We start from the raw sequence: 288,358 nt of genomic DNA on the forward strand, positions 1-288,358 counted from the left end.
GTATTTTGTACATGTGATTAAAGCACATAATCAACTGACTGTCAACAGGGAGATTCTTTCAGATAACTGGGATGGGTCTGGCTCAATCATTTGAAAGAGCCTGGCTCACTTGGTTAACCCTCCACCTGCAGCACCAGCATCCCATATGGTTCTAGTCCCAGTTGCTCCTCTTCCAGTCTAGCTCTCTATTGTGGCCCAGGAAGGCAGTGGAGGATGGTCCAAGTGCTTGGGTGCCTACATCCTCATGGGAGACCATGAGAAAGCATCTGGCACCTGGCTTTGGGTTGGCGCTGTGCACCGACCATGGTGGCCATTTGAGGGGTGAACCAATGGAAGAAAGACCTTTGTCTCTTTCTCTCTCACTGTCTAACTCTGCCTGTCAAATAAAAAAAAACATTTGAAAGAGCTTAAGAGCAGAATGAAGGCTTCCCAGAAGAAGAACATCCACCTCTGGACAGTTGCTTTACCCTGGGCCTGAGAGTTCCAGTCCTTCATGGTGATGACCTGCCAATCAGTTTTGAAGGTTTATTTATTCAGTTGAAAGGCAGAGTGATAAAGAGGAAGAGAGACAGACAGAGACAGGAAATCTTTCTGCTGCTTCACTCTCAGATGGCCACAATGGCCAGGTCTGGGCCAGGCTGATACTAGGAGCCAGGGACTCCTAGCATGGGTGGCAGTGGACCAAGCCCTTGGGCCATTGTCTGATGCTTTCTGAGACACATTAGCAGGAAGCTAGTTGGGAAGCAGAGCAGCAGGGCCTCACACCAGTACCCCAATATAGGATGCTAGTGTTACAAGTGGCAGCTTAACTCCTGTGCCACAATGCCAACCTGGGATTTTGGACTCTTCGTGCCAGCCTGTTCAATTACATAAACTAATGTCTCCTACCATTTCTATTTCTCCCTCTGAACCCTGACCAATACAGTAGTCTCAGCTGCCTGTGTCTCTTAATCAAATCCTAGTGCTCCTTTCAAGTAGCTGGCCTGACCTGACTCTCTTTCCCTGTTCTGTAACTACTTCAAGACTCAGGATTGTAATAGCTTAAGTTACTGACCTCTTACTAGTAGTTCTCTTATACTTGGTGTTTGTGCATAATCCTTTTGTAAGTCAGCTGCCCCTAAATTATCCTATTTTGAGTGTGTTGTATCCTCTCCTGATCTGTGTGGTGCATCCACTAATCAAAAACCCCTGAAACCCTGGACAATCATCAAACACATTAATTCATTTATTTAGAGTATTATTGTGTACCTCTGATGAGAAGGGCAAGAGATATGTTGGCTAATAAAACAGCACAGTTTATGTCTTCATGAACTTACAGTGTGTTGAAGAGGTAGGTAATCTAACAAATTCTTACTGCTTTGCATGGGAAATTCTACAGTGAGGAAGAATTGCATACTTTGAGGGCACTGAGGAGGTGCTCCTAACATAAGAGCGAGTTGAGGCATCAGGAGAAACTTCCTGGATGAGGAGATATGTGAGTTGAAGTCTGAGGTAGGTGTAAGAATGAGTCAGATGAAAGTAGGTGTTGGTGTGGGGAGATGTGTTTCAGGCAAGAGGGTGATGTGTGCAGAAGTCTGGAATCCCATGAGAGGCTCCCTTAAGACCTGGGAGTGATGGGAGATAGCACAGGCTGCAGAGCCACATAGGAGCCTCACTGTCAGATAGGGGAAGCTGTGGAGAGGTTCTGAGCTTGGGGACATCATAATCAGATTTGGGTTTAGAAAGGTCATGCCCTGGAATGGAGAAAATACCAGAGGGGCAAGGCTGGAGTTCCAGTTATTCTGGAAGGAGATGATGGGGACTTGCACAAGAGCAGGGGCTGGTCCAGGAAAAGAGAAAATTGCAGATTTCTAGAAATGTTCAGATAAAGTGTTTTTTTTCATTTTCAATTATCTTTATATACAGAAGATCAATTTAGTATATATTAAGTAAAGATTTCATCAGTTTGCACCCACACAGAACATAAAGTGTAAAATACTGTTTCAGTACTAGTTGTAGCATTAATTCACATTGAACAACACATTAAGGACAGAGATCCTACATGAGGAGTAAGTACACAGTGACTCCTGTTGTTGACTTAACAATTTGACACTCTTTTGTTTATGGCATCAGTAATCTCCCTAGGCTCTAGTCATGAGTTGCCAAGGCTAAAAGATTTATTTATAAGCACAGAGAAAGAGAGAGATATCTTCCATCTGCTAGTTCACTCCTCAAATGCCTCCAGCAGCTAGGGCTGTGCCAGGCTGACACCATGAGCCAGGAATTCCATCCAGGTCTCTCACATGTGTGGTGGCAGGAACTCAATATTGGCCATTATCCCTTTCTTCCCAGGTACATTAGCTGGAAGCTGAATGGGAAGTGGGGTAGCCAGGACTCCAGCTGGCACTCTGATATGGGATTCAGGCAGCCAAGCAGCAGCTTAAACTGCTGTGCTACAATATCTGCCCCTAGATAATATAGTTTACCTATCATAAAATATGGGAGCCTGGCTCTGGGGAATGGGGAAATAGGATGAAAAAGAGACAATCTCCATTATGTTTCAGCATTGGTTGGATAGATGGCAGTGCATTTTGAGAGAGAAAACACAGGTCTGATAAGAGGAAAATTAGTTCAGATATGAACCTGTTGAGTTTGATGAACCCATGGGATATGCAGGGGAGGCCAAGAAGTAGGATGTGCATGTCTGAAGTCCCGAACAGACTTTTGAGCAATAGTTAAACATCTGAGGTTCACCAGCAAATAGATGGCAACTGGCACTATGGGCTTGGATATGAATTTTTAGGGAATGATTATAAAGTAAGGAAGAGTAAGGCCCGAGACCAAGCCAAGGAATGCCGAATTTGAAAGAGGATGGAGGAAGGATTCCATGGAAGAGCCTGGAAAGCAGGACTGGCAGGAAAAAAGACAGGAGGGGAGGGCTGTTCCTGAATTCTGGAGATTGTGTTTGGGAATGAAGAGAAGATGGTGGCCCCCTGTTCTAGCCTGGATGGAACAGGGGAAATGAATGACCTCTACCTGGGGACTGCAAAGGAAGTTGTAGCTTCCGCAAGGGAGACTCACCCTTGATGCAGGCAAGGTGGAATTCTTTCTGAGAAGAGCCTGAGGAAAGAGAGGTGCTCCTTTATGACAGAAGAGGTTTTCAGAGTGTAGTGGCATGTTGGGAGCAAGTGCCCTGAGCAGTCTGGAGATGTGGATGGGGCAGCGTGTCTCCATACCTTGCTGTCCATCCTCCTGCCACCACCACAGTGCTCCTAGCACACTGGCAAGACAAAAATGCTATCTGTCTGTATATGATAATCCAGACTTGCAGGACTCCATACCATGGCCAGTTAGTCAATAAACTCCATATCATGGCCAGTTAGCACTCACTAGAGAAAGAAACAGCCTTTTTCAAAATGAATCAAATCTGAAATACAGAGAGGGAACTTGACAAACACTGTGTGCTGCTGGGTACACCAGCAATGACTAAATTATAGACCAAGAAGTTTTTTTCTGACTCAAGGCAAAATGACCAAAATGCAAATAATGAAGTGGATTTTTAAAGTTGTATATATTTAAGGCATACAGCATGATGTTTTGATACACACAGTGAAGTATTATAGTTATGCATTATAAAATATAGTTGCCTTTCTTTGTGTGTGTATGTGATTAGCATTCCTAAAATCTGCTCTCTGATGCAATAACGTGGGTGAACTTAACATATGGAGTTTTTACACAATGAAGTATATTCAATTTAAATAATTGCCCTTTGTTCTTAATTTTTAATTCAATTATTTGAAATGGAAAGGAAGAGAGAGGGGGGGGGTGGGGAGAGATCTTCCATCTGCTGGCTCACTCCCTGAAAGGCCACAAAATCCAGGACTGGGTCAGGCCAAAACCAGGATCCAGGAGCTTCATCCAGATGCATCAACCACATGCATGGCAGGGACCCAAACACTTGGGACATCCTCTACCATCAGGTACATTAGCAGGGAGCTAGATGTCAGAAGTGGAGCAGCCTGGATGTGAACTGGTGCCCATAATAGATGTCGGTGTCACAGAGGGCAGCTTTACCTGCTCTGCCATAGCGCCAGCTCCCCTGCCAGGACTTTTGGGAGGAGGAATGAATACAAGTCCAGTCAGGAGCAGGACCAGTGCCTGATGCATAGTGGTTACCCATGAGACAGATAAATGTAAATGAAACAGCAGTAAACCACAGGTGCACAACATAGAACCCATGCACTGATAAGCACTTCAGGGCAATTGACAACAAATACAGGACAGTTTAAGGGGGTGTAGTCATCCACTCACACTTTCTGACTTTCAAAACATTTTACTACAAAACATAGTGCCTACTCAACTAAATATAAAACACATCTGCAATTTAGGAACCATTGCTGAACACTTGATATTTATTCTGCTCTACTGAATAGAAAGTATTTTCATTGTAAAATATCTCTGGAATGAGAGACCAAGTGGAGAAAAAGACACACAACCCAATGCTACAATCAGTCCAGAGGCAGGAGGAAGAAATCACAGATTTCTGTTTGCAGAAATTCACCAAGACAAAGATGATGCTGAGGAGGTGCTCAAGGTGGTTGTTAAGAAGCTTCCTAGGACATCTGCATCCCACATCAGAGGGCCTGGTTAGAATCCTGGCTAGAGCTCCTGAGCCCAGCTCCCTGCTAATGCACACCCTGGGTGCCAGAAGGTGACGCTTCATGTACTTGGGTCACCACCAATCACATGGAAGACCAGATGGAAAAATTCCCAGTTCCTGGCTTTGACCTGACCCAGCCCTGGCTGTATAGGCATTTGGGGATTCAATCAGTGCATGCAAAATCTCTATCCCTCTCTTTCTTTCTCTCTCCTGACCCTCTAAGACAGACAAAGGTAGATGTCAAGAACTGTGAAGTTTCTGTAACCTGTTCCTTCCAGGAAAGGTCAGAAATGAGGCTGCCCCAGCTTCACAGGAGCTGGCAGAAGGCACAAGAGTCCCCGGTCGGTCAGAGACAAAGGATGGTTCAGCATAAGAAACACCATTAGGGCACTAGGTGCAACCTCAAGCTGCAGTTCTAAGACACCATGAATGCAGGTGGGGCCAGCGAGCACCCAGAGAGCAGGAAGCCCAAATCCTCCTTGCAGGCAGGAAGCACACTTGCTGACTGCAGGAAGAGACCCCTCCCTTGCCTCCTACAGCTGTGCTGAGCAAGCATCACAGACAGGGCCATCCCCAACAGAGGTCGCTGTGCTCCTAATGAGCAGAAAACATGAGAACCATGGAGAGGCAGCTCCAGCAACAGAGACTCAGCCCAGACTGGAGGAGGAGGAATAGCACCCACAAGAGCCCCAGGAAAGCAGCCCTTCTGGAATAAACACACCATGCTCTCCATGCTGAGTGAGGGAAGGTGACCTCCAGTGAGGTGCTGTGCTGATCAATCACACGGGGCCTCCAGGACATGGGCCCGGCCACCCATATGGGAGATCTAGGTTGAGCTGTCAGCTCCAGGCTTCAGTATAGCCCACCCTGGCTGCTGTGGGCACCGAGAAGATCTTGCAAGATGTCCCTCTCTCTGCCTTTCAAATAAAAGAGTATTCTTAAGCCTCTCAGTGCATGATTTTATGCTGTGTACATATCTGGAATGACTGCAGGCATCTTCCAGAGTCCCCAGAGACTCCCCAGGATATGTTCCCACAATCACCAGGAAGGTGGTCAGGCAGGAGACCCAGTGGGGACCACACAGCACCCTGATTTTATCCTTGGGAGGCACCTGCTTCTCCCAGCAGTCCTCATTGCTGCCCCACAGTCTTCTCTTAGATCCCCAAGTGACAGCTCAGGAGTAGGGGAGGTGACTCATGTCAAGAGGTTACAAGAGGGGCTGGCATTGTGGCACAGTAAGCTGTCAGCTGTGACACCAGCATCCCATAGGGGTGCAGGTTTGAATCCTGCTGCTCCACTCTGATCCCATGCCCTGCTAATGCACCTGGGAAGGCAGCGGAGGGTGGCTCAAGTGCTTGGGCTCTTGCACCCATGTGGGAGACCAAGAAGCTCATGACTCCTGGCTTTGGCCTGGCCTAGCCCTGGCTGTCGCAGCCATCTGAGGAGTGAAACAGCAAATGGGCAATCTCTCTCTGCGTCACTCTGCCAAAGAGAGAGGCTACAAGAGCCACCCCCACAGAAAGGTTCTCCTGCCCCAGGAAGGCCAGAATCTCTTGGATCATCACCAAAAGCACAGCTACTCATCATATATGTGGAGATTTCCAATTCATCAATCAGGGTCACTTACAGAGAGGCAGGTGCACTGCCTCTATTAGATTTCCAAAAAAATGGAGCCTAAACCCAGAAAACTTAAATTCTCACACAGCAAGGAGAAATGGCTTTGTCCTTTGGTCATTGCATTACAAAAAATACAGAAGATTCTGGGAGTCCAGGCAGACAAAGTAGTGAGAGGAATACACAGTGCATGGGCCCAGGAGAGGAGAGTGGGTCTTTTTACTGTGTGGGGCTGGACATCCCACAGTAGGCAGCCTGAGTCTGACAACCCACCTCCACTCCTGACTCCAGCTCCTGCTGTGCTCACCCTGGTCCTGGATCAGGTGGACACAGAATACTGCGTGGGGCCTATGGCATGGGTTTCCACAGTCTGCTCTCACCCTGCTCTCCAAAGCTGTGACTTCCTCCGGCTCTTAGCTGCAAGAGTCGTGTGTTGGGTGTATCCACACCTTTCATGTGGATCCATGGCATCCCTCTTCCTTCTGTAGAATATCTCCTGCAGATTTCTCTCCAACTCTTCTCCTGTAAATGCCCTTCCTCCACTTTTTTGCTACTGTTTTCTCCTAGCCTAAAGTAATATGTCCTTCCCCTATTCCACCATCTTAAAGATCTCAACTAATTAATTTTTTTTAGAAAACCACGATGAGAGTTCATGTTATTCAAATTGGAATGATTATTATCAAAAACACAATAAGCATGGGAAGAGGAGAGAAAGGAGGAGGAAGGGTGGTGTGCAGGTGGGAAGGATCACTGTGTTTCTCAATTTGTGTATATGAAATGCATGAAGTGTGTATACCTTTGTCTTCCTGGCCACGGGAGCTACCTGGCTCATGCTGGGTGGGGGATGTCTCCTTGCCAGCACCTGACAGCATGGCTCTGGTGTCCAGGAGGACAAGGGTGACCCAGCCCCTGAGCTGATGTCCTCCTTCATGCCACAAACTTTGTCCCTGAGGAGCTCCATCAGCAAGATCATGTTGGAGACAGGCAGCGAGACCCTGGGGGGTGAGTGGCAGTCTGTCTCAGAGGTCACCTCTACTTGCTACCCCATTGTGGAGTCACTGTCCAGGAGGGACAGCCCATCCCAGAGAGTAGACACCTCAAGGGAATCCAAAGGTCGATGCTGGGTGAGAGCCTGGGAGGCTGTCAGAGAAGATGTTGCACCTGTCCATGCTCAGGAAGCTGCAGGAGAACCTACAGAAGAAGGCTGACAGGGCTGCCCTGGAGGAGGAGGTGCAGAGACAGAGGCACCACCATCAGAGGCTGCAGACTGAGTCAGAGAGTGCAGCAACTGCCTGCTCCTGGCCGCCAAGCAGCCAGGCTCCCCCATGGCCAAGTGGCCAGAGACAGCCACGGACCTGCATGGGCCTTGCCAGCCCTGGGCCCTCCTCAGGAACCGCTCTCTGTGCTGAACTGCCTCTCAGCAGGGCTCCCACTCCCTGGCCTCTTGTTTGGTGGCAAAGTTGCTGCACCCATCCCAGTTTGTAAATATTCTGTGTAGAAGAGGGACCTTCAGGGAGTAAAGAAGCCACTGCCACACACACACACCACCACCACCACCACCACCACCACCACCACCACCATCACCAAAGGTCAACCAACATGGGGTTACCCATCTCGGGTAGTGGACTCAACAGTGCACACACTGAGGTGTGTGTGCCAAGTATGCCTAGAAACTAATGTGTACCTTCCTACCACTTATGGCCCTAGGTTTCTGGGCCCTAGGAAGAGGAAATACAGAGGCATTAGGACTGTAAACTATGCTGCAGAAAAGTTGTGCTCTGAGCATTTCAGGCATGGGAAGCCAAGACACTGTGGCAAAAAATGAGATACATGAAGGATCCCTGTGAGGGAGATCCCAGTGGAAAGAAGGGGCCATCAAAGGAGGAAGTACCTTTCCCTGAAGGGAGGAGAGAACTTCCACTTTGCTATGGCCTGGTCTAAATAATGTCAGAGTATGTGGACTCAAGAGGCTTCCATCGCCTTGGCAGCTCATGACAAGAGCCTCGGGTGATCACTGACATCATAAATAAGAGTGCCAAATGTTAAATCAACAGCAGGAGTCCCTGTGCACTTGCTTCCCATGAAGGACCTCTGTCCTTAATGAGTTGTGCTATGAGAATTAACTGTAAAAGTAGTTCAAACAAAAAAAAAAGTAGTTCAAACAGGTCTTTATAGTTTGTGTGTCCGTGTGGGTGCAAACTGTTGAAATCTTTACTTAGTATAGAGTTGATGTGGTGTCTCAGCTACCAACTGACTCTGCTGGGTTTCATAGACTTGTCTTTTCCAATCTTAGAAGTTTGGTGTCTTCTGCTTTTGAAATGCTTTGGATCAGCTTCCACAACAGACCTGAGTGTGAAGGATCGAATTGCAGCCAAACCAGGAATGGATTCCTTCATTAATTTTGTAATCTATAGGTTATTTCTGTCCCCCCAGCTGGGATATATACAGCTTTCCTTTCTAATCTTTAGCATATTCTTCTCCCTTGAACTTGCCTTTGTCTCTTCCTGCTCTGTGACAGTGAATGCCACACTTCTTGGCTCTGCCATGTGGCAGGGGAAAAAGGAGGCAGAAGTGCTGCTCATGGCTTAGCTGAAAGTTCCAGCAGGGCCTGACTCCTCTCCCCCAGTAGCCAGATAACCTGAGCTTGCCCTTGTGCTTGACCTTCCGTCAGTAGGCAGAGGCCACAGGCAAGGCCTTTTCTGGTATCTCCTGTACCATTAAACTATGACTCTTTACTAAACCCTGTAGCAAATCAAACCCATTGGTATCCCTCTTGAAAACCACTGGAATGGTTTGCACAATGCTACTGACTTAGCACAGAACCTGAGAGGGTGGTTATTCAGTGGGACTTTCTTTTCTTTTGTTCAGACTTGGGGAATTCAAAAAGTATAGTTGAAGGAATGCAATGGCATTTGTTGTACTAGAGCCATAAGTAATAAATACACATTCCTGTTGGCACATGGGGCATAGCTGTAGTTGTCCATTCATGTGTGTGTGTGCATATACATGCATGTATGTTTACTGTAGATGTTGCTTTTTTTTTAAACTTAGGTACATTGATACAACATGGCTGCCCTGGACATGACCTATTGCATTCAAGTTGCTTGAACACATCAGAAGTCCCATTGTTAAGGCTGATTGATTGAAATTTATATGTTACCATGAATAAAAATTGTTTTTATGTTGAACATCACGGGCCTGACTTGGTAAACTCCTCAGTTTTGTGGCTGTGCGGGGCAACATGTGAGCAGGAGTCATTTATCATCATACAACACACTTTGTTATATTTGGGCATAACCACAGGCTTTCCTATTTTAAGAAAATGGCCAAAGCTGGAGCAAGCCACAGCCAGGCACTCAGAACTCATCCCAAGTCTCCTGTCTGGGTGTCAAGGGCCCAGGCAATTGAGCTATATTCCACTGCTTTCCCAGGCACATTAGCAGGGAGCTGGATCAGAAGTGGAGCAGCCAGGACTTAAACCACCACCCATATGAGAATCTGGCATCACGGAGAGCAACTTAACATGCTGTGCCCCAGTAAAGCAGAATTTATCTTAAATGTCAGCAGACACATATTAAAAGAAAGAACTGTTAGCTCATGCCACTTTGTGTGCCATTTTATTGAAAAGAATTGTCACAAAGTTTTCATTGAGCACCAACCGTAGCTTACACTGCTCAGTTTACACAGAAATGCAAAGGAGATTGGTGAAGAATATGACAACTTCCTGATGCCTTTTATTCTTAATGTACTCAGAACACAACATTTTAAAAATAATTTCACCATCACATGATGAAACAATAGGTTTATATGAAATACATTCTCTGGTCATTCATGTCCCTGAAACAGTTCAAGTTCACCCAACATTTCTCAGTTTAATTAGATAGGCAATTTCAGTTCAACAGTTCAGGAGCAGTAATAAAACTGGCCATAGATAATGTGCATTTTATAAAAGGCCAGGTGTCTGTTGGAAAGCTGATCATCATAATGCCACTTCTAAAATTCCATGACTGCATTTGGAAGTGATCATCTATATCTAATTTTTAAGGAAACTTTCACTGTTCCACAGCCAATTTCCTTTCAGGTCCTGAATACAGATCATTGGTGAAACAGTACCAGATAGCTTTGGTGTACAGATAGCTTTTGGTGCACAGAGTAGAATAAAAGTACATAATATTCACAGATGCACTTCATCTTGTGCCTTTGCTGAAAAAAAAACCAAGGGCAAACTCCATTCCTCACCCCTGTCTTTATGAAAGACTGGGCTTGAAATGTGGTGTTTCCACCCCATTCTAAAGCTATTTCTGAAGGGATTTCCATTTGGGCTTTGGGCCTATGTAAGTTTTGCAAGTATGAATTTGGAGTTCTGGAAGCTATTGATTCCTGTGAACAAGTCAACAACTCAGGGACTGAGGACTAATTGCTCCTAAATTTCACCCTTGACATTCAGATAGTGGAAATGCTATCACATAATACCATGCTTGGCTGTGTAGCTTACCAAGGAAATACAGTAATTTTTCTCTTATACATTTTAAGATATATACACACACTGCAAATATTTAAAATTCTCGGTTTTTAGTTTTTTTCTTAATGGAGAAGAGGTTGCTAATGGGTAATCCTGAGTAAAGAGGTTGTGATTTCTGCAGAGGTGGGGAGGAATGCAGAGAGGCCTTCTGAGGCCCATCCTGCCTAATGGGACCTTCACGAATCCTTGTCTGACTTGTGTGGTCTGCTCTGACTGCCTTAGAACATGAATTCCAAGCATTGAGGAAAAACCTCTACCTTACTGCCTGTCCTAGGCATTGCTTACAGAAAAACTTCATTCATACAATTTGTGGAATGAATGAATGAACAGAGATGTTCATGGGGTGGGAACTGTGGCTCACTTGGTTAATCCTCCACCTGAGGTGCCAGCATCCCATATGGGTGCCGGGTTCTAGTCCAGGTTGCTCCTCTTCCAGTCCAGCTCTCTGCTGTGGCCTGGGAGGGCAGTGGAGGATGGCCCAAGTGCTTGGGGTCCTGCACCCACATAGGAGTGGGTCAGGAAGAAGCACCTGGCTTCTGGCTTCGGAGCAGCTCAGCACCGGCTGTAGCGGCCATTTGGGGAGTGAACTTATAGAGGGAAGACCTTTCTCTGTCTCTCTCTATCCCACTGTCTATAACTCCACCTGTCAAATAAATGTTTAAAAAAAAAGCAAAAATCAAAAAACCTAAACAGTCAGGAGGCCCCTTTTGCTATCCACAGTCTTTGTAGTTGCATCCCAGACTGACTCTGGTCTTGGCCATGTAACTTTCTTTGGCTGAGACACAAGGTGAAATCAACAGGGTCTCAGACACCGCTTAGGTACTGGAGCTTGCTGTCTCCAGCTACTCTTCAGAACCCTGAGGCCACAAAGAAAGCAAGCCCAAGTTAGCCTATCTGATGAGAGCCTCCAAGTCTGGTTACCCTGCCATCCCAATCGCCAGCCAGCATGAGGCCATCAATGGACAGCTGACTACAGAATAGAAGTGACCTCTGAGGACCTCACAGAAGATCCACCACCTAGGTGAAGGCATAGAGTTGTGAACAGCACGGAACTGCAAATCCTTTGTTATAACAGGGTTAGAGAGCTCGTGCAAGGGCAAGGTAGAGGATATACATCATGAACTTTTTAAAAATATTAATTTATTTGAAACTCAGAGTTTCAGAGAGAGAGGTCTTGCATCTGCTGGTTCACTCCCCAATTGGCCACAATACCTGGAGCTATGCTGATCCAAAGAACCATGAGCTTCTTCCAGCTCTCCCGTGTGGGTGCAGGGACCCAAGGACTTGGGCCATCTTCTACTGCCTTCCCAGGCATAGCAGAGAGCTGGATCAGATTTGGAGCACCCGGGTCTCAAACTGGCATCCATATGAGATGCCGGCAACTGCAGGTGGTGACTTAACCCGCTACACCACAGCACCGGCCCGACGTGTCTTTTAGAGATTTATTTATGGGAAGTCAGATTTACACAGAGAGAAGGAGAGACAGAGATGGAGAAAGAGAGAAAGAGAGTGGGAGAGATCTTCCATCTGCTGGTTCACTCCCCAGATGGCTACAGTGGCAGGGGCTGGGCCAGGCTGAAGTCAGGAGCTTCATCTAGGTCTCACACATGGCCCCAAGTACTTGGGCCACCTTCCACTGCTTTTTCCAGTCCATTACCAGGGAATTGTATCAGAAGTGGAACAGCCAGGACATGAGCCAGCATGCATATGGGATGCCAGAGCAGCAGGCAATGTCTTTACTCACTCCACCACAACACTGGCCCTGTATTGGCATGTCTTAAAATGATAGCTCAAACACAAGACTGTTTCTTTAGGAAGAGAACTAAATCTTCATTATAACTGATTGTTATTGTATGTAACCTATGGTACCTGCATCCCATGTGGGCACCAGATCCAGCTCCAGCTGCTCCACTTCTGATCCAGCTCCCTGCTGATGCACCTGGGAAAGAAGCAGAGGATGTCCAAAGTTCTTGGGCCCCTTCACCCACATGGGAAACCTGGAAGAAGCTTCTGGTTCCTAGTTTCCCATCAGCTCAGCTCTGGCCATTGCAGCCATTTGGGGAGTGAACAAGTGGATGGAAGACCTCTCTCTTTTTCTCTCTCTGTAACTCTGCCTCTCAAGTAAATAAATAAATCTTAAAAAAAAAAAAAGAAGACCCTGAACCAACAAAATGAAGTCGCCTTTGCCCAGGTTCACATTACACAGGTGGATTGTGATTATGGGTTTTTAAGGCAGCCACATGGACATTGTGAACTATGAGATTTTACATTCCTACTTGGCTATTAAAGACTGGTCTGACAGACTGTTACCCTCGTTGCCAAAGTTTCATTCATTCATTCAACAAATACTGATTGAGCTTTTCCTGTGTGCCTGTCACCATAGGTAGAGGGGATATAGCAATGAAGAAAACAGACCAAAATCTGTTTTTCAAAGGTCTGTTTTATGGGGCTGGCCTTTGGTGTAGTGGGTAAAGCCACTGCCTGCAGTGTTGGTATCCCATATGAGCTTGGGTTCAAGTCCTGGCTGCTCTACTTCTGATCAAGGTCTCTGCTATGGCCTAGGAAAGCAGTGGAAGCTGACCCAAGTCCTTGGGCCCCTGCACCTTTGTGGGACACCTGGCAGAACATCCTGGATCCTGGCTTTGGATTGGCTCAGCTCTGGCCATTGGGGCCATCTAGGGGGTGAACCCATGGATAGAAGACCTCTCTCTATTTCTGCCTCTGCCTCTCTGTAATTCTGCCTTTCAAATAAATAAATATTTCTTTCAAAAAAAGAATATTTTTATTTATTTGAAAGTCAGAGTTATGGAGAGGGAGAAGGGGAGGTCTTTATCTGCTGTTCAGTCCCCAGCTGGCCACAACAGATGCAGCTGAGCCAAATGGAAGCGAGGAGCCAGAAGTTTTTCTGGATTTCCCATGTAGGTGCAGGGTCCCAAGGATTTGGACCATCCTCTACTGCTTTCCCAGGTGCATTATGAGGGAGCTGGATTGCAAGTGGAGCAGCTGGGACTCAAGCCAACACTCATATGGGACACCAGCACAGCAGGCCAGGGCTTTAACCCAGTGCACCACAGAATCAGCCCCTGACCAAAATCTTTTATGTCCTAGTGAAGAGATAGATTACAACAAGTGAAGCATTTAGAACGCCAGAAAGTTGGAAGTGCGAGGAGAAAAGTGAAGAGGAAGAGAGGTAACCTGTGTCCTGCATTTTTAAGGGATGCTGTCCAAGTAGCCGTCTTGGAGAGAGGATATTGGAATAGTGACCTCAGGGAAGGGTGAGAACCTCATACAGGATGTTCACTACTTAAAAGACTCACGCTTCTCCTAGAGCTGTGTTTGCCAACTACATAACTACATAACCAGTTGGCACTGAGTATGTGCTACAGTCTTCATTAAGGTTATATAAAATTAATACTAGCAACTGAAGCAGTAGCAGTAGCCATAGCAGAGAGAGCAAAGTGATTGCTTGTGTGTAGTGTTGGGAAAGTGTTTCCTAGGGCTCAATCCACGTCGTGTCCCTCTCAGAGCCTCGCCATGGACTGTGCTGTGGGAACAGGTTTCCTCTGGGTAAGGTGTCCACATAGTAGTACCAGACTCAAATGTGACCCAGGGAAGAGGAAGCCTCCCTCCCATCCTGCCCTGACTCACCCAATGGCATTCTTAGAAGGATCTGTTTCACCTGCTTGTGATTTCTCTTCTAGAATGTATGTATATGAACTTGGAAAAACCCACAAGCAGATAAGGCCCACAATAACAGGGTATATTTATTTGTTTTTTAAAAAGGTTTATTTATTATTTGAAAGTCAGAGTTACACAGAGAGAGAAGGAGAAGCAGAGAAAGAGAGGCCTTTCATCCATTGGTTCACTCCCCAGTTGGCCACAATAGCCAGAGCTGTGCCAATCCAAAGCCAGGAGCCATGAACTTCTTCCAGGCCTGCCTTGCAGATCCAGGGGCCCAAGGATTTGGGCCATCTTCTGTTACTTTCCCAGGCCATAGCAGAGAGCTGGCTCAAAAGTGGAGCAACCAGGACTCAAACCGGCACCCATATGGGATGCTAGCACTGCAGGTGGCAGCCTTACCCACTAAGCCACAGCACCCCCCCCCCTTTTAGATTTTCACCAACACAGTGGCTAAATTGTTTGATCTCTGCTTAGCCAATACATAAAAAATAGTATGTCCTTGTAGTTTATTTTTTTAAGTTTTTTTTTAAACTTTTTAAAATAAACATAAATTTCCAAAGTACATCTTATGGATTACAATGCCTTTCACCCCCCATAACTTCCCTCCCACCCACTACCCTCCCCTTTCCCACTCCCTCTCCCATTCCATTCACATCAAGATTCATTTTCAATTATCTTTATATACAAAAGATCAATTTAGTATATACTAGGCAAAGATTTCAACAGTTTGCACCCATACAGAAACACAAAGTGTAAAGTACTGTTTGAGTACTAGTTTTAGTATTAATTCACTTTGTACAACACATTGAAGACAGAGATCCTACATGGGGAGTAAGTGCACAGTGACTCCTGTTGTTGACTTAACAATCCACACTCTTATTTATGGCATCAGTAATCACCCTAGGCTCTAGTCATGAGTTGCCAAGGCTATGGAAGCCTTTTGAGTTCGCCAACTCCAATCTTATTTAGACAACAAGGTCATAGTCAAAGTGGAAGTTCTCTCGTTCCTTCAGAGAAAGATATCTCCTTCTTTGATGGCCAGTTCTTAAATGGATAAACCTTTTAAAAATAAATAATAGTAATAATAATAAGAATATGGAGAATGGTTTCACACAGTGTCAATAAACTTGACCCTCTTGACATATTCTCTCAAAATGATAAAATGGAAAATTTTATATTTTGTGTAGTTTATAATTGAAAATAAATATAAACACCAATTGTAATATAAATAATAAGCTAGACAATAAACAAGTTAGTTAAATGAGGAAAAGATTATTCTCTGTATATTGCTGCATGGTATTGGCAACATGGGTCTACATGTTTTATCTGATATGAAACTACCCTATTTGTGTGTTTGTGCATGTGTGTGTGTGTGTTGTGCATAGCCAGTGAGAGTTATGATCGTGAGTATCTGCTTTATACTGGAAGCAATTTTTGACTCCCTCCAAGGTCTTTTCAAAGAAAGGATTGATCCATGAGACTTCATTTCATGAGGCAGTCAGTCACCTCTTGGGTTTGCCACACACTTCAGGCCCTTTCCTGGCCCTAGCTGGAGGGATCTACTCCCCATGTTATATCCAGAGAAGCTGGGGCAGGGCAGTCCCTTGCTGGAATGGGGGGTGGCCCAAAATAGGATGCCAAATGTTGGATTATGGTATAATATAAAATAGGGCTTGAAGCTCTAGAGTAGAGAAAAAAAAATTTTTTTTTTTAATTACACGTGAGTTAATGTAACCATTGGATGGTCATTCTCAGACCATGGGAAAGAGCGTGGAGCAGGAGTTAAAGCAAGGAAGTATGAAATAGGAAAGAGCAGAAATGTCCCTACAACCAACGTGTGCCACACAGCTTCTCCCCCAGTGAAACCACACCCTCAACTTGCTTGTCCTGAAGGACTGAGTGAATGACAGAATGAAGAAAGCAGTAATGGAGAAGAGTGCACATTTACAGTCAAGGATTATGGCTGGCTCCTTTGTCTGTGCAAAACACACTTTAGCGTATTTAGTAAATGGAGTTGGGCAAGTGACATTCATGAAGTAAAATAGTGGTAACCAGAGGATAGAGGGAGGGAGAAACAGACTTAGTGAAGGGGTGTGCAAAGTTCTGCTCACTGGTTTTACACAGTGTGAATCTATTTAAGTCTCCTGAATTACAGACTCAGGAATAAAACTGAGAGCAGAGTCAGGCATGGTCTTTGCACAAGAACTTTCAGGTTTCACCTACAGAAGAAAGGATCTCCATAGATTACTGATAGAACATGCCCTGCGGCCAGGCGCGGGGGGGGGGGGGGGGGGCTCCGAGGTGGGCGGCGACGGCGGCAGCGGGAGGCTGTAGAAGCTGGCATCCTCCGGCAGGGGCTGCGGGGTCGGCGGGGGGCCCGGCCAGGGAAAAGGGCGGGCACGGAGGGGCCGGGCGGGAGGCGGCGCCCTCGCCCCCGCAGCCCCACGGCCCGTCCCACTGCCAGCAGCCGGCGGGCGGCGTCGGGGGCAGGGCAGCGGCTGCGCGGGGCTCTGGCTGCGCGGGCGCGCGGGGCAGGGGCCAGCGCTGTCCCTGCGGAGGCGCGAAGGGCTGTTCCGGGGAGGCTGCCGCCCCCCACCGGGCTGGCAGCCCTGCCCGCACCCTCTCCCGGGCTTGCAAGCACATTCAAGGCCTTATTGCTTCTGATCAGAGACCGGGGCGGGCAGGGAGGGGTGGGGAGGGGTCTTGGGGCAGCCCCTGGGCACTGGCCCCTCCCACTTCTGATCTACGTGCCTGGCCCTGGTTGCCCTCTGGGGCGCCCTGGGCTCAGGTTGGGGCCAGGGGCCTGTCTCTGAGCTGCCCCTTGGGCTCCCTGGCTGGGCGGCCACAGCCTCCTCTTCCAGGAATGCCTCCGGGAACACCTGGGCTGCGAGGGGGGGGGGGTGCATAGAGACCTGGGGGACGGGGGTCCATTCCTCCCAGAGTGAGCTGGGTGTGGGGTCTGATGGGCCCCCTCACCTCTCCCGGCACCCTGGGTGGGGACTGAGGCTGGGTTTTGGGGATCCCTCCCGGAGTGGGAGGAGGGGGCGGTGAGGAAGGTCAGGCACAGGGCTCCAGGCTCTCCAGGGGCCCAGAGAGAGAGAGAGAGAGAGAGAGAGAGAGAGAGAGAGAGAGAGACAGAGATAGAGACAGAGAGAGAGAGAGAGAGACAGAGACAGGCACACAGAGAGAGACAGAGAGAGACAGACACAGAGATAGAGACAGAGAGAGAGAGAGAGAGAGAGAGAGACAGACACACAGAGAGACAGAGACAGGCACACAGAGAGAGACAGACACAGAGATAGAGACAGAGAGAGAGACAGAGAGACACAGAGAGACAGAGAAGAGAGAGAGAGGCAGAGCAGTTTTTTTCCACCGGGACTCCACGCACGCACCACGGACCCACTTCCCCAACCGGTGCCAGAGACCTGCCGCCTCTGTCCCTTTCAGCCTCTTTCCTGGGGCACGGCCACCGGCCCAGCCCCCACCCCACCCTCCCAAAGCCAGCCCGGCGTCCCCGCCCCCGAGTTAAAGCTTCTGACCTGAGCCTTCGTCCTGGGACCTCGGGACTTCCAGCTCCTCCGCCGAGGCCTCCTCCGCCTGCCCAGTCCTCTGCGCCCGGCCGCAGCCACCGCCACCGCCGCCGCCTGGGGTCCCCTCCGACCGGGCCTGCTGTCCTCCAGCCCCGTTGGCCCCGGCGTCTGCCCGGGCGACCTAAAGGGGAAGAGCTTGCCGGCGTGGAAGGCCTTGGGCGGGGAGTGGCTGCGCTCCGGCTCTCGCCCCGTCTCGGGCGATTTGAGGAACTTGGAGCTGAGGAGGGCGGGCGTGCGCGTGTCCCCGCCCGTGGGTGTCTGGGCGGGAGGCCGCCGCCGACATGAACTTGGGGGTCGCAGGGACCCCGGGGCGCTTGGGGCGCTCGGCGCCCTGGCTGCTTGGCCCGCTGCCCTTGGCCTTGGAGGACTTCTCGGAGGAGGCGGCGGCGGGGTCCAGTCCGGAGCCCTCTGCCCGTGCCTCCTCTCGGCTGCCGGCTTCGCGCTCGCGCCGGGCGTGGTGCTCTGCATGGCGTTGGCGTTCCTCATCCTCGCGCCCCGCCGCCGCTGCTGCTGGTACCTGTGCTGGGCCTGGCACTCCTGTCTCTGCCGGGCAGGACGGAGCCGCCAAGAGGGGTCTGGGGGAGGGGGCGCGGGGCGGGGAGACGGTGCGCGCCCTGCAGCGCCCGCGCGCGCTCGGGGCTCCCTGCGGGGGTGGGAAGCGCTCCAAATGCTTATTAGGCACCAGCTGTATCCCTGGACTCTGGCAGGTGCTTTTTGGGAATTCGCTGGCCACCAGCTCCGTCCGTGGCCTTCCAGGAGCTTCCAGAGCAGCGTGCGCCAGCCAGATGGAGCCGGGAGTGCAATGGACCCGCAGCCCGGGTGGAGTTGTGGTCATTTAGGGAGTGGTTATTTAAAAAGATAAAAACCCATGGACACGGAGAGAAAGGAAAAAAAAAAAAAAAAAAAAAAAAAAAGAACTTTCCCTGCAAGAACTAGCACATATCCATGGGCAGGGAACTGCACACTCAGAGTAAAGCCAGCTTTCAACTAATTGTTTCAGCTTACCACAATTTCGCTTTCATGACCTTCCTAATGGAAGAAGGACTGAAACACAATAAGATCATCAATGGACATGAAGAAAGCAATACAGAACTCAAGTTCATACAAATACTCATCTCCTGAATAATTAAATATTGGCTGAGATTAGAAGCAAAGACAAGTAAATACTTTGGAAAAGTTTTAGTAAGTGTTTGATTATTTTTAAAATAAATTCATTTCTTTATATAAGAGGATATTTCTTGTACTTCATATATACACTTTTAAGTACATAATGATACTTCCCATGGTCATTCTTACCTTCACATCCCTTCTCCTTCCTTTCTTGTTTTCTTTTGATTTTTGCAATGACATACTTTCAATGTACTTTATAGCCACAAGCTAATCCTGCACTAAAGAATTGAAGACCACTGTTCCTAAGAGTATAGAAAAAGGCTATAAACAATAATCAAACCTCAAGATGTCAATTTCAATCAGGTACATTATATTTTTGTGCTGTATATATTAGTAAACACAAGTCAGAGAAAATACATATATTGGTCATTTTTTGATGCATTATTTCACTAAGCATAACTGTGTATAATTGTGCCTTTTTGCTGCAATAGTCGGTTTCATTCATTTTTATGCCTGAGTAGTAGTTATATATATGCCACATTTATATATGTGCCTCATTTATACATATACAAACACACACATTTTCTTTATCTAGTCATCAGTTGATGGACAACTGGGCTGATTCCATATCTTAGCTATTGTGAATTGAGCTGCTATACATATGGGGGTATAGATAATTTAGATAACTTTTTCATTTGCCGATTTCATTTCCTTTGGGTAAATTCCCAGGAGTGGGATGGCTAGCTTATATGGTAAACCAATTTTAAAATGCTAAGGAACCACTATACTGTCTTCAATAGTGATTGTACTAGTTTACATTCCACAAACAGTGTATTAGGGTACCTTTTTCTCTTGGTATACTACTTTTGAAAAACAGGTAACTTCCAAGGCAAGTAGGTCCAGTGAGTTTTCTTGAAAAAGCACATTCTAAGCAGCGTGTTATAAATATTAATGAAGTTACTCTGAACACTAAGTAGTAATATAAACTTTTTCAAATATCCAGTAATAGAATATTTTACAAAAACTGACCTCCTTCTGAAAATTAACTTGATAGGAAATCACCGATTTAAAATAATATTAACTTTATAGACTCCTTAAGATACTATCTTAAGATACTTAAGATACTATCTTTCATTTGAAAGCTTATAGCAGCAGTGTGACAAATGAAATTTGCTAGCACTTAGTGACAATTTTGACCAAGGATCTCTTTTATATATGATATTTTGAAATTATTTTGGTTTTACTTGTCTAAACTTAGTATTCTAAAATAACACAATTAGGAAAAATGGACATCACTTGAAGAAAGAGAATGTATTGCTCTCTCTATAAGGTCTCCATTTCCCTCCTGATTCTTGGGTTTTCTAAACACATTAATGAAACTCCACCACCTGGAAGTCTTGCTTTAGTTGACACATGTTACACATGAGTTTGCTTTTTTATATGTGCTGTCTCAAGAAATTGTCTCCCTTTAGGTGATTCCACTCCCCATGCAAGACTACACACCAGAAGCCCTCAGACTCCTGCCTGGTCCTTTCTTGCCCACTTCAATGATTTCAATGACCCATTGTAATGGTTCTGGCTCCAAGTGTATCTTCTCCAGCCTAGGGATTGCTCTTGAGCTTCAGTGATATGGATTCATCTCCAGCGGATCAAATTTGTTCTAAGCTTCTCATCTCCTTATATGTCATCTCCTTATATAAGGTTTGTATATTTTCTGTTTCATGTCACTCCCATCTGCCCCACTGAGTAATCAAATACAAAACAAAACATAACACAACAAAACTTGTTTTTCCCTTTTAGTATTATTTCGCACCTAAACCATAATCAAGGCTCATCAATTTCCTTCCTAAATTACTTTCTTCTTGATGTTGAGATATAATTCCTATACTATATAATTCACCCATTGAGAAATCGCAGTCAGTAGTCCTGGGGCAGGTATGCACGCTCATAGTTCCTTCACGGAGATCAACTGTGATGGGAGCTCGCTCCAGGGAGTGAGAGCATGTGGTGGGGCAGGGCAGGAGAGAGTGCCCCCCTGGAGGATGTTGGTGCTTAGGCCTGGGGGTGCTGAAGAGTTTGGCTTTTCTTGCATGCCTTTGAAAACTGCCTGCTCTTGACTACTGAGTCCCCTCTGAGCCTTCCCCTCCTGGGCTGGAGGCCCGGGGCCCAGCTCGTGGGCAACATGGGAAGCTCATGACGATGTGGGTGCTGACCTTGAGCGCCTGCTGGGTGCTGTAAACTGCTGTTAACCAAACATGCTGATCATTGTTAACATGAAATTGTCCCCCTTATATAAATAAATAAATAACAAAACACCGCTTTGCAATTTCTTTTTTTTTTCTCTTTTAGGAACTTTTATTTTAAAAAATTGTCGTTAATATATAGACATCTCATTCTCTCAAAAAATTCTACAATTGTACAGCTGTTTTTTCCATTATTTGCATAGGTAATTATTATCCAAAAAAGGAGGTAAAAAAGCAAAACAGCAACCAATTTATGTTTTTATGTAGGTATGTTTAACATATAACTTATATATGTTACATTCTACAGAGTTACACAGAGAGAAGAGGCAGAGAGAGAGAGAGAAAGGTCTTCCATCCGTTGATTCACTCCCCAATTGGCTGCAATGGTCAGAGCTGTGCCAATTTGAAGCCAGGAGCCAGGAGCTTCTTCCAGGTCTCCCACATGTGTGTAGGGGCTCAAAGACTTGGGCCATCATCTACTGCTTTTCCAGGCCATAGCAGAGAGCTAGATCAGAAGTGGAGTAGCTGGGTCTCAAACTGGAGCCCATATAGGATGCTGGCACTTCAGGCCAGGGTGTTAACGTGCTGTGCCACAGTGTCAGCCCTAATAAACAATATTTTTAAAACAAAATTAAATTTTCATTTCAATTAAGACCCCTTTTGACATTTTGCTTATGGAGTCTGCCCATTGGTTAACAGCATGATCTTCCTGATAGATATACGCGTGCATTACCTAAATAGTGTTTTTGAAAACATAATATATTCAGGAAAAAGTATTATTCTTTCCATCGCACCCCATATATGTTGGTGAAGAGGTGATTTTCAGCAAATCCTACTTTCAAAGTATATTAGCATATATTGTTTGGACATCTGAATAAAGAAATCCTCTCATACTGTTACATGTATTAGTTCTTCCTGGAATAGGCAGAGGCTAGGGAGAGAAATTAAAAAAAAAAAAGAATAGCCTGGCATGGAGTCTGAACTTTCAATTATTGAGATTAAATTTGGACTTTGTCAATTATCTAAAGCTAGCTTAGAGTTAAGTGAAAAATTATTGAGTTATTCTTTAATTAATTTGTTTGTTGCTATTGACAGATGAAGGTGTATGTAAGAAATAAAGTTGTATGTTTGCACATGAATTGGGGCTCTAACTTTGATCCAGCAGTAAATATTGTTACACTGGTTTTTGTCCCTGTATAAGTACTTATTTGCATTTATTTGGTCTTTTGTGAATAAAATGTTTTACCATAAATTTTGAAAGAACCCCCAATATTTATCCTGAGCTTCTGACATAGAATCATTAACTTTAAGTTCACAGTTTAGTTGAAGAGTCACTATTAATGTATATATAATAATAATATATGACATAATTGCTTGGGGACCGATGCTGTGGCATAGCAGGAAAAGTTGCTGCAGGTGCTGTGCCTTAACAGGTAAAGGCACTGCCTGCAGTCCCTGCATCCCATATGGGTGCTGGTTCAAGTCCCAGCTACTACACTTCCAGTCCAGCTCTCTGCTATGGCCTGGGAAAGCAGGAGAAGATGGTCCAAGTCCTTGGGCCCCCACACTGGCATATATAACCTGGAAGAAGCTCCTGGGTGCTGGCTTCGAATCGGCCCAGCTCTGACCATTGCAGCCATTTGAGGAATGAACCAGTGAATGGAAGACTGACCTTTTTCTCTCCCCCCAATCTCTCCTCTCTGCCTCTCTGTAACTCTGCCTTTCAAAAAATATAAATAAATCTTTAAAAGGTAAAAAAAAAAAAGATACAATTGCTTAATTCATGGCACTGGCCAATAATGCTATGGCATTTCAGTTGCTGGAACTATTGAGGATAAAACAATCTTAGAGCTCACTGTGTGTTTGGCAAAGATAAATTCCCAATAATAATCATAGTGATAAATATACACACATAGTGATAAATTATACACAAAAGTGTATAATTTGTTTCCATAGACTTCAATTGAGAAAGGAAGGAACTATGATGGGCAAAACAACCAAAATGAATACTTATTGCTACTGAAGAACTAATGAATATAAGACAGCATGAGGAATTTTCATTTCTGTATTGGACAGAGATTGAAGATTAAGGGTTTTACTTACCATTCTGATAGGTTATAGATATGTGACAAAAAAGAATAAATAAAAGAACTACCACTGATGGACAGGGGTAGGGCATTTTGTTATCTAGAGTATCTATGGATGTGTCACCAAATAAATATCAACCATGGGGCATAATCTTGATAATAGGCTCAAAGCTGAGATTAGTGTAACTGATGAGATCTGCAAGAGCCCACCTGTCATGGTACTCAGGGATCCTGACGTTAATGGAATGGGCTGACACTTACACAGCACCGTGCATCTTCCCAGCTCTAACCTCATTTCCAGAATGCCTGCTACTTTATTGCAGCTCTGGAAACATCTAGCTTGCTATGAATTTCGCCACCATGCTACTGACTGACATGAATATTAATTTTGGGAATAAAAGGTGAGCCACTAATTTGATACTGGGCTGAGGCCCAAGACCAAGATACAAGGACCCACATGGGAAAGTGATTTGAAACTGTGCTTGACATTCACACAATAGCTAGAAACGTCCATTTCTGCTGAACTAACATTTATTTTCCCTGATAAATGTCATACCCTCTGCTTCCATGATTGTGTGTCATTCCAGCATATGTCTAAAGAACCTAAAACATCTTAGAATAACTTTCAATCATGACCCATATTTGAAGTTATTGATATAACCATTGAATCCACAAGCTCATTGTGACTGCTGAAATGAAAAAGGTGAAAAGTATCTCCATAAAAAAATGGACAAAATCAACTACTTCTCTTGCTTCAGATTCCATTTGAATACTAATGTGTAAAAACCCAGATTAAATTAATCTTTGTTGTCACAGTCGCACTTGGTAAATGGATCATAGTTTCATCTTCCTATGGTAAGTTGCCCTTCACAGCAATTTAAAATCTTAATAAGGGTTTTTAAAGAACACAACTAACTATATGTGCAGCCTCTTTGTATTGGAGCTCAATATTAATTCACAAATTGTTTTGTTTTATATTTCAGATTTTGTAAACTTTCAAGAACATTTTCCATGTTTCAAATTCTCTATACAGTAGAATAAAATTTATTTACCTTCAAAATCATTGTTTTGGAATTTTGCAGGAATAGTAGGATAAAGGATTTTTGTAAAACAATTTAAAAAAACAAATAATTTACTGTTTATTTAAATAACATGGATAGTAATCATTTAATTCTCTATCTTCCAGCTTTTCTCAGAAACAGGCCTTTTGGGGCCATGACATAACAGGGGCAAATCAGAGAACAATTGTGGAGAAATATTCCTGAAGCACCATAGAGCCATGAAACAAAGGAATAATAGCAATAGTAACAATTCAAAAATAAACTCAAGCTTGAAATTTATATCACACATCCAAGTAAAAGTATTATTCTAAATTACAGTAGCTATACATGACTGTGCTTCTCCAACTTTAATGTGCCTGGACCTGCAGCCCAGGTAGAGATCAAGAGTTTGGATTTATAGTAACATCACTGTGATATTGGTATGCTGATCTGTGGTCCACATTTGGATAACCATAGCATAGCATACACATATATACATGGGATATTTTAATTTCACTTGAAGATGATATAGTACTATTTTAGGAAACAGAGCTGCATTCATGCAGGCAGATACAGTTTGTCAAAATATCATGAATTAGGGGCAGGTGATGTGTCATAGTGGATTAAGCTGCTGCATGGTGCTCCCATGTCCCATGTAGCATGGACAGATCGACCTGGCTATGCTGCTTCCTGTCTAACTCCCTGCTAATTCAGCTGAGAGGCAGGGATTGTTGGATCAAGTGCTTAAGTTCTTGTCACCCATGTGGGAAACCTGAGTAGAGTTTCTGACTCCTGGCTTCAGCCTAACCCAGCCCCAATGGTTGTGGCAATATGGGGAATGAACCAACAGTGGGAAGATCTCTTTCTTATTATCATTTTGTCACTCTGCCTGTCAAATAATTAAAACTTTTTAAAATATAATGAATTAGGAGCTGCCACTGTGACACAGTGGGTTAATCCTCCACCTGTAGTGCCAGCATCCCATATCAGCACTGGTTCTAGTCCTGGCTGCTCCTTTTCTGATCTAGCTCTCTGCTATGGCCTGGGAAAGCAGTATAAGATGGCCTAAGTCCTTGGGCCCCTGTACCTGAGTGGGAGACCTGGAAGAAGCTCCTGGCTCCTGACTTTGAAGCAGCACAACTCCGGCCATTGCAGCCAATTGGGGAGTGAACCAGTGGATGAAAGACCTTTCTGACTCTACTTTTCACTGTCTGTAACTCTACCTCTCAAAAAAATATAAGGAATTAGCCATATAAATTCAAACATTATGTCTGTCTACTGTTCAATTCTAGTTTTAAATTTGCAACACTGGCTTAATCTCATATGAGATTTGCCTCAGAAAGAATCCGTAAATGAAATCTATTAGTCTTATAAAGTTCAGGAGATAAAAACAATGTTTAAATATAACAAGAAAAATATACATATTCCTAAAGGTATTGATAGTATTACTTTTTTGTTGCATAGAAGAGGATATCTCATTTTATAGTTTCAAGGAGGATTTAAAATAAAGATTTGGAGCATTATAATTTATTCTGAGCAGTTATTACAAATCATTTATTTTTATTTTCAGCACCAAATCTGATATGTGGGATAAGTCTGTATTCATTTGTAGTCTTGCCTTTATTTGTAATTAAAATTCAAATCCAGATGTTGAGATACTCAGAAAACTAAATTTTTGATGTTACTGCATGACTTTTGTTTTCCAAAGAGAAAACATTATTATCATTGTTATTGGTGCATTATCCATTTTCCTAGCTCCTGCAGTCAACTAATTGTTTAAAAAGAAGTATTCTTAACATTAATACTGCCTGTGTGTTTATTACTTGAATGTTCCTCACCAAATATCTTCTTAAATTTATTACAATGATAATCATATTTAATTTTCAATTCTATTATCTTTGTTTAGATAATTGGGAATAGTGACAAAAACCTGAGACCACCAAGACCATGCTCCCAATTAACAGAAGACTTAACACAAAGAACTAGAATCTCTTTAATTGCGTACTTTACAGATAGGTCATATAAAATCATATGGGAAAGATAGAGTACATGCATTGATTATGAATTTAAATTTATCTGAGCTATTGGATTTTAATTTTAGAAATGTGTGCTTGGGATATGAGGTTGTCCCCAATCTTCAAAGAGCAGAAACACAAATTAAAGAGAGAGAAAATGAACAAAATATTTTAAACCACATTAAAATGTTATTCTATCATTTAAAAACTGTGAATCAATGTATTTAAGGAATTATAAGTTTTTTTAATGAAAATACTTTCATATATTGTGTGTCTAATGACTTACACATAAGAAATTTTTACATGTTTAAGAAAATTATAGTCCTTAGATTTCTTCCTTTAAATAAGGTTTTCATTTTAGACTAGGTTCATATAAAGATCACAAACATGGTACAAAGTTCTCATATCCTGCTACAGTTTTCTCTAATCTTAACATCTGAACTTAGGGCAGTGTGTTTGCCATGCTCAATGAAGCAAATGTATATATTATCAACTAAAACTGACACTGTGTATTTCCTTGGTTTTTACCCAATTTTATTTCCCTGCTCAAGTACTTGAGTCCCTGCCACTATTTCGGCATACCTGGATGGAGTTCTAGGCCCTTGGTTTCAACCTGGCCCAAATCAAATATGTTGTAGGTATCTGGTGGAACATTTCTCTACCTCACTTGCTTCTATCCTGTCTTAAAAATAAATAAAAATAAAATTTGAAAGAAACAATGTTCTAAACTGCACATTATAATTTAATAATTTATTTGTTATAACTTATTTGAAGTAGATTACAGACCAAAATGTAAAAGCTAAAACTACACAAGTGAGAGCTTTGGAAGATACAATATTCTTGGATGGCAGTTTTTTTCTCTTAGTACTTGGGCTATATCACACCATTCTCTCTTAGCCTGCAGGGTTTCTGATGAGAAGGTTGCTGTGAATCTAATTGCAGATCCTCTGACAGTAATCTGGTGTTTCTCTCTTGCACATTTCAGAATCTTCTCTTTATGTTTTACTGTGGTGAGTTTCATTGCAATGTGTCATGGTGAGGATCTTCTCTGGTCAAGTCTATTGGGAGTTCTGTGTGCTTCCTGTCCTGAGGTCTCTTTCTTTCTCCAAACCAGGGAAGTTTTCTGCTAGTAGCTCACTAAAAAGGTCTTCTAATTCTTTTCTCTCAACATGCCTTCAGGATCTCCTAGGACCTGAATGTTGGGTTTTTTTTTTAATAGTATCCTGTAGATTCCCAAAAATATGTTTTTAGATTTCTAACTTCCTCTTCTTGTCTTTGGTCTGATTGTATAGTTTGCTGTGTTCTGTCTTCTAAGTCTGATATTCTCTCTTCTGCCTCACTGATTTTGTTTTTAAGGCTCTCAACTGCATTTTTATTTGTACTATTGAATTTTTTATTTCATTTTGATTTCTCTTCAATATCTCAATTTCATGTTCTATTGAATTCTTCACTTTATTTTTTTCTGCCTTAAGATTTCAGTTTCATGCGAGAGATTTTCTTCCATGTCCTGTATGGATTTCAGTAGTTTGTATGTTTGATTTTGATTACTTTTATGTAATCTTATGATCAATTTTTGAGTTCCATTTGTTGCATTTCTTCTATCTCATTGTCTTCATAATCTAGGATTGAAGTGTTGTGTCCTTTTGGGAACGTATTGCTCTCTTTCTTATTCTTGTTTCTTAGATTGTTGCATTTGTTGTTTGGAATTTGTGGAAATATCCATTGGTTTCTTCTTCTTTTGTTTTATCTGCTGTGGTGGCTTTTATTATTGTACTATGACTCTGGAGATAAGTGGACTGTCTGCATTCAGTGAATCTCTAGAGGCTTGTAAAGGGTGGCTTGTAAAGGGTGTGGCTAGAGAGCTCTGTTCAGTTCTCCAGGGTTAAGGGCATGCCTAAGGTGACACACCCAGGTTTGCTGTTGTAAATCTTTTCTCTTTTTTGAATCAGAAGAGATGTATATTCTGCTCAGCTGAGCTCTTCTTGATAGAGACCAGTGCCTAAGCACTAGCCCTAGTCGATATAATATTTGTCTGCTCTGTCCCAAGGACCACACAAAGCATCTGTGCAGTTCTCAGCGTAAGTTCCGATTCCCCAGCACTGTGTCCCACCAGGTAGCCAGGACCACCTGAGCTTGTGGCATCTCCCACTGAGACTGCTCAAAGTACCACCCACACTGTGAGTCCTCCCACACACCCTGTTTTGTTTCCACAGTCCCAGTTCAGAAGCTTCACACATTCACAGGCTCCTAACTGCCTGTATTTACCCCCACCAGAGTCAGGAGTCTCCACTTGGCTGATTGCTGGGAGAGGCACTAGCTGGTGCAGCTGGTATGTATTTCCAAAATGGCACCCACTCTATTGGTTTGTATGCTTTTGTAAGGTGATTGGAGAGAGAGAACTGTGTCCATACCGTTATTTATTTATTTATTTTTCTCTCATCTAGTTTGGCTGGTACACTTTCCCCCATGGGGCTTCAAGCCTCATTCCCTTTAAGCTCTCCTTGCTGCTTTTCAACAGTGGCCAAGGCTACTGCGGTCCTGTCTCACCTCACTTCCCAGCGCTGCTGCATAGGCTCTCGGCTGTTGGAGTGCTGAGTCATGGGTGACCACACCCTCCAGATATGTCTACCATGTCCCTCTAATTGTCTTAGAGTTTCCTCTGCCATTTTCCCCCCTAATTCTTCCCTGACACTACACTATCTCCACATTTTTTAAACTATCTTCTCCCTAGGCTAGAGCAGTTAGCTCCCTCCATACTCTGTCCCAATCCATTTGTTGCTTCTTATTAGGAAGGCAAATACTAGGGGGTTGGTACTGTGGCTTAGCAGGTAAAACCACTGCCTGCAGTGCCGGCATCCCAAATGGATGCCAATTTGATTTCCAGCTGCCCCACTTCTGATCCAGCTCCCTGCTAATGCACCTGGGAAAGCAGCCAAAGATGGCCCAAACTCTTGGGCCCCTGTATCCATGTGGGAGACCAGGAAGAAGCTCCTGGCTCCTAGCTTCAGATCAGTTCATCTTGGGCCATTGAGGCCATTTAAGGAGTGAACCAGAAAATGGAAGATCTCTCTCTCCTCTCCTTCTAATTCCCCCTCTCTCTTTCTCTTGGTCTCTCTCTCATTCTCTCTGTAAGTATGCTCTTCAAATACATACATACATAAAGTTTTAAGTGCAAATACTGTGTGATGCACAGAAAGGAAAGGAGGGAGAGACATAATTCCTCTGCATAGTGTTTATGAGAGTTGGAAAACTGGGACATCAATGCATGAATATATAGGTCAGTTGAGGTCCTGTTGTCAATGCACCCTCATCTGGGCTCAGGGTCCTTAGTGCTCCTTCTTCCTGTGCCCACTGCCTCCTGGAAGCACTCTTGAATGTTCTGTGTACTTCCAGTTGTTCCACAAAAGACTCCTCATGGGACTACCATGAGTGACAGGGAGCAATGAGACCCACCACCTCGAAGTCCCTCAGCAATGGTAACTACTGCTTCTCCTTTCTGAAATCTGCACAAAGCTTCCTGAGGTGCTGCACACATAGACACAGATGGTTTCTCCATCTCTGCAGGGTGCTCAGCAGGAAAGATTGCCCCCTGCTACAACCAACTACAGTCCATTGTGATTAGAGAAGACGCATGGTATTTTTAATTTTTTTTATAATTTGCTGAGACTTGCTTTATAACCAAACATGCAAATATATTTTAGAGGAAGTGCCACACACTGATGGGAAGAATGTGTATTGTGCAACTGTGGATTGAACAGTTCTGTAGATTTCAATTAGGTCCAAGTGGAACATAGTGTCAATTAGCACTGTTGGTTTTGTTGATTTTGTCTAGTTGATCTGTGCATTGATTATAGACAGGTATTGAAATCATACATTAGTACTGTATTCAAGTCTATGTCTCTGTTTATTAATATTCATTCATATTTACTTTAAATAGCTGATACACCCTGTACTTGGGTACATATGTTTATTATAGTCATATCTTCATGTTGAATTGATCCTTTAATCATTATATAGTGCCTTTCTTTCTCACTTTGAATAGTTTTTGTGTTAAAGTCTATTTTTCCAGTATTAGGATGGCTACCCCTGTGCTTTTTTGCCTTGTTAGCATGGGATATACTTTTCTTCCTTTTACTTTTTGTCTGTGTGTATCTTTGTTGGTGAGATATGTTTCCTGTAGGCAGCAAATAGATGGGTACTATTCAGCCAATGTGTATCTTAACTGGAGAGTTAGCACCATTTAAGTTCATGTTTACTATTGATAAATAATGACTTGCCCCTACTATTTTTCCATAAATATTCCTATTGTTTACATTGAATTTCCTTTGTTTTTACTGGCAGATTTTCTGCCTTCACATTCTTGCATAATGATGACTATCTTTCTTTGTTCTTATGTGTAACACATCCATAAGCATCTTTTGCAAGGCTTTTGTAGGCATCTTTTGTAAGATGAGTAGTGACAAATTCTTTCAATCTCTGTTATGGAAGGTGTTTATTTCACCTGCATTCAAAATGAGAGCTTTGCAGGGTACAGTATTCTGAGCTGAGTTTTTTTTTTCTCTTAAGTCTTGGACTATTTTCTCCTGGTCTCTATAATTTTCCACATGTGTTACATCCCATATGACTATCTTTTTCATACCTTTCTTCAATACCTATTTCCCCTCAGTCTAGTTACAAACATGTTACCACATTCTAAAAGATCTTTTTCTTTATGCTCTCACCATTGATTACTTCCCAAATTTTCATTGTGTTGCAAAAGATAGGATTTCAGTCTTTTTTATGGCTATTATTCTGTAATGTATATATACCACATTTTATTCATCCAGTTATTGGTTGATGGACATCTGCATCGATTCCATATCTTAGCCATTGATAATTTAGCTTCTATAAACCTGGGGACATCACACCCCTTTCATTGGCTGATTTCATTCCCTTTGAGTAAATTCCCAGGAGTAGGATGGCTTGTTCATTGGTATATCTATTTCCAGATTTCTGAGGATTATCTGTACACTTTGATAATAGTCATACCTATTTACATTGCCAACAACAGTTTATTAATGTATGGTTTTTCTCCCATCTTTGCTGCATTTTAAAAAAAATTTTGAGTTATAGCCACTCTAACTAGCTTGAGGTAAATCTTCCTTGTGGTTTTTATTTGCATTTCCCTGATGGCTAGGTGACCCTGGGTATTTTTCCCCAATTTTTGGGGCTGACATTCTGGCATAATGGGTTAGGCTTCTGCCTGCAAGACCAGAATCCCATATGGGCACCAGTTCAAGTAGCAGCTGTACCACTTTCAATCCTGCTCCCTGCTACCATGCCTGGGAAAAGCTCAAAAGATGGCCCAAGTTATTGGGTACTTCTGCCCATGGGGGATATCCAGAAGAAGCTCCTGGATCCTTGGTTTGTCCTTGTCCAGCTGTAGACGTTGGATTCATTTGGGGATTGAACCAGTGTATGGAAGACCTCCCTATCTGCATCTATCCCTCTCCCTCTGTAACTCAGCCTTTGAAATAAAATAAATCTTTAAAAAAAAAAACAAAAAATGTGAAGAGATAGATAGGTCTGGGCCTCTGAATTTACAAGGCCTAAAGCCCACCAGATTATTATCAAGCCCCTTCTATCAGGTTCTATTTGCCTCTCAATCAGAAAACTTAATTGTAGCTTAGACAGCACCTTTCTTAGCTCCTCTAATAATGACTCTGTCCTTTGTTCTAGGCCCTGTCTAGTGCACTTGTGCCTCATTCCTTTGTAATCATAACCTCTACTCTACCACCAATGGCTCTACTCCCAACCTGTGTGTACTGATGGTTCTCTTCCCCACTTAATGCTGTATAATTGTTCAAACCTGGTAAATGCCACTCTTAGGATCATTGGTTACTATCCTCACTCTGTCTTTTATGACCTTGTCTAAATATGATCAGAGTTGGCAAACTTGGAAGGCTTCCATAGCCTTGGCAACTCATGACGACAGCCTAGGATGGTTACTGGCGCCATAAACTAGAGTGTCAATTTGTTGGGTCAACAACAGGAGCCACTGTGCACTTGCTCCTCATGTGGGATCTCTGTCCTCAATGTGCTGTCCATTGTGATTTAATGCTATAACTAGTACTCAAACAGTATGTTTCACTTTGTGTTTCTATGTGGGTGCAAACTGTTGAAATCTTTATACTAAATTGATCTTCTGTATATAAAGAGAATTGAAAATGAATCTTGATGCAAATGGAAGGGGAGAGGGAGCGGGAGAGGGGAGGGTTGCGGGTGGGAGGGAAGTTATGGGGGGGGGGAAGCCATTGTAATCCATAAGCTGTACACTGGAAATTTATATTCATTAAATAAAAGTTAAAAAAAAAAACACCTATGTTTGTTCTGTTCTCATTCTGCCATCACTTCCCCAGCCAACCGAGTCTGTAGTGGTTTTCTATCACCCATGAATCTCATTATGTCTCTATGTTTCCTAAAGAGCCAAGACCTTGCAGGCATAGCCTGCATGTTATCTGGGTGCAGGCAGCATACCAGGCAACATAGCACTGTTAGGACCACTGCCTTTAAAACCATAGTTGTGGACACCTCCACATCCCAGCTTGGGTTATTTCTTATAAAATTCAATTTCTTCAAAATGGAGCAATCTGGAAAGCATCATGCTAAGTGAATTAAGCCAGTCCCAAAGAAACAAATATCATTTGTTTTCCCTGATCAGTGACAACTAACTGAGCACCAAAGGGTAACCTGTGGAAGTGTAATGGACACTATGAGAAATAGTGACTTGATCAGCTATGGTGCTGACTGTTGATGTACAATGTAACACTTTATCTATTTTAGTATTTTTTTGTAAACTTTGTAATTAACACACAATTATTCTGAGGTGTCTAAATCTTAACTGAAAAGTGATCCCGGTTAAATATAAGAATGAGAAAAGGAGAGGGAGGAGATGTATAATAGGGGATATGCTCAATTGGATTTGCCCCAAATGATGAAGTTAGAAAAGTTCCAGGGGATTCCGATACAATCCCATCAAGGTGTCATGTACCAATGCCATCTCACCAGCCCAGGTGATCAATTTCAGTTCACAACTGATCACACTGATAGGCCTAAAAGTCAAAGGAATCACACAAACAAGATTAATGTCTGCTAATACTAACTGATAAAAAAAAAGGGGGGAGAGAAGGATCCAACATGGGAAGCAGGATACACAGCAGACTCATAGAATGACAGATGTCCTAAATAGCACTCTGGTCTCAGAATCAGCCCTTAAGGCATTCGGATCTGGCTCAAGAGCCTATGAGAGTATTTTAGGCATGGAAAGCCAAGACACGCTGGGGGGAAAAAAAAGATGAAGAAGAAGAAGACCTAAATGAAGGATCTCAGCGAGTGTGATCCCAGTGGAAAGAATGGGGCCATCAAGGTAGGAGGTAACTTTCTCTGGAGGGAGGAGAGAACTTCCACTTTGACTATGGCCTTGTTGGAATGGGATCGAAGTCGGCGAACCCTGAAGGCTTCCATAGCCTCGGCAACTCATGGCTAGAGCCTAGGGAGATTACTGATGCCATAAACAAGAGTGTTAAATTGTTAAATCAACATCAGGAGTCACTGTGTACTTGTGTCCTATGTGGGACCTGTCCTTAATAGGTTGTCAAAGGTGAAGTAATGATATAGCTAGTACTGAAACAGTATTTTTACACTTTGTGGTTATGTGTGGGTGCAAACTGATGAAAGCTTTGCTTAGTATATACTGAAGCGATCTTCTGTATATAAAGATAAATGAAAATGAAAAAAAAACCCTTGATTTTAAATTGGAAATTACATAGAAAAATAATCAATCTTTTTTTAAAAAAATATCTTGCAGAATCTCAGTCATTAATGTGATGTACACTGTTATTTAATACTATAACTAGTACTCCAACAGTATTTTTTCACTTTGTGTTGCTATGGGAGGACAAACTGTTGAAATATATATATATATATATATATATATATATATATATATATATATATATACTAAACTGAATTTCTATATATAAAGAGAATTGAAAATGAATCTTGATGGCAATGGAAGGGGAGAGCGAGTGGGAGGGGGGAGGGTTGTGGGGGGGGGAGTTGTGGGGGGAAGCCTTTGTAATCCATGAGCTGTACTTTGGAAATTTATATTCACTAAATAAAAAGATAAAATAAAAATTCAAGTTCTTTCCACATTCTCAAAGTGGTTGTTACTAAAATCTCAATCCTTGTTCCCAATGCTGATTGAAAATAAAAAGCACAAGTTTAAGCATAAAAGAAAGAGACAATTTAATCTATTGAAGATGAAAGGGTAGCATACTTCTTTCCCAGGATTTGCCACTCTGCTTGAAAGAGGATGATTTGGGGATTTTAAAGGAGGCTACAAGGAAGGAGGAATCAGGAATAGAGGATCAAAGAATATGGACAGCTGCATGTGAAGTGAACCATGATGGATTCTGGCCCAAAATATCTTTGCACAGCTTTAACTTGCAGGTGCCTCCTCATTCCACAATGATGCCACACTAGCATTCCTCTCCCTGTAATGAAAACCAGAAAGATTATTATTTTTCTACCAGAATTGTTCAGTCCCATAGCAGGAGGCGAGCCATAGATTAAAACATATAACCAACCTGAGTGTGTTTATCTTGGTGAGCTAAGGAGATAGTTGCGGAATTATCAAAGATGTCTACACAGTATTCTGTTTCAGGGGAGGCATTTTTCCCCCTAGGCAACTGTAGCTTTAGAGAACTACTTGCCTCAGTAGGAAACTTCTGTTATTTAATAAGCACAGTCCTCTGGTTCTATCATTTATGACACTTTGAATATAACTGGCCAAGGCTTCAATGTGCCAAATTCAGTCCCCATTCCTAACTGTGGGACAGAGATAATAAGATCCTACCAGTAGAAGACGTAACTGTGAGGCAAGTTTGGGAAACTGGCAGACTTCTGTATGTTTTTCTATTTTCTTTGAATAACAAGGAGGCCCAAGTACATCATCACTAACCCAGGAGCAGCCAAGGCCATCAATATTCCCCTTTCAATGCTGTGGATATTTATTCTTGTGCTTCCTCTAAGCTACAAGGGATGGGAGAGTGCTTTGAGCTCAGCTTTCTGGGCTAAGATACCTTGTGGCAGTGCTATTGATTCTGAAGTTTCTGGGAGAGTTACTACTTCATATCCAACCTTTGATTTTCCTGTCCTGTGAAGCTGTTTTGATACATGAAGAGTTCCCAATCTGTAACCTGTAAGGGGATATTGGTCAGATCCAGCCTAATAAGACATATCTGTTACATGACCTATAATCAGTCACATGGTTTCCTCAGGGGAGTCTGAGGGCAAGGTGGGTGGATTAAAATATGATTCAGTTTTACAGGAACATTTCAGTTATCAAATAGTACAGGTTGGTTTTTACCATAGGGCCTGAAGTAAGCGGTAAGATCCTTGTTGTTACAGAAGCGGCAGCACATAGTAAGCTGTATGCACTGTGGTGAGATGACCAAAAGTGAGCTCTCTGTCTCCTGCAGTACTTCACAAGTGGCTGTTATTCTCAGACACTGCAGCCAGCCTTTGGTGGAATGTCCACATTTTTGAAATGTATACCATTGGTCATTTTATTTTCCCCAAATTTTGAGTCATTCCTTCTAGTCCTAATCCTTGCTTCTCATGTACAAAGAGGTCAAAGCCCTTTCTCAACACCTCCCTGTGTGTGCTGTAGGTGCTGCATATAGAATCTAACACTACATGAGAGGATGGCAGCTATCACTTCTAGTTAGCATCTCTCTTTTAAAATTGGGGTACTCTTTAATGGGTATAGGTCTATCAGAGTTCTTTGTGACAGTTACTACCAGGCAACCACACATAATGACCCTCCCTTTAAAGCCTCTTGGTTTTAACCTAATTTTGTTTAGGATTAAAACCTGTGATTCCATCTTGATATTTATTTCCTCTTTGTGATCATGATCTTTTGGGAGGCACAATGCTGATCAGCCATCCTGCAGCTAAATTTTACTTATCCCTCATTGCCCAGTTAGATTTGACCCAGTATTGATCTGGTGCCATGTTGGAAGGGAAGTCATGACCAGGAGGCATTTTCAAAGAACAATTTTGTCCCAATTTGAGCAATAGAGAGGTTAAAAAAGTGGCTCTCAAACTAAATTTACGTGGAGTCCATTGTTAAACTTAGTTCTGTTTATTCTGTAGGTTCCAATCATCATCTCAAAGTGCCAGGCATTATCCTGCTGAGAATTGTACTTCTGTAGACTTCTTACAGGCAGTAGGCACACAACTCAAATAGGAAAACACCAAGCACAAGATAAATCAGGTTGACATCTTAAAAATAATGAATAGGGATACAATCAAATAGTAGACATGATAACTGACAATTCATGCAAGTACAGCATGAAAGGTTGAGTATCCATGTTAGTCTCAGACCCAGAAAACTCTCAAAGTTAGCAGTCTAAAAACAATGAACAGAGTTACAGACTAAAAGCAGGTATGTTATAGTTTGTTGATTGGCTATTTGCTTTAAATACAGTAGCTAAATTTCCTTTGTCATATAATCTCACACTTGGAAAATTCTCCAAATTAAAAGGCAGATCTATGACAAAGCTAGATTTTTTTAAAGCTACAGTGTCTAGTGTTTTGAAATTTTTGGATCTGCTAAAATATGAGAAGTCCATTTACTCACTGCAAGACTGAAAACCCTACCAGCCAGGCATTTTATGGATGAGATTTAGATATGCAAATGTTTCCAAATATATTCTCTTATGAGAACAGATTCTGATGAATTCATGAAGACAGTCACATTGCCCCCCCCACATATACCATATTTATAAAAATTTTTGAATGTTAGAGCAATTAAGTGGGGGGAGTGGAAAGTAAACACTTCTTCTATGGTTACAGAACAACACTTTACCAAAATACAGTAAACCACTGAAATCACAGGAACAGTTTTCCTGAACCTAGAAGGTGAAACATTGAAATATTAGAACCAACAACACTTTGAATGAAAGATGGAAATCCCCAGATGTCATTAATTCATTTAGTCTGATTAATTTTTGTCCTGTTTTACATTAGACACTTTCTAGGTGTTCCGGGATTTTCCCCCCAAGTTTTGGACATTCTTACCTATTCCGTTGATTTTAAAGCAGTCAGAAATCTGTATTTAAGAACATTGCTTAGGGTTTTAGACAAGAATCAGAATTATTGATACAATGTCTCAGAACATATCTGACAGGTTTATGAAATTGTCCCTATTCAATCTCTGGGCCAGTGATGGGAAGGAGTCCCTCAAAGTAACTGTTCAAAATAAGAACACTTTTCATTGTGAAATAATATCCACCCACTTAGAGTGATTTAATCAGTTACAGACCTGATGTAGCCATACTTATAGGAAAATGAGTAAACACCCAAAGCAATCTTCCTTATTAACACTCAGCTCTTTGCAAACAATGAGAATTCAACAAAGAAAGCAAAGAACACAAGAAATTACCTGACTGAAACACAAATGGTTTTCTTGGCCAGGTACTAAGGGGTAAAACCACTAGTATAGAATCAAGTTATCCTGTCATCTAGGATTTTAAGATAAAAATTTGCTGTCCAGTCATACTAGAGTCAGAACTGGAGAGGAAAAGAGCATGCAGAAACTGACCTGAAAGCCAAGGAATAGAGTCCACAATTAAACTACATTCTAGAAGATGGTCAAAACAATGAAAGGAAAACAGATTAAAAGAACTGTGGTACAGCTGATGCTTGGTGCAGGACTGAGGCCATTTCTAATTAGAAGACAAAAATGGGGGTAGGGCTGTTGATTGTAACAATTTAAAGTACTCAAGTAAAAGTATTAAATGAATGGATTACCCTAAAATTAAAGAGCAGTTTTAGGTTTCACTTGTGTTGAATGATTACTGTTCAATGATTAAAAAGAAGAAAATCTCAGAAATTCAACATAAGTATCTTGAGGCTCTTCATGTTGGAAGCCTTTTGCAAGTGGAATACTGATAACAGTAATGAGATCATGTACTGAGAAAGGAAAGGATTTTGAGGCCATATTCTAAGAAAGGAAAAATTGAGAAAACAAAGTTTTTTATGTAGCTGCTACTTCTCAGGACCCAGAGGATACATATATCTGTTTTTAAAGACAGAAAAGTAAGAGAAAGCTTAAGCTGTCTCAAATGTCAAAGTTAGTTTTGGTCACTTGAGAGGTAGATGGAGAAAGTAGTCAATCCTGTTACATTCAAAACAAAAAGGAGACCAGTGACCAGGCTGTGATTGTGCTAACTTGAGGCAGAGTTCAAGCAAAGGCAACCTCAGCAGCACTGCTTCCTCAGGGGCTTGAATCGAACAGTGGGACCAACTGGGTACTCTTTTGGTTTTCCTGTCACAGCGGAGCTTTTTTACATCCCCTCTTTTTAAACATGTACTGGGTAACTTCCTTAGGCCCTGACTCTATCCATGTTTTTTTTCTTTCCAAGTTAATCATTTTCACAAATTAATCACTAAAATAAAAAACAGTCAAAAAAAAAAAAAGGAGGCTGTAAGAAGGTGGGAGTCAGAATATTAGGAGAGTAGAATAGGGACAGCCGTACGTTGTTCTTCAGCTGGGCAATAAGGGGCTGGCCGGAGTCACAGTGGTTATCTCATCTAGTTACAGGCTCAGATCATGCTGAAGTTCCTCACTAGTCAGTAATGCCAAACTCTTCAGACCAGGGTTTGGATGGCCAGTGGGCTTCAATGCTTTTTGCTCTGGGCCTAAAATTCCCCTAAATGAAACTCCTTGAGTCTATTCCAGTCATTAAGGTGCTATCTGATTATAACCTTCCAGGGCTGGCTATAAAAGTCCCTCAATTCAGTGAGTCAATGTAAGGAAGGAAGGCTAGAGACAGGGGTCTGACGGTATATAAAATTCAATACATTATTTAGGGTCTCAGTTTCAGTTGTAATAAAAGAATTAAGCTATGAGAAGATGTGCTGAAACACTAAGGATATACAAATATTGATTTTTAAATTCCTTATGTATCTTCTGTCCATGTCGCATTTGTAATTGATTACAAATCAGACTTGACAGATTTAAGCTTTGTTGGGAAAGAACTTCAAGGATGTCGGAGGCCACCCGACAAACCACATGGAGACACACAGCACTCAGTCAATTCATCACCACGTTTATTGCCTCATCGCGTTCCAAGCCAAAGTAGGGGGCCCGGCGATGAGGGACTGGAGGCAGTCTCCCTAAGGAAACCCTTCAGTCTCCAGCCCCGAGCACACAGAAAGACAAGGATATATACCCCAGACCCCATACAGATAACATTCATTGTGTGCAATCATGCATAGCACAGGAATAGAGCAAGTTTACAAAGTAGCAATGATCAGGGTAGAAGCTCTGCAGATAGAGCAAAGAACATCATAAACCTTCATCAGAAGTCACATCCTGCCTGCAGGAATATGGGACGAAAAGTCTTGGAAACAGGATTAGATAAGGGACAGCCTCAGCCTGCTGCATCTCATGTCGACATCTCCCCCTTCTTGTTTGTACAAGAATGGCCTGGTGTTTATGGTAACTGGTGTCTACACTGTCCAGAGGGCCGCAGGGGAGGATCCATCCCCCACAAGTCCCTCGCGTTAAATGCTGAATGGCGTGGACTTGTGCCTGTCTTAGGTGCCCCGCAGCGCTTACTCTGCTTACCCGTCATCAAGGATATAGGAAGCATGTCCTGCCCTCTGTCTTAGATTGCTAGAGAAGCCTGCGAGTGCTTACCCGTCGTTGACTACCGGTCCACCCTAAGAACAGTGTAGGAGCAAGCGGTCAATGAGGCAGTTAGGAAGAGAGAGACCGAGGCTTCCACGGCATATCACATACTGCAGCCCCCTGTTTTAGAGTGTACTAGAGGGTATGTACTGTGCTTTTGATAGCCTCTCTGTTTGCGCACATTGGAACGGTGGGAACGTTTGGTTGTATTACTTCACATCAGTCTACAGGCAGGCAGAAGACAGAGGTTGTGGGGGCTGGCTCCCCACAGCTCCCTCTTTTTTTACTTTAGGACCAGCGCCTGTCTTAGGCACCCCTGAGCGGAGTGGCAGCTTACCCGTCTTTGCCAGAGGGTCGACTTGCATGAGCAGTCTCAGCCCTCCGCTGTCTTAGGTTGCATGCCATCCCTCAAGGCACTTACCCGTCTCTGGCTACTGGTCCAAGAAACCAAGAAACACCTGCTGTATTGCAGGGGAGGGGGTTTTTGTAGCGATGACTTCGAATGGGGACCAAATATCTGTGTCCAGTTGTGTTAAGAACCCAAATCTCTTGCCGTAGTTCACGCAGCAAACGAGTGAAATTACTATTCCAGGTATGGTTTAAGGTGGCACCTAAAGAGCGAGACAAATTAGCAAGACGAGTATAGTTATGCCAGGTAAATGGAGTAGCGCAAAGTGTGACAAATTGAACCAAGCAGGGGGTTCCCCACATCCCCGTCTAAGATTCAGTTCTTCCTGGAGAACGTTGACCCGTTGGTTTAGTAATAAGATTCCTGAATGGATATGCTGATCCACTGCCACTCAGAGCGTTCTTGTTTGATCATTCTTCTGGAGCATGGGAATAGGTGACCTTTTTTCCTTTTAGGAATTTCACAAGCCAAGACTGACCTTGACTTGTCTATGACTTGTTTATGGGCTGCCTACATCTCCCCCTTTTTTATTTAATTGAGAATGGTCTCTGTCTTAGGTTGCCCTCAGTCATCTCTGTCCTTACCCGTCATCAGTAACTCTGGCAGCTTGGCCTAGAGCCCTGTCTTAGGTTGGTACAGGATGCTGAGCGTCTTACCCGTCTCTGAGTACCATTCCAGCCCAACATTAGGTGAGAGATGAAACATACAGCCAAATATTAATTATTTGTGATTACAAATAATGATGAATGTCAGTTCATACAGACTGTAGTGAAGTCAGCATAAAATGCAGAACACAAGGAAAACATCCCATACCAAGTAGGAAAAGCAGTAGTGGTCCAGTCAACATTAATAACCAATGAATCCATTGAAACCCTCCAAATGTTAGGGGGTTAGTAATAAACATGTTTTGCATTTTACTCTTAAGTTTATCAATAACAGACTCTATATATGGCACATTGTTAGTAATGTTAAAACAACATTTTCCTGTTACAGATTTACAACTTATATGATTTTTTAACATCAAGTAATTGTTAGCTGCATGGTTTAAAAGTACTCCTGAGTGTACTTGATCCAATTCTTTGGCTATATTGGACAGTCCAGTAGCAGTAAGATTGATTGTTTTGGTCACTGAATATGCAAGCCTTCGCAGTCCATGGTTATTTCCAAAGGCCAGTCCAGGAACACTTACTACTGGTACAGCCATGGCCAGGGCAGTGTTTTGTCCTATTAGGATGACGTTGCCATTACAGTCTTTAGGTGAAGCATGCTGCCGACGTGCTCTATCCGCTGCTGTAAATACAGATGTCAGCATCGGGGCCACACAGTCCAGGGAGCAATTGCGGAAGTTATCAGAGGCTAACGATGTGAAGGCATATTTGCTACATAAAAAAACCCATCCCTTAGGAGTCCATGTCCCATACCAGTATTGGATTAGGTGTATTTCATTGATTGGTGATAGGATCCCTTTATTTTACCAATTGTAAAACCTTAATAACTTGTGGAGGCTGTGCACTCCGTAACTTGTCATTCCAATTTTTACTCAATCCTGAGCAGAGAGCCCATTCCTTTGCCAAAGAGGCAAACTGAGGGTCTTTCCAGCCAGAAACATTACAGGTTACACATGTAACTTTAGTTTTTCTTTTAAAGAAAGGCATTGCTTTGTATACTTGTAGATTCTGTTGACTATACCAATTTGTGACAGCAAATTGTTTTTTAGCTGTCTGCCTGTGCACAGACTTAGTTACTTTTAGTTTAATCTGCAAGAAATACGCTGCAAGCCTTATAGTGCACACTAAAATTATTTAGAGGAAAGATGGTAAAGGAGTATAGATTAATAGAATGTTGCAATAAACATGGCTCCATTGCTTTAATGATACTATAGCAAGACGGTCCACTGATTTTTGTTGGGAGGGCCTGAGGCTGGCCCCGCTTCCAGTATTATGAACTCTGTTTGTTAATGAATTACCTTTTTTATCAGTTTTGGAGTGACAATATTGGCCCAATGCCTTTCCCTTTAGCACTGGGGGAAAATACCAGGAGGAGCCTTATTTTGATTTTTGACTTTTGGACAATTTTTGTACATGTTCCTGCTGTCCACATTTATAGCACCCTTATTTATTGGGCATAGCCCTCCTTGATAATTTTTGTAATGACAAAACATGTAGAGTGGCAGGTCCTGAATGTCCTGTTTTTAAGTGAATCCATTTTGCTAATCCCTCATCAAAGGAACTGTCACAGAACACCTCAGTCATAGTAGCCAATTGATTCATGTTTACATTGTACTTACGTTTAGCAGAATTTATAGTGTTGTGGGCATCACTAGGCAATCTTTACAAAGCACCGGAAAAGAATCCATACTGAGAATCAGACATTATTAGTAATCATTACAGGCATGTTTAAAATTTGGCTTGACTGTGTGTTCCCCTGGGATGAAGCAGCAGTAGAGGCTTGTTCTGGCTCCCTCTCAAAGCCCCCAAGGACAAGGGTGGCTCATTGCCAAGATTTTAGGCAAGCAGTGCGTCCTGTCCCGGATCTTGGCCAGAGAGCCAAGACACGAAGCATGCCCACCTGTTTATCAGAAACATTCCTTTATCCTCCTCCCCGGGAACTGGCCAGGCTCCCAAGGAGCAGGAGAAGGTCATTTGGCAACAAAGTTACTTGTCCACCAGAGCTGAACCTAGATACAAGCCTCTTTATTCCAAAAATTTGTCCTTACATTTGGCCCTAGGGCTGCATTGAGAGGTAGACATAATTAACACATTATAAGAATACAATACAAATTTTTCATACAAGCATACATTTAGTAATCAAACACAATAATACTCAATGTGTTTTAAGGGTAAATTGAAACATAACTGAGGGAGAATTAGCTTCTTGGGCACCCATGTCAGGGACATAAAAAACAGTACCATTCCAATACAAAAACACAAGCTGCTGCAGACAGCCTGAGAACTGACTAGATGATCCCATGGCATGGAGATCTGAGGCATTGTTACTTGTTAAACAGACATGTTGAGGCACACACAGTCCAATTAACAAATGCGCTAACATTTTGCATTACTCTGAAATTAGTGATTTGGGTTTCATTAAATATTTGTAACATCTCTTTTTGATAAGACAACAAATTTTTCAGCGGATGGAACACGGTGGGTAACCATTTAGCCATAATGATAGTAGCCTCTTACTATCTGTAATTGTTACATTTTTGTAGGTTTGTGCAATCTTAACTACTTGTGGCATATTTTGATTTACACTTTTTTTTAAAGCCAACCACGCATAATCTGCCCAAGCATTCCTATCAATAATAAGGGTAGAGTTAGTACATAATACAAAAATAGAATGGGTAGTCTGGACACTTTGACATGTTTAAATGCGCATTTTCCATAGTTATGGCTTAGAGGGGCTCCTGAGAAATTTTTTGTCTTTTAAGTCCTACACGTGCCAATTGCTCCCTCCTTTCTCCTGCAACCGGCGTCCTGGGCACTTTTTAACAAGGCCTTTATATCCTTGTCACATTTAGATGTGACTGTATATTCCCCATGGGCAATAGGAGAGGCTCCCCGGGCAAGCCCTAGTCTGCCATGCCCTACTCATGCTTATGTGCCTCCCTTGTAATCCCTACGGCCTGCTACCGCCGCAGCCTTCCCTCTTACAGAGGCTTACCTGTGGATGAGATGAATCCGAGTCACGGCACCAGCTGTCGGAGGCCACCCGACAAACCACATGGAGACACACAGCACTCAGTCAATTCATCACCACGTTTATTGCCTCATCGCGTTCCAAGCCAAAGTAGGGGGCCCGGCGATGAGGGACTGGAGGCAGTCTCCCTAAGGAAACCCTTCAGTCTCCAGCCCCGAGCACACAGAAAGACAAGGATATATACCCCAGACCCCATACAGATAACATTCATTGTGTGCAATCATGCATAGCACAGGAATAGAGCAAGTTTACAAAGTAGCAATGATCAGGGTAGAAGCTCTGCAGATAGAGCAAAGAACATCATAAACCTTCATCAGAAGTCACATCCTGCCTGCAGGAATATGGGACGAAAAGTCTTGGAAACAGGATTAGATAAGGGACAGCCTCAGCCTGCTGCATCTCATGTCAGGCCAGGGCCACTGGCCCCGACACAAGGAGCTATGGATCTTCTAAATAGATAATAAATAAATAAATCTTCTTTAAGAGAACTTAGAAGCTACATAGATGCCACAGATTAAAATAGGAAGTTAATTAATGTTTCTTCAAGGTCTCATTATTTCCAGACAGGGTATTTTCAGGCTTGTGTGTTTCCTTTAGTATCATACATAAACACACTTCAGTTCAAACTGTAGGAAGTCTGGATAGCTGGATGAGTTTTAACAATCCACTGATCACTGAGAAAGCACAAAAAGCTGACTGGTGTCAGAGTGAAAGAAACAGACTGTTCTTTTTCCCAATCTGCTGTGGGTAAAGCAAAGAGGTGTTCAGAGCCTCAGACATTTCAGTCCTGAGACTCTTGAGATTCCAGCCACCATTAACAGAAGTTCGGATAGGGCGGCCGCTGGCCAGCGTAAGATGGCGGCGGCGTTAGTGGCGGCAGTGGACGGGGCGGCAGGGCCTGGAACAGTCGGAGCAGCCGCTGGCAGAAGGATGACCCAAGACGGGAAGCAGGCTGCTGGGCCTCGCCGGCTCCCGTGCTTGTAACTGCCCCAGCCGGGCCCCCCCTCCCCCCTTGACCTACCCGCCCTTCAGTGAATCTCCAGACCTATTTGCTCAGGAGCTCAGCCTGGCCTTACTTCCACGATAAAAGGAGGAAAGCCATCTGGAAAACTACTCAAGTTTACCTCTGGTGGTAGCCAAGAGACTGTATTCTTCTGGTGCATTGTAATCAATGCCACATATTATCAGGCTGGCTACAGCAAACATCATTCAAGATGTCCAGCAAAGGGAGCAGCACAGATGGGAAAACAGACTTAGCTAATGGAAGCCTGTCCAGCAGTCTGGAGGAGATGTCTGGAGCTGAAGAGGGGAGGGAGACATCCTCAGGCATTGAAGTGGAGGCCTCAGACCTAAGTTTGAGCTTGACTGGGGATGATGGTGGCCCTAATCGCACCAGCACAGAAAGTCGAGGTACAGACACAGAGAGCTCAGGTGAAGACAAGGACTCTGACAGCATGGAGGACACTGGGCATTACTCCATCAATGATGAGAACCGAGTGCATGACCGCTCAGAGGAAGACGACGAGGAAGAGCAACCTCGGCGCCGTGTACAGCGCAAGCGGGCCAACCGTGACCAGGACTCATCAGATGATGAGTGGGTCCTGGAAGACTGGGTGTCTTCAGAGACAACAGCCCTTCCCAGACCTCGCTGGCAAGCCCTTCCTGCTCTGCGGGAGCGGGAGCTGGGTTCAAGTGCCCGCTTTGTATATGAGGCCTGTGGGGCAAGAGTGTTTGTGCAGCGTTTCTGCCTGCAGCATGGACTTGAGGGCCATACCGGTTGTGTAAATACCCTGCACTTTAATCAACGCGGCACCTGGCTGGCGAGTGGCAGTGATGACCTGAAGGTGGTGGTATGGGATTGGGTACGGCGACAGCCGGTTCTGGACTTTGAGAGTGGCCACAAAAGCAATGTCTTCCAGGCCAAGTTCCTGCCCAACAGTGGTGATTCCACCCTGGCCATGTGTGCCCGTGATGGGCAGGTTCGGGTAGCAGAACTGTCTGCCACACAATGCTGCAAGAACACAAAGCATGTAGCCCAGCACAAGGGAGCATCCCACAAGTTGGCCCTGGAACCAGACTCTCCCTGTACGTTCCTGTCTGCAGGTGAAGATGCAGTTGTCTTCACCATTGACCTGAGACAAGACCGGCCAGCTTCAAAACTGGTGGTGACAAAGGAGAAAGAGAAGAAAGTGGGGCTCTATACAATCTATGTGAATCCTGCCAATACCCACCAGTTTGCAGTGGGTGGACGAGATCAGTTTGTAAGGATTTATGACCAGAGGAAAATTGATGAGAATGAGAACAATGGAGTACTCAAGAAATTCTGTCCTCATCACCTGGTGAACAGTGAGTCCAAAGCAAACATCACCTGTCTTGTGTACAGCCACGACGGCACAGAACTCCTGGCCAGTTACAATGATGAAGACATTTACCTCTTCAACGCCTCTCACAGTGATGGGGCTCAGTATATTAAGAGATATAAGGGCCACAGAAATAATGCCACAGTAAAAGGTGTCAATTTCTATGGCCCCAAGAGTGAGTTTGTGGTGAGCGGTAGTGACTGCGGGCACATCTTCCTCTGGGAGAAATCATCCTGCCAGATCATTCAGTTCATGGAGGGGGACAAGGGAGGTGTGGTAAACTGTCTTGAGCCCCACCCTCACCTTCCTGTGCTGGCTACTAGTGGCCTAGATCATGATGTGAAGATCTGGGCACCCACCGCTGAAGCCTCCACTGAGCTGACAGGGTTAAAGGATGTGATTAAGAAGAACAAGCGAGAGCAGGATGAAGATAGCTTGCACCACACTGACTTGTTCGATAGCCACATGCTCTGGTTCCTCATGCATCACCTGAGACAGAGACGTCATCACCGGCGCTGGCGAGAACCTGGGGTTGGGGCCACAGACGCGGACTCTGATGAGTCTCCCAGCTCCTCAGACACATCGGACGAGGAGGAAGGCCCCAACCGGGTGCAGTGTATGCCATCCTGAGGCCTCATTCCTAGGAGGGGTGGGCTGGGACTGCCAACCCAAACCTGCCTGGACAACCCTTTCCTGTCCCAGGCCCCTACCTTCAGCAGAAGCGCACTTTGGACTTTTTGCTTTAGAAAAAAGAAAGACATCCCAGGAAAAGGTCATACCAGAGGGGAACAAACCAACAGAGAACTTAGAAATGGGAGTTGAGCCCTGGAATGGAGTTTCATGGAAAGGTACATAGGACTCAGCAGAAATGGCCTCAACCCAGAGCCTTTTTTGAGGGGTGGGGGGTTGGGGGTCCTATTTTGTGAACTGGTTTAGGATAGGGAAATGGGACTTCTTTGTCTTTAATCTCCCTTGTTTCTTGGGCAGGGGGTGGGGGGAAACAACTGGCTATTCAGTCCCAAGGGGTCAGAGTGGGCGGCAGGAGCACCACTCTCTCTTTGGGTTAGGTTTTTGACCTTTTTTCCTTTGTTTTTAAAACATCTGTAACAGTTTGTTTCTTTCCCCCTGGGCAATCCCATCCCAGGTACCTGTTTTTCAAGGAAGTCCTAGAGCCCCTAACCATCCCGCTCTTCACTTTCCACACTTCATTCATTTTCTGTACTTACCACAGTGTTTTGCACTTGATTATGTATCCTTCACTCTCTTCTCTTCATCCCATCACCCCCTAAATAGATCTAGTGAGGGAGGTTGGGGAGAGGTGGGAGGACGGGCCAGTGGTGGAGGACAACTAGGAAGAATGTTACCTCTTCTGTTATTTTGTTTTTTAAGTTGTTTGGCGGCAGCAGTCTCCCTGTCCCTATCACTGTTAGAGGCCTACTTTTCTATCTATAAATATATTAAAAAGCAAGTCAAACTTGAAAAAAAAAAAGAAGTTCAGATAACAAATCTTTAAAACTCTGTGAAGATGATCAAAGATGCATTTCTTAGCCATCCTCGCTTAACTCTAATTCTATTTTCAAACAAATCTACATTTATGCAAAATAAACATCTTATAAAATTTAACCTTCACTTGTGATAAGAATTTAAAAAACTGCTGTGATCAAGGAACTTCCTCCATGTAGCTGAGGTGGACACCGAGAGTATGGCGACAGTGGTTTCTGTCTCTTAGTATTCTCAAGTTGTGTAAGCTTCTGCTGAGTGTGAGCATGATCTGTGATTCCCTCTGATGATTACAGTATGGGAATTGTGAAGAGTTTTGCAGATGTTTTACAATTCCAAAATGATTAATTAAAAATAGTACAAAAGTAGGTTATACTGGATTGTCCTGATTTAAAAATCATAGGTGACAAACTGTCTTTCCTGAATGAACAAAGTGATTTGAGGTAGTCCTCAAGGTCAAGAACTGGGACTAGCCTCTAGGAATGGACTCAGACAAAATATGAGATTACAATTGCATGTGACTTTGAGAAAGTAACTTTGTGATGATATTATACAGCAATAGAACACTAATTCACTAATAAAGATGATCTACAAAAATCAAACAAAACAAAAATCCCAAATACAACATCTATATACTATTTCCCTTTGAAATTTCAATGATACATTAATACCTATAATATTCACTTTTTCTCATTATTATTCTAGGAGTAGGAGCAGAAAAATAAAATAAAATAAAATACCTCCAGGAACTGGTAGGAAACAAACTGTCAATATATAGAACCCTTGGGGAAAAAAACCCATGGATTTATACTGATAGAAGTAAAAAAATATGTTGAAAATTTGAGAGCTCTTAAAATGCTGTGCTGAGACCACATGCATTAAGGAAGCTTGTCAGTCGGTTCCAAGATTTTGGAATAGGGAGGGAGCTTACTGATCTAGCCCAGATGAAGATAGTTTAATAAAATTGGTGATAGTGTAGTCTAAGGCAAGAGTTAGGGAAAAAATGGCAGAGGAAACTCTTCTGTAATTAGAGGGACACAGTGGACCTACATGGAGGGCTTGGGCACCCACAGCTTGGAATTCAAATAGCTGAGAGCCGAGGCACTAGCACTGGAAAGTGAGGTGAGATGAGACTGCAGTAGCCTGAGACACTGGCCAAAAAGCAGCAGGAAGGGACTAGAGGGAATGAGGCTTGAAGCCCTGTGTGGGAAAGTACACTAGCCTAACTAGAGGAGATAAAAAATAAAAGGGACAGTACAGACACGTTTCTCTTGAATCACCTTACAAAGACATAGGAGCCAACAGAGTAAGCGCTATTTTGGACATATGTAACAGCTGTGCCAGCTCTGGGCCACAACCAGCAATCAGCTGAGTGGAGACTCCAGACTCTGGTAGGGAGAAATAACAGGCGGCTAGGAACTTGTGACTGTGTGATGCTTCTGAACTGGGATTGTGGAAAAAAACCCTGAGGGTGTGTGGGAGAACTCAGGGTGTGGCTGAGACTTTGAGTCTCATTGGGAGTTGCCACAAGCTCAGACAGCCCTGGTTGCCCGGGGGAGACATTGCAGGGGAATATGAACTTATACTGAGGACTGCACAGATCATTTGTGTGGTCCTTGGAACAGAGCAGATGAATATTATGCCAAATCGTGCTAGCACTCAGGCACTGATTGCCATCGAGGAGAAGAGCTCAGCTGAGCAGAATTGCTTCCCATTTGATTAAAATTAAAAAGGAGGAGAGATTTACCATGCCAAACCTGGGAGTGTCACCTTAGGCATGCCCTTAATCTTGAAAAACTGAACAGAGATCTCTGGCCACACCCACCACAAGTCTCTAGAGATTCAGACAGTCCAATTATCTACAAAGTCATTGTAAAACAATAAAAGGCACTGAAGTGGGGGGGGGGGGGAGAAGAAGAAATCATGAGTATCTCCACAAATGCCAAACCACAATTGGAACAATCCAAGAAACAAGAATAAGGAAGACAATATGATACTCCCAAAAGAACATGACACTTGGCCAGCATCGTAGCTCACTAGGCTAATCCTCCATCTGCGGCACCGGCACTCCGGGTTCTGGTCCTGGTTGGGGTGCTGGTTCTGTCCTGGATGCTCCTTTTCCAGTCCAGCTCTCTGCTGTGGCCCGGGAGGGCAGTGGAGGATGGCCCAAGTGCTTAGGCCCTGCAACCACATAGGAGAACAGGAGGAAGCACCTGGCTCCTGACTTCAAATCAGCGCAATATGCTGGCCATAGTGGCCATTTTGGGGGTGAACCAATGGAAGGAAGACTGTTCTCTCTGTCTCTCTCTCTCTCTCTCAGTAAAAGATCACAGGAAGTTCAAATATATATTAGAAATATCTTTGGAAAAATGACAGGGCAAGTCCCTACTTACCAATAGTCATAATGAATGTAAATAACCTCAACTCTCCAGTTAAAATTTGCAAACTGGCTGAATGGATTAAGGAACAAAACCCATCTACTTGTAGCTTACAAGAAACACATCTTTCCAACAAAGGTGCATACAGACTGAAAATGAAAGGTTGGCAAAAGATATTCCATGCAAACCAAAATGAAAAATGAGCTGGCATAGCCATCCTAATATCAGACAAAATAGACTTTAACAACAAAACTGTTAAAACAAAAAGGGGCACTATATAATGATTAAGGGATCAATCCAACAGGAAGATGTAACTATTATAAACATTTATGCACATAGTTACAGGGCACCGGGATATTTAAAAGATATGTTAAGAGACTGAAAGGGGACGAAGACTCCAATACAGTAGTAGTGGGAGAATTCAATACTTCACTTTCAGCAAAGGACAGATCAACCAGACAGAAAATCAACAAAGAAACTGTAGATTTAATTGACATATAGACCAAATGGATCTAACAGATATCTATAAAACTTTTCATCCTGCACTTAAAGAATATAAATTCTTCTCAGCAGTACATCAAACCTACTCTAGGACTGACTACATACTAGGCCATAAAGCAAGTCTTAGCAAATTCAAAAGAATCAAAATCATACCATGTGTCTCTCAGACCACAATGGAATAAAGCTAGAAATCAGCAACTCAGGAATCTCTAGAGCATATGCAAATACATGGAGACTGAACAACATGCTCCAAAATGAACAGTGGGTCGTACAGAAATCAAAAGAGAAATCAAAAACTTTCTGGAAGTAAATGATAACAAAACAACATATCAAAATTTATGGGATACAGCAAAAGCAGAGTTAAGAGGAAAGTTTATATCAATAGGTGCCTACATCAAGAAATTGGAAAAGCACCAAATAAATGAGCTAGATCTAGAAAAACTGCAGCAAACCAGACCCAAAACTAGTAGAAGAGAAATAATTAAAATTAGAGAGGAAATCAAGAGAATTGAATTAAAAAAAATTACAAAAGATCAGCAAAATGAAGAGCTGCTTTTTTTTTGAAAAAATAAACCAAATTGACACCCCATCGGCCCAACTAACTAAAAAAAAGAACAACATCAATAAAATCAGAGATGAAAAAGGGAATGTAATAACAGACACCACAGAAATAAGGAGTCATCAGAAATTACTACAAAGAGTTGAATGCCAACAAGCAGGGGAATCTAGCAGAAATGGATAGATTGCTGGACACATACAACCTACCTAAATTGAACTATGAAGATAAAGAAAACCTAAACAGACTCATAAGCAAGTCAGAAATTGAAGCATTAATAAAGGCCCTCCCTCCAAAAAATGCCAAGGACCAGACAAATTCACTGCTGAATTCTACCAGACATTTAAAGAAGAACTAACTCCAATTCTCCTCAAACTATTTAAAACAATTGAAAGAGAGGGAATGCTCCCACATTCTTTCTATGACACCAGCATCACCTTAATTCCTGAACCTGAAAAAGATGTAGCCAAGAGAATTACAGACCAATTTCCCTGATGGATAGAGGCCAGAATCCTCAATAAATTTCTGGCTAATAGAATGCAACAACATATCAGAAAGATCATCCACCCAGACCAAGTGGGATTTATCCCTGGTATGCAGGGATGGTTCATTGTTCACAAATCAATCAAGGTGATACACCACATTAACAAACTGCAGAAGAAAAACCATATGATTATCTCAATAGATGCAGAGAAAGCATTCAATAAAATACAACACCCTTTCATGATGAAAACTCTAAACAAATTGGGTATAAAAGGAACATTCCGCAACACAATAAAGGTAATTTATGAAAAATCCAAGGCTGATATCATATGGGGAAAAGTTTGAAGCATTTCCACTGAGATCTGTTACCAGACAGGGATGCCCACTCTCACCATTGCTATTCAATATAGTACTGGAAGTTTTAGCCAGAGCCATTAGGCAAGAAAAAGAAATTAAAGGGAAACATATTGGGAAGGAAGAATTAAAATTATCCCTCTTTGCAGACAATATGATCCTTTATTTAGGGGATCCAAAGAACTCTACTAAGAGACTACTGGAACTCATCGAAGAGTTTGGCAAAGTAGCAGGATATAAAATCAATGCACAAAAATCAACATCTTTTCTATAAACAGACAATGCCATGGCTGAGAAAGAACTTCTATCTATCTCATTCAAAATAGCAACAATAAAAAAGCAAATGCCTTGGAATAAACTTAGCTAAGGATATCAAAGACATCTATGATGAGAATTACAAAACTTTAAAGAAAGAGAAGAGGATACCAAAAAGTGGGAAAATCTTCTATGCTCATGGATTGGAAGAATCAATATCATCAAAATGTCCATTCTTCCAAAAGCAATTTATAGATTCAATGCAATACCAATCAAAATACCAAAGACATTCTTCTCAGATCTGGATAAAATGATGCTGAAATTCACATGGAGGCACAGGAGACCTCAAATAGCCAGAAAATCTTGTACAACAAAAACAGAGCCAGAGGCATCACAATACCAGATTTCAAGACATACTACAGACTACAAGGCAGTTGTTATCAAAACACCATGGTACTGATACAGAAACAGATGGCAAGAGTAATGGAACAGAGTAAAAATACTAGACATCAATCCAAACATCAATAGCCAACTTACATTTGATCAAGCAGCTAAAACCAATTCCTGGAGCAAGGACAATCTCCAACAAATGGTGCTGGGAAAACTGGATTTCCACATGCAGAAGTATGAGGCAAAACCCCTACCTGACACCTTACACAAAAATCCACTTAACATGGATTAAAGATCAAAACCACAACCTGAAACCATCAAATTATTAGAGAACATCGGAGAAACTCTGCAAGATGTAGGCACAGGCAAAGACTTCTTGGAAAAGACCCCAGAGGCACAGGTAGACAAAGCCAAAATTAACAAATGGGATTATATCAAATTGAGAAGTTTCTGTACTGCAAAAGAAAAGGTCATTAAAGTGAACAGGCAATCAACAGAATGGGAGAAAATAATTGCAAATTATGCAACTGATAAAGGATTAATAACCAGAATCTACAAAGAGATCAACAAATGCCACAACAACAAAACAATCAATCCATTCAAGAGATGGGCCAAGGACCTCAATAGACATTTTTCAAAAGAGGAAATCCAAACAGCCAACAGACACATGAAAAAATGATCAGGATCACTAGCTATAAGGGAAATGCAAATCAAAACCACAATGAGGTTTCACCTCACCCCAGTGAGAATGGCTTATGTACAGAAATCTACCAACAACAGATGCCGGTGAGGATTTGGGGAAAAAGGGACACTAACCCACTGTTGGTGGGAATGCAAACTGGTAAAGCCACTATGGAAGCCAGTCTGGAGATCCCTCAGAAACCTGAATATAACCCTACCATACAACCCAGCCATCCCACTCCTTGGAATTTACCCAAAGGAAATTAAATTGGCAAATAAAAGAATTGTCTGCACCTCCGTGTTTATTGCAGCTCAATTCACAATAGCTAAGACCTGGAACCAACCCAAATGCCCATCAACAGTAGACTGGATAAAGAAATCATTTGATATGTACTCTGCAGAATACTACTCATCGATAAAAGCAATGAAATCCAGTCATTTGCAACAAAATGGAGGAATCTGGAAAACATCATGCTGAATTAATCCAGTCCCAAAGAGACAAATATCATATGTTCTCCCCAATCTGTGACAACTAAGCAAGCACCTACATCGAAAATGGTGGAAGTGAAACTGACACTATGAGGAACAGTGATTTGATCAGCCCTTGTCCTTACTGTCAAGGAAAAACTTACTATTTTATTCTTTTTAGTATTTTCTTTTTCTACTTAATACCATTGGTCAATCTATTTATTTAACACGCAATTATTCTTAGCAGTTAGAATCCAACTGAAAATTTATCCCTGTTAAACATAAGAGTGGCAATAAAAGAGGGAAGAGATGTACAGTTCAGCAGAGGCTCACTTGGACTTACCCCTAAAGGTAAAGCTAAAAATGTCCTATGGACTCCAAATCCCATTAAGTTGGCAGGTACCAATGCCATCTTACTAGCTAAAGTGATCAGTTTAAGTTCATAATTGATCATAAAGATAGTATTAAGTGTCAAAGGGATCACATAAATAAGACCAGTGTCTGCTAATAATACTTGATAGAATTAAAAAGGAGAGAACGACTCAACATGGGAAGCAGTATACAGTATACACAGCAGACTCAGAATGGCAAATGCCCTAAACAGCACTCTGGCCTCAGAATCAGCCCTTAAGGCATTCAGATCTGGCTAAAAAGCTCATGATAGTTTCTCATGGAAAGCCAAGACATTGTGGCAAAAAATGACCTAAATGAAAGATCACTGTGAGATCCCAGCGGAAAAAAATGGGCCATCAAAAGAGGAGGTACCTTTCTCTGAATGGAAGGGAGAATTTCCACTTTGATTATGGTCTTGTCTAAATAAGGTCGGGGTTTGTGAACTCAAGAGTCTTCCATAGCCTTGGCAGCTCATGACAAGAGCCTCAGGTTATTACTGATGTCATAAATGTAAGAGTATCAATTGTTAAATCAAAAACAAGAGTCCCTGTGCACTCACTCCCCATGTAGGATCTCTGTGTTTAATGTGTTGTACTATGAGAATTAATGGTAAAAATATTCTTCAAACAGTACTTTATACTTTGTGTGTCTGTGTGGGTACAAATTGTTGAAATCTTTACTTAGTATATACTAAGTTGATCTTCTGTATATAAAGATAATTAAAAATAATCTTAATGAAGAATGAGATGGGAAAGGGAATAGGAGGTGGATGATTTTTGAATGGAAGGGTGGTTATGTGGGGGAAAACAGCTATAATCCAAAAGTTGTACTTTCAAAATTTGTATTTATTAAATATGTTTTCTAAAAAAACACATAAAAATTGAATCATGAAAAAATTGAGAAAGAACAGATATTTAGTCTCAAATGACGAAACCTGATTAAAACTAAGTGAAATGTAAAAAAGAAACACTGCAGAGGAGAAATGCAACAGACAGCATCAGCAACATCACTAGTAATGGGAGAAATCAAGAGTGTAGATTACATGACAGTATGAAATGATCACAGAATCCCTTCTGTTATGCCCTTAACAAAAACTGTATAATCCTAACCTAATTATACTGAAATATCAGAAAATATCCAATCAAGGACATTCTGCATGATTGGAATTTAGTCTTCAAAAGATCCATAGTCATTAATGTCAAAGAAAAGGAAGGAACTCCTCCAGATTGAAGAAATCTAAGAAAGGCAATAACTAAAAGAAATTCATGGATCTGAATGGGACTCTCTTATTATCAAGGACATCACAAGACATGTAACAAAACTTGAAAAGAATATGCAGATACACAGAATAGTGTTAACTTTGTGATTCTGAGTGTTTTAATGTATTTAGTATGTCCTTACTTATAGGAAATATATTCCAAAGTAGTCAGAGGTAATGGCATAACGTCAGCAGATGACTCCCACTTTCTTTAAGAGGGCAAATTATTTGTACTAAAACTTAATTTTTTTTTAAATTTTAGCATTGTTTCCTAAAAGGTAATAAAAATTAAAAAGGAAACATGGAAAGCCATAGGTAAACATAATTTCTCCATGAAGAAGTTGTATGAATCAATGCCTAAAGTTAAAATTACATAATTTTGGTAGCACTATAAAATTATATTGCATCCAAGCAATGGTATTGACACTGGCCAGAGTATCAGTATACCAAAATGATGTCCATCCAAATCATTAGGTTTGTATGTAGTAGCAAAAATTGGCAAATACAAAGAAGCCCTTAATTAATCCCACTAAAGTGTTCCATTCAACTTGGTTTTCTGGGTGCTGTATAATGGCCACCATTTGGACAATTCAGTTTGTAAAAGTTAATCATACTGGTTTTCATTTGCAAAATCTGTGCTAAGTTAGTTATACATCCCAACAGTTTCATGTGCTGCAACTGGCCTGCCATTGGGAACAGAAGTTAAGATGCCATTTGAAATATCCTGAATCCCTGGTGGAATCCCTAGCAGGACCAGGCTCCCATCCTGATTCCAGCTTCCAATAATGTGTACTCTGGGAAGTGGTGAGTGAAAGAACAAGTAATTGGATCCTTGCCACATAAGTAGGATACCTGAATTGAATTCCTGGATCCTGGCTTCAGCACAGCCCACCTATATTTCACTGTAGATATATGGGTACTGTACTATTGGAAGGGGGATCTCTCTGTTTTCCCCCTCTTTTCCCCTTCCCCTTTTTCTTGCTCCCACCCTTACCACTATCTCTGTCTTCCAAAAAATATAAATTGGAAATACAAAATTTCAATTGTAGATACATAACACTAAATGTTTTCAATAAATGAAGATTTTCCCACATAATATATTTAAAAAGAAATAACAGGTGTGTTACATAAGTAGTCGTCAGTAAAATTTTATAATATAGAGCATAAGTAAATGGTAACTGTGTTACATAAGCAGTGGTCAGTAATTGTAATACAGAGCATATTTTTTCTTTAAAATGTGTACGTATTCTTTTGACACTTTTAAAAATACACGTTGACTTAAACTGGACTCGTTGGTTCCTAGGTCACTTTTTAAGTTTCTCAGTAGCTGGAAAAAAAAAGAAAGAATTCCATTTTTTTAATATCAAAGATATCATAATTAACTGCTTAAATCAGTACAAGTTGATAATTTCAAGAAAAATTTGTATATTACTAAAGTACAAAATTACTATTAGACATAATTTGTCTATATTTACACAATGGAACTATTACTGTGAGCTAAATATCAGATCCTGTATTTTTCTTCTTTTTCATTCTTTCCTCAGCTTAACAATGTGATTAAAGATGAAGATAATACTGTACATCTCTAAATAACCATATGCTATGTCTAAAAATATAGATGAAGGGGCCAGCGCTACGGCAGAGAGGGTAAAGCCACCACATCCCATATGGGCACCAGTTCAAGTCCCAGCTGCTCCACTTCTGATCCAGCTCTCTACTACGGCTGGGAAAGCAGTAGAAGATGACCCAAGTCCTTGGGCCCCCACACCTGCATGGGAAGACCCAGAGGAAGCTCCTGGCTCCAGCCATTATGGCCAATTGGGGAGGGAACCAGTGGTGGAAGATCTCTCTCTCTCTTTCTCTCTCTCTCTCTCTCTCTCTCTACTTCTCTTTATCTCTGTGTGGAACTGTAACTTTTAAATAAATAAATACATCTTTAAAAAATATAGATGAGGCAACTTCCCTATGGGGATAGGAATAAAGTAGGGTACTATCATAACACACAGAGAAGAGAAATTGTTTCTAATTTTATGTCATTACTGTAGGTTGTTTTAGTGGCAGTGGCATGGAAGTTGACAGTACAAGGAAAAAATATACCTGATAGATGGAAAGCAGACTGAATGCAAAGAGAGAGAGCTCAGGAAGAGAACTTGTGGTATCATAAGTAGGCTGGTTAGTCTTGACAAATGGATTTGTGCTTTGGTTCCTTGCTAAGGATTTTGGAAACTTACTTGAGGGTAAAAGTCAATGAGCCCAGATGTTAAGTCTACTGTCAAGCAGCTGCTTATGAACTGTCATTGCTTGAGTGGCTATGACAAGGACTTGAGACGGCCCTTATGTCACTACGATGCACTTAAGAAGCTGATGATGCCACTGTCTTCTGAAAACAGCTTTCGTATGTAGGCTGACAGTATCACAGAGACAGCAGAAGCGTACAAAGTGTAGAGTCAGAAAAAGAGAGGCCCATAAACCTTTTTGAGATTTTTTTAAGCTATGGGATATGAAGACTATATGATAAACATATTCCTCATTATAATGTTGATATGTTCACATAGTTCATTAGCTTTATGTGAAGTAGTGAACCAAAAATAAAAAGGGATGCCGCTTGCTACTTACAGTTTATGTCATAAATCAATGCATTCACAAAATTTGACAACATACCTCCATCTCGTTTGCTAATTAAATTGTGTTGTGCTTTCCACATCTGAAACAAGGCAAATTTTATGTATAATATTTAAGTTAAACTAGTTACATTATCATGGGAATAAAGTATCAGTTAAAAATATGGTCCTTAATTCTTTTAAAGACTAGACCACACTTGAAGCTGGCTTAAATAGAAAAACAGTCACATATATTAAACAAAATTCCTAGTGATTTTATGTTAACCCAATAGGAAAATATGATTAAAAAGTACATTTAGCATTAATCTGTTTCATACATATTATTTTAGAAAGGTGGCATTTAATTAGTACAAAGGTTAAAACAAGTCAAGTCAGATTTTACAATAAGTGAATGACTTTGTACTTACTAGAACAACTCTGTACTTTATAAAAGATGATTTTTTTCACTTTCATGTGTTTCCATTAACTGAATTTTCCATTACCACTTCTAGAAAAACTCATTTTAAAGTATTCCATGGTATTTTCATCATGGAATATTAAGCAAATAAGTAAAGAAAGTGGTATTGTCATAATGTCATGTAAAAATTCTACTGGGGAAATATTAGATAAAAAAAACTATCCTGTGTATATTATAACACAACAGTACTGTATTCATTTGGACATGAGTATTCAGAAAATTCTACTTTTCAAATTCAATTGTTAGATGCATGACTTTCTAGAATGAGAAATAAGGAAACTAATGTATAACACTTTAATTTTCATTTCTTTTAGGAAGTTAGCAATGGGGCATGCATTGTAGACCAGCAAGGTAAGCAGCTTCTCTGATGCTAGCATCCTGTATTAAGGCATCGACTGCTCCACTTTCATTGCAGCTCTCTGATAATGCACCTGGGAAAGCAGCGAAAGACAGCCTGAGTGTTTGGGCCCCTGACACCCATGTAGGAGACCTGGGTGGAGTTCCAGGCTCTGGCTTTGGCCAGGCCCAGCCCTGTCCATTGTGTCCATTTGGGGAGTGAAGAAGCAAATGAACCTCTCTGTCTCTCCCTCCCTCTCTCTATCTCTGCCTTTAAAATAAATGTTGTAAAAATGTAGTCAAATTTTGAAACATTTGTTTTTTAAGTTTGATCTTATTTTTAAAAAATTATTTAATATAAACACATTTCATACAGTTCACAAATACAGTTCTAAAAAGTTATTAATTTTAATTATCCACTTAATTATGAAATGTGAAGAAATATTTCAAAATATATTGCAGCTGTCTCTAGAATATTCTTACTTAAATATTTTATATAAAAGTTATTATCTAATAAAATATCTCAACAGGCTTTAAATACTCCTACACATGACATAATGAATAGTTCATGGAGATCATGATAAAGTAATAGAAATACCTTCATTCTGGCATGAAGGCAAATTTTGTTGACTCCTATAATTTTCAATGATCTGAAAACATCTTTCCCATAAAGTTGAGGTGTTAAGATCCTGAAGGGCAAACTTTAGAAATTGAACAATGAGTCAACAGCATCACCAAGTAGAATATGGGGGGAAAATAACTCACTACAATATGTTGGAAAGAACAGTTACTGGTAGAATCTTATGTTATCATAAATAAAAATTACATAAAGTATAAGTCACATTCTTACATAATTTGAATGAAGGAACTACCAATGTAATATTATTTTCCTCAATAGTTCTCCTATATATATATTTCCTATGTATAATAGATGATATTATCTTATATTACACTCAAAAATATTTAATAGTATACATTTTACATAGATAAAATGAGATGTCCTTCTTGAAAAGTTCCTTACTTTCATGTTAAAGAAACTGTAACTTTTTAAAATTTTTTTTATTAAACTTTTATTTAATGAATATAAATTTCCAAAGTACAGCTTATGGGTTACAATGGCTTCCCCCTCCCAAAACCTCCCTTCCACCCACAACCCTCCCCTCTCCCGCTCCCTCTCCCCCTCCAACCACATCACGATTCACTTACAATTCTCCTTATATACAAAAGATCAGTCCAGTATATATTAGGTAACGATTTCAACAGTTTGCCCCCACATAGCAACACAAAGTGAAAAAAAATACTGTTGGAGTACTAGTCATAGCATTAAATAAGAGTGAACAGCACATTAAAGGCAGAGATCCCACATAATATTTTTTTAAAAATACACAGCAGACTCATAGGATGGCAGATGTCCTAAACAACACTCTGGCCTCAGAATCAGCCCTCAAGGCATTCAGATCTGGCTGAAGAGCCCATGAGAGTATAGCAGGCATGGAAAGCCAAGATATCATGGAAAAAAAAAAGACCTAAATGAATGATCTCTGTGAGTGAGATCCCAGTGGAAAGAACGGGGCCATCAAAGAAGGAGGTACCCTTCTCCGAAGGGAGGAGAGAACTTCCACTTTGACTATGACCCTATCGGAATAAGATCAAAGTCAGAGAACTCTAAAGGCTTCCATAGCCCTGGCAACTCATGACTAGAGCCTAGGGAGATTACTGACGCCATGAACAGGAGTGTCAAATTGTTAAATCAGCAACAGGAGTCACAGTGTACTTACACCCCATGTGGGATCTGTCCCTAATGTGTCGTCTAAAGCCAAGTGATGCTATAACTAGTACTGAAACAGTATTTTTATACTTTGCGTTTCTGTGTGGGCACAGACTGATGAGGTCTTTGCTAATTATATACTGAAGTGATGTTCTGTATATAAAGAGAATTGGAAATGAAAAAAAAAAACAACCTGGTGTTAAAATGGAAATGGCATAGAAAATTAATTAATTTGAAAAAAAAAATTATGTAGGATCTCTGTCTTTAATGTGCTGTACATTGCTATTTAATGCTATAATTAGTAATCCAATGGTAGTTTTTTCACTTGATGTTGCTATATGGGCAAAATGTTGAAATCTTTACCTAATATATACTAAACTGATCTTCTGTATACAAAGAGAATTGAAAATGAATCTTTACATGAATGGAAGGGAAAAGGGAGTGGGAAAGGGGAGGGTTGCGGGCGGGAGGGAAGTTATGGGAGGGGGGAAGCCATTGTAACCCATAAGCTATACTTTGGAAATTTATATTCATTAAATAAAAGTTTAATAAAAAAATTAATTAATTTTCTATGCCATTTCCAATTTAACACCAGGTTTTTTTTTTCATTTCCAATTATCTTTATATACAGAAGATCGATTCAGTATATAATTAGTAAAGGTCTCATCAGTTTGTACCCATGCAGAAACACAAAGTGTAAAAATACTGTTTCAGTACTAGTTATAGCATCACTGCACATTAAACAACACATTAAGGACAGATTCTACATGGGATGTAAGTACACAGTGACTCCTATTGCTGACTTAACAATTTGACACTCCTGTTCATGGCATCAGTAATCTCCCTAGGCTCTAGTCATGAGTTGCCAAGGCTATGGAAGCCTTTAGGGTTCGCTGACTTTGATCCCATTCCGACAGGGTCACAATCAAAGTGGAAGTTCTCTCCTCCCTTCAGAGAACGGTACCTCCTTCTTTGATGGCCCCGTTCTTTCCACTGGGATCTCACTCACAGAGATCTTACATTTAGGTCTTCTTCTTTTTTTCTTTTCCATGGTATCTTGCCTTTCCATGCCTACAATACTCTCATGGGCTCTTCAGCCAGATCTGAATGCCTTAAGGGCTGATTCTGAGGCCAGAGTGTTGTTTAGGACGCCTGCCATTCTATGAGTCTGCTGTGTATCCCACTTCCCACGCTGGATCTTTCTCTCCCTTTTTGATTCTATCAGTTAGTATTAGCAGACACTTGTCTTGTTTGTGTGATCCCTTTATTTCTTAGACCTATCCAAGCCATCGAATGTGACCTGAAATTGATCACTTGGACTAGTGAGATGGCATTGGTACATGCCACCTTGATGGGATTGTATTGGAATCCCCTGGCACATTTCTAACTCCATCATTTGGGGCAAGACTGATTGTGCATGTCCCAAATTGTGCATCTCCTCCCTCTATTTTTCCACTCTGAAATTTAACAGGGATCACCTTTCAGTTAAAATTTAAACACCTAAGAATAAGAGTTCAACCACTAGTACTAGAACAACAACAACAACAAATACTTAAAAGGATAAAGTATTACATTGTACATCTACAGTCAGGACAAAAGCTGATCAGGTCATTGTTTCTTACAGTGTCCATTTCACTTCAACAGGTTTCCCCTTTGGTGCTCAGTTGTCGCCGATCAGGGAAAACAAATGATATTTGTCTCTTTGGGACTGGCTTAATTCACTCAGCATGATGTTTTCCAGATCCTTCCATCTTGTTGCAAATGACTGGTTTTCATTGTTTCTTACTGCTGTATAGTATTCTATGGAGTACATGTCCCATAATTTCTTTATCCAGTCTACTGTTGATGGGCATTTGGGTTGGTTTCAGGTCTTAACTATTGTGAATTGAGCTGCAATAAACATTAATGTGCAGATGGCTTTTTTATTAGCCAAATTAATTTCCTTTGGGTAAATTCCAAGGAGTGGGATGGCTGGGTTGTATGGTAGGGTTATGTTCAGGTTTCTGAGGAATCTCCAGACTGACTTCCATAGTGGCTTAACCAGTTTGCATTCCCACCAACAGTGGGTTAGTGTCCCTTTTTCCCCACATGCTCTCCAGCATCTATTGTTAGTAGATTTCTGGATGTGAGCCATTCTCACTGGGGTGAGGTGAAACCTCATTGTGGTTTTGATTTGCATTTCTCTGATTGCTAGTGATCTTGAACATTTTTTCATGTGTCTGTTGGCCATTTGGATTTCCTCTTTTGAAAAATGTCTATTGAGGTCCTTGGCCCATCTCTTCAGTGGGTTGTTTGTTCTGTTGTTGTGGATTTTCTTGATTTCTTTGTAGATTCTGTTTAACAATCCTTTATCTGTAGTATAGTTTGCAAATATTTTTTCCCATTCTGTCAGTTGCCTCTTCACTTTCCTGACTGTTTCTTTTGAAGTACAGAAACTTCTCAATTTGATGCAATCCCAAATGTTAATTTTGGTTTTGACTGCCTGTGCTCCTGGGGTCTTTTCCAAGATGTCTTTGCCTGTACCTATATCTTGCAGGGTTTCTCCAATGCTCTCTAATAATTTGATGGTTTCGGGTCGTAGATTTAAGTCTTTAATCCATGTTGAGTGAATTTTTGTGTAAGGTGAAAAGTAGGGGTCTTACTTCAAGCTTCTGCACGTGGAAATCCAATTTTCCCAGCACCATTTATTGAATAGGCTGTCCTTATTCCAGGGATTAGATTTGGATCTTTGATCAAATATAAGTTGGCTGTAGATGTTTGGATTGATTTCTGGTGTTTCTATTCTGTTCCATTGGTCTATCCATCTGTTTCTGTACCAGTACCATGCTGTTTTGATAACAACTGCCCTGTAGTATGCCCTGAAATCTGGTATTGTGATGCCTCCGGCTTTGTTTTTGTTGTACAAGATTGCTTTGGCTATTCGAGGTCTTCTGTGTCTCCATATGAATTTCAGCATTATTTTTTCCAGATCTGAGAAGAATGTCTTCGGTATCTTGATTGGTATTGCGTTGAATGTATAAATTGCTTTTGGGAGAATAGACATTTTGATGATATTGATTCTTCCAGTCCATGAGCATGGAAGATTTCTCCATGTTTTGGTATCCTCTTCTATTTCTTTCTTTAAGGTTTTGTAGTTTTCATCGTAGAGATCTTTAACGTCCTTGGTTAAGTTTATTCCAAGGTATTTGATTGTTTTTGTAGCTATTGTGAATGGGATTGATCTTAGAAGTTCTTCCTCAGCCATGGCATTGCCTGTGTATAAACAGGCTGTTGATTTTTGTCCATTGATTTTATATCCTGCTACTTTGCCAAACTCTTCGATGAGTTCCAATAGTCTCTTAGTAGAGTTCTTTGGGTCCCCTAAATAAAGAATCATATCATCTGCAAAGAGGGATAGTTTGAGTTCTTCCTTCCCGATTTGTATCCCTTTAATTTCTTTTTCTTGCCTAATAGCTCTGGCTAGAACTTCCAGAACTATATTGAATAGCAGTGGTGAGAGTGGGCATCCCTGTCCGGTACCAGATCTCAGCAGAAATGATTCCAACTTTTCCCCATTCAATAGGATGTTGGCCTTGGGCTTTTCATATATTGCTTTAATTGTATTGAGGAATGTTCCTTCCATACCCAGTTTGCTTAGAGTTTTCATCATGAAAGGGTGTTGTATTTTATCAAATGCTTTCTCTACATCTATTGAGAGAATCATATGGTTTTTTTTCTGCAGTCTGTTAATGTAGTGTATTACGTTGATTGTTTTGTGGACGTTGCACCATCCTTGCATACCAGGGATAAATCCCACTTGGTCTGGGTAGATGATCTTTCTGATGTGTTGTTGCATTCTATTGGACAGAATTTTATTGAGTATTTTTGCATCTATGTTCATCAGGGATATGGGTCTGTAATTCTCTTTCAATGCTGCATCTTTTTCCGGCTTAGGAATTAAGGTGATGCTGGCTTCAAAGAAAGAATTTGGGAGGATTCCCTCTTTTTCGATTGTTCTGAATAGTTTGAGAAGAATTGGAGTTAGTTCTTCTCTAAATGTCTGGTAGAACTCAGCAGTGAATCCATCTGGTCCTGGGCTTTTCTTTGTTGGGAGGGCCTTTATTACTGTTTCAATTTCTGTGTCAGTTATGGGTCTATTTAGGTTTTCTATGTCTTCCTGGCTCAATTTAGGCAGGTTGTATGTGTCCAAGAATCTGTCCATTTCTGATAGATTTCCCTGTTTGCTGGTATACAAGTCCTTGTAGTAATTTCTGATGATTCTTTTTATTTCTGTGGTGTCTGTTGTTATGTTTCCTTTTTCATCTCTGATCCTATTGATTGGGGTCTTTTCTCTTCTTTTTTTAGTGAGTTGGGCCAATGGGGTGTCAATTTTGTTTATTTTTTCAAAAAACCAGCTCCTCGTTTGGCTGATTTTTTGTAATGTTTTTTTGGATTCAATCCTGTTGATTTCTTCTTTGATTTTAATTATTTCCCTTTTTCTACTGGGTTTGGGTTTGGTTTGCTGCAGATTTTCTAGATCCTTGAGATGACTTGAAAGCTCATCTATTTGGTGCCTCTCCAATTTCTTGATGTAGGCACCTATTGATATAAATTTTCCTCTTAACACTGCTTTTGTTGTATCCCATAGGTTTTGGTATGTTGTGCTGTTATCCTCATTTACTTCCAGAAAATTTTTGATTTCTCTTTTAATTTCTTCTATGACCCATTGTTCATTCAGGAGCATGTTGTTCAATCTCCATGTGTTTGCACGAGCTCTGGGGATTCCTGAGTTGCTAATTTCCAATTTCATTCCTTTGTGGTCTGAGAAGTTGCATGGTATGATTCTAATTCTTTTGAATTTGCTGAGACTTGCTTTATGGCCTAGTATGTGGTCAATCCTAGAGAAGGTTCCATGTACTGCTGAGAAGAATGTAAAGTCCTTAGATGTAGGATGAAAAGTTCTGTAGATATCTGTTAGATCCATTTGGGCTATAGTGTCATTTAAAACTACTGTCTCCTTGTTGATCTTCTGTCCTGTTGATCAGTCTATCTCTGAGAGTGGAGTATTGAAGTCCCCCAGTACTATTGTATTGGGGTCTAAGTCTCCCTTTAAGTCCCTTAACAAGTCTTTTAAATAAGCTGGTGCCCTGTGATTAGGTGCATATACGTTGATAATCGTTATATCTTCCTGTTGAATGGATCCCTTAATCATTAAATAGTGCCCCTCTTTGTCTCTCCTGACAGTTTTTGTGGTAAAGTTTATGTTGTCCAATATTAAGATGGCTACACCCGCTCTTTTTTCATTTCTGTTGGCATGGTATATCTTTTTCCAGCCTTTCACTTTCAGTCTGTATGGATCATTGTTGGAAAGATGAGTTTCTTGTAAGCAGCAAAAAGATGGGTTTTGTTCCTTAACCCAATCAGCCAAGCGGTGTCTTTTAACTGGACAGTTCAAGCCATTCACATTCAATGTGACTATTGAGAAGGAGTAACTTTGCCCTGCCATTTGCCAAAGATATTTTCTAATATCTGGTTTGAGATTCCTGTGATCTTTTGCTGTGAGGTTTCCTTCCTTTACCTTCTTTCATATTGGTGACCGTGTTTCTGTGTTTCTGTATTTAACACATCTTTAAGCATGTTTTGCAGGGCTGGATGAGTGGCAACAAATTCTTTCAATTTCTGTTTGCTGTGAAAGGTCTTTATTTCACCTTCATTCACAAATGAGAGCTTTGCAGGATATAATATTCTGGGCTGGCAGTTTTTCTCTCTTAGTACCTGGGCTATATCTCGCCATTCTCTCCTGGCTTGTAGGGTTTCTGATGAGAAGTCAGCTGTAAATCTAATTGGAGATCCTCTGAGAGTAATCTGGCGTTTCTCTCTTGCACCTTTTAGGATCTTTTCTTTGTGTTTCACTGTGGTGAATTTGATTACAACGTGTCGTGGTGAGGGTCTCTTTTGATCATGTTTATTAGGGGTTCTATGAGCTTCCGGTACTAGGATGTCTCTGTCCTTCTCCAAACCTGGGAAATTTTCTGCTAGTATCTCACTAAAAAGGCCTTCTAATCCTTTCTCTCTCTCCATGCCTTCAGGAACTCCTAGAACCCGAATGTTGGGTTTTTTAATAGTATCCAGTAGATTCCCGACAATATTTTTTAGATTTCTAATTTCTTCTTCTTTTCTTTGATTTGACTGTTTCCTTTCCTGTTCTCTATCTTCTAAGTCTGATATTCTCTCTTCTGCTTCACCCATTCTGTTTTTAAGGCTCTCTAATGTGTTTGCCATTTGATATATTGAGTTCTTCATTTCATTGTGGTTTTTTGTCACTATCTCAGTTTCCTGTTCTACTAGTTGTTTCATTTCATTTTGATTCCTCCTTAATATTTCATTTTCACGGGAGAGATTTTCTATCTTGTCCATTAAGGATTTCTGTAGTTCAAGAATTTGTTTTTGAGAACTTCTTAATGTTCTTATCAATTTTTTGAGATCTGCTTCTTGCATTTCCTCTATCTCTTCATCTTCATAATCTTGCATTGGCGTGTCTTGTTCACTTGGGGGCGTCATAGTGTCTTCCTTGCTCTTGTTACCTCGGCTTCTATGTTTGTTGTTTGGCATGTTGGAGATAATTTATGGTGTTTTTGGTTTTTTTTTTTTTGCTGTGGTGTTTTTTTTCTCGTTATACTATGCCTCTAAGTGAGCTGTCTGCTTTGTTGGATCCTTAGGGGCTGTGATGGGTGTGGCCAGCGAGCTATGCTTGATTCTTCAGGTTTAAGGCTGTGCAAAGAGCGACTCTCCCAGATTGCTCACTCCCTTGCTCCTTGCTGGATCGCTTTCTCTCTCTCTCTCTTTTTTTTTTGACTCAGTTGGGAGTGGAGTTGAGGGTAGTTGAAATCTGGCCTCTGTGAGTATTCCTTTGATCTACCCCTGGGACCACACAAAGAGTTTATGCAGCCCTAAATGTGTTCTCAAGTTTCGAGTTTCGATAAAGTTACTGAGTTTGGCTGTGCTTTACATATGTAAAATCGCGGTGCTCTTTGTTTTGCTTGGTGAGTGAAGGGAGAGGCCTCTGTTCCCCGCCCCCAATGTCTTACCCTCCTCCATTGGTTCCCGCGCTGGCGAGATTCTGTGGCTCTGGCTCGTCTCCCGCCACTCGGCTCGAGAAACTGTAACTTTATAGAGAACATTTTTGTAAACCAATTTCAGCAAGATCATATGTGTTTTTAGATGACATGATTTATGTGGACAAACCTAAACACTCCACCAAAAAGCTGTTAGAATTGATAAACCAATTCAGTAAAGTTGCAAGTTACAAAATAAATATACAAAATCAAGTGCTTTTTCTAGGTTAATGATGAACTCACAGAAAAAGAAATCAAGAAAGAAATTTCATTCACTGTCAAAAAAGAAAAAAGAAATTTCATTCACAATAGGCACCAAAAAATCAACTGTTTAGGAATAAATTGAACCAAAGAAGTGAAAGGTTTATACAATGAAAAGTATCAAACATTGAAGAAGAGGTCATTAAGGACTCCAAAAAAAAAAAAAATGGAAAGATACCACTTGCTCAGGGATTGAAAGATTCAAAATCATTAAAATGTCTTTTCTATATAAGCAATCTATAGATTCAATGCAATCCCTATCAAACTACCAATGACATTCTTTACAAAACTAGTAAAAGCAATCCTAAAATTTGTATGGAATCACAAAAGACCCAGAATAGCCAAAGCAATCCTGAAAGAGAAAAGTCAAGCTGGAGGCATCTACCTGACTTCAAAGCATACTACAAAGCTATAATGATCAAAGCAGCATAGTACTGGCATAAAAACCAATACATCTCTGTGAGTGAGATCCCAGTGGAAAGAACAGATCATCAAAGATGGAGGTACCTTTCTCTGAAGGGAGGAGAGAACTTCCACTTTGACTATGACCTTGTCTAAATATGATCAGAGTCAGTGAACTCAAAAGGCTTCCATAGCTTGGCAACTTATGACAAGAGCCTAGGGTGATTACTGATGCCATAAACAAGAGTGTCAATTTGTTACGTCAACAACAGGAGTCACTGTGCACTTACTCCTCATGTAGGATCTCTGTCCTTAATGTGCTGTACATTGTGATTTAATGCTATAACTAGTACTCAAACAGTACTTTACACTTTGTGTTTCTGTGTGGGTGCAGACTAATGAAATCTTTACTTAATTTATACTAAATTGATCTTCTGTATATAAAGATAATTGAAAATGAATCTTGATGTGAATGGAATGGGAGAGAAAGTGGGGAAGGGGAGGGTTGCGGGTGGGAGGGAAATTATGGGGGGGGGGGAGCCATTGTAATCCATAAGCTGTACTTTGGAAATCGTAGGATCTCTGTCTTTAATGTGCTGTACATTGCTATTTAATGCTATAATTAGTAATCCAATGGTAGTTTTTTCACTTTATGTTGCTATATGGGCAAAATGTTGAAATCTTTACCTAATATATACTAAACTGATCTTCTGTATATAAAGAGAATTGAAAATGAATCTTAACATGAATGGAAGGGGAAAGGGAGCGGGAAAGGGGAGGGTTGCGGGTGGGAGGGAAGTTATGGGAGGGGGGAAGCCATTGTAACCCATAAGCTATACTTTGGAAATTTATATTCATTAAATAAAAGTTTAATTAAAAAAAAAACAAAAAAAAACTCAATACATATAATGATGGAACTGAACAGAGAGCCCAGAAATTAATCCGCATACATACAAGCCAACTGATTTTTGACTAAAGTGCTCATACCAAACAGTGGAAGTAAGGATAGTCTCTTGAATAAATGGTGCAGGCAAAACTGGATTGATATGTGTAGAAGAATGAAATTAGATCCATACCTATCACCATATTCAAAAATAAACTCAAGATGGAGAAAAGATTTAAATTTTAGACCTGAGACTATGAAGTTGCTGGAAGAACACATAGCAAAATCACTCCAAGACATTGCTGTAGGGGATGGCTTATTGGATAAGATCCCCAAGCACAGCCAACAAAAGCAGAACTAAATAAATGGGACTCTGTCAGACTCAACAGCTTTTGCACAGCAAAGAAAATAATCAATAGAGTGAAGAGACATCCAAAACAATGGGGAAATATTGGCAAATCACTTTTCTGACAAAGGATATTAATTCCAGATATATCAGTAACTTTAAAATCTCAACAATAAATAATCCAGTTGAGAAATGGGTAAAGGACTTTAATAGTTCTCAAAAGAAGAAATACAAATGGCCAACAAATATATGAAAACAGGCTCAGCATCCCAAGCCATCAGGGAAATGCAAATCAAAACCACAATGAGATATCACCTCACCCCTGTCAGAATGGCTAAAATCCAAAACAGAGAGCAACAAGTGCTGGTGAGGATGTAGAGAAAGGGGAACACTTATACACTATTGGTGGAAATATAAATTACTGAAGCCACTGTGGAAAATAGTGTGGAGATATCTGAAAACAAAAAACAAACTAGAACCAGATTTGCCATATGATCCAACAATCCCACATTGGGTATATCTCAAAGACTTGAATACTATTAAGAGATGCCTTCATAATTATGTTCATAGGAGCTCTTCACAAGAGCCAACATTGGGAATCAATGAAGGTGTCCACCATCAGAAAAATGGATAAAGAAAATGTGGTAGATATACACAATGGAATATTATTCAGGTATAAAGAAGAGAAGGAAATTCTACCATCTGAAGCAAAATGGATGCCACTAGAGGACATCATGATGACTGAAATAAACCAGACCCAGAAAAACAAATACTGCATGCTCTCCTTTATTTGTAGGGGATGAAATTAAAAATAAAATAGAAGAAAAAAGAAATGTCTCTGTGTTAGCATTATTGAAAATACTGTTTTGTAAATTTTGTTATATATCTTTGTGAAACCAGTGGTTAAATGTGTTATATTACTCTAGTTTCAATGATCTGTGACTACTTCAAAATTTATTGTATATTATTTTTATACCCATTGTCTATTTTTCCCTCTAAACTAGGGTCTTTTACTTTTTAAACTTCTTATTCTGGGAAGTGTTAAGCCTTCGTACTGTAATGTAAATTTGAAACATTATCTCAAAAACTAAAAAAAAGGGGGGGAGGAAAAAGTTTGGGAGGGAGAGATGGGGAGATTGTAAAGGTGGAGGGGAAAGTTATTAGGTCCTTAGGATTACATGTACAAAGTAAAATGAGTCTGTTAAAAACTAATTAAAAGTTAATATCAAAAAATACTCAAAATTTTTAGAAATTTTAATGCAATCAATAAACCCCAGGATTGGGGGAAAAATGAATACATGGATGGTGGGCATTGTGGTGTGACAGGATGACATCAGAGTATCTAGGGATCAGATTTCATCCATTATTCAATTCCAGCTTCTTACTGGTGTGCCTGCATGGCAGCAGATTATGGCAATGATGCCTGGGTTTATGCTACACTTGTTAGAGACCCAAATGGAGTTCCAGGCTCCTGATTCAGCCTGGTCCAGTCCTGGTAGTTGCCAACATTCAGGGAGTGAACCACTGGATGGAAGATTTCTTGCTCTCCCTGTTGCTCTATCATTCACATATATAGATGGATGGATGGATGGATGGATGGATAGATGGATGGATGGCTAGCTGAATGTTAAAGTAATGGGTACTTGTAGAAGTGGTTTCCCTTTACAAAAATTCTCCTCCAGGCTTTCTTTCATTCTTTACTGCTTGACACCAGAAGGTTAACTGCCTTTGAGAACCAGGTAAGATATACAATCTCATAGTGTAAAAGCAAATATCCAGAGCATAGGGAGGGATCTTCCCCTCAAAGAGCAATTAGTCAAAGGGTCTTGAGTGTTGAATACTGTTTTCATCCTTACTGGTAGGAGGTTGCTGTGGTTCAGCTCATACCCACAAGTGAAAACTTTCAAATATTAGATGACCTTTTAAAAGACACTTTCATGGCAGGTATTTGGTGCAGAGCTTAAAATGCTGCTTGAGTCACCTGAATCCAGTGTCAGATGACCAATTTATGTGCAGGCTGCTGCAATTCCAATGAACTCAGAAAGGGAAAGGGAGTGCCACTTGCTACCTAAAAGTCAACAATTCCAACAAGAAAAATTACTGAAAAGATCAATATGAAACCAAAATGGCAATGCGTTTTTCTCCCTTGAGTTTGCAGTCTTTCTGAAAATTCTTTTTAAATAACAGTTTAAAGATGCAGAAGAGTTGGAGGGATATTTCAGAAAGTGAACTCCATAGCAGTAACAAAGCACATCAAATACAGAAACAAATGTACTCACTCAGTAATGATGTACTGACAGGCTATGGCTAAATTATACTTGAGATTGCTGCTCAGAAAATAATGCAGCATTGTCTTTTAGAGAGTAATTTCATAGCTATGAACACTGCACATATGCACACCTCTCTATAGTTTTTCAGTGATTATTGGTATGTTTAAATTATAGTTTTGGCATCCTGCTGTATTTGAGGGAGAACTCAAATCTTTTATAAATCAGTATGTGGGACTGGCACTGTGGCACAGCAAGTTAAGCTGCTGCCTGCAGCTCTGGCATCCCATATGTGTGTGAGTTCAAATCCTGACTGCTCTGCTTCCATGCAGTCTATTTCCCTGATAATGTGCTTGGGAAAGCAGTGGAAGATGGTCCAAGTGTTTGTAAGCTGTCACCCATGTCAGGAACATGGAAGAAGCTCCTGGCTCCTGGCCTCAGCTTGGCCAAACCCCAGCCATTGTGGTCATTCAAAGAGTGAACCAGTGGATGGAAGATTGATTTGTATCTCTACCTCTCTTCTCTCTGTAATTCTGTCCATCACATAAATATTTTAAGAAGTAGGAAATATGCACTGAATTTAAACAAAATCAAGTTAGTTTGCCCATTTAAGCTGTTGTAGTTCAAGATAGAATTATAAATATTTTAACATACAGAGGATATTATACTTGCCAGTTTATAAATTACATTATTTTTTATAATTTTGCAAATATTTTTACAGTTTTACAAGTATTAAGTATTTTGTTGCAGAGAAAAGAATTTGGAAACAGTTTCTTGACAAGCAGATAAGTTTTACCCTATAAAAACTGGTCTCAATATTTTATATTTCAAGGGTCAACAAAGATTTCTATATGCAAAATATCCAATCAGTGGATAATTTTCAGACTAATTTTCATTCTTGTTATTTTATAATAATGTATTTGTATAACAAAAAATAAAATTATAGAATCACTCATACACAGGCCAAAACATGCTAGGATTAAATTAGAATTCCAGTTTGGAATGAAAATTTAGCAAAAAACATACATGTAGCAATTTATTATCACTGTAATTGTGTTAAGTGGCAAGGTTAAACTTCATATAATGGCGAGAGATTCAAAAAATGCTCAATGTCAGGAATATGGAGAACCCTTGCTTTAACAACAGTCATAGTGAAATCATAGGCAAAAGCATTAACTTATGATTTTTCTTAAAATTAGAATATGCTGATAGGTCCTATGAATAATACAAAATACTCAACTCTTAAAAATAAAAGAGATGGGTAAAATAATTCAGTTATTTTCTTAATGTGTTGCTTTCTGGAATCAAAGCTAAAATTTGTTAATTTGGTTGTATAGATGTCCCATTCATAACCCTACTCTTTTCTATCATTTAGATAGTATGTTATCACCTCTCATAATATTATTAGATTTTTCCAAGTAGAAATAACTCAATCTGCCACAACGGTAGAAAACATGTGTTTTTGCAAATAAGGATTTTGTGAACAATGGAAAAATGCATAGAAACTCTTCCAAGGCATTTTGCAGTGGTGTATTGTGATAGAATAGTGATTTTTACCTAAGTCTAGTATGATTTTGCAAATTATTGCCTCATTAAGAAACCAAGTATATTGTGGACCTACTATAAGCTTAAAATAAACTACTTAAACTTTTCTAGAAATATTAAAAAATAAGCACTGGTTTTATTTTTAAAAAAGTGGGGATATATTTCCTGAAAAAAAATCTTCCATTATTCTCACATATGTATGTATTCTTTCATCATCTATTGTAAAATCATATATCACCTTAATTTTCTGGTCGTAATTACTACCAATGTTTCATATTTGCATCATGATTAACACTGTACAGAAGTATTTAGCATTCATTTTTATTTCATATTCTGTAGCCCATTTTTATGACTCTGAAGCACTTGCACCCAGATTCTTTCCTTTTGTTTTTCAGAACAGAATGAAACTAAGCTCACAAAATGGTGAAAAAAAAGCTGTGATCTTATAATTTATGAACAAAAAAGTCATTATATGTGTCTCCATTTAAGATTTTTGCTGCAATGCTAAGAAAATTTGAATATGCTAGACTATGATTTATCATCAAGTCAACTTAGAAAACAAAGTTGAGGGGCCAGAGTAATGGTACAATGTATTAAGGTGCAGTTGGCAATGCTGGCATCCAGTATTAGACCCAGTTTGAGTCTTGGCTGCTCTGATTCTGACCCAATGTCCCACTAATACATCTGGTAAAGACAATGAAGTTGGTCCAGACAACTACCTCCTATATGGGAGATAAGGATGGCTTCTGGCTTCAGATTGGCCCAGACCTGGCTATTACAGCCACTTGGGGAGTAAACCAATGGTGGCAAGATCTCGCTTTCTCTTTCTCTCTTCCTCCCCATTCTTACTGTCTGTCTCCTTCTAATTGGCTTTCAAATAAATAAACATTAAAAGTAAACCAGGCTGAGCCATCATTCAAAATGGGCTTTTGCAATTTTTCTCTGAAATAAAAATATCTTAAATAGGATTCCAAGTATAAATCATGTGTATTGATGGAAATATTTTAAGAAGACACAAATAAAGTCTAGCTGCTATTTGTAGTTATTTATTTTCTTTCAATATAATTGTTTTATTATTTGTAATGTCCCCCCAATCATAAAAATGTCAAAATTCGGTAAATGTGTTAAATGGGGTCAACAGGGTTTTAACAACTTTAAAGTTGGTACGATGTTCCACAATCAGATCCAATTTAAGTTGCCAGAAATGGACTGTAATCACTGTCACCACATGGTTGGATTGGAAGGTCTGTGTTACATCTCCAATGGAGAATGACAATATGTGGCTTTATATAGGATCCTGGATAGAAAAACATAATGGATTCTGTTGATGTAGTTGCAATTTAAAGATCTGATATCATTGCCATCATAATGATCAACAATTCAAGTGATGGATAAGATAGGCATAAGTGAACTTCCTTTTAAATAATGCAATTATATATTTGATTTAACTGCTTAAAATCTATTGTACAATTACCAGGCAACAGATTCATTTTATAAAAGTTGAACTAAACTTGCTATAAGTAAGGCAGTAATTCAGGATGTGTTCTTATGGAAGAAAATGATCAAAAGCATCTGCCTTGGATTACTTTTTTAATGTTCATTTCTTTTCAGCTACTTGAAAGGCAGAGTGACAGTGAGACAAAGAGAGATGCTTCATCTGACAGCTAACTCTCCATATGCCCAAAATAGCTAAGGCTGGATTAGGCTGAATCCAGGAAGCTGAAAACTCATTTGAACCTCTTTCATGGGTGACAGGGGCCCAAGCACTTGAACCATCATCTGCTACTTCCCAGGATGCATTGGCAGGAAGCTAGATTGGAAGTGGAGGATCCAGACACAAAGTAGTACTCAGATATGGGCCAAGGACATCTCCAGGATGACCCAAGTCACTGCACCACAACACTCACCCCTGGACTCTTTAAATAATGAACACCCATCTGTGATGAAATGTTTGCTAATCATTCACTATGATTAGAAGTGTAAAATGTGATGGTGCACAAAACTTAAAAGTGTCTTGGACCACAAATGAAAATCAAGTTAAAACTATGTTAGCAGATCTCAAAGTATATCTTTAGTTACTAGGTAAAAATATTCAATTATCAAAACCTAACTTAAAGCAGTTTTGAAATATTTGTAAATATGTCAGTTTGGTTGTATTTGTTAAGTTTATCAAATAGTTGCAAAATATTGAGGATGGCACTGTGGCATAGTGGACTAAGCCTCTGCCTGCAGTGTTGGAATCCCATACAGGTGCTGGTTCTTGTCCCCATTGCCCCTCTTCTGAGCCAGCTCACTGTTATTGCCTGGGAAAGCAGTGGAAGATGGTCAAGGTGCTTGGACCCCTGCACCTACATAAGAGACCTGGAGAAAGCCACTGGTTTCTGACTTCAGATTGGCTAGGCTCCAGCTTTTGCACCCATCTGGGGAGTGAATCGCAAATGGAAGATCTCTCTGTCTCTCCCTCTGTCTGTAACTCTACTTCTCAAATAAATAAATATATATTTAAAAAATAGCTGCAACATGCGTTTCATGTCTACATTAATGAGGATAATTACAACCATTACTAGCATACATATGTCAATCAAACTAAGTACTTCAACAAATTAAAAATAAGAATTATATGAACAACCTGAAACCCAAGGGGAAAGAGGCAATATATCTAACCGTGTCCAAAGACTCTGCCGTGTTGTGATGTGAAGCCTGAGTTGCTGAAGTAGGAGTCTCCAAGTTTTGTTGTGGAGTAAGATCTCTGCTGAGCCAGAAACTATTAGCACAACTTCCAACGCTATGTGACGCTACCGAAGTTTGCGTAGTAACAGACTTGGTTAATGTTCCAGTCTGTTGTTTCTCCAGGAGAAAATTTTTAGTTCTGACCTCTGCTAACACTTCCTTAACTCTGTGAAGATTGAAAGGACCAATGTTTAGTATTTCATTTTCCCTTTAATAATTCTTACATGAATTTCATTTTTTAAAAGTAAGAGTCAATGGGCATGCCAAATAAACAGTGTTTTAATACTGAAAATGTGTCAGAACAAAGTTTTTGTATAATTAAGTTCTTTTAATTTTCAAAGTTAAAAATTTCACAACATGACTCAAACCCAGTACAAGGGAGAAGGCTGCCTGTCAATGCTGTATCATTGATCCGGTGACATCTGCTTCCTCGCAAAAGGCTCTATTCTCAAAATCCTTGCACATGCCATTAGAAATATTTTATTTAAATAACAATTCTGATATAATGGATGTTGATTTCTTCGATGCTAGTAAACATTTTCTAATATATAAATATTTCAAAATGTCATGTTTTGCCACTTAAATATATAAAACAGTAACTTTTTAAAAAGGATAGAAATCATGTATTAAAAACTAAGAGATTTAGAATACCAGCAAAGACATTTTCAGGTGCTTACTTTCAACAGCCCTGCTTCTTTCACCCACTTTTTGGGAGAAATTAAGCAAATGCTTGATTTTTGGCATTAAGAGATAATTCAGAACAACAATGACTGTGGGGAATGAGAAAGCCAAGTAAGTATTCAGCAACAACTAAAGCAGCTAGGAAGACGTCAAAGGTGGGACTTGCTCTTTCTTTCTTCCAGACACTATACTTTCCTTCCTCTCTTTCTTAATCTTTCTCAAGGCATCCTTTAGTGGTAATACCAATGATCACAATCAAGGAAAGGTAACTAGACAAGTGCCATATTGTACCAACAGGTGGAGGAGGGGGAGGAAGAGATGCTAGACACTTAAGTTGTAATCTTGAACTTAAGTTAACAGAGTTGTTAACATTTACATAAATTGTTCTCCACTAAAAATTTACTGGTAATTTCATTTACTAACATTATTTTCCAAAATCACTTTGTCTAGGTAGATTATATCCTTACTAATCTCAGGAATCTGTTTCACTAAGAATTATGCTTTAGTGGCAAATTAGCAAATGTAAGCTATTGTCTGCAATTCTATGTTTTGACTTACTCATTCACTTGCTTTGAAAAAGCTTCTGCAACCTGAATGACCTCATCTTGTTTGCTTATCAAAGCTTCAAATCCCTCTAGAAGGAGTAGCTTATATTCCTCCAATTCTTTAAAAATGGCTTCCTGAGGAGCTTTCATTTTGGAGAGTTTAGATATCCCAACATGGATTCTGTGTTCTTTTGGTATACTTCTTGAAATGTCATCACTCTCCATTAGATACTCTGAACTTTTTTGACATGATGCTTTTTTCTAAAGCAAAATAAAAAGGCAATTTAAAAAATCACTAAAATATATATTAATGTTTTTATTTCTTTTAGTTTTGAATCAGTGATTCTGAAATTTTAAAGTAAGAAACAAGCCAAAGTTTAAAATATTTATCTTCAATACACATTGACTGAAATTTGAATTATAATGAAAATAATACCATTATTACATTACTACTCATGTAAATTAGTTATCAAAGAATATAAGCATTGATTAAAAGTGAATAGCAATTAAAGCAACTCAAACTATACTATAATTCCTAAATTACAATTTTCCCCTTGAGGTTAATGAGAAATCACAATTCAGAGGATAAAAGTGTATGATGTGATCTGCGTACTTTTGTGAATGAAAATGTTTCAGTCAATGAAACTGACTTGTCATTATTTGATGTTTTCCACAAAATAAGGGCACATATTAAACAACAGCAAGAGAAAATCTTGATGGAGTTTCCCTGGTGCTGAATGGAGAAGGAGTCATTTCCCTCAAATAAAACCATTAACTGATACTTAAAAGTCGTACATTTAGAGCATGTCTACAAACCCTTTGACAATTTTTCCATGAAATTTTCTCTCCTGAATGTGAGCTGGACAAAGCAATGTGTATCTAGTGAACAGAATAGGGCACACATGCTGAGTGACTTTTGCTAGGCTGTAAAATGTGATGCTGCTTCCACCTGAATTTCTTAAGCAAACTCAGACTTAGAAATTAGCAACCCAAAGACGAGAAAGTGAAACAACATATTGATATTCCAACTGACATCCCAGGTAAGGTAAAAAAAAAAGCAACTATCAACACCAAACAAAGCTGGCATTGTGTACAGTATATTGAGCTGCTGGCTGTGATGCTGGAATTCCATACTGGAGCACTGCTTCAACTCCTTGGTGTTCTGCTTCTGGTTCAGCTCCCTACAAATGTGCCTGAGAGGGCAACAGAAGGTGGTGCCCCAGATACACTAGATGGTGACACTAGATACAGGGAGTTGTAACTTTAGGAAATTGAAACAAAGACTAAAATAGGTTAAATGTCTTCAGACCAGAGGGAGGTGGAAGCTCAAAGGGCCTACAAAAGAGGAAGAATGAAAACCAAAAGGACATCAAAGAGACTGTGTGGAAACTTGAGGTTTTGAAGGAATTGTCAAAAAAGGATACCAAGACCTGGAAGACAAGGGTCCCATTCTTCAGGAAGCTGAAAGTAAAACTGATGTGAGAGAGAAACTAAAGGAAGACTACCAAATTTAAAGGAGTTGTGACTTATTGGGTTCAAGTATCTAAATCCATATATGTGAATTACAGCATCTCCACATAAGAAATCAGCATGCAATTGTAAAAAAAAAAAAAAAGTAAAATAAAAGGTGGTTTCTGGAATAAAATCAAATCCAGAGTGCTGCTAGGCAAACAGGATCCAGAGATAAAGCAAAGATGATGACTGTACAATGGACAATAAAACTTCAGAAAAACTTTAGGTGCTGCCTCAAATCACCGTATGGGTCTTAGGAATTAAAGAACATTCATGATACTGTCCTATTCTGGCTCCTCTGGAAGCCCAAGGTGAAGAGTTTATGTCAAAAAGATTTGTGGGAGTGGGCATCAGAGTGCTTTTGTTTTTCACTTGCCTATTGCTCCTGAGTCTACCATTCTGCCAATGTAGGCACCGGAAGGAAGCAGGATGGCTCAAGTAATTGAGTTCCTATAAATCATGTGGGACTCCTAGCTTGAGTTCCCAGCTCTCAGCTTTGGTCTCACATGAGATCTGGTTATTTTAGGAGTAAACCAGTCAATGGGAATGCTTTGTGTGCTCTTTATCTTGCTCTCACTCACACACTCTCTCTCCCCTAACTTCTTCTTTCTCTCAGTTAAGATGAAATTTTCAAAAGGCAGTATTTCTGAATATTTATCGTCTAATAAGATGAACTTCAATAAAATCACAGGAGGCTCCATTTTTCCAGAGGGCTGTATTAGAAAATTCAGTAGTTACTAGTTTGCAATAAAATAGAGAGACGTTAAGAATTAAAGGACTCCTCTAACCTTGGAAGTTTGTTTTCTCTCTTTTTTTTTTTTTTGACAGGCAGAGTGGACAGTGAGAGAGAGAGAGACAGAGAGAAAGGTCTTCCTTTACCATTGGTTCACCCTCCAATGGCCACCACGGCTGGCACACCACGCTGATCCGAAGGCAGGAGCCAGGTGCTTCTCCTGGTCTCCCATGGGGTGCAGGGCCCAAGCACTTGGGTCATCCTCCACTGCACTCCTGGGCCACAGCAGAGAGCTGGCCTGGAAGAGGGACAACCAGGACAGAATAAAGTGCCCTGTCTGGGACTAGAACCCAGTGTGCTGGCACCGCAAAGTGGAGGATTAGCCTATTGAGCCTCAGTGCTGACCCCTTGGAAGTTTTAAAGGGAAGAAGCAGGCTGAGTAACTTGCCAGTTGCAAACCATGGTCATTTCTTTTTAAGTGGGAGGAGCAGTTAAAAAAAAATAGGTCTGAGGGCAATTTCTGCTGGTTTTAAAACATGCTCAATAGTTCTTTAATATTTATCCCCTAAACAAGGTAGAATATAGACCAATAGTAGTAACTAAGTGAAAATGAATGGAATATGGTAAAGGTGATGCTATGTGACTTCAACATGAGGATAAAAGGCTCTCTATCTCAATTATTCTTGGAAGCCAGGCCCTATGTTTTCAGGAGGCTCAAGTCACCATGACAACCTGGGTTTTTCAGAGAGGCTATTCAGTCCCTGCCATATGAAAGATGCAGCCAAGAACCATTATCAACAAACACACTGTTATCAACAAATCTTCAAATTATTCTAGTTTCCAGTCTTCCAGCAATTGAATTACTACTAGTGATTTTGAATCATGCAATGATGTGCTGCTGGCACTCTGGCCTCAGAATCAGCCCTTAAGGTATTTGGATCTGGCTTAAAAACCCATGACAGTTCCTCAGACATGGAAAGCCAAGACATTGTGGCAAAAAATGACCTAAATGAAAGATCTCTGTGAGTGAGATCTCGGTGGAAAGAAGGGATCATTAAAGAAGGAGGTACCTTTCTCTGATGGGAAGGGAGAACTTCCAGTTTGATTATGGCCTTGTCTAAATAACATCAGAGTTTGTGGACTCAAGAGGCTTCCATAGCCTTGGCAGCTCATGATGAGAGCCTCAGGTGATCACTGATGTCATAAATAAGAGTGTCAATTGTTAAATCAAAAACAGGAGTCACTGTACACTTATTCCCCTCTTAGGATCTGTCTTTAATGTGTTGTACTATGAGAATTAATGGTAAAAATATTCTTCAAACAGTTCTTTATACTTTGTGCATCTGTGTGGGTGAATGTTGAAATCTTTACTTAGTATATACTAAGTTGATCTTCTGTATATAAAGATAAATAAAAATGAATCTTAATGAAGAATGGGATGGGAGAGGGAGTGGAATAGGAGATGGGATGGTTTGCAGGTGGGAGGGTGGTTATGGGGGGAAAACTGCTATAATCCAAAAGCTGTAGTTTTGAAATTTATATTTGTTACATAAAAGTTTTCTAAAAAAATGATGTGCTGGTTGCCTTTAATTCGTTGGCAAGGGTGTAAGAAAAAAAGGATCAAGAGCATGCCCCTTTAATAGGAAAAGGTATAATTTAAAGCCATCTTTTTCACTGGAATCAAGCCTAGCAACATAAAAATAATTAATTTCATTGGAGATGGGACTGTGAAGCTTTGTACAAGATTCTTGGGAAGAAAATAGTCAATTCAGTTTGGTGGTAATTGTTATTTCAAGACATGATTCATTCATGCCATATACATTATCAACCATTCAAGCAATGGCAAGATAGAAATACCAGAATTTCATTTCAAAAACCAAAATAAAACCTTCACTTAAGAAATAAAAACTGATGAGACATTTCCCAGCTATAGAGATACTTTACAAGCATTAGCATGGCAATGCATTATTAGTAAATGGGGATTTTCTTTTTTATGGAAGAAAATGCAAAAAACTTAAAAGTTAATCTTATTTATTATTACAGGTTTACATACTTCACAAAAAAGCACTTATATTGGATTTCTTTTTTTATTTTTCTATTTATAATTTTATTTTTTGTTTTTATTTTATAATCTTAAGTTTAAACTTACAATAAGTAAATAGTTCAACTAATAGTATGAAGAAAAGCAGAGACAAGGGTTGTAAACAGTCATCGAATCTCAAAATGTGAATTTCACTCCAACACATTACATTTTAGATACTCTATTAGTTACCACAGATCAGGGAAAATATATAGTATTTGTCATTTTAGGACTGGCTAATTTCATTAATTATAATGGTTTCCAGTTGCATCCATTTTTATACTGGATTTCTTTAAAAATCATTCATTTGTGATGAAATGTTTGGATGACATTGGTGAATTTAAAGAGGTAGAAAAATTCGATGTTGCAACAAAACATTAACAAATGCCTTGAACCACAGTCAGTGCAAATTCAGTTGGAAAATAAGCCAACGTATTCCAAACTACACCTTTAGTTACAGGGAAAGATATTCAATTTCTAAAAGCTAACATAAATGCAGCTTTTAGGAAATTTAAAATGTGCTCATTTGGTTCCATTTATTCTTTGAAGTAAAAAAGTCATACACTTATTTCCTTTCTATCTGATGAAGACAATTGTGAAAATTAGCATTTATCACTCAGTCACAATCAGTATTTCACCAAATCAAAAATGATTATATCATCAATCTGAAACCCAAAGGAAAAAAGACAACATATCTAACCATGCATGAGGAGTCCAGTGTGCGATTACGTGAAAGCTGTAGCTGTGAGGTAGGTATTCTCAAGTTTCTTTGTGGGACAAAGTTTCCTTCGCACATTAATCCACCATGAACATTCCCAACACTGGATGACGGTAGAGCAGGCCTCATAGTACTAGTGCTGGGTAAAGATTCATTCCTCTGTGTCTCCTCAAGAAATTCAGTTCTGACCACTGTTGATTTCTCATGCTCCCTGTGAAAATTGCAAGACAAATGCTTAGTATATCATTTTGTGCACTTACTAATGGTTTGTCTTTAAAAAGGCTGTAAGCATAAATGGACTGTCCCATTAAATAAAAGTATTTTAACACTAAAAATGTGTCAGGGCATACCTACTGTATGCAACTGATGTTTTCAAATTGCTCAAAATTAACAAAACATATTTCTAGTGGGTTGTAAACAACTGGTTCATACAAAGGCAGAGGGAGAGGAATGGTTATGAATGATATAGAGCTAATCAGGTAATGCTCCTTTCTGGGAGGTTCTACTTAAAGTTTCTTGTTGCCACTTGGTATACTCATATTTAAATGGTAGCTGTGTTAGCTAAGATACAGGATGATTTTCTTGATTATAATGACCATTTAACTATATACAAATATGTGAAAGCATCATATTGTGCATGCTGAATATTTCATAATTTTATAATTATATAAACATTTTATAATTTTTATGACAATATTTTATACTTTTTTATTAATGTAAAGAGAACAGATGTCATGTATTTCGTAAGTAAAATTCTAAGGAGATAAATGTATTTCACTCCTTCCTGCTCTCCCAAAAAACCATCTCCTCTCTTCATTACTTTTTTACACTTTTAGCAAAAACAAAATTTTAGTTTTTCAAAAGATTCATTTTATTGACTTCAAAGAGTTAGAGAGAGTGGTAGAGACACAGAGAGAGGGAGGTCTTCCATCCGCTGGTTCATTACCCAAATAACCCCAATGGAGAGAGCTGGGCCGATCCAAAGCCAGGAGCCAGAAGCTTCCTCCATGTCTCCCACGTGGGTGTAGGGGCTCAAGGACTTGGGCCTTCCTCTGCTGCTTTCCCAGGAGCAATAGCAGGGAGCTGAATTGGAAGTGGAGCAGCTGGGACTCAAATTGGCACCCATATAGGATGCCAGCCCTGCAGGCCTGGGTTAAAGCCGCTGCACCAAGGTGCTGTCCCCCACAAAAACATAATTTAACCCACTCTAGAATAACAGGCTTAATTCACCAGCAACCATAATATTTAACAAGTAAAAAGTAGAGAGACCACAGGTCCACAGGAAGATAAAGAAAGAATTAAAAACAACTGAATGACAAGATGTTCACTTCTTCCCATTGCTTATTATTTTTTTTGGAATTGTATATAAATTACCACATTGAGGTAAGCAGGCTATTTGTCTTTTTGGGACTGGCTTATTTCACTAAGCTTAATGTTTTCCCGTTGCATCCGTTTTCATTGCAAAAGAAGGGACATATTTCTGTTGAGTAAACCAGTTTAGATTTAAAATACCATCTCCCAAAGGCATTTTCAAGCACTTGCTATCAATAACCCTGTGCCTTTCACACATTTAACCAATTTCCTAGAGGGAAAAATAAGCTTTTCCCACATTGAGACATTTCAGAGCACCAAATTCTAAGAGAGAATGACAGAGTTGTTGGTTACCAAAGGAACTAAAGCCACTCCAGAGACAGTCCATTCCTAACACTGTTTGGAAAGCATCAGAGGGGGTGGGCCTTGCCCTTCCTGTCTTCTACAGACATAGTCCCCCAGAATGCCTGAGGTAGAATGCTAACCAGCCTGTGAGTTATACTTCCCCTCTTTTCCACGTTCATCTTTCTTTCTCAAGTAGAGGAGGAAAACTCAAAGAAGAGTTGGTTTTAAGACACCCTCCTGAGGTATTACCAATGATCACAGTCAAGGGAAGATAACTGAACAAGTGCCAGGTTGTGTCAAGACTTACAGAAGCACCACTAGCAGCAGCAGTAGCGGTAGTGGGAGTAGTAGCAGTAGGCAGCCCTGTGGGTTTAAGTTGTCATGTTCCCCCAAACACATGCACCTAACTTTTACATACATTTTTCTGTGCTAAAAAATAAGAGCATTTATTTTTCAAAATTATTCCTTAATTTGCAGAATTATTTTGTCTAGCTAGGTTTCACTTCATACTAATTTCAGGAAACTGTCTCACTAAAAAGTACGCCTAGGAGTCAAGTTAATGAACATCAGTTATTTTCTGTGATTCTGGGACTTGACTTACTTATTCAGGTTGCAAGTTAAGGTTTCTCCCACTTGCACGTGGAGTTGCCTGGGTTCCTCCAGTTCCCTATCCCATTCTTCCTGAGCAGCATGCTTTCTGGTGTGTTCCAATGTCTGCAACTAAAGGAAATTTAAAATATACATTTTTCAAATCATTTCTATCTGTATATTTATTTCCTCCACTTTTGACTAAGTGACACAGGGAATATTTTAAAGATATGAAAAAGAAGATTAAGATATTTAACTTCCATATCCCCTGAAGTAAACAATTATAACTAAAACTGAATCAGCTGTGTGTTGCTACTAATGTAATATCATTACACAAGACAATTAGAATCAAATTAACAACTTAAAATTGAACACTGTACATCTTTTAAATTGCACTTTTTCCTTGAGATTGAGACAATTACATCTCATAACATATAACACTAGTAGCATCGTGTGTATAGTTTTGGGAATGAAAATGACTTACTAATACTGTTTTATCATCTTTAGAGGCTTTTTACAAAATAGAACATACAGAGCAGCAACAACAAAAACTCAATAGGACTTCAATGCTACTGAGTTGGGAATAATGAATTTCTTCTAGATAAAGCCATTATCAAATTACTTTTACTAATTGAGTAATGTTTCAGATTTATAGTAGCATGTCTAATATTTTGGCATTTCTTCCATGAAGTTCCCTCTCCTGAATATGAGCAGACCATAATAATCGGTTGCTAGTACTTAGACTGCAGCACTGATGCTGAGTGAGTTTTGCCTGGTCAGAAAATGTGATTCAGCTTCCATTTTTATTTTTCTGGTAAAATTTATAAAGGACCCCAAGCAACAAGGCAAATCATCACATAGACTTCCAAAGTTAAACGCAGTTAAATGCGCAGCCAAAAGCCCGGTTCAATGCAATTAGGTGGACAAACAAGTTTTGGATGATTGTAGCCCCAGCTTCAAATCATCCCCAGCTGAGTGATGCTTATGCCTTGCTTAAATTGTAGATTCTGAAAAAAGAATATATTGAGAGAATAAATCATTTTTTAAAAAATTTATTTTATGTATTTGGAAGACAGAGTTACACAGAGAGATAGAGGCATAGAGAGAGAGGTCTTCCATCCACTAGTTCACTCCCCAGATGGCTGCAACAGCCAGAGCTGAGTCAATCTGAAGCCAGAAGCCAGAGCTTCTTCTAGGTTTCCCACATGGATGCAGGGCCCATGCACTTGGACTGTCTTCTGCTGTTTCCCAAGGAGCATTAACAGAGAGCTGGGTTGGAAGCAGAGTAGCTGGGACTCAAACCAGCACCCATATAGAATGCTGGTGCTGCAGTTTTGGGCTTTAACCCACTGCGCCACAGTACCAGCCCCATAAGTGATCTTTTCATGGCAGAGGGACAGAAAGTATGTGGTAGGAGGTAGCTTCTATATCCACTAGCCAAATCTCCCAATTCCAGGCCTGGAGAGTGGAACTCAGAACTCATTACAGTTGTCTCACGTAGGTGGCATGGAGCTGTACCTTGAAACCATCTTCTGTGCCTCCCAGGGCCTGTAGTGGCAGAATGTTGGCCTCTGATGCCAAAGCCAGAAGTCCAACTAAGATTCTGCTATATGAGATGTGAGAATCTCAACCTCTAGGTCAAACAGCTTTCCCAAAGAGATTCTCAGGTAGGTTGCTAGACACTTCTAGAAAACTGGCACAAACACCAATGCTAAAGGCAGGGGTTGCTATTTTGAAAATAAAAAATGGAACAAAGACTTAAACATGTCAGATGCCTTCAGACTAGAGGGTGGTTGCAGCCTAAAGGACCTAGGGAGGAGTAAGGATGGAAACCAAAAGGACTCTGAAGAGACTGTGAGTGGAAGCCTGAGGGCCCTTGAAGACATTTACAGGGAAGACTTCAAAGAGAAAATGATTCCAAAGCCTAGAAGGAAGGGGCCTCTTTTACACAACAGCTGACAGTAAAATTGATTTGAGAGGCAAAGCTAAAAGACGACTAACAAATATAAAGGAACTACAACTTACAGGGCTCAAGTATCTATCTGAATTACGACATCCCCACATATCAAATCTCTGTGTAATTCTACATGAGTGGTTTCTGGGAAAAAATAAAATGCAGAGTGCTACCAGGCAAATGTGGTATAAAGATGACACAAAGACTGAGACCATCACATATTGTCAAGGCCTCATAAAATCTTAAGGTGGTGCCTCAACATCACCTTAAGGACCTTAAAAGTTACAGAATATGCAAGGGATGTTCTATCCTGGAACACAGTGGTGCTGGCTCAAATAATTGGGTTCCAGACAGTCACAAAAGACATCTGGCTGGGGTTCCTAGCCCTCAAGCTTTGACTTCAACCCGGACCTGGTCAGATCTGGTGGCTGTGGTATTTGGGAACTGAATCAATGAATGGGAGCTTGTTTCTCTTTCTTTCTTTCTTTCTCTGTCTCCTTTTCTCTCCCCCTTCTCTAGAGCATTCACATAAATATTTAGCAACATAATATTTGTGAACATAGCTGGGGTAATGTCATGAACCCCAATGAACTTCGTAGGATACTCAAAAGCTTTTAAGAACTCTCACAGAAGAAATAATTTATACCATGCGTTAAAAGCAACAGAAAAAAAAACATGTGGCATATCACACTATGTAATACCACTCAGCCATAAACAGAATGAAATTCTGCATTTTGCCACAAAATGGATGCAATTAGAAACAATTATTCTCGATGAAATAAGCCCCCCCCCCTTTTTTTTACTTGTTGAATATTATGGTTAGTGGAGAATTAAGTGTATGGTAATAGAGTGGGTTAAAAGCATGAGTTTGTAAAAAAAAAAAAAAAGCTAGATGAAAAAGGGGCAGCCAGGACTAAAACCGGCACCCATATGGGATGCCAGTGCCGCAGGCAGAGGATTAATTACTGTGCCAGGTATCTGGCCCATAAACAGCTATTTTTGAAAGACTGGTTGTATTTTACATTCTAGATTCCCTAGAAACTTTTGTCCAAAAACTTGACTATTCAAGATATTCCAGGTTTAATTAAATCATATGCTACTAATGGGATTTTTGGAAAAATTCACATTTGATTCTTATTACATATTTCGTCTTCACCTGATTTCAGGATGAGATAAACAATATCATTTCTTAACCGTGTTTAGAAGTCTCATTTCTTTCCTTTGACATTAATGGCTTAACTTTAAACAAAGTTTACCTTTTCTATAAAATACAAACATTTACCATGTTTGATTCTTGTGTGTTTTTTTCTGTACTGTCCTATATGAATGCATGGCCTGATACACAGATAATTGTGGGGTCACATAGATGACTGTGCAACTCCCTGGCCCTAAATATGTTTTCCAAAGGTACAATTCAGTGCAATATTTTTGAGACATATCCAGGATGCTTTGTTTAGTTCTTCCACTGCTTTCATCCACAGCAGCAATAGCAATTAGTGATTAGACCTTTCTCTTGGCTCCTATAAGCCCACTTCACTTCTAAATGCAGTGACTGCTGGATGCCACTCAACCACTCTTTGTATTCCATTTCTAAGTCTGTCTCAAAAGTTCCTTAAGGCTCAATGCTTCACCTGAAGTTGCTTAATTTATACTCCTAGCCCTCACTGCATCGCTCAGGTCATTTCTTACTTCTCTTTCATTCCTCATAGGTTAAATCTTCAACTATACCCACATAAACCATTACCTGATGGAGATTACCTTTGCAGACAACTAGTCTAGTACATTTGCTAATGATTCTAAAGGGTGTGTCTTTGATCCTAGTGTTGTTTTCTAATATTGATACTAGATATGTTAGGATGTTGACCAGCATGCTTCATGTTGAAATTCTTTTCTAATGCAAGACTTTTCAAAGGCATCAAATTCTGGGTCACTTCCATTTTCGTTGGAATCCCCTCTGCCATAGATACAACTTTAGCAGTCTGTTGAGGTTCTTTTCAGACATAAACCTAACTATATTATTTGGAGGCCTGAGTCAGATATCTCTATTTCCCAATCCAAATTCTTCACTTCCAAATTGTGCCCATAAAATATATCAACCCAAGTACTCTCTGGTAGATGAGAACCTCCATTCGTGAGATGAGAACCTTCTGGAAAATTAGTTGCTATTGAGTTGGTCAAAATGCCATCGATTATTATACTTTTGACAGAGAGGGTACCCTTGAAAGTGACTAATAATTCTATGCCATATCCCTAAGTCATTTCTACAGGAATTTACAGAAAATACCTCAAGAATTATGAACAAGCTTAATAGCCATTGCACACTGATATGAATTGAATAAAGTAAGCCTGTGCAAAGGTTGATGATCACAGTAGGGTAAAGCTTGTTTTTAAACATGCAATCATAGTAGCACTATATCACTCTGCAAAGCCATGTCATAGTAGTCATTTTTATCTTTTCTCTTACAACCATTTGCTTTTAAAAATCCAGAGTAAGTATATTGCATGGTGAAAATAAAGCTTCCACAATAATTTAGTATCCATGCTTGATGAGGAATTAAATTTATAGTATCAAAATAACTCATTATCAAGGACTCACTGAAGAGTTATGATTACAGTTGGAATTCAGAATCATAGATCTATCATTACTCAACTTTCATGGCAGTGTAAAAGACGTTAACAATATAAGCAAAGACACCAAAAGATAGCCACACACCAGTTTTCAGATAACATATTTTGGAGTACCCAAAAGGATAGATATAACTAGAATAACTATCAATGGATAAAGAGAGATACAAAATGTACTATGAATACAGTAATGACTTTACATTGCATTTTTTTTATTTTTATTTTTTAGTTTTGACAGGCAGAGTGGACAGTAGAGAGAGACAGAGAGAAAGGTTTTCCTTTTGCCATTGGTTCACCCTCCAATGGCCGCCGCGGTAGGTGTGCTGCGGAGAGCGCACCACGCTGATCCGATGGCAGGAGCCAGGTGCTTCTCCTGGTCTCCCATGGGGTGCAGGGCCCAAGCACTTGGGCCATCCTCCACTGCACTCCCGGGCCATAGCAGAGAGCTGGCCTGGAAGAGGGGCAACCAGGAAAAAATCCGGTGCCCCAGCCGGGACTAGAACCCGGTGTGCCGGCGCTGCAAGGCGGAAGATTAGCCTGTTGATCCACAGCGCCAGCCCTATTTTAATGTCTTCTTAACTATCTTCAATATATACGAGGAAAAATGACATGCATATCAGATATTTTCCTCTGAGTTACATTTCTATTTAGAGAAGATTATCTCCTATGAAAAAACAAAATGCTATGTAAAACTAAGGGTCACATTGCTATGCACAAAGTAGCTGACAAGTACTGAAAACAGTTATGCCTGTAAGAGATAAACATGTCACAGAATGAAAAGCTTATTGAAAAAAGGGAAATTTGGGCCTCGATCTGCATAAACAAGCTAAGATGTACAGGAACTAAAAGAAAGAGTGGACAGCGCAAAGAAAAGTGGAGAGATGGGAAACAGGTACAGTTAAGCCAGAGATGGATAGAATCCAATTGCAAGGAGGAAAACACTAATTCTCACAAAATTACTCGCAAATGAATGCTCAAAGCAGCACTAACAGTAGTCAAAAAGTAGAAACCACCTAAATGTTAATCCACTGATGAACTGGGTAATTTATACAACAGAATAGTATTACATTATATAATACAAGAATATTTGACAATAAAAAAAGTAGTAACACAAGCTACAACATGGCAAACCCAGAAAATACCTAAATACAAGAAGCCAGTCATAAAGAACCGCACGCTGTAGGACCCTATTTATATGAAATGTCTCCTTGGAGACCCGAGAAAAATTTGATTGCCCAGGACTAGGGAAGATAGAGGAGTTGATTGGTGATGAGTAACTGGTATAAGGTTTTTTTCTAGGTTGCTAAGCATGTGCTAAAGTTAATAGTTGTGATGGTCATATAATTCTGGGAAATATACTAAGGGTCAGTGTATTTTATTAAATTAAATGGATGAACTTATTTGAAATATATGAGGTTACATTAAAAGGTTTGTGGAAATAATGGACTTAACAGATAAGTTCATTTTCATGCAACTTTTTTAAACCAATGCATATGTTTCATAGCGTACATTTAGGAAGCTCCCTTGTGTCTCAACACATTGGTTTTAAAAAGTATAGTGGCAAGATCTAGACAATTCTCTAGTTCAGATGTATTTACATCTGTATATGAATACATGAATAGCCTAACATGTATGACAAATTTTTCCAATAGATTGTAAAGTAATCAAAACATATGAATTTTGTTTAAGAGTGTAGTAGAGTTTCTATAGAATTTGTTCTACAGAATTTATTCTGAAATATATGAAATAAAGATATATAGGCTAGGTATACATTCAAAAAATAGAAAATTTTTGGAGCATTTCATTACATTTTATTCTGTGATTTAATAGGTTTTGTTTCCACATAGCCATAGGAATATAATATTACAATATTGTTAACACAACAAAATGTCTCTCAACTTCCATGAGAAATGCTATGTAATCCTCAATTTTCCTAAGGGCATTATTTTAAAAAGAGTGAAATTACAAGAAGGGCCAAGTGAATGTCAGAGATTTAAGAAATAAATTCACTGTAATGACAAAAGTGTACTGCAATTATACAGAAAAATTTAAAAAGCTGTATTTACTGAAATTCATATATAAAAAGTTACATTCTTTATCCAGCTACAGAATTTCTCTTCCACATGTTGAATATCTTATGGACTTGTCTTTGATTTTACTTCATTTGTTCTTTACATCCTTTGTGTCATCTTTTTACAGAGGGTAATAATGAACTATGAGCTCCAGTAATATCTCTGATATTGATTATCTTTGAAGGGTGTCAGCCAGTTGCTACTGAAAATGTTTCACCTCTACCTAATAAGATATTTTTGTCACTGCTTTATAATTTTATTGTTAAATCATAGTTGGAACATTTAATTCCAAGGTACACTCAGCCTATAACAGACTTGTGATAGTCTGACTTCTGATTTTTCATGTTTATGATGTGCACAAGTGATACACATTCTCTAGAACACACTCTGAATTTGGAGCATTTCCCAAGTTGGGGATATGCAGACACTGCTCTCCCATGACACTGAACAGTAGCAGTTAAACAGCTCCCAGTCAACTAATCACAAGCGAGGATGTTGGCAAGACTAGGTGTATTAAGTGCATTTTTCACTGAGGATATTTTCAATTTAACAATGAGTTTATTAGGGTGTAATCTGTACTTTGAAAAATATCACCACATGTTTCAATTCACCTCCTGCTGTTCATGTATACATTCCTGTTGAAAGTAATACGGGGAGTGAAGCAACAGAAGGAAGATCTTTGTCTATCCTTCTCACTGTCTATAACTCTACCTCTCAAATAAATAAATTAAAAAAATAAAAATTATTTGACAATAAATAGAAAGAAGTTCTGCTACATGCCACAACATGAATCAACTGTGAAATTATTATGCTACATGCTAGAAGCCAGTTACAAAGAAAAATATACTGTAGCACCCTATCTATAATAACTGTCAAGAACAGGTAAATCTGTAGAGACCTGAAGAAAGTGAATGCCTAGGACTAGAGGACAGAGGCACCGAAGTGGTTATTGATAACTTATACAAGGCTTATTTTGATGGTGAAAAATATGCCTAAGTTTACAGTGGTAATGGTCATACAATGCTGGGAATACAGTATGGGACATTGAATTTTATTAGTTTAAATATGTGAAAGGTAATGTATGTGAAATATTTGAGGGTGCTATAATAACTGTAGGGGAAAAATGAGTTTAAGAGATAAGTTATTTTGGTGTAAAACTTTTTAAACCAATGTGTTTTTAAAATAAATGCACCTGGCCAGCGCTGCGGCTCAATAGGCTAATCCTCTGGCTTGTGGCACCGGCACACTGGGTTCTAGTCCCTTTCGGGGCACCAATTCTGTCCCGGTTGTCCCTCTTCCAGGCCAGCTCTCTGCTGTGGCCAGGGAGTGCAGTGGAGGATGGCCCAAGTGCTTGGGCCCTGCACCCCATGGGAGACCAGGAGAAGCACCTGGCTCCTGCCATCAGATCAGCGCGGTGCGCTGGTTGCAGCCCGCCGGTCGCGGCAACCATTGGAGGGTGAACCAATGGCAAAAAGGAAGACCTTTCTCTCTGTGTCTCTCTCTCACTGTCCACTCTGCCTGTACAAAATAAATAAATAAATAAATAAAGTAAATGCAGCTAAAATGCAGAGCAAAAAAGTGAAAGGGAAAACAGATCTTCCATCTGCTCGTTCACTCCCAACATGGTTGCGATGGGCAGGGCTGGACCAGATTGAACCCAGGAGTCACAAACTCCATCCAGGTCTCCCAAATGGGTAGCACTGGAGCCATCATCTGCTGCCTTCCTAGGTAGATTAGAAGGAAGCCGAGCAAATGGGCACTCCAACATGGGATGCTGGAGTGACTAGCCATGGCTTAACCTGTTGCATCATAATGCTGGCCCGGCATTTTTTTCAGCGTATACATTAGACTTGAATGTTAGTAGGCCCCTTTCTATCTCGATACATTGATGCACTAAAGTCCAGTGTCAGCATCCAGATAATTTTAATTCTCATGAGTGTACACCACATTTGATTTGAATAGGTTTATCCTTTTGTTATAGGAAGAAGTTAAAGGAAAATGAAGCAAGTGTCTATATTTGAGATAGATCTTATAGTAGCTGAAGATATTTTGGAGCAGAGTATAATGGCCTTTCTGTACAAGTTATTAAATCTAAGAAATAAATACACATAAGCTCTGTATCCATTCACAAGAGTGAAAATAAGAAATGACAAGTCCCTGCAGCATTTCATTAAACACTCTCGAGACTCTTATTAAACCTGGCTTTCTTCACCATGACAGTAAGAAGTATCACTATAAATACTGTTTCAAAGGAAATAAAATATGCCAGCTCAAGAGGAATAATGCACAATTTTCAAGTTCTTAAGGGCAAATACTATTTTTAAATTCAACTTTAAGGGAAATAGCAAAGTGAGAGTTTAAATGCATCATTAAAATAGAATTGTACTAAATTAATTAAAATGAACACATAAAATGTTATGTTTTGTGAAACTGTATCCAAAAACTTACAATATATAATCAACTTTAGTATTTCTATTGACCCATTAAATTTCAACATACTTGTCTCCTGAAGTCACTTAATTCCTTCTTCAAATTCTGGATTTCAATTTTTGAGTTCATGCAACAACATTCTACATTATGCGGTGAAACCTAGGATACAAATTTTTTAACATTTTTTTTATTTAAAAGACTTACAAACTTTAGAAGACTTATTTAAAAGGTTTAGAGAGACAGAGCGGTCTTCTATCTCCTGATATACTCCTGATACACAGGTGTCACTGTGCACTTACTTATGTAGCATCCGTGTCTTTAATGTGTTGTACTATGAGAATTAATGGTAAAAATATTCTTCAAACAGTTCTTTATACTTTGTGCATCTGTGTGGGTGAATCTGTTGAAATCTTTACTTATACTAAGTTGATCTTCTGTATATAGATAATTAAAAATGAATCTTAATGAAGAATGGGATGGGAGAGGGAGTAGGAGATGGGATGGTTTGTGGGTGGGAGGGTGGTTATGGGGGGAAAACTGCTATAATCCAAAAGCTGTAGTTTTGAAATTTACATTTGTTAAATACATTTTTTTCTAAAAAATGATGTGCTGCTTGCCTTTAAATCATTAGCAAGGGTGTAAGAAAATGAGGACCAAGAGCATGCCCCTTTAATAGCAGAACTGTATATTATGTAAGATCTCTCTCTTTAATGTACTGTACACTCATATTTAATGCTATAACTAGTACTCCAACAGTATTTTTTTTCACTTTGTGTTACTATATGGGGGCAAACTGTTGAAATCGTTACCTAATATATACTAAACTATCTTCTGTATATAAAGAGAATTGAAAATGAATCATGATGTGATTGGAAGGGGAGAGGGACCAGGAAAGGGGAGGGTTGTGGGTGGGAGGGAAATTTTGGAAGGGGAAAGCCACTGTAACCCATCAGCTGTACTTATTTATATTCATTAAATAAAAGTTTAATTAAAAAAAAGAACTGTATAATGTAAAGCCATCTTTTTCATTGGAATCAAGCCTAACAACAGAAAAATAATTAATTTCATTGGAGATGGGACTGACTGTGAAGCTTTGTACAGGATACTTGGTGGAAGAAAACCGTCAATTCAGTTTGGAGGTAATTGTTATTTCAAGATATGGTTCATTGCCATATACATTATCAACCATTCAAGCAATAAGAATATAGAAATATTAGAATTTCATTTCAAAAATGGAAACAAAAGCTTGATTTAAGTCACAAAACTGATGAGCCACTTCTCAGCTATAGAAATATTTTACAAGCATTAGCATGGCAATGCATTATTAGTAAATGGCAATTTTCTTTTTTATGGAAGAAACTGCAAAAATTTAAAAAGTTAATCTTTTTTTATTATTACAGGTTTACATACTTCACAAAAAAGCACTTAAACTGGATTTCTTTAAAAAGCATCCATTTGTGATGAAATGTTTGGATCACATTTCTGATTTAAGAGGTAGAAAAATTGAATGATAGTTCTAAGAGTCAAAAAGATCACATAAAGACTAGCATCTGCTAATACTAACTGATAGAATTAAGAAGGGAGAGAACGATCCAACATGGGAAGCAGGATACACAGCAGGCTCATAGAAGTGCAGATGTCCTAAACAGCACTCTGGCCTCAGAATCAGCCCTTAAGGCATTTGGATCTGGCTGAAGAGCCCATGAGAGTATTTTAGGCATGGAAAGCCAAGACACTCTGGCAAAAACAAAACAAAACAAAACAAAAAACAAACAAAAAAAAACACAAAAAACAAACAAACAAAAAAACCAATCCAAATGAAAGATCTCTGCGAGTGAGATCCCACTGGAAGAATGGACCATCAAAGAAGGAGGTACCTTTCTCTGAAGGGAGGGGAGATCTTCCACTTTGACTATGACCTTGTCGAAATAAGATCGGAGTCATCAAACTCAAAATGCTTCCAGAGCCTTGGCAACTCATGACAAAGCCTAGGGTGATTACTGATGCCATAAACAAGAGTGTCAATTTGTTAAGTCAACAACAAGAGTCACTGTGCACTTACTCCTCATGTAGGATCTCTGTCCTTAATGTGTTGTTCAATGTGAATTAATGCTATAACTAGTACTCAAACAGTACTTTACACTTTGTGTTTCTGTGTGTGTGCAGTCTGTTGAAATCTTTACTTAATATATACTAAATTGATCTTCTGTAGATAAAGAGAATTGAAAATGAATCTTGATGTGAATGGAATGGGAGAGGGAGCAGGAGATGGAAGGGTAGTGGGTGGGAGGGAAGTTATGAGGGGGAAAAAGCCATTGTAATCCATAAGCTGTACTTTGGAAATTTATATTTATTAAATAAAAGTTAAAAAAATAATAAAAAAAAGAAAAAACTGGATGTTGCAACAAAACATTAACAAATGCCTTGAACCACAGTCAGTGCAAATTCAGTTGGAAAATAAGCCAATGTATTCCAAACTACACCTTTAGTTACAGGGAAAGATATTCAATTTCTAAAAGCTAACATAAATGCAGCTTTTAGGAAATTTAAAATGTGCTCATTTGGTTCCATTTATTCTTTGAAGTAAAAAAGTCATACACTTATTTCCTTTCTATCTGATGAAGACAATTGTGAAAATTAGCATTTATCACTCAGTCACAATCAGTATTTCACCAAATCAAAAATGATTATATCATCAATCTGAAACCCAAAGGAAAAAAGACAACATATCTAACCATGCATGAGGAGTCCAGTGTGCGATTACGTGAAAGCTGTAGCTGTGAGGTAGGTATTCTCAAGTTTCTTTGTGGGACAAAGTTTCCTTCGCACATTAATCCACCATGAACATTCCCAACACTGGATGACGGTAGAGCAGGCCTCATAGTACTAGTGCTGGGTAAAGATTCATTCCTCTGTGTCTCCTCAAGAAATTCAGTTCTGACCACTGTTGATTTCTCATGCTCCCTGTGAAAATTGCAAGACAAATGCTTAGTATATCATTTTGTGCACTTACTAATGGTTTGTCTTTAAAAAGGCTGTAAGCATAAATGGACTGTCCCATTAAATAAAAGTATTTTAACACTAAAAATGTGTCAGGGCATACCTACTGTATGCAACTGATGTTTTCAAATTGCTCAAAATTAACAAAACATATTTCTAGTGGGTTGTAAACAACTGGTTCATACAAAGGCAGAGGGAGAGGAATGGTTATGAATGATATAGAGCTAATCAGGTAATGCTCCTTTCTGGGAGGTTCTACTTAAAGTTTCTTGTTGCCACTTGGTATACTCATATTTAAATGGTAGCTGTGTTAGCTAAGATACAGGATGATTTTCTTGATTATAATGACCATTTAACTATATACAAATATGTGAAAGCATCATATTGTGCATGCTGAATATTTCATAATTTTATAATTATATAAACATTTTATAATTTTTATGACAATATTTTATACTTTTTTATTAATGTAAAGAGAACAGATGTCATGTATTTCGTAAGTAAAATTCTAAGGAGATAAATGTATTTCACTCCTTCCTGCTCTCCCAAAAAACCATCTCCTCTCTTCATTACTTTTTTACACTTTTAGCAAAAACAAAATTTTAGTTTTTCAAAAGATTCATTTTATTGACTTCAAAGAGTTAGAGAGAGTGGTAGAGACACAGAGAGAGGGAGGTCTTCCATCCGCTGGTTCATTACCCAAATAACCCCAATGGAGAGAGCTGGGCCGATCCAAAGCCAGGAGCCAGAAGCTTCCTCCATGTCTCCCACGTGGGTGTAGGGGCTCAAGGACTTGGGCCTTCCTCTGCTGCTTTCCCAGGAGCAATAGCAGGGAGCTGAATTGGAAGTGGAGCAGCTGGGACTCAAATTGGCACCCATATAGGATGCCAGCCCTGCAGGCCTGGGTTAAAGCCGCTGCACCAAGGTGCTGTCCCCCACAAAAACATAATTTAACCCACTCTAGAATAACAGGCTTAATTCACCAGCAACCATAATATTTAACAAGTAAAAAGTAGAGAGACCACAGGTCCACAGGAAGATAAAGAAAGAATTAAAAACAACTGAATGACAAGATGTTCACTTCTTCCCATTGCTTATTATTATTATTATTTTTTTTGGAATTGTATATAAATTACCACATTGAGGTAAGCAGGCTATTTGTCTTTTTTGGGACTGGCTTATTTCACTAAGCTTAATGTTTTCCCGTTGCATCCGTTTTCATTGCAAAAGAAGGGACATATTTCTGTTGAGTAAACCAGTTTAGATTTAAAATACCATCTCCCAAAGGCATTTTCAAGCACTTGCTATCAATAACCCTGTGCCTTTCACACATTTAACCAACTTCCTAGAGGGAAAAATAAGCTTTTCCCACATTGAGACATTTCAGAGCACCAAATTCTAAGAGAGAATGACAGAGTTGTTGGTTACCAAAGGAACTAAAGCCACTCCAGAGACAGTCCATTCCTAACACTGTTTGGAAGGCATCAGAGGGGGTGGGCCTTGCCCTTCCTGTCTTCTACAGACATAGTCCCCCAGAATGCCCGAGGTAGAATGCTAACCAGCCTGTGAGTTATACTTCCCCTCTTTTCCACGTTCATCTTTCTTTCTCAAGTAGAGGAGGAAAACTCAAAGAAGAGTTGGTTTCAAGACACCCTCCTGAGGTATTACCAATGATTACAGTCAAGGGAAGATAACTGCACAAGTGCCAGGTTGTGTCAAGACTTACAGAAGCACCACTAGCAGCAGCAGTAGTGGTAGTGGGAGTAGTAGCAGTAGGCAGCCCTGTGGGTTTAAGTTGTCATGTTCCCCCAAACACATGCACCTAACTTTTACATACATTTTTCTGTGCTAAAAATAAGAGCATTTATTTTTCAAAATTATTCCTTAATTTGTAGAATTATTTTGTCTAGTTAGGTTTCACTTCATACTAATTTCAGGAAACTGTCTCACTAAAAAGTACGCCTAGGAGTCAATTAATTAATGTTTATTGAAGCTCAATTCACAATAGCTAAGACCTGGAATCAACCCAAATGCCCATCAACAGTAGACTAGATAAAGAAATTATGGGACATGTACTCCATAGAATACTATACAGCAGTAAGAAACAATGAAACCCGATCATTTGCAACAAGATGGAGGAATCTGGAAAACATAATGCTGAGTGAATTAAGCCAGTCCCAAAGAGACAAATTTCATTTGTTTTCCCTGATCAGTGACAACTGAGCACCAAAGGGGAAACCTGTTGAAGTGAATTGGACTCTATAAGAAACAATGACCTGATCAGCTCTTGTCCTGACTGTTGATGTACAATGTAATACTGTATCCTTTTTAGTATTTGTTGTTGTTGTTGTTCTAGTACTAGTGGTTGAACTCTGTAATTAACACACAATTATTCTAAGGTGTTTAAATTTTAACTGAAAATTGATCCCTGTTAAATATAAGAGTGGGAAAAAGAGAGGGAGGAGATGTACAATTTGGGACATGCTCAATCGGACTTGCCCCAAATGGTGGAGTTAGAAATGTGCCAGGGGATTCCAATACAATCCCATCAAGGTGGCATGTACCAATGCCACCTCACTAGTCCAGGTGATCAATTTCAGTTCACAATTCATCACTCTGATAGGTCTAAGAGTCAAAGGGATCACACAAACAAGACTAGTGTCTGCTAATACTAACTGATAGAACCAAAAAGGGAGAGAAGGATCCAACATGGGAAGTGGGATACACAGCAGACTCATAGAATGGCAGATGTCCTAAACAGCACTCTGGCCTCAGAATCAGCCCTTAAGGCATTCAGATCTGGCTGAAGAGCACATGAAAGTATTGTAGGCATGGAAAGCCAAGATACCATGGAAAAGAAAAAAGAAGAACAAGACCTAAATGAAAGATCTCTGTGAGTGAGATCCCAGTGGAAAGAACGGGGCCATCAAAGATGGAGGTACCTTTCTCTGAAGGGAGGAGAGAACTTCCACTTTGACTATTACCCTGTCAGAATAAGACCAAAGTCAGCGAACTCTAAAGGCTTCCATAGCCTTGGCAACTCATGACTAGAGCCTAGGGAGATTACTGACACCATAAACAGGAGTGTCAAATTGTTAAGTCAGCAACAGGAGTCACTGTGTACTTACATCTCATGTGGGATCTGTCCCTAATGTGTTGTCTAATGTGCAGTGATGCTATAACTAGTACTGAAACAGTATTTTTACACTTTGTGTTTCTGTGTGGGTGCAAACTGATAAAATCTTTTAATTATATACAGAATCAATCTTCTGTATATAAAGATAATTGGAAATGAAAAAAAAAACCTGGTGTTTAATTGGAAATTGCATAGAAAATTAATTTTTAAAAAATATCATGTAGGATCTCTGTCTTTAATGTACTCTACACTGTTATTTAATGCTATAACTAGTACTCCAACAGTATTTTTCAGTATTTTTTCACTTTGTGTTGCAATGTGGGGGCAAACTGTCGAAAATTTACTTAATATATACTAAACTGCTCTTCTGTATATAAAGAGAATTGAAAATGAATCTTGATGTGAATGGAAGTGGAGAGGGAGCGGGAATTGGGAGGGTTGCGGGTGGGAGGGAAGTTATGGGAGGGGGGAAGCCATTGTAATCCATAAGCTGTACTTTGGAAATTTATATTCATTAAATAAAAGTTTAATAAAAAAAGAAAGTTAGCTGTGAACGCACATTCTTAAAACAAAAAAAATAGCACATACTTGAGATTGGTATTGTATAGTGTGTCAAGCTACTGCCTGTGATACTAACACCCCATGTGACCACAGGTTCCTCTCCCAGCAGATGTACTTCTATCTAGCTCCTTGCTAATGGCCTGGGAAAGCAGCACAAGGTGGCTCAAGTACTTCAATCTCTGCTGCCACCTACCTGGGAGACCTAGAAGAAGCTCCTAGCTCCTGGCTTCAGCCTGGCTCAATCCTGGCCATTGAGGCCACCCACAGTGAACCAGCAGCTCTTTCTCTCTCTCTCTCTAGCTCTCTCTCTCTCTCTCTCTCTCTCTCACTCTTTCAAATAAATAAATCTTTGTTATCAGAAATTACATTCTGATAATTGATAAGATTCTGTTACTTGCAACAGATAACTGTTATCAAGAAAGGAATTTTGAAATTATCCAGTAGAGTTATGAGTTGAAAATTACCTCTTCCTCATCCATTCATAATTACATCTCCATTAGGAAAGATAATTTAGAATTATCCAATCTTTAATGAGTTTTTAAAAAAAGATTTATGTATTTATTTGAGAGGCAAAGTTATATATATAGAGAAGAGACACACAGAGAGGTCTTTCATCTGCTGATTTACTCTCCAAATGGCTACAACAGCAGGAAATCAGAGGATATGAAGTGAGAAGCCCGGAACTTCTTCCTTATCTCCCATGTGGGGTGCAGAGCCCCAAGCACTTGGCACCTTCTAATGCTTTCTTAGGCCTTAAGCAGGCAGCTAGATCAGAAGTGGAGTACCCAGGAATTGGACCAGTACCCATATAGAATGCTGGTGCTACAGGCAGAGGCTTAACTTACTATGCAACAGTTCTGGCCCTTAATGAGTTATTGTTTATAAAGACCTTTATATAGTTATTAGAACTACAGTTTCAACTTTATCAAATATTACAGGTATCCTTAAAAATTACTTAGAGTGTAATACAGTCTATAATTTATACATGTCTTTTACATGATACACACAGCTACTGATTAATATCATCCAAGGGTAAAGAGTATATGTGTGACTTCATAGAATTGATATTTTTGGTAGTATTTTCAACTTAATGATTATTAAACATTTCATAAACAATTTCAAAAAATGACATTGTTAATTAAGCAAGGGTGCTAAGTGCTTTCAACATAGAACATGAAACGAATTTTTGCATGTAAAAAAGAGAAATGTTCAAGAAACTAATCAGTGATTACTTTCCAGTTTTCTGTCATCCCATGCATGTTAAAATAAGTAAATTTCAAAATCTTCAAAGGTTAAAAAAAGTGTCAACTATATATCTGTTGATGGAAGTATAAGCTTATGTACTTTCTTGACAAAAATTTAGAAATATTAACCAAGCATTTAAAAAGGTTTCCTCAAATTTAGCCATAAAATTCCATATTGAAGTATTTATTCAAAGTAAAGCACTTGGCATATAAAGAAATGTTTATATAGAAGATGTTTGTTGCAGCACGACTTATAATACAACAAAACATAAATTCAAAATACAATGTTCAAAACAAATCATGAAACTTCTTTATGGTGTGCTTCTATGTAACTAAGATTACAATCTGAAGAAGACGTATTTAATTATTACAAGCATCCACACTTAAGAACTTGTACATTATTTGCAATTCTTGTGAATTTCACACTTCCTAAGAGTAGGAAGTTTCTACCCTGTAAAATCGCAGAATATCTCAGATGGTCAAAGATGAAAAATCCTCCACAAAATGCCAGCTCATTGAGTCCAACAACACATGGAAAGATCATTCACCCAGACCAAGTAGGATTTATCCCTGGTATACAAACCAATCAATGTGATACATCACATTACCAAATTGAAGAAAAACATATTATTATCTCAACAGATTTAGAAAAAGCATACAATAAGATATAGCATCCTTTCATGATGAAAATCTTAAGCGAATTGAGTATAGAAGCAACACTCATCAACACAATCAAGACAAACTATGACAAACCCACAGTGAGCACCTTATTGAATGAGTAGAAACTGGAGGCATTCCCCCTAAGATCTGGAACCAGACAGGAATGCCCAACTCTCACCACTGTTATTCCATATAATCATGGAAGTTTTAGCCAGAGCCATGAAGCAAGAAAATAAAACCAAAGGGATACAAATTGGGAAGGAAGAAGTCAAACTATTCCAATTTGCAGATGACATGATTTCATATATAGGGGATGCAAAAGACTCCACTAAGAGACTACCAAAACTCATAAAAGAGTTTGGTAAAGTGGAAGAATATCAAATTAACACACAAAAATCAAATCAATAGCTGATCTATACATAGACAATGCCATAACAGCTACAAAAATTCATACCTTCAAATAAATTTAACCAAGGATGTCAAAGATTTCTATGATGAAAATTACAAAACATTAAAAAGTGAAATAGAAGAAGACATAAAAAAATAGAAAAATCTTCGATGTTCATGGTTTGGAAGAATCAAAATCATGAAAATGTCTGTACTACCAAAAGCAATTTACAGATTCAATTCATTCCTAATCAAAATACCCATCAGATTTTTCTCAAATTTAGAAAGAATGATGCTAAAATACATAAGGAAACACTAGAGATCCTGAATAGCTAAAGCAATGTTAAACAATAAAAAAGCTGGAGACATCACAATACAAGACCTCAAGATACACTATAGGGCAGATATAATATAAACACATTGGTGCTGGCACAAAAACAGATGTATAGACCAATGGCATAGAATATAAACTCCAGAAATCAATCCATGCATCTACAATGAACTTACTTTTGACAAAGAAGATAAAATCAATCCCTGGAGAAAGGACAGTCTCTTCAACAAATGGTGTTGGGGAAACTGGATCTCCTCATGCAGAAATATGAAATAAGACCCCTACTGTACACTTTACACAAAATTCCACACAAAATGGATCAGAAGCTAAATCTGTGTCTCAATACCATCAAATTAATAAATAACATTGAGGAAACCCCATTGTATATTGGCATAGACAAAGATTTCTTAGAAAAGACCCCAGAAAAGCACAGGCAATCAAAGCCAAAATTGACAACTGGGATTGCATCAAACAGGGAAGCTTCTGTACTTAAAAAGTAACACTCAGCAAAGTCAAGAAGCTCCAAGAGAATGAGAGAAATATTTGCAAACTATGCAACTGATAAAAGATTAATATCCACAGTTTATAAAGAGCTCAAGAAACTCAATCACAACAAAACAAACAATCCAGCTAAGAAATGGGCAAAGGACTTTAACAGGCATTTTTCAAGAGTGGGAATTCAAATGGGCAACAGGCACTTGAAAAAATGCTTAACATTCTTCATTTTGATTTGTTTAAGGAACATAAATTTCATGGATTCCATATATACATATTTAGGAACATAGTGATTCTACCTACCCTCCATCCTGCCCATACTCCCACTTGTCTTCCTCTTCCCCATCCTCTTTCCATTTTTATTTTTCACAAATATCTATTTTCAGTTAACTTAAACACACAAGATTAACCTTATACTAGTTAAAGAGTTCAACAAATAGTATGAAGGAATAAAAACTAGTATGAAGGACAGTACTGACCCAGTAGAGTCAGGCATTCATGGCTACAATTTATTGGGTTAAAAAAGTTTTAAAAAAATCAGTGAAATGCAAATCGAAACCACAATGAGTTTCAACTCACTCCAGTTAGAATGGCTCTCATACAGAAATCAACAACAATAAATAAATAAATAAAAATAATAATAAATGCTCCCAAGCATGTGGGGGTAAAGGTACCCTAATCCACTGTTGGTGGGAATGTAAACTGGTGCACCTGCTGTAGAAGATAGCATGGAGATACTTCAGAAATCTCAATATAGACCTACCATATGATCCAGCCACCCCACTCCTGGGAATTTACCCAAATGTAAAGAAATTGGCAAATGAAAGAATAACCTGTATACCATGTTTATTATAGCTCATATGAAATGAACCAAGATGTCCATCAACTGAAGACTGGGTTAAGAAATTATGGTATATATACACTATGGAATAATATATGGTGGTAAAAATGAAATAATTTCTTTTGTCATAAAATGGATGTAACTAGAAATGATTACTTAGAGTAAAAAGCCTGTCCCAAAAAAGACAAATACCTGTGTTCTTTCTGATCTGTCATAACTAATAGAGTATGTAAAAGATAATATATTGGGATGAAATTGACATGTTGAGATGTGATGATTTTGAACAGTTCTTGTCTTCTTGAGTATTGAGGAGCAGTGTTTTTGGTTTTTTTTTGTTTGTTTGTTCATACTATTTGTTGAACTCTTCACTTAGTGTATGGTTAATCTTGTGTGTATAAAGTTAACTGAAAATAGAAATTTGTTAAAAATAAGAATAGAAAGAGGAGAGAAAGGAGGAAAAATGGTGGGATTATGGGTGGAATATAAGGTAGGAAGAATAACTACGTTCCTGAATTTGTATACATGATGCATGATGTTTGTATTCCTTAAATAATTCAAAATGAAAAAAGTTAAAGTCTTAAAAAATAGATGTTCCATTTCTGAGCCAATTCTGAATGAACCATCTTTTACCATAAAATATACATGAATTATCTAAAGATAATTTAAAGCACCAAGCATTCTTATACCTAGATATGTGCATAAAATTAAATTCACTATGCGCTCTGCTAGATCACTTCTAGTAGTATAGATGGACTAAAAGCTTCTATGTTAAAATAAAAGAAAATCCCCTTGACTGCCACATTTTTTTTGTCAAGTATCTTAACCTTACTGCAGTATTGATATAGTTGAGTATTCTCTTGTTTGGCTTGTAGACTACACTATTCTTTCCTATTTTCAGTAAAATTAGTCACCATTAACATTGCTTCACTGGAAACTAAAGAATTCATAGATTTTACTTTTTAAGACGATCGAGATCACTCAAATTGTTGTCATAAATCACTTGCAGTAGACTTCTAGTGAGTGAAAAGCTATTCTCTATCACTGGTCTAATCCCATACTCCATGGGAGTCACTTTTTCATTTTCATTTTTTATTTCCTTTATATGCAAGGCAGGGCAGCTATTTAAAAAAGATCATTAACATGACAATGTTTTTTATTCTACTGGGAAAGATTAAAGAAGCACAATTTTGACAAAATTCTTATTCTTCCCCAACTTAATTCATTTACTAATTCAAAACAAGAGAGGAAGTGATAACCACATGTACAGAAAGGTGTACAGGAAATTTAAAAACATACATGAAAATTGGGTGAAAAGTAGTTTTGATACAAAAACTTTGAAATCCAGGCTGAATAATTTTTGTAACATGCATTTTATACACTTACTGAACACACCTTGTTATATCTTCTTTGGAAAACAGGTAAAAACACAATTATGATATAAGGTAATATGGAAGGGTTGATTGGGGGGGGTGTTTCACCTATTAGTTGATAAGCAGGGGGCCGGCACTGTGGCATAGTGGGAAAAGCACTGCCTGCAGTGTTGGCATCCCATATGGGTGCCAATTTGAGTCCCTGCTGCTCCACTTCTGATCCAGCTCTCTGCTGTGCTCTGAGAAGGAAGTGGAAGATGGCCCAAGTCTTTGTGCCTGTGTACCTACTTGGAAACCCAAAAGAAGTTCCTGGCTCCTGGTTTCAAATCAGTGCAGCTCTAGCCATTGTGGCCATTTGAGGAGTGAACCAGCAGATGGAAGACCTCTCTCTGTCTCCCTGTCTCTGTCACTCTGTAACTCTGCCCTTTAATAATAAATCTCTATATATGTACATATATATGTATGTGTGTATATATATGCATATATATATATGAGTGTGTGTGTGTATATATGTATATATAAACATATAGGGTAAGACATTCTTGTCCCATATCAAAGTGCTTGGATTTGAATCCTGGATTCACTATCAATTCCAGCTTCATAATATACTGGGAAACACCAGAAGATTGGTCCAAGTAGTTTAATCCCTGCCACTTGTATGCAAGACATGGTTTGGGTTGCTGACTATGGGCTAAAGTCTGGCTCAGTTCTGGCCATTGAGGGAATTTATGGGGTGTACTAGAAGAGGAGAGTTATCTCTGGCTGCTTCAGATTCTTTTTTAAAAGATTTATTTATTTATTATTTGAAAGGCAGAGTTACAGAGAGGCAGAGAGAGAGAGAGAGAGAGAGAGAGAGAAAGAGAGAGAGAGATAAGTCTTTCATCCACTGATTCATTCCCCAAATGGCTGCAATGGTGAGAGCTAGGCTGATCTGAACCCAGGAGCCAGAAGATGATTCCAGGTCTCTCACACAAGTGCAGGGACCCAAGGACTTGGGCCATCTTCTTCTGCCTTCCCATGCCATAGCAGAGAGCTGGATCAGAAGTGGAACAGCCGAGATTCAAATCAGCACCCATATATGATGCCGGCACCTCAGGCAATGGCTTCAACAGCTACACCAGAGTGCCAGCCCCTGTTTCAGACTCTTAAATAAAAAAGTGTTGATATTGGAAACTGATATCTGAGCACAGGAAAGCTTTACAAAGGAGGTAAAAAAAAAAAAGGAAAAAGAACTCATGAGGGAAAAATATGGATGAAAACCATTTTATTTACAGAATTTGCAAAGAGTAGGCATATGATATTTGATATATTTCTTTGGAATTTGCAAGAAAAATATAAAATACCTAAATCTATCATTGAGAGATGAGGCCTGCACTAATTTTGAATGCTACACTAAAATATAGAGGTCCACAGTCTGTAAGCATAATATTCAGGTTTGGAAGTAGCAGTTATAATTGTGCTATATTTTTGGCTTCATTGTTAAATATAGTAATGCCAACCTTAAATGAAAATTTAAAATTTAATTTTTGAATTTACTTTGACAGGCAGAGAGGCCGATGGAGGAGGAGGAGGGAGGGAGGAAGGAGCAGAGGAAGGGAGAGGGATCTCTTATCCTCTGGGCCAGGGTGAAGTCAGGAGTCTGGAAATCAATCATTGTTTCCTGCGTAGGTGCATGGACCCAAGTACTGGAGCCATCATCTGTTGATTTCCAGGACATTATATTATATTTTATTATGTAAAGTATAATAAAACATATATGTATATATAATAAAACATATATACATACACGCATAAATGTAGACTACTAGAGTTGAAAGATTACAAATGTATATAATTGCCAACTAAAATAAATAGAATGAACCCAGATAAAATCAATTTTTAAGTGAGTATTATTCTAATGTCTAAAAAAACTCCAAGGATAAGCTGCATTCACTCAATTAATAAAAAATTATTGAGTAGCTGCTCATTGCATGCATGTTAGGGCCTCTTCTATGTACAAAAGATGTGGCAGTGAAAAGACAAAATCCAACATAAAAGAGTAAAGCAAAAACATTAGCAATGAACAAGCTATGTAAAAACAAAATACAGTATGTTAGAGGAAGAGAACAAAAGCAGAGAAACGATGTTTTCCATGTTTAAGGGAGGTGTGGACATATTAGAAGGCCAAAGATCTTGCTTAGGAAGAAAAAAATTGAAGGAAGGAAAGGAATCAGCCAGGTGGACATCTAAGGAAGAATCTTCAAACACAGAAGGAGCCCAGGTATGTTTAAGGAGTAGTGAAAATTTCTGTAGCATAAGTAGAATGAAGGAGATAGAAAATCACAAACTGAAATCACAGCGATAAGGAGGAGTGAGGTCACAACATGTATTGCCTTGTAGGCATTAGAAAGAAGTTTAGTATGTGAAGTCAAATGAAATCACCAGGTTTTAAGTAGAAAAAAATGACCTTTAAGAGGTCCTCTGTGTTAAGATTTAATGAAAAGAGGATTTATGAAAAAATAAACAAGAAAATCACTGAGGAATCTACAAACTAATATAGACAGCAGCTGATGCTGACTTGGATATGATGTATCTAGCTTCTGGACATATTGTGAAGGTATACTTGACAACATGTGCTGTCACATAAAGGCTGAGGTATAAGAATGCTCCAAGGCTGTTGGTAGAACAGATGAAAGAATTGCCATTCACTGAAGTAGGAAAAACTATATGAGGGGCTGGTATGAACAAGAACATCATTAGCACAGCACTAGGCCACCTAAGCTTTAAATACTGAATAAATGCCCAAAGAGAAGTGTTGAGTAGGCAGGTTATTATCTAAAATATGGAATTAAACAGAGAGATCTAAGTTGCAGTTAAAAATTCAGAATTAATTTGCATATACAAGATAGTGAAACCATGAGAGAAAAGATCAAAGACAGCCTTGGGAAATATCCATGTTTTAAAAGTAGAAGATGAGAGAAACAAGGGAAACAGCACAGGGTGGAGTAGAAAAGAAACAGAAAGAGACTGGTTGAGAATTATACCCTGAAAGCCAAGTCAAGAAATGATCTTGAAGGAAAAGTGTTCTACAGACATAATAAAATATTACAAAATCTAAGCTGAGACTTAATGCCCAAATATGTTTAACTTGTCCTAAAATAGTCTGTCCACAAATATAACACCATAAGTAATTGTTATTTTCCTATTGTTTCAAACTATATTGACAAAATGTATTATTTGAAAAGAATTTTTTAAAGATGTTTTACCCTAAAAGGATCAAATATTTTGAATGGTTAATTAAAATGAGAGCCTGTGACAGCACTTTGCCACAGAGGGTTAAGTCACCATATGAAGTGCCACCATCCCATATGGGCCAGTTCGAGTCCTGATTTCTCTGCTTCCAATTCAGCTCCCTGCTAAGGTGCCTGGGAAATCAGTGGAGGACTGTCCAAGTTTTTGGGCTCATGCAACCATATGAGAGACCTGAAACAAATGCCTGGCTTCAGGCTGGCCCAGGTCCAGCCATTGCTGCCATTTGGGGAGCAAACCAGTGGATGCAAGATCTCTCTGTATCTCTTTCTCTGTCCCTCTAACTAGAAAGAGAGAGAGAGAGAGAGAAGAAAGGAAAGAAGGAAGGACAGACAGAAGGAAGGAAGGAGGGAGGGAGGGAAAGATGGAAGGAAGGGGGGAAGGGGAAAGAGGGGAAGGAGTATTTAATGAAAAGAAAAGGAGGCCTTGGAAAGTACTACAACACTGATTAAAAATCAGTGGCAATCCAGAGAAAACCTGTCTTGGAGGGGTTGTGGGAATGTAAACAACTGGAGTGAGTCCAAGAGTGAAGAGAAAGTCAATTTGAGTCAGTGAATAGAGACAGTTCTCCCAAGGAGATCATTGCTAAGGCCATGATCATTGAAGATCTATTTTTCTCCATGTTTAACTGAATTTTTCAATCCTCGCATAATAATTTTAGGGAGTATTTGTGATTCTCTAAAGTTGTTGGAACTAAAAATGTTCTGATCAAATCAGTAAATAATTCATAAACTTAAGGAAGTGAATTCCTTGAAAAGTTTCTCATTAGGTATTATATAACTGAATATTATTATTCTGCTGATAATATTGAAAATCTAAAATTTTCAAGGGCGATTTTTGGGTTGCTTAAAAGCCAGGAGGCAGGAGATTCTTCCATGTCTCCCATGTGGGTGCAGGGTCCCACACATCTGGGCCATCTTTGGCTGCTTTACCAGGCAAGTTAGTACAGAGCAGGATCAGAAGAGCAGCCAGGATGTGAACTGGCATCCATATGGGATGACAACACTGTAGGTGGAAGTTTAATCTTGTATGCCACTGTACCAGCTCCACAACTAGAGTTTTTGTAAGCTTTATTTGATGTCACTCCTGAAAAATACAGTATGATATATTCTGAAACATTCTTTGGCCTGTAGTCCATCTTCTAAAGGAAGATTTATTGCATTAGCAGTACCAGTGTTTTGGCATAGGTTCAGTAAAACCATGCCCAAGAATAAATCCAGCTGAATCTTTCCTAGTACTGTTCATAAAGTTTTATTGATATTAAGCCACACAAATTACCTTATAGTCTATGGAGGATTTCGCACCACAACTATAGAGACCTTCTGATCCAAAAAGCCTAAAATATTCATTATCTGGTTCTTTACAGAAAGTTTTCAACTCCTGCTTTAGCAGATGAAACATCATTTGATGCATTTGAAAAGGTTTACCTAACAAACTGAAATGCTTATAAGGAATATGGACCACAATATGCAAATACTCAATAATGCTCAAATTATTTTATAGATTCTATATTTTAATATTTAGGCTCAAATTGGGATCTAAACTCAAAAATAAAATAGGTATTGGTTATAAGAAGTACAAGTGTCCCATGGACTCCCCTTTTGCAACTCAGCAGATATGGTATTTTAATAAAATGTGCTTAAGATGCATCATCAAACTAGTCACATTAAATATACTCTAGTTGTGAAAAAGCAGTGTACTATAGATAAAACCTCATTTTTAAAAATGGTTGCATACTACGTTCTTTTATTGGTATGACAATTTATTTCTATTTTGATTGGTATTTAGACTGATTCTAAATTTTTGATAAACAATGTTATTGTAAATGTCATATTCATATGTACATAGGCAACATGTTTTATTAACCTATTTTCATTTTATTTGGAAGGCAGAGAAGCAGATCTAGATAGACTAACATATCAAGAAAGATTTTCCATCTGCTGTTTCATTCACAAATACCCAGGACAGCCAGGACTGGGCAAGGATCCCCAAGGGTCTGAATTTCCACCCAAGTCTCTCACGTGGGTGTGGACACCCAAGTACTGGAGCCACCATCTACTGCCTCCCATGAGATACACTCTTAGGAAGGTAGATAGGGGCTGGCGCCGCGGCTCAATGGGCTAATCCTCCATCTGCGGTGCCGGCACACCGGGTTCTAGTCCCAGTTGGGGCACCGGATTCTGTCCTGGTTGTCCTTCTTCCAGGCCAGCTCTCTGCTATGGCCCGGGAGTGCAGTGGAGGATGGCCCAAGTGCTGGGGCCCTGCACCCGCATGGGAGACCAGGAGAAGCACCTGGCTCCTGCCTTCGGATCAGCATGGTGTGCCGGCCGGAGCGGCCATTGGAGGGTGAACCAATGGCAAAGGAAGACCTTTCCCTCTGTCTCTCTCTCTCTCACTGTCTACTCTGCCTGTCAAAAAAAAAATAAATAAAAATAAAAATAAAAAAAATAAAGGAAGGTAGATAGGAAGCAGAGAAGTATGGACTCAGACCACACACTCTCATATAGGAAGAGTGCATGTCACTGGCCCTGCAACATATTTGTGTAAATATCTTTATCATATGTGTTGTACATCCTTAACACTAATTGTCCTATTACATCTTACATAATAGATGATGACAACACATCATAAATGTCATTAACTTATGGGTGTAGTAGTGTACAATAGACCATACTATGCTATCTTGTCAGGTCTAATCCCAGAGTGAAGTTGCTAAAAGGGCAAAGAATGGTTTATTTCAAATTTTGACATGTGCTCTTAAGTTACCCTTCAGAGTCTTATAATTGTATTTACCAACAGTAGATAATAACTTTTCCCTCACATTTGCCAACCATTAACTTTTAAACAAATACTTAGCAGTATGGTTTGCAAATATTATTTGTCTCTTTATATATTTCTAATTCCAAAGCATGGAATAAAATCCTTAGTAAAAATATGTTAATCATAGATAATAACCCAATTAGAAGTGGCTTTATAGCACAATAAAAATCACATCACCTAATGTTAAATATTGCTATAGACTTACGAATAATATTCTTCATTCTTCTTAGTGGCAGATTGCTGGTTATCAAGGTCCCCACTCTTTCTCTGCTGATTCAATCCACAACCATCACTGTCATCAGGAGGAGCAGCACTTTCATGCAAGTTTCTTAACACTTCCATTTCCTTACGTTGGCAACGCTGCCCTTTTTCTTCAAACTTTAATGAAAGTTTCATATTAAAATCACTGTTAGTACATAAATATAAACATTTTTAGTTCATTTATTATTCATTTTATGTAGCACATTTATTGCTACATAAATGTTTTACATATACTGCTTTCTACTACAGTGACAGAAAAAAATTCTGAACATCCTGCTACTGGCTGGAAAAAGTTTGTCAATAATACTTTGGATATGACACATGTTACAATTCTGCAATAAAACAACAATGGAAACTGGAGAAAGAGAAACAATTCACCTCTGATAATTAGTTCTTACAATACACCACAGGCAATAGAGAGTGTGCTAGAATTCTACACTTGCTTCTTAGAAAATCTAAAAGGGTTTCAAGTCTTCTACAGATACAGATTTTGAACACCACTGAACTCTTTCCAAAAAAAGACAGTTATTTTAAGTTATCTTTTCCTCCACTGTAGAAAATCTTGAAGATCTTTTCTTCCTCCCCCCACCAAAATCTCTTTTTCACCTGAAATAATCACGTTCAGGTTTTCTCAGAAGGTAAAGTATACCTTCTCACAAGGTTTCAAATTTCAGGATTCCAATAATGTGTTTAGGCTAAGCACTCCCCTTTGTGTGCCTATTATTTTGCAGTTCTGTTATCTGCACCCCTTGTGGGTCCTTTGGAGGCTCCCAAGCCCTGGCTAACCATGAATCCCTCAGTCCCTCAAAGTGGATCACTGACCACAAAGATGCCTGACCATCTCCAAGCCCTATCCTCCGTCCAAAAGGAAAAGATAGGGCTTTGTGAGGCCGAAAGGAAACTAAGGAAAACAAGACAAATGTAGCTCATGCTCAAAGTGAAAAGTGCTTGGAAAGATCAGTATTTTTTTTTCTGCGAGGCATCCTGCCAAACTTTCTCTCTCTCTCTCTCTCTCTCTCTCTCTCTTTTTAAGAGAGAAGAGTTATTATTATTTTTTGGTTTGATTTTTTTTCTGTTTCTTGGCAAGTGTGGGTATCTACCACCCCCGTCGGCCCTGGAATCGGGGCCGGGCAGTTTTGTGTTTTTCCCATCCGTCCACATCCCTGACCGCCGCTGCCCCCGCCTCACCCCGTCAAAAGCCCTGCTGCAGACGGCTCCCGACTACACAGCCCACTCTCGCCCTCTCGCCCTGCTAGCTCAGGATCCCCCACCCCAGCCTCCGCTAGAGCCGGAAATCTCCATTTCGCCGCCCCCCACCCCCAACGACCTCCGCCGCCCTGCTCGCCCCCTACTCCGAGCGCCGCCGGGGCTCGGCCGCCCGCCACCCTCCGCAAGGCTTTAATTTGCCACCTGCTCGCCGCCGCGCCGCGATTCCCCTGGCCCCAGCGCACGGCGGGGCTCGGGCAGAGTCGGCCTCGCGGGTCCTCGCCCCCCGCCGCCGGCCCCGCCGCCGCTGCCCCGGCTCGGGCCCCCAGCCCCGCCGGAGCCCCGCGGCCCCGTCCGCCCCCAGCGAGCGGCCCGGGTGCCGCCCGCCGCAGACCCTCCGCCCTCCGCCGCTGTGCCCACCCCCTGGCTGCAGCCGAGCGCTGCCACCTCCTTCCCCAGAGTCCGGTTACCTGCTCCGCGCGGCCGCGGACCCGTGCGGAGGTCGCGGTGACACCTCGGGTGAGGGGCCGGGCGCTCGGGTGGGTGGGCTGCCGGGTGGGGGGTCCCGGAGGAGCTCTGAGGGCTCGCCGGGTCCGAGGCCGGCGCGGAGGAGGGCGTGGGTGTAGGGTGCTGGTGGGGGTGCTGTGTGTCCTCAGCGGTGTCTGTGAACCCCTTAGGAACTGAGACGGGGTCGGTCACGGGGGCCAGTTCCGGGGAGGCAGCGGCGCCCTTCCCGGGCTGGCGAGGAGGCGACAGCCGGCCGAGGGGAGACCGCCGCCAACGGGAGGTCGCGTGGCAGAGCCCACCGGTCCGTGCGCGCGGACACCCGTTCCTCCAAACGGAACTTGACCGCTCCTCGGACATTCGCGGAATCCCCACTTCAAGGGCTAACGTGCAGCGCCTCAGGGGACTCCACGCTGGAGACAGTGTTTCCGCGCACCGCCCCCACCCCCGAACCAGAGCTGCGGCTCCAGCTCGCCGAGGTGCGGCCGTGGGCGCCAGCGTTGCCCACCGTGAAACACACGTTCACACAGGCTTCCTGCTGGCAGCCCCGCGGGGACGCCTCGCTTTGCAGGTCTGCCCTCTCGGGAGCGCAGACCTCGGCGTTGGAACGCGTGGGCCCCGCGGCGCGGCCGCCCGGGTGCACGTGGGTGCCTGTGCGTGTGCGCACACGCGGGAGCGGCGGGAGGTCCCCGAGGCTTCCTTCGCCGCCGAGCCAGGGCCGGACTCCGGCGGTGGGGGAGGGTCGCGGGAGGGGCGGGTCCGGCGGCCGCCCGCGGCTCCCCCGCTACCTGTGCGGCCCTCGACCTGGCTCAGACCCCTGGGCGGGCTCTGGGGCCGCTTTCCTCGGCTGGCTGGGAGAGTCGTGGAAGGAGTGCGTGTGCGACGCTTCCTCGCGCTGCGGTCCGCTCCGCCCGCACGCCGGGCCGGGAGGTCGCGCCGCTTTGCCGCTGCCCCTTTGATCCCGGCCGAAGGCGAGCGGGCCCGCGGCTGCGGGGCAGGTAATGCCGAGGTGTCCCGGGAAGTGCGGACGGGCGGCCGGCGCGGCGAAGGCCCAGCTGAGGCCGCGGCGGCGGAGCGCGGCAGAGAGGAGACGGGAAAATGAGGGCGCCCCTCCAGGGCTTTGTTGTGCGGAGGGCTCTGGCCCCCGGCTGCACGCGGGACCCGGGCTCCCGGGAGCCGGGGGGCCACGGAGCGGCCAGTTGGCCGCCTGCGCCGCGGACGGTCTCGCGGGTTGGGGAAAGGTTGGCGAGGGCAGGCTCCGGGGGGCGCAGCCCCTTCCCCCTCGCCCGGGGAGGCGCAGCATCGGCGCCCCCGCCCCACCCTCCTCTGGGGAGGTTGCATTCGGCTCAGGCTGACCTGGATTGGAAACTTCGGGGCGAGTCGGCGGTCCTGGTGTCTTCCTCCCCGCGCTGAGTCCCAGAGGCGGACGCCCCTCGCCCCCACCCTCGGCATCCTACGTGGGGCTGCCCCTTCCAGGGCCTCCGGCTCGCCCACCCCGGAGCAGCCCAGCCCGCCCCGACCAGGTGGCTGGTTCTCCCGGGGTTTCCACCAGGGAGGTCCCTCGGAATCCGAGGCAGGATTGCGTTCCCGGCCGAGACGCCTCGGGCCCCCGGCTAGACCACGTACGTGTGCGCCGCGTCTTTAAAGGTCTCTCCCTTAGAAAAAAAGTAGAGAAAGAAAGGAAGCAATTTCCGAGCAGATGCGTGACCACCCCTTCTCGCACACTGCCCGGCCTCGGGCTCCGGGGTGCGGGAGCCTCCACCCGCGTCCAGGCCCCCGGGCGGCGCGGCGCGCGAGGTATCAGCGCGGAGCCGGGACATTGACGCGCCCGGCGCCTCCTCTCCCCCGCGCTCCTGGCACTCCGGGCCGCTCGGCACGCCCCCTCCCATTGCCCTGCGTCCCGCGCGGCGCGCTCACCCCGAGGGGCCCTGCAGCCTCGCCGCGCGCAGTGGGCTGCAGCCCTGCGGGGAGAGAAAGTGACCTCGCTTTGCTCGGGAAGAGCCAAGCAGGCTTGAGCGGCGCGGGAGAGGGCCGGGCGCGCGTGGGGGCGCTGTGGAGGAGGGGAGGCTGCAGGAACCCCTGGGAAGGCTCCCGGGCGGTCTGACTTGTCGTCCTCTCTCCTTGTCCTCCTGTCCCCCGTTGCAGTCGCAAAGACCGCGGACCGAGACGCCCTCGGGTGGAGAATATGTGATCGCCTCGGTGTCGGTGCGGAGGACTTCGCTTCGGGGAGGGAAGAGGAGGGCTCGGCTCGCTCCTCGGAGGCTCTGCATGTGGAGTTTCGCCGCGGCGGCACCAGGGTTGTGCCAGCCCGCGCCAGAGCCGGCGGGGCCGAGGAGAGCAGGACCGAGCTCCGGGGAGCTGCGGTGTGCAGGCGGCATGGAGAAGGACGGCCTGAGCCGCGCCGACCAGCAGTACAAGTGCATGGCGGAGATTGGGGAGGGCGCCTACTGGATGGTGTTCAAGGCCCCCTACCTCAAGAATGGAGGCCGGTTCGTGGCGCTGAAGCGCATGCAGGTGCAGACTGGCGAGGAAGGCATGCCGCTCTCTACCATCCGCGAGGTGGCGGTGCTGAGGCACGTGGAGACCTTGGAGCACCCCGAGGTGGTCAGGTGAGCCTGGGGGTCCGCGCCATCGGGGGCCCGGGGAGGTGCGGGCTTCACCAGCACCGTGCAGCCAGTGCTTTCTCCTCGACCACCCCGAGGGCCTTTTGGGGGAGGCCTCGGGGGGCAGAACCAACCGACCTGAGATCCTCGCGCCAGCCCCCGTGTTTCCCGGCCTTCGGGGGATTTTTTTTTTTTTTTTCTCGAGCTACTGGAAAGGAGAGGGAGAAGGTTGTCCATGTGATAAATGAGGAGGAGAAAACTTATAGGGTGGAGCCTTGCACAAATGAGGTCTTTAAAAATGCAGAAACGGATAAGAATATGTGTGCTAATCACACCCAGTTTCTCTGCATTGAAGTTGCACAGTGAGCATGGCTTACTGATGATCCGGGGAGTCGCCCAGTTGCAGACAGCATCTGTCAACCTTCTTGTCCGTGCCACTTCTCTCTGGGCTGGCATAGCCCCTGGACCACCGCTACCAAGGGCTGGGTGTCCAAAGTGGCTTTCGATTCTCAGTGCTCTTTGTCCTTGCTTTTCCTGGGTGACAGGCGGGAGTGGGGGACAGCAGTCAGTCCCTGAAGTCTCTGCTGTGCGGTGATGGGTATTAAAGATATTAAATGAAACTGTGTGTGTGTGTGTGTGTGTGAGAGAGAGAGAGAGAGAGAGAGAGAGACTTAGGAGAATGGTGTTTTCTTGGTGATCCTGGAATCACCCCTTGCACAGTTGACTGTGTGCATGTTTGTGTCATCCTTTTCAGAGGAGCTGCATGGCTTCAGGTCACAAGGAATGCATGGAGGCAGAGCGGGTTGTGGTTTTTACTCTTCTGGACTCTTCACATGTTGGGGGAAGGAGGTCTTGGAACCTCCTTTCCTTTCCTTCCCCAAGGCACTGTGCTCAACACTTAGGTGCCTATTGTGTGCGCTGCAGGTGCAGTGATGTATATAAGCATGGCTAAATATTTTCATGAGAAGTCAATTAGTCAACAAAATGGAGTGACTCAAGAATGACCTGAAATACCAAACCCTGGACAGGCTCAGGGAGACCGGGTGGCTGCAGTCTCTCTGGGAGGTTCTGACTTGTCTCTTCTTAGCATAGGCTGGGTGATTGGTGTAGTGTTTTGTTCCCAAGACAGTGAAGATTCAGGCTGGAAGGCAGCAGAGAATCATAAATACATAAATAGGGTAGTAAATGGCTGTAAAGATAGGACTCCATTATACCTTTCCATCAGCTTGTCAGGGTGGAGGTCGAAAGATAAAGAAACTGGGAGAACAGGTGTTTTGGGAGATGGGCTTATGTATTAAAGCAACAGGTTACCTTTTCTCTGTGTTTTTGGAAAAAAAAAACCTGGAGGGTGTGTTTGTTGGTATCAGAATGGGTATAGAGGGGACAGTTAGCTCCCTATAACTTAGTACTTTCCCTAGGGTGTCACCTAAGCTCTTCCCAAAGGGTGAATTCACCAGTAAAATTTTGCGACCAAGATTTTTTATTTTGTTTTTAGCCTACAGAGTGTGCCATCACAGGCAACTGCCACCTCTGTCCTTCCAACATGGGGGTGTTACAGAGGCACACTGATGGTACTGACACTGTTGTTAATGAGGCAGGACTTGCTCTCCTGATGGAGGAAGTGTGCTTGTGCCCTTGTGCTGGGGCTCCTCTGTCCTACTCACAGGGTTAAACCTGCTGAGGCTGGTGTGTCTTCAGAGATTTCTCACTGAGCCACAACTAAGATTCTGCACTGTGAATGTCAGGAGGATTTACTTAACGAATCAGAAGACACATTTTCTAAGATTGTCTTTACAGTTGTTGAGCAGCGCGGTGCCACCCACCCCTTGGAGTTGGTGAGGGTCAAGTGAGATGGCGTGTGTGGAAACACTTTATGCAATTAGAAGCACTTCAGGTGTCTACATGTTTGTGTTCCTGAAGCTTAGTGGGACGCCTTTGCCCAGAACAGGTTCCCAGCAGGTATCAGTGCACCTAACCCCTGACTTTTTTTTTTCTCCCCAAGAACGAATCATATTCAGACCCTTACATTACAGGCTTTAGAGCCAAAGAAGCTACTTGAGTACAGTTAGCCTGTAGTTTGTCCACAAAGGCTGTCAGTCACATGCCATGAAACTCAGTGATACTTGGAGAAATTATTGATGTCACCCTCACGAGCTACAGATCTCTCCTCCTGTTTCATTTCCTTCCTGTTTTTTCTCCCACCTCTGCCTTGGGATGACCATTGGCTCCCATGACTGCCTGGCCACACTGAGCAGTAACGGGTTTCAGAGGTGGCTACTCTGTTCAGGCAGAGTCAGGAAATCAAGGACAGGTGATGGCAGTTCTTTCTCTTTCAAGAGAGAAAGAGAGAGAGGGAGAGAGAGAGTTGTCAGAGTTTGACCCCAAGCCTGTGATTTGTTGCTGCCCCAGGATCAGCTTTACAGGCTGATGCTTGGTTGTTTAAATGTTTCTTAAAAGGGCACATGCCTTTATAAGTGCCTCCAAGTCATAAGTAATTGATTGTAATTACAGCCCCCCCCCAAGATAGTTAAGCCTCTAAGCTTGAAGGAGCATAATAAACATATTAGTTTTTTTTTCCAAAAGTTTAAGATTTAATTTTGATGGATTTGCCAGGAGTGCTGACCTGTTGCTGCTGGCACTGACACAGCCTGTGTGCATGGAGACAATGATTTGAAGTTCTTGCTTACCTATTCTTGATGTGTCCCAGGCCCAGGCTTGATTAGCCAGTTAGTGTCCAGGGTGTAAATTTACTCCTATTTAACAGTTGCTAATCCCAAATCCTAGAGCCTTTGTCAGAGTCAGACTTAAGCATGAAGCTGTGTTGGAGCTCCTGCACTCCATGGATGGATTGTGTTTTATGTCCTAAGATGGAGAGAGAGAGAGAGAGAGAGAGAGAGAGAGAGAGAGAGAGAGAGAGAGAGAAACATGCTTAATCAGCAGTTTGCTTCTTCACCAGGTATTTATTTAGGCCCTACTGTATGCCGGGTGCTTTCAGAGGCTGGAGGTGCAGCAGTGAAGAAGTCAGCAGAAGTCTCTACACTTGTCAAGGTTATGTTGTAATTTAGTGAGCAGTTCTTTTTTTTTTTTTTCGCTCTAAATATGCACTTGCCTTCGATTGTCTTGTTTTGCTATACTTAACCAGTTTTACAGAGCTCTTGATTGAGTAGGCAAGATAACCAGAACACCATCAGAAGCAAGTGTTTTGAGGGTTAAGTTTCACTTGAGCAGTATATAAACTAATCTGCTTAAGAAGGCATTGATGTGTGACTGATACATGTGACCACTGGAGCTCCATTTACCCAGCAAGCCTTTAAAGATGCTCTTTAAAAACCATGGGGCTCCTCTGCCTGCAGTGCCGGTACTCCGGGTTCTAGTCTCCTTTGGGACGCTGGTTCTGTCCTGGTTGCTCCTCTTCCAGTCCAGCTCTCTGCAGTAGCCCAGGAAGGCAGTGGAGGATGGCCCAAGTGCTTGGGACCTGCAACCGCATGGGAGACCAGGAGGAAGCATCTGGCTCCTGGCTTTGGATTGGTGCAGTGTGCTGGCTGTAGCAGCCTTTTGGGTGGTGAACCAATGGAAGGAAGACCTTTCTCTCTGTCTCTGTCTCTCACACTGTCTAACTCTGCCAGTCAGAAAAAAAAAAAAAAACATGGGGGCAAGGTGCTGGGAGAGATGCCTGGGTGGATCACATCTGGTGCTGCTCCACTCAAGTACTTGGCCCTTACTGTACCCAGGTATGTGGTAGTGTCATGTGCCCTGAGAGAGATGGCGAAGATGTATTGGCCCTGGGGATTCAATTTATTGGTGTGACAGTAATAATTCAGATTTAGTTATTGACTCTGGAAATTTGATGATCATTGCATATCCATGGATAGATCTATGCTCTCTAAATATTTAAATATGTTGAATTGATATTAGATAGTAGGCTGTTTAATCACTGCTTTAACAACAACAAAACACCCACATAGCTCAATGATTACTCAAGGAGAGTTTTATGATTTTCTCTTTTTTAAACATCTCAGAAATGTATAGCATAAAAGGAGAGTAAAAATGATATTTTTCCCTAGAAAAATTATTCACTAACAAGGTAAAAGAAACATGATGTATTATTCAACTCAGTGTCAAGCCAGGCCTTCAGGTGGTTCTCCTCTGAATAAAAGTGTTTTATGGGCCAGCGCCGTGGCTTAACAGGCTAATCCTCCGCCTTGCGGCGCCGGCACACCAGGTTCTAGTCCCGGTTGGGGCACTGGATTCTATCCCGGTTGCCCCTCTTCCAGGCCAGCTCTCTGCTATGGCCCGGGAAGGCAGTGGAGGATGGCCCAAGTGCTTGGGCCCTGCACCCGCATGGGAGACCAGGAGAAGCACCTGGCTCCTGGCTTAGGATCAGCGCGATGCACTGGCTGCAGCAGCCATTGGAGAGTGAACCAACGGCAAAGGAAGACCTTTCTCTCTGTCTCTCTCTCTCACTATCCACTCTGCCTGTCAAAAAAAAAAGTGTTTTATGGATGAATAATGTGTTTATTAGGACTTATTTCAATGAAAGCAGGAAAGGAAGAATTCTCTTGTTAATTCAGTATATTAAAGGTACATTTGTTCCTTCACCCCCTTTGCATTTCTTGAAAAGTTACCAGCTTATCCACAGCTCAGTTCACACTCATGTTCACCATCCACAGCTCAGTTAACATATTAGTTCACACTCACTTTCACCATCCACAGCCCCATTCACACTCAATGTTCACCATCCACAGACCAGTTCACCCTCATGTTCACCCTCATGTTTACCATCCACAGCCCAGTTCACACTCATGTTCACCATCCACGGCTCAGTTCATGCTCACATTCACCATCCACAGCCCAGTTCATACTCACATTAGTTCACACTCATGCACCATCCACAGCCCAGTTCACACTCATGTTCACCATCCACAGCCCAGTTCACACTCATATTCACCATCCACAGCCCGGTTCACACTCACATCTGCTTAGCTGCTGAGAGAAACCGGAGCAGTGTGTGACTTTGCAGGGGACTCATTGGGTGGACTTCTCCCTGGTTTGTTTGTCCTGGTGGATGGCTAGTGTTAGCTATCAATATAGCAAAGGAGGTTTCTGAGCCAAGGGGCTTTGAAGCTGTTTATTTGCATTTGCTGGCATCCATGGCTGCACTCCTGACTTTTGTGGTGGGAAGCCAGCAATAGTGACACTCTAGTGGTCAATGCAGATTCTCCAGGGAGAAACAGCACTGGGGAAGTGAAGAGTAGGGCAGTTGCTCCCTTATGTTGTTTTTTCCTTTTCCCTTTTCATTTTGAGGAAACCCTGTGCCAAGGATTCAAATAGCTCCTCAGAGACCAGCAGTCATGGCCAGGAGTTCTAAGCATGTGTATAAGGGGAATTCCGCCAACAGGGAGTGGACAATGGACTTGAATAAGAAATTACAGATTTCCTTTATGGGCAGGAAACATGGTACAGGAGTGGCTCAAAGCCTAAGTTTCTATGCAGTTGGGGTGAATTCACAGAACAAGCCAGCACAGTCCCTCGTTCCATCCATGGATGCTATGACTATAACGACATGTACTTTACCACCTTTTATTTATTTTCCTAATATGTATGGAATTCTATTTTGTACCAGGTATATTTATTTGTAACTCTCCCTGAATACACCTGTAGCTAATTAGAAAATTATTTACTAAAAGAATTTTAATGTTAAGAACTTAAAATAATCACTTAAATTTTCCATATTTATATTCCAATTCCCCCTTTTATTCAATCAACATTGACCTTCATTTCAGGGAATTTACTATTAGATATATATTTGCAAAGGTCTACTGTGGAAAAGAAAAAGTTCAGAAAGAAAACCTCCATGGCTATAAACTTCATAGTTTTACTTTCTTAAAAAAGTAACAGACCCAAAAAAGTACAGAAAAAATGTCAGTGACAAAAATATTTTATTTATAGTTCTGTGTTGAAGTCAAATTTAGCCTTTAACTTGAAAAGTATCCCTAAAACCCCAACAAAGTTAACATTTTTAAAGCAAAGTGTCAAAGTCACATGACAAATCAGGACAGTTTTCCCCCAAACCCTAGCATCATGCATCTAGCATACCTTACAGTTTAGGCACCAAAGGACTAAATTACACCTGACACTGGTAATTCAATTTCTGGTTGAAATGAAATGTAAAAAAGTTTTTAAAAAGCTACAGATTGAGTGAGAAAGTATAAGGGATCCTAAAGTTTCTGAAGGTATTATCAACTTAAGGAGATTATTGTAATATTATGTCAACATAACTGATGCAAAGACTCAACTAAAATATTTCTTGCCTGGCCTAAGTGACATAGGACATAAAGAAACTATTTCCTAGATTTTGATGTGGCCAGTCACCCAATGACATAAGCTAGTGGCAAGACACTCTGTATCCTGGGTGATTTGAAAGGGATAAGGAAGTACTGTAGCAATTCATTTTGCTGAAGCAGTCATTGTTTCAATCAGCTGTCTTTAAAACGAGCTTCTAATGCCTTGTAGCCTTCAGATAACTCCAAGTAGTTTTAAATACTGTGTTGGCAGTCACACTGGAAAAACTGGCTAAAATGGAGAATCTATTTCACCTAGCACATGAGCTTCTATGCCATCAAGGTAAATTATGTTACTACAGGGTACGGCACTGTGCCAGAGCAGGTAAAGCCACTGTCTGCAGTGCCAGTATCCCATATGGGTGCTGGTTTGAGTCCTGGCTGCTCCACTTTCCATCCAGCTCTAGGCTATGGCCTGGGAAAGCAGTAGAAGATGGCCCAAGTCCTTGGGACCCTGTATCCATGAGGGAGACCTGAATGAAGCTCCTGGCTCCTGGCTTCAGGTCTGCACAACTCTGGCCATTGCGGCCAATTGTGGGGTGAACAAGTGGATGGAAGACCTTTTTCTCTCTCTGTGTAACTCTGACTTTCAAGTAAATAAATCTTTAAAAAAATTATGTTACCACAAAATGGAATTTGAAGAGCAAGCCTCATTAATGTATGATTTCATTCAGATTGATTCCTGACCATGTAGAACAAAGCTCTATAAGAGACTGGTTTACTGCTCAAATCCCTTTCCTCATAGAATCACTATTATTATTATTATTAACACTTTATTTTTAAATTAGATTATAAATTTAATACAAATATGCTTATTAACTTGTTTCCCACTTTTTAAGCAATCCTTAACATTTATTGTTTCCAGTAACCTTATAATTCATGCAATCTGAAGTCAACTGGATCTAAGTTAAATTAAAATTGCATCTTAAGAAATCATGTATGTAGGAAAAATCTGTGATTTGCAAGCATATTTTTCTTTTCCTTTGAGGCCCTGCAGTTTTGTGAGTATCGTTATCAACCTGTTTTATCACTAAATCTGTCTTCATGTGAACACACAATAAACACCATGTGATACATAACAGACACAGAAATAAACAAGGGCAGTGTTGCATAGAGACCTCTTCTCTATGGAGTCCTGTGCTAGCCACCAGCAGAGGACACACATGGTCACAATGCACCATGCTCATCCATCTGTCCCCAGCCACGGGGAGCCACCAGGAGCTCACCAAGCTTCAAGGCAGGTAGCTCTGTGTGCCCAGCCCACATTCCTGCTGCTTCTGCAGTGGTGAATTATTTTGACTTCTCTTCCCCTAAAGCACTTCTTACCCATGCAGGATCGTAGTTTCTCAGGTTTCCACCCCAGTGGCTGACACTCTTCTGCCATGAGTAAATGATCTCGCCCAGGTACTCTGGATTGAAAGCGAGCAGATGCGCATGAAGGATTATATTTTGATTTCTTCCCTTTGGGGGGATTATTCTGCAACTTTGGTGTTTAGCTTGGAGGGCTCCTTTGACTGGGCTTCTCTTCGGAGTCAGTGCACCAGATGCCCAGATGGCAGCCCCTTCCAGTCTCACTGCCGTGTATTTCAATTTGGAAGGTCAGCGAGGCTCAGCTGGAAATGTCCCTCCAGTTAGATTCCCCTGCTAAAAGTTTCAGTTTGAAATTCCTGGCTCCCTGGACAAACAAGCTCCAGGGAGACCCAGAGCTGAGTGGCAGCATGGCTGAGGAAAGGATTTTTAACCATTTCAATGAAACTTTGCAAAGGATCAGCTTTCTAACTTCTTGGGTGCCACACAGAAACAGGGTGCACTGGGCAAGTTTCAACTTTCAACACCTTTCATGTTATTCTAATGAAAATCACTTTTAATTCTAGTCTTTGTGGTTTGGGTGCCTTCTAAGCAGTCCTCTGAGTCAGTATTTACAGGATAGTAAAAGAAAAGTGAGGTTGCACATATTGCTGAAGATTTTAGAAAAAGATAGCTAAAGTCTGTCAGACATCTGTATTGTGACTGATAGCCTGTCAATTTCTTTGGAATTCCCAGCATTTACAGATGTGGCATTGACCCAAAGCATCATTCCTAAGGTTTTGATTCCTACTAAGTCTAAACTGATGTAAGAATTCAATTGCTTTATTTGAAGTCTCCCCCTCTTTCTGTTCTGTTTATACATACACCACCCTCCCCTATGCATGCACACAAACAAATGGGTTGGTAAAGGAAACCAAGCTATTTTAAAATAACATTTTTCTTTATATATTATTTAAAAACATTGTGCCCTGTATACTCAAGCCGCTGAAGAACTGAATTACTATGTGGAATTCTCATTTTATAGCTCTTTCAAATTATGAAGAAGTCAAACTTTTCGCATTGATAGAGGGTTGTTTTTTTGTTGTTGTTTTTTGTTTTTTTTTTTTTGCTTTTACACAAATATATTTCCTAGAAAATTTACTTTTGGAGGCCTGGGTGCTGGGATTGGGAGCGGGGAGGCAAGGCCCATGGAATCCATCTACAGTATCTACAGTAGGCTGTAAATCACTTGGGAGATGTGGGTGTTCACTCCCACAGGTGACAATTTGCAGTGACATGAAAGAGAAAGTATGTCTGAATGAGAAAGAGTTATGGTCCACCCAGCTAATGCTTAGCACTGAAGGAATTCCACCTTAATTTGCAAAACCAGCCAGGAGCATCCTGCAGAGGAGAGAGTGCAGAAGTGCATGTGTGGTGTTTTGTAAGGTACTTGAGAAGGCAGTAGACAGGGTGCACGCCTCATAGCTGTGTGAGCACAGCCAAGTATCAGGGTCATGGAGAGCTGGTGGAGACACAGATGGAGCTACTTCCTTCCATCAGGACGTTCGACAAGTTAAAAATTCTCAACACAACCTTAGATCTCTAAGGACTGCCGAGGCTGTTTCCCCTAACATGCAACTAGACACCTTAAACACTAAAACTGAGTGCACAAGAGCAGAAAGCACACTAATTATTCACTCCAGCAAGGCTAATACATTCATTTAAATTTAAACCATCCAGAGAGTGAAACAGATTAAAGATGAAAACAAAAGGAATTCTAGGATCAAGAGAATTCCAGAGTTAGAGGAAAGACAGAAAGTGACAATGGCTCAGTCAAGTGTGGTTTCCATAACCGTCAATCACCATCTCAGTTCCCAAGGCTGCTGTTGATTTGTGAATTTCAGTATATGTCTTGTGCAGGGAGTCTGGCATCTCAGTGTGTTCAACCTTCATGAGGAATTGATAGATTTTAGAAGAAACTACAGTTACCAAGAATCCTGTAACCTCAACCTTGTGAAAACAGTTGAGTGGAACCCGGCATCACCCAAGACTTTTGAGTTCTGTTGGAGGGACGACTCTGTGCAATGCATACACCTGTTTGAGTCTGCGAAAGGAAATCATCGTTCAGGAACCCTCAGATTTGAAACCGGGAACACGGGAACCCTGAGTGCTGACTGTGTTGCCAGATGTCTACACCACAGGTCAAACCACACACTACCCTGGCTGAACCCATCTCATCTTTCCCCAGAAGCCCTCAAACACGAACCTCACATCTATTTGATTAATGTTAAAACCAGGTCAACAATCGCTTAAAAATCATAAGCAAGTGAAACTTTTTTTGGTCTTTTTGCCTCCCGACTAAAAGTCTATGTTGAATACCTTAATGGACAGGTGTGCCTTTCCTTGGCGTATTAAGCATGTCTGTGCTCTGCAGCATCTGAATTCCCAGCCCACCACTGATTCAGGGGCATCCCCGCTTTAGGTAAGTGCCACCTTCTTCATGTGCAGAGAGAAGCAAGCTCCCAACCTCTGAAGGGCCCATGAACATGTTTTAAATTTACATGACAGCAAAAAGGCTTACTTCTCCGAATGAGAAGTTTAACAAGTAAAAAGCAAAAAGACCCTAGTCCAGTGGGAACAGAGATGACAGCTATAAAGCAGGTGAGCATTTGAATGACTGCATTGTGGTGTTGTTACATCACACAGTAAATGAAGCTCCACTTTTCTTTTATGAGTCAACATAGCTTGTATCTCTGCAGGAGTGTAACATGGATCTGTCTGTATTCTTTATTAGAATCATGGTGTATGCCTTTAGAAACAGTAATTGTGTATCTCTGCTTTTTACACTTTGAGTTCTTAACTTAAATGAAGTTGTGAGAATAGGCTGACCAGTTTCTACAAGGCCATTATCATACTTTTACTAAAGTGACTTGACAGTGAGCTCTAATCGAGGCTGACAGCTTTCCTATGAGTGACCTGAGTGCACAGGCAAGACAGCAGCACTGGCTTCTTCACCTCGGGTTATTATCTCAGACCCAGCCTCATTGTGGATATAACTCCCAGCTGCATCACAACGACTCTAGTGCCTGACTGTGACAATTGTGTGAGTGTCCTCAACTTGATCTAGGCACAGTATGTGCAGTCATAACCTTAAAGTGCACTTGGTAGACAGTCTAGATGAGTTCAAACAAAATACTGGGAAAGGAAAGTAAAATTATCTTTCACTACTTAAATTAATGCTTAAGGACATTCTTTAAAAAAATCTGTCCATGGTTAAGGCCAATCAAACCTAGGAGAGTTTATCTTTCTTATGAACACATTAAAACAAAGAATCCCATTTTTAACCCACAGATCTTTGCTAATAACAAGAATTACATTTCCGGGTCCAGCTCTGTGATGTAGTGGGTAAAGCCACTGCCTGCAGTGCTGGCATCCCATATGGGCATTGCTTTGAGTCCTGGCTGCCCCACTTTTGATCCAGCTCTCCGATATGGCCTGGGAAAGCAGTGGAAGATGGCCTGAGCCCTTAGGCCCCTGTATCTGCATGGGAGACCTGGAAGAAGCTCCTGGCTCCTAGCTTCAGAGTGGCGCAGCTCTCTGTTATGGCCATTTAAGGGGTGAACCAGTAGGTGGAAGACCTCTCTCTCTCTGCCTCTGCTTCTTCCTGTAACTCTGCCTTTCAAATAAATAAATAATTTTAAGAAAGAATTACATTTCCAATGAGAGAATTGTGACAGGAACAAATTCAGAAAGATCATTTCTATTGGAGACACTATGAACACTAAAACCACATTTCTGGCCCCATTTTATTGCTCCTCTACAATCTTTCCACCATGGCTTCCGAAATCTGTCTTCCAGGGTAAATAAACTTCAAAGACCACAGTCAGCTTACAACATGCTTCTAAACCTTCTGCCTTAATTGGGTCGCAGCTTCTGTAAGAGGCAGAGCGGTGCTGAAATAGACTCCAAGTCTCTGCAGAGTGCTGGAGCCTGTGTCTGTCACTGCACACAGCTCAAGGCACTTGAGCAGATGGGGTTAAGTTAAGGGCTGGGGCTGGGCAGTCTACCCTGATTCATCCAGGTGGGAATCATTCAACCACAGGTGTCCCAGAAAGAGAGAGAAGACATGAAGATGAGGATGAGAGAGAGACCCAGCCGGGGAGGAGAACATGGCCACCTGCTTGCCATGTAGGTGGCCAGGAGATGGTGAGCATGGACTGTGGGCAGCACCAGCAAGGTGGAGTCCCTCCCTGGAGGAGCGCGGCCCCTGTGGAAACCCTGCCTGCAGCCCAGGGGTTCATCTCAGACTTCTCATCCACAGGTTATGTGGTCAGACGGTTTCTGTTGCTTCAAGTCACAAAGTTACAGCAGCCATGAGGACATCACTTCCTGCCCAAGGTCTTTCATCCTTTCTAATGGCAGCTCTTCTCTATACACCCACCCCCCCATCCATGCTCTGTAATCCAGGAGGCACTGTTGGTTACCAAACTCTACCTCTACCATCCGCTCCCATCAAGTCTCACGCCGAATCCTCAGTCCACACTCACCTCCAAAACACCATGCACCTGTGCTATCCTCCACCGTCTAACTCCATGGTTCCTATTTCCATGTGGCTATGCCCCTTCAGCCCCAACGCCAACATGGCACCAGGGACTAGTCAGCCACTGGGACTGCTCAGATGTGCTGTGGGCCGTGGCAGTCTCAGCCTTCCACCTCCTCTGTGCAATTTTTCAGGGCACATGCAAATTCTCTGACCTCATACAGGCCTCCAGCTCAGGGCCCTTTCATGTTTTATCAGGACGTAGCAGTCCCCTTCCTTCTCAGCCCTCACCTCCTGTGCCTGCCATTCCCTCAGCCATGCACCTGCCTTCCCTCTTCTTAAACCCATGCCACTGGTCAGTTCTAGAAAAACAGCCCAGCACTGAGGTTGTCAGAGGCTAGGGAACGTGAAGGAGCAGGGAAGGAGGGGGAGATTTGGTCCACAGGTGCTCAGTTATGCTTAGATAAGAGACATAATTTCTAGTTTGTGTGTGTGTGTGTGTGTGTGTCACAGAAGGGTGAGTATATGAGAAGATAATAATGCCAGATTGTGTATTGCAAAAAAGTTAGAAGAGTATCTGAATGTCCACATCACAAAAATATGGCAACTTGCCTGGGGGCTGGCACTGTGACTCTGTGACACTGGCAGCCCATGTTGGAGCACTGGTTCAAGTCCCAGCTGCTCTGCTGGGACTTGTGTGAATGCACACAGGAAAGCAGTGGAAGATGGCCCACAGGTCCTGGACTCTTGCCACCCACATGTGTGAAACCCAGATGGTGTTCCTGGCTCCTGGCTTCTGCCTGGCCCAGGCCTGGACATTGTGGCCAGTTGGGGAGGGAACCAGTGGATGGAAGATCTCTCTCTGTGTGTTTCAAATCAATGAATCTTTAAAAAAATGTAACTCTTTGAGGAGAAAGAGGCACTCACCCTGGTTTGAACATGACACAATGCATCCACCAGTCATCTATTATGTGCCAATTAAAAAGACAAAAAGGGAGTGTCACCGACAAGCAGCTGACTTCTGAGAGTCCTTTGGCCCTTGGAATGGCCAACCAAAGTGTCACTCTTGTTGCTTTCACAGTTACTCCAAGTGCCTATTTGTTCAAGCTCCTCTGATCACACTAAGCTCACAGCCCCACCCCATGATTAATGGAGAAAATAGGTTTCTATCATTTATGTCACTATTAAAAAAAACCTCAGTATTTTCTGCATGCCAGGACCTGAACGTGGAACTGTAGAGGTAGTAATAAACAATCCACAGCCCCCCACCCCATCACCCTCTAGCTCTCATAAAATTACCCACCACACACATTTTCCCCCCATTTTCATGGCTCCCTCCTGCGACATGTGACACTGCTGCCTGCTCCCTGGCTCCAAATGACTTCGCTCCTTCAATAGCCATCACTTTATCACCTTGCTGAACACCAGCCCCTGAACATGCCCCCCTGGTCCCAGCCTTCACATCTCTAGCTGCCTAGAAGGAATCCTCCTAAAATGTGGATTTCCTTTTAGCATTCCCCTGCTTGGAGGCTTCTGCTGGCTTCCCACTGTCTCAGAATCAAGCCCAAAGTTCTCAGGATTTTACGTGAGGGAATTTATACTTAGCTATGTCTTCTTTCTCACTTCCTGCCCTTGCAGTCTGTGCAGCCACTGGGCTGAACTGCTTGCTGGTGTCTGTCTCTTACATGGGCTCATTCATATATTTAGCATAAGAATGCCCATGTAGGGGTTGGCGCTGTGGCACGGAGGGTTAAGCTTCTGTCTACAGTGTCGGCATCCAATATAGGCACTGGTTTGTGTCCTGGCTGCTCCTCTTCTGATCCAGCTCCCTGCTAATGGCCTGGGAAAAAAGTGGAAATGGCCCAAGCACACCTACATGGGAGACTCAGAAGAAGCTCCTGGCTCCTGGCTTTGTATCGGCCCAGTTCTTGGTGAGTGAACTAGCTGATGGAAGACCTCTCTCTCTCTCTCTCTCTTTCTCTCATCTCTTCCTCTGTCTGTAACTGCCTCTCAAATAAATAATTCTTTAAAAAAAAAAAAGAGTGCCCATGTAATGTCAAATTCCACCCCCTTCTTCCATTATACCCCTGACCAACCTAAGCTATAATTGTCTATTTATCTCTTCCTAGCTTACTTCTAAGAGTCCTTTGGAGAATTCCATGCATCAAATAAAATACATGAAACAGAGTAAGTGCTCACTACCTGTTTATGCTGTAGGATACACACTACCTCTGTAGAAGCAAACATTTCCTTTCCTTTTTGGGTAACCTTTGTCTATTACAGGTCCAACACCAGTCACAATGCATTGCTTGGACAGTAAAGCACCTGCACAAATGACCAGGCCATGTTGTGTATGTGTTCTTGGGACTGTCTGTATAGCAACATTGTGGTTCTATTAGGTTACTAAAACAAAGAGAGGAAAAACAGATATATTCTTAATTTCCCCAGTAATTCAATGAAGATGATATATTTTTGTGTTGCAAATACTTTTACAATTTATGATGGACTATTGCCATTTTTAACAAAATTTCAGATGAATATAATGCTAACAACTCATGACAGGAATTATAGAGATGATTTATTTCATCAGCAAAGCCCCTATTAATGACAGCATGTTATCTGAAGGTAAAGTGGAGGCCTCACACAGAGGGGCAGGGATTGTTACTGAAAGTTTCCTTCCCTCCCCCCACAGCTGGTTTTTGTATTTTATGACTCTCTCTCTCTTTTTTTAATTTTAATGACTGTACTCTGCAGAAACTTTAAATTTTTGTTTTATCAGTCTTGGAACTGGGGTGCTTGGTCATGAAACTTCAATACCGAATCAGGAGTGAAAAACAAGTTCTAGTTTTTATTTAAAAGCCACTCTGACAGTAGATGTTAGTAATTTAACTGTTTTTTTGTTCCATGATTTTACAGTAGGGGCTGTTTTTCTTTTTTAACCTCGAGAAGCTGCACATGACAGAAATATACATTGATTCTATTTGTCCTGATTGTTCAAGACTCCACATAATATCTTGGCAACTTTATAAAACTGAAATGTATAACTTTTTAAAAAGTACAACATTTGCCATGGTCCAGACGGTGCTAATGAACATGATGGCAGAAAGGAGGCAATTTCCAAACCATCACTGCTTTCCTTGCTTGCAGCACAGTCACCTTAGAATTGACTACGGGTCTGAGAATGAAGTGTCTTCACACTATTTTGGGAGGTCACCGTGGCCTTACAAGTGGTGTTTAGTGCACAATCCAATCAGATGCTAAAAGGCGAGTCATATAATTTTCTTCCATGCAGTGGAATTCAGCAGACAAATCAACCAGAGAACTCAAGGCCTGATGACATTGTCAATGACCCCAAAGCAATCGGCTTTATGGTTCAATCAAAATGCAGTGCTGGTGGTGAACCCTGCTTAGCACGCTGGTCACTACTTACACTTGATTTCTGTGACCTATGTTTTAACAGCTGGGATTGCTGCCTAAGTGGTGTGGTTTACATTTACAAGGCAGCACTAGCATTAACATGTAGGCTGCACTTCCTGTTCTAGTGTGATGTGGATAAATGTTCAGTGGGGCCTTACTTTTGTGCTTGAAAATAGGTGAGCTGTCCACTTTACTAAATGTGGGCAGCTCCATGTGTGCATCAGAAAATTGCTCTAACCCACACATGGCAGATCCACCAGGGCAGGTCTCCTCACCAGGCCTGGAGGGCCCTTGGAACCCAGCATTCCTGGTAGGAGCTAATTTTGATGGATGTGAGTCATTGCATATCAGGTGCTAAATGTGATGCCAGGCCAGTGAAATGCTTCCCAGGGATAAATCAGCTTCATGAACTGACACTCCTGTGCTTGCCTTTGGTGCCACAGGGATATCCTGAAAGATGCCAGAAGAAACTAGAATATTACTAATAGTATAGGAAAGATAATGCTTATTTTTTTTAAAGCTATTTCTAGTGATTGGAGAAAATCTATACAAGGTCCATCAAAGCTATCTGTCAGCAATGGAAAACAAGAAAATATGTTTTTTACACATACATGTCTTAGAATAAATAACAATATGCATCTTAATTCTTTATATAATAGCTATTTAATAATGTGTAACACAAATAATTTCTCAGTATGAACCCCTCTGCCTCTTGGCTTTATCCTTTCTTTTGCTAAGTAATAAAAATATTTCCAAAGACTATTTGAAACCTTTCCCAAAAATGAATCAATAAGCTGGAAAAAAATGCAAAAAAAGAGAAAAAATTGTGAGCAAATATTTAGACTTCAGGGCTGAGAGTTGTGGATGCCACCTTTTGTCACCTTAGTCGATACAGGTAATGATTTTGCATAGTACTATCTCAAATTATCCATGAGTACATATGATACAAGAGATTTAGCTCACTAACCATAGTCTGTGCCTTACTTAGCACAGACTACCACGTTTTATGCATTCTTCAATATTTACACACTAACAGTCACTTGAGCATTCCAACAAAAGTATCAGATAACTCTAAATGAATGTAATATCTACATTTATAATTGGTTAGAGAAAAAATTAAAATTATTAAGCAAAAATACTTCATCTTCTACAAATGTATATGTTTCCTGTGTGTCAAACAGTAAGTGCTCAACTTTAAGGTAGTCAGGTTCACGTTGTAGACTTTCTTTGTATATATTACGATGTTGTCAAATTTTCCACTTCAGCTGTGTGGAATTACTTCCCTTTTGATGCAAAAAAAAAAAAAAAAGAATGAAAGAAAGAGAGATTTACCACGCCTAAACTGGGAGTGTCACCTTTGGCACACCCTCAAATCTGAGGAACCAAACAGAGCTCTCAGGCCACACTCATCTCAAGCCTTTAAGGCTCCATCGACAGCACAGTCCACTTAACCTAGAGCCATAGTATAACAAGAAAAAACACCACAGTGAAGAAACCAAATATCTCCAACATGCCAAGCAACAAACACAAAAACCGAGGTAACAAGAACAAGGAAGACACTGTGATGCCCCAAATGAAAAAGACACCACAATTCAAGATTATGAAGATGATGAGATAGAAGAAATGCAAGAAGCAGATCTCAAAAAATTTATAAGAACATTAAGAAATTCTCAAAAACAAGTTCTTGAACTATAGAAATCCTTAATGGACAAGATAGAAAATCTCTCTCATGAAAATGAAATATTAAGGAGGAATCAAAATGAAATGAAACAACTAGTAGAACAAGAAACTGTGATAGTGACGAGAAATCAATGAAATGAAGAATTCAATAGATCAAATGACAAACACATTAGAGAGCCTTAAAAACAGAATGGGTGAAGCAGAAGAGAGAATATCAGACTTAGAAGACAGAGAACAGGAAAGGAAACAGTCAAATCAAAGAAAAGAAGAAGAAATTAGAAATCTAAAAAATATTGTCTGGAATCTACAGGATACTATTAAAAAACCTAGCATTTGGGTTCTAGGAGTTCCTGAAGGCATGGAGAGGGAGAAAGGATTAGAAGGCCTTTTTAGTGAGATACTAGCAGAAAATTTCCCAGGTTTGGAGAAGGACAGAGGCATCTTAGTACAGGAAGCTTATAGAACCCCTAATAAACATGACCAAAAGAGATCCTCACCACGACATGTTGTAATCAAACTCACCACAGTGAAACATAAAGAAAAGATCCTAAAATGTGCAAGAGAGAAACGTCAGATTACTCTTAGAGGATCTCCAATTAGACTCACAGCAGACTTCTCATCAGAAACCCTACAAGCTAGAAGGGAATGGCGAGACATAGCCCAGATACTAAGAGAGAAACACTGCCAGCCCAGAATATTATATCCTGCAAAGCTCTCATTTGTGAATGAAGGTGACATAAAGACTTTTCATAGCAAACAGAAATTGAAAGAATTTGTTGCCACTCGTCCAGCCCTGCAAAAGATGCTTAAAGATGTGTTACATACAGAAACACAGAAACATGGTCATCAATATGAAAGAAGGTAAAGGAAGGAAAGCTCACAGCAAAAGATCACAGAAAGCTCAATTTTTCTTTGATATAGAATTAAAATCTGATTCTCTGTTAAAGCAATATGTTAAAGTAATCTACTATGTTCTCTTGATGTCTGTTAAATTCTAATTGTTCAAAAACAGCTGAATTTTTATTAAGAGCTATGGGTTATTTAAATATGTGCTTATTATCAAAGATTTGAATAATCACCTTGTAACAATGATCAAATTTGGTCTATGTTATGTTATGATTTTAAGGAATCTTATTTCAACCAGGTATTTTGGATTTTGAGCCTTCTTGGTGTTCTTGACAGGCATTTAAAAAATCAAAGTTTTAAACAATCTGGACTCTAAAATTTCCAGTAAATCTTGGACTTTGGTTTTTCCAGTTTGGGCCCAACTGAAAAAATCAAAGGACCTATGTCTCTCCTCTTATAGAGACACCAACTAATCAGTCTATTTGGATTATATTAGAAGTACTGTCAAGATGTGACGTGGTACTAAATTTTAAGTTTCTATAATGGAAAATGCTATTAATACAAATGTTTGAGAATTAAAAAGTCTAATGATCTTGTGTTACTAGACATGATAGTTATGTTAATGAGAAAGCCCCAGAGGCCTAAAGGGTTAAATACTTGTAAAATCCTGCAGGTGCTTTCAAAAATACTGTGAAGTAAGCAAGTGCCTCTTGTTGGTTGATGAGTTTATAATTTTAAACATGGCAACTTAAAGTCTTTTGTCATCCACAGTTATATATGATTTGCTGCTCATAAAACTAAAGCATTGTTGGTTCTGTGTTTAGCTGTCCTCCTATAGGTTCCTATGGACTTTTTCCAGCCACCTCTATTGTATTCAGTACTTTGGGACAGCTCTGTAAACAGATGAAGCCAATAATGTATTAACAGTACCAACTGAGAGAAAGTATGGTTAACTGAGGTTACTAAAAAGAAAAAGCAATTCAAATCAATTGGCAATCTACAAAAACAGTTAAAGATTTTAAAAGCTATCATTAAAATTGCTATATTGGTCTATTATGTTATGTTATATGTGTGTACATATTGTATGTCCACATGGGGAATTTTTATTAAGAACTTTATTTTAAATGGCTTATAGATAAGATTGTCCATAAATTTAAGCTGCTAAATTTAATCAAAGATACATTTTAATTCAAGTGATCTGAATCTCTGTATCATATGTTTTATACTTGTTGGTAGAAAGAAACTAAAAACATTTTATATGGTTGTGCTTAAGTTTACTGGTTAAACAAACTACACCATGTTAGATATTTAAGAGGTGTTTTCAAATACATGATTCTTAAAATTTATAGAAGGCATTGGACCTTCTGGTACATGTTTTCTCAAGTTGTTATCTAACTGTTTGCTAAGTATTCATGTAATATTGCTATTGTCAGCAAGCGATCTAGGACTTGCTCCCTCATTTCTCTATTCTAAGCCCAACTTGTTCTTTCATTTCTCTATTCTCTTCAAGATAGGAAACTAATTCTATTATGAAGGAATCTGTAGGACGCACAATTTAATCTTTAGACCTTATAAAAGGGAAGACTAACATTTTTCTGTAATAGCATAGCCAAAATAAGAGCTTAAATTACAATCTCATAGCTAGATTTACTTCGCCATTAGCGAAGTAAACAGTAAGTAGAACAAACCTCCCTTTCAGACCAAAGGGAAAGAAAGTTTTTAAGTGAGAATATAATTTTCCTCATGGGCATTGTCTGCCTTAGAAAAACTACTACAGAACATGCCTCTGACTATAGACTTGTAGTTCAGGCCACCGAAGATTAGAGATGGGACTTGGGTGCTCCCTTGACTTGCATCCTCTGGTCTGCTTTAACAAAAACCAGGAGGAAAAGAAAGCTAGGCATCAGAAGCAATGGGTGGCAGGCCTATTAATGGCTGATCTGTACAGTGATCTGCCCTCAAGGAGACCCAACAGACCAGTCCACTGCAGTGGCTTTCAATGTGGTAAGCCTGGGCTTTAGCAGAAGTCAACTTGTGAAGAGCCCTGGCAGCTCTGCCAGCCAAGAGTTGGATCACTGGAAATGGACCTGCCCTGGAGTCGAAGGATGCCCAGGTCAGAGCCACAGATCTTATTGGCTCTAAGCTGAAAAGCCCTTCACTCAGCCCAGCTTCCAAAGTGACCACTGCAGCTGAGGGGACGGCCCCGTAGGGTTAGCAGCATTGCAGGCAGAACTGTAAATTTCTTGTTAGAGATGCCACCTGCCTTTACCTTGTCAGCTCTCCTCCCAGGCAAACTAAGTCATGAAAGTCAACAGAGTGCCTTCCCCTAGGAGGTTCACACCTCCCTTAGGATGTACTCCATGTGAAGAGATAGATAGATCTGGGCCTCTTAACTTACAAGGCCTAAAGCCCAACAGATTATTATCAAGCCCCTCTGTCAGGTTCTATTTGCCTCTCAATCAGAAAACTTAATTGTAGCTTAGACAGCACCTTTCTTAGCTCCTCTAATAATGACTCTGTCCTTTGTTCTAGGCCCTGTCTAGCACACTTGGGCTTCATTCCTTTGTAATCATAACCTCTTACTCTACCTCCAATGGCTCTACTCCCAACCTGTGTGTACTGATGGTCCTCTTCCCCACTTAATGCTGTATAATTGTTCAGACCTGCTTAATGCCACTCTTAGGATCATTGGTTACTATCCTCACCCTGTCTTTATAATCAGAGTCGGCGAACTTGGAAGGCTTCCATAGCCTTGGCAACTCATGACGAGAGCCTCGGTGGTTACTGGTACCATAAAGTTGTCAATTTGTTGGGTCAACAACAGGAGTCACTGTGCACTTGCTCCTCATGTGGGATCTCTGTCCTTAATGTGCTGTACATTGTGATTTAATGCTATAACTAGTACTCCAACAGTATTTTTCACTTGGTGTTGCTATGTGGGTGCAAACTATTGAAATCTTTACTTAATATATACTAAACTGATCTTCTGTATATAAAGAGAATTGAAAATGAATCTTGATGTGCATGGAAGGGGGGAGGGTGCGGGAGAGGGGAGGGTTGTGGGTGGGAGGGAGGTTATGGGAGGGGGAAGCCATTGTAATCCATAAGCTGTACATTGGAAATTTATATTCATTAAATAAAAGTTAAAAAAAATTAAAAAAATAAAATACATAAAAAAATTAAAGAAAAGAAAAATTTTGGCATGTGCCGTGGCTCAATAGTTTAACCCTCAGCCTGTGGCACTGGCACACAAGGTTCTAGTCCCAGTTGGGGTGCCTAATTCTGTCCCAGTTGCCCTTCTTCCAGGCCAGTCTCTACTGTGGCCCGGGAGTGCAGTGGAGGATGGCCTAAGTACTTGGGCCCAGCACCCCATGGGAGCCAGGAGAAGCAACTGGCTCCTGCCTTTGGATCAGCGTTGTGTGCTGGCCACAGCACGCTGTCCATGGAGGCCATTGGAGGGTGAACCAATGGAAAGGAAGACCTTTCTCTCTGTCTCTCTCACTGTCCACTCTGCCTGTGAAAAATAAATAAATTAAAATTTTATTTTCTGCTATCTTTTCATAAACTGATGAGAAGAGAAAGAGGATGATGAAGAAAGAGAATAAGAATAGAAAGAGGAATAAGAATTAGAACAAAAATCAAGGTGTTTTTACAAAGAGTTTACTCAAAGCAGAGATAAGAAATGCTCTGGTTTGCTTAGTGTCAGAATCTCTTTCAACCTTAATTTCATCATTTGAAAACAGGGAAGAGAGAAAATGTAAACTGTGGAAATCTTTACTCAGTATAGAGTTGATCTTCTGTATATAAAGATAATTAAAAACAAATCTTAATAAAGAATAGGATGGGAGAGGGAGTAGGAAATGGGATGGTTGCGGATCGGAGGGAAGTTATGGGGGAAGAACCACCATAATCCAAAAGTAGTTTAATTAAAATTTATATTTATTAAATAACAGCATTCTAAAACAATTTTTTTCTGTTTTTGTGACTTTGTTCTAGACTTGGCTTATTTTTTTTTTTTGACAGGCAGAGTGGATAGTGAGAGAGAGAGAGACAGAAAGAAAGGTCTTCCTTTTTGCTGTTGGTTCACCCTCCAATGGCCTCTGCGGCTGGCACATCTCACTGATATGAAGCCAGGAGCCAGGTGCTTCTCCTGGTCTCCCATGCGGGTGCAGGGCCCAAGGACTTGGGCCATCCTCCACTGCCTTCCCGGGCCATAGCAGAGAGCTGGCCTGGAAGAGGGGCAACCAGGATAGAATCCGGCGCCCCAACTGGGACTAGAACCTGGTGTGCCGGCACCGCTAGGTGGAGGATTAGCCTGTTAAGCCACAGCGCCGGCCCCCTAGGCTTGTCTTAAAATATTTAAATATGATAGTTTATCTTTTATAAAAATAATAAAAATACTTCAGTTAAATACCAGTTAGGGCATTCTGAGATTCTGTGTAGTTTGTTTCTATATTGGAACTAAACTAAGTTAATATACGCATTTGTATATGTTAATCTTATTTGTATTATTTTCATTCTTACAATTGAAAAAAATAACTTAAGTTTTTCAGACTGTGATTCCGTCCCCAGCTGCCTACTAGTTTAATTCTCCTTTGATTCTCAGTAATAAGAGTTGTCAAAGATATAGAAATTTGACAATTGGTGATAAATGTTTAATAACTCTGTAACCAAAAATCCATCAATATCCATAGAATCTTATGGACAGATAAAAGTAATAGCTGAGGAAATTAGAACACAGAAGTTAACCCTGGAGTACTTCTGCATGACTGCATAATTTCATAGTGTGACTTTCAAACATCATTTTGTTCTAGGGTTCACTATTGGATTACTCTTTTTATGCCACCTAAAATCAACACGATCCAATCCAGAAAATCATTTGTATTCTTGGGCTAATTGAAGTCACATATAAACAATAGAGACTAGAGTATAGATAATTTTGTGTAGGCTGGTATTTATCATAAACTTCTGAGTGGGTTACATGATTATATTTAGTACACAGGAAGATATCTGCTGTCTCCTCAAGTTGTTTGTTGATAATTTGGAAGTCAGAATTATTTCCTAAAAAATTAAATATTCAATGAAAGATTAAGCTTAAACTTTCAATTGATAAAATAAGTTATTTGCTATTATTTTAAGATTGCAGCTTTCCTCTCACTGATAATTAACATATTTAAATGGAAATATAGATCTATCAGGGATACTAGAGTTACCTGTGTAAATGCCAAAAAATATTAAACAAAATATCACTAATTGGATTAGACCTTGGATATTGTCTCACTTCAGTGGCCCAGAAAACATTTTGGACTTGTGGCTTACCCAAAACTAAACAATTGAAGCATATGATTCAAATAATAAAGTCTAGTGTTTTGTAGTTATAGGCAGAATCAATTTAAAACTAATACCGAAACATGTCGAGAGGCATTTCCTTCCTCACTGCAGTACTAAGCAATATAAAAGCACAGAACTTCAACTAAAAATGTTAATTCTTCTCCAACAGATAATGACATTAAGACAACACCCAAGGAAGAACAAGAATGGCTTGATAGAAGTAAAAATAAGCAGGTATGTAAAAATGTAAACTTCCGATTTCATATTTTTGTGTGTAGCATAGCATATACCAATCAAAATGACTTTCCATACCATATATATATATATATATATATATATATATATATACACATATATATGTGTGTGTGTATCAAAAGATCATAATTTAATGCTTAATTAAAAACATGTTAACTACTTATTATACAAAATCTTAGAATCTGTTGTATAGTATAGATAATCATTTTCTTGAAAGAGGCAAACAATTCTATATATGGTGTTAACTAACATTTTTGGAAACCTATTACACAATCATTTTTCTTTATCCATACTTGATTATGTAAGGGTAAACTTCTTTTAAAAATGTGCAGCCTGACAGAGAAACCACATAGGATTCAAACCACCCAATTTAATCTTTCATTTTCATATCCAGAACAAATGCCATGTCCTATAAATAAATAAAAACTATACTACTACTTTGATAAACACCTATCCCTTGCAGCTTAGAGGAAGCAAAAGAATAAATATCCACAGCATTGAAAGGGGAATATTGATGGCCTTGGCTGTGCCTGGGCTAGCAATGATGTACTTGGGCTTTCTTTTTATTCAAAGAAAATAGAAAAACATACAGAAGTCTGCCAGTTTCCCAAACTTACCTCACAGTTATGTCTTCTACTGGTAGGCCATCCTCCACTGCACTCCCGGGCCATAGCAGAGAGCTGGCCTGGAAGAGGGACAACCGGGACAGAATCCAGTGCCCCGACCAGGGCTAGTACCCTGTGTGCCGGCGCCACAAGGCAGAGAATTAGCCTATTGAGCCATGGCACCAGCTATTTTTTTTTTTTTTGACAGGCAGAGTGGACAGTGAGAGAGAGAGACAGAGAGAAAGGTCTTCCTTTTGCCATTGGTTCACCCTCCAATGGCCACCGCGGCCGGCGCACTGCGCTGATCCAAAGGCAGGAGCCAGGTGCTTCTCCTGGTCTCCCATGGTGTTCATGTTCATGTAGGGTTATGATAAATAACCCTACACTTCTTAAAGATTTATTTACATATAAGAGAGAGAGAGAGAGAGAGAGAGAGAGAGAGAGAGAGAGAGAGAGAGAGAAAGACAGAACATCCTTCATATTTTGAAAGACAAATTGCAGTAACAGGGCATGCCTGCCTTAAATAGGGCTGTAAAAGCACAAGGATGAGTTATAAAACAACATGGTAAATGAAGAGTGTCATGGCAAGGGGGTAAAATTACAACATACTGGGAATGGGACACAGAGATCAAGGGGTATTCCAATGGGGAATCAGAATTATTCTTTCAGTAATGAAATCCACTGAAGAAGACATTGAGTTGCATCACTCACAAATATGCTATAATAAGGTCAATCTGCATGGCATGTTTACATATCTGACAGTATATTAGCTTTACTACCCATCAGATTAGATACATCCAGAAGATTTACAAGTCACACAGGGACAAATTTTTTCAGAGAGGGAGTGAAGAATTAGAGGAAAAGAGTATGTTTTTTAAAAAGATAAACTATGTGTATAACACACTAAACTGGTATGCTAATTAAAATATTCAGAGTTCAGAATTTTGGAAAATATAAATTAAAGAAAAAATTACAGGGTCTAATTTTCAAATATTCATAGCAATATTATTTAACAGATAAAATTTAACACCTATTACTATGACAAGAATATTTACTTCTGGAATAATACAATAAATATGCATTTTTTAATTTTAAGTAATAATTAGTTATCTAGTCATGAGTTGCCGAGGCTATGGAAGCCTTTAGGGTTCACTGACTTTGATCTTATCCCGACAGGGTCATAGTCAAAGTGGAAGTTCTCTCCTCCCTTCAGAGAAAGGTACCTCCTTCTTTGATGGCCCCATTTTTTCCACTGGGATCTCACTCGCAGAGATCTTTCATTTAGGTAATTTTTTTTTTTTTTGCCAGAGTGTCTTGGCTTTCCATGCCTAAAATACGCTCATGGGCTCTTGAGCCAGATCTGAATCCCTTAAGGACTGATTCTGAGGCCAGAGTGCTGTTTAGGACATCTGCCATTCTATGAGTCTGCTGTGTCTCCCTCTTCCCATGTTGGATCGTTCTCTCCCTTTTTGGTTCTATCAGTTAGTATTAGCAGACACTAGTCTTGTTTGTGTGATCCCTTTGACTCTTAGACCTATCAGTGTGATCAATTGTGAACTGAAGATAATCACTTGGACTAGTGAGCTGGCATTGGTACATGCCACCTTGATGGGATTGTATTGGAATCCCCTGGCACGTTTCTAACTCCACCATTTGGGGCAAGTCTGATTGAGCATGTCCCCAATTGTACATCTCCTCCCTCTCTTTTTCCCACTCTTATATTTAACAGGGATCACTTTTTAGTTAAAATCTAAACACCTAAGAATAAATGTGTGTTAATTGCAGAGTTCAACCACTAGTGCTAGAACAAAAAAAAAATACTAAAAAGGATAAAGATTTACATTGTACATCAACAGTCAGGACAACAGCTGATCAAGTCACTGTTTCTCATAGTGCCCATTTCACTTCCAAAGGCTTCCCCTTTGGTGCTCAGTTAGTTGTCACCGATCAGGGAAAACAAATGATATTTGTCTCTTTGGGACTGGCATAATTCACTCAGCATGATGTTTTCCAGATTCCTCCATCTTGTTGCAAATGACTGGATTTCATTGTTTTTGACTGCCATATAGTATTCTATGGAGTACATGTCCCATAATTTCTTTATCCAGTCTACTGTTGATGGGCATTTGGGTTGGTTCCAGGTCTTAGCTATTGTGAATTGAGCTGCAATAAACATTAATGTGCAGATGGATTTTTTATTTGCCAATTTAATTTCCTTTGGGTAAATTGCAAGGAGTGGGATGGCTGGGTGGTATGGTAGGGTTATATTCAGGTTTCTGAGGAATCTCCAGACTGACTTCCATAGTGGCTTAACCAGTTTGCATTCCCACCAACAGTGGGTTAGTGTCCCTTTTTCCCCACATCCTCTCCAGCAACTATTGTTGGTAGATTTCTGAATGTGAGCCATTCTAACCGGGGTGAGGTGGGACCTCATTGTGGTTTTGATTTGCATTTCCTTGATTGCTAGTGATCTTGAACATTTTTTCATGTGTGTGTTGGCCATTTGGATTTCCTCTTTGGAAAAATGTCTATTGAGGTCCTTGGCCCATCTCTTTAGTGGGTTGTTTTGTTGTTGTGGATTTTCTTGCTTTTTTGTAGATTCTGGTTATCAATCCTTTATCTGTTGCATAGTTTGCAAATATTTTTCCCATTCTGTCAGTTGCCTCTTCACTTTCCTGTTTCTTTTGAAGTACAGAAACTTCTCAATTTGATGCAATCCCAAATGTTAATTTTGGCTTTGAATGCCTGTGTTTCTGGGGTTTTTCCAAGAAGTCTTTTCCAGTACCTATATCTTGCAGGGTTTCTCCAATGCTCTCTAATAATTTGATGGTGTTGGGTCATAGATTGCAGTCTTTAATCCATGTTGAGTGAATTTTTGTGTAAGGTGAAAGGTAGGGGTCTTGGTTCATGATTCTGCACGTGGAAATCCAGTTTTCCCAGCACCGTTTATTGAATAGACTGTCCTTACTCCAGGGATTGGTTTTGGATCCTTGATCAAATATAAGTTGGCTGTAGATGTTTGGATTGATTTCTGGTGTTTCTATTCTGTTCCATTGGTCTATCCATCTGTTTCTGTACCAGAGCCTAGGGAGATTACTGAGGCCATAAACAAGAGTGTCAAATTGTTAAATCAACAACAGGAGTCACTGTGTACTTACGTCTCTTGTGGGATCTGTCCTTAATGTGTTGTCCAATGTGAAGTAATGCTGTAACTAGTACTGAAACAGTATTTTTATACCTTGTGTTTCTGTGTGGGTGCAAACTGATGAAATCTTTACTTTGTATGTACTGAATCAATCTTCTGTATATAAAGATAATTGAAAATGAAAAAAAAAACTTGGTGTTAAATTGGAAATTGCATAGAAAATTAATCAATTTAAAAAATATATCATGTAGGATCTCTGTCCTTAATGTGCTGTACATTGTGATTTAATGCTATAAAGTAGTACTCCAACAGTATATTTCATTTGGTGTTGCTATGTGAGGACAAACTGTTGAAATCTTTACTGGGTGTGAGAACCATGCCCATCTTCCACTTTCCCAGACCAAGTACTCCTTTTGGACTTCAAGCCCAAAACAGGTCAACACATATCAAGAAACAAAAGTAGGGACTGGTACTGTGGCGTTCTGGGTAAAAGCTGCTGCCTGCAATGCTGGCAGCCCATTTGGGCTGTGGTTTGATTGCCGGATGCTCCACTTACAATCCAGCTCCCTGCTAATGTGCCTGGGAAAGCAGTAGAAGATAGCCGAAGCGCTTGGGCCCCTGCAACCATGTGAGAGACTTGAAAGAAGCTCCTGGCTCCTGGCTTGGGATTAGTTCGGTGCTGGCCTTTGTGGCCATTTTGGGAGTGAACCAGCAGATGAAAATGCTCTCTCTCTCTCTCTAGCCCTCTCTCTGTAACTCTCTCGAATTAAAAAATAAATGTTAAAAAAAAAACTGGTAAGAAGTTGGGTCCTATGCCTGTTTCATTGTCTGTAAAATGGAAATAATTAGGAAGTTTTAAAGGACCAATTTAATATAAAGTAACTACAGCCATCCCATCAGTCTATACAGATTATCCTATCAAATGTTGCCTTTGAATTCTCTCTTGAAGTCATTGCTTTTTTATTTTATTTATTTATTTGACAGGTAGAGTTATAGACAGTGAGAGAAAGAAACAGATAGAAAGGTCTTCCTTCTGTTGGTTCACTCCCCAAATGGCTGCCACAGCCGGCGCTGTGCAGATCCTAAGCCAGGAGCCAAGTGCTTCCTCCTGGTCTCCCATGCGGGTGCAGGAGCACAAGCACTTGGGACATTCTCCACTGCCCTCCTGGGACACAGAAGAGAGCTGGAATGGAAGAGGCACAACCGGGACTAGAACCTGGTGCCCGAAGTCATTGCTTTTTCCCTCTCCTAGATTCTCACCTTTGGTCATTCATGAGATCCTGAGCTTTGGCCTTCCTGGCTCGCCTTCTTGCATCTACTACTACCAAAATCATCTTCCTTGCAAACAGGTTCTGTCCTTTCACTGCTCCAAGAGCCAGCTTCTCTATTTACAAATCTTAAATCAGTTTTTAAAGTGTTGCCTAGTGGTCAAGTTTAAGCTTCCCTGTGATGATTTCATGGCTCTCCCAGGCCTAGTGGGAACCCTGAAGGGCCAGGTTAATTGAGCTTCACAAAGTTTCCTTCTATTATTCTGTCTTCCTGTTGAGGAAGACCATGAGAATGCAACCTGAAGACATGCTTAGGAGCACTGGAGCAGGGAAAACTACTATCTACTCTGCCTAACAGTTCATCCTTCAAAGAGACAGCATGGAATGCAGGACTCAGAGGCAATAGGTGAACACAATGTGGTCTGGAAGAGTACTGGTGACTGGGGAGTTAGAACATTATCTAAAAGCACTCACATTTCTAATGACCTAGACCTTCCCTTCAACAACACTTCTCATTCACTGACTCTAGGCCAGGACTCAGATTTAAGAAAGTCCCCTGATACTGCCTTCACAGACTCCATCATCTTTTATAGTATTGTGCACACAAGGGTGCTTCAGGAAGTTCATGGAAAAATGAAATTAAAAGGTAAGGTTTGTTGTGTGTGTGTGAAAACTTTTCAAATGCAGGCATAGTTTTTCACACTACGTATTTTCCAGGAACTTTTTGAAGAGCCCTCATACAGTCCCATGATTCTTTCATGAGTCATCACCAGAAGAAAGAAATTCAAGAACTACAGGGTGAGGTACTTGGTGGTGCATGAGGAGAAACAAGGAAGCAGGAAATTGCCTGAAAAGGAAATATTGAGCTACCTATCAAAGGACAAGAAGCCAAGGAACCATAGAACCATCCCTGGGAAATGACCAAAATGGGGGAGTGGAGCAGCTCTCCTTGAGTATTTCTGGAGAGAGAGTGCACTGTAGGAAAAGCAATGTCACCCCATGTCAAGGAGATAAGGTAGCAGGCTGGGGAAGAGGTGATGACAAACAGGGAGCCAGCCAGCACTTCAAGCAGGAGAAGTGAGAAGGGTCCCCATGACTCTGGGAGGGTAGCCAGTGGAGGAACTTGTGTAGGAGGCAGCAAAGTGCAGTGTTTAAGACAAATGTCAGCCAAGATTTGGGGTACAGACTTAAGGGGCAGAATGGGGTGGTCCTTGGGCCACATCAAAGCAGTGGCAAAGGGAAGAACAGAGAGAGCCACATGGAAGGAAGAGGGTGAGGAAAACAGTGAGGAGTAGACAAGGAGACTGAGCAGCAGTGCAGCAAGCCCTGGACAAGGAAGAGAAGTCTCAGGTAAGACAACTCGCCTTCTCTGCCCTTCCTCAAATGCCCAGAGATAGGCTTTTGTCAAGGCCAAGGTCATTTTGTGGTTTCTGTGTTTCTAGGGTGGCTCCTCCTGCCATGAGTGGATGTTCCAATCCAGCTAAAATGACAGACAGGAGGCAGGCATTTGGCCTAGTGGTTAACATGCCTGTCTCCTACATCAGAGTGCTAGGATTCAGTTTCCAGCTCTGGTTCCTAAGCCCAGCTTCCTGCTAAAGTAAACCCTGGGAGACAGCTGGGATAGCTCAAATCACTGGGTTCCTGCAACTCATGCAGGGGAACTGGATGGAGCTTCTGGCTCTGTGCTTCAGCCCCAGCCACTTGTGGGCATTTGGAGAATGAAACAGCAGATGGGAGCTCACTCCTTCTGTCTCTCTCTCCCTGTAGTCCAATTTTTTTAAATGAAAAAATGTCTATGAAAGGGTTAGCTATCCCTAAAATGAAAAAATAGGGAATGTGATTTTGTGAAAGGGATATTGATTGCATACTGATACTGCTGTTTGACCAATACCAAATTACAACAGTAGGCATTTACTCCAAGTTACTGTGAGGGAAACTGGGAATTGGAAAGCTTAAAAACCCAACCCACAATGGAACCAGACTAGAAATCCATGAAATCCTCATTCCAACTGCCTAAGATCCCTCCTGTGAGCATCTAGGGAAGACCTTGAAGCTATGCGTACAGCTGGATGCAACACTACGCCACAATGCCAGCTCCTGTCATTTAAAATTTTGTTTTTGTTTTTGTTTCTTTTTATTTTTTGTATTTGCCCATTTCTTAACTGGATTGTTTTGTCATTGAGCTTCGTATATTTGTTCTGGAGATATGTCCTTTATCGGATGGCATAGTTGCAAATATTTTCAAACATCCTGTTGGCTGTCACTTCACTTTATTGGTGGCTTTGCTGTGATAGAATCCCATTTGTCTTTTTCCTTTTGCTGCCTGTGCTTTGAGGGTTTTACCAAAAAGTCTTTTCCTAGGTTTATGTTCTGGAGCATTTCCCCTACGTTTGCTGTAGTAGTCTGATAGTGTCAGTTCTTAAATTTAGATCCTTGATCTATTTTGAGTTGACTTTTGAATAGAATGTAAGGTATCAGCCTTGTTATAAGCATCTGTGTGAGTAAATACAATTTTCCCAGTGCCATTTGTTGAAGAGATTGTCCTTTATCCAGGGAATATTTTAAGAACATTCATCGATGATGAGTTGGTTAGATGTGTGGATTCATTTTTGAAATTTCTGTTACACTCCATTGGCCTATTTTTATGCCCAAGCCATGTTCTTTTGATTATAATAACCTTGTGGTATATCTTGAAATCAGGTACTGTGACGCCTCCAGCTTTGTTTTTGATGTTTAAGATTGCTTTAGCTTTTCAGGCTCTTTCCTGTTTCCATATGAATTTCAAGATTTTTTTTCTATTTCTGTGAAAAATATCCTTGGAATTCTGATGGGAGCTACATTGGAACTGTACATTGCTTTGGGTAGTGTGGACATTTTTATATTCTTCCAGACCATGAAGACAGAAGGTTTTCCCATTTCTTGTGTCTTCTGTTTTTTTCATTAATGTTTTCTAGTTTTCATTGTAGAGATCTTCTACTTCCTTAGCTAAGATTATCTCAAGACATTTAATTTTTATTGTAGCTACTTCCTTAGCTAAGATTATTTTATCGTAGCTACTTCCTTAGCTAAGATTATCCCAAGACATTTAATTTTTATTGTAGCTACTGTGGATGAGGTTGTTCTTTTAAGTTGTTTCTCAGCCAGATCATTGTTGGGTTTTGTGTGTTGATTTTACATTCTGCATCTTTGCTGATGTATCTTTATCATTTCTAATATTCTCTTAGTGGAATCTTCTAGTTCCCCTATAATCATGGCATCTTTGGAAGGGGATGATATGACTTCCTCTTTTCCAGTTTGAATACTCTTGATTTCCTTTTCTTGCCTAATGGCTCCTAAACTGCCAGAAATATATTGAGTAAAAATGGTAATGGATGGAATCTTTGGCTCCAGATCTTGGTGGAAATGTTTCCAGTTTTTTCCATTGAATATAATGGTGGTGGTGGGTTTGTCATATGTTGCCTTTATTGCGCTGAGTTATATTCCTTCTATACTAAATTTTTAAAAAAGATTTATTTAAAATCAAAGAGAGGGGAAGCAGAGGGAGAGATTCCATATGTTGGTTCACTCCCAAGATGACCACAATAGCTAGTGTTGGGCCAGGCCAAAGCCAGTAGCCAGGAGCTTCATCTGGGTCTCCCATATGGGTGGCAGGGACCCAAGCACTTGAGCCATGTTCTGCTGCTTTTTCTAGACCATTAGTAGGGAGTTGGATTGGAACTGGCACATCCAGGACATGAACTTTTTCCTACACGGGATGCTGGCACTACAGGTGATGGATTTATCTTCTAAGCAACAATACCTACCCCTGTACCCCATTATAAAGATTTTGTTAATAGTGAAAGGATGCTGTATTTTTTGAAATGTTTTCTCTGCATCTATTGAGTTAACCATATCATTTTTATCTTTCATTTTGTTGATATGATATCACATGTGGGACTTGAAATTGAATAAATCTAGAACTGGCTAATTTTTAAGTTGATAATTCTGCATGGCCCATGAATGTTACAAATACCCAAATGTTCCTTGGCTGAAAATAGGCTCACAATCCCTGATTAAGAACCATTATGTTTTATAAAACTTGGTGCCCTAGTCTCAGAAGCATATACATTCACAACAGTCACATCTTACTGAATTGATCCATTGATCACTACATAGTGACCTTCTTTGTCTAACAGTTTTTGCCTTGAAGTCTATTTGGTCTGATAGGAATATAGCTTCTCCTGCTCATTTTTACTTTCTATTTGCACTGCAATAATGGAGTAGAGTAGCTGTGACAGAGATAGTATGTTCTAGGATGCCTAAAATAACATTTTTCCATTTGTACAAAACATTTGCTGATTCATGGTCTAGGAAAATCAACAAAACAATAAACCAAGCCCTGACTTGTTGTTTCCACAGCATAAATACTCCTACTCAGCCAAGGTCATGCTACCAAACTGACATCTCTGAACACAGACTTGAGAAGAGATGCAAACGTTATACAGTATTTCCATAAAGAGATAATAGTGGACAAATAACCCCAGAACAGAATTGTTTGTAAATTGAAGACAGAATAACAAGAGATTTTGGAAGCATAATATTTTGATACTGAGGCAACTGGTGATTGTTGGTCCTGGCGCCCGTAAAAAAAAAAAAAAAAAAGAAGTCAGAAAACAACCACAAAATGATGAGAATGATGAGTTTTGAGTATTTACCATCCCTGTGTTTAACATAATTTATTTCAATGTAAGCTTTCATAATTTGATTTTAATGATGATTATGCTTAACAACAGGTTCACAAAGTCCCTGAAAATTCGGCAATCAACCTTGCAAAATAGCGGGAAGCTAGTTGTGGTATACTACCAGTTCTGTTTTCAGAAAGAGGTTTAGGGACAGCAAGTAATTTGCCTAGTTTGCAAAGTGGCTGAGTCAGCATTCAAATCTAAGACTAACACCCTGACCCAGGTTAGGTTTCTTAACCTTCTTGGTAGAGAATAAGAGCCCTTATATTGATAGAGCTCCAGATGAAAGGGGATGCATTTTCTGAAATCACATCTTGTATCAATATAGCACCCTCTTTAACAGTCCCATATTTCTTTTGCCAGTGTTGCTAGAGTTCTTGATGCTTGCTACTGTTGAAACCAAATAAGCAGCAGGCCATTAGCCTAGGATGTTTCTATATCCAAAAAGTGACACAAAACACAAGGGACACTACCTGGAACTGATTGAGTCAGCTTCAAGCAATCACACTAAAGAAGTAGTCAAGTAATTGACTAGGGACCTCCCATGTAACAGTATCCAAAAAGTCAAACATCTAGCTGTAGTGCATCAACTAATTTTAAAGATTTATCTATAGGCCAGTGCTGTGGCACAACAGGTTACAGCCCCGGCCTGCAGTGCCGACATCCCATATGGGCACCGGTTCGAATCCCGGCTACTCCACTTCCAATCCAGCTCTCTGCTATGGCCTGGGAAAGCAGTGGAAGGTGGTCCAAGACCTTGGGCCCCTGCACCCACATGGGTGACCTGGAGGAAGCTCTTGGCTCCTGGCTTCAGATTGGCACAGCTCCAGTCATTGCAGTCATTTGGGGAGTGAACCTGTGGATGGAAGACCTCTTTTCTCTCTGGCTCTACCTCTCTCTGTAACTCTGCCTTTCCAATAAATAATAAAATAAAACTTTAAAAAAAGTTATCCATTTATTTGAGAGGCAGAGTTAGAGAGAGAGAGAGAGTGCATGCGAGTGAGATATCTTCCATCTGCTATTTTACTTCCCAAATAGCCACAATGGCTAGAACAGTGCTAATTTGAAACCAGGAGCCAGGAAATTTCTCCCAGGTCTCCCACATGGTTGCAGGGTCCATCTGCTGCTGCTTTCCCAGGCATATTAACAGAGAGCTGTATCAGAAATGGAGCAGCCAGGACCTGAACCTGTGTCCATATGGGATGCTGGTGCCACAGGCATCAGCTTTACCTGCTAGGCCACAGCACCTCAAGTTCCTGACTTCCACTTACAGCCTATAAAGCTTGCTGCCCAGGCTGCTGGAGTAGAGGCCCCAACCTCTTTTTGTTGGGAGTGCTGCCCATTTATAAAGAATTTTAAATGTTATTTATTGGTTTTCATTTATTCGAAAGACAGTGACAGAGCAACAGTATCTTCCAGCCATCAGCTGGCTCGTTTCCCAAATGCGGACAACAGCCAGGGCGTGGCCAAGTCAAAGCCAGGAGCCAGGCCCTCAGTCCCAGGTCTCCCACCTGGGTGGCAGGCACTCCCATACTTGGGCCATCAGCTGCTGCCTCCCGGAGTACTCATTAGTAGGAAGCTGGTTAGGAAGCAGAAGTGGGACGTGGTCCCTGGCGCTCCCATGTGGGATGTGGGGTCCCCATGGCTGCTTCACCGGCTAAGCCGCACCCTCTGCCCTTCAGCGTTATTAATGCTCAGATAAATGGGTAAAGTTATTTTGTGCTGGGTTGTTGGAGACCCGGATGGCCTTCTTGGGTCCTGGCTGACACCGATGCCAGCCCAAGCTGTTGCAGAAATTTGGAGCATGGATCAGCAGATGGAAGATGTCTGTCACCCCGCCTTTCACATAAAAGCCAAACGCTTTCTAAAATGCATTTTAATTCCATTGTCCGCCAACTTTCGGGAGAGGCCGGAAGGGGAGGGGTCAAACGGCCGCCCCCATCACTCGCGGGAATTTCTAGTTCTCAACGTCTCTAACTGTCGGAGGATGCAGCCACTTGGTTCCTGAGGAAACTCGGCTCAAGTGAGGGGTGGAGACGGAGGACACGCAAAGACCAGAGCTCTTCTCCCCTCCACAGCCCACTGCCCCTCACACCGTCCTCACTCACACTCACGGGGAAGCCGCAGGCACCCACTCCACTCAGCCTAACTGAGCCGAGTGACGCGTCAACTGTGGTGAGGCTGACAGAACAGGGTCAAGGCCAACGTGGACCCCGCACCCAGTCAGGAGAGCGCTGGGACCCTTCAGGGAGCTCCGCTGAGAAACGAAGGCGGCCGCAATAAGAGAACGGACACCTCAGGGAGTGCCCGCGACCCTGCCCACGAGGCCAACGACAGAAAACTGCCACGGAGGGGTGGGGCTGCAAGACGCGGGCGGGGCTCTGAGCCAGATGGGGCTGGTACGCGGAGGGGGCGGGGCCGCAAGAGGTGTAGGCACGTGATGGCTTCAGCGCCACAGGTGCGCTAGGTGGAGGCCACTGACCTGTGGCAGGAGCGGTAGCAAGACAAGAAAAAGAACAGGCAGGGACCTCAGCCTCCCTCGGAATCCTCCTTCTCCCACGACTTCAGGGTGGAGCCCTTCATCCCTGCTTTTCCCGTTTCTGGGTCCTGTGCTAGCCAGGGTTGGGGGTGGAGGGTCAAGGAGGGGTGCAAGAAACGGGCAGGGTTAGGAGTGATTGTGGAGGGCTGCACTTTTAAATGTGGGGGTGGGACCCGTAGGGTTGAGCCCCTGCACCCACGTGGGAGCCCCAGATGTAGTGCCTGGCTCTTGGCTTCAACCTGGCCCAGCGCTAGCCTTGGTGGCCATCTGGGGAGTGAACCAGTGGATGGAAGAACTCTGTCTGCCCCCCCCCCCAAAAAAAAACAACTCTGATTTTCAAATAAATAAATCTTTAATAAATTGAGAACAGAAGGAACATACCTAAATGCAATAACGGCAACATATAGCAAGCCACGTCATATGGAATGGAAAAATAATTGGAAATATTTTCAAAAAGATCTGGAACTAAAGATCCATGTGGCCGGCGCTGAGACACAGTAGGCTAAGCCTACCCCTGTGGCACTGCCAGCCCATATGGGCACTAGTTCGGGTCCTGGCTGCTCCTCTTCTGATCCAGCTCTCTACTATGGCCTGGGAAAGCAGGGGAAGATGGCCCAAGTGCTTGGGCCCTGCTGCCCCTGGGGGGCCAGGATGGAGTTCTTGGCTCCTAGTTTTGGCCTGGCCCAGACCTGGCTGTTAAAGTCCTTTGCATAAATGAATAAATCTTTAAAAGAGCTACAGCTATCAAACTGTTGAAAATGGTTGTCACCGTTTTACATTCCCACAGGCAGTATATCTGATTTTCAGTTGCTCTGCAACTTCCTCAACACTTGATGTGGTCAATCTTGTAAACATTAACCAGTCAGAAGTTATATGTTGGTATCTGTTTGTAATTTCATACTGACAAGTGATTCTGAGATTTTTTTCCCATGGGCTTATTTACACTGGGCATGTCTTTGGTGGTTCAAATATTTCTAGTTATTTAATTTTGAAAATGCTTATGTGTTCTGAATACAACTTCTTTATCAGGTAGATGATTCACAAATATTTTCTCCTCTTCTGTGGCTTGTCTTTTCCTTCTATCATAGTGCATTTCAAAGAACAGAACTTCCAAATCCAGTTGATCCTTTTGTTTGGTGGGTCATGGTTTTGGTGTGATACATCAGCAAAGATTTCCTAACTCAGGGTCACAAACATTTCCTCTCATGTGGTGTTCTGGGAGTTTCATACTTTTCAGTTTTACATTTAGGCCTATTATCTAATTTGTCATCATGTGTATATATGATGTCAGATCATCTATTAGTTTTCTCTTTATACAGAAGCACCTGAGGCAAGCAAATTTCCAAAGCAGAGAGGGTTATTTTGGTGCACAGTTCCGGAAGCTCTCAGTCCAAGATTGGTTGGGCGATTGATTCAGCCCCTGCTGATGGTTTCTTTTTTCCTTTTTAAGATTTATTTTACTTACTTTAAAGAGTTACAGGGAGAAGTAGAGACAGAGAGAGGTCTTCCATCCACTGATTCACTCCCTAAATGGCCACAATGACCAAAGCTGAGCTGATCTAAAGTCAGGAGCCAGGAGCTTCTTCTAGGTCTGCTACATGGGTGCAGGGGCCCAGGATGTGGGCCATCCTCCACTGCTCTCCCAGGCACATTACCAGGGAGCTGGATTGGAAGTGGAGCAGCCGGGACTCTAACCCGAGCCCATATCAGATGCTGGTACTGCAGGTTGGGACATTAACCCACTGCCCTACAACGCCAGCCCCTGCTGATGGTCTCGTTCTGGGAGATTCCTAGGGTGGCACAGAGTGTCACATGGAAGAGACAGGGAACCTGTGTGTCTGCCTTTACCCTTAGAGAGCCAGCAAGAAGCAATCATGGGTGCCCTCACCTGGTCACCTAATCCAGTCAGACACTCCCCAAAGTCTCCACATCCAGATGATGTAATTGGATTAAATTACCCTCTCTCAGTATCATGAACATAATAAAGTTTCTGGGACTAAGCAGTATGATGTCAGGGGCAAAAATATATTAAACCATAGCAGACACAGACTGATGTTTGTTAATATTTTCCCAATTGTCCCATCTCTGTTGAAAAGGCTGTCTTTTCTCCACTGTCTTTTCTCTACTGTATTACCCTGACACCTCTGTTGATAAGTTGTTGGTCATATTCCTATACAAACGAATTTATGAACTTTCTAGTCTGCTCTTTCTGTCTTTTTGCTAACATTTAGTGACTTGAATACAGAGACTTTGCAGTAGTTCTTCAAGCCATGTAGTTTTAGTTCTGTAACTTAATCTCTTTCAATTATGCCCAACTTCTTTTCTCCATCTTGTTCTCTGTCTTTCCCCTTCTTGGGCTTCTTTCTTCAGTGACACACTCAGACACACATAATCTAAAACATGTCTTCATTCACACTGCTTTCTCCCTTTGCATTCACAATTAAAATTCAGAATCTCCCAAATTCTACTAGAACTTAAATTTTTATATGTTTTACTTAAAAAGAAGTTGCTGAGGGAGTTCTAGTTGAAGGTGACTTTCATTCTTTAAAACCAAATGACAGGCTAGCAATGTGGTGCAGTGAGTAAAATCACCACCTGTGACGCCAACATCGCATATAGGTGCCTGTTTGAGTCCCACATTTTCCACTTCTGATGGAGTTCCCTACTAATGTGCCTAGGAAAGCAGTGAATGATGGGCCAAATATTTATGCCCTTGCACTCATATGTGAGACCAGGAAGAAGCCCCTGACTTCAGACTGGCTCAAGCCTAGCTGTTGCAGCCATTTGTAGAGTGAACCAGAGGATGGAAGATCTGTCTCTCCTTCTCTCTCTGTAACTCTGCCTTTCAAATAAAGAATAAATAAATCTTTAAAAAAAACAACATGACAAATTTTACTCTGTTACTTTCTTGTCAGCTCATGGATGAGAATGATCAAATCTTATATGGCTTAGATCAGAATTTTGGCAGTTTTTACCTAAAAGGAAAACATTTTGTTTATTTGTTACTTTTTTTAATCAGTCTGTTTGAATATGAAAGACTAATTTTTCTAATAAAATCATTAGAATGTGTAGGTTTCTAATAATCTGATTTAATAATGCATGTTGATTTAATGTAACTTCCTTCTTATCTTCATTACCCTCCCTGGATAGCCCAGCATCATGTACTGCTCAGGGGCATTGTACAAAATTCTAGTCAGTTTTAGCTTGGTTGTGTCAGCAACTTCAATTTTCATGTAGAATTTAGGGTATAGAACTGAATAACAGTAGCTGAGTACTCTCTGCCAAGGACTGGGTCAGGTGCACTGGAGACTGCCAAGCATGAGAGAGCCTGGTGGGTGTCAGCGAGAAGCTCCTCTGTGAATGGGGTAACATCACCTCACATTCACAAAGTGCTTTCATGTTTGCAAAATTCCTTTCTGTTTCCATTACCTAATTTAAATATCATCACAATCCCTATGAAGTAACATGCATTTAAAGCCCTATCAAAATCAGATCTCTTCTTCTCCTGAACTCAGTTGTCCTTTGTTTTGGTGGTAATGAAATGGACATTTTAAACCCAAAAGACAGAGATAAGTCATCATTTCATACATGAAATATCCCTTATCAGTGTTCAAGGATTCCCACATGCTTCCAACCATAACCATTGAACAACCACACTTGAGCTGGTGGTGATGGCTAGAGGACACAGGTGGATAAGAATCTGTTCCAGTCACTGCTTGCAATTCCCTTGGGTCTACACCGGGGAGGGGACTCCCTGGGTCCCGTGCTAACATTATGTTTACCTTGGATTTGCCAAGCTGTTTTCCACCTGCCTCATTTTGCATTCCCACAAGTGCCCCAATTTGTCCAGATCCTAACACTTGTTTATTATTATTATCATTCTTGTGGATGTGAAGTATTTAATTTTTATCTTGATAAAATTCATATGACATTTACCATTGCAATCATTTTTAAAAGATGTCTATTTTTTATTAATATAAAGAGAACAGGTTTCATACATTCCATAGGTACAGTTTCAAGAAGACAATCACATTACCTTCTCTTCCTCTCTCTCCAAGTCCCCTCCCTCCCTCCCTCTCCTCACTTTCTTTCATCAATTTTTTGCAAAGACAAAATTTTTTAAATTTATTTATTTGAAAGGCAAAGTTACAGAGAGGCAGAGGGGGAGAGAGAGAGAGAGGCCTTCCAACCGCTGGTTCACACCCCAAATGGCCACAATGGCCGAAACGGAGCTGATTCAAAGCCAGGAACCAGGAGGCAGGAGCCTATTCCAGGTCTCCCATGTGGATGCAGGGGCCCAAGGACTTGGGCCATCCTCTACTGCTTTTTCAGGCCATAGCAGAGAGCTGGATCAGAATCGGAGCAGCCAGGACTCAAACCACCACCCATATGGGGTTGCAACACTGCAGGCAGCGGCTTTATCTGCTACACCACAGCACCGGCCCCACAAAGACATAATTTTAATCCCCTCTATATTCACAGGTTTAATTTACCACTAACTGTAATATTCAACAGGTAAAAAGTAGGAAAACCACAGTTGCACAGGAATATAAACAAGTGCTAAAAATGACAAACATATCACAAAATGTCCTTTTCAGTCCTACACATTTTTTGTATTATATATTAACTGCCACACATCAGAGAAAACATATATTTGTCTTTTTGAGACTGGCTTATTTTACTAAGCATGATGGTTTCTAGTTGCATTCATTTTGTGCAAAAAACAGGATTTCATTCTTTTTTATGTCTGAATGCATTTTCCCCCTACATCTTCGCCAGCTTTTTGATTTTTGGAGGATAGCATCATTTATTATTATTTTTTAAAGATTTATTTTATTTATTTGAAATATAGTTACAGAGAGAGGGTCTTCCATCCGCTGGTTCACTCCCCAGATGACCGCCAACGGCCGGAGCTGCATAGATCTGAAGCCAAGAGCCAGAAGATTCCTCCTGGTCTCCCACGCGGATGCAGGAGCCCAAGGACTTGGGCCATCTTGTGCTGCTTTCCCAGGCCATAGCAGAGAGCTGGATCGGGAGAGGAGCAGCCAGGACTAGAACCGGCGCCCATATGGGATGCCGGCGCTTCAGGTCAGGGCGTTAACCCGCTGCACCACAGCATAGCACAATTTAATGCCTCTTTGAGGGCTTCCTCCAGGGCCCCTGAGGTCTGCCAGTCCAGTCCCCTGCCCTGTTCGGGGTGGGGGAGGCAGGCGGCAGAGGGCGGGTGCAGGAGGCGACAGCAGCACTGGCCCGTCTCTGGCTGGCATGCGGGCGCCCGCTCCTGCCCAGCCCGCCGGATTGTTAGGTGCTGGCGGGAAGGCAGTGACCACACATGGCACAACTTGCCCCGACTCAGCATTGGCTGTGGCTGTGCGCACGGAGCCAGGCGGGAGGGTGGGCGAGGCGTGCGGACGACCCTCGTGCTCCACGACCATGGCCCAGCTGCCGGCCCCGTCTTCGGGAGCACGTGGACCACTCCTGCATGGTGTTGCAGCTCTGATGCCGCATCCCGGCGCCCACCACCTCAGCAGGCGGCCCCCACGCCTGCCCCTTCCGGGAGAGTCTCTGGTGTGTGCCTCCCTGCGGGCGCTGGGCTCCAAGAAAGGGCGCAGGGGCAGCAGCGCCGGCTGCCCTGGAACACTCTAGGGGACTCGCCACACTCTCATCCCCGTGCGCCCATCCCCATCGGCGGACCTCCGCCTGCGCTGTGCACCCCAAGAGAGGAGGCAGCGGCCAGGAGTGCAGTCGCGGTCGTGGAAGCCATGCCTCGCGGGGGCTGCCTCGGGCCCCCCCAGCATTAGGAATCACCCTGGAGGTGAGACGAGATTCAAACTTGTGTACTTACTCCATCGTTTCCTATGGTATATGTGCAGTGAATGGCTACCCATGTAACATGTCTTGTGCATGGATTCCAAGGTCATGGGAAGGCCGGGTTTATCCAAGGTTGAAAGGTTGAATAATGGGGCAGCTCTTGTGGCTCAGTTGGTTAACGCCCTGGCCTAAAGCGCTGGAGTCCCCTATGGGTTCCCGTTCTAATCCTGGCTACTCTTCTTCCAATCCAGCTCCCTGCTGTGGCCTGGGAAAGCAGTAGAAGATGGTCCAAATGCCTGGGCCCCTGCACCAGTGTGGGAGACCCGGAGGAAGCTCCTGGCTCCTGGCTTCTGATTGGTGCAGCTCCAGCTGTCGTGGCCATCTGGGGTATGAACCAGTGGATGGAAGTCTCTGTCTCTGCTGTTCAAATACATTTTTTTTTTCCAAAAAAGAAATAGGATGTAGTCTTTCTCAAAAAAAAATAAAAGTTTTAAATCATTTTTTAAAAGTTATTTTTCAGAGATGCTTTAGATATTAGGAAAATCATAGTTTCTTTTAAATCCCATCCATTTTCAACCCAAGTAACTGATCATCCATGCTGGTTAAATAAATGTGAAAAATATATATTTCACAAGTTTATAGTGTTTAATTCAGCTATTTTAAAAACTAATCTAGTTGAATACCTTTGAATACATTTTACACTGACAAAAGGGACAAGAAAGTTGTAATTTTTTTTTATTTTTTATTTTTATTTTATTTTTTTACAGCAGACAAGCAGAGTTAGATAGTGAGTGGGAGAGACAGAGAGAAAGGTCTTCCTTCTGTTGGTTCATCCCCCAAAAGGGCCACAACGGCCGGCACACTGTGCCAATCCAAAGCCAGGAGCCAGGTGCTTCCTCCTGGTCTCCCATGTGGGTGCAGAGCCCAAGCACTTGGGCCATCCTCCACTGCCTTCTTGGGCCACAGCAGAGAGCTGGATTGGAAGAGGAGCAACCTGGACAGAACCAGCATGCCAATCGGGACTAGAACCCGGGGTGCCAGCACCGCAGGCGGAGGATTAACCTGGTGAGCCACGGCCAGCCTAAAGTTTTCATTCACCCCATCTATAGATTGCAAAGCATATTTTGAATGGATGTAATTGAGGTCTGAAATATCTGTTATTTTATTAAAAGATTTATTTATCTTTGTGGAAGTTAGGTCAACAGAGGGAATAGGCAGGGGCCCATGCTCCTGGGCTATCTTCTGCTGCCTTCCCAGGCACCTTACTGGGATGCTGGATCTAAAGCAGAGTATCCAGAATTCAAATATGTAGGGTGCTGGCTTTGCAAGTGGCTTAACCCACGGAGCCACAGTGTCAGCACTACCTGTTATTTTAACTTCATAGTTTAAGAGGAGTTTCAAATATTAAACATCATTTGTAGTTACAAATTTCATGCATGGATATTCAAAAATAGCACTTTTAACAAGCTAACATTTCATTAACATAAGCTGCTTTTCAAATGAGAAAACAAATCAATCAACGCCATTGGTTTGTCAGAACAAGGACAAAGACGCTATGTGTATGTAGGTGGAGGCTACTGCACTGAATGTTCTTTTTATCAATAAAATCAGGAAGTTTAGCAGAAGCATCATGAGTTTGGTAGCTCAGATCTTCTGGTCCTAAACATCATTGTATCACTGATTCTTCAACCACTGTAATATTTCCTGTGGCTTCTGAATTAAAGAACACATTATTTCATATTCCTTTTTACATAATTTCTGAAAGCTGTGTATTTCCCATATTACAGAAAAACACTGGAAGTTCACAGGCATTCTTTAGTTCATATGTTCATAAGCTCTGAGCAGTATGACTTCCCCAAAAAGATTTCAAGGAATTCTGTCGGCTGGAAACACATCCACATGGGTTTCAGTAAGAGACATCTCCCTGAGAGAGACAGTTTTGATCTTTATGGCTATGCTAAAATGATTAACAATAATTTATATAGCATTATTTATGTTTCCAATTGCTCCATGTACTTTTCTCACTTAATTCTCAGAAAGTCCTGTTCTCTGGGTAATTGTTATTGCTTCTGTTGAGAGGGAATTACAGAGAAGAATCAGGTCACCTGACCCAGGTCAGACAGTAAGTAAACAGCAGAACCACTGGGGTTAAATCAAAACTGATGTAGAAGCAGCGCACTGGGAGTGGGTTCCATGCTAGCTCTAAGGACCCAGCTACCACCTGAGATGACTGACAGGTCATTCATTCATGTCAGGTTGAGTGAAAACTGTACACGAACTGTGTTCTAAGCATTTATAAATGCATCTATTCTAATAGCCAAAGAAAGTATCTCAAAGTTCTACAAAATGCTTTGGTCACTCCTTTAGCCAAACTATGATTTTTCTGATGAAATGCCTAACTAGCCCTATAGCAGTGCTGTGATGACGCCAAGAGGTTTGAGTTCCCTGAGTTGCAAGAGTGACATCAGGATTTCCAGGAGGAATTTCTTGCTATACTTTGGCATTAGGATTTAAAGTAGTTCCTTTAGGTATTACCTGTGAAATAACCAAATGCCAGTGTTAGTAGTGCATTAAAGATCATGGATTAGACAGCACTGTGGCGGGTGTGCTCCCTCGGGGGCTGCAGGTGGGACTGTAAGGGCATCGCTCAGTGAGTAGGGACTGCAGTATGCGGGCCGAGGCTATCAGGGCTGGTCCCCGGGCTCCCTGGCAGGCTTTTGCTGTCATGGGTATGGTGGCCCCTTGCCTCATTGGCTCATATCCAAGACCCAGCCCGAGGTGGCTGAGGTGGAACTGGAGGTTTGCCAGGGTGCTCCGAAAGCAGGAGCTGCACACAGAATTTGGCCGGATCCTCACCATGGCTGAGTCTCGCTCACAGTCTCTCTTTTGCTCCTGGACATCGGATCCTCAGGACAAGTTGCCAAGCTAAGAGCATCTGCCTGCATCTGCTTTAGTTTTTTTTTCTCATTTAGAAGGGTTTGCCTGAGCCTTGCATCACACAATGCCACTCAACTCCTGGAGCCCCAGCATACAGACCCCTTGGAAAACAGGAACCTGGAACTGGGTAGTTAAGGTGGAACCACATGAGAACGTGGTGAAAAGGCCCAGACGGGGGTTGGCTAGGGAATGGCCATTCCTTCCAGAACATCCTTTCCTTAATGGAGAATTGTTTCCTCGTGGCTCTGATGATGGAGACCTAGAACTGTGGAGCATTGTAGAAGACAGGGGTAGGGCTGTGATAGCTTTCTCGAAAGTTGAAAATGCCCTGGAGAAACAAGGCTTCTCCTTGGGGATTCTGGGGTGTGAAGCTGCCAATCCCTTCTCTGGGTGCACCTGAGGCCCCGGGATCAACCCAGGCAGACACAGCCCTGGCTGCACAACTGCCCTGGATGTTCCAAACTGGTCAGGTATGGCTAGGTGCAGGATTGAAACTGGCCCCGTGGTGCCGATTCAGCTGCTGGGGCTGAAGCATTTCCTGTAGACAAGTTCTTTCTTTTCTTTTCCCAACTGCTAGACCTGGGGGTTGGAAAAGGAGGTTGCATACATAAGATGTTTTATTCTGCTTTGGCAGTGGATTGAGACGTGAAGGAAGATCACTGTTGCTTGATTTTCTTTTATAAAAATTTTTTTTCTTTTAATTTATTTGAGTGAGTGAGAGAAACAGAGACAGAGAGCTCCCATCCTTTCACTCCTATTATAACTGCCATGTACTATGTCTTGAAATCAGGTATTGTGATGTCTCTGGCTTTGTTTTTGTTGTGTAAGATTGCTTTAGCTATTCGAGGTCCCTGTATTTCCATATGAATTTCGGCATCACATTTTGTAATTCTGAGAATAACATTGTTGGTATTTTGATCACATTGAATCTGTAGGTTGCTTTCAGTAGTATGGATATTTTGGTGATATTGATTCTTCCAGCCCATGAACATGGAAGATTTTTTGACTTTTTATGTTGGCTTTTATTTCTTTTTTTAAAGTTTTGTAATTTTCATCATAGAGCTCTTTGACATCCTCGCTTAAATTTATTCCAAGGTGTTTAATTCCTTTTGTAGCTATCTTGAATGGGGTTGATCTTAAAAGTTTTTTCATAGCCAATGCATTGTCTGTGTATACAAAGGCTATTGATTTTTGTGTGTTGGTTTTATATCTTGCCACTTTATCAAACTCTTTTATGAATTCCAGTAGTCTCTCAGCAGAGTCTTTTGGATCCCCTGTGTATATAATTGTGTCATCTGCAAATAGGGATAGTTCAAATTCCTCCTTCCCAATTAGTATTCCGTTGGATTCTTTTTCTTGCTTACTGGTTCTGGCTAAAACTTCCAGTACTATATTAAGTAGTATTGGTGAAAGTGGGCATCCTTGTCTGGTTTTGGATCTTAATGGGAATGCTTCCAACTTTTCCCCCATACAATAAGATGCTTGCCAATGGTCTGTCATAAATTGCCTTGTTTTTGTTGAGGAATAGTCCTTCTATACCCAGTTTGGTTAAGATTTTCATCATTAAAGGGTGTTGTATTTTTTTTAACATTTATTTATTTATTTGAAAGGCAGGGTTAGAGAGAGAGCGAGAGCGAGAGAGAGCGAGAGAGAAAGAGAGAGGTCTTCCATCTGCTTATTCATTCCCCAGGTGGTCATAAAAGCTGGAGCTGTGCTGATCTGAAGCCAGGAGCCAGGAGTTTCCTCCAGATCTCTCACATGGGTGTAGGAGCCCAAGGACTTGGGCCATTCTCTACTGCCTCCCCAGGCCATAGCAGAGAGCTGGATCAGAAGTGCAGCATCCAGGACTTGAACTAGTGCCTGCATGAGATTCTGGCACTGCAGTCAGTGGCTTTCCCCACTATGCCACAGCCCCAGCCCCAAAGGGTGTTGTATTTTATCAAATGCTTTCTCTACCTTTATTGAGATAACCGTATGGTTTTTGCTTTTCAGTTTGTTAATGTGATTTATCAGTTATTGATGTGCAAATGTCGAACCATCCCTGCATACTAGAAATAAATCTCACTTGGTCTGAGTGAGTGATCTTTCTGATGAGTTGTTGGATTTGATGAGCTAATATTTTATTGAGGATTTTTGTGTCTGTGTTCATCAGGGAAATTGGTTTGTAATTCTCCATCTTTATTGTTTCTTTAGTTTAGTAATTAAGTTGATGCTGACTCCATAGAAGAAGTTTAGGAGGAGTCCCTCCCTTTAATTGTTTTGAATTTCTTGAAAAGAGGCCAGCGCCAAGGCTCACTTGGCTAATCCTCTGCCTGCAGCGCCTGCACCCCAGGTTCTAGTTCTCGTTGGTGCACTGAATTCTGTCCCAGTTGCTCCTCTTCTGGTCCAGCTCTCTGCTGTGGCCCAAGAAGTCGGTGGAGAATGGCCCAGGTGCTTGGGCCCTGCACCCACATGGGAGACCAGGAGGAAGCACCTGGCTCCTGGCTTCAGATCGGTGTAGCACACCGACGTAGCGGCCATTTGGGTGGGTGAACCAATGGAAGGAAGACCTTTCACTCTGTCTCTCTCTCTCTCACTGTCTAACTCTGCCTGCCAAAAAAAATTGCTTGAAAAGAATTGAAATTAGTTATTCTTTAAATGTCTAGAATTCAGCAGTGAAGCTGTGTGTTCCTGGGCTTTTTTTGTTGTTGTTGTTAGGGTGTTTATTACTGATTCAGTTTTCATCTTTGTTATTGGTCTGTTAAAGTTTCCTATGTCCTCATGATTCATTTTTGGTAGGTTGTTTGTATCCAGGAGTTTATTCATGTGTTCTAGGTTTCCCAGTTTGTTGGCATACAGCTCTTTGTAGTAATGCCTGATGATTATTTTTATTTCGGTGATATATGTTGTTATATTTGCTTTTTCATTTCTGAATTTGTTGATTTGAGTCTTATCCCTCTTTTTTTCATGAGTTGGTCCAATTTTGTATCAATTTCAACTATTTTTTCAAAAAACAGCTCTTTATTTCACTGATCTTTTGTATTATTTTTTCAATTCTCTAATTTTTTAAAGATTTATTAATTTATTAGAAAAATAGAGTTACAGAGAGGCAGAGACAGAGAGACAGAGAGATCTTCCATCTGCTGGTTCACTCCCCAGATGGCTGCCATGGCCTGAGCTGGGCCTTTCTGAAGCCAGGAGCCAGGAGCCAGGATCCAAGAGCTTCTTCTGAGTCTTTCACTCAGGTGCAGGGGCCCAAGTTCTTGGACCATCTTATACTGATTTCCCAGGTCATAGCAGAGAGCTGGATCAGAAGTGGAGTAGCCAGGACTTGAACCCTTGCCTATATGGGATGCTGGCACTGCCAGTGGTGGTTTCACCCGCTATGCCACAGTGCTGGCCCCTTTAATTTTAACTATTTCTTTTCTCCTTCTAATTTGGGGCTTGGTTTGTTTCTGCTTTTCTAGGTCCTTGAGATACATTGATAGTGCATTTATTTGGTACCTTTCCAATTGCTTCATGTAGGCACTGATTGCTATAAACTTCCCTCTGAACACTGCTACTGTTTTATCCCATACATTTTTGATAGGATGTATTGCCATCTTATTTTGGTCCAGAAATTTTCTAATTTCCCTCTTAGTTTCTTCTGCAACCCACTGTTCATTCAGAGCATGTTGTTCAGTCTCCATGTGTTTGCATTTGATTAGAGATTCTTCAGTTGTTGATTTCTGGCTTCATTCCATTGTTCTGAGAGAGCAATGATGGTATGATTTCGATATTTCTGAATTTGCTGACACTTGCTCTATGAGTAATATTAGATCCATTAACATTTCTTTTAAATAGCCAGACATCCTGTAATTGGCTGCATATATATTTATTATAGTCACATCTTCATGTTAAATGTATCCCTTAATCATTACAAAGTGCCCTTCTTTGTCTGTTTTAAGTTAACATCTGTTTTGTCTGATATTAGGATGGCTACCCCAGCCCTTTTTTGTTTTCCATTTGCATGGAATAACTTTTTCCATCCTTTCACTTTCAGTCCATGTGTATCTTTGTTGGTGAGTTTTGTTTCCTATAAGCAGCAAATGGATGGGTCTTGTTTTCAGCCAGTCTCTATCTTTTAACTGGAGAGTCAAAGCCATTTACATTTAAGGTAACTATTGATAAGTAATGAGTTGGCCCTGCCCTTTTCCCATATATATTCCTATTGTTTACTTTGTGTAACTTGGAGTTTATGAATAAGTTTGGGAAAATTTAGCAACTCTGAGCTATAATTTTCTCAACTGTAAACTGAGGTAAAAATTCCTCATATCAAATGTTAAATTATATTAATCCTTGAAAAAAAATAAAGACTCTGTAGAAACGCTCCATATCCTTTCACAAAGCATGTTGGTTTTGAATGATAAGTGAGTGTGCCTTCACAGTTGTTTTTTTTTTTTTTTTGACAGACAGAGTGGATAGTGAGAGAGAGAAGAGAGACAGAGATAAAGGCACAGTTTTTAATATTACACAAACATCAGTGCATTCCTTCAAAATAACTGGAAAATGGAGGTAAAATTTACTACACCAGAAAAAATTAGCTCCATTAAAATAGATGTAGATGACAGAAAATAAAATGCAACAAAAGAAATTCAAGAATATAAGACTAGGAAAATAAAATACAAGGAAAACACACATATACTATGTTCACACAAAGAGGAAAATAAAGTACTTTAGACTTTTGACATTAGTAAAGCACTTGAAAATAATCCTAAATCGACATAAAATTGGCAAACAGCCTCTGTATTTAGACATATTAGCATTATTTAGAAAGGAAAATGAGTGTCAATAACCCACTTTAAATAGTCAAAGAACGAAGGAAATTAAACTACTAGGCAAAGTATGTGTATCACACATAGCCACTTAAAATTATACAGATAACCATATGATGACATTTTATAAAATCTGAGGGCATACTAGTATATCACACACATTACTGACACACCAAATATTATTGTAAGATCTCAATTTTCAGTGTAGTTAAAATATACAACAATGCACATTTTCAGATGGAAGGCCTATGAGAAAGTATTAAAACTGAAAATGGTTTCACTTGTACAAGACAAAATGCACTTGAATTTACTTAGATGTTGATCATTTTCTTTGATCATCATTCTTTTTTGCATTCTGAACTTGCTTCTGGAATCATTTTCCTTCAGCCACAAGAATAATATTCATGCATAAACATTATGTACCAACAGCTGGGTCTGTGTCAGGTGGAAGCCAGGAACCAGGAACACAATGTGGGCCTCCCACACAAGTGGCAGGATCCCTACTACTTGAGCCATCATCTGCTGCCTCTCAAGATATAAATTAGCAGAAAGGGGACTAAGGCTTCCTGGACACTAGCAGTTTATGGACAAATAATATCCAAACCATAGAACCAGATCTGTAATTGAAAATATTTCTGAAAAACCAGGTGCCAGTATTTTGTCTTAATAAAGAAAAAGATAATTTAATTGAAAGGCCACTAGGGTATCATAGAAGAAAATTTGCTTTCTTCTGCCAGCCACAAATATGTAATCTTCAAAGTTATTTGGATCATCAAACAAAATACATTAATTAATTAAAAAAATTAATTTTATATTTCATGTGAACTAATGGTAGAACACCTAGAATGTGGCTGCCCAAACTATTATTAAGTAGCATTCTATTAAGTGGAAATGTGGAGTAGCAGATTAATGAGGAGAGAGAATTTAAAACCAAACCTCTAAGGTTTGGGCCCCTGTGATATTCGTGGGAGACCTGGAAGAAGCTCCTGGCTCCTGACTTGGGCTTGGTCCAGCCCTGGCTATTTTAGCTATCTGGGGAGTGAACTTGTGGATGGAAGATCAATCTTTCTCTTTCTCTGACTTTCAAGTAAATAAATAAATTATTCAAGAAAATGCAAGCATGGGAGCAGCAATGCTAAATAAGTTTACTTGGAAACCATTTAGGCTGCTTTGTGAATGCCTACTGGGATGAGCAATAAAATTTATTTAAGGATTCATAGTCTAATATTGCCAAAAATACTTGATAAAATTGAAAAATGTTGGGTAATGATAAATATTTCAATCAGAGCTCACATTTATAAAAGTAACCAATTCTTCAGTGTGTTTCTTTCAGAAAACCTTACGAATGCCTTTGCATAATAGTCTTACTTGTGACTACAGGAGAGGAGGGGGTAATGTGTGACAGCAACAGGAGGTAAGGATGGGTAATAATCAAGGAAAATATTCTGGCACTAGGAAGATTTTCCACAATGAGAGGATTCTGAAAGTACAGTGGCTCTGTTTATTTTAGGCAGTTTCTGTGAAAGGACTGAAGAACATGTCAAATGTGGGAACACAGAAATGAGGTACAGCATTCACCAACTAATGGGTGGAGACAGATAATAGAGAGTTACAATTGGGGCTGACATTGTGGTGTAGTGGGGAAAGCCACCACCTGCAGTGCCGGCATCCCATATGGGCACCAGTTCTAGTCCCGGCTGCTCCTCTTCCAATCCATCTCTCTGCTGTGGCCTGGCAAAGCAGTAGAAGATGGCACTCATGTGCAGGCTCCTGAATGCAGATCAGCGCAGCTCCAGCCATTATGGCTATTGAGGAGTGAATCATCTGATGGAAGAACTTTCTCTCTCTCTCTTTACCTCTTTCTCTCTCTCTTTACCTTTATCTCTCTGTGTGTCTCTTTTTCTCTCTCCTCTGCCTCTCCTTCTGTCTTTGTGGAACTGTGACTTTCTAGTAAAATAAATAAATATTTTTTTAAAAAAACAGTTACAATTAAGCAAGAAAAGTAACTAATGGTTACAAAGCATTTTGGGAACACAAAGCAGACAGTGACACACAGATTTTAAAGATACTGGGAAACATTTAATTTGCTCTCTTTATGTTGAGGAACTGCAACAGAAATTGCTTAATTTTCTTTTTTAAAACAGATTTGTTTATTTGAATAGCAGAGCTACGGAAAGATGAGAGGCAAAGAGAGATTTCTCCCATCTACTGGTTTACTCCCCAAATGGCCACAATGGCTAGGGCTAGCCAGGCTGAAGCCAAGATCCAGGAGCTTCATCTAAGTCTCTCCTGTGGGTGCAGTGTCAAGTACCTGGGCCGTTTTCTGCTGCTTTCACAGGCCATTAGCAGTGAGTTGTATCAGAATTAGAGCAGCCAGGACTCGCAGGGGCACCCAAATGGGATGGCATTACGCCAAGATGCTGACCACAATTGCTTAATTTTCTATGCTCACAACAAGGTCTCAACCTAGGAAGTTCCTGTAGATCACTTATGTTTTAAACCCATTATTTGTGTAAACTTTCTAGCCTATGATACTAAATAGTGCATGAATACATCCACCTAGTAAAACCATATATAGACTGAGCAGAAGTGCATCAAATTCATGATTGTCCTTGCCTTTAGGATGGGACAGGGAGGAAGAATGTAATCTGGATAGGACAGAAAAGAGGTCTTCAACTTTATCTCCAACAGTTTTATTTTAAAATATCTGATGCAAATATGACAAGATATGATATTTGTTCATCCTTGGTAATGTGCACCTATTTGATATATTACTTTCTGTACTTTTTATTTAAAAACAGAAAGTTACATAGCTAAACAAACAAACAAAAACCCTGTCCTTCCTGGCTCTAGTCTCCTGAGCCTTTATCCTCTGCAATCACGGGGGGTGCCCAGAGCTCTCCTAGTTTTCCTTAGGAGACAGCCAGCTAAGCAGCTTCAAAGCCCTCTCAGTCAGGCTCCTTGAAAATAAAACAATTTAATGATGCAGTGCAAGGCACCTGCTCTTCATCCAAATAATGTCTTCAAGTTACTACACATGTAAGACAAGTGAAGGGACATCCCAGGAAACTTGAGATGCACTCATTTCATCACAGACCTCGGAATGTTGCAGAAAAAAAAAACAAAACAAAACAAAACAAAACAAAACAAAACAGGGAGAGAGAACAGGACTACATCTGATACACTGATTCCTGAACTCCAACAACTCTATTTTCAGCTTATTGCAGCATGGGGAAGACTCCGCTTCTCTTAGTGTTCCCATTGTCTGTTGTTCCCCAGCCTTCCAGCCGTGCACTCTAGTCCCCGCCCAGTATCTGGAATGTCTGGCACACAGGAGAAGCCCTCTCTACATGACACTGGAGTCTGTGGTAAATGTCACAGTGGGCCTGATATGACATCACCAAGCCTGGGTGCTAGTGGTTGGCAGCCAGTTAATGGTGAGGTAGCCACTGCTTCTGGAAGCAGGAACAGCCCCCTCCTTTTTTAACTTCCTAGTAGATACTTATGTTGGTATTTGCCTAGATTTGGTGAAAGACAAGAAAATCACCCAAATTTTTCAAAATGGAATGTGAGAAAGATAGTGAATTTGATTTAGAAGAAAACCTCACAAATTCCTCCATGAGGAGAAGAAACCCCAGAAATGTGCCGGATAGTCCGGCAGTCTCGATGCTTGAGGTCCTGCCCTTGGTGTGTAGCAGTATTTGTGTGCCCAGACAAGACACCAAGGCCTTTTAGCAGGAAGTAGTCATTTACTATGCCAGCATAAGGTGGAATTTCATATCCAAAAGCCTGAGCCTGAAACAAAAAGGGGTAATTCCTTATATAAGGAGATACCTCAGAAATCTGAACCTAGGACTACCATATGATCCAGTCATTCCACTCCTAGGAATTTACCAAATGAAATCAGCATATGAAAGAGTTATCTTAACCCCATGTTCATTGCAGCTTAATTCACAATAGCTAAGGTGGAATCAACCCAGATGTCCACCAATTGTTGACCTAATAAACACACACACACACACACACACTATGGAGTACTATTCAGCTATAAAAAATTGAAACCCTGTCTTCTACAACAAAATGGATGCAGCTGGAAACCATTACACTTAGTGAAATAAACCAGTCACCAAGACAGATACCATATGTTTTCCTCGATCCAGGGTAATAGTACCAAAAATGTTACATATAGGAGTGAAATGGACACTTTGAGATTGGACGATTGTTTATATCACTTGTCTCCTCCGCTGAGATTTCCTCCACACTATTTGTTGAACTCTTTACTTAGTGTAGGGTTAACTTTAGGATTATGAAGTAAACTGAAAATAGAGCTATGTAAAACTTAAGAGTGGGAATAGGGGAAGGAGGAGGAGAAAGGGTTGGAGTATAGATGGGAAGTGTCTCTATGTTCCTAAATCTGTACATATGAAATACATGAAACTTGTATAACTTAATTCAATAAAAAATTTCAAAAAAGATGAATTCTCCCCCAAATCTATCAACAAAGTTAATACGATTTACATCAAAACATTACTAAACTCTTTTTAGTAGAACTTAACAGACTGAATTTTATTTGGGAATGCAAAGGGAGAAAGCAATGTGAATGAAGACAGGTTTTAGATTATCTGTGTCACTAAAGAAAGAAGCCCAAGAAGGGGAAAGATAGAGAACAAGGTGGAGAAAAGAATTTGGACATAACGGAAAGACATTAAGTTACAGAACTAAAACTATGTGATTTAAAATACTGTTATAAAGCTGCTGTATTCAAGTCCCTGAGGTGTCAGCAAAGAGATAAGCAGACTGAAAATGCAGACTAGCAAGTTCATAAGTTTGTACGTATAGGAACACGATCAGCAGATTATCAACAGAAGTGACCATAAAAGTAATAGTATCAGGGGTGGGTATTGTGGTGCAGCAAGTTAGGCCACCACTTGGAATACCCACATTCCCTATCAGAGTGCCAGTTTCAGCCCTGGCTCCTCCCCTTGCAATCCAATTTCCTGCTAATACATCTAAGGAGGCAGAAGATGATGTGTTACTGGTTGGACCCCTGCAACACACTGGTAGATCCAGATGGATTCTAGGCTCTTAATCTGCACTCAGTCCTGGCTGTTGGCACGTGAACCAGAAAATGTAAGCTCTTTCTTTTCTCTCTCTCATGCTCTCTTATTCTACCCTTGAAACAGATGAACAAACATTTTTTTAACTTGGAAATATCTTTTGTTTCTGCTTTGAACAAGAAAAGTTTTCAGATGGGGGGTACACTGCATACTTGGGCATGAACAAGATTTTTACATGCCATATCTGACAAGGAGGAAAAGCATTAAAACTTGCACAATTATCAACGAGATGAATTAACAGCTTAAGGCAAAAATTCTGTTCTTTTGAGTGATATTTTTCTGTTACCATCAGTAAACCTGGGTTGTGTTACCAAAGCAATTAGTTTGAAATATTGATTTGAGCAGCAGAGAAAGAATAAATGAAGAGACAGAGACAGACATGCAAACAGAAAGTTTTTATCTACTTGTTCACTCCTCAATTGACTCTAACAGCTGGGAATGGGCTCAGTTGAAGTGAGGCACCAGGAACTCAATCAAGTTATCCCATGCAAGTGGCAGGAACACAATTCCTTGAACCATCATGACTATCTGCCATGGTCAGATAGTCAGATGCTGGAATCAAGAGTCAAAGTTGGGTGCTGAGCCCAGGTACTCCAATGTGGGACATCAGTATCCTAACCAATGACTTAACCATCAGGCCAAATGCCTATCCCAATCCAGTTGACTTTTGGGGTGTAAGACCATATCAACACTCTGGGCTTAAGGATGTCAAGTCTACAATGATGGCATCAGGAAAAGGGGAATTCATGCAGCTTGATCTCCCAACACTTTAAGGCTTCTGGGCCCAAGTGGATAACATAGAAGAATTACAATAGTGGAGAGAGTGCAATCTCGGGAATGTTAGGGAGAAAACTGTAGTGGAAATTCCATGCAAATTAGAGGGAAGCCGTGGACCTACATGGAGGGTGTGGATACTTAGCCTGAACTTGAATACAACTCAGGACCCCACCAGCCAAGAGCCTCAGAACCAGCTTTGGAGAGTGAGGTGAGACCAGACTGCAGCAGCCCAAGCCACTGGGGATATTGCTTTGGGGAGAGGCTGATGTGAGTCCAGTCTGGGACCCTGTAAGGGACAGGATACCTGCCAGCCTAGAGGGAAAAAGGGGGACCATTTCTCTGTCCCCATCTGCCTGGGAGAGGGTAGGTACCATTTTGGACATACATAACAGCTGTGATGGCTTGAGTCTGCATGCCCTTCAACCAGACAAAGGAGACGCCTGAGTCTATTGGGAGGCCTGGAAGGGGGCTGGGCACCCACACAGAACTTTGAGGTGCTCCCAGTCTTCCAACACATGACAGGCTCTGGGACCCAAACTGCCTGGGCAGAGTACCCACAGGCAGCTGGTTCAGGGAGCATCTCACCTCTGTGGATGGGACAGACTGGTGAGATGGAGTGGATCCTCTGTGCTCCGTGACTGTGGGAGCCCAGTGTCCTGGAACTGGAAACAATGTGGCTGCATGTGAGGGTGCAGGGTGTGGCTGGGTCTCCACACAGTCACTGTGGGTGACTCCACACACTCAGGGCTCCCTGATGGCCAAGAATGGGTAACTGCAGTGGGATCCCAGCTCAGAATGAGGACTGCACAGATCCTTTGTGGTTCCTGGGGCAGCATGGATGAGTATTAATTACCCACTGTGGGCTAGCATCTGGGCATTGGTCACCTTGGAGGAGAGGAGGTGAAGGGGTAACTATGCCACTAGAGCTAATCAACCCTCCACTCAGATTAAAAAAACAAAAAACAGGAGATACACTATGCCCACCTTGGGTATCACCCTGAATACTCCCCCAATCTGGAGCACTGAACTGGTCCACCCACTGTGGAAGACAGCTGACTAATTCAATTTGCAGCTAATTGATATGTGAGTGTGTAGCACTTCCTGGTTTCCCACATGAGTGCAAGGGCCCAAGGACTTGGGCCACATTCTACTGCTTTCCCAGACCACAGCTGAGAGCTGGATAGGAAGAGGAGCAGCCAGGACTAGAACCGGTGCCCATATGGGATGCCAGCACTTCAGGCCAGGGCGTTAACCCACTGCACCACAGCACGGGCCCCTTAACAAGGCATTTAAGACTGTTTGGGATCCCAACATTCCAGATGTTCAAGTCTGGCTCTGCTTCCTGTTAATGTGCACCCTGGGAGGCAACAGCTGATGGTTCAAGCACCTGTGTCTTTGCCACTCACATTGAGTCCTAGGCCTCTAGCTTCGGCATTGCCCCGTCTGGCAATTGCAGGATGGAGAGAAAACTAGCAGATAAAGATATCACGTACCCTCGCTCTAGCTCAAGCTCTCACTCTCACTCTCGCTCTTGCTCTCCTTTTCATGTGCACACTCTCACTCTTGCTCTCCCTCTCAGCTTTCAAATAAATGAGAAACCTTTGGGGTTTTTCTCTTGTTTGTTTAATTCATTTATTTATTTGTGAGGCACAGTTAGGGAGAGAGAGGTTTGCCATCTGCTGGTTCACTCTTGCAATGGCCACAGTGGCCAGGGCTGGGCCAATTCGAAGCTGGGAGCTTCTTCCAGGTCTCCCATGTGAACATAGGACCCCAAGCACTTGGGCCATCTTTCACTGCTTTTCTAGACCAGTAGTACAGAAGTGGATGGGAAGTGGAGCAGCCAGGATATGAACCGGTCCCACAGGCAGAGGCTTAACCTACTACACCACAGTGCCGACCCTTATTTTTTTGTTTTGTTTTTTTACAAAAAAGAAATGGGTGAAGAATGGTAATGATCTCGCACTCTTGACAAGAGGTATATAAGCATAAACAAGAGACCCATGGAGGAATCTTTCCCAGCACTGATAGGTCCTTCAGGGAGGAATCAAATTCAACAATGCAGCACCTCATATGGTTTCAATAGGATTTGGTTCCCATAACTCCCAGCAGACATTTAAGCCTGAAAGTCTCATGTTAATGGTTAATGGACTACTGTTAGTGGATTAAAAGTGGAGAGTTGGGCTGGCGCTGTGGCACGGAGGGTAAAGCCGCTGCCTGCAGTGCCAGCATCCCATATGGGCACCAGTTCGAGACCCAGCTGCTCCATTTCCAATTCAGCTCTCTGCTATGGCCTGAGAAAGCAATGGAAGATAGCCCAAGTCCTTGAGCCCCTGCACCCGTGTGGAAGACCTGGAAGAAGCTCCTGGCTCCTGGCTTCAGATCAGCACAGCTCCAGCTGTTGAGGCCAACTGGGGAGTGAACCAGCGGATGGAAGACTTTTCTCTCTGACTCTCCTTTTCTATGTAACTCTGACTTTCAAAGAAAATAAATAATTCTTAAAAAAAAAAAAAAAGTGGAGACTTGATCTAATTATAGCATCTGGGAGTTAAGCTTGTTGAGAGGTCTTTAGGTCATTGCGGTGTTGCCCTGGAAGTTAATTCTTATGAGACGATTAGTTGTAATGGCCAAGCATCCTCTCTCTACTTCTGGGCTTCCATGTAATCAATCTTCTGCCATCCTCTGGCTTCACCATATGCCTGAACCAAGAGGGCCTCCCTAGTCTAGGACTACAAACCTCCAAACTCTAAGTCAAAACAAACCTTCCTTCCTTCCTAAAAAGTTTTCAGGTAATTTAAAGTAACAAAAAGCAGGTAATATAATGCTGTAACCTGAACTTGTAACAACTATTAGTAAAACACATTCCAAAATTTTAACTTTGTTCCCTAAATTTAAAGCTACAATGATTGAAGCCATTGACGCTTCTGGTTAACCATAACAAACTAGACATGAATACTTCCATAACCTCCAAAACACAATAAAAATAACAAAATATAAAAAGAATAGGAACCACCAAGGGCAAGAGTAGAAGAGAAAGGTCAACATATTTTTGGAAGAGGACAAAAGTGTATTAACAGATTCAGAAGAGCAAAGGAAGCCACAATCTAAATCCCTGGAGAAAGCAATACTGAAAAGGAAAGAGCTGACACAACCACAGAGAGCACCAGAAACAAATCATGAACTTGAAACACCAACTAAAAAACATGAAAGGTGTGAGTTAAAGAATGCAAACAATAAGGGATTCAATTAAAAAAAAAACAGCATTAAAAAAGGTAAACAATGTGTTCTTGATTCTCTGATACAAGAATGTCAGCACAAAGACACAACTCAATCAGTGTAGGAGAGTGGAGGTTTCCTGTCTGAAGTCTGACTCTGGCTGGGGTCATCCAATAATTATTTTTGCTGGGGAGGCAGGGTGGGGTACTGCATGACTGAATAAGGCCCAGTAGTAAGTAAGTATCTTGGGCACCCATACCTGTTTAAATTCAGTTTTCAATATTTCACTCCCCAACATAAACAAAAACAAAGGATCATTAAACACTTAAAGAAAACAGTGTAAAAGACTATATAAAGGTTAACTAAATGAGAGGTAAATACACAATGAGCTAAAGAATACTGCAATTAATAACTTCCAAAAGAAAAGATAGTTATCTTCATGAAGCAAGACTATAAAAAGGAGAACCAAAAAGGGCTGTCAGAAATTAAAAACCAGAGAGAAGAAAAATATATAAATAAATATATAATTTGGAAACTAGTTGAAAAAATTTCCCTAAAATATAACAAAGATATAAAGATTAAATGTCAGGAAAAAGAAAAAAAAAAAAAAAAGAAGAAGAGGACCCACCCAGAAAGTCCAAATAACAATTCAAAGGAGATTATAAAGAAAAAACATACGGGTAAGCATTGTGGCACAGTGGGTTAAGTACCACTTGTGACACCCACATCCCTTATCAGAGTGCCAGTTCCAATCCTGGCTCCAGATTCAGCTTCCTGATACTGCATCCTGGGAGGTGGCAGATAATGGCTCAACTACTTGGGCCCCTTTCACTTACATGGAAGAACTTAATGGAGTTCTGGACTCCTGGCTTCTCCTGGCCCAGCACTGGCTGGTTGTGGGCATTTGGAAAGTGAACCAACAGATGGCAGAAATCTATCTCTATCTCTCTCCCTCTCCTCTCTCCCAGTTTGTCCCACTACCTTTCAAGTAGATGAAAATAAATAAATAAAAATTTTAAAGAGACAGAAGGAACATAGAAAACATAAGGGAAAGAATTACTAAAGCCAATAGTAAAAAGAAAGTTCCTAAACTGAAGGTATCAAGCCTTTAGATTAAAAAGATCCAAGTTCCTATCCAAATAAATGAAAAAATAATTCAGATATCATCATTCAATTTCACAGTACCAGGACTGAGGAATGGGAATCGCAAAGAACAAAAAGATGCATAAAAACAATCAGAAACCAAAATGGAATCAGGCTTCTCAGAAGCAACTTTGGAAGCTAAAAGGTAATATACCTTCAAAATCCTGATGAGAAATTTTCCAACCTTGAACTGTATACAAAGGCAAACAACTCAAGTATAACACTATAATGGAGACATTTTCACACAACCTATATATTTTTTGCATAAAGATATAAATTAACTGACAATAATAACCCAGTGGTAGACAGAAGGAAAAGAGCATATGAGAGCAAAGTTTTGTATACTATTGAAATTAACTTCTTATTAATCCCAATTAGATTGTTTTAAGATAAAACAGTAATTACCATTCACAAGGAAACCATAAAGAAAAGAACTCAAAAAGATACAGGAAAAAGAAACATAAGAGAATTTAAATGGTACACCTGCAGATATCTACTTAACACAAAGAAGGTTGTAATAGAGAAATAGAGGAACAACAACAACAACAAAATGGAACAAATAGCAAGGTGGTAACGTAAATCCTGATTTATTGTAATTACATTAAATATAAATGCAGAAAATAATCCAATCTAAAGGCAAAGAATGGAAGAATGAATTTTTTGAAGTGATTAAACTATATACTATCTTCAACAGGCACACTTTAGATTAAAACACATAGGATTAAAGTAAAAGCAGGGGAAAAGTTATATCATCCACACAACAACCATAAAAAATCTAGAACAGCTTTACTAATGTCAGAAAAGAGACTTTCACTACAAACTCCTATCAGAGCAACACAAATGCAAATATGCTCAAGAAAACACACACAACCCAATTCCAGCAACATATGAAAAGGATTATACACCACTATCAAAGGAGATTTACCTCAGGAATGCAAGACCTGCTTAACATCCAAAAATCAATTAGTATAACACCATTTTAAAAAAGAGCAAACACGGAGTCCTTGCTACTAGACTTGGCTCCCCGCTGCGTCTGATTGTCTCCGGGATCCGGAGGCTGGGGAACGGGTGAGTGGCACACTTACCTTTCCTTGGACCCAGTCCATCCTGTACGGGTGGACTAAGACCCTGCATCTGGCGCCCAACGTGCGGCAGGAACAGTTACTTTTCGGCCGAGGCTAAGCGGTCTCTCAGGGTAAGTGAAACCTTAGTATGGTTTATGCAGTTTCGTCCCAAAAGGACCTGGCCTTAAAGGCCTTACGCTATATGTTAAAAAGTGTCTGGGTAGCTGTCATAACCTTGGCCCTTTGGATTCAGAAGGCCAATCTCTTTTCTTGGATGCAAAAGGTAAAAAAAAAAAAAAACACAAAAAGAGCAAACACAGTAAGAGCAGGTGGACAAAATCCAATACCCTTTCATCCTGAAAATACTCAACAAAAATTGGAAGAAAATTTCCTCAAACTGATAAAAGATATTTATTTAAAAACTCACAGTAAACAACATGCATCATAGCATGCTCTCCTCCTAAAATCAGGATGTCCACTACTGCCACTTTGATTCAGCAGCAGGTGATGGCTAGAATAGTTGGGTCCCTGCCACCTATGTGGGAGATGCAGATTGAGTTCCTAGCTCGTGGCTTTGGCCTGTTCCAGCCCTGACTACTGCAGGCATTCGGGGAGTAAAGCAGATGGGAGATTCTCTCTAACAGACACTCCTCCCTCCACAGGAGCTATACAAATGACCAATGTGCACATGAAAAGATGTTCAACGCCATTACAAACGCATATCAAAACCACATTACCCACTTCAATGAGTATATTTAACAAAGAGACACTAGTTGTTGGTAAGGACATGGAGAAATTGGTAAGTATAATAATGAGGCCACTTTGGAGAAAACATTCTGACATATCTTCAGAAGTTTACAGACTTACCCTATGACCTAGCAATTTGACGCCTAGAAATACCTGAGAGAAATTAAAACAAATATGTACAAAAACTTGTACACAAATATTCACTGCAGCATTATGAATAAAATATGAAAAAAACAAATATCTAGGAACTTCTGAGCACAAAAAAAATATTATTCACCAATTAAAAATTACTGAAATATGCCAGAATGTGGAAAAAAGTCAAAAATATTAGCTTAAGTGGAAAAAGCCAATCACAAAAGACCACATATTGCATGATTACATTTTACCCAGAATAGGCAAAACCACACAGACATAAAGTAGATTGATATCTGACAAGGATTAAGAGAGAAAAGAATAAGGAGTAACTAATGGGTATGTGGTTTCATTTTTTAGGGGCATGAATATGTTCAAAACTTGGATAATGGTGATGGTTGCACAACTCTAGAATTAAACTAAAAATCAATGAGTTACACAAGTTAAAAGAGTAAATTTCAAGATATTTGAATTCTAGCTCAATAAATCTATTAAACAAAACTATGTTGCAGGGCCCACACTGTGGCGTAGCAGGTTAACCTGCCATCTGCAGTGCCGGAATCCCATACAGGCACCGGTTTGAGACCCAGCTGTTCCACTTTCAATCCAGCTCCCTACTAATGTACCTGGGAAAGCAACAGAAGATGGTCCAAGTGCCCGGGGCCCCTGCCACCCATCTGGGAGACCCAGAGGAAGCACCTGGCATCCATGGCCCAGCCTTGGTCATTGCAGCTCTCTGGGGAGTAAAGCAGCGAATGCAAAATCTCAATCTCGGTCTCTCTCTCTCTGTAACTCTGCCTTTCAAATAAATACATAAGTCTTGAAGAAAAAAAACAACTACATGCAATATACTGAGACAAATAAAGAATAGATAAAACAATAATGGACTTCAGGGGTCAGTGTTTTAGCTCAGTAGGTTAAGCTTCAGTGAACCCTGCTTCCCACTTGGAAATGCTGGTTCAAGTCCTGGGTGCTCTGCTTCCAATTTGGCTTCTTGTTAATGCACCTGGCAAGTCACAGAAAATAGGCCAAGTATTTGGGCCCATGCCACCAACGTGGGAGACCAGGCTAAAGTTCCTGGCTCCTGGTTTAGGCTTTGCTCAGAGTTCGCTGTTGCAGCCATTCAGGAAGTAAACCCACAGATGGGAGATTGACTGACTCTTTCAAATAAGTATATCTTGTTTAAAAAAATAAATAATGGACCTTACCATGGATAAAAGTTAAAACAAAACAGAAGACACTACTGGTTTGTGCCAGATGCTCCTGTACATGACCCATGTCTACACCCAGGAAGCTGTTATTTAGAAATTTCATTGGCACTTCTAAGAAAATGACAGCAGCTCTAGAAAGGGCCTACCAAGCATATAACAGACATTAAACGTTTGTTCACTTCCCTCCATGCAGTCTCCTTCCCCCAACCCATGTAACTCACTGTTCTTGCTTACTACAGTGGACGTGCCTTCCACTTGTCAAAAATGACAATGTCTTTCACCTATTCCAGCTTCTACTTTTCTCAAGTCACCTATTACAATACCAAACTAAAGTCTCAAGTAGTCCCAGTACCACCCAACTGCTCTAAATTTTCCAAGAAAGAATTTCTCTGCCCTCCAACTATACCATCAATCTACCTAAAAGACATAAATTCTTTTTTTTTTTTTTTGACAGGAAGAGTGGATAGAGAGAGAGAGAGAGAAATGTCTTCCTTTTGCCGTTGGTTCACCCTCCAATGGCCGCTGTGGCTAGTGCATCGCGCTGATCCTAAGCCAGGAGCCAGGTGCTTCTCCTGGTCTCCCTTGCGGGTGCAGGGCCCAAGGACTTGGGCCATCCTCCACTGCACTCCCGGGCCATAGAAGAGAGCTGGCCTGGAAGAGGGGCAACCGGGACAGAATCCGGCGCCCCAAACGGGACTAGAACCTGGTGTGCCGGCGCCGCAAGGTGGAGGATTAGCCTGTTAAGCCACGGCGCCGGCCTAAAAGACATAAATTCTATTTCCAACTCCCAACCTATGAAAAATGTTTTAGATTTTTTTTTTAATTACATCATGTTAATCATTCAGATTTGTCCAAAACTCATAATTTAAAACTATTCAAACAGATTTTACTGACACAGCCTTTTTTTGTTTTCTTATTCTTTCTTATTTGGCTGTCTTTTCACGTTATTTTAAGTGACACGCTAAAAACTACACATATTTATGGGGTGCCACGTGATGTTCTGAAACATGTATATATTTTCTAATGTCCAAAGCAGAATAAACATATCTATTTCCTCAAACATTTACTACTTCCTTATGGTGAAAACGTTCAAAATTCTTTTTTCTAGCTTTTTTAGAATAACACACAGTAGGGGCCAGCACTGTGGCACAGCAGGTTAAGTCGTCGTCCACAGTGCCAGCATCCCATATGGGTACCGGTTTGGATCCCAGCTGTTCCATTTCTGAGCCAGCTCCCTGCTAATGTGTCTGGGAAAGCAATGGAAGATGGCAGAAGTCCCTGGGCCCCTGCACCCATGTGGAAGACCCAGATGAAGTTCCTGGTTCCTGGTTTCAGCCTGACTCAGCACCAGCTGTTGCAGCCATTTGTGGAGTGAACCAGCAGGTAAAGATCTGTCTCTCCCTCTCTGTAATTCTGACTTTCAAATAAATACATGAATTAAAAAAAAAAAAAAACAAAACACAGTACATTATTGTCTTCTATAGTCACTTTACAAATGCCTTAGAACACCAGAACCTCTTACTCCTATCTATCACTTAGTACACATTAAGCAACTTTTCCCCCATCCCTGCTTCTCCCTCTACTCTCCCCAGCCTCTGGTAACCACCATTCTACTCTCAACTCCTATGAGATCAACTATTTTGATTCTACATGAGTGAAATCATGCAGAACTTGACAACGAACTTCCAAAGTATTATCTCTTCTAAACCTTACTACTGCAAATAACTATTATTTGTCTGTTTGCTTCAATACCTTATTAGCTTTAAAATTTTGAACCACAAGATCTTGGTTAAAGATGAAGTCTTATAAAGTAAAACCCTTTTGTGCTTTAATAAATCACATATTTAATAAAGTGAATGTGAGGCTTTGTTGTACAAAGCTGCAAGACACTTTTTCGGGAAAGTACTTAGGAAAAGAATGCAAAAGGGAAGGAGGAAGGGTGAAAACAATCGGAAATAACCAGAAAAACATACTTACAGCCTCAAACTGCAAGTGGCTATCCTTCAAGAAACTCTGAATTTTGTCCTTGGGTAAAATACTAAACCGAAATCGGAGGAGATCCATTTCTTGTTGAATGAACCAGCGTCTAAGATCCTCACTGAAATGGACACAGGGAAATTAGAAGAATAAATTAAAAATGCAACAATTATTAAATATGAGAAATTTTTATGAAAATTTCAAATACACGCAGGATACCAACAGATTACAGTTTTACCACATATCACAATCTTCCAGGGATGTGTTGGGTACGAGGTAGAGGAGTGTATGAACATCAAATTAAAATTAAAGGGGCCAGCGCTGTGGCACAGCAGGTTAAAGCACCGGACTAAAGCACAAGCATCAGCTTCCTGTTAATCTACACCAGGGAAGGCAGATGATGGCAACTCCCTGGGTCTCTTCCACCCATTTGGGACACTGCATTGAGTTCTAGATTCCTGGTTTCAGCCTGGCCAGCCCTGGCTGTTACAGACAATTTGCAGAGCAAATCAGCAAATGGAAGATTTTTCTGTCTGTCTCCATCTCTCCCTCAAATAAAGTTTAAAATAATAAACATTTTTAAAATCTAAAATACACAAGTACACCTCAATATTTACAAAACTATATTAATGTATAAGGAAAATACATAATGAGTATTATTGTTATACTATAAAAAAAATTACACGACTGACTGTAAAACAAGACTTTTTTAGGTGACTTTCACAGACTGTCAGCAATCCATTTATTGGATAAATTGCATAAACTACATGCTACTTTATAAAATAAAAATTGTAGGAACACAGCTGATAATTCCTCAACTATTATATTAGAATAATAAGCAATTCAAGATTTTTACATGATTAACCTATTAATCAAAAGAAATAGTCATAGCTATATCATTGGGCCAAAATTAATATGGGGGATATGGGACACGAAGTCATCATTAAAAAAAAAAAAGTATTAACCCCTTTTCCCTCTAGGTGGCACTACTGACTTACCCATTCATCTCATATTCTAAAAGCCTATATCAAGTTCAAGTGTGCATTTGATTGTTTCTTATAATAGTTATATTTTTAAGAAAATTTTTAAAAGTCCCTCATCATAAAGAAATCTCTTCCAATTTTAACTCTCAAAGAATCTTTCCCATAAAATTTAAAGTGTTAGAGCAGGCATTCTGGCATAGTGGCTTAAGCTGCCACTTGCGACATGCACATCCCTTACTTGCATACCATACATGCCACATCACAGTGCCAGTTTGAGCCCTGGTAATGCATCCTAGAAAGCAGCAGATGATGGCTCAAGTGCTTGGGCCCCTGCTACCGACATGGTAGACCCAGATGGAGTACTAGACTCCTGGCTTTAGCCTAGCCCAGCCCAGGCATTTGGGACATAAACCAGCAGATGGAAGATCTCTCTCCTCCATCCCCATCAATCTATCATTCTGCCTTTCAAATAAACAGACTTTTTTAAAAAAAAAAAAGTGTTTCATCAGGCCAAATTCTACACCCAAAAAAAACCAAAAATTTTCTGTTGAACAACATGTTCCAATTCATTGCCACATCATTCAACTCATGACCCACTGGTTCCTAATGTTACTCTGAATTTTCCTACATGTAGTATAACACATCAATTTTCTCTGCACCAATTTATAAGCCAAGATACAGATACGACTATGAGATATAGATGTATACTTACGACTGGCAATAAGCAAGGCGCAAAATAAAATGAGAAATATGATCTCTTCTTCATGGTTCATATTCATCTTCTAAATTTTCCTTAAAATAATGACCAAAAAAAAAGCATTAGAACGTTAAGTAGTGTAAAGAAATACTAAGTCAGCATAGCATAACCTAATGGTAAAATTTCAAAACCACATTTTTTAAGAGTTATTTATTTATATGAAAGGCAGCTTTACAGTGAGAGGGAGAAACAGAGAGATCTTCCATCTGCTGGTTCACTCCCCAAATCAAATGGCTACATCAGCTGGGGCTGGGCCAGACTGAAACCAAGAGCTTCATCCGAGTCTCTCACATGGGTACAGGAGCCCAAGGACTTGGGTCATTTTCCACTGCTTTCCCAGGGCATTAGCAGAGAACTGGTTTGGAAGTGGAGAAGCCAGGACTTGAACTGACGCCCATATGGGATGCCAGTACTGCAAAAATAATGCACTAATGCCAGCCCTTCAAAAACACATTTCTTAATGATGCTTTCCAGGCTCATCAACAGTTTACTTAAATTGACAGCTGAAGTGACCTCCACAAAACCTTCCCCCATTTTCTTCCTATTAACTCCTCTCTGCTCAGTTTCTTTCTTCAGCCTATACCCAGTGGACTTTCCACTTCAAACACTTTTATGTCAAAAGTCAAGTACCTTAATTTCAACCATCTAGCAAAACCTAGCTAGATTCTAGACTACTCTATAGCTATACCATGCAATCCTCAATCATCATGTACTCTCAAAATGTTGGAAGAAAAATGTATACAAAATTATGGAAACTTGGAATATAAACTTCATGGTCTCTAATCTCAGTTGAACTCTTACCAATGTCAAGCAATCCTTTTCAAGTCCACAACACTTAACAATTAACAAGCCTTGACCACATTTACTAGGTAATACACAGTATTCTAAGTATTTTTAATGTATCAATCCTTTCAATCTCTTCAAAAAACCATGTGATGTGAAACATTAGTATTAATGATAAGGAAACTGGAGTGAGCATTTAGCCTAGAGGTTAAGCTACTGGTTGGGACACCATATCGGATAACAGAGTGACCAGATTCAAATCCTAGTTCTAATCTCAATTCCAGACCGCTAATATGCAGTCTAGGATAGAGTAGGTGATGGCTCCCTGCAATTCTTATGGAAGACTTGGATCAAGTTCCTGGCCATCCAGCTCAGGCCTGGCATTGCAGATATTTGGAGAAAGAACTAGCAAATAAGAGCTCTCCTGACTCTCAAAAAAAAATTTTTTTTTCGTCTTTAAATTTCACTAAAGATGAGGAAACTGAGGCACAGAGGGGTTACTAAGTTATTAAAGGTCACCGAGCTTATAAACAGCAGAACTGGGATTTGACAATCATCTCTTTCCTTATTTCTTAGAAAAGCTGCCCCTATCACAGCACATCTTCCTCCTCTCTCTAAAGTTGATTTCATCTACTTTACAGAAAATCAGAGCCACCAGGCAGACTCCTTCAGTCCCAAGCTTCTGCATCCTCATGTTGTGTTACGTTTCTATCCATCTCCATGGACAAAGCATCTCTCCTTCCTCATACATGAAGCTAATCACCACACCTAAACTCTCCAACCCATGTGCTTTTATGTCTTAAGGAACCTGATTTATCAAATATTCACGGTATCTTTAAGTTCTCCTACTCTTCTTTCTATTCTAGATCTTTCTGTTCAGCCTATAAACACAATTGTTTCTCTTGTCACGTGTGTGTGACGTGTGTGTGTGTGTATCCCCTCTATATTCTGCCCTATTTCTCCCATCTTTTCAGTTAAACATCTTAAAATACTACATATTCCACATTCACGTTTCCACTTCTCTTCTCCAACCACTATCATTGTTCTGGTTTTTGACTCTACGTACAATGACCTTCATAACCACTAAGTCAAATGGACACAATACAACTCATCTCACACAATCTATCTTAAGGTTTTGAAACTGTGTGGTTAAGAGTACCACCACAGAAACAAAATGTCCAGATGCCAATCTTGATTCCATCACTTACCATCATAGGAAACTGAGCAAGTTACTGAACTAATCAGTAACTAACATAGTCCCCTCATCTGTAAAATAGGGACAATAACAGTATCTACCTTAAAAGACTGTAATCTGGATTACATATATTAATATGTAACAGAACAAAGTCTTATATATAGTAAACATAAATGTCTGCTGTTGTGATTTCTATATTATCAGTATTAATATTATGATCACGATGATTGAAGCCCAGCCTTCCAGGGCTTCTATAGGACCGCTATCCTAGTCCATCTCCTACTTCTCAGGGAGCTTCCTCTCAACTCCCTTCCCAGTCTCCTTTAAGTCCATTGCACATTAAATATTGGTATTCTTCATACCTGTCTCCACTATTTTTGCTTCTCAAACATTTTCCTAGGGTACCCTCACCTAATCTTAATGATTCCAACCTTTCCCTCATCTATACTCCCTCTACCTATGTTTTCTAAGTCCAGACCTGCATCCAGCAGACACTTTTTTTTTTTTTTTTTTGACAGGCAGAGTGGACAGTGAGAGAGAGAGACAGAGAGAAAGGTCTTCCTTTTTGCTGTTGGTTCACCCTCCAACGGCCGCCGCGGTAGGCGCGCTGCTGCCGGCACACCGCGCTGTTCCAATGGCAGGAGCCAGGTGCTTCTCCTGGTCTCCCATGGGGTGCAGGGCCCAAGCACTTGGGCCATCCTCCACTGCACTCCCTGGCCACAGCAGAGAGCTGGCCTGGAAGAGGGGCAACCGGGACAGGATTGGTGCCCCGACCGGGACTAGAACTCGGTGTGCCGGCGCCACAAGGCGGAGGATTAGCCTATTAAGCCGTGGCCAAAGCCTCAGCAGACACTTTCACAGGCACCTCAAACTCATGTCTAGAACTGAACTCAACAACTTTCTTCTACAACTAGCTTCCCCTCCTGTACGTCACATCTCAAAATATCACCACCATACGCCTACCTGTCCTAACTGGAAATCTGGGTGTCAATCACAGTCTCCCTTTTCCTCTGCAATCAGTCACTAAAGTCTAGTGATTCTACTTTTCAACCTCTCTTCAGTTGGTCCCCTTTCATTTGGTTCACATTCCCACCACATCCAAGCTCCTAACTGGTTTCCCTCCTATCAGACATGACCCTGTCAATATGCTATTGACAGTCAACTTCCCAAATCAAAATCTGATCACATCTGTCAAGTCGTAGTTCCAGCACTACTTCCTCTGGTAAAGCCTTCCCAAGCCTCTCCAGTCAGCTGGGTAAATAATGTTTGTACTCTGAAAGATCCTGAAGTACACATCTAATAACAGCACCCACCATCCTGTATGGCACAATGTCTACAGATCTCTAGAGGGTAGAAGCCATGATGCTACTGAGAAGTCCACCATACTATATCATCAGACTACACATCAAATACCCGTAGTAGACAGTAGGTACCTTCAGGCAGTCTACACTACATTAGTCTTTATAAAAGTTCTGTGCCTCGTACAAGACCTTTTTTACAGCTGACACATACTAACTGAAGGAAATCTTTTTCCTCGTTTACTTACTCTATAGGAGAACTTGACCTTCCGAATCTCAGCTTCCAGCTTACTCTGGTATTGCTCAGTTCCTTTCACATAGCTCACACCAAGATTTTCCACTGTCTTGAGCACTTACAAAAAGATGAAAAGAAAAAGTTAAAATGCAAGATAATTTTTTTAAAATTAAATGCAGGACAAAATCTATACATAGCAATTCTGCAATTACGTGTTTATAGAACATAACAAGTGACAAAGTCTTATTCTCGGTAAGTACAATACACAAGCTACAATCATGCATCAAATAATGATAAACACTCTGAGAAATGCTTCATTAGACAATTTTGTTGTTAGACAAAAATCATAGTGTACTTTAAAAAAAAAATTATTTGAAAGGCAGAGTTACAGAGAGAGAGGGAAAGACAGAGATCTTCCATCCACTGGTTCACTCCCCAAATGGCTACAATGGCCAAGGCTGGGCCAGGCCAAAGCCAGAAGCTTCATCAGCGCCTCCCACATGGGTGCAGAGAACCAGGTACTTTCCACTGCTTTCCCAGGCACATTAGCAAGGAGCTGGATTGGAAGTGGAGCACAAACCATTGTCCTCATGGATGCCAGTGTCCCAGGCAGCAGCTTTACCCACTATACCACAACACTGGCCCCCACAGTATACTTAATGTGAACCAAGACACCTATAACATAACGTGGTGATATAATCCTATCACTGTATACGCAGTCCACCACTGGTCAAAGCATTACTTAGTGCATGACTATATATACAAGTATGTTTCCAAACGGATATCCTCTACCTGTGTTACAGAACACATTCATGTCCTACCACATAATCTAACACCAAGGATTCTCAATCCAGGAAAAGGGAAGAACAGTGATCACCACTGCACTGAGCCTCTGTTGTTGAGGAATAGAAAAGTGTGCCAGCAGAGGCTGGCATCCCATATGGGAGCATCCCATATGGAAGCCAGTTCGAGTCCCAGTTGCTCCACTTCTGTTCCAGCTCCCTGCTAATAGCCTGGGGAAGCAATGAAAGACAGCCCAAGTGCTTGGGCCCCTGCACCCACATGGGTGACCTGGAAGAAACTCCTGGCTTCCGACTGGCCCAGCTCTGGCCATTGCAGACATCTGGAGAGTGAACCAACAGATGTAAGACCTCCCTCTCCCACTCCTTCCTCTCCTTCTCCATCTTCTCCCTTTCCCTCTCTCTCTCTGTAACTCTGCCTCTCAAATAAATAAATAAATCATTTAAAAAAAAAAAAAAGTGAGCCAGGATGGAAAACAAATTAAGCATCTTTGTCTGCTTGCTTCAGGTGGAGCTACCTATTGGGTAGTCTGCTTTATTTAATCAACAAAGATCCATCAGAAAAAACCTGCCCTTCCTTCCCTGATGAAGCAAAGGAGAGAACACAATATGGCTATTGATGAAGCAGAGGCATCCAGTCACCCAAATGAACTATCATGAATACAGGCTGCATGCTTTCAAAGGTGCCTAAAACCTCTTAGTCAGACTAATTCTTCTCAAGGCTTTTTTTTAAGATTTATTTATTTATTTGAGAGGCAGAGGCAGAGAGAGAGGGAAAGAGAGAGAGAGGTCTTCTTTCCACTGGTTCACTCCCCAAATGGCCACAATGGCCAGAGCCAGGCCCATCCAGAGTCAGGAACCAGGAGCTTCCTCTGGACTCCCAGCTGGGTGCAAGGGCCCAAACTCTTAGGCCAGCCTCCACTGCTTTCCCAAGATATCAGCAGGGAGTTGGATCAGAAGTGGAGCAGCCAGGACTCAAACTGGTATCCACATGGGATGCCGGTGCCACAGGCAGAGGCTTAATCAATTATGCAACACCACCAGCCCCTCTTGAGGCATCGTTGAATTCAGGAATGAAAAACCTAATAATCTCCTGAGCATAAATCCATGTCCCACAGACACCTCCTTATTATGCTATCCAAATTAATTATCTCCCTGTCTTCCCCATCTCCATTAGCAGACTTTCCATCCACTAGTACATCCAAGCAGGAACCTCTACCCAGCACCTGCCCCCTCACTCCTACACCTCCAATACCTCCTCAGTATTCCTTTTAATCTCTGCCTTTCCATCATTGCTGTTATTACCTTAGATCAGATTCTTACCACATCACTGCGTGTCAATCCCAAGAACACCTTATCAATCACCACCTTAATCCTTATGAAGCATCTGAAACTGTTAGGCTTTTTAAAACCCTTTCTTCCTTGCCTTTATTCTTTCATTCAACAAGCAGGTACTGAATGCTCCCTCTCTGCATTAAAAGTTCTTACCCTGTCCCTCTAAAAATGGGACATTATCTCACGTCTCCTTCCAATTTTCCCACAAGAATATTTTGGAAACACTGATAGTATTTTGGTTTCAATTCATGCCTTGCTCCTACCTTTCTTCCATCAATACACAAAGGTTAAATAAGCCCTAGTACACCTTATACTCCAATACTAATTAGTGGTTTCATTACAAAAAAAAAAAAAGACCTTTAATTATCCATACTTCTCCATCCACCTTGAACTCGTCACTGCTCTCTAACACGACACTCTCTTTCCCGTCTCTAAGCTTTAGTAAACGCCGTTATCTCAACTTGGAAAAAATCCTTCACTTCTCTGTTGGAAAAATTTCAGCTCATCATCAAGATCCAAATTCCACTCAGCTTCTTTGAGAAGCCTGACTAAATCAGACTAAGTCAATCACTCCCACTTCCATGCCTTAATAGCACTACTATTCACTTTTACTAGAGCAAAATACTGAATTATGACTATTATTTCGTATGTCTCCTTACTGTAATACATCCCCAGTGAGGAATTACATTATTTACCCCAAAATCCCTGCCCTCTAGAACATAATAGCATTTAATAAATACGCACTATACAGTAAATGAATGAATGGCAAGCCCTTAATAACAAATCCTTCAGACATTTTTGAATGTGCTGCTGAATGAAAGAAATAAATTATTTTCATTCATCCCCAAGAAACATAAATGAGCATCTCAAGAACATATATTTTAATTTAAGTATCACTTACATTTAACTCTATCGATAGCCAAGTTTTCAAACTCTATCAAAGATATGTTTTCAGAAGGTGGCTGCAGGTAAAACTGAAGGCTATGAGGGTGGTTACATTCTTCTGGTCACCTGTCAACCTCAGCTTCTTCCTCCGATTTCCTCCAGAAAACTGCATCCTGTTCACTTTGGAAGTATGCACATAAAAAAGGTTAGAACTACCAAAAAATGGAATAGAAAGGGGAACAACAAACAATTCTACAAACACAGAAAAATACTGAAACTGAAAGCATGCACACAATGTTAACAGCAGCTATCCCTGTGTGATGTCTTTATTTTCCGGATTTTCCACAACACAAGCTGAAATAACTTCGTAGCGGGGAGAGGGGTGCCAGGGAAGACGCAGCAGGTGTTCCTGTTAGCGACTAATATTAAAGTCAGGTGATGCCGCCAGCTCACTACAGGTCTGCGACCTTTATAATCGTAAGAGTTAAGACAAGGTTTTATGGGGTCTGCGATCCTGAACTCTCGAGCAAAGCGCGGCTGAGACTGGATGAGACTTAACAAAACCTCACCCTGGGGAAAAGAACTATTTTACAGAACCAGTCGGCAGCTATCTCCCCCAACTCCTGCCGGCTCCTGCGTCTCTAGCCCCCAACTACCAACCAATACCCAATCCGCCCACCCCGCCAGGTCAATCGTTCTGTCCCCAAGGCCCGCAAAACGATCTCCCTTTCTTACCGACTTGCAAGCACAGCTCTCCGTTCTAAATCCCTATGAGTTCGTCTTACCTGCAAGAAGCCAAACTCTCACAAAATCACAGGCAAACGCTGCTCGGTCCAGGTGGCGGGAGATTTTATTTGGAAGAGGAAGCGGAAGTGGCACAGAAGACCCGCCCACCCCGCACGAGCAGTGCGCACGCTCAGTGGGGAGCGCCTGAGGGCTCGGTGTTGCGTCCCTGGTCAATGTTTTCACTCAACTGTTGTGAGCGGATTTTTCCCACATTGCTAGCGGCTCCTCCTATATATGGAGTCAGTAGCATCTGGCGGTTGAAACCGAGATGCTGGCGGCGAAAACTTCCACACGGTAAAGATGGACTCCAGGTAGTTTCTTGGGGACGCTAACACAGCTCCCATCAGTTGAGGACTTCGTGGCGCTCACATCTGCAGGGCAGGGCCTCATCACTTTAAATCTGGGCGAGGAATGGAGAAAGAACGGGCACTGCGCTCCTCTTTGCACCTGGCTCGCTTTAAGTGGCCTTTTTTCGCCCCCTCGTTGAATCCTTCAGCGACCCTATAGGATACGTCATGTTCGTCCCATTTTGTAGATGGGAAAAGTGGCTGAAACATGGTCGTCCGTTTGCGCATCTACGCACCGTATAGGTTTTGTTTCTGATACTGGACCACAACCCGCCTCGGGCCTGTCGCCTGCTCCGATTTACCCCCAGCTCCAGCCCCGCCTTCGTAGGCGCCGGCGAGCGGTGGGTGCGCGCTCAGAAGGCGCTGCGGGGTCTCCGGGAACCGGAGGAGACCCGCGGGCAGGAAGCTCTGGCGGCCTCTCAAGAGTGGACTTCTTTCCTGATGTCCTGCTGCGTGAGAACCTCGCGCGCTGGGCTCGCCTCCTGGCTGGCGGGCAGAATATTTTAGCGCGGGAAGTAAACTTCTCTTGCGGCCTCTAGGAGGCGTGTCTCACCCACAAAAGTTCAGTAAAAGGAGTCCTTGGGAGAGGACTTTGAAAATGTTGAAGTTTCTAGAAATGCAAAGAATATTGAGACAATATCAAGCTTCTAACCACCCACGCAGCACCGGCTAAACTGTGGCTGGCACTGTGTACCACGACCTGTTCTATGGAATTCATGTTCTTATAACTCTATGAGGTAGGTTCCATTGTGAACCCTATTTTATAGATAGGAAAGCTGAAGAAACATGAAGTGACTTCAGGAGGTCACATGGTAACAGAGCCAGGTTCAAGCCCAAGAAGAATATCTCCAGGCACCAAAGCGCAACCATTTCACTGTTCTAATTCCACTAACACATAACAGGCTCCCCTTATTTCTTTCCTCTCTGTATCACGCATATCACCTGTCCCATAGACGACACCTGGAGCCCAGAGTGTAAGAACATTTACCTGAATATCTGATCTCTGGATAGGAAATGAATTTAATATTAAAAAATACAAACAAATCTAAAGATTTGAATATAAAGATATAAAAGTAGGCACCTAAAAAGTTCACAAAAAGTATTTTGCAGTTATCAAACTGAGGAAAAGTTTTATCATAGACATCAAAAAGACCATCAGGATACAAAGAACTTACCTCAATACATCAGGAAAAAAATGTAACACATAGAATGAAAAGAGAAAAATAGATAAGTCATAATGGTGCATAAAGTGTTTTTATCACTGGCAACAAATAAATTTTCCCCTGCAAAATTGGCCAAGATTTCACATTGAAAATAGCATCTCCACCTGTATTGCTCCTTTAAGCCCCCAAGGCTCCACTCCAATTCCCATGTAGTGTGATGACATATCTCCATACTGTCTTCCACAGTGGGTGGACCAGTTCAGTGCTCCAGATTGGGGGAGTATTCAGGGTGATACCCAAGGTGGGCATAGTGTATCTCCTGTTTTTTGTTTTTTTAATCTGAGTGGAGGGTTGATTAGCTCTAGTGGCATAGTTACCCCTTCACCTCCTCTCCTCCAAGGTGACCAATGCCCAGATGCTAGCCCACAGTGGGTAATTAATACTCATCCATGCTGCCCCAGGAACCACAAAGGATCTGTGCAGTCCTCATTCTGAGCTGGGATCCCACTGCAGTTACCCATTCTTGGCCATCAGGGAGCCCTGAGTGTGTGGAGTCACCCACAGTGACTGTGTGGAGACCCAGCCACACCCTGCACCCTCACATGCAGCCACATTGTTTCCAGTTCCAGGACACTGGGCTCCCACAGTCACGGAGCACAGAGGATCCACTCCATCTCACCAGTCTGTCCCATCCACAGAGGTGAGATGCTCCCTGAACCAGCTGCCTGTGGGTACTCTGCCCAGGCAGTTTGGGTCCCAGAGCCTGTCATGTGTTGGAAGACTGGGAGCACCTCAAAGTTCTGTGTGGGTGCCCAGCCCCCTTCCAGGCCTCCCAATAGACTCAGGCGTCTCCTTTGTCTGGTTGAAGGGCATGCAGACTCAAGCCATCACAGCTGTTATGTATGTCCAAAATGGTACCTACCCTCTCCCAGGCAGATGGGGACAGAGAAATGGTCCCCCTTTTTCCCTCTAGGCTGGCAGGTATCCTGTCCCTTACAGGGTCCCAGACTGGACTCACATCAGCCTCTCCCCAAAGCAATATCCCCAGTGGCTTGGGCTGCTGCAGTCTGGTCTCACCTCACTCTCCAAAGCTGGTTCTGAGGCTCTTGGCTGGTGGGGTCCTGAGTTGTATTCAAGTTCAGGCTAAGTATCCACACCCTCCATGTAGGTCCACGGCTTCCCTCTAATTTGCATGGAATTTCCACTACAGTTTTCTCCCTAACATTCCCGAGATTGCACTCTCTCCACTATTGTAATTCTTCTATGTTATCCACTTGGGCCCAGAAGCCTTAAAGTGTTGGGAGATCAAGCTGCATGAATTCCCCTTTTCCTGATGCCATCATTGTAGACTTGACATCCTTAAGCCCAGAGTGTTGATATGGTCTTACACCCCAAAAGTCAACTGGATTGGGATAGGCATTTGGCCTGATGGTTAAGTCATTGGTTAGGATACTGATGTCCCACATTGGAGTACCTGGGCTCAGCACCCAACTTTGACTCTTGATTCCAGCATCTGACTATCTGACCATGGCAGATAGTCATGATGGTTCAAGGAATTGTGTTCCTGCCACTTGCATGGGATAACTTGATTGAGTTCCTGGTGCCTCACTTCAACTGAGCCCATTCCCAGCTGTTAGAGTCAATTGTGGAGTGAACAAGTAGATAAAAACTTTCTGTTTGCATGTCTGTCTCTGTCTCTTCATTTATTCTTTCTCTGCTGCTCAAATCAATATTTCAAAACTAATTGCTTTGGTAACACAACCCAGGTTTACTGATGGTAACAGAAAAATATCACTCAAAAGAACAGAATTTTTGCCTTAAGCTGTTAATTCATCTCGTTGATAATTGTGCAAGTTTTAATGCTTTTCCTCCTTGTCAGATATGGCATGTAAAAATCTTGTTCATGCCCAAGTATGCAGTGTACCCCCATCTGAAAACTTTTCTTGTTCAAAGCAGAAACAAAAGATATTTCCAAGTTAAAAAAATGTTTGTTCATCTGTTTCAAGGGTAGAATAAGAGAGCATGAGAGAGAGAAAAGAAAGATCTTACATTTTCTGGTTCACGTGCCAACAGCCAGGACTGAGTGCAGATTAAGAGCCTAGAATCCATCTGGATCTACCAGTGTGTTGCAGGGGTCCAACCAGTAACACATCATCTTCTGCCTCCTTAGATGTATTAGCAGGAAATTGGATTGCAAGGGGAGGAGCCAGGGCTGAAACTGGCACTCTGATAGGGAATGTGGGTATTCCAAGTGGTGGCCTAACTTGCTACACCACAACACCCACCCCTGATACTATTACTTTTATGGTCACTTCTCTGGTATGGGATATTGGGAGTTGAAAATTTTTATAGGCTGTCTTTGTACCCTAATGTGCTAGAACTGTTTTTAAAATGTATCATAATAGAGCCGGCACTGTGGCATACTCGGCTGGTCCTCTGCCTGCAGTGCCAGTATCCCATAAGGGCTCCGGTTTGTGTCCCAGCTGCTCCTCTTCTAATCCAGCTCTCTGCTTCTGGCCTGGGAAAGCAGGGGAAGATGGCCTACGTGCTTGGGCCTCTGCAGCCGCATGGGAGACCTGGAAGAAGCCCTAGGCTCTTGGCTTCAGATCAGCTCAACTCCAGCTTTTGTGGCCATTTGAGGAGTAAACCAGCAAATGGAAAATCTTCCTCTCTGTCTTTCCCTCTCTCTGTAACTCTAACTTTGAAATAAATAAATAAATATCTTTAAATTTTTTTAAAAATTTAATTGAAACTGTTACACAAAGAGAGAAGGAAACGCAGAGAGAAAGAGAGAGAGAGAGAAAGAGAGAGAGTTCTTCTATCCGCTGCTTCACTTCCCAATTAGCTGCAAAGGCTGGAGCTGCAACAATTCAAAGCCAGGAGCCAGGCGCTTCCTCCGATTCTTCTCATGTGGCTGCAGGGGCTCATGGAGTTGGGCCATCTTCCATTGCTTTCCCACACCATAGCACTTGGACTATCTTCTACTGCTTTCCCAGGCCATACAGAGAGCTGGATCGGAAGTGGAGCAGTTGGAACTTGAGCCATCACCCACATGGGATGCCAGCATTGCAGGCAGCAGCTTTAACTGCTATGCCACAGTGCCTGCCCCATAAATGATAATCTTTAAAAAAAAGTAAGATATAAAGCTGGATACAAGTTGGCTTAATGGGAGGATTATTCATATCTAAGCTTATAAATATATTCTTTAGAATCTCATAAAAACTTTATAGTTTTCCTTTTTACATATGTCTTTAGCCTATGCTAAACTGCTTTTTGTGAAAGTATGGTGTAGACTTTCAATTTAATATTTTTTCCATATGGATAATTGGGTGCCCCAGCACCATTTAATGAAAAGGTCATCCTCTCCCCACTGATGTGTAAAACTGATTCTTTTTTCTTTTTTTCTTTTTAAAGATTTCTTTCTTTATTTAAAAGGCATAGTGACAGAGAGGCAGAGGCAGAGAGAGAGAGAGGGAGGTCTTCCATCTGCAGGTTCACTCCCCAGATGGTTGCAATGGCCAGAGATGTGCCAATTGGAAGCTGAGAGCCAGGAGCTTCCTCCAGGTCTCCCATGTGAGTGCAGGTGCCCAAGGACTCGGGCCATCCACCACTGCCTTCCCAGGCCATAGCAGAGAGCTGGATCAGAAGTGGAGCAGTTGGAACTTGAACTGGAGCCCATAAAGGATGCCGTCACTGCAGGTGATGGCCTTACCCACTACACAACAGCTCAGGCCCAAAAATGATTCTTTCATAAATCAACCTTCTGTATATGTATGTGGGCCTGTTGATGGTTTCTATTCTTATTCCCTGGTCAAGTTGCAGTCTACACAACTCCTTTTAGTACAATTTAGAAAAAAAGGATTCTTGAAACTAGGATCCCTCCATATCTTTTCATAATGTTTACCAATCCTACATCACCTCCATCATCAATACCAAATTTTCATTCCCTGGGAGTACCTTGGCTATTATTAGTCATTAGCTCTTCTATACAATTTCTAGAATTAGAATGAGAAGTTTAATATCAATTGTTTAATGTTGTCACTTTGATTGGATTTGATTTGGATTTATTAATTTGGTGAGAGCTTTGAGATCATTACAACATTGTTTTCCAATCCATGAGCATCATACAGCTCTGCATTTATTAATACTTCTTAAATTTCTTTCAATAAAGCTTCATAATTCACACCTCACCACCAAGGAATTTACGTGTTTTCCTTTCTTTAGGACATTAATGCACAGCTTAATGATATAATGACCAACGTGAATTGAATAATGGCTCGCTATACTCTCGGTTTTGACTTGCCCTATGGAAGGAGTGTCCCCCTTACAGAACATATGAAAAAAACAGAGAACCCTGTTTTTGGAGAAAATGTCTAGTTATGCTAAGAATGTTGAAGACAGAGAAAAGACATTTGCCTACATTCTGGCCTGGTTAGAAGAATGGAGTAAGCTTCCAAAAGTGGTTTAGAGAAAAAAACAATGACCAAGTTAGAGGATGTATAAGTAAACTGTGGAGGATAAGTCAGGATAAAGATCAAAAAAGACTCAGAAATCGGTTGTCCTATTTTCCAGTAAGAATAAAATCATAAATATAGATTATTATTATTATTATTCACTTAGTGCCAACAATTCTGGTTTCCTTGGTTTTTTTTTTTTCAAGCATGCCAGTATTGCTCCTGCCCAATGACTTTATGCTCACTATTTGCTAGCCTAGATAGTATATGGCTCATTCCTTGCTTACATTTCACTTTAAAAATGTACTCTGACTATCCCCAATCATTATAACAGGCCACTTTTTATTACTCCTACCCTTTATTTTTATCTATATCATCCGCATCTGACATGCCACATAACTTTTTATTTCCTGTTTCCTTTTCTTAGAATGTAAGCAATATGAAGTTAGGGACTTGTTTTATTCAATGCTGTATCCACATCACTTAGTACAGTACACATCTGAATAGATATAGGTTGCATTAAAGAATGACCAATTGAATATACATATATATTCTTCTATATATACTTAAAGATGTGTCTATTGGAAAGGCGCAGCATCAGAGAGGAAGAGAGAGAGAGAAAAGGAGTGATGGTAAGAGAGAGGGAGAGAGAGGGGTGAGAGAGTGGAGTAGGGGGGAGAGAGCTATTATCTATGTGTTCATTTCCCAAATGAGTGCAATGGTCTGAGATGGGCAAAACCAAAGCCAGAGTCCTGGACCTCCATCCTTGACTTCCATATGGATGACAGGGAGCCAAGCACATCAGCCATTTCCCATTGCATTTTCCAAGCACATTCACAAAAAAGCCAGATTTGAAGTAGAAGAGCTGGGACTCAAACTAACTCTTTGATATGGGGTGCCAACATCACAAGCAGTAGCTGAACCCATTGTGCTACAATGCTGGTCCCCCAAAATATTATTTTAGAAAGAAATTTCATTTTCCAAGAAATTTCATGTAATGGGGGGTGTCACAATACACTAAGCAACTAGCCAAAGAAGATGATTGTGGTTTAGATACCCAACATTAAAGCATGTGCTCACATCTGAGATACCTGCTTTCCTGGAGTTTAGGAACAAATCCAAGTAGACACCTTTAAACTTGATTCACAACATATACTGTTCAGCCTCCTAATCCAAGTCTTTCAACTTTTTCATTGACAAAAGCCTCAAAGTAGCATTAAGTATAAGAAAACCAAACTCATCTACTGAATCCTTTCTATTGAGTAGTTATCCAATAGAATAAAGGTATATTATTATAATTATTTTTATGCTACTTTTTTACACTTTTAAAGACAGAACTTTGTCTGATATAACCTAAATTGATGTTGATGAGCACTACCAGTGGATACAGCAAATGGAGATGGTCCCAGATACATTAAGAGCTATAGAGAACAATGTCAATATACTGTCTAAAATCAATGCATCTTTCTTTGAAGAAAAGAAGAAACAAAAGAAAAATATATGCAAATTTGCATTTTGATTTTGCTAATGGAGTTGTATTTTTTCTCTACATGCAACTTGGTTGATGTATAATTTGTATATCATAAAACTCATATATATTATGTGAACAATTCAATTATTTTCAGTAAATTTAAAGAGCTCAGCAGTGCTCACCACAGTTCAACTTTAGAACATTTCCATATCTCTTGTGCTCCTTTGCAGCAATTTCTGTTCTCTTTCACAACCCCAGAAAACCACTAATCTGTTTTTGGTCTCAATAAATTTGTTCTTTATGGACATTTCATAAAAATGGAATCATGTGGTCATTTATGCCTGCTTTCTTTCAATTAGCAAAGTGTTTCTGAGGTTCAGCCATGTTATAGGGTATATTACTACCTTCTTCCTTTCCACTGCTAGCTGTATATGCTGTTTACACAGATCACACTTTTGGACCTGTTTGCCAGTTGAGGGATATTTGGAATGTTTCCACTTTGGGGCTTTTATGAATAGTGCTATTATAAATGCACATGTGTAAGTCTTCCTGTGGACATATGTTTTCATTTGGGGCAAATATCTAATTGCTGAGTCATCTGATGAATTTATGTTGAACTTTGAAGAAATCATCAACTGTTCCAAAGTGACTGCACCACTTTATACTCCCACCAACAATGTATGAGACTTCCTGTTTCTCCACTCCCTCGGCAACACTTGTTATTGTCTTTTTTTTTCCTATAGTCATTGTAGTAGCTATAAAGTGGTATCTCATCTTAGTTTAGTTTGTATTCTTTTTAGTGATGAATGATGTTGCACATCTTTGCATCTGCTAATTGGGCATTCCTACATATTTTTGGTGAAATGTCTAGCTAAATACATGCTCCTTTTTGTTACTGAGTTTGAATAGTTTTTTATATCTCCTAGATATATGTTCTTTATCAGAAAAGTGATTGGCGAATACTTTCTCCCAGTTTGTGGCTTGTTGTGATTTTCTTAGTGGTGCCTTTAAAGCCCTAACTTGTTTACTTTTGATGAAATCCAATCAATCTACCAAGTATCTCTCTTGTGAATCATGATTTTAACATTGTAGTTAGAACTTGTATCAGACAGTGCTGAACAACAAGAGAAGTAGAACTCGTAGGAGATTACATTTAATTCTTTTGCATATCCCATTATTTTGGGGAATATACGTTATAGGATTTGACTCCTTTTGAAATTGTTGGGACTTGTTTTCAAGCCTACCATATGGTCTATGCTGGTGAATGTTCCATATGTACTTGTTTTTTTTTTTTTTTTTGGACAGGCAGAGTTAAACAGTGAGAGAGAGAGAAAGGTCTTCCTTTTTCTGTTGGTTCACCCCCCCAAGTGGCTGCTAAGGCCGGTGCATTGCAGTCGGTGTGCTGTGCGGATCCGAAGCCAGCAGCCAGGTGCTTCCTCCTGGTCTCCCATGCGGGTGCAGGGCCCAAGAACCTGGGCCATCCTCCACATTAGTTGGGAGCTTAATCAGAAGTGGAGTAGCCAGGACTGTCACTATTGCTCATATGGGATGTCTATGCCATAGGTGGTGGCTTAACCTTCCATGCCACAACACAGGCCCCATGTTCTATCTATTATTTGGAGTGAAAATCTGAATTCCCCAACTATGATTGTTATCTATTTTTTAATGTTTAGTTATGTTTTTGAAAGAGAGAGGTAGAGAAAGAAATCTTACATCTCCTGGTTCACTCCCCAGATGGCTACAACAGCCAGGGCTGGACTAGGCTGAAGCCAAGAGCCAGGAGCTTCAGCTGAATCTTCCATGTGGGTGGCAGGGTCCAAACACTTGGACCATCTTCTGTTACTTTTCCCAGGCCATTATGAGGGAACTGGGTTGGAAGTAGAGCAGCTGGGACATGAATGGGCACCCATATGGGAATCTGAGATCAGACGGCAGCCTGATCCACTGTGTCATATTCATTGTGCCACAAGACCGGTCCCTGCTTTTCCCTTTATTTTTGTCAAAATACTTTGTGTATTTTGGAGCTTTGTTATGAGTTGTGTATATGGTTTTTTAAATTTAAAATTTTTAAGATGACTAAACTATAAGTTGCATATATACAGATTTAGGCTAGATGCTCACCCTTAAAATGTATTTCAGCTAGTGTTTCAGATTTTTTAGCCCATTTTATGTTGCTATGACAAAGTAACTAGGCTGAGTAACTTAAAGAAATTTATTTGGCTCATGGTTCTTGCTCCTGGAGAGGCCAAACAGCACAGTGCTATAGTCTGATAAAGGCCCCTCTGGCCATGCCACAGCATGGCACATACAAGGAAAGGGAAAGAGCTGCATACAGAGGGGCCAACTGGGTGAAGTCACGTTGCTTTATAGCAACTTGCTCTGTCAGAAACTGATCCAGTCACAGGAGACTTGACACACACCTGCAAGGCAGCACTAATCCACTCAGAAGGATGGAGGCCCCCATGACCTAATTATCTTCCACATCTCCACCCCAAAATCTTATAAAGATTCTAGCACCTCAATGCTGCCACAACAGGAACTAAGGCTTCCAGAACATTAGGAACAAATCATATCAAAAGCACAGTACCAAGTTTTTAATTTAAAATAGTTCTAGAAAAAAAGGTAGCAACATACTATCCTTTTTAAAAGATTTATTTATTTATTTGATGGGTAGAGACAGAGACATCAATCTTCCACCCACTGGTTTACTCCCCAAATGGCTATAATGGCCAGGGTTGGACAAGGCTAGTGCCAGGAGCCAGGAACTTCATTCAGGTCTCCCATAGGTGCAGGGACCCCAGTGCCTGAGCCATATTTTGGGGCCCTGGGTCAGAAGCAGAGCAGCCAGGACTCAAACCAGCACTTGGATATGGGATACTATTATACTATATTATACTATTATTGGAGATGTCAGCTTAGCTAGCTCCACCACAGCACCAGCTCCAAATATTTTGTTTTAATAAAGCAAAAGAGTAATTCCAAGAATTTATAAGCAATGAGTATAACATAAAAATACAGCTTTATTCTGCCATCCAATAATATATAATCATCCACAATTTCCTCAACTCTAAAAACATAATGCCTACTGGGACCAGCATTGTGGTGCAATGGGTTAAGCTGCCAGGGGTTAAGCCACCAATTACCATGCTGGAATCGTGTTTGGAACACCAGTTAGAGTCTACAAAACCTCCTCATGAGTGTTCTGCCACTAATTCAAGTGAAATAGAATAAAAGGAAAATTAATTTTTTTGGATAGGCAGAGTTACACAGTGAGAAAAAGAGAGAGAGAGAGAAAGGTCTTCCTTTCATTGGTTCACCCCCCAAATGACCACTACGGCGCCAATCCAAAGCCAGGAGCCAGGTGCTTCCTCCTGGTCTCCCATGCGGGTGTAGGTTGGGCCATCCTCCACTGCCTTCCTGGGCCACAGCAGAGAGCTGGACTGGAAGCAACCAGGACAGAACTGGTGCCCCAACCGGGTCTAGAACCCAGAGTGCCAGTGCTGCAGGCAGAGAATTAGCCCAGTTACATTTATAAATTTTTGTTCCATGATCCAAATTCCCTACTCAGCAGTAACACAGTATCATTTATTCTCCCTATACCTGTCTCAATTTTATATCCTAGTTTGTATACTAATCCTTGAAATAATATCTTGAAATTTTAAAACTGATTTTTCCCATTCTGTTATTTTTTAATCTAGTGAAACTGAAGCTTTTAATTTTTTTTGACAAATATGGTTAGACAGTGAGAGAGATAGATAAAGGTCTTCCTTCCATTGCTTCACTCCCCAAATGCCGCCACAGTCGGCGCCATGCCAATCCAAAGCCAGGAGCCAGGTGCTTCCTCCTGGTCTCCCGTGTGGGTGCAGGTGCCCAAGCACTTGGGCCATCCTCCACTGCCTTCCTGAGCCACAGCAGAGAGCTGGACTGAAGAGGAGCAGCCACAACTAGAACCTGGCACCCATATGGGATGCTGACACCACAGGTGGAGGATTAACCAAGTGAGCCATGGTGCCGGCCCCTAAATGTTTTATTAGTATAAAGAGAACAGGTTTCTTGCATTATAGAGGTACAGTTCCAAGAAGACAACCACACTTCCCTAACTCCCCTGTTCCATCCATCCAACCCCCTCCCTCACTCCTCTCTCTTCATCAGTTTTTGCAAAGACCTGATTTTAATCCACTTTATATTCATGGGCTTAATTTAACACTAATCATAATATTCAACAAGGAAAAAGTAGGAAGACCACAGTTCCACAGTATAAACTAGGGCTAAGAATGACAATCATATTCTAAAATGTCTATTTAATTTCTTTATCTTTTTTGTATTCTGTGTTAATTGTCACATATCAAAGAAAACATATAATATTTGTTTTTTTGAGACTGACTTATTTCACTAAGTATAATGGTTTACAGTTGCATCCATTTTGTTGCAAAAGACAAGATTTCATCCTTTTTTATTGCTTAGTATTATTCCATTGTGTATATATACCATAATTTATTTGTCTAGTCATCATTTGATGGACATCTGGGTTGATTCCATATGTTAGTTAGCTATTGTGAATGAGCTGCTATAAATATGGGGGTACAAATAACACTTTCATATTCTGATTTTGTTTTGTTTGGGTAAATACCTAAGAGTGGGATCTATTTTCAGATTTCTAAGGAATCTCCATACTTTCTTTAACAATGGTTGTACTAGTTTGCCTTCCCACCAACAGTGGATTAGGGTACATTTTCCTCCACAACCTCACCAGCATTTGTTGTTTGCTGATTTTTGTATGAAAGCCATTCTAACTGGAGTGAGGTGAAACCATATGGTGTTTTTTTTTTTTCTTAAAGACTTATTTATTTATTTATTTGAAAGTCAGAGTTACACAGAGAGAGGAGGTGGGGGGGGGTCTCCCATTCAATGGTTCACTCCCCAGTTGGCTGCAACTGCCGGAGCTGTACCAATCCAAAGCCAGGAGCCAGGAGCCTCTTCCAGGTCTCCCACATTAGTGCAGGGGCTCAAGGACTTGGGCCATCTTTTACTGCTTTCCCAGGCCATAGCAGCAAGCCAAATCAGAAGTGGAGCAGCTAGGACTAAAACCGGCACCCATATAGGATGCCAGCACTTCAGTCGAGTTAACCCACTGCACCACAGTGCTGGCCCTCTATATTGTGGTTTTGATTTGCATTTTCCTGATAGCTAGTGATCCTGAGTATTTTTTCATATGTCTGTTAGCCACTTAAATACCTGTTTTGGAAAATACCTATCCAAGTCATTTGCCCATTGTTTAATTGGGTTGTTTGTTTTGTTTTGTTGAGTTTCTTGAGCTCTTTATAGATTATGGATAATAGCCCTTTATCACTTGCATAGTTTGCAAATATTTTCTCCTACTCTGTGGTTGCCTCTTCACTTTGCTGATTGTTTTTGTGTTTTTTTGTTTGTTTGTTTTTTTTTTGTTTTTGTTTTTCTTGTTTTTTTTTTGTTTTTTTGGTTTTTTTTTGCAGTTTAGAAGCTTCTCACCTTGATATAATCCCATTTACCAACTTTGGTTTTGGTTGCCTGTGCTTCTGGGATCTTGTCCAAGGACTGTTTTCCTGTGGCGATGTATTATAGGGTTTCCCCAGCATCCTCTAATAATTTGATAGTACCGGTTGTAGATTTAGTCCTTTGATCCATTTTAAGTGGATTTTTCGGTAAGACATAATGTAGGGGTCTTACTTCATACTTCTGCATATGGAAATCCAGTTTTCCCGGCATCATTTGTTGAAGAGACTGTCCTTGTTCCAGGGATTGATTTTATCTCCTTTGTCAAAGTTAGTTCTAGATGGGTGGATTGACTTCTAAAGTTGCTATTCTGTTCTATTTGTCTACCCATTTTTGTTTTTTGCCAATACCAGGCTGTTTGGATTACAACTTCCCTGTAGTATATCTTGAAATCTGGAATTGTGATGGCTCCAGCTTTATTTTTGTTGTAAAAGATTGCTTTTGCTATTCAGGGTCTCCTCTTTTGCCATATGAATTTCAGCAACTTTTTTTTTCTAAATCTGAGAAGAATGTCCTTGGTATTTTGATTTGGATCACATTAAATCTGTACATTGCTTTCAGTAGTATGGACAATTTGATGATATTCATTCTTCCAATCCATGAACATGGAGGACTTTTCTATTTTTTGTGTCTTCTTCTTTCTTTAATGTTTTGTAATTGTTATCATAGAGATCTTTGACTAATTGCTCTGGCTAAACTTCCAGGACTATATTGAATAGTAATGATGAGAGTGGGCATCTTTGTTTGGTTCCAGGTCTTAGTGGGAATTCTTCCAACTTTTCCCCATTCAGTAATTTGCTGGCCATGGGTTTGTCATAAATTGCCTTGATTGTGTTCAGGAATGTTCCTACCAAACCCAATTTGCTTAAGGTTTTCATCTTGAAACAATGTTGCATTTTATCAAATTCTTTCTCTAAATCTATTGAGATGATCACATGGTTGTGTTATTCAGTTTGTTAATGTGATATATCGCATTTATTGATTTGTGAATGCTGAACTTTCCCTGCATATAAGGGATAAATCCCACTTGATTCGAGTGAATCATTTCTCTGATGTGTTGTTGGATTTAATTGGCTAGAATTTTGCTGAGGATTTTTGCATCTATGTTCATCAGGGAAATTGGTCTACAGGTCCTTTTCTTTGTTGTTTTGTTTTCTGCTTTAGGAATTAATGTTATGCTGGCTTCATAAAGGAATTTGGAAAGTTATATCATTTTCTGTATTTTTCAAAGATTTGTTCACTTATTTGAGAGTCAAAGCTACAGAAAGAGGAGAGATCTTCCATCCACCAGTTCATTCCCAAAATTGCTGTAAGTGTTGTGCTGTATAGGGCTAAAGTCAAGAGCCAGGCACTTCTCAGGTCTCCCAGATGGGTGGCAAGGGCCCAGCTCCTTGGGCCATCTTCCACTGCTTTCCCAGTGCATTAGCAAGGAACTAGATCAGAAGTGGAGCAACCAGGACTTGATCTGGTGTTCATATGTATGCTAGCATTGCAAAAGGCAGCTTAACCCTTTTTGTCACAAGGCTGGCCTCTATTTTCTGTATTTTTTACATTAAAAAATAAGAACCACTCATCAAAAAAAAAACCACCCTGTACTTTAACTGCTCCAGTCTCCTAAATCCTTTGTGACCTCCAGAATTACAGAAGCTTCTCAAATAACTCCTGGTTTCTCTTAGAAAGCAGCCAGCTCTGGGGGATCTGTGTTGTGGCACAACAGGTTAACCACTGCTTGTGATGCAGGCATCCCCTATTGGTGCACTAGTTTGAGTCCCAGTTGCATGATCTCTGATCCAGTTTTCTGCTAATGTGCCTGGGAAAGCACTAGAAGATGTTTGCAGGTATTTGGATCTGTGCCATCCATGTTGGAGACAAGGTTGGAGTTCTGAGTTCCTGGCTTTGGCCCAGGGGCTCTTGCAGCCATATGGGAAATGAAGAAGCAGAAAGAAGATCTTTCTCTGTATTTTCCTCTCTGTCTCTCTGCCTCTCAAATAAATACAATAAATATTTTTAAAAAGGCATCAATCTATGGAACATCAAATCTGTCTTCAGTCAAGATTGTCAACAAAACAAGTTGGGTGCAGTGCTGTGGCATAACGGCTAAAGCTGCCTCCTGCAGTTCCAGCCGGTTCAAGTCCTGGCTGCTCCACTTCTGATCCAGCTCTCTGCTATGTCCTGGGAAAGCAGTAGACCATGGCCCAAGTCCTTGGGCCCCTGCACCCATGTAGGAGACCTGGAAGAAGCTCCTGGCTCCTGGCTTTGGATAGGTGCAGCTCCAGCTGTTGCAGCCAATTGGGGAGTGAAGATGGAAGACCTCTCTCTCTCTCTCTCTCTCTCTCTCTCTCTCCTTCTCCTTTTCTCTCTGTATAGCTCTTTCAAGTAAATAAATAAATTAATTACATATATATACATATATGTATATATATGCACATGTATATGCATATATATACATGTGTGTTTATTTATATATATCTATAACTATGTATATATACATATAGTGTTATATATATATATATATATATATATATATGTCTAGGAATAGTTAATGGACAGCTGAAGAATTGAAACACACTTATTTCACTACAAGCATAAAATATTTGTGCAAAACCACAGAAAAGAGAAGAGCAATGGTTACTTTTGATACACTGGATCTTGAATTCTAACACCTAGATTTCAAGCTCATTTTAGCAGGGCTGAGTCTTCTATTTCTTTTAAGTGTCACCATTGTCTGTTCTTTCCTACATCTCCCAGTCCCCTTCACCCTTCTACTCTCACAACATATGGAATACTCAGCATGTATGGTAAAGTCCCTTTAAATAACACTTGAGTCAGGGGTAAATGTCACAATGGATTTAATGTGACATCACCAGGATTTGGAGTCAATGGTTAGAAACCAGTTAGTAGCAGCATAAGCCATACTCTCTGGGAGCATGAAAGCCCATTTCTTAGCTTCCTATTAGGCATCTTTGTTAGTTTTTGCCTAGAGTCTCTGGAAAAGTAGAAATAAGAGAAAATCACCCCAATTCTCAATATTTTTTATCAAAATGCAAAATGAAAAAGATAGTGAATCTGAATCAGAAAAAAAGATTGAGAATTCCCCCATCATGAGAAGAAACCCCCAAAATGAATCAGATACTCCAACGATCACTATGATTGAAATCCCACATGCGGTACAAGAAATCCTTGCTAGGATTGAGCAAGCACAGCTCCTTCGAGCCAGAGAGGTAGGTACATAACCAGAAGTTTAAGTAAAACTTGTTAAATGTATTTGTATTTCTTTGAGTCTGAAAGACCAAAAAAGAGGATCAGAATGACAGAGATTTCCCGTCTGCTAGTTTATGCCCCAAAATGCCTACAACAACAAGAGCTGGGTCAGGCTAAAGCCAGGAGCCAGAAACCCAATCTGGGTATTACATGTGAGTAACAGGAAACCAACTACCTGTCCCATCACTTGCTGCCTCCCAGAGTGAACTACAGCAGGAAGCTGGAATTGGGAGTGGGGCCAAGACTTAAACCCAGCACTACAATATGGTATTCCAGTGACCTGACAGTCTTAACCTCCAGGCCAAATGCCTACCCACACCTTTTTTTTTTTTTTTTAACTTTCCATGACTGGGTACATTTTTTTAGAGATCACTTTATTTTCAAGATGATGTAACTGACTTGAAATGATAATGCCACTTGACTAATTCTTTGGTTAACAAGGCTACAAATGGATATTAATCTCTTATCAGAATTAATCAACCATTTGAGAGATATATGCTGTGGGGCCAAAGATGTGAGGCAGAAGGTTAAGATGCCACTTGTGATGCCAGCATCCCATATGGCAACTGCTCTGCTTCCTATTCAACTACCTAATAGACCTGAGAAAGCAGTGGATTATGGCCCAAGTACTTGGGCCCTGCCATACATGTGGGAGATCAATTGGAATTTCTTACTCCTGGCTTTGGCCTAACCTAGATGTGGCCATTGTGACAACTTTGGGAGTGAACCAGCAGATGGAACATATCTGTCTATCTATTTTCCTATCTATCTGCCTTTCAAATAAATAAATATTTTTAAATGTCTGAATAAAAACTTTTTCTGACTTCTATGAGTTAGGACCGTCATTATAAATTTGAATTAAAAGAATAGGAACACATCCTTGCTTGTTCTTGATTTTAGGAGAAATCACTTGGTTTTCTGCCATTAGATAATCATGACAGTAGTTGTACATTTTTTAATGGTGCTTTTCAACTGCTTGGGGAATTTCTCTTCTTGTCCTAGTTAGCTAAGACTTTTATCTGGAATATATAATGGGTTTTATTAAAGGCTTTTACTATATTTCAGCAATAATCATGCAATCATGCTCTTTTCTTGTTGAATCTGTTAATATAATGAGTTACACTGATTTGGGGCTGTTTAACAAACTGTGGAGTGGGATTTGAGAAAGGATCAGTCCATTCAAAGGCAGATATTGGAACTCTGGGTGCAATAATATGCAGAAAAATGTAACCTTTAGGGCAGGACTGTGAACGAAGGGGTGCCTTCTAGTATCTGAGCTAAGGTGGTATAGGGATTTGCACAATAGGGTGAAGTAGAACAACTGCCTCGTTAATGGCCCTGAGATATTGAACTAGTCTGTAATCCCATATTTGTTTTTTGTTTTTTTTTTTTTGACAGGCAGAGTGGACAGTGAGAGAGAGAGAGACAGAGAGAAAGGTCTTCCTTTTCTGTTGGCCCACCCCCCAGTGGCCTCTGTGGCTGGCATGCTGTGGCTGGTGCACGGCGCTGATACAAAGCCAGGAGCCAGGTGCCTCTCCTGGTCTCCCATGTGGGTTCAGGGCCCAAGGACCTGGGCCATCCTCCACTGCACTCCCGGGCCTTAGCAGAGAGCTGGACAGAAAGAGGAGCGACCGGGACAGAATCCGGAGCCCCGACTGGGACTAGAACCCAGTGTGCTGGTGCTGCAGGTGGAGGATCAGCCTAGTGAGCCATGGTTCTGGCCCCCATATTTGGTTTTAAACAGGCAGAATTGTGCTATTACAAGGAGACTGACATGCGGCCAGGGTTCCATAATTGAGAAATTTATAAATCAAACATTGGAGACCCCTCCCCCTTAACTTCTGGCTTTAATGGATACTGGCATCATTAAGGGAATCTTGTCTCTAAGGTGATAATTATGAGCACAGCATGTGTGGCCCATCCAGGTATCCCTTAATCACAGACTTCAGCATCTACTCTATCTTTGATTTCAGCAGGAAGATCGTCCAAGAGGGGACTTGTCTCAGTATTCATCAGTATCACTAAAAGACTTAAGAGTTGGTAGCAATTAACCTGAGAGAAGTGTCCATGAATGATAGCAAATCCTTGTCAAGTAGCCGTTGGACACTCAGGCACCACCAAAAACTAGTGAGAGAAAAGAACATCTTATAGCAGTGAACCAAATTGGAATAGTAAATGTCTGAGACTGAGGCCTGGCCGTCAACTCCTGTGATGACACAGCTCTGAGGATAATGGCCCCAAGTGGGAATTCAGTACAGAGTAAGTGGCTCCCTCTTTAGTAGGATATCAACACTCTGACAAGAGATACAGAAAGTCACCTTGGGCTCTAGGCATGAGATGTTCATACAGGTTGTGGGCACCACATGAGTTCTGGAGCCCTGCCAGTCTGCAGACAAGGACACAAAGGGACTTAGGAGTCCTCCCTCCCTTTGGAGCTGAGGACAATCTTGTTTTCAACAACCTTCTCCTTAACATTGAGGGAGATGGCTGGGTAGACATTTCAGGTAAACATTCCTTGAACCAGTGTTTCAGCTTCCCACACCTGAAGCATTTTCTCTTAGCTTATCTTCCATAACAGAAGGCCCTCTTGGTTGACTATGAGATTGCCAGGCACTGGTTATGGGGACTGCTATTCCATGAGTCTGCAATCTGGGTTGCCTCCCACTTTGGAGTGTCCTTTCCACTTAATCCCATTCTCTATCATTAAACACCTGCAACACTACATCCAACATCTAGTTCATGGGCATCTGAGCTCCCATGCCCAGTTTCTGAAGCTTCCCAATCACTAAGAAGGCACCATTAGGGGTGAGGCCACAGGGATGGGTCTGGAATCACCCAGAGCTGAAAGTTTCTTCTTAACCTAGGAAGAGAAAAAAAAAAGTATGGCTCTGCCTGGGCCCCATTATGCTCAAGTGTTCAGCTTGAACCTCGGCATTAGTTGTGATCTGGCATTCCAACATCTCTTTCTTGCCCCACAACTTGAAGGCTTCCTAGAGATCCACATCCCAGCCCTTTCCAGGACTCCCTGCAAGTTTTATCCAAACTTGAGTTCTCCTTCCAGATTTCAGATGCAATTTCCCAGTGTGTCAATCATTTGGAGAGACTTTATCCTGTACCCAGGAATCTTGGTCTCTAGGTTGTACCCCATCAGTACTTGACCTAAGGTTCTTTGTCCTCAGGGGTTCTAAACTGCATCCAGGAATCCTTATACTCTGGATCTTCACCATGTATGTGTTGCAGCTCAAACCCTAGGACAATAACCTAGCTAGACCTAAAACCCACATCTGAGGTCCAACTCAAACTGCAAAGATAACCCCACAAGCAGGGATGATGACCTTGGTCATAAGAGATACCAAGCCCCAGCTAACTACTAGCAATCCCACCCATAAGCCAGAACTTGGAACCAGATGCCCAGACCTGCCTCCTGCTTTGCAGCTACTGTACCTATTCCCAAGTAGAATATCCCACATTGACTGCCCATAGAGCCAACTTTCCACAGGGCCAGCAGCATTGTCCTATGTGTCTGAAGGGCAGGTGCAGTGACTGCAGATTCCACCATAATTAAAGTCAAGGACTTGATCCTGCCTCCATGAGAAATTGAATCTGGAAGTCTTTCTTAATCTTCTAATACTTGGAAACCACCTCTACAGCCTTACAGGCCAGAGCCAAGAGCTAAACCCATCATTTCTGGGTGCCTGTGCTTGCAACTGTTGCCTTTCCCCACCTCTCCTGGATCCCAGACACTGTTCCTCCCTCTCTGGGAGGCAAGCAGGGAACAGCAACAAAGGAAAAGAAGGAGTTGGAGGTTCAGCACATGGGGGTTCAGCCCTGGCTGCTCTGCTCCAGAAGCAAGAGCGGGGCTTCCCTTGGGAGGCCTGGCAGAAGATGCCATCTCTTGCAGCATGAACTAGCTCCAGGAGCATGATGCGGCCAGGTGACTGTCACCTATGTGCCCTGGGCAGATGGCCACATCACACCCATGTGCTTCCCTCAGTTGTTAGGAGGATCTAGGAACTAGCCACGTTCCTGTATTTCCTGCTACTTGTTAATGTACATGGGGCTATTTCTACTGAGACTTCTGTGTTCCTTGGGACTTCCAGTCTAATAATAGATGGCTTCCAGCTGCTAAGACAGAACAAATAAGTCCCTCAGTTTAAGATTTCAAGCACATGCCAAGATGATATGAGCCTAAGACAAAATAGTACCTTTAAAATGTTTGTATTTGTTTCAGTAGTATTGTCATTTTAACACTCTGTGAAATTCATGACTAATGGGATGTCTTTCCATTTACTTGTTTCTCCTTTAATTTCTCCAAACATTCTTTAGTAAATACTAAAAGTACATAAATCATCCACCTCCTTGCTTAAGTTTATTAACTTAAGAATAAATATTCATATTTTGTTCTATATTAAAGGAATTTTTTAAAATTTCCTTTTCAGCTTGATTAGTTTCAATGCACAGCAAAGTACTGGTTTTTGTGTGTGGATGTTGAATCCTACAATGTGTTAAATTCATTTGTTTTAGCAGTTCATGTGCATGTACGTATGTTATCTTCAGGACTATTTTATATATAAGATAATATCACCTGTGAACAGAGATAATTTACCCCTTTCTTCCCAATTTTGATGCCTTCTATTTCTTTTTACTGCCCAACTTCTTTTTTTAAGATTTATTTATTTATTTGAAAATCAGAGTTACACAAAAAGAAGAGAGGCAGAGAGAGAGAGAGAGAGAGAACAGACTTCTATCCACTGGTTCACTCCCCAGTTGGCTCAATGGCCAGAGCTGCACCGATCTGAAGCCAGAAGCCAGGAGCTTCTTCCAGGTCTCCCACATGGGTTCAGGGGCCCAGGGTCTTGGCCCATCTTCTAGTGCTTTTCCAGGCCACAGCAGAGAGCTGTATTGGAAGTGGAACAGGTGGGACTCAAACTGGCACCCATATGGGATGCCGGCACTACAAGTGGTGGTTTTACCCACTGTGCCACAGCCCTGGCTCCTTATTGCCCGACTTCTATGTTCAGGACTTCAAAATGATTTAAAGTAATAGCTTTCAGTATTTCAACCTGAACTATGCCATTACTGTAGGCTTTTCATATTAAGGAATTTTCTTTCTCTTACTATTTTTTTTTTGGTTGGTTTTGTGAGTTTTTTTTTTTTTTCCACAAGAGAATGTTGAATTTTGTCAAATGCTTTTTCTGCATCACTTGAGGTCATGCATGCTTTTTTTCAGGATACATTATCATCTTAACATTCTATTGAATTCTGTTTGCTAATATTTTACTGAGGTTTTTGCATCAATATTTGTCTGTTTATTGTTCTGTAGTTTTCTTGTAGTTCCTTTGTCTGACTTTGGTATTGGAGAATTTAGGCCTCAAAAACTGAGTTGGGAAGTGTTTCTTCCTCTTGCATTTTCTGGGGAATTCATGAGGAACTGATATGTTTTAATTTGGGATGCTATTCATCGTTTGAGCAAAACTTGTCTCCACTTGCCTTTGCTCCTAAAGTCAATGGATTTCTGAAACTCCATCAATTCTGTTCCTGATGGCATTATTGCTAGTACTTGCGCTCGCTTCAGCAGCACATATACTAAAATTGGAATGATATTTCTAGTACCTAACCTCTGAGTGTTCCATATGCATGATGATTTGGTTATCAAAATCCAAATCTTACTCTCCTTGCAAGGGGTGTAGAGGAGTTTGGTTTGTCTGAAGCCAAAACAGAGTAATTGATAAATTTATCTATCAGATTTATTGTATCATTTTTTCTGTGTCTGATATTTTGATCTGGTACTTTGATTGGTATTGCACTGAATCTGTAAATTGCTTTCTTTTTTTTTTGTTCTCTAGAGATGAACTACTTCTATTTTTTATTTTTATTTTTATTTCATAAATGTGAATTTACAAAGTGCAACTTTTGTATTGTTGTGGCTTCCCCCTCAACCTCCCTCCCTCCCGTGGCCCTCCCCTCTCCTTCTCCCTCTCCCATGCCACCCTTTATTGAGTTTCATTTTCAATTACCTTCATATACTGAAGATCAACTTAGTATATACTAAGCAAGGATTTCAACAGGCTGCACTCACACAACCGCACAAGGTATAGGGTACTGTTCGACTAGTAGTGTTTTTAAGTTTCATAGTAAAACACTTTAAGGACAGAGATCCTACGTGGGGAGCATATACCCAGTGACTCCCGTGGTTGATTTAACAATTGGCACTCTTATTTATGACATCAGCAATCACCCGAGACTCTTGCTATGAGCTGTCTAGGCTATGGAAGCCCCTTGATTTCACTGACTCTGAACTTGTTTAGTCAAGGCCGTATCACAGTGGAGGTTCCTTCTTCCCTTCAGAGAAAGGCGCCTCTCTCCTTGATGGCCTGTTCCTTCTGCTGGGGTCTTGTTCACCAGGGTCTTTCATTTAGATTGTTTTTTGCCATCGTGTCATGGCTTTCCATGCCTGTGAGACTCTCATGGACCTTTTAGCCAGATCCGAATGTCCCAAGGGTTGATTCTGAGGCAGGAGTGCTGTTCTGGGCATTTGCCATTCTATGAGTCTGCTGTGTGTCCTGCTTCCCCCGCAGGATCATACTCCCCCTTTTAATTCTATCCTTCATTATTTGCTTACACTGGTCTTATTTGTGAAATCTCTTCGACACATACCCTATCTTTTTGATTGATTTTTGATTTACCAAGTGTGCTGGCATTGGTACCTGCCTCCTTGGTAAGATTGATTTGAAATCCCCTGGCACATTTCTAGTTCCACCATTGGAGGTAAGTCTGAGTGAGCTTGTGCCAACCTATATATCTCCTCCCTCTCTTATTCCCACTCCTATGTTTAACAGAGATCACTTTTCTGTTAATTTTAAATGCCTAAGAATGATTGTGCATTGATTACAGAGTTCAACCAGTGGTCTTATGTAGAACAAACAGAGCAACAACAGCAACACCACCAACAAAAATACTAAAAGTAATAAAATAGTATGTTGTTCCTCAACAATCTAGACAAGGGTTGGTCCTGTCATTGTCTCTCATAGTATCATTTCACTTAGCAACAACAACAACAACAACAACACTAAAAGGAATAAAATAGTAAGTTGTTCCTCAACAGTCAAGACAAGGGCTGATCATGTCATTGTCTCTCATAGTGTCCATTTCACTTCAATGGGTATCATTTTAGATGTTCATTTACTGGCCATCGATCAGGGAGAACATATGATATTTGTCCCTTTTGGACTGGCTTATTTCACTCAGCATGTTTTCCAGCTTCCTCCATTTTGTTGTAAATGCCTGGATTTCATTGTTTTTTACTGCTGTATAGTATTCCATAGAGTACATATCCCATAGTTTCTTTATCTAGTCATCCGTTGATGGACATTTAGGTTGATTCCATGTCTTAGCTATTGTGAATTGAGCTGCAACAAATATCGAGGTGCAAATGGCTCTTTTTTCCTCCCCTTTAACATCATTTGGGGAAATTCCAAGGAGTGGGATGACTGGGTCCTGTGGTAGTGCTATATTCAGGTTTCTGAGGACACTCCAAACTGTCTTCCATAGTGGCTTTACCAGTTTGCATTCCCACCAACAGTGGATTATTGTCCCTTTTTCCCCGCATCCTCGCCAGCATCTGTTGTTGGTAAATTTCTGAATGTGAGCCATTCTAACCACCTCATTGTGGTTTTGATCTGCATTTCCCTGATGGCTAGGGATCCTGAGCATTTTTTCATGTGTCTGTTGGCCATTTGGATTTCCTCTTTTGAAAAATGTCTGTTAAGGTCCTTGGCCCTTTTTTTTGTTGGGCTGTTTGTTTTGATTCTGTGGTGTTTTTTGATCATTTAATAGAATCTAGTTGTTAATCCTTTATCTGTTGTGTAATTTGCAAATAACGTCTCCCATTCTGTTGGTTGCCTCTTTACTTTCTTGACTGTTTCCTTTGCTGTAAAGAAACTCTTCAATTTGAGGTAATCCCATTTGTTTATTTTATCTCTGATTACCCGTGCCTCTGGGGTCTTCTCCAGCAATTCTTCACCTGTTCCAATATCTTGAAGGGTTTACCCTATGCTCTCAATTAGTTTCATGGTGTCGCGGTGCATCTCTAGTTCTTTGATCCATGTTGAGTGGATTTTTGTATAAGGTGTAAGATAGGGGTCTTGCTTCATACTTCGACATGTGGACATCCAGTTTTCCCAGCACCATTTGTTGAAGAGGCTGTCCTTGTTCCAGGGGTTGGTTTTAGGTCCTTTGTTGAATATGAGTTGGTTATAGATGTTTGGATTGATATCCAGTGTTTCTATTCTGTTCTATTGGTCTATCCATCTGTTTTTGTACCAGTACCAGGCTGTTTTGATTATAACTGCCCTGTAGTATGTCTTGAAGTCTGGAATTGTGATGCCTCCAGCCTTGTTTTTATTGTAAAGAATTGCTTTAGCTATTCTCTGTCTCCTGTTTCTCCATATGAATTTCAGCATCGTTTTTTCTAGGTCTTTGAAGAATGACTTTGGTATTTTGATTGGTAATGTGTTGAACTTGTAAATTGCTTTTGGAAGAATGGACATTTTGATGATATTGATTCTTCCAATCCATGAGCATGGCAGGTTTTTCCATTTTTTTGTGTCATCTTCAATTTCTTTCTTTAGTGTTTTGTAATTTTCATCATAGAGGTCTTTGACATCCTTAGTTAAATTTATTCCAAGGTACTTTATTGTTTTTGTGGCTATTGTGAATGGGATTGATCTTAGAAGTTCTTCCTCGGCCCTGGCATTATCTGTGTATACAAAGGCTGTTGATTTCTGAGCATTGACTTTGTATCCTGCTACTTTACCAAACTCTTTTATGAGTTCCAATAGTCTCTTATAGGAGTTTATTGGGTCCCCTATATATAGTATCATGTCATCTGCAAATAGGGATAGTTTAACTTCCTCCTTTCTCATTTGTATCCCTTTAATTTCTTTTTCTGGCCTGATGGACCTGGCTAACACTTCTAGGACTATATTAAATAGCAATGGTGAGAGTGGGCATCCCTGTCTGGTGCCAGTTTTCAATGGAAATGCCTGCAACTTTTCCCCACTCAATATGATGCTGGCCATTGGTTTATCATAGACTGCCTTAATTGTGTTGAGGGATATTCCTACTCACCCCAATTTGCTTAGGGTTTTCAGCATGAAAGGGTGTTATATTTTGTCAAATGCTTTCTCTGCATCTATTGAGATAATCATATGATTTTTGTTTCTCAATTTATTAATGTGATGTATTACATTGATTGACTTTTGAATATTGAACCATCTTTGCATACTAGGGATAAATCTCACTTGGTCCAGGTGAATGATCTTTCTGATGTGCAGTTGGATTCGGTTTGCCAGAATTTTGTTGAGTATTTTTGCATCTATGTTCATCAGGGAGATAGGTCTGTAGTTTTCTTTCTCTGTTGTGTCTTTTCCGGGCTTAGGAATTAAGGTGATATTGGCTTCGTAGAAAGAATTTGGGAGGGTTCCCTCCCTTTCAATCATTGTGAATAATTTAAGAAGAACTGGGGTTAGTTGTTCTCTAAATGTCTAGTAAAATTCGGCAGTGAAGCCATCCGGTCCTGGGCTCTTCTTTTTTGGTAGTGCGTTTATTACTGATTCAATTTCTTCCATGGTTATGGGTCTGTTTTGATTTTCTATATCTTCATGGCTCAGTTTAGGAAGGTTGTATGTGTCCAGGAATCTACCCATTTCTTCCAGGTTCCCCAATTTGTTAGCATACAAATTTGTAGTGGTTTCTAATGATTCTTTTTATTTCTGTTGTGTCTGTTGTTACATTTCCATTACTATCTTTGATTTTACAGATTTGGGCCTTCTCCTTTTTTTGATTAGTTGGGCCAATGGTGCGTCGATTTTGTTTATTTTTTCAAAGAACCAGCTCCTGGTTTTGTTGATCTTTTGTATTGTTTTTTTGGTTTCAATTCTGTTTATTTCTTCTCTGATCTTTAGTATTTCTTTCCTCCTTCTGGATTTGGGCTTGATTTGCTGCTGGTAAATTGCTTTCTAAAGTGTGGACTTCTTGATTATATTGATTTTTTCCAATCCATGAACATGGAAGATTTTTCCAGTTTTTGGTATCTTCTTCAATTTCTTTAATGTTTTGTTTTTCTCATCATAGAGATCTTTGACATCCTTGGTTAAATTTATCCCAAGGTATTTAATTTTTTGTAGCTATTGTGAATGAGATTGTTCTTAAAAGTTCATTCTCAGCCTTGGCATTGTTTGTGTATACAAAGGCTATTGTTTTTTTGTGTATTGATTTTATATCCTGCTACTTTACCAAACTCTTCTATGAGTTCCAATAGTCTCTTTTTTATTAGACAGGCAGAATTAGACAGTGAGAGAGAGAGACAGAGAGCAAGTTCTTCCTTTCATTGGTTCACCCCCCAAATGGCTGCTACAGCTAGTGCGCTGTACTGATCTGAAGCCAGGAGCCAGGTGCTTTTCCTGGTCTCCCACGGAGGTGCAAGCATCCAAGCCCTTTGGCCATCCTCCACTGCCTTCCCAAACCACTGCAGAGAGCTGGACTGGAAGACAAGCAACCGGGACTGGAAGCCGGCACCCATATGGAATGCCAGTGCTGCAGGCAGAGGATTAGCCAAGTGAGCCATGGCGCCAGCCCCCCAATAGTCTCTTACTGGAGTTTTTTGGATCCCCTACAGATAAACTCATGTCCTCTGTAAATAGGGATAGTTTGACTTCTTCCTTCCCAATTTGTATCCCTTTGATTTCTTTTTTCTTGACTAATGGCTCTGGATAGAACTTCCAGGACTATATTGAATAGCAATGGTGAGAGTGGGCATCCTTGTCTGGTACTGGATCAGTGGGAATGCTTCCAGCTTTTTCCCATTCAATAGGATGCTGATCGCAACTTTGTCATAAATTGCCTTGATTGTGTTGAGGAATGTTCCTTCTATATCCAATTTTCATCATGACAGGGTGTATTTTATCAAATGCTTTCTCTGCATCTATTAAGATAATCATGTAGTTTTTGTTCATAATTTTGTTGCTGTGATGTATTACATTGATTGACTTGTGAATATTGAACCATCCTTGCATACCAGGGATAAAGCATCTTTGCAAGGCTGGATGGGTGGTGGCAAATTCTTTCACTTTCTTTTTGTTATGGAAGGTCTTTGTTTCACTTTCATTCATAAATGAGAGCTTTGCAGGGTATAATATCTGGTTTGACAGTTTTTTTCTCTCTTTTTAAAAAATTTATTTATTTTAATTAAAAGGCAGAGTTACACAGAGAAAGAGGGAGAGGGAGAGAGGGAGAGAGGGAGAGATCTTCCATCCACTGGTTCACTCCCCAGATGGCTGCAATGACCAGAGCTGTGCCTTTCCAAAACCTGGAGCCAGAAGCTTCTTCCCGGTTTCCCATGTGGGTGTAGGGGCTCAAGGACTTGGGCCATTTTCCACTGCTTTCCCAGGCCATAGCTGGGAGATGGATCAGAAGAGGAGCAGCTAGGCCTCGAACTGGTGCCCATATATGATGCTAGCATTGCAGGTGGTGGCTTTACCCACTATGCCACAGCACCTGCCCCAGTTTTTTTTTCTCTTAAGACTTGGAATATATCTCACCATTCTCTCTTAGCCTATAGGTTTTCTGATAAGAAGTCCACCATGAGTCAATTGGAGACCCCCTGAAAGTAATCTAGCATTTCTCTCATGCACATTTTAGAATCTTTATTTTTTACTGTGATGAGTTTGATTACAATGTTTTGTGGTGAAGATCTTTTCTGGTCATGTCTGTTAGGATTTCTATGTGCTTCTTGTACTTGGATGTCCTTTCTTTCTCCAAATTAGGGAAGTTTTCTGTTCCTACTTCACTAAAAAGGTCTTCTAATCCTTTCTCTCTTTCCATGCCTTCAGGAACTCCTAGAACCCACATGTTTGGTCACTTTATGGTATCCTGTAGATTCCCAACAATACTGTCTTTTAGATTTCTAATTTCCTTTTCTTGTTTTTGGTCTGACTGTATAATTTCCTGTGCTTTGTTTTCTGAGTTGGATATTTCTTCTAATTCACCAATTCTTTTGTTAAGGGTTTCTAATACTTTTTTATTTGTTCTATTGAACTCTTCATTTCCAAGATTTCATTTTTATTTCTCTTTAAGATCTCAATTTTGTCAGATAAATTTTCTTTCATGTCATGAATGAATTTCATTAGTTTGTGCAGTTGCTTTTGATTACTTCTAAGTAATCCTGTGATCAATTTTTTGATTCCGTTCCTGGCATTTCTTCAATCACTTTATCATCACAATCTAGTATTGAAGTGTTGTATTCTGTTAGGGGCATCACGTTTTCTTTCTTATTCTTGTTTCTTGAAATGGTGTATTTTTTATTTGGCATTTGTAAAGATACTCAGTGGTTTCTTCTTTGCTTTTTCACTGTGGTATCTTTTATCTTTGTATTATTCCTCTGTGGATTAGTGGAGTGTCTACTTTTTCAGGGAATACCTAGTGCATGTGGTGGGTGTGGCCAGGGAGCTCTGTTCAGTTCTTCAGGATGAAGGGCATTTCTAAGGTGACACACCCAGGTTGGGTGTGCAAAATCTCTCTCTCTCTCTCTCTCTCTGTCTCTCTCTCTCTTTTTATCAGATGGGATGTTCTGCTCTGTTGTCATAGACTCAGCTCACCTCTTCTCCTAAATAGAGACCAGTGTCTGGACACTAGCCCCAGTGGACATAATATTCTTCCACTCTGCCACAAGAATCACACAAAGAATCTGTGCAGTCCTCAATGTAAGCACAGATGACCCAGCAATGTCCCTCACCAGATAACCAGGGAGCCCTAGTATGTGGACCTACCCACAGTGATTACCCAAAGTCCCAGCCACACCCTGGGCCCTCCCATGCAGACTCAGTGTTTTCGCAGTTCTAGCACACAAGACCACCACAGTCACAAGTTCCCAGTCCCCTGTCAGTCTTCCCCAACAGACTCAGGAGTTCCACTCAGCTGGTTGCTGGGTGCAGACACAAGCTGGCATAGCTATTATATTATGTCTAAAATTGTACCTGCTTTCTATTGGCTTGTTACAGGACATCATTACAGGTTGATTGGGGAGAGAGAAACGTGACCTTCTTTTATTCCTCCTCTAGTTTGGCAGGTACACTATTCCCCACAGGGCTCCAAGCTGGATTCCCTCAAGGCTTTTCCTGCAACTTTATCACCAGTGGCTTGGGATGCTGCAGCCTGGTCTCACCTCACTCTCCAAAGCTGGTATGTAGGTTCTCGGCTGCTGGGGTCCTGAGTTGTTTGCATCCACACCCTCCATGTCCGTCCACCATGTCCCTCTAATTTGGGTTGAGTTTCCTCTGGAATTTTCTCCCCAACTCTTCCCTGAGACTGCACTCTCTCCACTTTTCTCAAACTACCTTCTACTAGACTAGAGCAGTAAACTCCCTCCCTACTCTGCCATCTTAATCTTTGATCTGGTATTATCTGTTGTTTCTTCTTAAAATATTTTTAAATATTCACTTTATTCTTTATTTACAAGATTTATTTACTTATTTGAAAATAAGACATATATATGTATATATATATATATATATAGAGAGAGAGAGAGAGAGAGAGAGAGAGAGAGAGTGAGAGAGAGAGGGAGAGAAAGAGAGATCTTCAATCCAGTGGTTCACTCCCCAAATGGCTGCAATGCCTGGAGCTAGGAAGCAGAGCTTCTTATGGGTCTCCCACATGAGTGCAAGGGCCCAAGTACTTGGGCCATCTACTGCTGCTTTTTCCATGTGCATTAGCAGGGAGCTGGATCAGAAGTGGAGCAGCTGAGATTGGAACCAGTGCCCTTATAGGATGCAGTACCCCTAGGCAGCAGCTTTACCTGCCATACCACAGCCCTTTCCTTTTATTCTGATAAAATTATATTCTTAGATAAACTGTCTGTACTCATCCTTCTAAAAATTAATATAAATAGGAAATCAATTTGTAGTAACACATTTTTCAATGTGTGAATCCTAGGTCAAACTCAAATAGAAGTAGACAGAGGCTTATTATCTAGATGTAGATTTAACACAACTGAAAACTCCAAATGTAGAGTGATAGAAATGCAGCTTATTGTACTGACACTAAATACTATTGACACTAGTGCATTGCTATCGGAATTATGGTGCTCTATAAGGGTAAAAAAAATGGAGAAATTTTAAATAACATTTTATTGATGTACATAGTACTTTTATTCCTAGAAATGTCAATATATAATTAAGTTAAACCAAGGAACTCTTTGCATTTTCATTTTAGGAGTCCTATTCTAGGCTACATGTTTTGTAACCTACACATATGAGTGTCCCATGAGGCATTCCAAAGTCCACAGGATATAGGACAATTCTTTATTGTTTTAGACTGTTCATTTGCACTATAGAATTAGCCATCATCTCTTACCATCCCTTATATTTTAAAGATTTATTTATATATTTGAAAGGCAGAAATACACAGAGAGAAGATGAGAGAGAGTGAGAGTGAGTGAGAGAGAGAGAGAGAGAGATCCATCAGCTGCTGGTTCACTCACCAAATGGGTGCAACAGCCAGGGCTGAGCCAAGCTGAAGTCAGGAGCCAGGAGCTTCCCAGGGTCATCCACATAGGTAGCAGGGGCCCAAGCACTTAGGCCATCCTCTGCTTCCTTCCCAAAAGCAACATCAGGGAGCTGGATCATATGTAGAACAGCAGGGCCTTGAACCAGCACCCATATGGGATGCTGGCACCTCAGGTGGATTCTCAACTTTCTATGCCACAGTGCTGGCCCCTTAATATCCCTTATTAAATACCAGTAGTCAACCCTCCAAATCACTATGATGACCAAAAAGCTTTCACAATATTCCAAATGTCTCCATCAAGAACTACTTTGATACAGTGATGAATACAAAAATTTACTACAGATTCTTGAGCAAAGCAGATAATTAAATAAAATTCATATTTGAAGAATGTTATGCTAGCCAGTTTCCATGTGTGAAGGCCAAATTTAGAAAAAAGGAAGAAACATTTAAAAAAATTGTTAGCAGTGATGGTTTAGCAATAATTTTCACATATCATATACCTCATATGGCTGTGGATTTAATATCTCCACTCTTTTGTTGCTGAGACAGAGGAAGCTCAAAGACGTTAAGTGGTTTACTAAAAACTTTTTAAATAAAAGCTAGGGTTAGGATCCAGGTATGTTTCAAAGCAAATACTCTTATTTCATAGCATTTCTAGTATGATGGAGGCAGAAAAAGATTTTTTTTTAATTTGAGAGACAGGTAAATAGAGCTCCTGTCTACTGGTTCACTCTCTAAATTCCCACAAGATCAAGAACCAAAAGCTCAGGCTTTAAAATGTCCCTGCAAAGATAGAGAAGCATCCCAAAAGGAGAAAGGGGAAAGCAGATACTAATGAGGATGGAAGAGCTATACAGAAAACTGGATACTCCCAACAGTCCCATCACAGAAAGCAGAAGGCACTGGGGCTGCCAGGTGATAGCACTGTACTTCTACTGACTGCTATTTGAGATGCTATTTTCTTAAATCAACTTTTATAAAAGTGTTGAGCATTGGTTCAGGTTTTTTTTTTTTTCAAAATAATATGACTTCTTGTTGTCTTATGTGCAAATGGTAAATACCATTAACACTTGTAAAATGTGTTTCAGAAACTCAATTGAAATGAAGGAAAAATGTGATTTTTCTGTGCTGACTTTTAAAGATTATTTTTGATTTTCAAGATGGATTTCTCTGACATTCCCCTGTTGGCCACTTTGGTATAGAAGCCTTAAAGTGTTGAGAGGTCAACTTTCATAAGTTCTCCTTCCTGAATGCCATCAGTATAGACTTGACTTCCTTAAGCCAAGACAATTGATATACTCTTGAAACCCCTAAAATAAACTTTTTGGACAGGTATTTGGCCTAGTGGTTGTGTCACTGGTTAGGATGCCCTTGTCCCACATTGGAATATCTCGGTTTCCATTGTTTCAGACCTGGGAGTCAGTTCATGATGGCTTAAGAGACTGGCTTCCTGCCACCCACATGGGAGGCCTCAATTGATTTCCTGGCTCCTTTGTTCATTCCAGACCATACCCAGCTGTAAGAGGCATTTGAGGAGTGAACCAGTGCACAGGAGTGCTCTCTCTCTCTCACTCTCTTGCTCTCTGCCTCTCAAATGATTTTTAAAAATCAAGTATGTTGGGGTCGGTGCTGTGGCTCACTTGGTTAATCCTCTGCCTGCAGCACTGGCATCCCATATGGGTGCCAGGTTCTTGTCCTTGTTGCTCCTCTTCCAGTCTAGCTCTCTGCTGTGGACCAGGAGGTCAGTGGAGGATGGCTCAGGTACTTGGGCCCCTGCACCCACATGGGAGACTGAGAGGAAGCACCTGGTTCCTGGCTTCAGAACAGTGCAGTTCTAGCCATGGCAGCCATTTGGGGAGTGAACCAAAGGAAGGAAGACCTTTCTCTCTGTCTCTCTCTAGCTGTCAAATAAAAAAATATCAAATATGTTAAGTAACAAAACCCAGATTTTCTGGTGATAACATCAAAATGGTATCACTCAAAAGGTTCAGAATTCCTGTTTGTTGGTTGTGAATTCATCTCATCAAGAATCCTGAAGGTTTTAGTGCATATCTTCCATGTCAGAGTTGGCCTGTGAAAACCTCTTACATGCTCAGAAAGGGTGAGAGAGAGAGAGAGAGAGAGAGAGAAAGAACGTTAATCTTCCATCTACTGGTTCATTTCCCAAATGCTTGCCAATAACTAGGGCTGAGCCAGGCCAAAGCTAGACATCTGTAACACCATTGGGTCTTCCATATTGGTGGCAGGGGCCCAAGCACCAGAGCCATCATCTTCTACCTTTTCAGCATAAGCTGAAAGTTGGATTGGATGCACGGAGCCAGGACTCAAACTGGCACTCTGAAACAGGATTTGGACATCCCAAGTGATGGTCTAACCTGCTGCATAATGTCCACCCTGATGCTGTCAACTTCTATGGTCACTTTTCTGGGAGGGGAGTTTGGAAGTTATAAAGTATTATAGGTTGTCACCTGTGTGTCCTGCCAGAAGTAACTGTTTTTGAAAAGTATCATATAAATCCAGAAGCAAGTTGGCTTGCTCGGGGTGTGTGTGTGGGGGGCACTTCCTATCTAATGTTATGAAGATATTCTTTAGAATCTTGGGAAAGTTTTAGTTTTCCTTTTCACATTTGTCTTTAGCCTACTCTGAACTGCTTTTTATGAAAGTGTTGGGTAGAATGTCAAGTTAATATTTTTTTCACGTGGATAAGTGGTTGTCCCAGCATCTTTTAGTGGAAACTTCATTATTTTCCCACTGATCTGTAACACTGGTTCTTTCACAAATCATATTTCTGGGTATGTGTGTGATGTGTTGATGATCCACTGGTAGATCTGCAGTACTAAAGATTACTGATTATTACAACTTTAGAGAAAGTGCTTAATAAGAACTAAGATCCCTCCATATTTTATCATAATGTTGACCAACCCTACTTCCACCTCCAATATCCCTATCAAAGTTTTCTTCCTTGCAAGTGTCTTGTCTTTCCTTAGCCATTTGCTCTTGTATATAATTTCTAACACTAGACTAAAAAGTTCAAAATCAATTGTAAAAAAGAGTTGGGAGATCCATGTGATCTTTACAATGTGTTGTCTTCCAATCCATAAACATGGTATATAGCCTACATTTATTGAGACTTCTAAAATTCTAAAATTTTTTTCTGTAAAGTTTTTTAACTCTCCCCAAGATAATTTATTAACATGTTATCCTGTCTTTTTCTTTAGGACATTAATTCACAAATGAATGACATAATGAACAATGTGCATCGAATAATGGCTCGCTACACTCTGGATTTTAACTTGCAATCTGAAAGGAATACCTTCCTTAAAGAACATATGAAAAAATAGAGAACCATATTTTTGGATAAAATGGCTACATATGCTAAGAATGCTGAAATGAGAGAGAAGATACTTGCCTACATTCTGGCCTGGTTGGAAGAATGGAGTAAGATTCCAGAAGTGGTTCAGCAGAAAACCACAAAAGATAGAGAAGAGAATGTATAAGAAAATGGTAAAGGATAAATCATATTAAAGAAAACAAGACAAAGAGGTTGTTCAGAAAATGGCTGTTCTCTTTTCCAGTAAGAATAAAATGAGAAAAATATAGATTTGTTCACTTGGTGCCCATTATTCTGGCTTCCTTGCTTTTCTTTAAGCACATCAATAATGTTCCTACCCAATGCCATGAAATTTACTATTTTCTTATCTGGAACATTTTCCTCTAGATAGCCATATGGCTTATTCCTTTCATAAATTTCACTTGAACATAAGGTGTTCTCTGATCATCCCCATCCCATATCACCTGACATTCTCCATGAAGCTTTGTCTTTGTCAGTGCCATTAGTATCAAGCATACTATGTAGCTTTTTATTTTTATTTTTTGTCTGTATTCTTTGACTGGAATGCAAGCAGTATGAAGCTCAGGAACTTGTTTTAGTCAATGCTGCCCCCACAGTACCTAGAACAATACTAATAGACACTGATTGAATTAAAGAATGGATAAACTAAGAGCATATGTATTTTTAATAAAATTGATTTAGTGAAAGGTAGAATGACAGAGAAGGGGAGAGGCAAAAAGATATCTTCCATCCACTGGTTTATTCTCCAAATGATATTAACACCCAGGTCTGGGCCAGGTCACAGCCAAGAGGCAGGAATTCTATCCTGATCTCCCACATGGATGGTAGGGCCCCAAGTACTAGAGCCATCATTTGATGCCTTCCCAAGTTCATCAGCAGGAAGCTAGATTGGAAGCAGAGCAGCTGGTTCTCAAAGTGCCATTCTAATGTGAAATTCTGTCATTGCAAGTACTGGCTTAACCCACTGTATGACAGTGCCAGCACCAGGACTGTGTGTGTGTGTGTGAGTGTGCATGTGCATGCATATGTGTGTGTATGTGTGTGTGTAGTGTGTGCGTATAAAATATATTTTCTTGTAAAAAAGAATTTTAAGTGCTGACATTGTGGCAAGGCAAATTAAGCCACCGCTACAATACTAGCATCCCATATGAGCATGGATTTCAGTCCTGGCTGCTCCATTTTTTTTTTCATTACAATGATTTATTATTAAATAAAGCAATGATTCCAATGATACAAGAGATTAAGGTGATTGAAAATTATGGATAAATGAAAAATGAATGATTTGTTTTCCAATACCAATTCTTTTTTTAAACATATATTTATTTGAAATTCAGAGTTACACAGAGAGAGGAGAGGCAGAGAGAGAGAGAAAGGTCTTTCATCCACTGGTTCACCCCGCAATTGGCCGCAATGGTCAGAGCTGGACTGATCTGAAGCCAGGAGCCAGGAGCTTCTTCCAGGTCTCCCACAAGGGTACAGGGCCCAAGGACTTGGGCCATCTTCTACTGCTTTCTCAGGCCACAGCAGAGAGCTGGATCAGAAGTAGTGCAGCCAGGACTCAAACAGGCGGCCATATGGGATGATGGCATTGCAGGTGGTGGCTTTACCCGCTATGCCACAGCTCTGGCCCCTCTAAAACCCTTTCAAATGATCAAAGGGAGCAAAAACTTTAAACAAAAACACCTAAGTATGATTTTCCAGTATTCTCTCAAACTGCCTTTTTCTGTGCTCTTATGGAGCAAAAGCCATAATGAATTAAGGTTGTCTATGTCCCAATTAAAACTTAGTTTAGGTCACAGAAATGTCAATTTCATCAAATGTCCACTTATCACAAAATATTATTTAAAATACTTTTTAAAAAACCATTTTTTGACAGGTGGAGTTAGTGCAAGGGAGAGACAGAGAGAAAGGTCTTCCTTCCATTGATTCACACCCCAAATGGCCATTACGGCTGGTGCGCTGGTGCCGATCCAAAGCCAGGAGCCAGGTGCTTCCTCTCAGTCTCCCATGCAGGTGCAGGGCCCAAGCACTTGGGCCATCCTCCACTGCCTTCCTGGGCCACAGCAGAGAGCTGGACTGGAAGAGGAGCAACCGGGACAGAATTGGCACCCCAACGGGGACTAGAACCCGGTGTGCCAGTGCCGCAGGTGGAGGATTAGCCTAGTGAGCTGAGTCACCAGCTTAAAAACCCATTTAAAAAAATGGAATACACATCCTTAGTTCAAAGGCCATACAAAAATTGACAGCAGGTAGAATTTGGTCACAGGACCACAGCTTGCTGACTTCAGCATTACTTCCCTGGGTTGATGGAAGTTTCCTGTTTGACCAGATACACTTGCAATTCTACTGTCGATTGAACTGGAGTTTTCTCACTGGCCTTGCTTCACACCCAACACTTTGTGCCACCCCGCAGACCTGGAGAGGAGGAAGCTGTAGTTCATGTTCTTATGGTTACTGGTAGCCCCTATATGCTTAGACTGTAGACTTAAGAAGGGCTGTCATTTACAGGCAGTGCTGTGAAGGGTTTGAGCTTTTTTTAACAGAAAAATTTTCTTTAATAAATATAAATTTCGAAAGTACTACTTTTGGATTATAGCAGTGCTTCCCCCATGACCCCCCTCCCACCCCCATAAACCATCCCATCTCCTACTCTCTCTCCCATCCCATTCTTCATTAAGATTCATTTTCAATTATCTTTATATACAGAAGATCAATTTAGTATATACTAAGTAAAGATCTCAACAGTTTGCACCCACACAGAAACACAAAGTGTAAAGTATTGTTTGAGTACTAGTTATAGCATTAATTCACATTGTACAACACATTAAGGACAGAGATCCTACATGGAGAGTAAGTGCACAATGACTCCTGTTATTAATTTAACAATTGACACTCTTGTTTATGGCATCAGAAATCACCCTAGGCTCTTGTCATGAGCTGCCAAGGCTATAGAAGCCTCTTGAGTTCACACACTCCAACCTTATTTAGACAAGGCTATAGTCAAAGTGGAAGTTCTCTCCTCCCTTCAGAGAAAGGTACCTCCTTCTTTGATGACCCATTCTTTCCACCAAGATCTCACTTACAGAGATCTTTCATTTAGGTAATTTTTTGCCACAGTGTCTTGGCTTTCCATGCATGAAATGCTCTCATGGGCTTTTTAGCCAGATCCGAATCTGGCTGCTCCACTTTTGATCCAACTCCGGCACCTGGGAATCAATGGAGCATGGCCTAAGTACTTCAGCCTTGTCATCCATGTCAGAGATCTGAATAGCCTTCCCAGGCTCCTGGCTTCAACCTGGCCCAGCCCTGGCCATTGCATTGTGGGAGTGAACCAGCAAATGGAGGATTTTTGTGTGTGAGTCTCTCTCCCTTTCTCTCTCTCTCTCATCCCTTCCTCTCTGTAATAATGCCTTTCAAATAAATAAATCTTTTTTTAGAGTCAACTATTTGAAATGGTTTTAAATTAAAAAACAAAAATAAAAGAATTTCATTTTGTTGCAAGATATTTTGAGTGACGGCATTAGAAAACACCAGCATAGTGGCCAGCATTGTGGCACAGGGAGTTAAGTTGCAGCTTGTGACACCAGCATCACATTTGAGCATTGGTTTGAGTTGCAAATCTTCTGATCCAGCTCCTTACTATTGTGTTTGGGAAAGCAGAAGAAGATGGCCCAACTGCCAAACCTAATCAGTACTCCACACTACATGTGCCCGAAAAGAAGAGAAAAGAAATAAAACTATCTTCTGAAATCAAATTAAAGCCAGCCACTGAATCAAAAAGTCAACACTTCCTTCCCACTGAGACAAAGAGCTGAATGGCAAAAGTAGAAAAAGTGGTATGCAAGAGAAACCCAGAAAATGCAAAACCAAATCTTCAGGAGACAAGAGTTCAGTTTTGCTAGAGGATACTGAGTCAATAGACAAACAGAGGCAAAGTGAAACTGACAGCTTATCAGAGTCACTCAGTATGACCCAAGTGAAATGCACATCTATGTGCTTAAAGCTGAGATTGAAGGAAAGACACAGCAAACCTCTTTAAGAACTACCATAAGCAAAGAAGGGAAAACTAAAGGAAAAGAAATGCTAACCAAGTCTAAACTTGATAAATCACACTCAAGGACAGCTAAAGTGACTCCAGAAACTATCCAAGATCTAGGAGCTTCGGAGAGCAAAAGTGAACGTAGTAATGTAGAAGCATTTCAGAAAGCCATAATGAATTTCTTAAAAGAGAAAATTAATAACATACAAAAGCCCTCTGATAGAAGCACCATGCTGGAGGAGGAAGAGGAGGAGGAGGAGTTATTAGAAACAGCAGAAATTGAACAATTAGGAATCACAAAAGAAAAGATAGAGGAATATTTAAAAAAATGTAACTGAAATTGTTACTAACATCCTGAGGAAATGTCAGGATTCAAAGAAGGAAGAACAGGTTGAAGAGAACCCTACAAAAGAGAGAGTAGATCCCACAATTAAAAATTTAATACAAGTGATTTTAACTGAAATGGAGATCAGCCAGGCTCCAAAGGCAGCGAGACACCCAGAGCCAAAAATGAGAGGGAAGAGAGAGAAGCAGAAGCCAAGTAGAAGGGTAGAGAGCCTGGAAAGGCAGAGGGAGAATGAAGCAAAGATCAGAAGATGAGAGGGAAAGAATCTGAAGATCACTTTCGAATGGAGGCCCAGCTACAGCTACAGCAATGTTAGATGAATCCCAGTTACTCCAAGAAAACGACTTCTATAGAATCTCAGAGCTTCTTCGGGGGATAATGCACTCCATACCAAGCGGCTCTCCCACCTCCACCCAGTCCTCACCATATGCGGCCCTTCCTATTTATCCAGAGCCCCTCCCAATGTACCAAACTCTCACTCCACAGCAGGCCCAGGACCTGAGGACCATTCTAGGTCCTCAACCATTCCAGGACCTGACAACCCCTTTGATTCCCCAGCAGATCCAGACCCTGGAGGCCACTCTGACCCCCACACAGGTCCAGGCGATGAGAAACATTCTGTCCTCACCACGGGCTGAGACCTTGGGGCCCACTCTGACCCCCACACAGGTCTAGGCCCTTAGGACCATTCTAGCTCATCAGGAAGCCCAAGAACTGGGGACTACCTTGACCCCTGAACAGGTCCAGGTGCTGGGAACCATTCTGTCCCCACTACAGGCTGAGGCCCTGGAGACTATTCTGACCCCTCTGCAGGCCCAGGCCCCAGTGACCACTCTGACCCCTGTGCTGGTCTAGGCCCTGAGGACCACACTGATCCCTGCACAGGTCCAGGCACTGGGAACCATTCTGTCTCCACCATGGGCTGAGGCCCTAGGGACCACTCCAACTCCTCAACAGTCCCAGTCCCTGATAACCACACTGATTCCTCAGCAGTCCCAGGCCCCAGTGACCACTCTGACCCCTGCACAGTTCCAGGCACTGGAAACCACTCTCACCACTCAGCAGGCCCAAGCTGTTGGGACCCTATTCAGCCCTCAGCAGTCCCGGGCTCTGATGACCACTCTGATGCTTCAGCAGCCCCAGGCCCAGGGGACCCCTCAGATCCCTCAGCAGATCCAGGTCCTTGGAACAACTCTGACCGTTCAGCAGGCTGAAGCCCTGGGGACCACTCTAACCCCTTTGCAGGCTGAGATCCTGGAGCCCACTCTCACTCCTCAGCAGGCTCAAGCCTTGGGGACAGCTGGGGCTGAGGTCCTGAAATAGGCAGGCACAGGCCCTGGAAACAATTCTGACCCCTGAGCAGGTCCAATTCCTAAGGAACACACTAACTTCTCAACAGGCCAAGGCCCTAGGGACCCCTCTTACCCCTCAGCACACCCAGACTCGGAGGATCCCCCTTATGCCTGAGATGTACCAGGGTTTGGATATGGCACCCACACATGAGCAGGCCAAGGCATTGCAGGCTCCTCTCACTCTGGAGCCAGCCCTGACACCGAGAGCCCCTGCTGCCCCTCAGTATGCCCAGACACTGAAGACAGCTGGCACTTTTCAGATCCAAGCAAGGCAAATCCCACTAAGTATGAAACCGACTCAGATATTTGGGGTCCCTGGCACTCAAGAACAGGCTGAGCTTACCCAAGCAATTGGAGCCACCCTCACTCCTGAGCTGGCTCAGGTGATAGAGGGCCCTCTCACTTTTACTCAGGGACAGTCCTCAGGAGTCTCTCTTATACCTGGGGCCCCTCCCGCTCCAGGGCAAACCCTAGAGCTAGAGGCTCTTAGCTGTAGGCAGTTATTTCTGTCTAAGCACCCTCTGACTCCCTGGCCCCCTGCAGTACTGAAGGCCCCTCTTGCTCCCAGGCGGTCTCTTAAATCAGAACTCCCACCCTTTTCTGGAAAGATTCCCAGTCACTGGGCTCCTCTCCCTCCTTGGCAGTCCTTGGCTCCTGGGGCCCCTTCCACCCATGAAGAACTCTTGGAATCTGGACCCTTAACCTTTTCTGGGAAGCCTCAGGCTTTCCTACCTTCTGTCCCTGCTGTCAAGTCTCCCTCTCTGCAGGCCTCTCCTGCCCTTGGTCAGTCCCTGGCACTGTCGGCTTCCCCTGGGCAAGCCTCCCCACCACAAATCCCTCCTGCTTCTGGGCATCTCCCCACATTATGGACCCCCTCCATTGCTGGAAAGCACCAGAAAGCTGTGTCCTCATTTGATAGAAAGAAAAGATTGACATCTGTTTCCTTTCTGAAATCACAATCATCATTGGTCCAATGCAGTATTCCAGATTTCAAGGCAATTCAAGCTCCTTTCACTGTGAAGAAGATCCAAATTTCTGAAGTCCCTGTCACTTCTGAAGAAGCATTTCAGTCCTATATCACCAGTGACAGGGCACCAGTATCGCAAACCTCTTACATTGAAGAGGAGGCTCTTCTTATTCTGCAGAAACCTAGGACATCACTACCTCCTCTTACAACACGACTGCTGAAACCATCACAGTTACCAGCTCTGCAAAGGCGCTTAAGAACACGACTGCCCTCTATAGACAAGCCTTGGATCAAGACTTCAGCTTTAGGTATCAAAGAAACCAAAATGATGGTGCCTCCAATCCTCTCCTCAAGAACCTTAAAATATGATGTATTTTGCTTATGTGGAGGCTCAGAGAAAGAACCTGATACTGTTAAATCAGAGCACCCTGAACCTAGGGATGTTAGCTACTGAATCCTGGGGACTGGTAAAACTACTGAAAACATGAGCTACTACTTTGGTGTTAATGTGTGATACTTAATAACACAGGTTTCTTTTTACCAAAACTTTACTCCTTTTCTGACACAATGTAATCAAGGATTGTGTGTACCATGCACACACAAGCACACTCTTTAATGACAAAAAAAAGCAGCTGTAACTTGCAAGTCTTCACTGGGTCAGACTAACCTGGAAGCATTGCCTTGCAGTAGCTGTAGAGATGCATGCTGGTGCTGCTAGCCTCAGAGTGCCCATGCAGCCTGGTCACTGGGTCTGACCAACACCTCCTGAAGGGAACGCTGTCTTTTAAAATAACTCCTGTGCCAGAGTGCTCAGAGCCCCAGGTACCAGTATTTTCGGGTAAGCTGAGGGACCTCCTCCTGCTGTACAGGGCAGGGCTGGGAGCTTTGCAGGTATGAGTGGACTGGCCTTCATGTCCCACCAGCGTGCTCAGTGATTCTGCCCTGTTACATTGCCCAGCAACATGAAGAACATGGCATGGAGATGCTGCTGTGGCTGGGAGCACACAGGGATGCTTTTACTCCTTAACCCCTCCCCGCCCCCACCCAATGGCAGAGAACCAAGTGGTTTTGTGGGAGTCCTCTTATGTGAAATCCATCTTCTGACACTCCTTCTTTTGCAAACAGGGAGCCTCAATCCCCTCCTCTGGGGCCTCTGAAAGCCTGTGAGATGACAGCAAAGCTTTTGCTAGCACCACAGCTGGCCTTTCAGAAAGCTCCAAACCCTGGAGAGGTCTGAGTTTCCCCCCAGCTGCCACTACACTGATGACTTTGCATAGCTGTCACTATTCTCAGCTTTCCGTAAAATCTGATTCTTGTCAAGACCAATGACTTTGGTGCTGTGGCATAGCAGGTAAAGCTGCCGCCTGCAGTGCAGACATCCCATATGGGCGCCAGTTCAAGTCCCGGCTGCTCCACTTCCAATCCAGCTCTCTATTATGGCTTGGAAAATCTGTAGAGGATGGCCCAAGTCCTTGGGCCCCTGCACCCACATGGGAGACCGAGGAGAAGCTCCTGGCTCGTGGCTTTGCATTCGCGCAACTCCGGCTGTTGTAGCCATCTGGGGAGTGAACCAGCAGATGGAAGCTCTCTCTCTCTCTCTTTATCTCTTTATCTCTCTCTCTCTCTCTCTCTCTCTCTGCCTCTCTGTAACTCTGACTTTCAAGTAGACAAATAGACAAATAAAAAATCTTAAAAAAATAAAAAAGAAGACCAATGGCTTCTATTACTGTACACACAGAACAAGAAAGCAGTGTCAGGTGTGACTCCCATTGGGGTGTCTTTCTAGTGTTTTTGAGGGCTTTTCTTTGCATTTAAAGAAATAAAAAAGGCTTCCCCTTAGCTGGCCACAGAACATTTCTGCCGAGGCCCTGTCCTGTGGCTGCACCATCCCTGGCCCTGACGTCCCTTTGTGATCCCACTCATGGGTTGTTTTCAGTGAAGACAGATGAATGGGCACCTTGTGGGCAGCTGGGGAGGCAGAGGAAGAGAGGAAGCCTGCGTCTGTGTGGCCCTTGTATCACAGGTTTTTAGTTAGGAGCAGCATGAGACTTTCTCTGTGGCTGCTCATGAGTGTTTTTTTTTTTGTTTTGTTTTGTTTTGCTTTGTTTTTTGGCTGGAAAAACAGTGCTGCTGCTGCTGTTTCTGTACTGCTTCCTGTGACTCTTCACAAACTGAAAGGATGTGACCTAGGAGGAGTACAGATGGCTGAATTCAAAGGAGAAAGAATGCACTGGGCAGGGCTCATCAGACATCTCAGATCACATCTTCTGTGGAGTGCGGGGAGCAGTCCTTGCCCTAATCAGTGTTCCGTGACCCCTGCATTTGCTAGAATCCAGAGCTGGTAGGCAATGTGAGCTGTGCCTCCACCAAATTGGGAGCTACAACAGTGGCTCTGCTGGAGGTAGCAGCCCTGTGGCCTTGTTTGAAACAAGAGCTGAGATCAACCTTGTCAGTGAGAGCTTGTTCCTTTAACAGGCTCATCTGTTTACTAGTCGCTCCTGAGTGATGAGATATGGTGCTTTCCGTATTACTGAACAGACAGGGGAGGTCGAGGGCTGCTGAGGGCTTGGGGCTTCCCACAGCTCACCCTAGGCCCTAGTTGCAGCACTTGGTCTGGCAGAGCCTAATGACCTCAGTGGACTGGAATGTCTCTAATGATGCCCCATTCTGAGTTGTGGAATGCCTTGTGATTGGAGAAGGCAACTACTTACAAGGCTAAACCAAAATCATTCATAACTTTTCTGCCCATGGATTGTAGTCATGTTTGTCTCCAAAACTGTAGGCATTTGTATTTTTTATTTTAATGTTGCTGTTACCCTTAGTCATTGTCTCTTTCACTGAGATGTTGAGATGCAGGAGGTGCATGTACCTTACCTATTATTGCAGAAATGTAACAATAACCTTCCTTGGAATTTAAAAAAGAGTGTTTTAAAGTACCATTTAAATTCATATTCTCCATTTTGAAAACTTGCAAAGCCTTCTTTTTTAATGTTTCAAAGACTTATTACCATTCAAACCCACTGGTGCAATGCATAGAAACAAACAGAAAGTTGCCCCCCCGCCCAGGTTAAACACATCCAGCTGTACAAACAGTGACATCCTTAGCTTGATATGGCTAAGGTGACAGTGACCTTGATGGAGGACAACTATGTGTGCCTTCTCAAGTGCAGTTCCTTATACACCCAGCCCGGTTCTTCTCCAAATTCTCCTCTTGGCATTGTACCTGTTTTTATTACCAATCTTAATGGAAGGGGGAAATTTCATTTTTGTTTTTTTGGTTAGGATCCTCTTGATCCTGAAAGTCTAGTGAGAAGGCATGACAAGTAAGAGAGGCACACTCACCCCAAAACACAAAACATTCTTAATTTTTTTCAGTTTTGCATTTTTTACTTTCTCCATTCATGTGTAATTCAGATTGGCAAAATGTCTTTCTCTCATTACCAATTAGTATTATACAATTATAACCTGATTTTGAAAGGTTGTGGTGACAATGAACTTCTTTCTAGTATTTGACAGTAAGAAAGATGCTGACTTTGGGTTTGAAGCACATTTGATCATATTAAAGAAGTATCCAGGGGCAGGGGTTGGTGCAGCAGTTAAAATGCTGCTTGGGGATCCTTGTATACCATAACCAAGTGCCTGGGTTTGAATTCCTGCTCTGCTTCCAATTTCAGCACTAATGCCCACCTAGGAGCCAGCAGGTGATGGCCCCAAGTACTTGGGTCCCTACTACCCATATGGGAGACCAATATTGAATTCCAGTTTCCTGGCTTCAGCCTAGCACAGCCCCATTTGTTTTGGGAATTGGGAGACTGAACCAATGATTGGATCTCTCTCTTTCTCTCTATGACCTTTTTTTTTTTTTTATTGTTTGACAGGTAGAGTTATAGACAGTGAGAGAGAGAGAGAGAGAGAGAGAGAGAGAAAGGCCTTCCTTCCATTGGTTCACTCCAAATGGCCACTACGGCTGATGCTACACCAATCTGAAGCCAGGAGCCAGGTGCTTCTTTCTGGTCTCCCATGCGGAGGCAGGGGCCCAAGCACTTGGGCCATCCCCCACTGCCCTTCCAGGCCACAGTAGAGAGCTGTATTAGAAGAGGAGCAACCAGGACTAGAACCTGGAGCCCATATGGGATGCCGGCGCCGCAGGTGGAGGATTAACCAAGTGAGCCATGGTGCCAGCCCCATCTCTATGACTTTCAAAAGCAAAAGTGGATACTCTGTTTCTGTTCCATTATTTTTTTAAGTCAAGAATGGATGTCAACTTTTATTCAATTTGTTAAATAACATTTTGTTAATTGTGATTTCAGCTCTTAATTTTCATATGTATTAAAGAAAATACTAAGAGCCCACACTGTGGCACAGCAGGTAAAGTTGCCACCTGCAATGCCGGCACCCCACATGGGTGCCAGTTCATGTCCTGGCTCTTTTACTTCTGATCCAGCTCCCTGCTAATGGTATGGGAAAGTAGTTGAGCATGACCCAAGTGTTTAGAACTCTGCCACCAATGTGGGAGATCTGGATAAAACTCCTAGCTCCTGGCTCTTAGATTCATCCTGGCCCAGCTCTGTCCTTTGCAGCCATCTGAGGAGTGGACCAGTGAATGGAAGATCTCTCTCTCTCTCTCTCTCTCTCTCTCTCTCTAACTCTTTCAAATAAATAAATCTTTAAAAAAAGAAAGAAAGAAAAGAAAAAGGGCCTGCACTGTGGCACATCAGGTTAAGCCACTTCCTGCAGAGCCAGCATCCTATTTGAGTGCTGGTTCAAATTTCAGCTGCTGCACTTCATCCAGTTCCCTGCTAATGTGCCTAGGAACAGCAGTGGAGGATGGCCCAAGTGCTTTAGCCCCTGTATCTATGTGGGAGACCCAGATGAAGCTCCAGCTCCTGGCTTTGGCCTGACCCAGCCCTAGCTGTTGTGACCATTTGGGAAGTGAACCAACAGATGGAAGACTCTTTCTCTCTTTCTCTCACTCTGCCTTTAAAATAAATAAAATAAATATATTTTAAAAAGAAAAGAAAATAGTACTTTTCTTCTTAGACTATTACTATGATTAGTTATATTAAACCATCAGTGTATTCCTGGCATAAATCCATATATCGTTATTGTATTCATTTGATTATTTTTTAAAATTTATTTTGGGAAGCAGTGACAGAGATGGAGAGAGGGCTTCTATTCTTTGGTCCACTCACTCAAAATGGGCTGAGCTGGGTGAGTGTGAGGGCCAGGAGCTGAGAACTCAACCCAGGTCTCCCATGTGGCTGGCAGGGACCCAATTACTTGAACCATTAAGCTTTGTGGGCTCCCAAGGTCTGCATTGGTGGGAAACTGGAGACAGGAACTAGGGCAACAAATCAACCTAGACAGCTGGAATGTGGGACCTGGCTGCCTCAACTAACCATTTGGCTTAATACTCGCTTAATACTTCTTTGAACATGTTGTAGAGCTTGTTGTTTTTCATCACCATTAACAAGTTTGTCAAGTGGTTTATATTTTGTGGATTGTCTTTGTCAAATTTTGTTAAGATATTAAACTTGCACCTTAAGTAAGTATAGAAGATTATCTTTTTTATGCTCTAGAACAGTTTGAATAATAATGAAGTTAACTACTCTTTTAAAGTTTAGCAGATTTCACTTATATTATAGGGAGTTGGTACTTTGGGTGGCAGGGGAGTTCTTTAACAGATTTCTCCATGTTTATATGAATTTTGATTGATGAATTTATTGAAGATTTTGACTACATAAATGATATGATCACTTTTTTCAGCAAAATAATCTAAAAATTGAAATATGTTGATCAACATTTCATAACAATATTGAACTTTATACAATTGTAACTCTACTCCCATCAAGATAAATTCACGTTTTCAGAAAGCTCTTTAATTTTTTTTTTTTTGACAGGCAGAGTGGACAGTGAGAGAGAGAGACAGAGAGAAAGGTCTTCCTTTGCTGTTGGTTCACCCTCCAATGGCCACCATGGCAGGTGTGCTGCGGCCAGCACATCGCGCTGATCTGAAGCCAGGAGCCAGGTGTTTCTCCTAGTCTCCCATGTGGGTGCAGGGCCCAAGGACCTGGGCCATCCTTCACTGCACTCCCGGGCCATAGCAGAGAGCTGGCCTGGAAGAGGGGCAACCGGGACAGAATCTGGCACCCCGGCTAGGACTAGAACCTGGTGTGCCAGCAATGCAGGCAGAGGATTAGCCTATTGAGCCGTGGCACTAGCTGAAAGCTCTTTAATTTTTTTAAAGATTTAATGATGTATTTGAAAGGCAGGGGCCAGCACTGTGGTTGAGTGGGTAAAGCCACCACCTGCAGTGCTGGCATCCCATATCAAGTTCAAGTCCTGGCTGCTCCACTTCTAATCCAGCTCTCTGCTATGGCCTGGGAAAGCAGTAGAAGATGGCCCAAATCCTTGGGACCATGCACCCACATGAGAGACCTGGAAGAGGCTCCTGGCTCCTGCCTTTAGATTGGCGCAGCTCCAGCCATTGCAGCCAATTGGGGAGTAGACCAGGGGATGGAAGACCTCTCAGACACCCCCTCCCCCGCCTCTCCTCTCTCTGTATAACTGACTTTCAAATAAATAAATAAATAAATTTTTAAAAAGAAGAAAAGGAAATATTTTTAAAAGGTTTATTTGTTTATTTGAAAAGCAGAATGATGGATAAAGAAATTGTCCATCCACAGTTTGTTCCCCAAATGCCCACAACAGCCAGGGGTAGGCCAAGCAAAGCTGGGAGACTGGAACTCCATCCAGGTTTCCCTTGAGCATTGCAGAGACCCAAGCACTTAAGCCATCATCTGATGCCTCCCAGGATGCACATTAGCAGGAAACTGGATCAGAAGTGGAGTAGCCAGACTTGAACCAGGCACTCTGATATAGGATGCATACTTCCTATGTGACATCTTAACATGCTGAGCCACAATGCCTGCCCTATTTTTTAAATGTTCATTTATTTATTTTTACCTACTTGAAAGGCATAGAAAGGAGGAAAGAGACACAGAGAGACATCCATCTGCTGGTTCACCCAAATGCCCACAATAGCCAGGGCTGGGCTATGCCAAAGTCAGGAGCCAAGAACTCCAACCAGGTCTCCCACATGATTGGCAGGGGACCAAGCACTTGAGTCATCATCTGTTACCTTCCATGAAGTATCAGCAGGAACCTAGATCCAAAGCAGAGTAGCTGAGACTTGAACTGTCACTCTGATATGGAATATGGATGTCCCAAGTGGTGGCTTACATGGTGGGATGAAAATGCCCACACTATCTAATTTTTAATGCCATAATAAAATAATAAATACATGTAAAAAGGAATAAAATATGGACAGATTAAAGATTTTATAACAAGGATAGTTGGGAAAATAAAATTCTAAAATTATACGTGTGATAAAATACTATAAATTATTTTCAAACAAAAATGTTCTTTAGAATTCCTATAAGCAAATGCTACATTGTATTTTTTCATTTATTAAACTTTTATTTAATGAATATAAGTTTCCAAAGTACAGCTTATGGGTTACAATGGCTTCCCCCCTCCCATAACTTCCCTCCCACCCACAACCCTCCCCTTTCCTGCTCCCTCTCCCCTTCCATTCACATCAAGATTCATTTTCAATTCTCTTTATATACAGAAGATAAGTTTAGTATATATTAAATAAAGATTTCAACAGTTTGCTCCCATATAGCAACACAAAGTGAAAAAAATACTGTTGGAGTACTAGTTATAGCATTAAATAACAGTGTACAGCACATTAAAGACAGAGATCCTACATAATTTTTTAAAAAAATTAATTAATTTTCTATGACATTTCCAATTTAACACGTTTTTTTTTTCATTTCCAATTATCTTTATATACAGATCAATTCAGTATATAATTAGTAAAGATTTCATCACTTTGCACCCACACAGAAACACAAAGTATAAAAATACCGTTTCAGTACTAGTTATAGCATCATTGCACATTAGACAACACATTAAGGACAGATCCCACATGGGGTGTAAGTACACAGTGGCTCCTGTTGCTGACTTAACAATTTGACACTCTTGTTTATGGCGTCAGTAATCTCCCTAGGCTCTAGTCATGAGTTGCCAGGGCTATGGAAGCCTTTAGAGTTCGCCGACTTTGATCTTATTCCGATAGGGTCATAGTCAAAGTGGAAGTTCTCTCCTTTGTTACTTTGGAAGATACAGACAAACATCTCATCATAGCCTAATCCAAATCCAACATATAATCTGAATTTTCCAGAAGCTACTTTTAAGATGTTACAGCTTTTTGTTAAAAAGAAAAAAAGAAAGAACATTTCTCCGTTTTGGTTTTGCAAATATGGCCAAAGTACATGGATCAAAGCAAGAAGGGTTGGCAGTGACATGAGCCATCTAACAGCAATCACAATGTCTGGAGCATTTCAGAGGATGAGTAAGGGTCTGAGGACACAGAAATAAGAATATAAATACATTGGGTTTTTAAAAAAGATTTATTTATTTCTGAAAGGGAGAGCTGGGGTGGGGATCTTCCATCACTGATTCACTCTCCATTGGCCACGATGGCTAGTGCTGGGCCAGGTTGAAGCCAGGAGCCAGGAGTTACATCCAGGTCTCCTATATGGGTGGAAGATGCTCAAACATTTGGGCCATCTTCTGATGCTTTCCTAGGCCATTAGCTGGAAGCTGGATAGGAAGTGAGGTAGCCAGGACAGGAATTGGCACTCATATGAGATGCCAACATCACAGGAGGAGGCTTTACCCACTATGCAACAACATCAGGCCCAAAATTATGAATATATTGTTGTCAATACATTAAGAAGGAAAAAAGAGGAAAAAGCACAATGGATAAGAGAATTAAATCATTTATTGATTACACATGATAATGGATAATACACAACTTCATTCCCATCTGTAATTTTATCTGGTACCATTATTCAATTTAGATATATTGCAAAGGATGCGCCAACAATCATTCTTATAACCAAATAACCCCATGACTTTGCTTGGGTGGCTTTTAATGGTGAACTTCAGAAGGTCACAACAGTAACTCATGTAGCTGAGAACAGCTTCTCCACCCAAGCAGTTTGTATATAAATCTCAAATGGAACCTGGCAACACCCTGATGAATTCTGACTTTACACTTTTTGGGGAAGTTTACCAAGATGGCTTCAGAGTAGACTAACTTTACACAACACATTTTAAAAAAAGACACATTTATTCAGCGTCATGATCAGACTATTACATTTAGCAATCAACAGCATAGGTGCAAAAAAAAAAAAAAAGAAAAAACTACATTAAAACCCTTTGTTGGAATGCTTTACACTTTCCACAGAACAGAAACTAAAATAACCTGTTATACAATTAGTCACAAATACAGTCCTCGAGTTTTTTTGCCCATACACATGAGTATTGTGTATCCTACACAATAAGGATGATCCTTGTTTCTAGTTTATTATTTAGCCTCCTTTTTACTATTTAATCATAATCAGGAGTTTTGAATGCTTTTGAAATTTTTTAAGTTTGCTTATAGATTTTTTTCCTAAGGAATGGCTACAGTTCTGAGTTTTGACAGATGTCATGGCAGTAACTAACCTATTTTCTGTCTGTATAGTCTCACCTTTTCCATAATGGCATATAGGTCTAACTTTAGCATAATTCCTGTAAGGTTAGGCCACGTTTTCATGTTCTTGTTTACTGACGAGTATTATTCCATTGTATGTCTGTATCATGTTTGTTTAACCATTCATTAGGTGAAGGACATTTGAGTTGTTTCCAGTTCTTGACAATTATGAATAAAGTAATTGAGTTTTTGAGTGAACAGAAATTTTCCTTTCTCTTATATAAATAGGAATGGGAGTGTGGGGCTACTTGACAAGTGTATGTTTAACATATAAGAAATTTTCAAAAGTGCCTGTAAATTCCTTTATATTTCTTTGGATGAAAATCTAGCTGGTCCTTTGATACTTCTGGTAACTTTTCCATATAGGTTTGTCTGATCAGGAATTTAAATGTCCAAAACCACTTACAATTAAAACTTTAATGTTGTTTTCAAGTTGAGGCTTTTTGGCGCTGTGGCATAGCCAATAAAGCCGCCACTTCAGTGCCGGCATCCCCTATGGGCGCCAGTTTGAGTGCCAGTGGCTTCACTTCTGGCCTAGCTCTCTGCTATGGCCTGGGAAAGTAGTAGGAGATGGCTCACATCCTTAGGCCCCTGCACTCACATGGGAGACCTGGAAGAAGATCCTGGCTTTGGATCAGCACAGCTCCGGCCATTGCAGCCATCTGGGGAGTGAACCAGTGGATGGAAGACCTCTCTCTCGCTCTCTGCCTCTGCTTCTCTGTAACTCTGCCTTTCAAATAAACAAAAAAATCTTTTTTAAAAAGTTGAGAATTTTCCCCTCTTCTGACTTACACTGTGAAGTTTACATATGAAGAGAACATGAATAGTTTTTCTTCTCCTTTAGAGCATAGTTCTATTTCTTTTTTTAAAAACTTTTATTTAATGAATATAAATTTCCAAAGTTCTATTTCACTTCCCCAGGTTGCTACTGTGATTAGGGAGCTGTTAGAGATTTGATCTCTAAGAAGAGAGGTCAGAGAAGGTGAAAGGAAAAGTTCTTACTCAATGTTACCATGACATTTTCTAATAACATTGTAGTTTTCTTATTTAAATTTTTATTTTATTATTATTTATCTTACTTATTTGAGAGGCAGAGAAACAGAGGCAGAGGTAGACAGAGTTCACATCTGCTGGTTCACTCCCCAGATGCCTGCAGTGGCAGGGGCTGTGCCAGGCTAAAGCCAGGAGCTAGAAACTCAATCTGGATCTCCCACAGGGATGGCATTATTTTATTTACTTCAAAACTAGAGTTGGAGAGAGGAGGACAGAAAGTGAGAGGAAGACCAAGACTGAGAGAGGGAGAGAGAGTGAGAGTGAGAGAAAGAGAGAGAGAGAGAGATCCTCTATCTGCTGGTTCACTCCTCAAATGGCTGCAACAGTTAGGGCTGGGCCAGGCCAAAGCCAGAAGCCAGGAGATTCTTCCAGGTCTCCCATATGGGTGCAGGGGCCCAAGCACTTGAGCCATCCTCCATAGCTTTGCCAGGCCATTAGCAGGGAGCTACATCACCCATGTGGGATGCCAACGTAGCAAGGCTGCTATACCACAATGCTGGTCCCGGGGTGGCAATTTTCATAAAGTTCTTTGGTGAGTTCTTTGGAGAGTGTGCTCATGGGATCTCCCCTGCAATTGTCTTGATCTAGGCAAATGCATTTCTATTTCAATTGACTCTTTACATTTATTCTTTCCTCAACACCTGTGAATCCTGTGGACATCCAGCTTCTCTCTGCTGTGTTGTGATTGCACATTTAGGCAGCCATCCTGGACAGAATCCAAGACAACCCATGGACCAACTCTTTTTTCATATTCTTTTGTTTTTAAAGCATTTGTTTGTTTATTTGAGGGATAGAGTTACAGATAGAGAGATGGAGAGACAGATAGAAAGGTCTTCCATCTGCTGGTTCACTCCCCAAATGGCTGCAATGCCAGACCTGGGTTGATCTGAAGCCAGAAGCCAGGAGCCAGGAAGTTCTTGCAGGTCTCCCACTCGGGTGCAGGGGCCCAAGCACTTGGGCCATCTTCTGCTGCTTTCCTAGGCCATAAGTACAGAGCTGGATAGGAAGAGGAGCAGCCAGGACTTGAACTGATGCCCATATGGAATGCTGGCACCTCAGGCAGAGGCTTAGCCCATTATGCCACAGTGCTGGCCTTTTGTTTTTGTTTGTTTGTATGTTTATTTTTTAAACTACAAACTTATTTAAGATATACAAACTTACACATTTCATATATACCATTTTAGGAACACACTGATTCTTCTCACCCTACCCTCCCTCCTGCCCACACTCCCACCTTTCTTCCTCTTCTCTCTCCTATTCTCATTCTTATTTTTGACAAAGAACTATTTTAAATTAACTTTATACTCATAAGATTAACCCTACACTAAGAGTGCAGCAAAAAATATGAAGAAGAAAATTAAAAAAAAAAAACACTGCTCCTCAACAGTCAAGACAAGGGCTATTCAAATCATTGCATCTTGAAATGTCAATTTCAGGTTCATAGATTGCCTTTGGGTACTCCATGAGTCGCCACAAAGGATATGTGGAGTCCTTAGTGAGAGCATGGATCTCATTGTGATAACTCACCCCAGGCAATCAGGGAGCTCTGAGCATGTGAAGTCACACACAGTGATTTCCCCAGAGACCCAGCTACACCCCCCCACACACACACACCCTCTCCTGCAGTCACAGTGTTCCCACAGTCTCAGCACACAAGACTCGTACAGTCATGGGGCGCTGAGGATCTGCTGCACCCTGCTAGTCTGTCCCACAGAGGCAGAGACGTTCCCAGAGCCAGCTGCCTGTTGCTGCTCTGGCTAGGCACTTTGAGTATGAGAGCCTGTAATAGGTTGGGATTCTGGAGGCACTTCAATGTCCTATGCGGGTGCTCAGTCCTAATCAATCCTCCCAGCCAGACTCAATCATCTCCTCTCAGCTGGTTGCTGGGCAGGTGGACATGAGCTGATACAGCTGTTACGTATGTCCAAAATGGTGCCCGCCCTCAGCTCATTGCTGGGCAACAGGGCAGGGGGCAGAAACATGTCCCTTTTCTTTACTTTCGGTTGGTAAGTATCCTGTCCCCCATGGGGCTCCACATGCCAAGCTCTCCTGCAGCTATACTGCCAGTGGCATGGGCTGCTGCAGTCTGGCCTCACCTCACTCTCCAAAGCTGGTTGTCAGGTGCTCAGCTGTGGCATCCTGTCTTGTGTCCATGCTCGTGTCCATGCTCGAGCTGGGCATCCATACCCTCCACACAGATCTACAGTGTCCCTCTTCCGTCCATGGAATTTCCACTGCTAGTTTTCTCCCTAACTCTTCCCTGAGAATGCACTCTCTCAATTTTTTTTAACTATCTTCCCCTAGCCTAGAGAAGTAAGTGCCTTCCTATTCTGCCATCTTGCTAGCCCCCAGCAACCCCACACCATCTCTAATAAGTGTATGTGTTTGTGTGGCTCCCATCTGGTATAATGGAAACACTAGAGCTTTCTTTGGCCAAACATTCTGAGGTTAAAGGCTTATCCCAGAGTAGCAACCAGTGGAGGAGGAGCAGAAATTCGCTTAAAATCCTCTTCTTGATAATTCCATGCCCTCAAAGTTCAAGAGTCAACTACTTTATAGTTCCTGGTCTAGTACTTCTCTTTGGAAATTGGTATCAATTACCCTGTTTTTAATTTGATTGAGTCTGTTTTGTTCGCAGGCGACAATACTCTTTGGGATGTCTTATGATATGACTTTTTCAGCACAAAAGCAAACCTACAATGAATCAGATTAAGTAAACTAATGCAAATCTCAAAAGGGAGTGAAATAGTCACCTATTCTTAAGCCAGTGACTAAAATGAACCAGGAAATGGAGAAATAAAGCAGGGAAACATTTATTTCTCATCCACAGCTACTGCCCCCCTATTTATGGCTCCTGGCATTTGCTGTGTATCAACCCACACCAAAGCGTATTCCCTGAAAACACCCAGTTCCCTTTAGTTGGCAGTGGTGGGGTTGCAACGGGCGGTACTTCTGGCTCCTGATGGGCTGGCTGATTGTGCTGGCCATTCCCACGTCTGCGGTCAGCTGCCAAGGTGGCTGGCTGCCATCCAGTCCAGGAGAGCCTCACATACACGTCTGACTTTGGCAGGTGCACAGGGAGCGCTCTGTTGGCCAAGGCAGCGTGGTTCTCTTCAATGTGGCCTCCCGCTCTCCTGCAGGTTGGCCCAGGCTCACTGGCATAGCAGCCACTGCATTTCAGAGGCTTAGCAAGACAGAGGGGCTGCTGGCAGGCAAACACTTTTGAATCTATGCTTGTATCGTTTGCTGTGTTTACTGGAAAAAGATCACATGGCCAACCCCATGTTTCTACGGGAGATGCTGCAAGGCGCAAATTCTGAGAGAGATCCTAGATTGCTTGCTGACAATAGCGATATTACATGAATACTTAGCAAACAGTTTCAACCATTAGATAACAACTTAAGAAAACATTTACCAGAAGGTCCAATGCCTTCTATAAATTTTAAGAATCATGTATTTGAAAATACCTCTTAAATATCTAACATGGTGTAGTTTGTTTAACCAGTAAACTTAAGCACAACCATATAAAATGTTTTTAGTTTCTTTCTACCAACAAGTATAAAACATATGATGCAGAGATTCAGGTCACACAAATTAAAATGTATCTTTGATTAATTTTAGCAGCTTAAATTTATGGACAATCTTATCTATAAGCCATTTAAAATAAAATTCTTAATAAAAATTCCCCATGTGGACATACAATATGTACACACATATAACATAACATAATAGACCAATATAGCAATTTTAATAATAGTTTTTAAAATCTTTATCTCTTTTTGTAGATTGCCAATTGATTTGAATTGCTTTTTGTTTTTAGTAACCTCAGTTAACCATACTTTCTCTCAGTTGGTACTGTTAATACATTATTGGCTTCAGCTGTTTATAGAGCCATCCCAAAGTACTGAATACAATAGAAGTGGCTGGAAAAAGTCCATAGGAACCTATAGGAGGACAGCTAAACACAGAACCAACAACGCTTTAGTTTTATGAGCACCAAATCATATACAACTGTGGATGACAAAAGACTTTAAGTTGCCATGTTAAAAATTATAAACTCATCAACCAACAAGAGGCAGTTGCTTACATCACGGTATTTTTTCTTAAATTAATTAATTTTCTATGCCATTTCCAATTTAACACCAGGTTTTTTTTTTCATATCCAATTATCTTTATATACAGAAGATCGATTCAGTATATAATTAGTAAAGATCACATCAGTTTGTACCCACACAGAAACACAAAGTGTAAAAATACTGTTTCAGTACTAGTTATAGCATCACTGCACATTAGATAACACACTAAGGACAGATCCCACATGGGATGTAAGTACACAGTGACTCCTGTTGCTGACTTAACAATTTGACACTCCTGTTCATGGCGTCAGTAATCTCCCTAGGCTCTAGTCATGAGTTGCCATGGCTATGGAAGCCTTTAGAGTTCGCTGACTTTGATCTTATTCTGCTAGGGTCATAGTCAAAGTGGAAGTTCTCTCCTCTCTTCAGAGAAAGGTACATCCTTTTTGATGGCCCCGTTCGTTCCACTGGGATCTCACTCACAGAGATCTTTCATTTAGGTCTTCTTCTTTTTTTTTCTTTTCCATGGTGTCTTGGCTTTCCATGCCTACAATACTCTCATGGGCTCTTCCGCCAGGTCCGAATGCCTTAAGGGCTGATTCTGAGGCCAGAGTGTTGTTTAGGACATCTGCCATTCTATGAGTCTGCTGTGTATCCCATTTCCCAAAGTGCCTGTAGGCTTTTACAAGTATTTAACCCTTTAGGCCTCTGGGGCTTTCTCATTAAGATAAGCAAGTGATCTAGGACTTGCTCCCTCATTTCTCTATTCTAAGCCCAACTTGTTCTTTCATTTCTCTATTCTCCTCAAGGTAGGAAACTAATTCTATTATGAAGGAATCTGTAGGACACACAATTTAATCTTTAGACCTTATAAGAGAGATGGCTAACATTTTTTCTGTAATAGCATAGCCAAAATAAGAGCTTAAATTATAATCTCATAGCTAGATTTACTTCGCCATCAGCAAAGTAAACAGTAAGTAGAAAAAACCTCCCTTTCAGACAAAAGGGAAAGAAAGTTTTAAAGTGAGAATATAATTTTCCTCATGGGCATTGTCTACCTTAGAAAAACTACTACAGAACATGCCTGTGACTATAGACTTGTAGTTCAGGCCACCGAAGATTAGAGATGGGACTTGGGCACTCCCTTGACTTGCATCCTTCGGTCTGCTTTAACAAAAACCAGGAGGAAAAGAAAGCTAGGCATCAGAAGCAATGGGTGGCAGGCCTATTAATGGCTGTTCTGTACAGTGATCTGCCCTCAAGGAGACCCAACAGGCCAGTCTACTGCAGTAGCTTTCAATGTGGTAAGCCTGGGCTTCAGCAGAAGTCAGCTTGTGAAGAGCCCTGGCAGCTCTGCCAAGAGTTGGATCACTGGAAATGGACCTGCCCTGGAGTCGAAGGATGCCCAGGTCAGAGCCACAGATCTTATTGGCTCTAAGCTGAAAAGCCCTTCACTCAGCCCAACTTCCAAAGTGACCACTGCAGCTGAGGGGATGGTCAAGTAGGGTCAGCAACATTGCAGGCAGAACTGTAAATTTCTTGTTAGAGATGCCACCTGCCTTTACCTGGCCAGCTCTCCTCCCAGGCCAGCTAAGTAATGAAAGTCAACAGAGTGCCTTCCCCTAGGAGGTTCACACCTCCCTTAGGATGTACCCCAGGTAAAGAGATAGATAGGTCTGGGCCTCTTAACTTACAAGGCCTAAAGCCCACCAGATTATTATCAAGCCCCTTCTATGAGGTTCTATTTACCTCTCAATCAGAAAACTTAATTGTAGCTTAGACAGCACCTTTCTTAGCTCCTCTAATAATGACTCTGTCCTTTGTTTTAGACCCTGTCTAGCGCACTTGGGCCTCATTCTTTTGTAATCATAACCTCTACTCTACCTCCAATGGCTCTACTCCCAACCTGTGTGCACTGATGGTCTTCTTCCCCACTTAATGCTGTATAATTGTTCAGACCTGGTTAATGCCACTCTTAGGATCACTGGTTACTCTCCTCACCCTGTCTTTTATGACCTTGTCTAAATATGATCAGAGTCGGCGAACTTGGAAGGCTTCCATAGCCTTGGCAAATCATGATGACAGCCTAGGGTGGTTACTGGCACCATAAACTAGAGTGTCAATTTTTTGGGTCAACAACAGGAGTCACTGTGCACTTGCTCCTCATGTGGGATCTCTGTCCTTAATGTGCTGTACATTTTGATTTAATACTATAACTAGTACTCAAACAGTATGTTTCGCTTTGTGTTTCTATGTGGGTGCAAACTGTTGAAATCTTTACTTAACATATACTAAATTGATCTTCTGTATGTAAAGAGAATTGAAAATTTATCTTTATGTGAATGGAAGGGGGGAGGGAACAGGAGAGGGGAAGGTTGCGGGTGGGAGGGAAGTTATGGGAGGGGGGAAGCCATTGTAATCCATAAGCTGTACATTGGAAATTTATATTCATTAAATAAAAGTTAAAAAAAAATTCTGACCTTAAATAAACATAATTTTGGGGAGCCAAAAAAAAAATCAGAGAGATCACTGATGCTGTTTTGTGAGCAATTCAGCTCCCAGGCATTTTAAAAACAAAACTCTTCCTCTGCTGAGTCCCTCGGAATACAGTGCCTCGGTCTCACTGTTCCCTTTTCTCTTTGGAATCCCTGCAAGGATTTCTCCTCCTTGGCCTCTGCCTTTCTGCCTTCCTTTGACCCTTTCTCTCTTTTCCCAAAGGGTAAACGTTACATTCAGTTTTATTTCCAGCTTTGCTGAGGCTTTGATTGGGAAAGCATACTAATCTGGAAAACATCATGCTGAGTGAATTAAGCCAGTCCCAAAGAGACAAATATCATTTGTTTTCCCTGATTGGTGACAACTGAGCACCAAAGGGGAAACCTGTTGAAGTGAAATGGACACTGTAAGAAACAATGACCTGATGAGCTCTTGTCCTGACTCTAGATGTACAATATAATACTTTATCCTTTTTAGTATTTGTTGTTGTTGTTGTTGTTCTAGTACTAGTGGTTGAACTCTGTAATTAACACACAATTATTCTTAGGTGTTTAAATTTTAACTGAAAAGTGATCCCTGTTAAATTTAAGAGTGGAAAAGAGAGGGAGGAGATGTACAATTTGGGACATGCTCAATCGGACTTGCCCCAAATGGTGGAGTTAGAAATGTGCCAGGGGATTCCAATACAATCCCCTTCTGTAGCTTGACTCTTAAATTCTTAGTAGAGCCCGGCACCACACTGAGATGTCCTCGACGAGAACTGGCCCTGAGTGAGAATTCTGCATCGGGATTTTCTCAGTGCAAATTCTGAAGTCTTTGCTTTGCACTTCTCTTTAGCAGAAGGCTGGGAGAAGTAAAATTTAGTGTTTGAAGACCAGAGCTGCAGTCGGGTTTAACATCTTCATCCCAAATGACTGAGCACTGGTCAGAGGAGAGCTTATAGTTCCGATATTCACAAATTCAGTCCATTTTCAAAGTGAATCTCAGAACTTTAAATGGCTTTTTGTAATGGCTTCCTGTAGCCAGTAACAAACTGTAGCAAATGAAATAAACAAGGTTCCCCTCAAGCTCATTCCCAGAATGGCGAATTTTGCTGGACAACATTAATTTTTCCTATGAAAATTTTAAAAATGAATGCATCTTTTCATTCCAGTTTTTCTACACATGTTTCTGTAAGAGGCAGAGAGGGAGAGACCAAGACACAAAGACAGAGAGAGAACTCCCATCCATTGATTCACTCCCCACATGCCTGCACCAGCTGGAACTGGGCAGGGCCAAAGCTGGGAGCCAAGAACTCATCCAGGTCACCCATGTGAGAGACAGAGTTCCATTACTTGAACCGGCACTGCCACCTTCTAGGGTCTGAGTCAGCAGGAAGTTGGAATAGGGAGCCAGACATGCGTATCCAGCCCAGGTAATCTGACATGAGACAGAGACCATCCTAACCAGTGTCTTCCCCATGAGGCCAAAACCATCCGTCCTCCTATGACAGTTGTTAAGGCAAATTAAAGGCTTGTGCATATGTGCATACACTGCTACATCTGGTAGTTTTAATTATATTAAATCCAATTTACAAATTTGATTAATATCAGGATAATTCACAAAAATGTAAATGAAGGCAAAATAATAGTGATGCTTTCTCAACACAAGTGTCCTACAGAGACCACTTCTAGGCCATGTGTACAAATTTTAAAACAGCCCCAAATAAAACCACTAAGTACCAGTTCTTATTTTTTAAAATATTTATTTATTTACTTGAAAGTCAGAGTTATACAGAGAGAGAAGGAAAGGCAGAGAGAGAGAGAGAAAGAGAGAGAGAGAGAGAGAGAGAGAGAGAGGTCTTCCATCTGCTGGTTTACTCCCCAGTTGGCCAAACTGGCCAGAATTGTACCAATCTGAAGCCAGGAGCTAAGGAGCTTCTTCCCGGTCTCCCACACAGATGCAGGGACCCAAGGACTTGGACCATCTTCTACTGCTTCCCCAGGCCACAGCAGAGAGCTGGATCGAAAATGGAGCAGCCAGGTCTCAAACCATTGCCCATATGGGATGCCAACACTTCAGGCCAAGGCATTAACCCACTGCACCACAGTGCTGACCCCAAGTACCAATTCTGTACCCAGGACATACTCTCCATGAGACTCACACTATTGCCAGAGTCCCCTTACACAGGAGAAGCTAACCTGCCCCATGTGACGTGAAATGCTGGGTCAGAAGTGACGGAGCCTGATCTGAGTTCAAAGGGATCATGCCCAGATTTTCTCAACCTGAGAGTTTATTTCTCCAATGAAGAATTGCCTCTGTAATAAACAAATTTTTAGGCACCAGTTATACAAAAATTCTTCAACAAGCTCACTGCACCTGTGTATTATGAAAGAACCATGTGTGGACTTCAATTTTTTGGCACACAAATAAGCTTACCTTTCTAAAAGATTTATTTATTTATCTGAAGAACAAACTTACAGAGAGAGGGAGGAAGGGAATGGGAAAGAGAGGGAGAGAGAGGAAGAGGTCTTCCATCCACTGGTTTACTCCATGAATGGCCACAATAGCAGGAGCTGTACCAATCTGATGCCAGAAGCCAGGAGCTTCTTCTAGGTCTCCTACGCGGGTGCAGGGGCCCAAGCACTTGGGCCATCTTTCACTGCTTTCACAGGCCATTAGCAGGGAGCTGGATCAGAACTGGGGCAGCTGGGTCTCCAACCAGCACCCATATAGAATGCCAGTGCACGGAATGCAGCTTAACCCACCACACCATAGCACTGACTCCTAAACTTACCTTTTAATTCCATTTTTTCATGAACTTTTTGAAGTCCCCTTGTTTGTATTTAGCTGTCAATGTGCTAGGAAACAAAAAGAACATATAAAATGATTTTAATGGAATGGGGTGGGGAATAAATATTCAAAACATGCTGAAGTTTAGCAAAGGTGATTATGTTGGGCAAATACTTGTTAGGACGCTCATAGACTAGGAGATGGTTCTAAGGGTATAATGGCAAGAGGTTTGTCCTGGGCCTCTGGGCTGAACCAAACTAGCATATCACTGCTCTTGGAAAACAGCCAAGTGCCATAACAGGTCGAATTGGAATGTGTGTGAGCAGATGGGCCAAGAGTTAATACATGTGGAGCAGTCTGAAATAGAGCCTTATAAATTAAATAGAATTTGAAGAACCATGAGAAAATCTGAAGAAGAATCAGTCACTATTAGGTTACAATACGGCATATGCAAAAGGATGAAATGAGTTAAGTGGTTTGAGGGTAAAAGTAAAACATTGATAAGGAAGGAAGGGTATGGACAGTTCTAATGTGTTAAAAATTGGATTGTGGAAAGACTGAAAATTCTATGAAAAAGACTGACTGAAAGAAATAATATGAAAAATTTGTTTTGGGGGGAAAAGGAGGAACCTCTTACGGCCTGCCCAATAGAACGCAAGAATTCTGAAGAAGGCGGTAAAGTTTCCACCCAGGAAAGTGAAAAACAGCAGAGCCGGCTGTCTATTCTGGACAATCTAAGTGCTCTGCAGCCTTGGGGCCCAGAAGCTGGTGCAGAAACACCCAACGTCTCTTCCATAAAACAGTATGAAAATCTGGATCTCAAATGCATACCCATATTCTGGATGCCTGTTTACAGATCAATAAGAAATGACAACACATATTCAATCTTTGTGCATTTGCTATCTATTTTCAGGAAATAATGCCTGAGCTCATCTTTATCTCTCTCCTAAAAATTTCCTGTTTTCCAGGCAGCTGTGTGTTATCTTTCATGCTACATCATTCTTGCAAATATCTATTGAACAGCAGCAATGAGCCAGTTACTGAGTCAAGCACTGAAGTTACAGCAGTTAGGCAGGTTTCTGCACACGAGGAGCTGACAGTTAATCATTGCATACAAGATTAACTTAATTGTTAAACGACTTTACTCCAACCAACGGGCAAAATGTGTTAGTAAAAATGGGGCTGATGCATGGGTGCAGAACTTTTTTAATATAATAATCATAGCACAGAGTGAGGGACACCAACCCAGACATCCCAGAAATAGGATCTTATTTTTTCTATCACATTTATAATTCTTTAATTCCTTGCACAAGTTTTCTCTAACACTATGCTTCATTTTAAAACACTATCTTTTTTTTTTTACAAAATATCTGTTCAAGGGCAGGCATTGGTGCAGTGGTTAAGGGTGCCACGTGGAATGACTGCATCCAGTGTCAGAGCGAGTGCCTGGTTTCAAGTTCTGACTCATCTGCTTCCAATACAGCTTCCTGCTGATGCACACCCTGGGAGGCAGCAGGTGATGGCTGCAGTACTTGGGTCCCCACCACCCACATGGGAGACCTGGATGGAGTTCCTGGCTCCTGGAGTCAGCTTGCCAGCCCCTGCTGTTAGCAGGCACTTGGAGAGTGAACCAGCAGATGGAAGATCTCTCTCTCTCTCTCTCTCTCTCTCTCTCTCTCTCTCTCTCCCTCTCTCTAAAATTAAATGAACAAATAGAGAAAAAGGTTTTGAAAGGCTATATAAAGCAGCTATTATTTAGAGAAAGTGAGTTCATTTCCCTTTGAGAGATAATATTTTAATCCCATTCTTTATTATGTTTCCAATATTGGCTTCTAAGTAGAATTCTAGGAAGTTTGATAACTCTCATTTGGCACCATCTTCATACATTATAGATTGGGCTGGTTGACAAATGAAGGGAGAAATGGTCTAGTTGAATCATTGTTATGACTTGATCGCTCATTTATTTTTAGTGCTGAATTACTTTCTATTGTGTGGATATATCACAGTTTCAACCATTCATCTACTGAAGAACATCTTTGTTGCTTCCAAGTTCTGGCAATTCTGAACAAAGCTGCTATAAACATCAGGGGGCAGGTGTTTGGATACAAATTTTGGGCTCCTTTGGATAGAAACCAAAGACAGTGGCTGCTGGATCCTTGGTAAGAGTGTGTTCAGTCTTGTAAGAAATTGTCAAACTGCCTTCCAGAGTGGCTGCACCATTCATTTTGCCTTCCCACCAGCAATGAATGAGTTTCTGTGGCCCCACATCTTCATCAGCATTTGGTGATGAATGTGCTGGATTTGGGCCATTCTAGTAAGTGTGTAGTTGTGGCTCATTGTAATGAGCCTTCCTCTAGGGATATATGATTGGAGCATCTTTTCCTATGCTTGTCTGCTATCTGAGTATCTTTAGTGGGATGTCTAACAGTACCACTTCTTCTATTGTTTAAGTATTTCCTTACAGTAATTACAATTAGAATATCAGAAATAGGATTATAATGAAATAAAAATGGTTATAACTAACATTTGAGATTGAGTTTCTGTTAGCGACTGATTTTTATCTTTGTGTAATGATGAAGCTTTTTATATGTATCATCTTCCAGTTCTAACACAGTTGGGGAAAGGTGTCTTTATACAAAAGAGGAAAATAATCCAGTTCTAACACAGTTGGGGAAAGGTGTCTTTATACAAAAGAGGAAAATAAAGGCTCAAGCTGTGCCTTTTCTGAGGTCCCACACTAGCACTTGTTCCAGGGAGAAATTGGATTTTTCTTTTGTTTCAAGGATAATGCTGTTTCTACTATATCAGAATTGATCAAGTCAAAGCAGAGCAGTGATTATTGCTACTTTATTTATGGTGACTAAACACCAAAACAGATTTTAATCTTTGACCAACCATGTAGTTGAGAGTAACTCTGTGTTCGAAACCTGTACATTGAAATTTAGTGGAATAAACATCACTTTCTTTTTTTAAGATTTATTTATTGATTTGGCCGGTCACATGCCCTCAGAACCCTCGCAGCCAGCGATGGAGGCGAGACCCCCCAGTAACAGAGGCGGTGGCGACGGCTGCGGCCACTGGGTTTCTGCCTCTTCCCAGCAGCAGCTCTAAGAATCACAGCGGAACTCGACCTGACCCAACACAGCTACTTACTCTCTGCTCAGGGTTGTGGCTTCCACATGCACTGTCTAACCATCATGGCAACTTCCTCTGAAGAAGTATTGCTGATTGTAAAGAAGGTGCATCAGAAGAAGCAGGATGGAGCTCTGTACCTCATGGCAGAAAGAATTGCTTGGGCACCTGAAGGCAAAGATAGGTTTACAATCAGCCATATGTATGCGGACATTAAATGCCAGAAAATCAGTCCAGAAGGAAAAGCTAAAATTCAGCTTCAGCTGGTCCTGCATGCAGGGGACACAACAAACTTCCATTTTTCCAATGAAAGCACAGCAGTGAAAGAGCGTGATGCAGTAAAGGACCTTCTTCAGCAGCTGCTGCCCAAATTTAAGAGGAAAGCAAATAAAGAACTGGAAGAGAAAAACAGAATGCTGCAAGAAGATCCTGTTTTGTTTCAGCTCTATAAAGACCTGGTTGTGAGTCAAGTGATCAGTGCTGAGGAATTCTGGGCCAATCGCTTAAATGTGAACACAACAGATAGTTCTTCCACATCCAACCATAAGCAGGACGTTGGCATTTCTGCAGCATTTCTGGCTGATGTCTGGCCCCAAACAGATGGCTGTAATGGTTTGAGATACAATTTAACTTCTGATATCATTGAGTCCATTTTTAGGACTTACCCAGCAGTAAAAATGAAATATGCAGAAAATGTTCCTCACAACATGACAGAAAAGGAATTCTGGATGCGGTTTTTCCAGTCCCATTATTTTCATAGGGACAGGCTGAATACGGGGTCAAAGGATCTCTTTGAAGAATGTGCCAAAATAGATGAAAAAGGATTAAAAACAATGGTTTCATTAGGAGTGAAGAACCCACTACTGGATTTGACAGCTTTAGAGGATAAACCATTAGATGAGGGCTATGGCATTTCCTCCGTGCCATCTACTTCCAATTCTAAGTCCATAAAGGAGAATAGTAATGCTGCCATCATCAAGAGATTCAACCATCACAGTGCCATGGTTCTGGCAGCAGGTCTCAGGAAACAAGAAGCACAAAATGGTGAGCCCAGCAGCATTGATGGAAATTCCGGAGATGCCGACTGCTTTCAGCCAGCAGTCAAGAGGGTATGGGCAGAAAATTTGGACCATTTGGGGCTCAGGTTTCTCCAGACACCTTTGACAACTTTATATTGCTTATTTCATCTAACTCAACATGTTAAGCATTTTGCCGCAAGTGTAGAGCATTTTAAAGAATACTTCCTCAGCTTTGGCTTGCCAAAGCCTTTGACTCAAGTCTATTAACCAACTTCATTGGCTTTTTCCCTGTCACATGTACACTTACCCACAAATGTGTTTCTGTGTGCCTATGTGTGTAAGTGAACTTGTTTTCTAGGAAAGAATATTCTGTGGAGGCAGTATGACAGAAAGAAAAACTATAAAGTTTCGTGTATATGATTTTAAAAGAAAGTCATTTTTAAACTAGCATTCAGAGCTGGAAGTATCTTCTCATTATTGAAGAACTCATTTGGGGTTGTGGGGAATATTTGGGGATGTGGGAATATGGATAGAGTTAGCTACTTGTTATTCCTTCCTTTTCTGTAACTTTGCCAAACTAGAAACAGTAGTAAACATCTTGATATCTATGGTACATCCATGCGATGGAATTTTTTTCCCCCACTTAAAATTTTTATTTGAAAGGCAGAAGCAGAGATCTCCCACCCACTGATTTACTCCTTCCAATGCCTGCAATAGCTGGGGCTAGGCCACCCTGAAGCCAGGAGCAGGGAACTCAGGCTGAGTCTTAACACATGAGTGCCAGAGACCCAGGTATTTGAGCCATCAACCATTGCACATTTGTAAGAAGCTGGAATCAGGAGCAGAGCTGGGACTTGAACCCAGGCACTCCAGTATGGGATTCTGGTATCCTACCTACTAGGCTGGGCCCCCACCCTTATACGATGGAAATTGATATAGTGATTAATGACTTTAAAAGGATTCCTGAGGTGGGCATGTGGCTCAGTGGTTAAGTTATTGTTTGGAATGCCTGCATATCATATCTGAGTGCCTGTTTCAAGTCCCAGCCACTCTGCTTCTGATCAGCTCCCTGCTAAGCTGTACCATGGAGGCAACAGGTGATGGTGGAAGAACTTAACTCCCTTCCACTCATGTGGGAGACCCGGATTGAGTTCTCTGAGTTCCTGGCTTCAGCCTGGCCTATCAGGCATTTAGGGAGGAAACCAGCAGATAGAAGATTGCTTTCTTTCTCACTCTTTGTTTTCCTCTTTAAATTAAATGAAAATTAAATAAATCATTTTTAAAGTTAAAAGAAATCATGATATGCAAGACTCTTGGACTTAGGATAATTTGATGTTCAATTTTTCAACTTCATGATAGATTTACCAGGATATTGAATACATTTTCAATTTAGCATTTTTGACAACGTTGGGGTTTTTCAGGAAATAGACCCATGGTCCCTGAAGTAGACCCTGATAAACCCCAACGTTGTCAAAAATGTTAAAGGTTGAAGAGCATGTATATTGCATCTAAAAGAGTTGACTGGGCAGACATTTGGCCTAGCAGTTAAGAACCCTGTGCCCATATCAGAGATGCCTGGCTCTAGCTCCTGACTCCAACTTCCTGCTAATGCAGACCCTGGGATGCAGCATTGATAGCTCAGGTAATTAGGTTTCTGCCACTCATGTGGGAAAACTGGATTGCATTCCTAGTTCCTGGTTTCAATCCCAGTTCAGTCCCAGCCTAAGCCCAGTTGTTGTAGGCATTTAGTGGATAGGAGCTCTTTTTGTCCCTCTCTCTTCCTCTCAAATACTAAAAAATAAATAAAAATTTTAAAAATGGTTCATAGATCAGACTATAGTCCTATAATATAGTTTTTTTAAGATTTATTCATTTGTTTGAAAGTGAGAGTTACACAGAGGAGAGGCAGAGAGAGAGAAAGAGGGGTCTTCCATCCTATGATTTGCTCCCCAGTTGGCTGCAACTGCTGGAGCTGTGCTGATCTGGAGCCGGGAGCCGGGAGCTTCTTCTGGGTCACACATGCGGGTGCAGGGGCATGGCAGGGAGCTGGATTGGAAGTAGAGCAGCCGGGACTTGAACCGGGGCCTATGTGGGATGCTGGCACTTCAGGCCAGGACATTAACCTGCTGCACCACAGTGCCGGCTCTCTATAATGTAGTTTTAACATGTAACAAAATGTTTATGAGTTTTAAGTGACCTGCAAAAGGAATAATACAAATTATCATCTTGGGGCTGATATTGTGGCACAGTGGATTGAACAACCACCTGCAGTGCCAACATCCTATATGGGTGGCTGGTTCGCAGCCTGGCTGCTCCGCTTCCGATCCAGCTCCCTGCTAATGTGCCTGGTAAAGCAGTGGAAGATGGCCGAAATACGTGGGCCCTTGAACCCGCGTGGGGGACCTGGGGGAGGCTCCTGGCTCTTGAATTCAACCTGGCCAAGCCCCAGCCTTAGCAGCCATTCGGGGAGTGAACCAACAGATGGAAGGTCTGTTTCTCGTTTCTCTGTGTAGCTCTGCCTTTCAAATAAATAAATCTTTTTGTTTTGTTTTTTGTTTTTTTAATTTCAGTAATGGAATTGTAAGAAAACCTCACTTCATGTATTTTCAGTAATTTAATGTTTCTACAGACATGTGTTACCTTTATAATTAACAAAACTCTGAGATACTTCTTTGTTGAACTAAAAAAGGCAAAACTAAGTTCTAAGATACAGAAAGAAGTTAAATAAGAATTCTAGGATGCCATGCTGTTCTTTTCAATAAATAATCTTGATTTTTGGTTGTAAAAAAAAAGATTTATTTATTGATTTGAAAGTCAGAGTTACACACAGAGAGAAGAGGCAGAGAGAGAGGTCTTCCATCTGCTGGTTCACTCCCCAATTGGCCATAATGGCCAGATCTGCACTGATCTGAAGCCAGGAGACAGGAACTTCTTCTGGGTCTCCCATGTGGGTGCAGGGGACCAAGGATTTGGGCCATCTTCTACTGCTTTCCCAGGCCATAGCAGAGAGCTGGATTGGAAGAGGAGCAGCCGGGACTCGAACTGGTGCCCATATGGGATGCCAGCACTGCAGGTGGCAGCTTTACTCACTACGCCACATCACCGTCCCCTAAACATCACTTTCAGTTGATGAGCAAACTAAGGTAATTTAAGGAGAGCCACATTTGGAAGCTTATATTTGACTTATTTTGTATGAACATATCCTTTTTGAAAAAAGATTTATTTATTTTTTAAATATTTATTTATTTGAAAGTCAGAGTTACACAGAGAGAGAAGAAGAGGCAGAGGCAGAGAGAGAGAGAGGTCTTCCATCTGCTGGTTCACTCCCCAACTGGCTGCAGTGGCCAGAGCTGTGCTGATCCGAAGCCAGGAGCTAGGAGCTTCCTCCTGTTCTCCCATGTGGGGTCCAAGGAATTGAGCCATCTTCTACTGCTTTCCCAGGCCATAGCAGAGAGCTGGATAGGAAGTGAAGCAGCCAGGATTCAAACCGCCACCCATATGGGATGCCGGCACTTCAGGCGCTGGTTTCATCTGCTACACCACAGTGCCGGCCCCTAAAAAAGATTTATTTTAAAGATAGAGAGAGGGAGAGAGAGATCTTCCATCCACCGGTTCAAGCCAGGAGCCAAGAGCTTCTTCCAGATCTTTCATGTGGCTGAAGGGACCCAAGCACTTGGGCCATATTCTGCTGCTTTCCCAGACACATTAGCAGGGAGCTGGATGGGAAGTAGAACAGCCTGGACTCAAATTGGCACACATATTGGATACCGGCACAGTGGCCTTACCTGCTACACCACAATGCTGGCCCCAGGTGTATCATACTTTTACTAATAACAATACTTTGTATTTGTTGAAAGGCATATTTTTTCATAGTAACATATTATAAGTCATTTTTTAAAAAAGTATGTAAGTTCTACAAGTTTCATATATTTCATATGTACAGACACAGGAACATAGTGATTCTTCCCACCCTACCTTCCTTCCCACCCACGCTCCAAACCTTCCTCCTCCCTCTCCTCTTCTCACTCTTAATTTTTACAAGCCTCTATTTTCGGTTTACTTAATAATCGTAAAGTTAACCCTACACTAAATAAAGGATTTAACAATTGGTATGAAGAAAACACTGTTTCTCAGCAGAAGAGACAAGGGCTATAAACAATCATTACATCTCAACATGTCTATTTCACAACAATAAATTACATTTTGGGTACTCTAGTAGTTACCTTGGATCCAGAAAAACATATGGCATCTCTGTTTTTGGGATTTGCTTATTTCACTAAGTATAATGGTTTCCAGTTGCATCCATTTTGCTGCAAAAGACAAGATTTCTTTTTTTTATAGTTGAGTAGTACTCCATAGTGCATATATACCATAATTTATTTATCCAGTCATCAGTTGATGAACATCTGGGTTGATTCCGTAGCTTAGCTATTGCGAATTGAGCTGCAATGAACATGGGCTACACTTAATTGTTTCACTTGCTGATTTATTTGGGTTTGGGTAAATTCCCAGGAGTGGAATGGCTGGATCATATGGTAAGTCTGTATTCAGATTTCTGAGGTATCTCCATACTGTCTTCCACAGTGGCTGCACCAGTTTACATTCCCACCAACTGTGAATTAGGGTACCTTTTCCCCCACATCCTCGAAAGCATTTGTTGTTTGTTAATTTCTGTATAAGAGCCATTCTAACTGGAATGAGGTGAAAACTCATTGTGCTTTTGGTTTGCATTTGATTGCTGTGGTGCATTTCCCTGATGGCTAGTGATCCTGAGCATTTTCTCAAGTGTCTGTTGGACATTTGAATTTCCTCTCTTGAAAAAATGCCTGTTGAAGTCTTTTGCCCATTTCTTTTAAAATTTATTTATTTATTTATTTATTTATTTATTTATTTGAAAGGCAGAGAGAGAGGTCTTTCATCCATTGGCCACAACAGCCAGAGCTGCACTGATCCAAAGCCAGGACCCAGGAGCTTCCTCTGGGTCTGAGTTTCTTGAGCTTCTTATAGGTTCTGGATACTAACCCTTTATCAGTTGTGTATTTTGCAAATATTTTCTCCAATTCTGCAACTTGATTCTTCACTTTGTTAAGTGTTTCTTTTGCAGTGCCGAGGCTTCTCAGTTTAATGTAATCCCATTGTTCAATTCTGGCTTTGATTGCCTTTGCTTCTAGGGTATTAATCATTCTTTGTGACACTAAAGATAAGTTTTAATCTTTCATTTTGTGGTTTTGAAAGTGGAAGTGTTATTTTATTGTGGTTTGTCATTGTAGCCTTGATTCTCAACCATATTTTTATTAAAATGAATTGGAATATAAGCATAATTTAAGAAACCCATCTAGAAAACATCTTTGCTAATATTAGCCACATTATTATTTTTTCTGACTCATAATTTGACATCTGTGCTTTTTGAAAAGTGGATAAATGTAGATTTGTATGGCTTTCTTTCCTTCCCCAATTCCACATTGTAAGTTTCAAGGGGAAATTACTGAATAAATGCCCTTTAAACAGCCTTATATTTGTCTTTTGAAACTAGACGCCAGTAACACAGAGGATTGCAAAAATTATCCAGTAAAATCAGTACCAGTTCCTATTTATTAGAGGAATATGAAAAAGATGTCATTTTGAAAAAAAGCAAAGCTGGCAAATTTTCACTTACTTAATTACCTAAATTATTACTCATGGCAGAATGAATAGAATGGCTGCTTCTGGAGATTTCTTCAAATCTTTGTCCTATTTTTTTAGTGTCTCTGCTATCTTAACACTTTACTTATCACTTATTGAATTTGTTTACTGCATTGCACCTGCTCTTCCAGGCTGTTGCATGACCAACATCAGAAAAGCTAGCATTAGAAATGTATTTTAGAGGCTGGCGCCACAGCTCACTAGGCTAATCCTCTGCTTGAGGCACTGGCACTTCGGATTCTGGTCCTGGTCAGAGCACCGATTCTGTCCCAGTTGCTCCTCTTTCAGTCCAGCTCTCTGCTGTGGCCTGGGAGTGCAGTGAAGGATGGCCCAAGTGCTTGGGCCCTGCGCCCACATGGGAGACAAGGAGAAGCATCTGGCTCCTGCCTTTGGATCAGCGCGGTACACCCACACTGGCCACAGCGGCCATTGGAGGGTGAACCAATGGCAAAGGAAGACATTTCTCTCTGTCACTCTCTCTCTCACTGTCCACTCTGCCTGTCAAAAAAAAAAAAAAGACAACTTGAGAACCGGATCATGATAAATAGATTCTATTTTTATTGGTCATGTTTGCAGATGGATTTGTAACTGAAGATGCTGAAACAAAGATTTGGACAGGAGTAGCTTTTGTAATGAGCTCTTGGATTTTACTTACCCAGTCCTCCCTTGTCCCTATGGAGAGCTGAGTGAATATTTGTTATGCAAATGAAGAGTGAGTTGAACTTACTGTGAACTGAAGTTGCCTCAGTGTGCTATGGAACACACTAGAACTTGTGACTCCTGTCTGCCTGTTTTGGGAGGGGTCATCCAAGCTCACTCTTTGTCGCTTCCCCTCACCCTACCCAACCTCTAGTCATCAATTTTAAGTTCAGACATGCTTCTCCACGTAGGAGAGAAAACAGAGAGTATTTGTTCTGTGTCTGCCTTATTTCACCTAATGTAATTATCACCAGTTCCATTCATTTTGCTGCAATGTCAAGATTTCACTCATTTTTATGTTTTTATGGTAGAATAATATTGTACTGTCTACACAATACACGCACCCATCTTCCTTATCTATTCATGGGCATATTGATTCTCCATATTGACTATCATGAGTAGTGTTGCAATGAACAGGGGAGAGCAAATATGTCTTTTGTGTGCCAATTTCATTTCCTTTGAATATATACACAGAAGGGGGCTAGCTGGGTCATGTGGTAAATCCATTTGTACTTTTTTGAGGAGCCTCCACATCATTCTCCATAATGGCTGTACCAACTCGCACGCCCACCAGCGCTGTGTAAGGATTCCCCTTCTCTGCATCCTCACCAGTATTTGTCTTTTTTTTTTTTTTGTAAATTTTTGGATGACAGCCATTCTCACTGGAGAGATGCAGTGGCACATTATGGTTTTGATTTGCATTTCCTTGCTGGATAGTGATATTGAGCATTTGTTCATGCATTTGATGGCCACTTGTATTTCTTCTTCCAAAAAACATCTGTTCAGATCCTTTTCTCATTGCTTACCTGAATTGTTTGTTTTGTTGTTGAATTTTGAGTTCCTTTTATACTGGGGATATTAATCCTTTGTCAGACAAATAATTTGCAAATGTCTTCTCCTATTCTGTGGTCTCTTTACTCTGTTCATCATTTTGCTGTGAGTAAGTTTCTTGGTTGATGTAATCCCATTTGGCTACTTTCGCTTTTGTTGCCTGTACTTTGGGGACCTTATCCAAAGAGATCGCTGTCTATGCCAATGTCTTGTAGTGTTTTTCCTAAGTTCTAAGTTCTCTTCTAGGAGTTTCATAGTATAGGTCTTACATTTGGATCCTTTGTCCATCTTGAATTGATTTTGAATAGGGTGAGAGGGAGGTGGCCTTGCGTAAGTCTTCTATGTTCATACAGCCAATTTTTCCAGAACCATTTATTGAGGACTGTCCTTTCTCTAGTGTATCTTTTTATTTTTTGACAGGCAGAGTGGACAGTGAGAGAGAGAGAGAAAGGTCCTCCTTTGCTGTTGGTTCACCCTCCAATGCCCGCCAAGGCTGGCGTGCTGCGGCCAGCGCACCGTGCTGATCTGAAGGCAGGAGCCAGGTGCTTATCCTGGTATCCCATGGGGTGCAGGGTCCAAGCACTTGGGCCATCCTCCACTGCACTCCCGGGCCAAGGCAGAGAGCTGGCCTGGAAGAGGGGCAACCGGGACAGAATCCAGCACCCCGACCGGGACTAGAACCCAGTGTGCCGGCACCGCTAGGTGGAGGATTAGCCTGTTGAGCCACGGCGCCGGCCACTCTAGTGTATCTTTTTGAAACTTTGTCAAAGATAGTTGACTGTAGATGCATAGGTTAATTTCTAGAATTCCTGTTCTGTTATATCATTCTATATGTATTTTTATGCTAATACCTTGCTATTTTGGTTACAATAGCTCTATAGTGTGGCTGGAAATCTGATAGTGGAGTGCACCCAGTTTTATTTTCATTGTTCAAGTTTGTTTTAGTTATTCAAGGTCTTTTGTGCTGTCAAATGAACTTTCCAATTGTTATTTCTATTTCTGTGAGGAATGTCATTGGTATTTTGATGGGGATATATTGAATCTGTCAGTGGCTTTGGGTAATATAGACATTTTAATAATATTCTTTCAATCTGAACATGGGATAGTACCCACTTCAATTTTTTTTCATGAGTGTCTTGTAATTTTTATTGTATATTTCTTTCACATCTTGGTTAAATTTATTCTGAAGTATTTTAATTTTGTGTGGCTATTGTGCATGGTACTCCTATTATAATTTCTTTCTCAGTGAGTTAATCATTAGTGTATAAAAACGTTACTGACTGTTGTGTGGAGATTTTGTATCCTGAAACTTTACTAAATACATTTCTCAGCTATAATAGTCTCTTGGTCAAGTCTTTAGGTTTCTCCCTGTGCAGAATTATGTCATCCGCAAGTGGGGATATTTTGATTTCATCTGTTCCTCCTGTGTGGCTTGTCTGTCTTGCTGTTGTCTAATGGCTATGGCAAAATTGAGTAAGAGTGGTGAAAGTGGACATTCTTGTCTGGTACCATTCAATATGAAGTTAACCATGAGTTCATCATATGTAACCTTTATCATGTTGAGCTATGTTCCTTTATACCTAATTTGTTTAAGGATTTTTATCATGATGGGATTATTTTGATAATGAGTGTTGTAGATACTGTTTTCATTTTTTTTTTGACAGGCAGAGTGGATAGTGAGAGAGAGAGACAGAGATGAAGGTCTTCCTTTTGCCATTGGTTCACTCTCCAATGGCTGCCACAGCTGGCGCGTTACCGGCGCACCGCACTGATCCGATGGCAGGAGCCAGGTGCTTATCCTGGTATCCCATGGGGTGCAGGGCCCAAGCACTTGGGCCATCCTCTACTGCACTCCTTGGCCACAGCAGAGAGCTGGCCTGGAAGAGGGGCAACCGGGACAGAATCCAGCACCCCGACCGGGACTAGAACCCAGTGTGCCGGCGCCGCAAGGCGGAGGATTAGCCTATTGAGCCGTGGCGCCAGCCAATACTGTTTTCATTTTATTTATATTTAATAGTTTCATTTTGCCAACTCAGATGACAGTGAATTTTGTCTTATCAGTGGGGGGGGGCGTGCATTATAATAAGAATTCTGACAAGTGCTATATCTAAGCATGTATTATGTAAATTCAGTAATTAAATATAAATTAAGGTGTCATTTTCATTATATTCACAGGTGGGAGTTATGAGATGATTTTGCTTTGAAGGTCTTCTGCCTCATTATAACTAACTTATTCTTTTCCATATTATTTTCCTGGGTCTTTTTTTTTTTGTTTTTGTTTTTATAACCACTCATAGTTTTAATCGCTCAATTTTGTGAGGCAGGAAACTTAGCCCTTCCTTATATATAATTATCACATAAATGTTTTTATAATTGCCACAAATGATGTAGCTTGTATGTCCCCAAATTGCTACTTATCAAAGATAAAAAAAAAAATAACAGGGTACTTGTAAAAGTGGAATTTAAAGGTAAGGGGACAAAAAAATCTTCAAATCCTTGCATTATTATTTTATCATGATAAGCATTTTCCACAAATGTTTTAAAGTACCTATATTTTTTTGACAGGCAGAGTTAGACAGTGAGAGGGAGAGACAGAGAGAAAGGTCTTCCTTCCATTGGTTCACCCCCCAAATGTCCACTACGGCTGGCGTGCTGTGCCAATCCGAAGCCAGGAGACCAGGTCCTGGTCTCCCATGTGGGTGCAGAGCCCAAGCACTTGGGCCATCCTCCACTGCCTTCCTGGGCCACAGCAGAGAGCTGGACTGGAAATGGTGCAACTGGGACAGAATCCAGTGCCCTGATTCTAGAACCCAGGGTGCAGGGCTTCGCAGGCAGAGGATAAGCCTATTGAGCCATGGCACCAGCCAGTACTCTTATATTTAAAAAGCTCATCTGTAAATATTGATGGTACATCTAATTCTGAGAAAAATTCTGAGAAAAAAAACTATATAATGAAATAAAATATATATAAATATAAAATATATAAATATATAATAAATATAAAAATAATAAAACCCCATCTTAGTTCAAGGAACCACTGGAATTATTGATCTTTGCCACCAAGTGTGATTGAGCTTTTTCAAGTTCATGGATGAGCTATTGAAAGCAAAAAGCTGTTATATCTGGGCCAGCTGTAGCTTTCGATGCTTAACCACAAAAACACTGAACATGTATTTCTGAGGGCTTGAACAGCTGAGATAATTGGGCAGATGTAGGCAAAGCAGGGACTTGACTTCAGAGCACCCAGAGGCTCAGGGCTTCCAGCTGGGAAGACTCAGTATCACAGCCAGGGCTTCCTCTATCCTTGTCTGTCCCAGCCCCGACACAGACAGACAGACAGACAGACAGACACACACACACACACACAGAGGCAAAGCCCTGGGAGTGGATCCCATGGCTGGCTCAGTGTCCTTGGGCTGTCTTAATGAACTACCAGCAAACTGAGTGGCTTAAAACAACGGAAATTTCTTCCCTCGCAGTTCTTGAGGCTGGAAGTCCAAAGTGGCAGGGTGTCCTGTATGCAAGTTAGTTATGGGCAGCACAGGAGTGCCCAGAAAGCCCTCTTGGCCTCCTGCTGGTGGGCTTGTTAGGCTGCGCCTCATTCTGGTCTGCTTACTGCCTGATTCTCCTGCTTTGTTATCACATAATCTTACCTTCCGCTACGACGTCTGTTCTGCGGCTTCCTAACTCTGCTTAGGTAAAGGAGGTTGTAAGCGGTCTTGCCATGAGGATCTCCAGGAAGGATGCAGTTAAAAAACAAAACAGCCAAATCATCAGCAAGCTGAAGCCAGATCTATGAGTAAGCAGTATGGAACACATTCCAGTGACTGCGAGTGTGGAGGAGGTAGATTCTCCTTGAAAAGAAGCTGAGTGAGACTAGAATGAAGACGAATTCTGTCCAGACCCACACTGAGACACCTCCACTTTTTCCACCATTTGGTCACTGTGCAGTTAACTCTGCCCAGGTAGCTGCCTTCTCATAGGTTCACTCACATCTGTGCACTGTCCTCCCTGTGTGCCTAGTAACCTTGGAGAATCTGTGTAGGATACATTTCTCTAGACTTCTACAGGTGTGTGTCACCATAGGATCTGATGGCATTTAAATTCAAGACAAAATTAGAATAATTAATAGATGAATTAAAAATTAAGTTCTGGAAAAAATTCGTTTTGTGTACTATATATAATAGCAAACTGGATTCATTTTTAAGTGCCAAATTATAGTTTACAGGAAATTTAGAATCATGTAAACGACATAGTCTCCCAAATAAAATAAAGATTTGCAGGAAATTGCCAGGCAAACCACAAATGGGTGTGAAATGTGAACTCCTCTCAATTAGTCTGTGAATTTAGAGATGAAATTTAAAAAGATGTTTAGCTTGGGGGGAAGGGAGAGAATTCTGTATCCAGCCACAGTATCAGTTCTCTTCGAGGATGGAATTCACACATTTCAGAAATGCATGTTCCCCAAGAGTTTACCTAGACCTGCTATTTCCTAGAAAACTGTTCGATAGTGTGCTGCCAAAATAGCATCGTGAACCATGGTGCAGTTAGATGCAGAAAGGAAGGATTTGGGGCACGAGGGACTAAAAGGGTCCCCAGGATCAGCAAATGTGCCCATGGCGGGTGACCATGCACCATGCCCCCAACTGAGGCTGATGCAGCCATTTCTTGAGGGTAGTGAAACCGACGGCCGACCTGCTGCAAGTGAAAGTATCTGGAGTGTGTTTGCATGGCAGGTGGGCAGCTGGGGGTTGAATTAATTCACAGTGGGAACAGAGAGAGCTAAGCAGATAGGCAGAAGAGAAGAGAAAATATTCAATCCAGGCCTCGCAGAAGATGTTAATGCATGCAGGGTTTAGAAACTTCACTGCTCCATAAGGCAAACCTAGCTAAATGTAAATTTAAGAAGTAATTTTGCCCAAAGCTGTATTTTATTCATATTTAGGCAGCTTTGTTTATTTCCAGAGTTCATTAAGTGTTAGATAACAGCATTTTAAGGAAGAAGATAAAGCAATTTCATAGTTTACTCATATGATTAAGCAAATATTGTGTTTCTCTCTTGTGGGATTTTAAGCATGTAAATGTAAAGCCTATTCCACAAATGTAGTGTAAGAACTATTTTATCTTTTTTAAACTTTTTTATTTATTTGTTTGAGAGGTAGACTTACAGAGATGGAGAGACAGAGGGAGGTCTCCCATCTGCTGGTTTACTCCCCAAATGGCCACAAAGGCCAGAGCTGGGCCGATCCGAAGCCAAGGGCTTCTTCCAGGTCTCCCACGTGGGTGCAGAGGCCCAAGCCCTGAGTCATCGGCTGCTGCCTCCCAGGGTGGACACCAGCAGGAAGCTGCATTTAGAACCACTTCTGATCAGGACTTGGCGCTGTGAACACCACGCCCTTTCTCCTTCTTGACGGAAGGAAAAGCTGATACTCTTGTAAGGTCACTCTCTCATCTGTGACAAACCAAACAGAAGCTGCACAGTCTCCAGTTTACTAGAAGGTGGGAGGCAGGAGGCAGACCCCTCAGCCCTTCGAGTCACTCATCATGACATTACAGAGGCTGAACACATGGCCTCAGGTTCTGACCAGGAACCTTCACCTCCAGTTCTCACTGTGGCCCCTCCATCTGCTTTGCCACTGCTGCCTGCCAACCTCCTGTCCATTTCCTTAGTCATCTGCTTCTGTAGCTGCTGGTGGTGTTGGCTTGTACTGTCCGAGTCATCAATCATGAAATGTCATAGCTTCACACTGCCCCCCAGTCCTGTGTGGAATCCCATCAATCCTGAGATGCAGGCTTAGTGGCTCACTAAGCTAACAGAATTATTAGGGGAAAACAATGGGAAGTCAGGTGAGACTGGGCATCTTTGGCAGACTGAGCAAGGTGTAATAAGCATTCCTGGATGAGACAATGAAGCAAAGCTTGAGTAATTGAGGGTTGATTGATAGCAGAAAGACAGCCAGCAGGGCGTCATTCTAAAACATGGTTACACTGGACTTATCCTGGTTTTCTTCCTTGTGTTTGACAATGTCAACTGTCTTAGGCATCCCCCAGAAGATTCTAGAATGAGTGTGGATGTGCCAATAACTATTAAGGAGGAGAGGGGTAAAGCAGGAGGGATCAGGACAGGGAAGAGGGCAGCAATAGGAAGACCAATAAACAGGGGACCTCAGTCAGGGTCCCACAGATGGTGGCTTCCACCTAATGCCACAGGGAGCTTCGGGTTGTAAACCAACCCCTGGATGTGCCAGGACTGAAGCAAGGGACCTGGCCCTCAGTGTCCTTGCACCTGTCCTGTGATGGCCAGTAGCTACCTGATGATATAAATCCCCAGGCTCTTTTGGGTCCCTGCTGTGTTAACAGCTGAAGGCAGTGAGCAGAGGCCAGCCACAGTACAGGGTGTGAGCAATAAAAGCTCACCAAGTTAGAGGAATGCACAGAAACAGGCAAAAACTGGGGAGAGTGGTCTGCGGAGATGTAGGCAGAGCTCCAACAAATACCTTTGGCTAAAATCATTGTCTAAAGTAACCTTGAAACTAGGGAGAAACCTACTGTAAAATTTCTCAAGAATCAACACCTAATAACATGGCTGGCACTTGTGAGTGGCACATTCTTGTGCTTCTCCAGTGTAGACATCTGGATAATAGATGCAGAGAATAATCACTTTACTGAGGCACAGGTGTCAGATTCTTGTCTCTGCCCCAACTGTCCATATCTTGGCATCACTAACCTTGGAGAACACATGGCTTAAGCTTTTGTAGAGATGCCTGAAATGAACTGAACTGAACTGTGTCCCCGCCACCACCAGCAGATTCATACACTAATGCCCTAAACCCCCAATGAGATTATAGTTCAAGCAAGGAGATGTCTAAGGTTACACAAGGTCATTGATGGTAGCCTTGATAGGATCCGCAGGAGCTCAGGTCCTCTGGTCACTTGACACCTTGATCTTGAAGCTACTATCTATCCTCCACAACAGTAAGAGAGACATCTCTCTTGTTTAAGCCCCCCTGTCTTTGGGGTGGTGGGACAAGCATGTGGACAGTGTCATATTCCTGCAGTCATCTGTAAGCATTTTTTTCTTTTCTTCAGGAAAATACAAAGCTCCAAACAAAATCCAAGAAACCATCTTCCAACACCATCTTGTCCCTGGCTAACAAATAGTAATGCAAGTCATCTTGTAGGCACTTTCATTATATTCATTGTGAATCGTGCAAGATTGGAGTGCAATTTTGCCTTAGACCTTTCCTGGTTGAACCTAGTGTTGCCTGTATGTCTCAGTAAAATTGTTCTTTCTATGTCTTCTGGGCATCCTGGAAGAGACTGGTCTCCAAGACACTACAGGAGGAAATGGAAGCTGAAAAGAAAATGTTCCCTGGCAAGAACTGCTGCAGAGGTCCCTGTGAAACTTCTGACATTGTGTGCATCTTTAACATAGAGCCAAAAATAGCTTAAAAGGTCCAGATGCTTCCTAGAACAGGGACCAATGTATCCATATACACAATGAAAACATTCTATTTACAGGCACACTGCAGAAGAGGGAGTTAGCCATGGGGTGGACGTCTCATTCACTCCACAACCCAATGCCCCATCCTTGTGGAGCCCCAAACAGAAAGGAGGCAGATTGCTCTTGGAAGCCAGCCAGCAATGCTCTCTAGGGCAAAGATATGAAAATGGCCCATCACAAAGAACTTGAACTTGTCAGTCAAGCCTAATATTTGGCTCACAGCTGTCTTTCATTGGCTATGTCTTTAAATGGACTCAATGACCATTTCTGCCCTATCTAGAGTGGTGAGAAGTTTCTGGGTTGGAAACACTGCATGTCATTCTGTCTCTTAAAGTGCAGGACAGTGCTCTCCTCCTGATGATGGATGCGGGCTTTGCTGCTTCCTCTGCAGACCCAGTCGTGAGCTGTGCTCCGTGCTCCTCCCCAGCCTTTCTTTCCTCTCTACAGGGACTTCTGTTAACCAGTTTCCCATTGGTGCAGTGAAAGTGGCAGTAGAGGCAAGAGGTGTTAGAGAAATTGGGCATTTTTGTGCTGACCAATAAGTGGAGAGGAAAGGGTACAGGGAGAAAACCAATAGTAATTCCATGGTCAAATGTTTCTCTGCAGAGTGCTTTCACCAGAGAAGGGGCTTAGTCCCTGAGACAGAACAGCTGTCTAGCCAGGCCCTGATCTCCTAATGAACATGTATTGTTAACTGTACTCATGTACGCATAACTTGAAGAGTTGTAAATGGCATTCAATAAATACTTAAATGAATGCAACCATGGTGCATGTTGTTTTTAGAGCATAGTCCATGAAGAACAGAGAGCAAATTGCTTGGAAGAACCTCCAACTAGTGTGGATGACAAATGGATGTCAGAGCCAGTTTGTATCACAGCCGTCTTCAAATGCATCTTCCACAGTCATTCATCATTCATGTCTTCATGGTGCTTTGACAGTGCCAGGCTTGTGTGGTACTGAGGAGGATCGGACCCTTCAGGCAGCCTGGCTCATGTCTTCATCCTCTACTTAAGACCTTGTGATCTCCAAAGGTTACTTTACCTTGTCCTGCCCTGGTTTCCTCTTCTGTAACACAGCAGTGATAGCAAGGATATAATTCCTATGGGCTCATTGTTTAGGCACTGTTCATATCAATAAGACAAAGCCTACAAAGTTTTTACAGTTTGGTGGGTTTTCATGATAAGAAAAATAATGATTAAAACTCATTGTGAGGGGCTGGTGCTGTGCCATACAAAGTTAGGTCTCCACCTGCAGTGCTGGCATCCCATATGAGCGCCAGTTCAAGTCCCAGCTGTTCCACTTCTGATCCAGCTCCCTGCTAATGCACCTGGGAAAGCAGCAAAGATGGTCCAAGTCCTTGGGCTTCTGTACCCATGTGAGAGACTTGGATGAAACTTCTGGCATTGGTCTGATCAAACTGGCCATTGCAGCCATTTGGGGAGTGAACCAGTGGGTGGAAGACCTCTCTCCCTCCCCCCTTCTCTCTGTATCTCTGCCTTTCAAATAAATAAATCTTTAAAAAAAAAAACCTCAGAGGCCGGTGCCATGACTCAGTTAATCCTGCGCCTGTGGTGCCAGCATCCCATATGGGTGCCACTTCTAGTCCCGGTTGTTCCTCTTCCAGTCCAGCTCTCTGCTATGGCCCAGGAAGGTAGTGGAGGATGGCCCAAGTGCTTGGGCCCCTGCACCCGCATGAGAGACCAGGAGGAAATACCTGGATCCTGCCTTTGGATTGGCGTAGCTCTGGCTGTAGCAGCCATTTGGGGAAGGAAGACCGTTCTCTCTGTCTCTCTCTCTCTCACTGTCTGACTCTATCTGTCAGATAAATTTTAAAAAATAATCTCAGTGTGATAAGTACTATAAAAAGACCTAAATACTCTAGATATATGGCCACAATAGGGGAAGTTTCTCAGTTTGAAGGGATAGAGATGGTTACAAGGTCCAGTGTCAGCCCTGAGACAAAAAGAGAACAAGGAGTCCAGAAATATGCAGGGCATGAGAAAATGGCATGCTGTCCAGGAATGTTAAGTCATTTAGTATATCAGCAGAGACTTTGGGGTTACACCAGAGAATACTGTTGGGGTGATACAAAGGAATGGGGTATGCTACAACAGCTAAATGCTTTGCAGGACATTTGACAATCATATTCCAGGAGGACTGTTGTAGATGTGGTGAGGGAGGTGTGTTCCAGGAGGACTGTTGCAGATGTGGTGAGGGAAGTGTGTTCTAGGGGCACTGTTGTAGTGAGGGAGGTGTGTTCCAGGAGGACTATTGTAGATGTGGTGAGGGAGGTATATTCTGGGAGGACTGTTGTAGATGTGGTGAGGGAGGTGTGTTCTAGGTGCACTGTTGTAGATGTGGTGAGGGAGGTGTGTTCTAGGGGCACTGTTGCAATGAGGGAAGTGTGTTCCAGGAGGACTGTTGTAGATGTGGTGAGGGAGGTGTGTTCTAGGAGCACTGTTGTAGATGTGGTGAGGGAGGTGTGTTCTGGGAGGACTGTTGTAGATGTGGTGAGGGAGGTGTGTTCTGGGAGGACTGTTGTAGATGCGGTGAGGGAGGTGTGTCATGGGAGGACTGTTGTAGATGTGGTGAGGGAGGTGTGTTCTAGGTGCACTGTTGTAGATGTTGTGAGGGAGGTGTGTTCCGGGAGGACTCTTGTAGATGTGGTGAGGGAGGTGTGTCCTGGGAGGACTGTTGTAGATGCGGTGAGGGAGGTGTGTCCTGGGAGGACTGTTGTAGATGTGGTGAGGGAGGTGTGTTCTAGGTGCACTGTTGTAGATGTTGTGAGGGAGGTGTGTTCCGGGAGGACTCTTGTAGATGTGGTGAGGGAGGTGTGTTCTGGGAGGACTGTTGTAGTGAGGGAGGTGTGTTCCAGGAGGACTGTTGTAGATGTGGTGAGGGAGGTGTGTTCCAGGAGGACTGTTGTAGATGTGGTGAGGGATGTGTGTTCTAGGGGCACTGTTGTAGTGAGGGAGGTATGTTCCGGGAGGACTCTTGTAGATGTGGTGAGGGAGGTGTGTTCCACGAGGACTATTGTAGATGTGGTGAGGGAGGTGTGTTCTGGGAGGACTGTTGTAGATGTTGTGAGAGAGGTGTGTTCTAGGTACACTGTTGTAGTTAGGGAGGTTTGTTCCAGGAGGACTGTTGTAGATGTGGTGAGGGAGGTGTGTTCTGGGAGGACTGTTGTAGATGTGGTGAGGGAGGTGTCTTCTAGGGGCACTATTGTAGTGAGGGAGGTGTGTTCCAGGAGGACTGTTGTAGATGTGGTGAGGGAGGTGTCTTCTAGGGGCACTATTGTAGTGAGGGAGGTGTGTTCCAGGAGGACTGTTGTAGATGTTGTGAGGGAGGTGTGTTCCAGGAGGACTGTTGTAGATGTGGTGAGGGAGGTGTGTTCCAGGAGGACTGTTGTAGATGTGGTGTTGGAGGTGTGTTCCAGGAGGACTGTTGTAGATGTGGTGAGGGAGGTGTGTTCTGGGAGGACTGTTGTAGATGTGGTGAGGGAGGTGTCTTCTAGGGGCACTATTGTAGTGAGGGAGGTGTGTTCCAGGAGGACTGTTGTAGATGTTGTGAGGGAGGTGTGTTCCAGGAGCACTGTTGTAGATGTGGTGAGGGAGGTGTGTTCCAGGAGCACTGTTGTAGATGTGGTGAGGGAGGTGTGTTCCAGGAGGACTGTTGTAGATGTGGTGAGGGAGGTGTGTTCCTTGAGGACTGTTGTAGATGTGGTAAGGGAGGTGTGTTCCAGGAGGACTGTTGTAGATGTGGTGAGGGAGGTGTGTTCTGGGAGGACTGTTGTAGATGTGGTGAGGGAGATGTGTTCTAGGTGCACTGTTGTAGTGAGGGATGTGTGTTCCAGTAGCACTGTTGTAGATGTGTGAGGGATGTGTGTTCTGGGAGGACTGTTGTAGATGTGGTAAGGGAGGTGTGTTCCGGGAGGAATGTTTTAGATGTGGTGAGGGAGATGTGTTCTAGGTGCACTGTTGTAGTGAGTGAGGTGTGTTCCAGGAGGACTGTTGTAGATGTGGTGAGGGAGGTGTGTTCCGGGAGGAATGTTGTAGATGTGGTGAGGGAGGTGTGTTCTAGGGGCACTGTTGTAGTGAGGGAGGTGTGTTCCAGGAGCACTGTTGTAGATGTGGTGAGGGAGGTGTGTTCCAGGAGGACTGTTGTAGATGTGGTGAGGGAGGTGTGTTCTAGGTGCACTGTTGCAGTGAGGGATGTGTGTTCTGGGAGGACTGCTGTAGATGTGGTAAGGGAGGTGTGTTCCGGGAGGAATGTTTTAGATGTGGTGAGGGAGATGTGTTCTAGGTGCACTTTTGTAGTGAGGGAGGTGTGTTCCACGAGGACTATTGTAGATGTGGTGATGGAGGTGTGTTCTGGGAGGACTGTTGTAGATGTTGTGAGAGAGGTGTGTTCTAGGTACACTGTTGTAGTTAGGGAGGTTTGTTCCAGGAGGACTGTTGTAGATGTGGTGAGGGAGGTGTGTTCTGGGAGGACTGTTGTAGATGTGGTGAGGGAGGTGTCTTCTAGGGGCACTATTGTAGTGAGGGAGGTGTGTTCCAGGAGGACTGTTGTAGATGTTGTGAGGGAGGTGTGTTCCAGGAGGACTGTTGTAGATGTGGTGAGGGAGGTGTGTTCCAGGAGCACTGTTGTAGATGTGGTGAGGGAGGTGTGTTCCAGGAGGACTGTTGTAGATGTGGTGAGGGAGGTGTGTTCCTTGAGGACTGTTGTAGATGTGGTAAGGGAGGTGTGTTGCAGGAGGACTGTTGTAGATGTGGTGAGGGAGGTGTGTTCTGGGAGGACTGTTGTAGATGTGGTGAGGGAGATGTGTTCTAGGTGCACTGTTGTAGTGAGGGATGTGTGTTCCAGTAGCACTGTTGTAGATGTGTGAGGGATGTGTGTTCTGGGAGGACTGTTGTAGATGTGGTAAGGGAGGTGTGTTCCGGGAGGAATGTTTTAGATGTGGTGAGGGAGATGTGTTCTAGGGGCACTGTTGTAGTGAGGGAGGTGTGTTCCAGGAGGACTGTTGTAGATGTGGTGAGGGAGGTGTGTTCCAGGAGCACTGTTGTAGATGTGGTGAGGGAGGTGTGTTCCAGGAGCACTGTTGTAGGTGTGGTGAGGGAGGTGTGTTCCAGGAGCACTGTTGTAGATGTGGTGAGGGAGGTGTGTTCCAGGAGCACTGTAGTATATGTGGTGAGGGAGGTGTGTTCCAGGAGGACTGTTGTAGATGTGGTAAGGGATGTGTGTTCCAGGAGGACTGTTGTAGATGTGGTGAGGGAGGTGTGTTCCAGGAGGACTGTTGTAGATGTGGTGAGGGAGATGTGTTCTAGGTGCACTGTTTTAGTGAGGGAGGTGTGTTCCAGGAGGACTGTTGTAGATGTGGTGAGGGAGGTGTGTTCTAGGTGCACTCTTGTAGTGAGGGATGTGTGTTCCAGTAGCACTGTTGTAGATGTGTGAGGGATGTGTGTTCTGGGAGGACTGTTGTAGATGTGGTAAGGGAGGTGTGTTCCGGGAGGAATGTTTTAGATGTGGTGAGGGAGATGTGTTCTAGGTGCACTGTTGTAGTGAGGGAGGTGTGTTCTGGGAGGAATGTAGTAGATGTGGTGAGGGAGGTGTGTTCTAGGGGCACTGTTGTAGTGAGGGAGGTGTGTTCCAGGAGTACTGTTGTAGATGTGGTAAGGGAGGTGTGTTCCAGGAGGACTGTTGTAGATGTGGTGAGGGAGGTGTGTTCTGGGAGGACTGTTGTAGATGTGGTGAGGGAGATGTGTTCTAGGTGCACTGTTGTAGTGAGGGATGTGTGTTCCAGTAGCACTGTTGTAGATGTGTGAGGGATGTGTGTTCTGGGAGGACTGTTGTAGATGTGGTAAGGGAGGTGTGTTCCGGGAGGAATGTTTTAGATGTGGTGAGGGAGATGTGTTCTAGGTGCACTGTTGTAGTGAGTGAGGTGTGTTCCAGGAGGACTGTTGTAGATGTGGTGAGGGAGGTGTGTTCCGGGAGGAATGTTGTAGATGTGGTGAGGGAGGTGTGTTCTAGGGGCACTGTTGTAGTGAGGGAGGTGTGTTCCAGGAGCACTGTTGTAGATGTGGTGAGGGAGGTGTGTTCCAGGAGGACTGTTGTAGATGTGGTGAGGGAGGTGTGTTCTAGGTGCACTGTTGCAGTGAGGGATGTGTGTTCTGGGAGGACTGCTGTAGATGTGGTAAGGGAGGTGTGTTCCGGGAGGAATGTTTTAGATGTGGTGAGGGAGATGTGTTCTAGGTGCACTTTTGTAGTGAGGGAGGTGTGTTCCACGAGGACTATTGTAGATGTGGTGATGGAGGTGTGTTCTGGGAGGACTGTTGTAGATGTTGTGAGAGAGGTGTGTTCTAGGTACACTGTTGTAGTTAGGGAGGTTTGTTCCAGGAGGACTGTTGTAGATGTGGTGAGGGAGGTGTGTTCTGGGAGGACTGTTGTAGATGTGGTGAGGGAGGTGTCTTCTAGGGGCACTATTGTAGTGAGGGAGGTGTGTTCCAGGAGGACTGTTGTAGATGTTGTGAGGGAGGTGTGTTCCAGGAGGACTGTTGTAGATGTGGTGAGGGAGGTGTGTTCCAGGAGCACTGTTGTAGATGTGGTGAGGGAGGTGTGTTCCAGGAGGACTGTTGTAGATGTGGTGAGGGAGGTGTGTTCCTTGAGGACTGTTGTAGATGTGGTAAGGGAGGTGTGTTGCAGGAGGACTGTTGTAGATGTGGTGAGGGAGGTGTGTTCTGGGAGGACTGTTGTAGATGTGGTGAGGGAGATGTGTTCTAGGTGCACTGTTGTAGTGAGGGATGTGTGTTCCAGTAGCACTGTTGTAGATGTGTGAGGGATGTGTGTTCTGGGAGGACTGTTGTAGATGTGGTAAGGGAGGTGTGTTCCGGGAGGAATGTTTTAGATGTGGTGAGGGAGATGTGTTCTAGGGGCACTGTTGTAGTGAGGGAGGTGTGTTCCAGGAGGACTGTTGTAGATGTGGTGAGGGAGGTGTGTTCCAGGAGCACTGTTGTAGATGTGGTGAGGGAGGTGTGTTCCAGGAGCACTGTTGTAGGTGTGGTGAGGGAGGTGTGTTCCAGGAGCACTGTTGTAGATGTGGTGAGGGAGGTGTGTTCCAGGAGCACTGTAGTATATGTGGTGAGGGAGGTGTGTTCCAGGAGGACTGTTGTAGATGTGGTAAGGGATGTGTGTTCCAGGAGGACTGTTGTAGATGTGGTGAGGGAGGTGTGTTCCAGGAGGACTGTTGTAGATGTGGTGAGGGAGATGTGTTCTAGGTGCACTGTTTTAGTGAGGGAGGTGTGTTCCAGGAGGACTGTTGTAGATGTGGTGAGGGAGGTGTGTTCTAGGTGCACTCTTGTAGTGAGGGATGTGTGTTCCAGTAGCACTGTTGTAGATGTGTGAGGGATGTGTGTTCTGGGAGGACTGTTGTAGATGTGGTAAGGGAGGTGTGTTCCGGGAGGAATGTTTTAGATGTGGTGAGGGAGATGTGTTCTAGGTGCACTGTTGTAGTGAGGGAGGTGTGTTCTGGGAGGAATGTAGTAGATGTGGTGAGGGAGGTGTGTTCTAGGGGCACTGTTGTAGTGAGGGAGGTGTGTTCCAGGAGTACTGTTGTAGATGTTGTGAGGGAGGTGTGTTCCAGGAGGACTGTTGTAGATGTGGTGAGGGAGGTGTGTTCCGGGAGGACTGTTGTAGATGTTGTGAGGGAGGTGTGTTCTGGGAGGACTGTTGTAGATGTTGTGAGAGATGTGTGTTCTAGGGGCACTGTTGTAGATGTAGTGAGGGAGGTGTGTTCTGGGAGGACTGTTGTAGATGTTGTGAGAGAGGTGTGTTCTAGGGGCACTGTTGTAGTGAGGGAGGTATGTTCCAGGAGGACTGTTGTAGATTTGGTGAGGGAGGTGTGTTCCCGGAGCACTGTTGTAGATGTGGTGTTGGAGGTGTGTTCCAGGAGGACTGTTGTAGATGTGGTGAGGGAGGTGTGTTCTGGGAGGACTGTTGTAGATGTGGTGAGGGAGGTGTGTTCCAGGAGGACTGTTGTAGATGTGGTGAGGGAGGTGTGTTCTAGGTGCACTGTTGTAGATGTGGTGATGGAGGTGTGTTCTGGGAGGACTGTTGTAGATGTGGTGAGGGATGTGTGTTCTAGGGGCACTGTTGTAGTGAGGGAGGTATGTTCCGGGAGGACTCTTGTAGATGTGGTGAGGGAGGTGTGTTCCAGGAGGACTGTTGTAGATGTGGTGAGGGAGGTGTGTTCCAGGAGGACTGTTGTAGATGTGGTGAGGGAGGTGTGTTCTAGGTGCACTGTTGCAGTGAGGGAGGTGTGTTCCAGGAGGGCTGTTGTAGATGTGGTGAGGGAGGTGTGTTCCAGGAGGACTGTTGTAGATGTGGTGAGGGAGGTGTGTTCTGGGAGGACTGTTGTAGATGTGGTGAGGGTGGTGTGTTCCAGGAGGACTGTTGTAGATGTGGTGAGGGAGGTGTGTTCTAGGTGCACTGTTGTAGATGTGGTGATGGAGGTGTGTTCCGGCAGGACTGTTGTAGATGTGGTGTTGGAGGTGTGTTCTAGGGGCACTGTTGTAGTGAGGGAGGTGTGTTCCAGGAGGACTGTTGTAGATGTGGTGAGGGAGGTGTGTTCTAGGAGTGCTGTTGTAGATGTGGTGATGGAGGTGTGTTCTGGGAGGACTGCTATAGATGTGGTGAGGGAGGTGTGTTCTAGGAGCACTGTTGTAGTGAAGGAGGTGTGTTTGAGTTGCTTAGTGTGAGAGTTATGAGAAAGTCACTTTGCAAGGAAGCCGGGAAATGGACCCCTCTGGCAGTGTTGGATGTAGCTGGGAACTGGGAGAAACTAGAAAAGCAGAGAGGGCAGCTCACCTGAGAGGAGCCCAAGGAGCACTCTGAGGTCTGCTCTTATTCCTTTACCCCTGGTTATTAATGAACATGGTGTTGGCTGCTGTGATGTGTTAAGTAACCATTTAATCCTCGTGAAGATCTGATCAGGAGAAGAGCTGTCCTCTCCACTGTGTGGATAAGGAAACCGAGAAAATGCAGATAAGTGATTTGTCTAGGACCACACAGCTTGCAAGAAGGTAGCTGGGCCGCAGGTCTGCCTGAAATTGTGGTCCAATTCCATGCCAGGTTTCCAGTCTGCCAGCTTCCTCCTGTGTCTCTTTCAGCCTTCTCCACCCCCAGGCTCACCTGCTGGCTTTACCATCGCTTCTGCTGTGTTGTGCCTCTTCCTTTCCCACCTGTGCTCCCTGCGTACTCGCTCATCTGCTGTCTTATTTCTGGGCTACTTTGCCCATTTGGCAGAAGCCACATGTCTGGTCCATTCTGTGGCCTGTTCCCTGGGAACACCCTCAGATGGAGCCTGTGGTCTCTCAACCACAGAGCCATCCCCAACTCACAGCTGTTACCCTTGTCCCCTGTCGTTAGGAAAGCTAAAGCCATGTTTCTGTTCCTTATTTAGATTCCCTCTGCTCCCACATCAAACCCTGCCCCTCCACCACACACATCACACACATGCTCTCACATACACTCATACACACACACTCATACACACACAAACCTACACACACAAATACACATGCACACACCCTCACACACATACACAAACACCCTCACACACACACCTACACACACACAGAAACCCTGATGGAACTAAGTCTGGTCACTTGGTTTCTCACTGGAATCCCCAATCATTCCTCTCCCCGGTGGTCTTTCTGGACTATCCCATGTAGACTCATCATGGTGGACCTTGCATCCCTAAAAATGTACTTGCCCCTTCTCTTTGCAGCTTCACTCACTTGGATCCCATTGGTGGTTAAAAGCCAAGGAATTTTATTTTGTGCCACATAAAATTGCATGGGGTATGTGGCCAGCACTTGAAGTTTGACCTCTGAAGGCAGCTTTGTGTCTACATTGATTCTCTTTTCCTTTACCCTCCTTTTCTTTTTTTTTATTAAACTTTTATTTAATGAATATAAATTTCCAAAGTATAGCTTATGGGTTACAATGGCTTCCCCCCTCCCATAACTTCCCTCCCACCCGCAACCCCCCCTTTCCCACTCCCTTTCCCCTTCCATTCATGTAAAGATTCATTTTCAATTCTCTTTATATACAGAAGATCAGTTTAGTATATATTAGGTAAAGATTTCAACATTTTGCCCATATAGCAACATGAAGTGAAAAAACTACCATTGGATTACTAATTGTGCTGTGCATTGCTATTTAATGCTATAATTAGTAACCCTCCTTTTCTTTTTCCTCGCTTCTGTTTATGGTGACTTTGCTGCTGAGTCTTCTGCTGCCCTGCTCCCAAATACCCTCTTCACTGTGCCTGGTAAAGGTAAGACAATCACGGGACAAGGAAAATATTCTGTCTCCTCACAGGTGGGTAGAGCAATGGTGAGGCAGCTGGTGGCTGATGTGCTGCAAATTCTTCACCTTGTGATTTATCTTTTTCTTCATCCCTGACACCAGTTGAAGGGGATGTGGCCGAAGCGTCATTTCCTGCAACATAATTTCAATTAAATTATAAAATGTTCATAGTTTTCCTAAATTTGGGGCAGATATGTCTTTTTGATGTTGTCTGTGATTTTAGTGCAAGCTCTTGTGGTGACTGACAGTACCTCATTGCTCTCTGCCAAGCCAACATGTTGTTTGGACTGGAGAGTGTAAGGGCCATGGAGCAAAGGCGTTCATGCTCTGTCTAGTGCAAGGCAGCTGCAAAAACACACACTTTGCAGCATCAAGGCCATTGCTGAAGTCTTTGCCTGTCATTGACAATGTTCAGTCTAAATGCTTATGCTATTGTAGACCCTGCAGAAATCAGGTCGCCTGCTGTAGGAACACTAGAGATGTGTGAAGTTCCTCTGAGGCAGTCGCAAGGGTGAACTGTATTCCAGGAGAGACAACATTCTATGAAATGGAGGCATCACTCTGAGGGTAATGAATTCCTTAATATAGGCTGTATACCAAGTAGTGTGTGTGTGTGTGTGTATGTGTATTCATATATACATATACATATATACATAATATGCATGCGCTCAAGACTTGTATGTGTGGTGGCTATGACTGAATATCCTTCTTTATATTGTTAAAATGCATTATTTTAGTTTCAGCAAAAGGTGCTGATACAAACTCTCTAGCATCCCTGACTCCTGGGAAGCAGTGACAAGCATAGCTTGGCAGGGGAAGAAGAGAACATGAACTCCCTGCCATGCTTCAACACACGATGTGCCTGCCCTGATGCTGCGTGTTAAGTTATATGTCAGAAATGTCAGAACATTTTGGCTTTAATGGTTATTACCCATGCTTCCTACCTGCTCTAAGCATTTACATAATTTGTAATTTTTAAGAATCTGTATAAAGCCCATTGTTGTGGCATAGCAGGTTAATCTGCCACCTGCAATGCCAGCATCCCATATGGCACTAGTTTTAGTCCCAGATACTCCACTTCCAATCCAACTGCCTGCTGATGTGCTTGGGAAAGCAGGGGAGGATGGCCCAAGTGCTTAGACCCCTGCTTCCCTGTGGGAGATTTGGCAGAAGCTCCTGGCTCTGGGGTTCGGCTCAGCCCAGCTCCTACCATTGTGACCATTTAGGGAGTGAATCAGCAGAAGAAAGGTGTCTCTCTCTCTCTCTCCCCCCTTCCTCCCTTTCTCTCTCTACTCTCCTTTCAATTAAATAAATGAATAAAACCTTTAAAAAGTGAATCTTTACAAGATTGACTTAATTAACCAAATATTTCCCCTCAGTACTGGCAAAACTAAAGGATAGAAGTTCTTTTAGTGTTCAGATTTGCTAGGTGTTATTTACATTCCAAAAGCTTTCAAATTTGCATCATCTTTATTTGTAACAGGATGTTTCCCCTAAATCAGTGTTAATATTTTTTCCAAGTCAAATTAAAAATGTAAAAAAAAAGTAGAAAATATCTACATTTTCTTTTGATCTTTGTCAAACAATGTTTAATATTTAATATTAAACTTCTTTGCCTAGGCAGAGACAAATATTTCATTTCCTTTCCCCTTAAAGGAGAGGAATTATGTAGCCAGATGATTTTGTTTACTAATGTGTCCAGAAACTGAACTGTTGCCTAAAATACTAAAATGCTTACTGAGTTAGTGAGTCAATCTGATAATGAGCAAAAGGTCTTGAATTCATGTTTGGTTTGTGACATCAACTTAACGACGTAGAGTCCCTGACAGTGAGTTGTTTCACACAGACTCAGTATTTAGGGAGAACTACATCAGAGCCAGCTTTTCCTTTGTCTAGAGACATCGCCCATGGCTGACTTGAGCAGCTTCACCTGCAGGCCCCGAGAATAATTATTTCTGAGCTGGCTGCCAGGGTTGACTATACCAATTAGCAGTCATAGCACAGGCAGCCATGAACTTCTGGAAGCATCTTGTGATGTAGGTGGTGCGCAGCAGGAAGGTCTCATCCCTCCACTCCTCAGAGCTGTGCAGGGATGGAGAGGGGTGGAGCATTAAGGAAGGCCATGTCACTTTCTGGCAGTTTTCTTGGTAATCTGTACTAATACTTTTAGGTCATCCATAGTGATAACAACTCTGCTTGACTCTAAGGGTGACGACTTTCCATTGGAATCTAGGACCTTTCTTTTTCTTGTAAGAAAAGTGTTCTCTTGAGCATAGAACACACTACAACAAGTAAAACACCTGCAGGCAGGAGGGGTTCTTGGAGGCCTTGGGCCACAGGGGAGGAGGCACTGGGTGGGGGGTGGGCAAAGAGTGAGGGGAGTCTCTTCACCCTGGCTCTGATCCAGGCTGTGGCTATGTTTTCTTTGATCTCTTCTTCGCGTTGGACAGGACAAAAGCATGTTTCCATTAGTTAATCTGCTCCTGGGATGGGGCTGCTGTGTCCAGAGGGAGAACCACAGGTAGGAAAAGTAGTTTTCCTTAATATTTTTCCTTCCTATAGGAATGCACGCAGCAAGTGGTGTGTGCCTGCAGGTGGGTGAAGGGCAGCACATACGTGACAGGAAACTGCTGTCCAAAATAGGACCAAATTTTTCACTGTTCCTCTTGAGAGCTCTCCTGATTCTTTGAAAACCATCTTGGGAGATGCAGGGGGAAAAGCGGCTCATTTCCACTTCATGCCTCACAGTTTGTACCAGTGGCCACGTAATCTCCATTAACCATGATGTTCCACTGGCCAATAAAATGTATACCTTATGTTGAAAGTCAAGTTTGCCAGGCAGTTTGTTACATGGAGCAACCAATAGAGTTTTTGCTATTTTCCTTCATTTATTAAGAAAAAATTGCAGTGATATCAGAAGCTTGCTGGAGCGATCTTCCTTTTGAACCCTTGGCACACTTATCCTAAACACCTTGGAGAGATTTTGACAGCTTGATCAAAATGATGTGACATTGATTTGAAACACATACAATTGGTGAATGACAGTTGAATGAAATCACTGGTTTTATAAAAGTTGACATTAAAGCCACCCTATAAAATGATTTCTCTTATGTATGAAAATATGTGTGTGTGTGTGTTTTAAGACCCAGCAATGATTTTGACTTTAATGCTAAAAGATAACATAAATATAGTCTGATAGAATTTTTTTTTTGACAGGCAGAGTGGACAGTGAGAGAGAGAGACAGAGAGAAAGGTCTTCCTTTTTTGTTGGTTCACCCCCCAGTGGCCACTGTGGCCGGCACGCTGTGGCTGGCACGCTGTGGCCGGTGCACCATGCTGACCCAAAGCCAGGAGCCAGGTGCCTCTCCTGGTCTCCCATGAGGGTGCAGGGCCCAAGGACTTGGGCCATCCTCCACTGCCTTCCCAGGCCACAGCAGAGAGGCAGAGAGCTGGACAGGAAGAGGAGCGATTGGGACAGAATTCGGCGCCCTGACCAGGTCTAGAACCCAGTGTGCCGGTGCCACAGGTGGAGGATTAGCCTGTTGAGCCACGGTGCCGGCCCTGATACACTTTTAATTTAGAGCTAGGTCACCCTCACATATTCAGAGTGCAATTCACAGTGTATAGTTTTAAAATGTGTTTGTGCAATTAGCATTAGGCAATAATTTTATTCCTTAATTATTTTGTAATATTCTTTTTGTCAGAAAATCTGCCCTTTTTTGCTTCTAACTTCAGTGTTTGTGGCTTCTCTGGGCTTCTTCCCTTGAGAGCCCCGAGCAGACATTTGGCAGTGGTATGGGAAGGGGTAATTATCCTGTCCAGGGAATCTGTCAAGAAGCAGAGCGGTAAGAGATGAAAGTAGACATGGTGGTTGCAAGGGTCACAGCCTTGCGTTTGAGCCAAGCCTTGCTAGCACTGTTTTAATTGAGTCTGAGGACTGGAAAGCTGTGATATGTTAGGCACCTATTACCAGGGAAGACACAGCTAACTAATTGTAAATAGGTGTGCGTGGGGCAGAACTTCAAACACAAGGAGCTGGGCACCCCAACGGCAGTGGCGCTTCGTTAAAACAAGTAGGGACCTCTGTGTTCTAATTGATGGGATGCCCTCCCTTTGATAACTCAGAAGCATGAATTCCTCACCAACCTCATTCAAAGAGCATGGATATCATTAGCTTAGCCTCCATTCTAACTTTCTTCTTCTTTTTTCATTTATTAAACTTTTATTTACTGAATACAAATTTCCAAAGTACAGCTTATGGGTTACAAAGGCTTCCCCCCTCCCATAACTTCCCTCCCACCCGCAACCCTCCCCTTTTCCGCTCCCTCTCCCCTTCCATTCACATCAAGATTCATTTTCAATTCTCTTTATATACAGAAGATCAGTTTAATATATATTAGGTAAAGATTTCAACAGTTTGTCCCCATATAGCAACACAAAGTGAAAAAAATACTGTGGAGTACTAGTTATAGCATTAAATAACAATGTACAGCACATTAAAGACAGAAATCCTACATAATATTTTTTTTAAAAATTAATTAATTTTCTATGCCATTTCCAATTTAACACCAGGTTTTTTTTTTTCATTTCCAATTATCTTTATATACAGAAGATCGATTCAGTATATAATTAGTAAAGATCTCATCAGTTTGTATCCACACAGAAACACAAAGTGTAAAAATACCTTTTCAGTACTAGTTATTGCATCACTGCACATTAGACAACAAATTAAGGACAGATCCCACATGGGATGTAAGTACACAGTGACTTCTGTTGCTGACTTAACAATTTGACACTCCTGTTCATGGCGTCAGTAATCTCCCTAGGCTCTAGTCATGAGTTGCCAGGGCTATGGAAGCCTTTAGAGTTCGCTGACTTTGGTCTTATTCAGATAGGGTCATAGTCAAAGTGGAAGTTCTCTCCTCCCTTCAGAGAAAGGTATCTCCTTCTTTGATGGCCCCGTTCTTTCCACTGGGATCTCACTAACAGAGATCATTCATTTAGGTCTTCTTCTTTTTCCTAACTCCACCATTTGGGGCAAGTCCGATTGATCATGTAAGAACCTGAGAAGTGTACTTTCCATTAGTACTGGAAACCTTTTGAATACAAACTGTTTTGGGTTTTATATATTCAAGTTTTAGGATTATACTGATACTATTAACATGTCATGTTATTTGTATTTGCTAGATCACAGAAAAACTTAAGACAGGTGTAGTATATCATCATATTCAAAGCAAAGAAATATCTATGTTGTGATACTTAGAACATCTGATTTATCTAATCTGGTATAATTATCTTTTTATAAATACAGCTCAGTTCCAACACATTCCCTTGTATATACAAAACTCATATGACAAACTACCAAGTTCAGATGCTACTTTATAAAAGTAAATTTGGAATTGCAAATTAATTTGTAGTTGCAAAGAGATTTGGTGCATATTTTTAGCCTTTCTTCTTAAGCTCAAGCTCCTGTCAAACCCAACTCTAAAATATTACTGTCTAAATTTCATGTTTGTTTCCTCCCTTCAGAAGTTTCAGACTTTCAGAACAAAATGCAATGCCATTTAGAGTGCAGTGAACATCTTTTTGCCTTAACTGGTGTATATTGACAGGATAAAGGGAATGCAACTAATCTGCCCAGGTTTCAGCTCTGTGTAATTTACCAGGGTGTGCATGGCTTCTTTGGCATTGTCAGCAGGAGAGATTGCTAATTGTCCATCCATCGCCAAAGACTCTTCTTTGTCTGGGGGCTGTTTGCCTCCTCCAAGCAGGCGATTTGCAGGGGGCAGCCCAAGGCTGACTTTGAGAAGGTCGAAGGAAGCAGCTCGGTTCAGTTAGCTGTGTCATCAAAAGGACCAGTGTGCTGGTCCTGGGCTTCTGGGTGTGGTCGGCTTTACGGGCCTAACGCAGTTCCTAGCATTCACTTCCGTGAAAATTGTCTTTTCATTTCTTCGACATGAACAAATGTAATTAGCAAATTGTGACTTTTAATCTCTTAGACTGAAAGTTGACTGATATTGTAGGCTCCTCTCTCAGAAAGTGTTTCTCACATGTTGCAAAGGTGGGAATATGCAGTGGTCCCTTAGTTTTTCTAGTGTTGCTATTAGAGACTGACGAGGGTCATTGGCCTTGGCCTGGCCTCAGTGGGTGAATGGAGATCTGACTGGTGCAGACCACCATGGGCTCAGAAGGGTGCACCTGCAGTGGGCAAGGCCTGCACAGGCTCGGACCTGGTTTCTGATCATCTGTTGGTTATGGAACTGAAATCCTTGGGAGTAACCATGAATATTGCTTAATACTGGTTCCAACAGAGCGTATGGCATTAGAATACGTCCCTCCATCCTTCACTAACTGGGTGAGATGCCATAGCCTGAAGTCTTTGAAGCTAGCTTGGTGCCTTATCTCAGGTCTTTACGAAACTTAAAGGCTACAGGAAACACAAATGTTCCCTAAGAAATTCACAAATCAAGAGCTGCTCAAAATGAAATTTGTGGAACTCAACATAACATTGACTTTTTAGTTTATTCCCCTTTTATTAGTCATAATCTAAATGATAAGCCACCATGATTTCAAAACAAACTTTCTTTCACTTGAAATATGTTGCAGATGTTATACAAAATATGTGGTGTCTTAACTATAATTATTTTCTTACACTTTGTACAAAACAGATTCATTGCATGCAGGTTGCCTTAAAGGCCCCTGTCAGTCAGCCATGTCACGGGCTATGCACATCAACATGCAGGAAACACCACTAGTGATTTACAGTTCACAAGGCCAGCATTGCACATGCTGAAGACTTGTTGTGGTTTCAGTAAACAGAATTTCTCTCCCTACTTTTGCCAGATTGGAAACCCTAGCAGTTAATATGAAATAATTCCTTGAAAAATATTTGTGGAGAGGAGAGAGAGATTCTTCTGGTAACTGGAGGGAGCTGTGGCATGTATTCAGGCTCAGTGTTGGAATCACACACACACACACACACACACACTGTGCTAATATCCTTCCAGGGTTATGAAACACTGTATGTTCTGTCTCTTCCTCTGAAGATGACATGTTATAATCAATCAAACATGTAAAACCTCTAGAAATATGAAGATCTTATACTGTTCAACTAAGTTAGAATCTTGTAAAAAGATATGAACCAAAAGAAAATGGTGGATATCTGGTAGAGTTGAATTTTTTATCCTTATACAGATTGAAGAAAATGCTCACATAAGAAATGGCCTGTTAATAATTTCTAATTTCTCAAAAATGAACATTTGTTACTAAGTCCATTCATAATGGAGCACATCGGGCAGGGTGAGCACCCACAGGTTACCCATTCATTTGAACTTTTTTTTTTAA

The 288,358-nt window shown here is 41.7% G+C and overlaps 3 protein-coding genes and 1 pseudogene across 3 annotated transcripts; 3 read left to right on the forward strand and 1 right to left on the reverse strand.

Annotated features, from left to right (window-relative positions):
• Positions 1-45,278: 45,278 nt before the first annotated feature.
• On the forward strand, positions 45,279-48,222 carry LOC133754508 (DDB1- and CUL4-associated factor 8-like). The gene has a single exon (XM_062184973.1). The coding sequence runs from the start codon at positions 45,605-45,607 to the stop codon at positions 47,378-47,380; it is 1,776 nt and encodes a 591-aa protein (XP_062040957.1). The 5' UTR covers positions 45,279-45,604; the 3' UTR covers positions 47,381-48,222.
• Positions 48,223-57,133: 8,911 nt separating this feature from the next.
• On the reverse strand, positions 57,134-190,322 carry LOC133754504 (ankyrin repeat domain-containing protein 26-like). The gene is given in 11 exon segments (XM_062184966.1): positions 57,134-57,294; positions 82,929-83,157; positions 85,204-85,322; positions 94,341-94,430; positions 97,007-97,235; positions 112,610-112,782; positions 181,876-181,996; positions 183,571-183,650; positions 187,140-187,243; positions 190,163-190,258; positions 190,261-190,322. Coding segments are annotated over 11 exon segments (1,428 nt in total). The 5' UTR covers positions 190,319-190,322; the 3' UTR covers positions 57,134-57,165.
• A 16,618-nt stretch (positions 190,323-206,940) lies between these two features.
• On the forward strand, positions 206,941-232,140 carry LOC133754507 (protein FAM186A-like; annotated as a pseudogene).
• A 22,658-nt stretch (positions 232,141-254,798) lies between these two features.
• On the forward strand, positions 254,799-256,509 carry LOC133754505 (general transcription factor IIH subunit 1-like). Its single transcript, XM_062184968.1, has one exon. The coding sequence runs from the start codon at positions 254,962-254,964 to the stop codon at positions 256,198-256,200; it is 1,239 nt and encodes a 412-aa protein (XP_062040952.1). The 5' UTR covers positions 254,799-254,961; the 3' UTR covers positions 256,201-256,509.
• The last annotated feature ends 31,849 nt before the right edge of the window (positions 256,510-288,358 follow it).

Source organism: Lepus europaeus, unplaced genomic scaffold (assembly GCF_033115175.1).
Source record: "Lepus europaeus isolate LE1 unplaced genomic scaffold, mLepTim1.pri SCAFFOLD_119, whole genome shotgun sequence".
Taxonomy (NCBI): domain Eukaryota; kingdom Metazoa; phylum Chordata; class Mammalia; order Lagomorpha; family Leporidae; genus Lepus; species Lepus europaeus.

Excerpts from the sequence above, each read along its gene's own strand:
- LOC133754508 (XM_062184973.1), top strand. The coding sequence starts at position 45,605 with ATGTCCAGCAAAGGGAGCAGCACAGATGGGAAAACAGACTTAGCTAAT.
- LOC133754505 (XM_062184968.1), top strand. The coding sequence starts at position 254,962 with ATGCACTGTCTAACCATCATGGCAACTTCCTCTGAAGAAGTATTGCTG.